Below are 288,358 nucleotides of genomic sequence, written 5' to 3' on the forward strand. Positions count from 1 at the left end.
GGAGTGCTTATAGGAAGGAACTGCAAAGAGTCTGTGGAATAATAGAGTTAAAACATGTATAACCAAAGAAATTGAAATATTTGCATAGCTTTTTCCACAATGCGCATTTATCAGGAATTTTTTTTAATGAACTGCACCTCACTACCTGGAAAAAAATTCTGCATGGACCAATAAGAACATCTGACCATGCTTATATTTTGGGATGGAGTTTTCTTATACATTTGTGCAAAAAATGGTCACCTTTAAAGTGATAGTTAACTTATAATTATTCAAAAATAATTACAAAGTCTGTAAATCAGAGAGGACTTTTACCATTTCCTAAAACCCCTTCATTTAAAAGTTCTTCCACCCAGACTCCTTGCTTATACCTTGGTTTGAAAACAGTGACATGCATAGTCTAAACAAACGATTACTCATGTTATGAATTGTATTTTTAATTTTTAAATGTTCATTTCTTCTGCATTCAAAATAGCCCAAGAAAAAGTATTGCTAACAGATTTTGTCTGGGAACCTTTACCAGACCACTCTCTAAGCCATTGCGAAGTGGAAATAAAGGCTAAGTCAACCTGTTAGCTGCAAGGAGGAAGAGTGATAACCTGAAGCATAAGTTCATGGCCCACCCTGTGCATTTCTGCTAACTTCCTGTCCCTTTCACCTTCTTCTGCCGGCTTAGAGCCTTGGTCCTGGATGTCCAAGAGAGTTGTCCCATACCAAGTGTGGAGTCTCTCAACAGCTCTTTTAGTGATATTTGTGATTTCTCATGGAAGCTCACTACTTTCATTTTGCTGGAAAAGTGGTGATGAACAGAATAGTAAACATTCATGGGTTGTCCTCAACTTGGGACAGTATTAGTTATACCTGCAGTTAATTTTTTGAAGCTAATGCGGCAAAAACCTTAGTTACCCAAAGTCCTTAATAGAGTTTTCTCTTCTCTGAGAGATACTATGATTTTAGAATGGGTGTGTAATAAGTCAGTGCTGAGAATTTAGGAAAGAATGACATAATAACTAATGGTTAGTTCTATAGCAGTTTTCACTGGTTTTGAATGATATTAAACTGATGCTAAGGTTAGTTTGATAAAATGCTGAGCTGATTGATTCAGTAATATTGTCGTAATTTTAGACCAGTGTGAAGTGAAGGATAATTAGTTGTGAGGATTTGTTGGGAAATTGAAGAGTGGCCACTGGGTAGTCTGATACTGAGGGGAAGCCCCCTTTTTCTGTCTTGGACTGAGAAACTTGGCTTTTGGGGTTCGCTTTTCCCTAGTCGTGGGTAGCAGTTTATTCACAACTGGGAGAATTCTGCCTTGTCAAGTGGAGCCAGAGGTGAGCAGTGAAGGTGCAGAACTTAGTGTTGTTAACTGATAGCATCATAAAGCAGGGGTCCCCAGCTAAACTGCCTTGGGCAAACTCCATCTACTCCTGAAGGCATGTACATGCCATGTAGTTTCTAGGCAAAGAATGTTTGAAGCTCACCTTAGGGTGTGGATATCCCTATGCCCATCTTTCCATGCAAACCTGTTGCAAAATGGGTGTAAAATCAGTTGGAGGGCAACAAAAAGTTGCTTCTTGATGAATCCTTACTTGCCCTCTAATGGTGTTTTTTTGATATCGACAAGAGGGGATTGACTATACCATAAAAGAACTGAAAGGAATTCCTGAGTGGCCATTGAACCTATGGTCCTACCATGCCTGGAAGAACGGTTGATGCAGAGTCATACTGTATCAGAGAAGGCACCACAGGCAGTTTCTGGTTTAGTGTCTTTTTGTTTTCACCATGTTCATGAGCATGCATTTTGATTTCATTTTTATAAGTGTTCTCTTAAAATCAGTTACTGCCTTATCCACCATTTGTGAACAGTTACTGACCGCATGATCTAAATGGTGAATGTTAGCACAAGAGGCCTTCCCTTCCCATAGTGTGCTTGAGGAAACGTGCAGAACTGAATAGAATGCACACGGAAGTTCTATAGATGGCCAGAACCATGATTTCCAGTTCAGATCTGTACGAGATAATGGGAACTTTCAATGCTAAAGCAAGGAATTTGATTTTATTCTGCAATAGTAAAATGCCATGAAATGCTTGTTATTTTAAAATATGGATAGTGACCTAAAGCCCAGGGCCTTAAATCAGGTTTGTAAATTAAAGAGCTCAGAGATGGAAAGGCTGGGATAGCAGTAGGCTCTTGTCAGAGGAAATGAAAAGTTATGAGAAAAAATAGTCAGGAAAAAGGGTTGGAGAAGATGCCTTCTTTGAGACTTCGCTAGACAGTATCTGTTCTCACTTGTTCAGAGGGCATTGGGAAAGTAGAATTGGTAATTGCCTAGGAGCATTTTTGTTGTTTGCTGTACTTTTCCGTGAGGTTCACTAGGCATGGCCTGTCTCTGGCTGATAGTGAAGTCAGCTCTCTTGTGGTTTGAGTCCAGCTTTAACTGTACCTCTGTCAGGCTTCATTGTCTGTGAGTTGTTTCTCAGTGTATGCATTTTAACCCATTTGGTGCCAAGGCTGGTAATTTGGGATAAATTTTTATAAGGTTTTGTTAGCAGGGCAATCAGACATTTTCAGTAAGTAGAACTGACATTGAAAATTGGATTTATCCAATGCTGAGATGTGAAATGATGAAGAAATCATCTTTTTGGGTTTACATGCCAAAACACTCATAGTGTAGGCACAGAATAAAGTAAATACTGTTTTGGGTGCCTGGTAATCTTTTAATTATGAAATAAACCTTTTGATTTTGATCTTTAATAATGTATAATGCTGATCCAGGAAAACGGCCTCTTTAAAGTTCACATCCTGCTGAGTCCTCCAGATGAAAAGCTTCTACCTATGCCCCGTATTTTTCAAGCTGAATGTTAAAATATGATTATCTCTGTCTCTGTTCCACTGCTGCGTATGAAAGACTGTTCCATTTGGAGTCAGTCCTCAGCCAAGATGGAAATTGTAGCCCAGTGTGAATGATTCCAGTGCCAGAACTTGGATTTGGGAAGTCTTAGCCCATGGACCACAGCCTCAGGCCAGGGGCAGTTAAGGGACTTGTGCTTCCTTTGCCATCTCTTCTGTCCAGACCCGCTCGTGCTTCTGTATGCTGTGGAATGTGGATTCTGATAAGGTTTATCATTTTTGTTCTTTTGTGGCATCTGAAACAGCTTGTACAATGAAGACAGAAACCTGCTTCGAATTAGAGAAAAGGAGAGGCGCAATCAGGAAGTTCACCAAGATAAAGAGGCACTTCCGGAAAAGATTCCCCTTTTTGGAGAGCCCTATAAGGTATTTACTGTAGGCTAGAAGGTGAAAGTCCGATTTATCACAGAATTGAACCCTGTATATGATGAAACTGTTTAACTTTGTTGGAATGAGGGTCCTAGTTGTGAAAATAACTTAAAGAGTGTTTTTGAAAACAAAATATGAAAATTCTTGACTCTTGTAGAATTGCCAAACGTTGTGGCTTTCTTTTGCAACATTTTCCTTGTCTAATCAGTAATGTGTGTCCACCAAAGGCTTCTCAGGAGGGGAACTCAATTAAAACAGAAGTGTGTTTTTCTTAAAGATTTACTTATTTGAAAAAGAGAGATACAAGGGGAGAGGCAGGGTTATTCCATCCCCAGACAGCCACGATGGCCATAATTGGGCCAATCCGAAGCCAGCAGCTTTGTTGGGTTTTCACATGGGTGCAGCAGCCCAAGTTCTAGGGCTTTGCTCACCTGCTTTTTCAGACACATTAGCAGGGAACTGGATTGAAAGTGGAGCTGCCAGAACTTTAGATGGCACTCATATTGAATGCTTGCACCAAAGGCAGTAGCTTAACATGCTACCCTACAGTGCTGACCCCTAGAGCTTTTTCTTTAATGGTTCATGTAAAATAGTTTTTACAATGATTGCTGTCCTTAGATTCTTTTTTCCAGTGTCTAACTCTGCTGTCCTTTCTTTTCTTTGCAGACAGCAAAAGGTGATGAGCTTTCTAGTCGAATACAGAACATGTTAGGAGACTATGAAGAAATGCAGGAATTCCTTAGTAGTAAGTCCCATTCTCAGCACTTGGATGCTTCTCAGAATAGGTTTGAAAAGTTGAAACATCCTTTATTTCTTGACAAGGGGAGCAGCGTTCCATCTAACTCCTTCCACAGTATTGTTCACCACCAGCCCAGTCACACTTCCGCCTCTGGACCACTTCCTGTTGGTAACAGCAGTCACAACCCAAAGATGGCACAGCCAAGAACGGAACCAATGCCAAGCGTCCATGACAGAAGTTTTTGCCTGCTGGAAAATCAGCACCTGATCCGGGATCACCCTGGTCAGGAAGGGTATAGCTCCAGTCATTACAAAAAAGGGGACCATAGGGTTGCTGGAGAACATTGTACTTTGATGATGGCCTCGGCTGCAGGGAGGGAGCTTTCTCCTTTAATCTCTTTGCCTTCCCCAATACCCCCTTTGTCACCTCTACATTCCAACCAGCAGAGTCTTCTCAGGACACAAGGAAGTAGCAAGGTTCATAGTAGTAACAACAGTAAAGGCTACTGCCTGGACAAATCTCCCAAGGACCCAGTGGTGAAAGTCCATGAAAAAGAGACCCCTCAAGACAGCTTGGTGACAGTTGCCAGCATTGGGGCAGCCCCTCCCCAACCACCTTCTCAGACATTTCCACCCACTTCCCTCCCCTCAAAAACCTTTGCCATGCAACAGAAGCCCACAGCTTATGTCCGGCCGATGGATGGTCAAGATCAGGCTCCTAGTGAGTCTCCTGAACTGAAACCACCACCGGAAGACTACCGACAGCAGACCTTTGAAAAAACGGACTTAAAAGTGCCTGCCAAAGTCAAACTCACAAAGCTGAAGATGCCTCTTCAATCAGCTGAGGTGAGTGAAATTTCTCACCTGGGCAAAGACAGTTTGAGACCTAATTGGAAATGCAGGTTTCTGGAGGGTGGAAATGCATATGTCAGTCCCTGACCTTTGGGCATAGAGATTTCTTTGTGATTTTAGGATCTTGCTAACCCATGCAAAACCTAGCTTTGAGTGTGAGTATGATGATACTGAAATGTATTTTGTAGAGATGTTGATAATACCATTTTAATTGAACCATGATTTACAATACTATAAGAATCAGAGATTATAAGAATACAGTTTATGGTTTCTTATTTATAATATTTATTTTAATTTTTAAAAACATTTATTTGTTGGACCCAGTATGGTAGCCTAACAGCTAAAGCCCTCACCTTGCACACACCAGGATACTGGTATGGGTACTGGTTCGTGTCCCAGTGGACCTGCTTCCCATCTGGCTCCCTGCTTGTGGCCTAGGAAAGCAGTCAAGGATGGCCCAAAGCTTTGGGACCCTGTACCCATGTAGAAGATCTGGAGAAAGTTCCTGGCTCCTGGCTTCAGATTGGCTCAGTTCCAACCATTGTGACTGCCTGGGGAGTGAATCAGCAGATGGAAGATCTTGCTCTCTGTCTCTCCTCCTCTCTGTATATCTGACTTTCCATTGAAGAGCAGAGATGTAATGAGGAAGAGAGACAGAGGTCTTCCATCTGTTAGATCAAGCCAAAGCCAGGAGCCAGGTCTCTCCCATGGTGCAGGGTTCCAAGGACTTGAGCCATCTTCTGCTGCTTTCCCAAGCATGTTAGGAGGGAGCTGGATTGGAAGTGGAGCACTTGGGTCTGAAACTAGCATTCATATTGAATGCTGTTATTTCAGGGAGTGGCTTAACAGCTAGACCACAGCACCCCATCCATATGTGTTTTATTTTGTTCCCTTTCTGTGAAAGAGATGGAGAGCTCCCATCTGTTAGTATACTCCCCAGTTGCATGCTACAACTGGAGTTGGTAAGGCCAAAGCCAGGAGGCAAGAACTCAGTCTAGGTCAGCTTTGTGGGCTTTGTTGGTTCTAGCTGTCTGAGTCATTACTTGCTATCTCCCATGGTGAATGTTAATACGAAATGTAAATCCTTAGTGGCACCAGCATTCTCATATGGAACATAGATGTCTTGACCACTGTACCAAAGGCTCACACCTGGATTTTTGCTTTTAAAAATGTGTTTGCCTGCATGTCATACAACCTGGTCAAGGGAGAGAGCATTTCTGTTAGCGGAAAGTGTCAGGCATGTTTTGAGCTGTCTTGTTCGTTAACAAAGTGAAGCAAATTTTTTTTTAAACTAATACGCTCTCACACCCAGTCAGGACTTTCCTGAAAGGTAAATCATGAAAAAGTAGACACAAAACAAATTTTAAAGCAAAGCCTTTTATTTTTGTTACTTTAAAGGATCTGTTCAATGTAAATTATAAGGAATTTTGAAACCAAAAGTCTGTTCCAGTGGTTTTTATTTACCACCCAAAAAAGAAGTGTGGGTGTATGGTGACATCTCATTTGAGAATGAGTTACAGCTATCATACAGAATGTTATTCAACTATGAGATTTTGAAAGTAACAATAATATTTTTTACGTCTAGAAATTCCCTTTTCTGCTCCTTTGAAAAATGGCAGCATTTTGTTGAAACAAGGAGAATCAGAGCTCATGCTGTGGCACTAGAGTTTATAATGCCAGTGACTCCAAATTAAGACTAATCAAACAGGGTGAAATGTTTGAAGTTAATTTTAAAGCTTATCTATTAATATAAAGTCTGTGGTTTCCGCACTTCTATTATATAATGACTCTAATTTACATATCCATCGCTCAGACATTTGAGCAATCTTTACTTTCTCACATAAAGGCAGAAAGTAAAATTCCTTCAGGTTTAAAAAGAAGATGATTGGGGAGCAGCTCTACCTAGAGAGGGAGCAAAGCTTCCAGGGTGAAAATCTACTCCTTTGTGCTAGGAATCACCTTTTAGGTTGCAAGCCATACATTCTGTTGACTATCATATCACTGTGATTTCACAATGTGACTGATTTGGGAGCTGAGAAAGGGAAAGTAAAACGAATGGCTAGAAATGACCAAGGTGGCCAGAATGTATCTCTGCTTTTGAAGTTCAACACAATGAGACATTGAGCCTTTTATGCTTTCCAGGAGGTGTAAAAGGCAGAATAAAGCAAGATGCTCGCTCAAATGGTTACTCGGCCTACCTTATAATTTAGACAGTAAATAACTTAATTTTATTTTTCATCTTTGCTTTATTTCTCATAGTATTGTCAGTTTAGAAAGACCATGATTTTATTCTTAAGAGTAGTAAACAACTGAAAAATTGCCATAGAACTGTTTAAAGACAAACTATCCAGTCTTTGTCTTGACTACCAAATACTCTCCTATATGCTGAAATGCAGGGGTAGAGAATGCCAATGCAGTATTGGTGTCTGCCCTACAAGAAACCTCAGTCTACTAGGGAACAAAGAACTGAGTACAAATATCTCATGTAAGCTGCTTGAGAAAGTTTCAACTTTCAGCTCCTACGGCAGGAAGTCCCCTTCATATACTCTGAATTCACCCCCAGATGAATTTAGCCAGTGGGTTTCCCAGCAGATTTTTCATGAACAACTTGATTTACTGCTTTCTAAAGAGTGAAGGAAGAAAACGTTGAATGGAGATATCTTCCAGGTCTAAAGTCCATAGGTGAGATTTTCAGAGTTCATGGAAAATGCATGTATTGTGAAGAACAGGGCATGGATTTTGAATGTTGTTTTGCATTAATATAAACATTTTCCACGTATTTTTAAATGCCTTCCTGAGACTCTTTTAGGTGGCCTGTGCGTGTTTGTTTTTCAAAGGAGTCAAAACATTTGAAATGAATAAAATCTTCCATAACTTTGGTTTTTGGAGAATGATGTTTTCTTGGCACAGATATGTGTGCTGTCATCAGTGGAGTAGCTGTCCACTTTTCATCTGTGGCCTCTGTCTGCAGTCAGCATTCCTTTTAATATGATGCGTCCCTCCAGTCTCTGCCAGAGTCCTCATGTCAGTGGTATGTGTGGTTCCAGTTGCCAGGGCACTCTGAAGCTGCAGGGCTGGGACAGACGGAGGGTTCTGGGTGGCACATGAGTGGGAGTTAGTAGTCAGAAACTTGTAGGGATGGGGTTGTGTGTCTGAGAAGCTGGGGTATTAGTGCTGTGCGTCTAAGTTTGGGGTTTGAGATAGTTCCTTTAATGTGACAGCATTTTCTGAAGCTTTACACTCAACAAGACTCGTGTTGTTTGTTTGTTTATTTATTTATTTATTTATTTATTTATTTATTTATTTATTATTTTTAAAAATAAATCAAGATTGAATTGAAAACCTCCAATCTTATTATTCTGGTGAATTGAATGACAGTATAGATGAGGAACCAGAAAAGCCAGGGAATCGTCCACTGAGTGTGAGTTTAATTGCAGAACTAGAATCTAAGCCATATCCTGGGTTATTCTTGGCCTTGGGGAAGAAGAGGAAGTTGGCTGTTGGTGGAACTGAGAGAAGGGGGATGGAGGTAGTTAGTGGTTTTCCTTGATTTGCTTAATTGGTCCTAGGCAAGTTGGAGATTTCCTCTTCCTGGCTGCCAAGTTGATGATGGTTGGGTTTCATGGTTTGTTTCGTTAACTCCCTGTGACCTCCTCACTGCTTCCATGCAATGGCATTTGTAAAACAATCAACCCCGGTAGGCTGATCTTCTTGTCTTTTTGGAATTTTTTTTATTCTTAAATTGGATAAATGAGAATTTGTCAAAGTCCTGTCTGTCAGTTCTCATGGGAAATACTTGTCTTTATATTTGTGTTCCTAAAAACTTATCCTTTTTTTTGGAGAGATAAGATATTCTCAGCTAAAATTTAGTGCTTCCTATGAGCCTTAAGGAAAAAGAATTACCAAAAGATCAGTGTACTTGTTTTTCAAATATTTATTTTAAAATAAATATGTATTTATATGAGAGGTAGAATTAGAGGGAGAAACAGAAAGATATTGTCCATTCCCTGGTTCACACCCAAATGGCTACAACAGTTGAGATGGGCTAGGCTGAAACCAGGATCTAGAAGCTTCTCCCAGGTCTCCCTTATGAGTGCAAGGTCCCAAGCTATTGGCCACTGTCATTGCTTTCCCAGATGCATTAGCAGAGTAGGAAGCTGGATCAGAAGTGGAGCAGCCAAATCTCTATCTGGTCACCTGTGTGAGTTGTCAGGTAGCTGCTTAACCCACTACCCATCTACCTTAAAGTGCTGAGACCTGTTTTCCCTGGAAGTATCAGATTTTTATTTTTATTTTATTAATTTATTTGTTCAAATGGGAGATGGCTAGTGGTATGGAAGGACTGAAAGGGGAGGGCCTGGCCTTGGTGACCTCACTTAGAGATTAGATATTACAGTTCGGGTTGCCACATCAGAGACTTGCCAGTTAGAAAGTTGAGACTTCTTTCTATTCTGTTTTGCCTGGAGATGATGACAACAATAAGCCTTGTGGAATGTGGAAAATGTATCAAATTATGTACTAAAGGTAGATAACCAGAATTTTAAAGTAAACACACCCCCTTCATTTTGCAAGCAAATTCTAAGAGTTCTAAGGGACTAAAGTTTCATTTAAGTAAAAGCTAGTGTCAGAGCTGCTTGAGCCTGAATTCCTGATTTTCTGCCCCCAGTGTGTGTGTGTGTGTGACAGCAGTGGTGGCAACATGGAGTTTGTGCCATAACTTTGAAATGAAGACGGTTCCTGAGTGGGTGTTGTGATGCTGTATGTCGGTTAGGCATGCTGCCTGGACACCCATATTCCATATCAGAGTGTGAATTTGAGTACCAGCTACATTGCTTCCCATTTAATTCTTTGGTAATATGCCTTGGAAAGTCAGGTAGATGATGACCTAAATGCTTGGCTCCCAGTCTCCTGTTTGGGAGATCAGGATGGAATTTCTGGCTCCTGGTGTTGGCCTGTCCTTGTCCTGGCTTACGCAGCCATTTTGGGGGGTAAACTAAAGGGATGCAACATCCTTCCTCTCTCATACTTTCTCCCTTCCAGTGGATTGTGTTGAGCCCTGACAGACACTAGGAGCCAGGAAATAAATCCAGGTCCCATGTGATTAGAAGGAAACCCAGTCATGTAGCCCAGCAAGTCTAGAGCAGAGCTGGGAATCAAATCTAGGCACTCCTTTTTTTTTCTTCTTTCTTCTTTTTTCGCTTCCTTCTTTTAAAAAAGATGTGCTTATTTTTTAAAGGCAGATTTTCAGAGAGAGAGGCTGGCTCACTGCCCAACTGACTGCAACAGCAGATGCTGAGGCAGTCTAAAACCAGGAGCTTCTTCCCGTGTCTCCTATACTTGAGCCGTCCTCTGCTGTTTTCTCAGACGCATTAGCAGGCACTTGGACTGGTGCCACAGTGCTGACCTCCAGATACAGGCATTCTTACATGGGACAGGCATCCCAACTGCTACTTAACTTCTAGGACCTGCCACATGACCCCAGTATTTTTAAATTTTTGAATATTCTAATACAATCTTAATATAGCCTTTCAGATCATTTCTCAAAATGACTTATTTTTCTTACTTTTTAAAAAGGATTTGTTCATTTATTTGAAAAGCAGAGTTTTGGTTAGGGGTGGAAGTGGGGTATGCAATTCCATCACCTGGTTCACTTTGAAATGTACGACAGCCGGGCTGAAGCTAGTAACCTGGAAGTATATGTAGGTTGCAAGGACACAAGCACTTGGCTATCTTCACCGGACACTTTAGCATGGACATTAGCAGGGAGCCGGACCAAAAGTGGAGCAGCCAGGACTACTATTGGTGCTAATGTGATGCAGGCATCTCAGGTAGTGACTTAATCCCATTTACCACAATGCAGGCCTCTATAAAAATATTTTTGTTATAGCAACTCTATTACAGGTTGAGCATCCCCAAATAACAAATCCCAAATCCTAAACATTCCAAACACAGATATATGACGAGAAGGAAGTTCCGTGTCTGACTGCGTTTGATGGTTTAGAATCAAAATGCAGGTACACAAAAAGATACCATAGAAAAAACTTCCAATCAGTGTGCTTACATGCTAAACTGAAGTACATGGGTTTGATGCCTGTCTTCTGGGGGCACCCTTGGAGGCAGTAATGATGGCTGTGGTCGTTTGATGGACCCTTGGTACCCACATGGAACTTCTAGATTGAATTCCTGGCTCTTGGCTTTTTTCCCAGTCATTGTAGACATCTGGAGTGTAAACCAGCAGACTTGACTTCTGTCTCTACCTCTTAAATAATACTTTAAAATTACCTTCAAGCTATGTTTATAAGATTTGTGTGAAACAAATGAGTTCAGTGTTTACTCTAAGGTTCCAGCCCTAAGATATTTCATTACATAATATGTGCAAATAGCCCAAATTCCAAAGCACTGCTGGCCCTAAGCACTTTATATTCAACTTGCATAGCAAATGTAGATTTGATTTGATGAGCTTGAGCTTGTTTAACGTGGACAGACCTATATGACCTCAACTCTTTGTGTTAGAAAACTGATGAATAGCAAAACAAGAGGGTTATCATGCAGAATTCCATGATGCTGCTGCTTGCCAAAGCTTGTGCAGGACAGAATGAAGGGTAAGTAACCTGTATTTGTTTAGAGAGTGGCTTTTAGACCTGAAAATAGCTAAATATAGAACATTAAAAATAGTAGCCAGTGACTGATAGATCTTTTAGGACAGAAGCCACTAGCAGCTCAAAGGCTGGATTGGACCTGCAGGATATTTTGTTTCATGTACTTTTTTTTTTTTTTTTTGGACACAGTATCAACTGTAAATTCAGGTTTAAAAAAATAAGATTTTCAGCTTTATCTGAAGCTGCTACCACCTTTTATTTATAGAACCTAGAAATTCCTCACAAAAAAATACTTCAAGCTCTAGAGGAAACAATTGAAATAATGTAGACAGAATATTTTTTGAAAGCTCTAAAATTTTTAGAAATGAGTTAATGCAAAGAAGATGATTTCTGGTAGTAGCCTGAGAGGGAAACAAAATTCAAAGTGCAAAATCATTGTGAGTGGGATTAGTTGGAAATCTTTTTGTTGTGCATCTTCTTTTCTATTCCTTCTTACAGTGCCAGAAGTACATTTGGTACCAGTATAAGAAATCTCTGCTCCTGATTGTTGTTTCCACACTTGAGATGTTTGTGGCTGGTTACTGGATCCCCTCTGGAGTCTGTGCAGTTGGGATTATGCCAAGCTGTAGACATGGCATTCTTCTCGAGTCTTCTCAGACTTTGTATTCTCCAAGGCTTTCAAAGAGCCACCCTGAATCATTTTAAACTCTAGATTAGTTTTGTTTTTATTTCATGCTCTATGATAGTCTTCAGGTACAAAAAAACCCCCAGATTTCTAAGGAGAGCCCTGTTGATGAGTGAGCTAGTGGTTTCAGTTTTTACTGTGTTGCTAGGATAACCAAAACTCATGGGATGCTTATGCAGAATTCCTCCCACAAGAGGATACTGAGTCATGTTAGCATAACAGACGTAGTTTTTGACCTTAGTATTCCTCGTTGCCAAAAGCTATTTGAAAGTTACTAATTTCTAGGACCAACGAATTAGCTTAGCAAGATAATCCTCTGGCAGCAGTGCCAGCATTTAACATGAGCACCAGTTCTAGTCCTGGCTGATTCACTTCGGATCCAGGACCCTGCACCCACCTGGAAGATCTAGAAGAAACTCCTGGTTCATGGCTTTTGATTGCCTCAGCTCGCTGTTTTGGCCATTTGAGGAGTAAATCAGTGGACAGATGCCCTCTTTCGCTCTCTGTCTTGCCTTCTGTCTGTAAATCTGCCTTTCAAATGTAATAAAATAAATATTTAGAAAGTGTCATTAATTTCCAGGGTTAACATTGTTGCATGCTCACATATTCCAGGAACTCTGTATGTAGCTATTTAGGTTCTTTACTTATTAAAATGTCTAGATTGACAATGTTCCTATTGCTTCTTTGCATTTTGACTAAGCTTAAGCATGGACTGATATATTCCTGCACAGAGTTTCAGAGGCCATACTATTAGTTTTCTCTTGCACTTCATTTCATTTTCTATTGAAGCTTGCCCTACTTTGTGTTTGTATTTTCGCCCCTAACCCTGTGGTAATTTGTCAAGTCCATTCTAAGCTCCTTAATCCTGTGGTTGAAGGATTTTGTAGTTTAATGTCTTAATCTAGGGGCTTCAATATTAAGTAATTAGAGGTCCTATTTCTATATCCTGCCTTTAGATAAATCATCTTTGGCTTTTTACTCCATTCTACAAATTCATATTAGGTAAGAATTTGGAGCTTTAAGTTAACTTACATGAATTAGGAATGGATTCTGTGTCATATTTTTTCCAGTCATTCTTCTGGCTTAATTTTTGAAATACTCCAAAGCAAATGATTTGCTGTTACAGCTTATAGAATCCTGTGGTATATACTTTCTCATTCTTCATAACATGTGAATTGTGTAAGATTTTTTTTCTATTAGCAAATATTTTAGCTATTCTTACCAAAATCTTTAGTTTTTTAAAAAGATTTATTTTATTTTATTGGAAAGTCAGATATACAGAGAGGAGAAGAGACAGAGAGGAAGATCTTCTGTCTGATGACTCACTCCCCAAGTGACTGCATCAGCCAGAGCTGAGCCAATCTGAAACCAGGAGCCAGGAGCTTCTTCCAGGTGTCCCACATGGGTGCAGGAAGCTGAATGAGAGGTGGGGCTGTTGGGGTTAGAACCAGTACCCATATGGGATCCCAGTGCGTTCAAGGCAAGGACTTTAGCAGTTAGACCACAACACTAGGTTGCAGATCTTTTTAAGTTTTTTTCAGCAACAATTTCATCATAGAATCACACCAATTTTTCCATTCTAATTTCAATCAGTAGTTTTAACACACACTAGATGGAATGAAGGGAAATACAGATGTATATTAGAATATAGCATGAAATGCCAAGTATCATCAATATGGAAAGGGTAATTTGGAACTCTTATTACTATAATGCTGGCACTGTTCTTTTGTTTGCTTTATAATGGGCACTTTTACATGTGCTTTAAGTACTAACTCATAAATCTCCAGAGTGATCCCACCCTGTGGGAATTATTGTCTTCTAGTTTACTAGAAGTCTGACAGAGCATTCAGGGATCCATTTGCACAAGCTTTTTTCAGTGCCTTAAGTGCTAGTTCTGTAATCCAGACCCAAGGACTCATTAGCTGTTGCAAGTATGTTTGGTTGTCCTTGAAAGAAAGAATTTTACATTTGGTTAGAGTTGACTTGTGAAGCACTTTGGGTCTTTGTGAAAGTACATTTCAGCATGTATGCTTCGGCAAAGGAAGACATTTTGAATAAGATCTGGTGAAGAGTCCAGGAGGTACATCTTGACCTTCAGTACCAGGAGGTTGGGTTCAGAGCAGGGATATGAATCATCATGGTGAGATTGGTCCGTTTTTTAAAAAGACTGTTTGCATTGTTGAGAGGGCTACACACCCATGTGTATCTCCAGTGGGGAGGTTCAAGGAGGAAGGAGGGTGGGACAGATGTTTCAATTTTTTTCCTATGCAGTGGGGAAAGGAAAAAGAGGGGGCTGCCCCTTGCTGCCAAATTGCATCAGCACCTGGGGATAGGGGACAGACCTTTGATGATGCCTGACAGACCCTGAAGTGAGGAAGAGTGTTCTGAGGGTGTTACCTTGAATGGTTTTGATAGTTCTAGACATTATCAACTTCATTGCTCCAGGATTAAGAAAAACTCTCCCAAGGTCTGTTGGCTGACCAAGTCCATGTTAGTGCATCCACAGGAACATGTTGCAAAGCTTAGCCAGGAGAGTGATCCCTCAATTGTTCTGCCTTCTGTCCTCTGAAGAGGCAGTTGATGTCCTCTGCTGGCCTAGATGAGCTGGCTGTCGTGTCCCCTGTGTGCATCTGGACACACTCTCCACTGCACAGGCATCAGCAGCTGAGAAGGCCCAGTCCCAATACATGTACTTTAAGGTCAGACCACATATGTTATAATTTTCCCTGTGGCTGAGGTTTGAGTCCAGCGATCTAGTAGAGGAGTCTGCGAAGAAACCTCATCTGGTGTGACCTCAGATTTGACTCCTGTGTGCACCAATTAGTGTATGGTCAGGTTCTGTCCTACACCTGCACTGGTCAGTGCCCATACTGGTGGATGCAGCTACCTGATCATTTTAGCCCCTCTCCCCATCTCTCATATGAAGTGATGGGTGCTGAGGCCTAGCCTAGCCTAACCTGCCACAGGCCCAGTCTTCATGCACAGCAGTGGGTACCACAATCTGGTTGGGGCAACTCCCAATAATCTTTACTAAGTCCACTCCCAGGCCTGGTTTTGGCATGTGCTGTGGTCTAGCTTGATGTGCCCTGCATCCCATCTGGTTCTTGTGCACACCCATGGGTGTTGCTGCTTACGGTCCCTACCTCCCAACTCCCCAATGTGGTTCACACATAGGCTGATGTGTTCTGTTGCCTTGACCAGCCTTGGCTCTCATGATCATCAGCAGGCAGCCTAGCATTAACTGTCAATTTCTGAAGTTCTTTACTAATTGACTAACTTAGAAGATGATGTTTGTTTCATGGCAGACAGTACAGCATTGTAACTCTGAAAAACCTTAGGAAGGATTTTATACCTTGGCATGTTGCCAGTTTATTCCTCAGTCAGATGGGTTTGTTAGACTGAGTTATCCCTGTGAGGTACCAAGAGCTGTAACTTGTGCATGTTAAGAGTGAGGTAGATGGCAGTAGTGGGAGTAAAGTTGAAATTTAAAGTGGATTATAGAAGGGAGACAGAATGTGGGCAGTGTTCCTGATGAGTATATTGCTAAACCATATGTTGGTGTATCTGGTAGAAATGTAAGGTACATTTAGATGAGGGAGACCCCAGAATTGCAGTGATGATGCTCTAGGCTTATACAAAGCAGAGATGTGTGTTTGTGGTTATAGATTGTGGTTATTGAAATGCCAGAACGTACCCTCACATTAAACTTTCAAAAAATAATGAAATAAACTAAAAAAACTCACCCTCCTCCCCCCTTGTTTTGAGTTTAAAGTAACAAAAATAAGCAATGGAGAGCCTAGGCAAGGAAGGATAACATTTGCTTAGGGATTATCAAAATATTAATTTTGTGTGAGCCAAGGTCCTTCCCACCTGGCCTGCTGGCTTTGGGGAGCTAGACAGGCTTGCTCCCAAACAGCAGCCTTCTGGTGGCTTTGCCTGCCTGTCCTTGGGGTTTCAGTGTGTAAAAAGGTAAATGATTTGAAATATTTTAGTGCCATGTCCCTTTAATTTTTAGCATAGTTACTTATTTGTTTCATTTACAACTGTCACAGAAATATTGTGAATTAGATTAGGCAATTATCATGAGTCCCCACTGAATGTGCCATGGAACTAAGTCTTACAGAAGTTGCTGCTCTGAGTGCCAGTGCTCTCTACTACAGAATATGATTTCTGTGGAATTAAGGACAATTGTCTTACACTTTTATTTAATGGATTGATTCTCTGACTTTTTCTATAGTGTGATCTTCATGTTGGCACCTGGTCATCCGGTGTGAGGTATAACATTTGTTTCAGACCAGAGGGAGGGTAAATCAGGTTTGATCTGGATGGAAGGTAGCTTGCTCTGAGCCCATACATTTTTGCTTCTCTTCAGAGAGAAAGCCAGCAGATGAGAGTTCTTCAGTTCTTGTTGTCTATAATGGTTCCCTGTACCAGTCAATTGACTGCCATCATTGCCCTCTTTGCCTTCAATCTCGGAGATCTGTTTCTTTGCTCTGCACTTTGAATGCCCACCCCTACTTTTTTTTTTTTTTATTACATTTGCTCTCATCATTCACCTATTTCCTAATAATTTAGACTTAAAATTATGGCATTTCCCAGCCTAACCACCAGAATACCATTTTTTTCATTAGAGTAGTCTTAACTCTCGTGACTACTTTCTTTTTCCCTTCCTAGTCACATCTTTGGAAACAGAAGTAGGTAAATTACTCCCTGCCTTTCTCCTGCCCAAACCATTGCCTCCTCTGTCTCCAAAAGACGCCCACAGTCCTCACACCTAATGGATGAATTCAAGGAATGCTCTTGAGACCTCATACTGCCTTTTATCTGTGATAATGACTGTTTATGTTGTTCACTTTCACCTTCAACTCTCTCCTCGTTGATTACCTGGGATTTCTCCTCTTTGGTCCTGTCTTAGCCTCCTGTGGAAGCTGCCTTTCCTGCCTCTTTATTGGGCTCTGTCCTCAGCTGCCTTATTATTATTATTATTACTTGATTTATTTATTCTTCATTAGAAAGACTTACAGAGAGAAAGAGAGACAGAGACAAAGATTTTCTTTGATTTACCCAGTGAAAATGTGATCAAATCATTATCCATTAAGAACTTTCAGGATACCAACCAGCATATCTGACTGCTGCTTTGCAGCCATTCTGCTGACAGTGCCCTCTTTTCCCACTGGCCTTTTTGGGATCATTTTTTTCCTTGTTACTCCTGTCACTCTGGACTGTAGTCTTCACACTTCTCCCAGTATCGTAGTGTCTTTCTTCCTCTAGGCAGTAAACATTTTGAGGGTATAAACCACTTGTGTCTCATTTGTTTGTTCTTTGTGTTTAGCACAAATAGAGAATGAGACTCGGGCAGAATTGTCATATTATGCTAAGATTGAGTCTGTGTTTTTTGATTTGGAGTCTGAAAGATAATCTGAGTGTCTGGCTAAGCAAAAAAAAAAAAAAGATATGGAATTAATTTCCTATTTAGGACACTTGGCTGGCAAACACACTGCATATTCAACATTTTTTAAGGGAAATTGTTTTACCAGTTTGAACCACTCAGTGTTTCGTAATTCGTTTTAGGCTTTCTTACATGTGGATTAAAAAAAATAAGCAGCTTAATTTATTCACAAGGAATTCTTAGTTGAATTCCATCTTTGTAATTGCTAGATTTTTTAGTATTGAGTTTAGAGATTAATCAAATGATTTCATGCACCATAAAACTTGGAAAGGAATAATTTTTATGTATCTGTTTATAAATTTCGGTTCTCTGCATTGAATAAAATACTAGGTTCCCTTTCGTGTATTTTTTTTTAACATGATACATGTGTTAAAATTTCTGGTCATCTTAAAAAGGGTTCTTAGGTATTTTGCCATCGAATTAATCCTTTTTTGGGTGTGAGCCAACCAAGTTGAATGGGTCATTTACTCTTTTGGACTACAAGCATATCGTTAACTGGTATCCTGGTAACTTAAGAATTACTGACCCTGAAAATTCCTGCCTAGCAAACTGAGCTTAATTTTCTCATAAAATTAACGATCTTGCAGTGGAAGTTAAAACAAAGCATTGGGTCCTTTGTCTCTGCTATAGATTCTAGTGTAAGGGAAAACACTGGTGTGTTGTAGACAGAGTTGAGTCTTTTATTACATATAAACCACCTGTGTTCATAGATTTGTTTCACGCAAGTCATATAAAATAACTAGATTGTGGGTTGTGTTGCCTGTTTGGTTCATGTTTGTTGTGTTCCATCAGGCTGAATATGCTAATCTACTGACACAGGCTCTGGCAGAAATTTGTGCAGCAGATAGGACACCTTGACAAGGAAGTGACAAAGTCACTTCATAAACTGTGTCTCCCCTCCAAACCTCTCCAGAGGGCGTGTTGGGAATCTCTGTGAGGGAACTGAAGCTGTCTCTAATGTGTGTGTTATATAAAGCTGCTGCTATGTTTAGAATACAAAGAGATTATTTTAAAAATGAGTGCATTTCCCAATCTGTTGTTTTTCCATTCTGCCTTTTGTGAGGGTAAGAAGCTTTAACAGCAGTCTTGGAATGGTGTCACCCACAGAGGGCACCATCTTGAGCGATATACAGAGTTACCAAGCTCTAAAAATTAGTACTAGAGAACTAGTACAGTTTATGGGGAAAGGGAATACAAGGTTATTTTGATACAAGTGAAATTGTTAGATTTATTTATTTGATTGAAATGTGGAATGACAGAGAGAGAAAAAACTATGCATTTTCCATGAACCTTTTTGCAAATCCATTTTTCAGACTTGATATTAAAATCTGTTTTGTTTCTCTTCTCTCATTAATAAAAAAGAGGCATAACAGTCTTGTAAAACAACAGTTGGATTAGGACAGGTCACACTTATTAAGGCCCTGGTTCTCAACTGGCCCTCTTACTGCTTGGTTGTTCCTTAGAAATAATGGTGGTTTCACCAGTGAATAAAAATAGTTCATGTGATTGGTTCTCCCCTTAGGTAGACCCAAGGTATGAGAACTGACATTAAATGAACACATTTTTGGAAAGTCTAGTAATGAAATGTTATCTAAAAAAGTATGATTAATTTTAAAATTTTTGAAATTATATGGCACCAACCTACTTTGCTGCTTTTGACCCTGTGTCAAACTGCAAAAATTATTTTCTTACAAGCTATCATGTATATGAATCAGGTGGTTACTCATATTTTAATTAAAGAAAAAAAATGTAAAAATAGTGACAATGTCAGCCTGTTTTACAAATGAAAGCTGTATAACATGGAGTCTTATTCGCAAAGTGGAATTCTGCTTCTTGCATGTGTAATGAGAAAATGGGTGCTGTATCATCACCTTGGGGTTTATGTTGCAGTGTGTGAGGTACACAGAAAGTGCATAGTGCAGGTGCTGGCTTGGTATCGTAGCAAGCTTATCATCCACCTGTGGCACTGACATCCCGTATCGGCTCTGGTTCAAGTCCCAGCTGCTCCACTTCGGAGCCATGATAATGACCTGGGAAAGCAGCAGAGAATGGCTCAAATCCTTAGGCCTCTGCTCCCGCATGAGAGACTTGAAGAAGCTCCCGGCTTGTGATTTTGGACTGGCTCAGCTTTGGCCATGGCAGCCATTTGGGAAATTAACCTGTGGATGGCAGATCTCTGTCTCTTTCTCTCTGTAATTCTGACTTTCAAATAAAAATCAATGAATCTTTTTAAAATCTTTTAAAAGGGCATAGTATAAAAGAATATCAATTCCAGAATTCTTTTGCATCAAAACAATCTTCTGATTTCATTTTTCCTTGAATGTTTTCAAATATCTTTTTAAAAAAGATTTTTTTTTTTATTGCAAAATCAGATATACAGAGAGGAGGAAAGACAAAGAGGAAGGTCTTCTGTTTGATGATTCATTCCCCAAGCGGCCATAACAGCTGGAGCTGAGCCAGTCTGGAACCAGGAGCCTGGAGCTTCTTCAGAGTCTCACATGCATGTGCTGGGTCCCAAGGCTTTGGGCCATCCTCAACTGCTTTCCCAGGCCACAAGCAGGGAGCTGGATGGGAAGCAGGGTGGGATTAGAAATGGCACCCGTGTGGGATCCTGGTGTGTTCAAGGCGAGGACTTTAGCAGCTAGACTTCCACACCGGGCCCTCATGTATCTTAAATTACTTAACTTGTTAATCCGTTCTGTGTCTGTAAAATAGAAATAGTAATCTTATTTGAGTAAGAAAATGTATGTGGAAACTTTAGATAATGTATGGATGGCATATGGCTATTGGATCTGCATCAGACTTGTCAGAATTATTTTAAATTGTCTAAATGTTTAAGTGTAAACCATTGACTTCTTTCCCTTAGACTCTGAAATTTTGGTACTGATTGACATTATTGGATAAGAGCATGCTATTCATCCTGAAGAATAATTATTGTGTCAAAAGCCTTAGAATGGAATAGGTTTCAGTGCCCCAGTGCATTGGTTAGGAAACCATAGTGTTTGATTTTCTGGTGGAGTATCATTGTCCTTACTTTACCCCTGTCCCTAGCACTGATACTTTTCATAGAAGAAGCTTTTGTCCCCTTGTTTTTCTTTGTGAAGTAAATAGTTTAACTTGTGAGTTGTCTTGCAAGTGTTCTGAACCCAGTCCTCAAGGGTTATCAGCACTTTCCTAGTGGACAGCGCCACTACTCTTCCCTATTCCTTTTATACCCCTTTCCCTATAGCCCAGGATCCCAGTTTCTATTGTGTGTCCATATTCATTAATACAGAATTTCTTGTAGACATAATGCATGCACAGCTGTCATGTAGCTGATGACTTTTTTTTAATAGCCCAAAAGACTGGAACTGTTTAAATTTGCCATGGGAGGTTAGTGTTAAAAAGTGGGACCAGTAGAATGGATTAAAGAAAAGGCAAACTGAGGATTTTGTGGCATGATAAGATATTATAGTGATACAAGTCTTATGTTTTGTATTAAAATGTGCTGTGTTTATAGACACTGTAGTTAAACTGTTTCCATGCAGTGAGCCTACTAATTGACACCTGATATAGCCATAGATTGGACCTTGTATGTCTGATACAGATTCTTGCTCAAGAACACTGTCCTATGTGTTCAGAACCACTTTGGCTGAGCTCAAATAATTTTGAGATTTTCCCCGTTTGCAAAATTTACCCAAGTTTCTCCCTTCTACTGTAAGAAAACGTAATTTCATAAGAATCACTGTGTATGGCAAGTATTAAGTGGTGAATTTGAATAAAAAGTGGATTCTGGCATGTTGAATTTTCCAGGTAGCTGAGTAAGTCCAGAAATTCACACATGTTACAGAGTTTACTGGGTGTTATTAAGCACAGAATCTGAGACTGACTGAATGTATTTGTAATGGCAGTAAATAGATGATACTGCCTTTTCTATTGAGGCAGAGACTTGATGAGAGGAAAAAGGTCAGCCTACCTATTGTAGCTGGTACTGAGTTCCTGTTAAAATTTGTTTAAAGACATATGTTTGTAATATGTTAAAATTGATTTGACTTACACTAAAAAAACTATAGCCTGATTTGTTTAAAAGTTTGTGTGACAGAATGCATAGAACATGATTCAGTTCTTAGTACACTTTTAACTTCTTTATTACTCTGATTTTTGTTTCTCTATCAATGTACAGATAAAAGGAAATATGATTTGCAGAACTAGAATGCTGCACATAGTTTTATTCTTTCATATTTTTCCTTATGTGTAACATTATAGAATTATCGGCTACTTAAATGCTAATCAGTAACCTCAATATAATACTATGATGACATATGAGGATATATATAGCCAGTAATTTTAGGAAATTTAGGATTATCTATTTCCATCCATACTAGAAATTCTTACCTGATTGTTCTTTTTTTAGATTCTAAAATTCTTTTTTCCACTGGTGTGTGTGTGTGTATTTTTGTTCCCGAGGCTGGGCTGTATAATAAGAGTATGAAAATTACTGCATTTCTCCATGAGTTATCTGTGATGCATAATGCTAATTATATGTGTGCTTATATTTCATATACATAATTCTGATGTACACATATATATCAGTATGATAAGATAAAGATATTTTTTATATATGTATTAAACATGCTCTGCGATGGAATTCCTTCTGAAGGACATAGGTAGCTGAATCAGAGTTTTATTTCAAGGTTATACTGAAGTATAATTGTATAGACAGACTACTTAACAGTTAAAGTACTACTTAGATATTTTCTTGCATGCAGTTAGTTGCCTTATATCCTATAGATTTTTCTTCTTGCCTTGAAAGGTAAGATGAAGCCATTTTGAGATCTTCACACCCCTGGTTTTGTGAGGAGGTGGGAGGAGTGGACGGATTGCCCATTTTATATTGCCATATGTTTTTAAACCTTGCATACGGTACTTTGCACAAGTCAAAACTGCCAAAGGGACAGATGTTGCCAATTTGAAATGTACAGGGGGAAGGGAAATATTGCTAAGCAACGGTGTACTTGAGAGAGCCTTTTTAGGAGCAGAGCCAGGGGAGTTGTTCCTATAAGCACTCCTGCTTTAGGCTCAGAGGGAAGAGAATCAAAGTTCTTTCCTGTCAGGGCTGCCATTCCAGCCACCAGCACAAAACACAGTTACCTAGTGCCACAGGTGAGGCTGGCAAGGGGATGTGCGAACACAGGAAAGCTTTTTTTGCCATGCGGAAAAGTAGTAAGCCATGTTCATGGAACTAAATGCCCCACAGTGCACAGCCATCCCGCAGTGAGTACTGAGCCTGAGGTTCAGGTGTGGATGATGCAGGGAAGGGGAACTAGGCTAGAGTGCAAGGTCTCCTTTTCCCTCCACCCCCCCTTTAGGGTTCAACATCACAGAGGAGAGGTTTAGTGTTGCTGCGTGCCTGACCTTATAAACAACGTAAATAAGCCTTGCAGCCACAGGTATTCAGCTCCTTCCTTGTCCCCTCCCCTTGTATACACTTGGTAGGCAACAGACAGGTGTGATGTAGTGTGGCTTTTTTCTTGGGCTACCACTAGAGACTTAGAATGCTTCTTGAGGTTTTTCTGATTGGTTGAATCCTGAATCCTTTCCCTCTTTCTTGAAATAGTGGGAGTAACAGTAATGAAATTATTATGTCACCATTTTGTGCATATGGAAGATGATGATGTATTTCTTTTCCATAATATATTTTTGACAAAATATTTTGAAGACATTAACAACATAAACGTTAAATAAACGACTCGTTACAACTCAAGACCTGTGCTTTCATCTTTCAGTCTTTGGTCATAAATTTCTTAATCACTCTGAAAATGTTGATGGCTGCTTTTATTTTTCTGCCTTGAAGTTGCAAATGAAACATATTTACATTTTAAAAGCCAGAGAGAGAAACATGAATGAATACTCCAGCATATGCAACATGTATCAGTGCACATGTACTTGTATCAAAGTAATTTTGTCTTGGTTTATGGCAGAGCTACTTAATTTTAGTCCAATTTTTAAAAATAGGGATGCTGCTACCCATGTTTTAACATACAAATATTGATTTTTGCTAGCTTAGGAAATTTTTGAAGTAATCTTACTTTCAGTAAGGCAGCTTGTAATAGAGAATGTCAGTGCACATATAGCTTTATGTTTCTCATTAATTTATTCAGCATAATTTGTAATCACCTAGCTTGTATAAGTCTAGAGTGTAAATTTATATGATGATAACCCAGTTTAAGAGAAGATGGCATTTTTTCCCCTCTAAGGATAGAATTTCCTTACTTTTCAGCTGAACCCTCTTCTGTCAACCACAAGACAGCTTAGAAATTGGCCAAAAGCAAGGAGAGAGAACACCTCCAAGTTGTTAAATAGTTCAAATGCTTCCTTAATTTATTTGCCTACAGTTAGTAACTTTTTGGCTTCTTTTCCTAGGAATTATGTCAGGAAATGAGTAAGAGGATCTGTGTATCCCTAGACTTTGAATGCAACAAGTACTTTTTAAATAAACAACAACAACAAAAATAAACAAGTACTTTTTTCCCCTGAAGATCAGATCCTACTTAAGTCCAGAAAAGCACTAATGTTGTTGTACTCTACAAAGAGATTTTCAGAGATTATTGCTGAGAACACTGTTTGACATTAAGATGCCTCTCCTGGGTTTACGTAAGAAGTTATAGACCAGGCTTACTTTCTCAGGATCCTATCTAAATCTTTACAGGTTCATTTATTCATACCAGTGCACATGGTAGGCAGCATTATTGTGACTTTATAATAATATTGCCTTTTTATTGGAGGATGTTGTTATATACCAATCAAGTTGAAGGGACCTTAACAGTTTTTGTTTTTTTTTCGTTTGTTGCCGGCACCTGTTCGCTACCTGTCCCCCAAGCTGGCAATGTGATTGTGCTATTAAGGAAGGAGCACGAATGGGCTCCAGGAGCCTTTTCCCACGGGCTGTTTGCCAGGTGTACGTAATAGGAGGGCCACAGTTGGATTATTGTACAACTGAGATATCTTATGCTTCTGCTTTGCCCCTCCTGTATCATAAGGACAATTTTCCAAGGATTTGCCTTTGTTGTTAGAATTGTGGCCTTCTTGTATTCCCCCTTCTCTGGCACATAAAGTCAGTGTTTGGAAAAGTGTAGGAAGGAAGAAAGCAGAAAGGTCTGCGAGAAGATTGAGGTTTGTGATGAGTGTGGTTGGGTTACATTGTACCTTAAACACTTGGAAGGTTGAAAGGCTGGGAATAGTCCAGCTTAAAGCCCAGAGCCCAGAACTCCTCTGGCTCTTTTGAATGGGAGCAGGGCCCAAGGACTTGGAACTGTCTTTCACTGCTTTACTCAGCACATTCTAGTAAGCTGGATTTGAAGCAAAGCAGCCTGGACTCGAACTGATGCTCCAATACAGGATCCTGGCATTGTAGACAGTAGCTTAGATTGTTACACTACAAAGCCTGCCCCAGTAAATCAGTTTATTGAATGAATTTTGCTGAAGTTTAATGTCATTTGGGTATATTTCAGGCCAAAGTTATATCGAAAAATAATGCAGTACAAGATGATGATTACCTGAGATTTGATGGGATTGCTAGTCTTATTTTTTTACCCCTACATTATGACTCAATCTGCATTTTGATAAGTTTTGAGAAGCAAAATAGTGTCTTAAATTTTAGTGTTATGTGATAGTATTAAATATTTACAGTCATTCATAGTGTCCTGATGATAGATGAATTGTACAATTCCAGGTTGGTTTATTTCTGTTTGGCTGTTACTTAGCAATAATGTGACTGGGAGAGAAAAAAAGAGGGACTTGCTTTTCAGAATAAGAATGTGAAGGGCAGGCTCATATATGTTTGCCTTCTCTGTTTAGTGTTTTTTTCCAGTATCATAAATCCCTGGGGTAGCTTCCTCGGAGTCCTTTTTTTCTTTTCCATGCCCTTCTCCTCCCTTTCTTGCCCCTAGTTTGTGTTTTTTAATAATCAGTGCCAGAGACAGTCAACTAAGACCTAGCCCAGAGGATACTGTTGAGATTACTGCTGGAATAAATCCAGGGAAAAAAAAATCTTTATTACTTTTCAGAAAAAGCATGGATTAAATGGTTTACCTTATTCCTATGATTTTTAGTTTTTTTCAACTTCATCCAATAACTGGTGGAAAGATTTTTATTGATTGATTGATTTTTGGTCCTAATGCCTCTGTTAGCTTATGCTCAACCATTAAAATGTGTAGACATTCTGAGACACATGGAAGGAGACTGCATAGTTCTTGAGCGTTAGTGCCACTGATGTCTGATAGATGTGTTTTCTTAGGGAGCAGCAAGGCAGGTCTGAAATCCTGTCCTGGTAGACAAGGCAGTTTAAAGCTTGTTTACTTTCTTAATCATTCCTTCATATGAAATTTGAGATCGTGTGTGTGTGTGTGTGTGTGGGATGGGGAGCAGGAAGGTGATTGAAATGTGTAGTGACAGCATTGCCACACTGTAGTTTCGCACCTCTCCTGCATTGATATATTCTAGTTGAAAGGCTGCTCCTGCTATGCAAATTGAGGTGCCCGCTCAGAAAAGAAAAGTTTGATTTCCTCAAAAAATGTATGTTTTGATAACTAGAATTAGTTATGGAAGACTTGAGACTTGAAAGAACTTGTCAGTTTATTATCACTGTAATGGAACCAGCATCTAGATAACTTTTTTTTTTTTTAAATGGTGCAGTTTTTTAAGTAGTACCTTTTAAGCCATTCTTTTTTTCTTTGTTATATTTTTATTTTGAACTTTTGAAAGGCCATTCCTGCTAAAGCATTCATAACCATTCTGCCCACAGTGAGTTTGATGAGGTCTCATGCAGTCTTCTTAAAGGCACAGTTTTTTAGAATTTTTTTAAAATTGAGGCCATTGAGGACTTTCTGTTGAATGGTAATGGATCACAGCCAGCAGTTAGGAAGGTGGTGAATAACAGATTAGATATACTTACTGTCAAATATTAAGTTTTTTAGCATTCAGCTAGATACTTTGTTTTTAAGTGATGTTTAAGTCCATTCCAGTTGGGCTTAACATATTTGCCCTGAGGATGTATTTAACATATTATCAAAAACAATATAGAGCCCGGTGCAATAGGCTAGTGGCTAAAGTCCTCAGCTTGCACACACCGGGATCCCATGTGGGTGCCAATTTGAATCCTGGCAGCCCCACTTCCCATCCAGCTCCCTGCTTGTTGCCTGGGAAAGCAGTCAAGGACAACACAAAGCCTTGGGACCCTGCACCTGTGCAGGAGACTCAGAAGAAGCTCCTGGCTCCTGGCTTCAGATCAGCTCAGCTCTGGCCATTGTGGCTACTTGGGGAGTGAACCATCTGATGAAAGATCTTCCTCTCTGTCTCTCCTCCTCTCTGTGTATCTAACTTTCCAATAAAAATAAAATCTTTTTTAAAAACCCAAATAATTTATACTGAAAACGTTACTGCACATAGTGTGTTAAATTTGTTTTAATAGGTATTGCTTTATATATGGAAACCTTGAAAACATACTAAAAATTACAAAGCCATATATGATCTTAAGATATTTAGTAATAATAAAATCAATGAAGCAACACTTTTGTTATTGGCTTGCATATTTGTATGAGGTGTGTATAATTACCACTTTGCCTCTCCTTTTGTCTTTCTTCCCCTCTATAATTCTAACTTTAAAATTAGATAATTTTGTTTCAAATACAAGAAGTAAGAAGAGAATTTTAAAAATAAAAATCTTGCCTATTCTTTATTCCCTTGCTGCTTAGTTTTCCTCCCTGGAATTGATGGGGTTTTTTTTGTTTGTTTGTTTTGTTTTGTTTTTTACCATTTATCCAATGGTATTTTAGGCACAATATAAGTAATTCTACATACATGTGCTTTTCTCATTGGGACTTCTCCATACAAACACTGACATAAATACTTTTTCCCCCCTACGTAATAACATTTCACCCCTCAAATGGTAGCAAAGGAACTGGGCTGATCTGGAGCTTGGAAGCCAGGAGGCTGTTCAAGGTTTCCTGCATGGTTGCAGCGGCCCAAAACCTTGGGCCATCCACTGCTACTTCTCAGGCCATTAACAGGTGGATGTATTGAAGTGGAGTAGCTGGAACTAGAAGCCCATGGGGTTCCATCACTGCACCTGGGCGATTGGATGGCCACACCACTGTGCCAGCCCCAGCAGTTAAAAAAAATTTTTATTTGAAAGAAGAATAAACAGAAAAATATTGCACCAATTGGTTCATTCCCCAAAAGCCACAGTAGCCAAGGCTGGGCCAAGCCAAAGCCAGGAGCTTCTTCTGGATCTCCCTTGTAGGTGTAGGAGTCCAAGCACTTGGACCACTTGTACTACTTTGTCAGCAAGTTAGTAGGTAGATGCTGTACCGCACACTGGCTCATGTTGGCTAAATAGCTGATGTTCTAACGCAGGTGAGAGAGAGGGGAAAGGGTTCCAGGGAGTGTCAAGAAAAGTGTGATTGCTCTCACTCGCAGGAGTAAATGAATAGTAAGTATGCACCGAAGACTGTAGTAGTGCCACAAAGTAATGTGTTTGAGAAAGCGTACTGTAATATTTCTTGTACTAATGCAACTTTAAATGGAGAACCTACTGGAATGTCTTTGAATGCTATCTCACTATTTAAGAATACTTTGGTAATGTTACCATTGTGTGTGTCTTTATCACTGTCTTTTGACAGTTTTTAAAATCCCATGTTTTCACATTTGACCTTTGTACCACCCCAGTGAAAAGGATAGCTTTGTTAATATTATCTCCTGTTACAATAAGGTTGACTCTTTTCCAAGATTATAGAAGTGGTCTTAAGCAGGACCCAGCCCTGAGATCCTCCTTAAGCTGCATTTGTGCTCCTGGATTTCCTGGCTAGTGATAACTAAGCATTTTAGAAGCCAAGCATTGTTATAAAAATGCTGCTCTGTTGAAACATGAGAGACAAAAAACATAATTTCAAGAGCCTCCCTGTCTCAGGGGAGGGGAGGTTATATTTCCTTCATCCAACTCTTCTCAGCTTATTAAAACAAACTGTTTCATGCCTAGAAGACATTTACTAGCATTTTATTTCGATTTCAGTGCATTTCCTTATGATTACACAACGTCATTCTAGACAAGTGAGAAATCAGTCTGAGGCCAGCGCTGCTGCCTTTTCTGGTCTGAACCACATGTAGTAGAAAAAGGCATTTAAATCTGAATCCCAAAATGTTTCTCTATAAAAACAAAAAGGAAATACTGTTCTTTAGAACATGACTTTGGTCATATCCATAGCAACTAGAATCACATTATTTCCTGAAATATATTTGTCCTTGTATAAATTTTGAAGTTTTTGGAATGTCAGTATGACAGTTTTGCTAAGGTGTCTCAGCCACTGATAATGCTTACTGTGACCTTGAGCATGGAGCTTAATTTCTGTAGGTTTCTCTTTTTGTAAAGAAGGATGATATCTACCGATCTTAATATGAGAATTAAGTATATCATACTGCATAATTCTTTTAGGCAGTTTGATTTCAATTCTATGTTTGTTTTAATAGGGATGTATCTTATAGTTGATACATATACTTAGTGTAACTTCCACCTCAACCCTCAAGCTGATGACTGATATTGCAATCAATGAAATCAAATTGAGGGAACAATAATAGGTGAGGAATTCAATGCAATGTCAAGTATGGCATGCATTCAGTTAGTAGCTGCTCTCATTTATTTTAATTTAGTTGAATTAGATTCTTCTGTTAAGGGCAAACCCCTGTGCGCAAGTGAGATCTTTGCTGGGGTATTCCTCTAAATATAGAAAACCAAGTGTCTGAAGTGTCTGCATATAGGTGGGAGGGAGGTACTGATCTCTGGGAACCCAGCTGATGAAGTTGGGAGACAAGTTGAGATCCGTGGTCATGAGTGTCTGCCTGACTGAGGGAGAACTGGACTGGGAAGGACTTGGAGAGTAGGTATCAATTTTTGCAACTGTCATAGATTATTTTTTAAATTATCTCTTCTTTTTTAAAAATTTATTTATTTTATATTAATTACATTGCATTATGTGACGCCGTTTCATAGGCTCTGGGATTTCCCCCACCCCTCTCCGTACCCTCCCCCCATGGTGGATTCCTCCACCTTGTTGCAGTATTATAGTTCAAATTCAGTCAAGATTCTTTCATTGCAAGCATATACCAGGCATAGAGTCCAGCGTCCTTCTTTTTAAAATTTCAATAATTGTTACAAAAGTGAGCAGGTTGCAGACCAGTGTGAGCCTCGGATTACAATTGAGAGGGTTGGTGTGGGGCGGGGGAGGGAACAAGTTGGGGGATGAGTTCAGTGTTTCAGTTTTCCTTCTTATGTCTGCAGGTGGGGGCAGTGGGGAGGAAGGGAGGTGCACCACTCCATGCTCTAAGTCTGTGTCAGCTCCTGGATACAGAGATGGTCATTTGATGTCACTTTAGAGAACACAATGAGAAGAAGGAATGTTCTGAGGGTGTCTCTGAGTGGCCTTGATTGTTCTGAAAAGTCTTAGGCTTGGTTCAACCAGAGGTACAAGATTCTTTTCAGGATCAGGTGGATGCCCTGTGTGTCCACAGACCCAGGTAGATGCTGTAAAACCTCCCCTGGAGTGTTGTTCAACCCATCCTTCTTTTCATCCTTGAGAAAGTACTTGAGGCCTTCTATTGGCTTAGTTGAGCTGACTGTTTTGTATTTTGTCTGCTGTGGGTATGTTCTCCATTGCACACACATCAGTAATTGAGGTGGTCCAGTCCTGCAACATGTACTACAGGATCAGACCTATGTATCTGATTCCCTGAGATCAGGGATTGACCACAGCAGTATAGTTGTTGGGGAGCCCCCAAGAACCCTCGCCTGGGAAATTCTCAGATCTGGTTCTCAAATGCACCAGCTGGTGCAGGGTCAAGCTCAGCCTACTCCTGTGCCAGTCAATGCACATATCCAGTGGGTGCAGCTGGGTGGCCAGTCCCACCTCACAGCTCCGACTCTCATGGAAACTGGCAGGTCTACATCTGTCAACAGGTGTTGTAGCCTAGCTCAGCTAACCCCCAGTGTTGGGTGTCTCGTGTGCCCGTAGGTACTGCAGCCTAGCATGGGTCTCCCCAAAGTCTCCCTACTTAGCCTACCCCCATTTGTGGTTCTTCCACTTGGTCGGCAGGAACTGCAACCTAACCCAGATCAGACTGCCTCCAAGCTCGGCTTTCATCTGAGCCAGTGGGTATTGTAGCCTGGCATAGCACTTCCCAACCATTTTCCCAGTTCTCATGTGCACTGGTGGATGCTACAGCCTAGCCCAGTGTGGGTTGTCCTCTGTCCCAGTTATAGCTGACAGATGTTGCAGCCTAGGCCATCCCATCCCATCCCATCCCTCAGTTCTCCAGCAGACCAGTTGATGCTGTGGCCTAGTATGGGCAATTCCAAATAACCCCTACCAGGCCCACCCCCAATCCCAGTTCTTGAACATTGTGGCAGGTGCTATGGTTCAGCCAGGCATGGCCTACCTCCAGCCCCAGTTTTGTGTATGCTGGTAGGTCTGTGACCTAGTTCAACCTGTCTCACCTTCAGTCTGGCTCTTGCCAGTGGGTCCTGCAGCCTATCCCAATATGACCTGATCTGTGTGCCCCTCTCCTTGCTTTTATGTGTGCACTAGTGAGTGTCTGCTCTCAGCCCTGGCTCTGTGTACCTTGGTCTGATCCAGAGAAGCCTCCTGATTTGCCCCATCCAATCAATCTACCTGATGCCATATCCTCCAGATTGCTTGCCAGTGCAGTAGCTTGGGTCCATGGAAACCCCCAGTAAAAACACCCAGTAAATACATGTCAAACAAGTCCCTGGGGTCCCCATTCCTATATATGCACAGACTCCCCGGCCTGGGCAATGCACAGCCCCACCATGAGCCCTGTGCCTGCTGGGCTTGAAGGCGGCCCCATTCAGTATAACTTAATCCCTTGTTCTTTAAGAGAAATCTTATTTATCTCAGCTGGTTTCAGAGGCTTGGCCAGGACTGTTTGTTCAAGAAGGACCCTGTCTGTATTCAGTAGCAGTAGCTGTACTCAGCAGGATCCCTGTGGGGAGTGTTAAATTTAAAGGAAGGGATTAGGACTGGGATGGATTCTTCAGCTACCACTCCCCTTTTGGAAAGTTTCCTTCCAGGGACAGACTTGAAGGTGCCAAGTTATGCTTTACAAAACAAGTCAGCTTGTCCTTACAGATCTTTCTCTGTAAAGACCTCTAGGCTGTCCAACTTGTCTAACATTGGAGACAGGAATCTCAGTGAAGTAGAAAATACAATAAGATCACACTGTCTTGCACTATGTTCCTCTTTTGAAAATGTAGGTATGTGATTGTGACTTGGTATACACAGTGGCACTTAAACATAAAGAGGTGTTAACTCTTTCTAGCTTATGCTCAGAGTTCAAAGTGTATGTGGTAGATATGTGTGGAAAAGGAACATGGAAAGCAAATATGGGAAATGCTGACATTTGGGAAATTTGGGTGAAAGGTTTATGAGCATTCTTTTTACTATGTTTACAGGGTTTGGGTTTTCTTTTTTGGATATGTGTAAGTTTAAAGTTCTTTCTGAAGAAAGGGTTAAATCTTTGCATGCAAGCACAAGAATATAGAAAATAGAATGAGAAGTTTAATTTGTCACATATCCCTATGAAAGATCTTCAAGAGTGACAAAATGTGTATTATAAAATAAATATTTATGAACTTAACATTTTTGTGCACAAGCAACCCTTTTAATTACGTTTTCCCACAGATTGTTTAAAAATTTCTATCATATTTATTAATTCTGAATAACATACTGTTGTACAGATAAACTGTAAAGGTATTTAACTAGACTTCCGTTGCTGGGTATCTGATAATTCCCACCATATCTTCATGATTTGGGGTTTTTTTTTTTTTTTAGATTTTATTATTTTATTTTTATTTTTATTTATTTATTTCTTTTATTGGAAAGGCAGATATACAGAGAAGAGAGACAGAGAGGAAGATCTTCCGTCTGATGATTCACTCCCCAAGTGAGCGCAATGGCTGATGCTATGCCGGTCTGAAGCCAGGAACCTCTTCTGGGTCTCCCACACGGGTGCAGGGTCCCAAAGCTTTGGGCCATCCTGGACTGCTTTCCCGGGCCACAGGCAGGGAGCTGGATAGGAAGCGGGGCTGCCGGGATTAGAACCGGCACCCATATGGGATCCCGGGCGTGCAAGGCAAGGACCTTAGCCACTAGGCCAATCGCGCCGGGTCCAGTCTTCATGATTTGGAAATGGAATTCTTGTTCCCTGTTGAAACAACCACATTTCCATAATGGACCTTGTAGGAAAAAAAATCTCAATAAACTAAGAAACTAGGACCTTATCGAAATGGCTTACATATGGCTGTTTAGTAGTTACTAACTGATAATAAGCCTTCAAAAAATGTCTTCAGTTAGTCTTTGGTTCATCCCATGTAATAAAACTGTTGTAAGGCAGTGAATGTTTTGGTAGCATGAAACATCTGCTGCAGTGTCGGCTGCTTGCGTGATTAAGGATCTTAAAGTGTCTCGAAGGCAGAGCTCTCTGACCTCATTCTGTTGGAAATAGCAAGCTGATCCTTTTTGCCTCAGATATGTTTCACTATTCATTTTGCATATTTTCACTGGATTCTCATTTGTTTTCTAACAACAGATAGGACAAAAGGAACATTTGGGTAGTTTTGATTTGTCTCCAAATTTTATTTTTTTTCTAATGAAATGTGTAATAAATAAAATTTTTCTTTTACATAAAAATGGCAAGTCATTTCTGGGTCTGACGTTTGTAATAAAATAGGGTATTAATCTTTGGTCTGGATTTTAAACATTCTTTAACAATTTGAAGAAGTTAAAATTAGGTCTGGTTGTTTACATGCGTAATTTAAGTTTGGACTCCAGTGGGCCCAGCAGATATGAGGGATATCCTGGATTTTCTTCAGTTATACTTCCAAAAATGCTGGTCCCAGCTCAGCAAAAACAAACTGCAAATATTTCAATGAAACCATTTCCAGGACGTTTTACCTGTTTAACAGATAGGTCTAGGAAGTTAAAATCACATTTGAATTTTGCCATATCCTTTAGATCGAGTTACAGGGTGGGTGGTGTGACTGTCATATGCTTGTTACTTTCCTTCTTCCTAAAAGTGTACTGGGATGAGAGACAGGCTAGGTTTATAAACCCCAGCCATGAAATAGCAGCCAATGCTGTATCAAATGTTGCTCTTAAGTTAGCTGGGCAAAGACTCCTATTTCATCTATTCTAGCTGCGAGGTAGGCTCTATTCAAGTGCAAGGAAGAGGAGTGCTTTTGGCTGGCTGTGGCAACAATGTGGAAGGTTGTACAGTGCTTGCTGTGCTATTTTCAGGCCCCTGGCTCATGCATTGACACAACAACAAGCATTACTTTTCCATTGAAAACCACAAAGTCATGCATATAGTCCAGGAAAGGTATTTTAGTGTGTTTAACTTTACTGGTTTTGTTTGTTTGTTTATTGGTTTGAGCTCCAAGGTACATAGACTAAGAAATGACAGTCACTAGGCCCTGATACTAGTGATAAAACCAACAGCAACTTTACTTGCTTGCGAGGATAAAAAAAGAGAGTGTTTTTTCTTTTTTTCCTCCAAGACATGAAATAATTAGATTGCTGTCCCTGAGAGTCTTGCTCATGGAAGATTTTGCATACACGTGTAATACAGTTGACTGAAGATAGACTTATAGACATCTGTAAAATGAATTTGGAGAGGTTAGACTATTTGAAAAACAGAAGGTTATCCCTGATTGAACTTTGACCTGATAGTGGACCCTTTGAAGTGTTTGATGATGACTTTGCCTCACTGTTCATTTCAGTTGGCTCATTACTCAGACATTGTGGCTTTGAGGTAGCTGACTGTAACACATATTTTAATCTCTGCTTTGTTCTGTTGTTGCTACATATTGTTTCCTTACATTTGCTGATTTTCTCATTTTTAAAAAAATTGCTATTAAAAAAATTATTTTGAAAGGCTGAGTTACAGAGAGATTGATCTTCCATCCTCTGGCTCACTACCCCAAAGGGCTGCAACAACCAGAGCTGGGCCAGTCCAAAGCCAGGGATCATAAACAGCTGCTGGGTCTCCCTTGTGGGTGCAGAGACCCAAGCACTTGGGTTATTGTCCACTACTTTCCTCAGCTATTTACAGGGAGCTGAATCAGAAGTGGAGCAGCCAAGACGAAAACCAGTGCCCATATAGGATGTTGGTGCTGCAGGTGAAGGTTTAGCTTATTAATAGGGGCCCCTAACTTTTATTTATTTGAAAGATAAAAAGTGACAGAGAAATGGGTCCAGCTTTGTGATCATAGTGAGTTAAGCTGCCACCTGCAGTGCCCACCTCCTATATGAATGCCCGTTCATGTCCCAGCCACCCCACTTCTAATCCAGTTTCCTGATAGTGGCCTGAGAAAGCAGCAAAAAAATGGACCAACTGGTTAGGCTCTTGCCACCCACTTGGAGACTGAAGAAACTCCTGTCTTCAGCTTTTCCCAACCATGGCTGTTGCAGTGATTTGAGGAATAAACTGACAGATGAGAAAACTCTTCCCTCTCTATAATTCTACCTTTCAAATAAATAGATAAATAAATCTTATAGAGAGAAATTTCCCAGTTGCTGGATCACTGCACAGAGAGCCTACTGTTGCTGGAGCTGGACCGAATGAAGACAATGGCTAGGAACTCAGTACTGGTCTCCCGCATGGGCGGTAGGGACCCAAGCACATGAGCCATCACTACTGTCTTCCAGTTTGTATGTTAACAGGAAGCTGAAACTATAAGCAGAGCTGGGACTTAGATCTAGCACTCCAATGTGGAATGCAGGCCTGCTAAGTGGTATCTTAGCCACTGTGCCAAGCATCCACACCCAATATTCTGTGACATATGTACTTTGAAAATTTTCTGTTTGAAGAACACAATCTGCCACTGTTGGCAGCATTGCTATTTCCTTCCAATATTGTCAGGCTGATCCCTTTGCTCCTATTTATCTATAATGGAACATTCTAACACTTAGCTGGTAAAGTTAGACCCAGAGGTGAGCCCACCTATGAGAATGTTGTGCCATCTTTGACCTGTTGTTCTGTACTAATATTTTTTTGCTTTTCATTTTCAGCAGACTTATTCCAATGAAGCCCATTGTGTTGAAGAAATTCTGAAGGTGAGTTCATTGTTAACTATTTTTCATTTGAAATAGTTTTTAGTGAGACAGGCCTATGTCCATTTACACTCATTCTGCCATTTCCACCACGTTTAAATTCCCCTCAGCCTGCCTCGCCCCCCCCCCCTCCCGCCCCCGTCACTCCTCATACGCACATATAAACTTCCAGGAGCAAAATAAAACAAATAATAGCAAATGGAGACTTGAAGCATTATTCAGTTTTCTAACAGATTGTATTGATTAAAGTGGATTGTACAGACTGTCAGCCTCTTGGATCAGGATTTTATGACATCCCAACTTTTTCTGGCTGTCCACAGACACTGGAAAGTTGCTTGCTTCCCAGAGAGGCAACCCCTGCATTGATGTGGCAGGGAAAACACAAGCTATTAAATCACACTTGATTGATATATCATGCTGTTTTATAGATGATGCCTTGTCTGGGTGGCCAATGAAGCCATGAAACTTAAAGGTATAAAAATAGTGGGAAGTAAATGGACATCTTTAGAGGGTTTATTTGTTTCTGAGTATTAAGACTGTGTCATGAGCATTTGTGCTCCTTCAGATATGTCGTTGAGTATGTTACCAATTTGTTCAGCGTTTCTTGCACAAGGATGACAGATTCCTTCTAGAATTCATCTTGGTGCTTGGGGCAGTGTATAAACTCTCTTGATTTGGCTTTTCCTTTTATCAGAAAAGGATTAGATAAACTATGTGTTTCTTATTTTGGTTTTAATTCCTAGGAGATCAAACTTCCTTTTAATGCGCACACACAATCATTGTAATAATTGAGGATTTTGTGTATTTGTTTTGTATTCTTTCTGTATGATTTTAATTTGCTTCCATGTCAACTTAGTTTATTTATTAATTGAAAGAGTTAGACTCTTCCGTTTCTTGTTTTGCTCTCCAGATGGCTGCAATGGCCAGTGCTGAACCAGGCTAAAGCCAGGAGCAGGGAACTTCTTCCAAGTCTCCCATGTGGACCATCAGGGAGCTGGATCAGAAATGGAGCAATGGGGACACAACCCGTTGCTCATATGGGACATTATTTATTGCATGTGGCAGTTTAATTCATTGAGCCACAACTCTGGTCCTATTGTGTTTTTTATAAGGCTTCTAATTTGTTTTCATTTTTTCCCCTTGAATACAGTAAGAGAGATGACACGTGTGTATCAACTGGAATTTCTTCTGTTGCTTTTTTCCTTCAAAATATACATAGATTCATTTTCTTTCAGTTTTTATTTGAAGTATCAGTTGATGGTAGTGCCGAGTTATCTTGTCCATTATATTGATTATCTTCTCACATGTGATATTTTTTATAGTTAGAATTTTCTGAAAGAGCCCTCTAAGGAATCATGGCTTGAGGTACTGAAAAAGAATTTTACTCCAAAGTGGGGCATGTATACCTGAACTAGGGCATTAACAGCTAGGCTAACTGTTCCAGATGAACATTGTTTTAATTCAGTGAACCCATCTCTCTAGTCCTGTTCTTCATATATAATGTCTCGATAATTAATTTTTGCTTACTTGCAAACACTTGAGAAAAAGTAAGCAAGGAATGTGTTTTCACTTGAAAGTCACACATTATTGGGAAAATAAACAGAAAGAAGGCTATTTGGGACTGAAGAGTCTATTACTTTTCTTCATAGAAATTGAATGTCTATCTCCTTCTTTCCTCTGTGACCACTGCTAGGGCATCTGTTCTACTTGGATCTTGGTTTTCTCATGATTAGCTGAAGGTTCTGGGCTGTAGCTGATCATTAGAGCCCATGCCAGGTTGTTCCATCTGGTGTTTGTCCTGATATTTGCTCCTGCATTGTGGTTCCCTTTCTTGTCATCTACCAGCAGTTCGGAAGCTTGCCAGGAATAGAAACAGGATTCTTTCTGATGGTGATAGAGGCAATACATAGCAGATATTGGTTCTCTAGGGGCAGTATTTAGGCTGAAAGCACTCAAGAAAGGAAGTGGTAGCTTGTAACTCCTACTGGCTGATGGGGAATGATGATAGCAGACAGGCACTGCTAGTATCCTGGGAAGGGTCATGCATGAGGAGCCAAAGAAGACAGTGTGCCTCAGAGGGCATGTGGAAATTGTTCGATATTCTGCTTATTATTGCTGTGGCCTTGATAGCTACCTGAGGAACCAAAATGATTCTAGGTGGCATTGCCTTTGCAGCATCCCAGAGATGCTGGTACAGTGAGTGGAAACATTCAGCTTTTTTTTTTTTTTTCCTTTCAATCACTGATCCAGAAAATATTTGTTAAGTCTCCAGATACTTTTCTAGGACCTATGATGCTATGGTGAAGAATATAAGTTAGATTCCTTGTCACAAAGATTAGGGTGGGAAGAATAACTACACATTATAATGTTTGGATATTGGTATGGCGCTGTGAATCATGAAGCATGGCAATGAACAGTGCTTCAAGGATGGAATAAATTAGTTTTATAAAAGAACCTTCTAGAACTTGATATTGTGATCAAAAAGAAGACAGCTGCAGTGGGACCTAGAATGGCTTTGCCAAGGCAGATGTCAAATGCTTTGTCTCCAACCACATGGTAAGTCATTGTTAAGACAGTGCAAAACCATAGCTTGAGGACTCTGGGCAGCCTTTTCTCAATAGTAATGACCCCAATTTCCCAAAGCCTAAATTTCTCAGGCAAATTAGGCATTTAAGGAAGTGTATAAATTCTTTCAGCCTACTAGTGAGCCACTTAAGAACTGAAAGACTTTATGCACTTTCCAACTGCCCAATTTAATAACTGGGACAGCCTTACATACTGAGAACACAATGGATATTGCTTGAGAATAATTAGTGACTAAAAAGTCCATTGAGAACATTGGAAATCTAAAAAATTCTTGAAAACCATAGGTGATGCTTTCAAGGGCATTCTCAATGAGCTGTTATTTTTATGTTGTTGCATTATGATGGTTGCATACCTTAAAGCATTGACAAACAGCAGGAAGCTTTCTTTGGTGTGATTTTGAAATGTTTTTAAAATTAGAATTTTAACTAAGAGATATAGCACTTTTATTAAACGGATTTCCTGTGTACCATGTGTCTAAATCGCTACATAAAATACCTCTGAAATATAAGTGGTCCCAGTCTCCTCTTTTTAAAAAAAATATTTGAGATTCAGAGAGACAGACAGATGAAGGAAGGAGGCTCTCATGCTGGTTCACTTTCCAAATGACCATGATGACTGGAACTCAACAGATCAAGGCCAGTGCAGAAAGCTGAAGTCGGAAGCCAGAGCCAGAGTTGAACCCAGCCTCTCTGACATGGAGCACAGGCATCCTAATCCCATTGTCCACTTCTCAGAATTGAAACTCAAAGTTCAGCCAATTTATTTGGCTGAAACTGCTGCTTCAGGCCAGAGTTAGCACTCCAGTCAGTGTCTCTGACTTTAGGATTATTACTCTTTCTAGTACATTTTAGTGCACAATTCCCATTCTATCCCAAACAAATAGGTGACTTGTTAATGGATGAGGCAATGATTTCACTTTTGTAAAAATTCCGTAATTGTGGCCAGCATTGGGGCAGGTGAAACAACCATGTGGGATATACCATCCATATTATAGTTCAAGTTCTAGCTGCTCCACTCCAAATCCAGCAACCTGATAATGTGCCTTGGGAAAGCAGTGGAAAATGACCCAAGTACTTGAGCCCCTGCCATCCCTGTAGGAGACTTAGCTTAAGTTTTTTTTTTTTTTTTTTTAAGATTTATTTTATTTTTATTGCAAAGTCAGGTATGCAGAGAGGAGAAGAGATAGAGAGGAAGATCTTCTGTCCGGTGATTCACTGCCCAAGTGACCACAATGGCCAGAGCTGTGCCGATCTGAAGCCAGGAATCAGGAACTTCTAGGTCTCCCATGCGGATGCAAGATCCCAATGCTTTGAGCCATCCTCGATTGCTTTCCCAGGACATAAGCAGGGAGCTGAATGGGAAGCGGGGTTGTGGGATTAGAACCCATGACCACATGGGATCCCAGTGCATGCAAAGTGAGAATTTTAGTCGCTAGGCCACCGTGCTGGACCCTTAGCTAAAATTTTAAATTGGTGACTGGCCTGAACCACTGTGACCTCTTGGGGGTGAACTGCCACATGAAAGATGTCTTTCTCTGTGCTGTCCTTCCCCATCACTCTCCCATTCAAACTAAGTGCCACAACTCTGTGGCACTTTTTAAGATAAATCTTAAAAGGTAAAAATGAAAAAGCTCAGTTACTTTCATTAGTTTCAGATGATTTCTGAGAGGAAGAGGAGAGAGAATGCACATGTGTGAAAGGTTGATTTTTCATCTACTAGTTTCCCAAATGCCTGTAGCATTTAGGTCTGTGCCAACTGTAGCTAGGATCCCAGAACTCAGTCTACATCTCTAATGGGCATCAGAGACCCAAGCTTTCAAGCCATCATCTACTCTTTGCTTGGCTGTGCACTGGCAGAGGTTCTGGGACTCAAACTAGGCATTCCATATGGGATGAAGGTATCTTAGCCATTCATTCAAATACCTGCCCCTAATTTTACTCTTTAGCAGTATCAGGTTGCTTGTCACTGTGCAGGATCACTTTTGCCTGTGCCAGGACTCTAACCTGCAGAATAGCAGTAGGGAAGGCAAAGGAAGTGGTAAGTCCATCTCCAGCTATTGTAACAGCTGATGATACTCTTATGGAAATATGCTAGCCAGAACCTTGCCGAGTGAGATGATACCACATGCTCTGGAATCACTTACTCACTAGGAGAAGTTGCCTATTAGTCATTATACTGCCTTGCCAGCAAGGTCTGACATGTGTGGGAAGCAGCTTTTTTCTTAGATCCACAGGGTCAAGGAGCTTCTAAACTGTGCTCTTATCAAACTTTGGCCTTAGCACCATTATTTGGGATTTCATTTTTCTTATCTGTAAAATATTGCATTTGGAGCAAATGATCTCAATGCCATTTTAGCCCCTTTAAAAAGGGAGTATACAACATGCATGTATTTATGATTATTAGCTGACAATGTATTTTAAAATTTTATTTAAAGGGAACAGTTTCTTGCATTTAATAGATACGGGTTTAGAAGCATGATAAGACTCCCCACCCTACCCTCACTCCCTCAGATATAATCCATTTTCTACAACTATTCTGCAAGGCAAAATAAATTTCATGAATGGGTTTGAGAAAACTCAGTTAACATAAATACTTGTATGTTAAAATGTAAGTTTTAGAAATAGTACTCTCAACCAGAAAAAAAAAAGAAAAAACAACAAAATTAAACTTTTCTTGATGAACAGAAAAGTAATTTTTAAAGGCCCTTCTCCTGTGCCAGTAGTGTATATCAGAGAAGGGTCAAATCCATTAAAACTCTTCCAAGTGCAACAAGTGACCTGAATTACTTGTTTGCTTAAGTCAAACAGGAAAGGTCTTCTTCCTTTGAACTTAAATAATTCCAGGAAATGCAATAAAGAAGCTGAGGGAGAAAGACTTCATTGAGTTGAGATTGCTTTTCCAGCACAACATGTCATTTAAGTCTTCATGGTTACATAAGCTCTAGCAATTCTGACTACGGTTTATGTCCTCTGCTATGTTCACAGTGTGAAATCCGTACATGCATTGTTTCTTCAGCCTAATCCTTTCCCGTTTTGAATGTTGGAAATCTTCAGTTTTTGAACACAGCCCATTAAAACAGGCGTTCAACTTCTAAAGCAGGCTACGTTTTTCGTTTACTGTCACTCCATTCTACATTAAGTTTAAAAAGTTAACTTAAGTAGCTGTTGATGTTTGATATAATTTATTTTTTTTCTTCCCTTTCCAAATTTCTTTCCAGGAAATGACCCATTCATGGCCTCCTCCTTTGACAGCAATACATACGCCTAGTACAGCTGAGCCTTCCAAATTTCCTTTCCCCACAAAGGTAATTCCTTACAAGACTTGCAGGCACTGCATCCCCCACAGTCTGAGATATTGCTGTGAGCCAGATGGATGAAGTATTACTTGTTAAAATCATTGGAGCGAAGGTTAAAATTATGATTAATTTAGTCTCTGCTGTACTTCATGGTGCTTTAAGCTCTTTACTCTCCAACCTTTGTGAATAAGACTATCTTATCTTAGATTTGTTGAGGGCTTCGTAACTTGTAAAAGCATTCAAAATAAAAACCTTCCTGTACGTTTCTCATTTGATAATTTCTACTTTCGAGACAGAAAATGGAAATACGTGAAGTACACTGAGTCAGATATATACACTCACTCCTTACACTTAATGCAGTTGGTTTAATATTACCAACTGCATTAGAGCTGGGTTATATAACAATCCAAGAGACTGCCAACCTTTTTGTTTCTCTTAAAATATTGTGAACAATGTGTTAGAACTCTGCCATTTTCCCTATTGTTGGTTTTTACTTTTATTTAGCCTTGAGAATGTAGAAATAACCCCTTCAGATCTTGTGCTCTGTCCAGGCTGGTATGCATGTACGTGGTTTTGTATACAAAAATACATATATGTAGGTATGTACCATGTGCATATTTATAAATATTCCTATCCCTGTTACTGCTGTAGAAAATGTTTTATCCACATAAAGCCCAAATTTGATATAAGGTAGATATTTTACCTATTTCCCAATGAAAGCTGTTGCGCTTTTTTAGGATGATTCATTGCTATTGGTTTCTAACTAAAGCATCAAACTCTCTTAAATTATTTTTGCTTACCCCCAAGGGAAAAAATAAAGTCTGGGTAAGAACAGTGATAATAAAACCATTCATGTAAAGTTGGACTGAATCAGTGTTGCAGCCTGTGCATCAAAAAGTGATAAGGAGTACATAGGGAAGTGTGAATTATAAAATCTGTGTGGCAGGTAGTATAAAGGGAATAGTCTCTGCATATTTAATATACATGTGAAAGTTTTATGAAATTTCAGTATTGAAGCATCTACGGTTTTTCCTTACATTTATGTACCATAATGTGTTTATGACATTTTTCTCTCTAGGATTCTCAACACATCACTTCTGCAACCCAAAACCAAAGTAAGTAATTATCTGAAACACCAGGCATATGTTTTCCTATTTAGAAGGTATTGTAGCAAATCAGTTTGTCATTACCTGACTGATACTGTTGTAACTGTAGAATTATATACAATATTGGTTTGAAGTGTTTTGTGTGGTTCTTGTATTTTTTTCCTTAAAATTTCTTAAAATTACACATTTCTGTAAGAAACTCAGCACACATCTTGTGCAGCTATATTTTTATTTACGTTTGCCTAGCGATTATTTCTTATCTCTCTTTATGAATTGTGTATACCTGAAAATTCAAGGGGAGATACAAAGAGTTAACAGAATCCAGCTTTTCTTTGCAATAATAACCCTTTAAATCAATAAATTCTATGTGACTTCACCATGAGATAATGTGTCAAGCCTTAGAAAATGCCTAGGATATTTATATTCATTCAGTTCATCAAAATACAGCAGCAGGAATAAGCCACTTGCATACATGAAGCTAGCTGTGCTGAGGGCCAGCTGGCTAAGTGAAATGTATGGCATGAATGTGCATGTCGTAAAGGATGTGCAGATATTCACCTAGAGGTGACTTTTTTTTGCATCTTCCCCATCTCCTCTTCCTCTCTCACTTTTCCCCCTTTGATTACTTCATTGTTTGAATTGAAGGGTATGAGAAGAAAAAGATTAGGAAAAGAAAAAAAAATAAAGCACCTGTTCTATAGAACAAGGAATGGAGATGAGTGAGAGCCTGAGGGTGGCACCTGCGCTGCAACTCAAGGTTTTGTAAATAACATTGTATTGGGATCGCAGCTTGCCCATTTTCTGAACAAAGTGTAGCACACAAAACATGAGATATTTGCTCTCTGACCTCTGTAGAAAAGTTTAGCGGGTTTGCTCCTGTTGAGATCCTGAGTAAGGTCGTGCAGAGCACTCCTAGCTAAATTTTCCCCAACGGAGAGAAATAACCCTGGCTACATTGCTTCAGTATTATGTAAATAGCAAGGTGAAATGAACTGAAATTGATGGCAGTTTAGAGATTGGGAAATCGTTTTACTCAACATCTTGGCAGCTAACCCAAGGACAGATGGCCGGTTAAGTGGCACAGGTTGGAAGGAGACGCTAACTGGCCTGAGAACAGAGTTGCTGTGTGTGTGTCCCTTTGCCTCATGCTTTCCCTCTTCCTGCCTCTGCTAGGGCCTGCCAGTCATACAGATTATATGCCTTCTGTCAGATTCTTGATGCCTTGTGTGATTGCAAGCTGATTCCTCATTTTTGTGATGAGAATTCTGACAGTGGCCGGTCCCCTGTTTGTGTTGGCTCAACAGCACCCCATCTTGGGATCTTTTGTGCTTGCTGCCATTTTGTTGGTTTTCTGGTTTATGGTATTCTGGTTGATTGTTTATCTTTGTGAGACTATGATCTTTGGGATCTGATTGCAAGAGGTATAACTGTGTTTGGGGTGTGGATCGATAGAGCTCTGGTCCTATGGTGCACATTATTTTGAAAATTTGAGAGGGAAGTGGTAGAGATTTTACTTGTATGCCTCTCTATTTATGCCCACATTTGCAAAACATGTGTTCCTAGACTTACCCAGAACCTGTGGACTTTAGAACCTAGCAAGATGACAATGTGGGAGGCCTGTGCATGGTCAAAAAAGTGACTTGACTCCGCTAATTTGTATCTCTGTTCCCCACTTTTTAATGTGAGGGAAATGGAATTTGAAGTTATCTGTAAGAACTGCTGCCACCGTGAGGTTCAAACAATTCATTGCAAATATGTAACAATCTCCATTGGCTCTTCATGAGCCAAAGCAGTCATCCTTGGCTAAAAGGCACCCCTCTATTTTCCTTCTCATTTCCAGTTCTGTTTTGGTCCTCATTACCTCATGTCTAGACAACTAGAGCCACCTTCAGACTGGATTGTCAACTATTGCCTCCATAGTTACCATTGCCTACTCTAAGTAGATCAGGAAGTACCCCTGGATGAATTTTCCTGAGGAACCACTGTATCATGTCTTGTTAGAGCACTGAGAATTCCAGAGCCCAACAAGAAGCCCCAGCTTCCTATCCTGGCATTCAGAGCTCTCTGCAGTCTGTGTTCTGCCTGCCTTACAGTCTTCTCCACCACAGTTTTGCGCTGGGCATTACCCTTCCCAGATCTACAGTTGAATTCTTCCGACTTTACTTTTGGTCATGCTTTATCTCCTTCCTAATGTAGGCCTTACCCATTTTCCTGCAGGCACCTGTCAGAATTTTATCCATCTTTAGTGACAGCTTTATTCTTTTTCTAATTTGTCATCTTTTGGTCATTACCAACTCATTAAGTGACCTTTTGACCCCCCTCCCAGTAGAATGAGTTTATGGAATTGACTTGTGTACTTAAATCACACTGCCCAAAGCAGTAGACACTTGGTACAAATCTTTCATGTTCGTCAGTCAACTGTCGCTTCACTGAAGACAGAGCCGAAGGACTTTCACTTATTGGCATATACAAAGAGAGTCTGTTAATAGGTATGATGTGAATGAGTTGAGGGTGCATGAAAAGGATTGTCTAATGAAACTGCCACTAGAAAGGAAACCAGGCTCAGCCAGGGACAGAGGAGTGACATCAAACCACTCCTAGATGCTAGCAGTCCTTCCAGCTCTGAGCTGGGAGCCCCTATCAGTTGTCATCGACAGTCAAGTCTCTCAGGCATACTGCAAGCACTGTTTTTCAAGGTATTTTTGAAGCCTTTATTAAGAGGTTTTTTGTTTGTTTAATTCTGCCAAAGCCTTCATAGAAGGAGTGAAAGTTTTGTCTGCCGTGGAAAGACTGCCCCAGGGGTAGTATTCTGGCCTGATTGACAGCACTGTGGTCAACAAGCTTCACACCAAGTGTTTATGTAAAGTGGAAAGATACAAAGAGAACTTGAATGCCAGTTTCCTAGATAGCTGTCATTGTGCAGCTCTGATCGTGTTTCTCTCCTCCACAGAGCAGTATGAGACATCTTCCAAAACCCACCTTACTTCTCAGCAGGGGACATCGTAAGTAAAATGATTCTGTTTGTTCCGAGTTTCTAACATGACATTGGAAATGCAATTTCTGTATGTAAATGTGTTGTTCACAGTTAGGTTTTCTGCTTTCAAGTTGACATTCTGCAACTGCTGCTGCAGTATAAATGGAGGAATCGACCTACATTTATACATATCCAGACTAAGTTCTCGGATTGAAGGCTTATGCACTCCAATTTGTTAAGTGTTTTGTGAAAAGAAAAGTTTTTGAGTCATTGTTTCTATAATAATTGTGGGAAACAGAAGGCTTTCTTTGCCTTTTAAATGTTTAGTCCTAAATAGCCTTAGTGTTAAACAAGTTTGGGGGAATGTACACAAATTTTTTTTTTCTTGTTCTATGAAAAAAGAGCAAGGCCTGTTGCTCTAGATATTCTTTATTAAAGCCAAGGAAGTCTAGATACATTTCTGGTTATTGCAAAACTTTAGACTGCATGTTAAAGGCCTTCAAAATAGCACTTTGGCCCAGTTTGTCATTTCTTGATGGTATTGAATGACTGTTTCTATCCTTTTCTACAAGTGGATGTGGTGGTTGGAGGGCAGAGTTAGGAAGTTGTGCCCTCCGGCAGCATCTGGTCACTGGGCAGCGCTGCCAGGTGCTGTTCTTGGGCTTCCAGAGTCCTCGTTCTAGCCTGCCTCTCCTTTCAGGCACAGTGTTCGTGGACTGCGTGGCTTGTGTGAAAACCGTATAGCTGGTCTGAAGAAGTTAGTTACCTTCTTACAGTGGCTGAAGAGGTGGTTGGCTTATAGAAATGTCAATTAGGTAGTCACAGGACGTGGTTAAGAACTTGCATTTTCTAACATATCAGTCACTCAATACCATGTCAGTTAACTCCATAATGTTGTAAACTGTTGTTGATGTTATGTTGTGGCTTTTAATTGGTTGGGACGATATTCTGCCAGCTCTGCTTTCAGACCAGAGATGGTCTCCCCAAGAAACTGTTGAATTGATCTGGACAATAAGATGCTGGACTCTATGCATGGTACATGCTTGCAATGAAAGAATCATGACTGGATTTGAACTGTAATACTGCAATAAGGTGGAGGAATCCACCATGGGGGGAGGGTACAGGGAGGGGTTGGGGGAACCCCAGAGCCTATGAAACGGTGTCATAAAATGAAATGTAATAAAAAAAAAGGCATTGTTCTCTGAGGCTAGCTCCTGATACAGTTTGCTGTCATCATCACCGCACTCCCTCCACCCTGAATAGCAAAATGAGGGAAAGCATAATATAGTGAATTTTTCTAAAGATGAATTTAAGAATGGCTTTTTTGAGATACTAATGTATACTGGTAGATGAGGAGTTTCGGCTTTTAACTTTTTTTTTTTAACTAGAAAAAAGCATGTAAACGTATATCAGTTTCCCTCTTTTTTTTTTTTTTTTTTTTTACCTATCTCTTTAAAGACTTACTTTATTCATTTGAAAATCACAGTTGATAGGGGCTGGGGATTGGCAGAGAGAGACAGAGAGAAATCAATCTCCGATCTGCAGGTTCATTTTCCAAAAGACCACAGCAGCCAGCAGGAGCTTCCTCTGAATCTCACCCGAGTGGCAGAGACAAAAACATGTGAGCTCCTTTTCCCAAGTCGTTAACAGGGAGCTGAATCTTAAATGGAGCAGTTACTGGGACTCAAACTGTCCCTCATGTGGGATGCTGACGTCACAGATAGTGGCTTTACCTACCATGGCACAATGTCAGCCCTTTGCTTTTTCTCCTTTCACTGGCCCTTAAATTCTAAGAGCCCAGGATATAGTGGCTTAGATTACATTGAAGTACCAGAAGTTTTCTGTGGATCCCTGGATCATACCTTTAGGAATTCTGTGTAACCTCTAAGATTTCCCCAAGATTTTTTTTTTTTTTGAAGATTTATTTATTTTTTTTGGAAAGTCAGATATACAGAGAAGAAGATCTTCCATCTGATGGTTCACTCCCCCAGTGATTGCAACGGCTGCTGCTGCGCTGATTCAAAGCCAGGAGCCTCTTCCAGGTCTCCCATGCAGGTGCAGGGTCCCAAAGATTTGGGCCATCCTCGACTGCTTTCCCAGGCCACAGGCAGGGAGCTGGATGGGAAGCGGGGCCACCGGGATTAGAACCAGCTCCCATATGGGATCCTGGCTTGTTCAAGGAGAGGACTTTAACCACTACGCTATCATGCCGGGCCCTTCCCCAAGATATTATATTTGGTACGTCTTTGTAAAGATCGACAAGCAGGTCCTGAGGACATAAGACGTCCTGGAAGTTGTCCTTGGGGCACGCACAAAGGTGAAACGGAGGTAGTAGCATTCCATTTGGCTGTCAGAGTAGAGGCAGAGAGCTTTCTGTTCAGGAACAGAGTAAATGGAGCAGCTGAAGTAAGGGAAGGAAGTGACTGGGTCTGCTCAAAGTTCCAGAAGCAGCTCCACACTGAGAAGGCCAAAGTCAGGCCTTCACTAGCCTTTCATCTGGCTTTAATGTTTGCTTCAGTGGGGACTCAGCCATGACTTTGCTACTCAGTGAAATGGATGTTCCCCTGAACAAGTGAGTAGAATCACCAAAATCGGAAGTTAAGTGTATGAAGAGTGACTCAAACGATATATGGAATGGCTGGCATTGTGGCATGCTGTGTAAAGCAAGTATCTATGCTGTCACCACCCCACAAGGGCCATGGTTCATGTCCCGGATGCTTCACTTCCAATGCAGGTCTCTGGTAAGTGGTCTGTGAAAAGTAGTAGAAGGTGACCCAGATGCTTGGACCCCTACCATCCACACGGGCAAACAGATGAAGCTCCTGGATCTTGGCTTTGTTATGGTCCAGCCCTGGCCATTGTGTCCATTTGGAAAGTGAGTCAGGTTAAAAGATCTGTTTCCTTCTCTATAACTGTCTTTCTTCTCTTTCTTTCCTTCCTTCCTCCTCTTTTCTTTTCCTTTCTTTTTCTTTCTCTCTTCCTTCTTCCTTCCTTTTTCTTTTTTCTTTTCTTTCTCCTCTCCTGTCCTCCCTCCTCACCCTCCCTTCCTCCCTCTCTCTTCTTTCTTTCTTTCTTCCTTTCTTTCTTTCTCTCTCTCTCGCTCTCTCTCTGTTTCTCTCCCCTTCCCTCTCCCTCCCCCTTTCTGCTTCCCTTCCTTCCTTCCTTTTCTCTTACTTACTTGAAAGGCAGAATTATAGACGGAAGAAGAGAGCAGTCTTCCATTTGCTGGTTCACTCCTCAAATGCCTGCCACAGCTAGAACTCAACTGATCTAGAGCCAGGAGCCTCTTCTGGGTCTCCCACATGCATGCAGGGGCCCAAGGCCTTGAACCATCCTCTACTGCTTTCCCAGGCCATGGGCAGGGAGCTAGATCAGAGGTGGGGCAGGTGGCTAGCACCACAAGTGGAGGATTAGCATGCTATGCCATGATATTAGCCCCTGAAATTCTGCCTTTCAAATAAACCAAATAACTCTTTAAAAGGAAAATATAAAAAAGACACACAGCTCTCGTTCAGGTTTTCTCTTTGGAAAAAAAAAGTTCATGAAAAATGCCAAATCCATGTTTTCATGAACTTATCAAGGCCCTCTTTTTATTTTGTAGTGTTTTCTTTATAATAACTTTTAATGCAGTTTGTATAAATTTATCTAGGAAAGAGTATTTGCACTGATAAAACATTTAACCAATGGGTGAGGGTGGGGTGGAGGTCAGGAGGAGAAGCGTGGCAGGATGGAAAATAATACTGAAGCTGGTGGATGGATTTAGCAGTTGTGTGAGGATGGAACTAGTGTAAGTGCCAAAATGAAATGGACGTCTGGGAAAAGGAAATCACTTTCATGAACTTACTTTTAATGGAGATTGGAAGAAAGTGATGTACCAATTAATTTGTGAAGTGCAGTCTTTATTTCAGATTTAGTATGACAGAGTTCTTAGTGTTCATAGGCTAATTTGATCTAATGTCAGCCTTGGCGTTCTTTGACATGTAGTTAAGCTATTTGAGCGGTGCATGCAGTGCCAGCGAGATAGTCTAATGCACTTTGAATGTCAGAGCAAATTGTTAATTACAGGGTCATTTATACTTTGGTTTGAAAAAAATCAATCTAGGTCTTAATACGGTTTCTCTCAGAGTTGCTAGTGCTTCGGGTTCTTGTATAAGTGAAATAGAACGTGTGCAAGGTTAAAAGAAGGGTCCAGCAGTAAGGAGTCTGTTTGTGAGCAGTGTTGTTTCTCACATCCGTCAGAGACGGGTTGAGGAGCCAGCTAAGGAAGAAGAATGTAGCAGTGAAATAAATGCATGCAGTACTCATTGCTTTTTATCTTTGCCATTTAAACTCTGGTTATATGTCATATGAGTTCCTTCTTCAATAGTCTGGCAGGTAACTAATTAACCAGGAAGTTATTGTTGTACCCTTAATTTTAGGGAGGATGTGTTATTTCAGGACTTCTGCTTTGGAGTTCTCTTTTCTAAGGTCTGTGTCTGGTGTTCTTAGGGCAAAGTACAGAGGATTTTCTTTTGCTATGCAGTTATTGTGTCCTTTATATAGTTTTGGAGAATTCTTTCTGTTCTAATTCTGTTTATTGGTATCAGTGCATTTTTTTAGCCCGTCAAAAGGGAAGATGTGTTAGTATTTTGTGCTCAGTTATGCACTTTAGTTTTACTAGCATGCCAGCTTCTTCATTCCCCATCCCAAAATTAAGTTGTTAGATAAAGGTCCCTTCCATATTTATTTTTTGTCTCTGGAATCATTAGCACATGCTTAGAATAAAAGATAGAAATTATTATATAGCAAATTTGAAATTATTATTAGTTACGATTAAGGGCTCCTTTTTGTAGTTGCTGTTAAGATTTCTTTATTTACTGATTTGAAAGGCGAGAGAGAGACATTTCTTCCAGTCACTGGTTCACTCCCCAGATGGCAGCAATGGCTGGATTGGGCCAGGTTGAGGTTGGGATCCAGGAATTCAGTCCTGACGTCCCACACATCGGGGACAGGAGCGTGAGAGGTTGGACCATCTTCTGCTGTTTTCCCAGGCACATTAACAGGGAACTGGATTGGCAATTGAACAACAGGCCTCAAACCAGTGCCCACTTGGGATGCTGTTACTCGTAGGGGCCTCACCCACTGTGTCAGAGTACCAGACTTTGGTTTGTTTTGAAATGTGTGGAGTATCTGGATGTGAAGATTGGAATAAGAATTGTCTGGAGGTGGGTGAGAAGAAATGATACAATGTTAATAAAGGTTAAAGGAGGGAATATCTCATACGTTTGATGAATCTAAGTTTTCAACTTTGTCTTGAATCATTATTAATTTTTAAATACTTTGGTAAAGAACCAAAGAGGACCATTTTTGTCATCACATCAGGCCATATGTATTGGTTAAATTGTCCTGCAGTTATGACTGAAGAAATGATTTACTCATGACAATTGATCATATTTTGCCTAACGAAAGCTGCCGCTCATTTTAAAATATTAGTTTAATCTATTTGGATGTGTTTTATCTGGATTTTTTTTCAATGCATTATTAACTTGAGGTACTATTTGTTGATAAATATTGTGGAGGAAATCACCTGCATACGTACCACAAATTGTCATTAACATCTTACGCCATCCTTGTTCACAGTTACCTTGAAAACAAGACACACATATATGCAGATCTACACCCTAGAACATTCTCAGTGCTGAAAGCCTGGCACTGTCGGAAAAGGAGATGTCCCCCCCCCCCATCAGTGTATTCAATTTCGGTGTTAGGAATCCAGGGTTATAGTTGTGTATCATTATTTTAATAATATAGATATTGGAAAAACTGTATTTTCATGAAGCAAGCAGAGATAAAATGAAGGAATAGAACTTGTTTTTTCTTTTTTAAAAATTAGTTTATGTTAGCTATGCTAAGGAGAAATGTGAATTTTTGAGTAGAATTATAATCTTTTTGATTAGACAGTTTAACTATGATGTTAGTACCTACTCTGCCTTTAGTACATAATATCCAACAATCTCTTACAGGGCAGTCTTTGTCCTTGCATTTTATATAAGTTCATACTGGAACTTCTTTGAAGGGAAATACATTTCAACGCATGTTTTGCCAAAGAAAAATTATCCTCAATGCTCTTTAACACACATACAACCCAAATTATAGACGTAATCTCTGGTTTTGGTTCTAGGAGTTTGGTGCAATCACAGAGAGTTGCCTGCACGCCTCCTTTTCAAGTCTAACTATGGAAGATGCACTGGGGACTTGGTGGTGTTTTAGGTACTTAGGGAAGCAGTTATCAACAAGGATATGTGCTTGCCTTCCACGATTTGGACCTAAGTGCAGGTTGCCTGGGGTATAGAATAAGTTGTGATAGTGATAGGGTTGGGGTTGGAGTTTTGGGGCGTGCAGCTAGGAAAGTTCTCAGCATTTGACATGGAACCTGAATACTGGGAAGGCATGGGTTCCTTGTTACCCTTACAGCTTCTAGAAGTGTGCAGCAGACTCTTGAGTTCAGGCATTGGAAAACCACCAGGAGTCATTCCTGTGAGTCAGCTGCCTTGAAGGAGTTCATTTGCATATGTAAAACCTGGTGTTAGTGGTTCTCCTAGGAATCCTTTTAAGCCTCATTTTAAAGCTTGGAGCTGCTAGTTTACTACAGTTAAGTGATTCAAGACTAATTTAATGACTGAATAGGATGGTTTAATTCACCAAGAATCCGTTTGCCCTAAGGGCAGATTATACATTTTGTCCATCCTGGGATGTTGGATTATTAAACTAGCAAGGTGTGGTCTGCTTACAATATTCATACTCCTGTACCACCCCTCCTGCCCCCACCCCACCAGGACCCCTAGGACCTTTTTTTCCCCCCACAAACCCAAGACACTGGATACAGCAAGTGTCCACACAAAAGGTCTTTATTTCAGTGATGGTGGTAGCGTTGGGTAGGGAGAAGGTGAGAACAGAGCAAACAAAGAGAGACAGAGCAAAGCAGAGGACAAGGAGAAGAGCAGAGACAGTACAAGGAGAGAAAGAAGAGAGAACAAAAGGGAAGGTCATCTTTAATGGCCTCGGGGTAGGGATATAAGGAATGTGGGAGTGGGGATTGGCAGATGCGGCTGTAGGCTGTAAGGTGGACACCAGAGTACATGCCTCAAGGGACTGGTGGAGTGCGCAATTCAAACCTGAAAGTCACTAAGCTTGATTAGCTAAGTGGGATTTAAGGGGATAAGAACTTGGAGGTTACTAGTACTGGGTAACCAAGTATTCAAGAGAACAGAGACCTGTTTGAGGCAGCACTGGGTTAGCAGGCATCCTAGGTGGTATTGAGTCCAGGACTGTGGGGTCAGTCTCCTTACAATAACTCTTTTCCCCTACCGTTCCTTTTTCATCCCTTCCTTTGTGGTCACTTTGGTCTCTCTCCTGATCTCCATACCCTGATCACTCCCCATAACATTTGTGTAACACACAACCCTCCACTCTCCATCCTTTTACCTGAGCCTGGGCTTGTGCATTGTTGAGGAAGTTATTGGAGTTTATTCCCTGCCTTTGTAATAGAAAGCATCACAGGCTGGGATTTTTAGTTTTCTGCTTCAGCTTGATTCCCAGGCAGTCTACAACAGTGCATGCGCATGGTAAGTTCACAGAATAAATGTGGAAGACTTGATTGAACACCTACAGACTGGATGGAACACCTACAGGCTCTATTTATAGATGTGATTTTATGTAATAAGTTTTCTGGACTTTATTTCTGTTTCAAGAAGTGTCACCTTTGCACTATATCTTATTTGCCGTCCTGATCAATTTTATTTATTTAACTTTGGGTTATCCCTCATGTATACCTGTATGGTTGTTCTCATTTACCCTATCACCCATTAACTTATTTAACTAAGGTAAATCATGTTAGTGAGTCAGTTTCCTCTGTGTTGTTAGCTATATCTCCCATAGACAGTCTCTCCATTAATTTGACGACAGAGGATTTGAAGAATTGCCCTTATGTTACTTAACAGATATGTCTTCACTTTTCTTTATTGTATAGAGAGCCTCATTCATGATCTGGAAGCTCCTATCATCTCTTATGTAGCATTTTACTCCTTATTGTGCCATGTGTCAAAAAAGACACTTGATAGAATGGCTAATCTGATGCCCACCCCCCTGCACTTTATCACCCATCCCATTCCTAAGTTAGTTTCCAAGTTGGGAACATTGTGTTTTACAGGTTTGGTAAAGATTTCTGAAATGGATTGCCTTTCTTAACATTTTAAACACACCTAATTCCATGGTAGTGGTTATCAATTGCAAATAACTACTGTGGTCTCGCCTTTGCTTGCTTGTTTTCAAAATGATTACATTAAAATGTTATGCAAAAAGCACATTTTGTTGTTGTTGTTGTTTTTGTTTTGTAATTATTTGAGGGTCTTGGATTGAGGTGTTGCAGAATATTGACACTGAAAGCTTTGGTCAAGTCCCGTACTTAGATGTGAAAAGTCCAGTACTTAGATGTGAAAAGTCCCGTACTTAGATGTGAAAAGTTCCGTACTTAGATGTGAAAAGAAGTGAAGACTTGCCTTGCTGTCTTCACACAGTAACAGTTGCACTGACTCACTGAGAAATACCTGCTGGAACCTGTACTTGGCTCTCTGAGCTGTACTACCCCAGCTGCTTAAAGAATGCACTGGTACAAAGGATTGGCAGATTGTTTAACCTTTAGGTAAAAAGTTTACCTAACCAATAATGTAACATGTGGTTAAACCTACATCATGGTTCAAAGAAGCAATTTAGCTTCCTTTGAACAGTGCCAAAGGTGGTCATATGCTTTGAAATAACTATTTTGCTTTGGAGTTTTGAAATAAAATTAGTTGCCTGACCACGTAAAGTAAGATTTAAAGTAGGTTTATTTTCATAAAGTGAAAAAAAAAAGACAAAACAAAACAAAAAAACAAACGAACAAAAAAATCCCAGGATATTTGTGGGTGTTTTTGTTTGTTTCCAGTAGTATGGTTATTGTTTTATTTTAAATCCAGGTCTTGCTCTTGCTGAGTTCTGGGACTTGGATGTAATTCTATCAGTTAAATATTCTCACTGTTGTGACTCATATTGGCTAGAGCAAAGACATCTCCTATAACATGGAACAAATTTTGCATTCTGGCTCCTTGATGATCTTAAACATCTGCACCCTGAACAAACACACCAGAAGGCTTCAGTTTCAAGCGGAGAATCTGGCATTCCCCATGTTAATCTCATCAGCAACCCAAAAGAAGATGCATATTGGGAAATACACTGGTTGGTTCCTATTGTTCTGGTTGCTGGTTGGCTTTGGCACCATTTAAGGACTCTGGGATCTCTACATCTCTGTTCCTTCATCAAAACTCAACAAAATGGAGGGTGAAGATGGGGCTTTGGCTTTTTGCTTGTTTGCTTGTTTTGGAATTCTCATCCATTTGCACATTTACTTTGGATCTCTCCATTAAATGTTTTGTTTCCTGGGTAAAGATAATAGGATTTCTGGTCTACGTGACACTGTGAGGTTGTCTAAGTCCAAAATTTAGTGCTCTTTAACGCCTAGCTGGTTGATATGCTCAAGCAGAATGGCACTGTCAGAATAAAGCTGGTCTATCTAACCTTTACCACACAGGTCTCTCATACCCTTAGCCTTAACGCATGCTAGCAGTTTTCTCCTTCTCCTGGCAAATTTGCAGAAGTAACCACTGCCTTTTTCCCCGGAACCGAATCACAGTAATTACTTTCTCAAGTCAATGTCTCATAATTCTCTTGGTTCTGTCATACATATTCTGGCCTCAAATTATTGTGTCACGTAAAACATGTACAAAGAAGGAAGACATGCTTTTCAGCAGAATCAGAGGGGTAAGGGCAGTGTCCAGAGAAGGAAGTGGGGATGTGAACCATCCAGGCCCCTACCAGAACATGAAGATAACTTCAGAAGTTCCCAACCACCAGAATTTGTCCCAGAAGAGGCTTGAAACCTGAACATCTGCCTCACCAAACCAACTGAAGGAACCTCGAAGCCTAAGAGCTTAAAAATTAGATGCATGGCCTTTTCCCTGTTTTCGTGAAAGTCATTCATGTGGCATGCTAAATACATTATTGTTATATTTATTTTTTAAAACTTGATTTTCATGATTTTTTTTTCCCATTTTATTTTTTTCTTCATGGAATCCATGACTTGGATCAGAAATTTCTGTCAGTTACACTGGCTAAATGTGGATACTATTGATATTTGCAGAGATGAATCTGACATTTGCAAACTTCATTTTGAGAGCAGATTGGGAGTTACTTTACTTGTTCTTGTTTGCTTGTATTTTGCTACATTTTTTTTTTCTGTCGGTGTGCCTTCACTCTTAGAAATGTATAATACTGGGCCCAGTACAGTAGCCTAGTGGCTAAAGTCCTCACCTTGCACATGCCGTGAGCTCCTATGGCACAGGTTCTTATCCCAGTGGCCGGCCTCCTGTCCAGCTCCCTGCTTGTGGCCTGGGAAAGCAGTCGAGGAAGCCCCAAGCCTTGGGACCCTGCGCCTGTGTGGGAGACCCAGAGGAGGCTTCTGTCTCCTGGCTTTGGATTGGCTCAGCTGTGGCCATAGCAACCACTTGGGAAGTGAAGCAGCAGACAGACGCTCTTTTCCCTGTCTCTCATCCTCTCTGTGTATCTGACTTTCCAATAAAAATAAATAAGTGCTAAAAAAAATGATTTTTAAAAATGTACAATACTAACTAGAAATTTCTGGAGCTTCCCCTGTCCCCGCTTGAATCATAATTTTATTAGAGAAATATCTCCATCATTATTTTCTTATATAACAGCTACTGTAATTTTGTGGACAGGATGGTTTTTATTGGGCACTTAAGAAGATAGAACTTGTTTTATGTATCAGTCTCCCCCACTTTTTTTTTTCCTTTATAGATTTATTTCTTATAGTTTTAAGTCAGATTTGCAGAAATAAGAGACAGAGAGATCCTCTATCTGTCGATTTACTTCCCAAAAGGCCACAATGGCTGGAGCTGAGCCAATCCCAAGCCAGGAGCCTGGGGCTTCCTTCTGGGTCTCCCACGTGGGTGCAGGGACCCAGGGACTTGAGCTATCCTCCGCTGCTTTCCTAGGAAGATTAGCCTGTTCCACCACCACGCTGGCCTAATCAGTTCTCCTCATACTCTAGTTCTGGTGTAGTTCCATATTGTATGTGCGCACAGGACCAGCTGGAAGGCTTATGGCTTTGGTAACATTTTGTTTACTATAGAACAGAATTCAAGGATTAGCAATATCATTGAAAATACACCTGGTTTTTTTCTCATTAGTCGCTGACCCCTGCGCCTGTTGTATCTGAACAGTTCTGAGCGAGTTGTCAGCAGGCTCCAGGCCATGAGTGCAGAGGGCCAGAAGCCAAGTCCCTGTGCTCACCAACAGCTGATTTCTTAAATGCATTTTCTTAGCTCTCACAATCCCTCAGATGCCATCAAGCTACATTTTCCTCAATCATAGGTAGAATTTTTAAAAAGTTAATCACATTCATGACTAATTTTCAGTATTAGCAAAACTTGATTATGGATTTTAAATAACTTTTATAAAGCATTGTAGATGTAATACTTTTTATGAAAAAAGTTAAGAAAAATACCTCCTCTTGCACCAATACCGTGTTGCCTTATATTACGTCATACCTGGTAATGTCAAAAACCCAGGTTTCTGGAAGGTTCTGTTATCCTTCCCCTAGTCAGAAAACACTGGTGACTGTGTTAAATTCCAGTACATTTTTTTAAAGATTTATTTTATTTTTATTGCAAAATCAGGTATGGAGAGAGGAGGAGGGACAGAGGAAGATCATTCTGTCCGATGATTCACTTCCCTAGTGGCCGCAACGGATGGAGCTGAGCCAATCCAAAGCCAGGAACAAGGAACTTCTTCCGGGCCTCCTCCACAGATGCAGGGTCCCAAGGCTTGGGGCTATCCTCCATCGCTTTCCCAGGCCACAAATAGGGAGCTGGATGGGAAGCAGGGTCGCCAGCATTAGAACTGGCACCTATAGGGCATCCCAGCATATGGGCACGTGCAAGGAGAGGACCTTAGCCATTAGGCTACCATGCCAGGCACCCCCCCTTTTTTTTTTTTAAAGAAAGCAGGGGCTGGTAATGGGACTCCGTGGGCAAAGCCATTGTTCTTAGCTCTGACAGCACACGCAACTGTCAGCTGGAGTCCTGGGGCCTCTGCCACCATGTAGGAGACGCAGGTGGAGTTCCAGGTTCCCAGGTTTGGCCTGGGTGTTTAGGAAGTAACCCAGTAGAGTGAAATACTTTCTTACTCTATAACTTTGCCCTTCAACGAAATAACTCTGGGAGACCCTGAAGAAGCTCCTGGCTCTCAGCTTCAGATCACCTCAGCTCTGGTAATGCAGCCATTTGGGAAGTAAACCAGTGGGTAGAAGACATTCTCTATTCTTTTCTCTCTGTAATTTGCCAAGGAACTACTGAACTACTTTTACCAACAAACATACTAAAACAAATCTTTGATAAGTTTCTAAATAAATTCAAAAGTGTTGGCTACTCTGTAAATATAGCTACTTAAAAACAGCTATGTTTTGGGCACAGCACGATGCCGTGTGTGTGTGAGAGTGATGCTGTCTTCACTGGTTAGTAGATGGAAACTGGTCTTGTGTGGAATCAGTTGTCTGTTCAATAATAGTTTTGCTTCGTTATTCATACCGTGTGAAAGATTGAGTTTTGAACTGGTAAAGGATTTGGACTGAAATAGTTCTTGTTTTATAACTGTAAAATTTGTATTTGCAGAAAAGTAAAACACTTGATGCAAATCTGAAGCTTTCACATACCCTGTGCTTCTTTTTGAATCATTGAACATATCCCATTTTAATGCTTTTAAAAGCTAATAGAAATTATTCCAGGCCTTACGTTGTATCTGTCCCTGTCCATTTCAGCATGCTTGAGGACGACCTTCAGCTCAGTGACAGTGAGGACAGTGACAATGATGAACAAGTAAGCTTTGTGTACCGCATCTTTCCCAGGAATCTGTTTCAATCCATCTGGTGTATCTGAGCTGTTTATCCTAACGTATGCTTTGTTCTTTCCTTTGTCCTCCTCCCACTTACTGTGAACATCTAGACCCCAGAGAAGCCACCTTCTTCAGCTGCACCTCCAAGGTAATGTGGGCTGGTTTCCTTTGATCTGTATAGAATATTTGCATTGTTTTAACAACCAGATGTAAAAAAATGCCTTGGTACTCTCATAGTTTCTTCATGGGACAGTACCTAGAGGATCACAGTTAAAGGAGAGTACCAGTTTGATAAGTCAACTGGAGAGAACTTGTTAAAACTCTGTAAAACTGTCATTGTCCATACGCACCTGCTTTGCTAGTTTGGGTGTTCCATTTTAAGAGTTAAAAAGTGAGCTTAAAACTTTGTTTTGTTATCCATGCAATGTGACCAGTATTTGAACAGTTTTAATCAAGTTGACAGAGTTATTCTGTGTCTATGTTGTGTTTTAAGATTTATTTATTTGAAAGGGCAGAGTAAGCAAAATAGAGAGAGGAATCTTCCATTCTCTGATTCACTCCCCAGATTCTGCTGTCAGATCTGGGCAATTTGCTGTTTTAAGACTTATTTGCAAGAGTTAGGGAGGAAGAGAGAAATCTTTCTTCTGCTGGTTCATTCCCCAAATAGCTACATAGCCAGGGCTCACCAACCTGATTTTAAACATTGAGCTAAATTGTTTCTAAAACTTGTTTTTATATTACAGTTTGTTTTTTTAAGAGTTACAGAAAATTTAAAATTATTTCAACTGCTTTTTGACCCAGCAGCCTGTGATGGAAAATGGCAGGTTTTTCTTTGTAAACAAGCCAGCGTCCTTTAGGAAATGTGATGCTGCAGTGTTAGGAAGTGAGAAAGGTTTGAGCTATTATTTTCCTGCTGAATTTAATTGTTTAGTATCCTAAATACCTGCCTGTCATAAGCATGGCTAAACTATTTTGTTCGCTTAATGCGTGCTCATTTCTTCAGAGACAGTATCAACAGTAAAAACCTGGAGATTTTATATCAAAAGTGTTCTGGTTAACTTGAAAGGATCCTCTGACATAATGAAAAGCTTATGGACTCAGAAGATTGGCTTGTAAATTTTAATGACTTTTTTTAGGAATTTCTGGTGGGTCATGACTATTGATAAAATATTTAAAAAACAAAGGAAAACACAAGGTCAAGGTAAATCAAGGCAGGAGTAGCATTGAAAACATGTCCCATGCGGATCCTCTCTGGCTTTGACTCAGTCACAGCAGGGACAAGCTCACAAACTTGAACAGGCATTTTTTTCCTGAGGAAATTATGCAATGGTTTTAGTGTGCTTGTTTTAAAATTACTTCAACTTCTGATTACTATTTAATTTTATTCTAATATTACACTATTGTGTTATTGAATTTATTTTGGCAATATTGTTGGTAGATTTGGGTGCTTTCAGTGCTATGGTTAATGATTTACTGCTTTAGTTAATACTGTTTGGGGCAAGATTTTAATCATGTATGTTTTGAAATTCCATGTATGTCCAGAAGTGTTAACAATGTGTATTTTATTTATTTATTTTTATTGGAAAGTCAGATATACAGAGAGAGAAAGATCTTTCATCTGCTGATTAACTCTCTTTAGTGGCTACAACAGCCATAGCTGAGCCGATCCAAAGCCAGGAGCCTCTTCTGGGTTTCCCATGTGGGTGCAGGGTCCCAAGGCTTTGGACCATCCTTGGCTACTTTCCCAGGCTCCCAGCAGGGAGCTTGATGGGAATGGGGCCATCAGAACATGAACTGGCACCCATTTGAGATTCTGGTACATGCCAGATGAGGGCTTTAGCTACTAGGCCACTATGCTGGACCCTTGCCCTATTCTTAAAGCTTGGAGTGGTTATCTCTATTTTGGTTGGTATTGTAGGACGATCCTTAAGCCACTCATGAAGAATGACCTATTTTGTAATTCTGCCCAAAAGATGTGGATGAGTCACTTTGGAGTTCACAGAAGGAGTACTATTAATAGTTAGTGGTCTTTGGATATTGTACAACTAAATCTAATGTAGAGGCTCTAAGGAGGTTTTATTTTGATGGTTTTCCTTTTATAAATCAATTTTTATAGGTCATGAATAGCAAGGATCAACAAACATAAAAACACTAAGTTGTAAATATCTTGCACCTTTTGATCCATCCAAGTTGCAACTTCCTTATTCTGCTTTACAGTTAATAAAAGCAGACACAGTACGTGTGAGAATAGATGTGTTCTAATGAAGCTATTTAGAAAAACAGTTCCCCCGCCCCCACGTTTTACCAGCCTAGAACATAAAGCACTCAGCATCTACTTACATTTATACTTTGCACAGAACTTGGATTGTCCTTCACAGTGAGATTGCACAGCTTCTCTTATGCAGTTACCCGTTTTAAAAAGTGTTGTATGTTATACATGTTTTCGTAAAATACTGTAGGCCTCTCTCATGCGGCTGATACAATTTATGTTAGATAATACTTGCCCTGCTCTTCCAAATAGCAAGAAAATAGGCAGGGACTAAAAAGGGCAGAGGTCCACTTTGCAGAGTGTCTGATTTGATCTCTTGGTTGCTTTGCAGTGCACCCCAGTCGCTTCCACAACCAGTGGCATCAGCACATTCCAGCAGTGCCGAGTCAGAGAGCACCAGTGACTCAGACAGCTCCTCAGACTCGGAGAGCGAGAGCAGTTCAAGTGACAGTGATGATAACGAGCCCCTAGAAACCCGGGCTCCAGAGGTACTGTGTCTGCCTTGGGAAGGCTGTCCAAGGGCGGCAGCATTCTGTCTTCGGGGCTAGTGTCTCTGCTGTGGGCCAGGATCCACAGCATCCTGACCTGAGTCTGACCATGCAGCAGGACTCCCTGCCCCTTTGTTGGGCAGAGGCACATGTCTCTACTTACCAGATCCTTGGCCTTGGCCGTGGAGGTTCAGGAGAGGTAACTCCACCATTTGAAATGATAGATTCTACTCCCTTTGGAAGAGCAGCATCTTGAGACTGTCTGCACATCATTTTTTCTTCCTATCTTTTGAGAAAAAAAAAACCTGTGTTCAGCAGTCTGGTGTTTGAATATTAATGAGATGGGGGGGTTGATACTCAGGAGTGCATGAATTAAAGTAAAAGGGAAGCACACCTGATTTAGCAAAGGTCAGGAACACAAACTCAAAATCAGTCATCAGAGTTCTATTTTTGAGTCAGTAAAAGCCATGCTTTATATCGAAGGCAAAGTGATTTTTTGCCAGGGCTCTGAATCTTCTTGCCCTATATGGAACAGGGATACCTGTGTTTCCATTCTGTGAATAGGAACAAACCCTTGAGACTGAACATCTCATGCCCTAAATTTTATCTACAGAATTTAACACTATTTAATGAATTATCAAGAACAAGGCATTGTTAGTAATTACTAGCAGGGTTACCAAATAGACTCAAAATTTGTGATATCAGTGTAAAAATTATACAGGGTAAGAAAATGACTAAACAGGAAAGGGTTTTCTTTCTTTTTCTTTTTCCTTTTTTTTTTTTTTTTTTAAGATTTAGCTATTTTACTTCTAAGTCAGAGTTGGGGTGGGGGATAGTGAGGAGAAAGTGTCTACCATCTGCTGGTTCACTCCCAGATGCTCAGAGATCCCAAGGCTGGGCCAGGCTAAAGCCAGGCTCCAGGAGCTTCTTCAGGGTCTCCTGCATGGATGCAGAGGCTCAAGGGCTTGGGCCATCTTCCACTGCTTTCCCAGGACATCAACACGGAACTGGATCAGAAATGGAGCAGCCAGGACTTCAACCAGCGCCTATATGGCATACTGGCACCATGCGCAGAGAATTAGCCTGATATACTGGCCACAAGAAAAGGCATTCTTTTTTTTGTAAGCGAGATCAGGTTGCATAAAGGACATTATCCTGCATGTTTTGGAATGCCAGGAATTTGAGGCTTTCTGATATTAAAAGCCTCAGAGAAAAGTCTGTCTCTGCTGCTGAGAAAACAAGGCAGTTCTAGTAGAGCCTTAACTGACTGTATCTGGAGAGTCATGTGGGGAGTTATAAGGACCTTGAATGCACGACAGACTGAGAAAACAAGTGGGTGTCATTTCTCGTTAGATGTATCTCTATATTTGGCACATATAAGTGCCTGATAGTTTTTGGAATGAATCAGAATGGCTGCATGTTAAATGCAAAGTGCCTTCTGCATTTTAGAAACCACTCTGTTCCCTGGGCTCCGTGCTTCATGGTACTACCTGCAAATGAAAACATTTTACCATGCCTTGGGAAGGTGAGGGGGCAGTTTGCTATGTGCACAAATAGTGTGATGTTCCCTGTTACCAAGACCTCTACTTTTCATTTGACATTAGTCAATAAGAAACCAGTTGCCATGAATTCCACTTCATTGTTTATTTTATGATATGAATAAAAGTGTAAGTTTCAGATTTTCAGAATATGTAGGATACACAGCTTTTTGCTGCTAAAGTATAACTTGAAAAGCATTATTCTATTCTTGGTTATTTAAAAATCTGCTTAGTTTTCTAATCTTTTTATTGCCTAATCCTTTGATACCAAACTGGCTTATATTGATTGCATAACTGTTCATAGAACTCTTTTGTAAGTTATTTTATTTATCTCCCACCAACTGTACACAATTGATAACTTTATTTTGACATTAAAGAAGTAGCAGTACCACTTAAAATTAATTAATTTATTTATTCATTTATCTATTTAAAACGCAGAGTTAGAAAGAGGATGGACAGAGCAAGAGATTTTCCATTTACCAGTCCACTCTCCACATGTTTGTAAGGACTGGGACTGAACCAGGCTAAAGCCAAGAACCAGGAGTTTCTTCTGGTTCTCCTAGAAGGATGTAAGAACTAGGGATTTAGGCATCTTCTGCCGCTTTTCCAGCATCATGGAACAGCCAGGACTTGAGCTGGTGCCCGTATGGGACACTAGTGCTACAGGCTTGCAACTCAACTTGCTCCACAATGCCAGACCCTTAAATTGAAACTTTTAACCATTTACATCTGGCAGTTGTATTATGTTGTTATTGTTCTCTAGCTACACTCTTCCCAACTACTGGTCATCCCTACATTAATAATAAATAAATAAATAAATAAATAAATAAGATTTAAAAAATGTTTATTTGAAAGGCAGATTTGCAGAGAGAGAGAAGGATAGAGAATGTCTTCCATCTACTGGTTTACTTCCCAAATGGCTGCATTACCAGAACTGAGGTGATCTGAAGCTGAGAGCCAGGAGCTTCTTCAGGGTCTCCCAGAGTTATTTCGTTGAAGGGCAAAGTTATAGAGTAAGAAAGTATTTCACTCTACTGGGTTACTTCCTAAACACCCAGGCCAAACCTGGGAACCTGGAACTCCACCTGCGTCTCCTACATGGTGGCAAAGACCCAGGACTCCAGCTGACAGTTGTGTGTGCTGTCAGAGTTAAGAACAATGGCTTTGCCCACGGAGTCCCATCACCAGCCCCTGCTTTCTTTAAAAAAAAGGGGGGTGGGTGCCTGGCATGGTAGCCTAATGGCTAAGGTCCTCTCCTTGCACGTGCCCATATGCTGGGATGCCCTATAGGTGCCAGTTCTAATGCTGACGACCCTGCTTCCCATCCAGCTCCCTATTTGTGGCCTGGGAAAGCGATGGAGGATAGCCCCAAGCCTTGGGACCCTGCATCCGTGGAGGAGGCCCGGAAGAAGTTCCTTGTTCCTGGCTTTGGATTGGCTCAGCTCCGTCCGTTGCAGCCAGTAGGGGGTAAATCATCGGACGGAATGTCTCTCTTCCACTGTGTATATCTGCCTTGCAATTAAAATAATAAATAAATCTTTTTAACAAGTTTTTTACAATCACTCCCTACAACTAACCATAAAGCTTTTTAAAAAAAAAAAAAAACACAGCTGTATGATGCCTATAACTCACAAGTTCTTATTCATGGCCATACTTCATTCTAAAATACACTAACTTCTGCTGGTTTTATAGAACTGGAGAAATAGAGGGACATAAGGATAAACATGTATTAAAGTACTTATGAATTTTTTTCTACTTTAAATTTTTAATAATGCTTGAGAAGCCCTCATCCCAAAGCCTGAAATGTTCATATGTCAAACTTTTTTGAACACCTACATGACGCCTGCTGTGATAGATAATACTCAAAACAAAGGCATTGTCACACTCTGGCCTTTTGGCTGAGATGATAATAGTATCTGTTCTTATCAGTTTAATATCTGATACGTCCTCTATTCCAAGGATAATATATTAAATGCGCTTTTGGAGCTTTGAGTTGGAGTAACAGCTTGTTATTTCCACTCTGCATCAACCTGGTATTGCGGTTCATTTACAAATGGTGCGCTCTCCCTATTAAAAAAATATAAATATATATATAGGCACTGTATAATCATTTTATAAAGTTACTTTTCATTTTGTTTGTGAGGTTCATGTGCAACATGAAGCATAAATGAACTTAGTGTTCATTTGAGTCCAGCCTTCAAATACCATTATGTATATCTGACTATTCCAAAAAAAATTTTTTTTTAAATATGAGATACAGTTGTCCTAAGCACTTGAATTACATCAAGCTGCCCCTATGGCAGTATAGGGGGAATGAAAAAAGTCAGAAACATCCCGTGCCTAAATTTAATATGGTACATATCTACTTAAAATAATTTTAAAATCTAATGAACACTAGGATCGATGTGATGGTTTGGTGGCTAAATCCTTGCGTTGCATATACTGGGATACCATATATATGCTGGTTCATGTCCCGGCTAACCCACTTCCCATCCAGCCCCTGCTTGTGGCCTGAGAAAACAATGGAGGTTGGCGCACGATCTTGGGACATTGTACTCATGCTGGAGACCTGGAAGAGGTTCCTGGCTCCTGGCTTCGGGTCAGCTCAGCTCCGGCCATTGTGACCACTTAGGGAGTGAACCAGCAGACTGAAGATCTTTCTCCCTGTTTCTCCTCCTCTCTGTAAATCTGTCTTACTAATAAAAATAAATAAATCTATTTTAAAAATCTGTTTAACCCAAGTGTACAAAATCTATTTAACTGGTTTTACAAGTACTACCTGAATTGTGTCTGACCTTCAAGGAATCTTGACCATTTTACAACCTTAGTTGGATTCACAAAAATATTGCCATGCCTTTTCTGCCTCATTGAGCTCACTATCTCAGCTTTATCCTGAAATTGGGCCATGGACCTCTGTTCTGGACATTATTAGGACCACAGAAGTCAATCTTTTATTTCTGTAACCAGGACATTTCTTTAGGGATTACTAAATGTATCTCTCAATAGTGCCCTGCTTGTGTGGGTTACTGATACCAGGAGTGACTTCCCATTTTGGTTCACCCAGAAATACATTTTTAAAGAACATTATAGAGATTGGGTGCAGCCTAACCTTTCTTGTAGAAAGACTGTGAGATTGAGTCCCTAACACTGTTGGCTGGTGATCCATCTTATTGCCTTGTTCCATCATCATATCACTAGTACACCACAGTTTTGTGTCTTGGCAGGAAATCCTATTTGGCAAGTATGTATTATTTGCTCATCTTTTCTCTGCCCTTATCCTGTTTGGAGTATTGAATACAGATTTCAGAGCACATATGACAAAATGCCCAGCATATAATAGTGGTTTTCTTCCCTCTCTTCTGCTCTGAAGGTGTGTAAGAGCTTGGATGTATAGTTGGGAACATTTAGGAAGCTAGCATGGATACATTGTCATAAGATAAAGGAATCCTGTAGCTACCTTTTTGTCCAAAGTTATGTTTCTACCTAGTTTCTTAAGGTTCTTCCTAACCGCATTGTGTGACCGTCACACTATGCCCATACAACCTATTTTATCATTTTATTACCCATTGTTTTTCTGACCAAAAAAAGCCTTTATATCCTAGTCACTTATTTTACATTGTTAGTATTGCATGTGCTCATAAGAATTGCTGGGATATATTACTTGGAAAACTTCTTAGCCATTCTCCCCTTGAAAGTCCATAACTACTTAAGTGATTTCTTTGCCTGTAATCAGTTATGTCCCATATGGAGTTTCTTTCAGTAAACTTCCTAGTGCAGTGTAGATATGTTTAGTCATTCATATAAACCACCTGTCAGAATGGAACTTAAGCAGTAAGCAATCAGTGATATGTAGCACTTAAAAGCATAGTTATTATTTACAGTATTGGACACTGATATTTTTCTCTGAGATCACATTCATGGAGATAGCAGTATACCCACAGGGATGCTCAGATGTCTTGTATGCCACTGTGAGCAAGACTCAACAGTGGATCTTAAATAACAGTTAAGAGGAGAAGTTAGGAACTTCTGTTTACTTGTGGAACTCTTTGTACAGGTAGTCAGTGTAATCGCATTGTGGTCATCAGCTGTTCTGGAAGGGCTCTTTGTGTCATAGAAACACAAGTGGTTTCAGGCCAGGTTGTCCACAACAAGACACTTAATGTCTGACTTTCAAAGATTCGAAATGTGGTTGATTAATGTGTCCTCACTTGACACCTCTCTCTCTCTTTTTTAATTAAGTGGTAAAATTTGAAAGTCAGTATATATACATAACAAGGAGGAGTGTATTCAGAGTGGATTGTTACAAAATAGAGAGCATGTGCTCACACCCTCTGGTTCACTTGCCATTTGGGCAAGAGATGGAGGCTAGACCATCCGGAAGGCCAGGAACCCCATTCCAGTCTTCCTTGTGGGTGGCATGGGCTCAAGTACTTGGGTGATGTTCTGGTTTCCCTGGTGCATTAGCAGAGTTGAATTAATTGAGGAGCAGCCAGGACTTTAATCGGTGCTGAAAGGGATATCCCTGTCCTTGTTTCAGGCAGTAGCTTACAAGCTGGCCACAAAGCTGGCCCTGGAAGCGGAATTACTGGGTTTGAAACAATTATTTTCTATTTAAGACAATTCTGTATAACTGAATCACTAAAAAAAATAATTTCTCATTATTGTTGAGTTAATGTTTCCATTTTCGTTTTTTTAGCCAGAGCCTCCAACAACCAACAAATGGCAGCTGGACAACTGGCTAACCAAAGTCAGCCAGCCAGCGGTGCTCCCCGAAGGCCTGGGGAGCTCGGAGCCTGCTCAGCGGCGACAGGAAGGCAAGGGCAGCAATGACAGTGACACCACAGGGCAGGAGCATGCTGACCCCAAAGAGCCTACCCCCAAGAACTCCAGCAAATCCCCCCGAATCCCTCCCGAAGTCCCCCACCCTGGAAAGAGAAGCTGCCAGAAGTCGCCTGCTCCCCAGGAACCCCCAGCCCGGCAAACCGTGGGAACCAAACAGCCCAAAAAGCCTGCCAAGGTCACTACCCAGGCCCCCTCACAAACTGGCCTGAAGGTGGAAAGTGAGCCAGGACTGGCCAAGGGCTCAGGAGACCAGACTTCCAAAGACAAGCCTAAGGTGAAGACGAAAGGAAGGCCTCGTGCTGGGGCAGGGATGGGCCGAGAGCCCAAGTCCACAGTGCCTGCACCCAGTGAACGGAGGAAACACAAGAGCCCCCCACGGGCCCCCTGCAAGGTGCCCGCCAGCCGGGAGCCCACAAAAGAGCCCGTGGAGACCCAGAGCTCTGAACCCTTGGCGCTTGTTCCCCTGGCACAGAGCCAGGGTGCACCCTCCAGTGGTGGCGTTAGGACTAGTGGCTGCCGGCAGGCCGTGCTCGTCCAGGAAGACAGCCGCAGAGACCGACTCCCGGTGCCTGTGAAAGACACCAAGTTGCTCTCGCCACTCAGGGACCCTCCTGCCCCCAAAAGCTTAGTGGTAAAGATCACCCTCGACCTCCTCACTCGTATACCCCACCCACCAGGCAAAAGCAGCTGCCAGAAAAAACCCAAGGACAAACAGCTGTCCTCTGGGAGGAAGCAGGATTCCGAAAAGAGAAGCTCAGACTCCTCCTCCAAGTTGGCCAAAAAGAGGAAGGTGAGTGTGGGGAGACTGGCCTCCTGCTGCCAGGCCAGAGGGCTGCCACTTGGGCTTCACACTGTCCGTGCTTGGTCCTTGGCTCAAAGCCCTCTCAGAGGCTGGGAATCTCTGCTTGACTGGGATGTGGTTGCTCCTCCTCCTCTAGTGACTGTGTAGAGCTGGATGCCCCCCATTCTGCAGATGGAGGATTGCAGAGCTCCGGGTCCCTCTTCTGTCTGCCATCTGGGCAACTTGACACAGTCTTTGGAAAGAGGAACTGCTCCAGGGATAGTGTCACTGATAGAGTAGTTTTTCTTTAGTTTTTATTGTTTTGGTTTTTTTTTAAGTAAAATTCATTTTGTTTTGATGATGTTTGCATAGTTGAGAGGGATGCATGCCCATGTGCAATTAGGGTGGGGAGGGTTGAGGAATGGGGGAAAGTGGATGAGACAGCTGCATCCATCCAATCTCCTTTTTCCTTCCTGTATCTGGGGAGAGTAGGGAGAGAAGGTGAGAGAACCCTTGCTAGTAGCTCAGCCACATCAGTACCCGGGAATAGGGGATGGCTGCCTAATGTCATCCCCGGTATGGCAATCCCACAGGGGTGAGCCCACAATCCCCCCTAGAGTCTGCTCTCAGACCCAGTTCGCTTGGGAGCTGCTTAGTGTCATGTCTCAGCCTAACATGGCCCACTCTACCCTGACATTCACTGGTGGGTACTGTGATCGAGCCCTACCAGGCAGGCGCCCCCTGCCCCTGCTATAGTTTTTGTGTGTGCTAGTAGGCAGTGGTTGATGCTAACTAGCCCAGTTCAGGTCTCCCATGTGGGTGGGTGTATTGGTTTGGCCTCAGAGTGTCCTCTGGTTCTCCTCCTTTAAATTATCCAGCCTCAGCCCCATTGTTTACTTACAGGTGCAATAACCCAATCGGTGGAAGTGCCCAGAAGTCACTCCTCACCTGTCCTGTTCTCCCTTCCCACACATATCCAGACCTGTTTCCCTGAGCAGTCCAGAGCCCCCCATGCCCACTGGCACACAGATCCCCCAAACTGGTTCTCTACTGGTGTGCTTTGCCAGCCTGGGGCCCTGCCTGCCTACCTAGGGCTTACGTATGCTCGTGCACAGGTCCCCAGACCCTGGCTGCTGGCATGCAGTCACCCCCATATATCTTAAAAAAAAAAATAGGCAACTATGCTAACACGCTTGTATAGTTAACACAGATTTGGCGTCAACTGTGCCCAGGATGCCTGTCAAGTATTAGCTGCTTTTCTCCCAGCAATGTGTTCTTGCTTAGGTATAAGGCAACCTAGAGAGTTGCCTACAACTAGGGTTATTGTTTTTGTTTTTAAGATTCATTTTACTTACTTTAGTTTGCAAGAGTTGCAGAGAGAGAGGGTGGTGGTAACATAGAGGATCTTTCCTCTGCGGGCTCACTCCCCCAAGTAGCCTAAAGACCTGGAGCTGAGCAGACCTGAACTGGGAGCCAGGAGCTTCTTCCAGGTCTCTTAGGCCATCTCTTGCTTTTCCAGACCATTAACAGGAGGCTAGATGGAAAGTAGAGCAGTCCAGGAGCAGTCAAGACTTGAACTGATACCTATATGAGGTGCTGGTGCTGCGGGTGGAAGATTGGCTTATTATACCACCATGACTGCCCCTTGGGTACAGTTTTATGGATACTGATAACATTAATATTAACTACTTATCCTGTAGGATGTTTCCCTAAAAGTCTTGCATTGATTGAAGTGCTAATCTGATTTAGTGAATAAACTGCTCTATGCAAGTTTCACTCCCATAGTATCATCTTTCCAGTAGTACTGTTGGTTCCATATTTTATTTTATGGCCATGTAGCACATCACTAGAGCTACAAAAAGTATGCTGGCATAGTTTGTAAATGATACAGAGTGGGATAATCCATTGCATGTGTTGAACTTCTGTCATTACAATTTTTTTTGGAAGTTTCACTACAGTAAGGAAGAAAAAAATGTATTATTGAGACTTGGATGTCTTTGAACAGTTTTTTCCTACCTTTATTCTGAAACATGGAGCTGTTTGTTGATCTGTTTTTTGCTTCTTCGTGAAGATGAAGGATTAGTGAGTTTTTCCTCAATGGCGTTTCCAATCCAGCATGCCCGTGATTCAAAGACAACACACATAGCTAATTCTCTGCTACTAAGAAGGAATACGTTTTTTAACACTGAGTGTATGAAAAGCTTCTTATGCAGCTGTGAAAGTTAAACTCAAAATACCAAAGGAAAAACGATCCTGAATTCTGTCAAGTCTGAGGTATAATGTAGCTTTACCAAGACTGAAGGTGACCACTCTCTCCAGAGCCTTGTTGCAGGAAGGTGCATATTGGCACACTTCTGCAGCAGGCAAGCTGAGGGATGGTGTTATTAAGTGAGAAAGGAGAAAGTATATTTTCATCCCAGAAAATTCTTAGAATGTATATGAATGTGTGTGTGTGTGTGTGTGTGTGTGTGTGTATAGAGAACAAAACTTTATGGATAAAACTGTGATAGATCTGATTAGGAAACAGTCGCCTGCATCTAACATCTGAGGAAATGTCAGGCTGACACACACACTCACTGCCACCTCCTGGAAATCTGCTGTCTCCTAGCTGCCAGTCTTAGGGGACCTCCAGGGCTAGCCTCCTGCAGTCGCTGGAAAGGGCTTGCTTCTGACATACTAACTCACCACATAGAATCTTTCAGAAACAGAAGCTCTGGAGAGTTCAAAACCCCATCCCTACCCCTGTACAAGCATCCAAACATTGATTGTGGCTCTAGAGTGCTAAGACTTTTTGCTCTCTCCCTGTTGACTCTCAGAACCGAATCCTCTAAAAGCCATTCTCAAGTTTTGAGCTCTCCCTGGGCAGCTGTTTCTGTTGATAGCACTGAGAAATAGTGCTCCCCTCCCCTTAGTAGAGTGTATGATTTTGTCAAAGTTCTAGTAAACAGCTGGGCTGTCTGGCCCAGGTGGCAGTCTGCTGAAGTGGTGCTGATGGGATTGGGGTATGGCTTTAGGTTCCAAATCTTTACTGTGTTATGGTTACCTGGGGAGCTTTAACACTAATGGCAGGATATACTTGTGCCACACCCAGTCACCCCACCGTGGTAGTTTTAAAATTCCTTAGGTGATCATGTAAAGTGTGGCAGGGCTGGGGATCACTGGGGACCACTGGAGAAGAACCTCACCACAGGGTGGGATTGTGCAAGGCTAGTTCTGGGGTGGGGATAATCCAGAAATTCCTCATGTGTGCTGTATTCAGACACCATGCATCTAGGCTGCTACCAATTCCTCTTCCGAATCACACCTTTAATTAACACTTTTCCTTAGAAACTTCCAAATAAATACAAAGACCCGTCAATTACATGCTAGTTCCAAGAGCAGAGATTCATGTATTCCTGCCGTGCCCCACCCCCACTTCCTGCTGGATTCCAAGTAAGAAGCAAGGAGCCTTGATTGCAAGCCCTTCCCTGTGTGGGGAGCAGGTTGTGTGCCTTGTTGCTTATTCAGGGCTTCGCACTCCAGCCCCGTGACAGGTATGATGGATCCAGGCATGGCACAGGCAGGACTATGATCTTCTCGAACCTTCAGTGCTTTCCCTAAGATGTTAATAGTGAAGATTCTTTCCCTTCATTCTGAGTGTGGACAGAGTTCTCTCAGTTGGAGACCTTGAAGGATGTGCTTGCTCCTTTATATTAATCGAATTTTAGCGTTTTCACTTAGGCCTTATAGCCTTGTCCCTCTTGTGGTACAAAACTTAGCAAGTATTTACAGATGATTTACAAGTCCTTGGAGTCATTTTGTACTTAAAAAGTGTATACTAAAAACTGCTGCGATGAGTAGTCTTGAACTCATGTAGTGTTCCAGTCACTGGATTGCATCATCTGATTGGAATTTAAAACTCCCACTTTATGTATGTTGTCTTTAAATAATCCTTACTGTTACTATTTCCAAATTTGAAACATTGAAATTGAGGATCACAATGTAGTACTCAGACTGGTGCCACTTGAAAGCATTCTAAAAACACCCTTGATAAGCCCCAGCTGCGCTATAGCCTTCTAGACACCATTGAACTTAATACCTCATTTAATCATCCTTCTTATACATTACATTTCAAATAAATGAAAGCCATTTGGATGAATAACCAAACAAGAAGGTACATTCCAATCTTTTGGTTTTCCAGGTTACTGACCGAGACACTTGAATGTTTTTAAAGAATTTCAGTGCCCTTGCTTCTATGTGTGTAAGAAGTGAGAAGGAAAGTCATCGGCAGCCTAGAAAAATATTCTTTCCTGCCGAGGGGTGCTGGCTTCCATCTTTCCCTTAACATCCATGACCCCACAAACTTTCTTCTTCTTCTTCTGGGTTGGTTTCAGCAGAGCAAAAGCCCCAGTTATCCTATCACAAGTTCCTTATGATTTACTAGGCCTGTTGGTTCTGGAGGAAGGGCATCGTAGCTATGTACTCGCTGTGGCTAGGTTGATTCCTGAGCGTTCCCTCACCCAGGAGGATTAACACAGAGTCATTGTCCCTTTGAACACATCCTGTCTTCCTAGGAGTGCCTGTCCCTGCTCCCAGTGTGAGCTTGGACTGGGAATCCCGCGTGTCTGGTTCTCATTAAGCTTCTTACCTGGCATAGCGCAGGGATGTACTTGACTTTCTCAGAAGGCTGCTTCCTCAGTTTTCCTGTGCTGCAGGTGTGACCAAACTCATTGCTTTCTCTTTATGAAAAAACAGTAAAGACACTCATTGTAAGACTGAAGGGGAGAACAGAGAGGAGCGGAGCAAACTTGGGGGAGCGGGAAGGGAGGCCCTAGCACCAACTAAACTATTAAAAAAACAATTTAAAGAAAAAGAGCCTCAAGCTATGTTAAAAGAGTCTCAGGCATTGGAGGTTCAGCCATTGCCTTTTATGTATTTATAGGTTTTTTTTAATTGGAAAGTCAGATTTACAGAGAGAAGGAGATACAAAGAGAAAGATCTTCCATCCAATGGTTCATTTCCCAAGTGGTTGCAATGGCTGGAGCTGAACCAATCCAAAGCCAGGAGTCAGGAGCTTCTTCTGTGACTCCCAAATGGGTGCAGAGTCCCAAGGCTTTGGACTGTACTTAACTGCTTTCTCAGGCCACAAGCAGGGAGCTGGATGGGAAGTAGAGCAGCCGGGATTAGAATCGGCGCCCATATGAGATCCCAGCACATGCAAGGTGAGGACTTTAGCCACTAGGTTATCACACCAGGCCCAGACACTGCCTTTTATAGACGAGATCCAGAAGGGCACTGATATCACTTGGTTTCTGAATATTTGCACATGCTCTTCTCATACAAGCACCTACTGGGTACTCAAGCAAGACAGAAGATCAGAGTTCAAGATCAGTGTTTTGACTGGCAGTTGCAGTGTCCTTCCTGGTCAGTCCCCACACCTCCCCCCACCTCCGACAGTGCTATCCTGATATCTCTACCAACTCCCTCTGCCCTCGGCCACCCTGCTGCCTGCATCATGGAGATCCTGGGTGAGGATACCTTTCTGTCAGTTAGAAACTCTCTCCTAAAATAAGTTTCAGTTGTGGAAGAAGCCACCTTCATTTTCCCCTACTGTCTACAAGCAGCTACGTGGTGAGCTGGGGCGGGTCCCAGTCTGTCCCTGCAAGAGCAACTAGGCCTAGTGCAGGTCCCTCTCTTCCTTTTATGGTCTTTGTTCCTGCCGTCTGGGCTGTGTAGGTGAAGCAGCGTTTGGCAGATGGTCTGTAGCTGCTTGACCCAACAGGTTAAGAAAAGCAAACAAGTTGGTTACACCCAGATCCTCAGCCAGCAGCCTCATTTGTGGTCGATGCAGGTACCACTGAAGTTTATCCTTATGGAAAAAGGATTGCTAACGCCCAGGTTTCAGGCTCGAGTCCTTGAGATGGGAGTGATCTGGGGGTAACCACAAAACCTCACAAGGAAAAGGTGTATGGCTCTCACGGGATTTTCCCATGGCTTGCCAATCACTGTTCCTCCGTGTTTTCAGGAGCCAGGTTCCTGGAGTTCAAATCTGCCTTTCCTGTCTCTCAGTACTATGTGACTTTCGCTTTTATGGCTGTGTCCTAAGGCCATCTTGGGCCCTCAAGTGCTAAGATTAATTTCTGTGCCAACGGACAGAGCCAGAGGGCCTGCCCTGGGGAAGCCTCGGTGATTGTTCCAGACAATGACAGGGTTCCAAATGCACAGTGTGCAGAAAGCGTCCTGCCCTCCGGCCCACAAGGCCTGACCCCACAGTGACGAGTCATCAACAGAAGGGCATGTTTGCTGTATTGAGTTTCATCGTTTCCTTTTTACTAGCTTATAGAATATCATCTGCCCTAAGTGATTAAGTGTCAGCAAAAAGCATGTTGCTTCTGCCAAGGGCCAATCCCGTTGTTAAAAGCTGGGGTAGAAGTTAATGTCTGGTGGTTTCTGTTTGTTGGCTGTTCCCTCGCTGATTGGCACAAGCCAGTCATAACCAGTTTGCGAGGACTGACTCATTGGGAATCCTCTTTGCATGTGTGGTCTACAAGGTCGGCCACTTGGATTTATGAGCATATCCTAAGCAACATGAACCGCAGAAACAGAAATGAACTCTCATTCTGCCTGTGAACTCTGCTGCTTTCCAGACAAAGTGGACACACAGGTGATCTCTCCTCGGTTTTGCCTTGAGGCCCACTTGATCTCATGAACTACCTGCAAACTACCTGTTGAAAATCTTATTTTGCTAACTACCTTGTGTACAAGTTCATATTTATATGGCAGATTGTGATTTTCCTGAAAGACAAATGTTCCATCCTCTAGCATTGTTTGCCAGTTTTTTATCAAAAACTTCAGAGAAATTTCTGAGCACTGGAGTGACAAGCTAGCCCAGCACAGTTAGGTACTTAATTTGCAAGGGGTTTACCATGGCAGAAGTAGGATTCTTGTGGAATCCTGTCATTTTTAATTGATGCGTTTTCTGTCCCTCACCATTGACCTCCGTGTTAGACCAGCAGCAGAAGGTTGCGTGCAGGGCAGAGCGCCTCCTGCAGGCAACTCCCAGCATGTCCCCACACCTTTCACTTCTGGATTAGGGTCTCATAGAAACTGCTGTTTGTAATTTCCTGTTATATTTTGTTTCCTATGAGAGGCTCCATTTGTGAATAGCTGGATTGTTTTTTTCTTATCCACTTATGTATTCCATTTTTGCATTGGGTAAGTGGAATTTCAGAGTTTAATTGGTAGATCATTCTAAAGTGCGGAGGACAGACTTTGATAGGAATACAATGTGAGCTGCTAAAATAATTGTGAATGTTATAGGGAAAGAATAACTTAATGATAATTATTTTTAGAAGCAGTTTTATTTAATATCTAAAATATCTTCAATCAGAGTCTTTGGTTTCAATGAATAGATTCCAGCTTCCTGCTAAAATACCTCCTAAGAGGCAATTCAAGTACTTGGGTCCTTGCCATTCACATGGGGGCCAAGGTTGAGTTCCTGGTTCCTACCCTCTACATGGTCCAGACCCAACTAGAGTTGGCATTGGAGAATGGCAGAAGATCTGTATTTGTCTCAGTCTGTCTCTTCTTATATCTGTTTCACTTCAGCATTTAGTCAGAATATTAAATTTGGGCATTTAACCTAAGTGAATAAGAATTCAGCTTCCTGGGCCTGATGCGGTAGCCTAGCAGCTAAAGCCCTTGCCTTGAACATGCTAGGATCCCATATGGGCACTGGAATCCCGGCAGCCCTGCTTCCCATCCAGCTCCCTGCTTGTAGCCTGGGAAAGCAGTCCAGGATGGCCCAAAGCCTTGGGACCCTACACCCACATGGGAGAGCTGGCTTCAGATTGGCTCAGCTCCAGCCGTTGCAGCCGCTCGAGAAGTAATTCAGCATATTGAAGATCTTCCTCTCTGTCTCTTCTCTCTGAATATCTGACTTTGCAATAAAAATGTGTTTAAAAAAAAATGAGTTCAGTTTCCTGCTTTGCAGACCCTGGACAACAGCAGGTAGTGGCTCAGGTAATTAGGTTCCTGTCATCCACTTGGGAGACTAAGTTTCTGGCTACTGATTGTGACCCAATCCCAACTATTGTGAGGGTGAGCCAGTAGCTGAGTGCTGTTTTATTTATTTCCATAAAAGAGTGTGAGGAGGAGAGATGATCGGCTGTGTCGATCTGCAACAGCCAGGCAACAGCCAGGCAACAGCCAGGGCGGTGTCGGGCTCCTCCCAGCCCTGCCACCTGGGGAGCAGGGGCCCCAGCACTTGAGCTGTGTGTTCCAGCAGAGGCTGGAATCCAGGCGGGCTGCTGTCCAGGCATGCTGGTTTGCGATGCAGTTGCTGCACTGCAGCCCAGGCCCAACCCTTCACACCTTCATTTAGTTTGTTTCCTTGCAGAAATGCAGGGGGAGAGGAGGACGCAGTGAAATCTGGGACTTTCCACCATCCGTAAGTTTGAAGACTGAGTTTTGCTTTTACAGATTACATGAGGCTTTCCGATTTGTCAGGGATTGTCCTAGATTTCTTGGCGGTGTCCCAGATTTCTAACGTGGTGAACTCTCAGACTGCGCTCCTGTTCTAAATGTGTGGGAAAGCTCATTGAAGGCCTGCCCCCCTACCCCCTTGCTCTCTGCCCGAGAACGGGGGCTCCTTCTTCCAGGACCCAGACCTTAGAAACAGGTCTGTTTCTTATAGTGTTGCAGTGTGGTAAACATGCAAAAGACTTTTGCCTTGAAGAAAATTCTTTGTTCTTTTAATTATTAAATGCATTTATTTAGGACTGGAATTGAAATAACTAGATGCTTTTGAGGTGCTAAGTCCTGTTGTTGCAGATTTCCTACTAAAATCACATTTCCAGTCCTTTCATTGGTTATGCGGTAGTTTGAAAGGTAAAGTTAAGTGATTCTGTATACGTGGAGAGACACATGAAGACCGTAACTGGGAGGAAAGGGGAAGTCCCTGAGCATCTATTTTCATCTTCTGTGATTTTGCAGACTTTTCTCTAAGATGCTCAGAGGATTTGAGGGCCTTTTTCTTTGCCAGGAATATTCTTACTTCTAATAAAAATAAGCCGTAAGTTGTGTGCTATGAATATGATTCAAACAAATTAGTAGGTGGAATTGCATGGCTGTTTGAAAGAAGCAAAGGGTGACCTCATGCTGTCACCCTCAAGTTACTTGAAAAGAATCTCTGTGTTATTGGTTGCTTTGCATGTAGAAGACCGTCAGTGCTGTCTTTCAGAACCTGCATCCTCTTGCTGGCTGTAACTTTAGATGGCTCCTGTGCTGGGCACAGGCAAGTCTTCCCGTGCAGACCATCTGTCCCCTGCCCCCCTCGGCCCCCAGGGCGAGGGGGCGGTGTGGCACTAGTAATAAGGCTGCTGCGTGTGCACGGACACCTCCAGAAGCCGGGTCACTCTCTTTACCTTTTCAGTTATTTTCTATTACGTTTTTAACACTCTTTTCTTGCAATATGACAATAATAGGGTGAAGCAGAAAAAGACTATGATAACAAGAGAATCAGACTGGAGAAAGAAGTCAAATCCCAGTCCTCTTCATCCTCATCCTCCCAGAAAGAGTCTTCTAAAACAAAGTGAGTATCACAGTGCAGAGTCGTCCTGAAAGGCCCTGGTCATCTCGGGTCTCAGCACGGGAATGTTCTGCTGCAGCGAAGTCTGTAGCTTGGTAAATTAGTGCTGGCCTGTCTTGTGGTTAAGTGCATTTCATGTTGTTTTCATTCATGAGGACCTCATGGAAATTCATTCAGCATAGCATTTAGATTTCTTAGAAGCATTTGCACTATGAAACATTTGTTAGCATCTGGGATTATTTTCTCCTAAAAGAAATTAAAGGCGGTGTGTGGCCTGCTTTGAAGACTTGGAGGAAATAGAGGTACAGAGAGAAAATGTCTTGTCCAAGGTCACGGGGCCTTGCTGAGTGCTGGAGTCATCAGCCCCCACAGGAGCCTGGGTCAGCACTTGCTGTTTCAAGGGACGAATGAGGCTTGACAAGTACTCGGTGCTGCTGGGCCGAGGGGTGGCTGTCACTTACTGGCCATGTTTGTTTGGAAAATTACTTCACAAGATGTTTTGGCAAAAACAAAAGCATAATGTTACCATGTGGGAGCCAACGGCGATGAGGGAGAGAGAGAGATGAACTGTCAGGGGTAGAGCTGTCGGCTCAGCCTGCATGCTTGTTAGAGGACAGCGTGCTTGGGGGCAGCAGAGGCAAGCGTTGAGGACGCTGACGGCCAGTGGTGGACCCTGCAGGCTCAGTGTGGGTCCGGCAGCATTGTTGGTTGCTGACAAGCAGGGCTACATTTGTATAAGGTATTAGACGTCCCTGAAATTGGGGCTTGTAGCAGCACAGTTTTGTGCTGTGTGGCCTCAACAGCTTTTTGTGCCAGCAGTCGTATTGTCCTTTTGTAACTAGACACTGCCCCCTGCCAGCTGTGAGATTTGTATTCTGTCTCACCTTAGCTTTATGTAATGTTTTACTCCAGGTTACCCCGGCCCTCACCCTCTTCAGAGTCTTCAAGAAAGGAGATGCCTCCTCCTCCACCTGTGTCCTCCTCCACTTCCTCCTCCTCCCAGAAGCCAACAAAGCCTGCACACAAGAGGTCCCGTCAGGAAGCAGACGTCTGTGGCCTGGACCCTCCCAAAAGTGCCAGTAGTAGTAGCAAGAGCAACCATAAAGACTCTTCCGTCCTCAAGCACAGAAAAGTCCCGGGGAAGGGTTGTGGAGGCTCTGCTGAGCACAGAGTAAGCAGCGACTGCCCTGCCCAGGCATCCCTTGGCCTGTGTGCTTAGGTCTGGCTGAGCGTTGGTTGGTTTGAACTGTAAGCACTCAAGTAAGATGGGCTCCTAATGATACCAGCGGACTCTTCATCCCTTTGAATGAGGCAGGAATGAATTGTTTGTGTTCAAAAGTTCTAATTTTTTGGAGGAAAAGTTAGAGTTCCTATTGCTTAAAAAATTGAGATCATTTCTTAAAATGATTTAGAGGTAATAAGTTGGGATAGATTTTTGTTCTCATCTCTCATATGTTGTGCAATAAGAAATGGTTACCCTGGTACTTGATTTTCTCAACATTTTTCATATCAGTTATAATGGAAACAAACCAGTTTCTCAAATAGAAGAAATTCCTCTCTCTGTTAATTGGGGCTGAGAGACCGGGGTACTGCCTGAGAGAATGTTCCATGCCTGTGGGCATTCCCTTCTCTATGGGACATTCTTGACATCCTGTCTTTCTGAGTCCCCAATACAATGAGAGTGGAGCTGCATCTGGTTTGGCTGGGAAAGTGTTTCACTGAGCTATACCGCAATGCCTGGTCCACTGCTTGTTGGACTCCTGTGTTGGGCTCCCAGGGATGGTACTTTCAGAATGGTGATCTCATAGGTCAGACTGTAATCTGAGGAATGGTTTTTCACAGGGAACTTCTGGGGATGCTGCAAATCCTTTCCCCGTGCCTTCTTTGCCAAATGGTAACTCTAAACCAGGGAAACTTCAAGTGAAGCGTAGCAGGTACGGCTGCAGCCACTTCATTTTCTCCTTTCGCTGCATGAGCTCGTCTCCTGCCACTGCCCCTCCCCGCACAATCTCTTTCGCTTCCCTTTTCATTGAGCCTCTCTGCCCTCCCACCCCTTAAGTCTTCTTTGCATGACTTGCCTGGGTCTAAGTAATTTCAGTCCCATCCTTCATTTTTCCTTCTTTTTCAGGCAAGCAGCTGATTTTCACTTGAAGGAGGCCAAAAAGTTGAAGGACAAAGCAGAGACAATGGTCAGTCTTGGCTCCTTCTCCTGCTGGTAGAATGTTTTCTGATTGAAATTTGGGGACTACAGTTTAATGAACTGGACAGTCAGGAGATTAATGATTGTCTGTAGAGCAAACATGAGGTCTTTTTGGAGTTACTTTCTTTCTTTCTTTCTTTTTTTTTAAATTTATTTTCATTGGAAAGGCAGAAATTCAGAGAGTCAGAGATATAGAAAGATCTTCCATCTGCTGGTTCACTCCCCAAATGACTACAACATAGCTGAGCTGATGTGAAGCCAGGAGCTTCTTCTGGGTCTCCCACACAGGTGCAGGGTCCCAAGGCTTTGGGCCATCCTCCACTGCTTTCCCAGGCCACAGGCCAGAGAGCTGGATGAGAAGTGGAGCAGCCAGGATTAGAACTGGTACCCATGTGGGATCCCAACATATGAGCACATGCAAGGCAAGGATTTAGCTGCTAAGCTATCGTGCCAGGCCCAGTGGGGTTACTTTCTTAGGTCCCATTGGTTTTCTGGCCACGGGTAAATCTGTCAAGCCTGGACATAACTTTTTTATCTACACATGTGAAAGGTAATCCACATGGTGGTGATTTTATATATGCGTACATTTTGTGTCATTGCATTTTTTGGATGTGGCAGTGAGTCCTTCTCATTGAGGCAATTTGTCTTTGACCTGAAACATTTCACAAATGAAGGAAACCTGTTTGCATTCCAAAATTATCAAAGACTTTGAGAGACTTACGTGTAAAGGCTTTTGTTCATTGAAGCTGATGTTTGTACTTGTTGGTAAACATGCTTTTAGAACACAGCCTCTCTGCCTGTCAGTTTTTGGACTTTCTGGAAGATGATGGGATTTTTCTTACTGATTGCAGACATAAATAATGCGTTTACATCTCTCCTGTAGTGTGAGATAACGTTCACCCTTTGTCATAGTCAGGCATTCAAGATGCTGGGACTGTTATTTACTGAGTATATTCCCCACATCATGCCCCTGCAGATGCACCATACTCCCTGGAAAGCCGTGTTGAACTTTGGTCCCACAGGAGAAAGGTCGCAGTAGCCTTTATCCTTCCAGAAGTGCTATGTGGAGATCCTGGCCGCTCTGCAGTGATTGCATCTGTTTTCACACAGGCTAGGGAGGGGACAACTGAGATTCCTCAGGTCCCCATTCATTGCACAAACGGCTTATTGGAGCTTACCAGGCTGGACACTAAAAGGAATTCAAACATCAGCTGTTCTAGGCTGCCCCTTAAAGCTACCCTGTACCGCAAGCCAGGGCACACTTACCCACCACCTACCTCCATGGTGAGTGTGCAAGATGTTGCTGTATCTCCGAGTCTTTGCTCTTTGGGAAAGAGTACACATGTAGCACCATCAGTTGTCAAAGATTTTGACATTGGACTTTAAGCACTAGAGACCCTCATTATTTAATTTAAAAAAAAAAAGATTAGATTCCAGGGAACTTTGTTTTATTTTCATAATATTCTCCTTCATTGTATAATGTTTCCAGAGGCTGTCCACTTTGGGTTTCAGATGTACACTACCAAGAATACAAGAATGCATTTTAGATTATGTTTATTGTGGAGTTAGAGACATTAAAACTCTACTGCTTTTGACACTATTTCATTAGATGTTCAGTTAACCACAGGAATCATTGGTAGCTTCACAAAATCCATGTTATAGCTCTCGTTAGGAAGTGTATATTGACGTATTGCTGTGTTACATTGTAGTTTCTTTTGTTTTCTGCCTGACAATCTGTGTTCACTTTGAAAAGCTTTGACAAATGAGATGGTTATAGATAAGCACATTTCTAGAATTAGATTCTCATTAATGAAGTAGTCCAGTTGTGCACTATACCACTTATTGAGGCATGTTAATTTGATTTTTATTCTTTCTGTCACTAATTTTTTGAGCCTCAGTTCTCTAGGGGAAAAAATTAAGTTACTTAAGGGCAGGAGTTTGGCAGTGTAGGTGGGATACTGCGTGGTCCAGCCGTACCCTGCATCAGAATGCCTGGGTTGGGATCTGGCTCCGTTCCCGTCTGCCTGCTAATGTGCGCTCTGGATTCACTTCCAGGCTCTGCTCATTGGGGAGTGAACCAGCCAGGGGGAGGTCTTGCTTTGTCTCTGTCTCTTGGCCTCTTAAGCAAAGCAAGAACTTTTTAAAATGGTTATTAAAAACTTAAAAATTTAGAGTAATAAGATTGAGTAAATGTATTAAAAGATCCATTTATTTCATTGTGAAGTACTTTATATTTATAAATACACATAAAGCACATTTCTGTGAACTTTTGGAAAGTGTTTCAAATACATGCGCATGGATATGTGTTTGTACATCAGCCCTGCTTACCCCCTTCCTTGAAACACAGAAGCACAGTGAACGCCCGTGATTGTAGTCCACTTGCCTGACGGAAGAGACTTATTTTTTTTTTTTGCCTCGGTTTTCCAGACAGATGGCAGCCTCAGCATGTCTTACTGGCCTGTCACTATTTGCTTATATTCGACTTAACTTCTTCACTGTTTTCCTCCTTTTTGAATACATCAAATGAAGTATCAGCAAGAAGAGCAAGCTTGTGTGTTTCTGTGTTAATCAGTTGCTCTATTTGGTGTGGTACAAGTATCACATGTCAAAACTGAGTCGCACATTACGGTCTGTCTCTGCACTGGCTGCGTGCCTTCAGAGAGGGAGCAGTCAGTGGTGAAATGTGTATTCAGGTTTAGGATGACAAACTAGTGTCTGATTGCACTGGAATTATATCCCTGTTGACCCGGGGAGATAGCCTTAACTAAACCTGGGCACCACAGGAGATGAAGCTGTGGGCTCTAAAGTGCCTTCAGAAGAAGGTTGTTGGATCTTGTATCTAAGATGCTCACACAGTGTAACTGCTCTAGATGCGTAGAACAACCTCTTTCTCAAGAAAGTTACATTGTGAGTGAATTCGTGGAACCAGGAGAGTCTGTTTAATCACTGCCTTATCTTCATAAGATTCTGAGAGAGTAGTCTTAGTACAGGAGTTTTTCTTTTTAGCAACCGAGTTCTTGCTGAAAGAAATGTTTGATCAGGACAGAGCTGACGGCTTTGGGTATTTCTCATTTTGCATTAGTTAATTCTCACACTTCTCTCTCAATATAATTGAAATAAGTACGTTTAGGGAGGTGACAGTGAACAATATGGGAGAAAAAAACTGGAAGAGCCTCACTGAGGCCTGACACTGCTGTGTTCTTCTCCTGCAGACGGACAAGGTTGGCAAGGCTTTTAAGTACCTGGAAGCCGTCTTGTCCTTTATTGAAGGTGGGATTGCCACGGAGTCCGAGAGCCCGGCGTCCAAGTCTGCCTACTCCGTATACTTGGAAGCAGTCGATCTTGTTAAGTAAGCATCGAATCCGTTCCTCTCCCCTGGCTCTAGGGCCTCCCTCCTCGCCTTTCTGGCAATATTCTGTTTTCCCCCCAGGACAGTTCAGTAACTCATAGTTGTTGTTCCCTAAAATTATACTGCCAAAGAGGTGCCAACTCAAAATAACTAGGTCCGGTTATGTTCTTCTGCCAAGTGTCTGAGCAAAGCCGGGCTTCCCGAGGTGGCTTTCTCCTCAGATGCCCTCACAGCTCAGTTTCAGCCACCTTGTTATTTGCCTCCGTTTCCCCAGGGAACTCGGGAGGGACCACGCTCTGTGTGCCTCAGGAGGTGGACACAGGCCACAGAGGGGACCGCCCTCGCCTCCTTCCCGAGCAGCCCGGGCTCTTCCCTGTCTTAATCTCACATCTTCACATGTGCAGTTTCACTGTGGAACTAAGACAAACATAGGAAGGTGCATTGGTGGCTGGGATTTTCTAACTATGCATGTGTAAGCAAATGTTACTTTCATGTTTTCCTGTAGGTTCATAATGTCATTAAAATCCTTTTCAAGTGCCACATCCCAGGAGAAAATATTTGCTGTTTTATGGTGCGTAACTTTCCTTTACCTAAATAGTATTCCATTTGTCTTTGTATTTTTGTGTCTTCTGATGAAATGTGTTTTTGTGATGTGGAAATTATGAAAGGCAAGTCACCCCCTTGGTCAAGGGGTTAATGGCGCTGAGAGTTAAAGATTCTGAGGTCATCTCTCCTGCCATGTCACTGATGATTTGATTAGTAAATACCTGGGTCCAAATTAAAAAAAAAAAAGTTCCTGGGTCTCGTGGTTTAAATGAAACCTTTATGTACTTGGGTTTTTCCTCTAGCATTTATGTGTCTGAGTAGTGCAGCAAGATTCTTGCAATATACTTCCTTGTGTAAATGAGGAAAATTCAGTGTATTCAGTAGGCTGCGAAGGGTTAGATGACCGTGGCTAATAAGGACTTTGTTTCAACTTCTGTTTTTGCTCATAGCCTACGATGCCAGTCTGTTTTGAATATGGCGATGTTTCGATGTAAAAAAGACATAGCAATAAAGTATTCTCGAACTCTTAATGAACACTTTGGCGTCAGTTCCTCCAAAGTTGCCCAGGCACCTTCTCCATGCATCGCAAGGTAAGTAAATCTAGATAATTTCCAAAATCGAGTGTGTTTTTTATTTCTTGCTTTTGCAGTCACTTGTATAAATGAAGGATAGATGAGGGCACTCAAAAAGTTCATAGAAAATTGGATTGGAAGACAAGTATGGGTTAGGCATTGTGGCACAGCTATTGCTTGAGATGCCCACATCACATATAAGAGTGTCTGGTTCAAGTCTGGATACACCATGTGTTTTAGCCAGTTTCCTCTGAATATGCCTGGGAGATAACTACCAAAGGCCCCATGACTTGGGGTCCAGATGGAGATCCTGGCTCCTGAGGTCAGTCTGGCCTAGCCCTGGTTCTTGCGGGCATCAGGAAATGAAATGAATCTTCCAATGGATAGAAGATTAGTATCTGTAGTTTTACCTTTTAGAAAAATAAAAAGTATTAAAGGTTCGTTGCTGCAAAAGACATTTAGAAGTCCATGCATTGGATCTGTAATATGTCATGAAATATGCGTTTTCCATGAGCTTTCTGAAGACCCCTTGTGTATATAACTTTAACTTTGAAAAATTACTTGCTACATTTATGTGTGTACTTATTTGTTGTTTGAACTTGAATCCTTAGTATATGTTTTTCTTTTTTGAGAAGTGGCTATAAATTGGAGATTTTGCTCATTGGATTATATTAAGCAATGAATAAGAATCTATATTTGAGAGCTTTGGAGATCTTTAGTTAATGCTTACGGCCCACAAAGCAGCTAGATGCCTAGCCGACAGCACCAGGGCCAGTCTTTGTCTCTCCGTATGACATGTCTTCTCGGCCTTTCAGTAAACAAGCACTTTCCGTAACTGCCTGCCCCCTACCTCCAGAAACCATACCAGTCACACCACAATGAATACAGTTGTCTCCAGCAAAAATGCTTTCTACACTTTGTGAACCAAAGTTGTTCGCTCGCTATTATGGAAGATGTTATAAAACATAATCCACATCCAAGCATATTTAAAAACGAAGCTGGAGTTTTCTTCCCTATAGTGCCTGCCTTGTGTTTTCTTTAATTTGGCCATACTCCCTCTGAAGTTACCAGTTCAGATAGATTTTGCTATTTTGAGAATATCACTTAGAAGACTGTCCCATTTCTTGCACATTTAAAAGAGGAGACTCCCATATTGCCTCTCAAAAATGGAAAACCCCCAGTGGAGAAGTGCCTTCTACCTCTGAGCATTTTTCCGGCTCCTGCTTCTCAGATCATATGCAAAGCCAGGTGAGAGGCTGTTAGTCACATTTTTAGACAGCTCCTTTGCCAGTGCATACACACGTCAGGCACCCCTCTGTGCCGTCAGCACTGTTCTAGGTACCAGGGCTGTGGCAGGAAGCAATGCAAGCAGGAATCACTGCCCTTGTGACACTTTTCTCTCTAGGTCTTGACAGTGTATTCTCCTGGGCATGTGGCCTGGAGCGGGTGGCACATCAGTTGACTGCTGCCAGCTCACCCCTCCATCTCCAGTCCACTTTTTTTTTTAATCCATTTTTTTAAACACTTAGGTGACTTCACTTGTCTTTCTTAATCAGTCCACATTGAGACACTAATATTTTTCTCATGTTGTGATATACTGAGCCTAGAGGACAGATGATGTTGAATTTCTAAGGTGCTAAGTACCAGGGGTGCCAGGATTAATATGACATGGTCTCTGCCTTCAATGGCTATGACCCAGAAGGAGGACTAGAAGATAAATACAAGAACTAAGTTCTTGTGGTGGTAGGAGGGAAGCTGTAATAAATGCACAGTGCCCACAAGAGTGCCAGGGCCTGAGTCAGTATCCAGCCAGTCAACAGTGAGTGGATGAGGGCGTGAACTTCAGTATGGAGTAAACTTTTACTGGAGTAAGTTGGAATGGGGTATGGTAAGGGGGAAGTGTCCAGCAGAGGTAGTTGACTGCAGATGACATCGCACAGTATGGGTATGAATTAACCTGTTAGGATATCTCGTGAGCTTGTAGAAATGACTTCAGCATTGTCTGCCATTTGGGGATTACACTGAGACTTTTCTAACTTGGACTGTGGTTCTAGAGACCCAAAATATGTGGTCTGTGTGTCTAGGCTATTAACCAGTTCTCTTCCACCTTCCAGAAGCACAGGCACACCATCCCCTCTCTCCCCAATGCCTTCTCCTGCCACCTGTCTTGGGTCCCAGTCAAGTGCTGGCAGTGTGGGGAGCAGCGGGATGCCTGCCACCATCAGTACTCCTGTCACCATCCAGAACATGACATCTTCTTATGTCAGTATCACCTCCCACGTCCTTACCGCCTTTGACCTTTGGGAACAGGCCGATGCCCTCGCAAGAAGGAATAAAGGTAAATGGGGTGTATGGTGGTGGTCACTGGGATATGAGGACCAGGAGGGAATATTACCATTGGTTTGTATTTTATGTCCTATTTCTTAAAGGAAAAGAGATGCATAGCTGTCTGTTCTTGAGCTTCTGACTCATAACATAATTGTGATTTTTCTGTGAGCTCTGTAGCGTGGGGCTGGAATTATGCACCTTGATCTCAACAAGAGCAAATGAAAGGCACCTTGAGCCTCTGGCCCCTCCCAAGGCCAAGTGCCCTTACTTCAGCCTGAAATGCTGGCCACAGACAAGGCCAACACAAGGAAAGGGCCAGTGCATGGGCTCAACACACTTGAAGTGTGAAATAGCCTAACACCAATACTAAGTTTGCTCGGCTTGTTTTCTGAGTATATGTGAAGGGAGATGGTTGGCTGCAGTGTGAGAAACTCAGTACAGTGAATATTCTTGAGAATTGTTTTGAGGAAACGTCCCATGGAAGCTCCAAGCTCTAGAAGAAGTAGAGCATATAGTTCAAGAAACTGCTCGGTGGCACTGCCCAAGGCCACAAGGCTGTTGCACGTGGATGCCAGCCTAGCTGACCACTGTGTAGTTGTTCCTTGTTGCCAGTAAGGCTGCCGGCCACTGGCTGCAGGCACCTAATCTCCCACAACCTCACAGAGCTTCGTCTCTCAGCAAGCTAGCATTGTTTTTTTTTTTTTTTACATGTTTTTACTTTTTTATTCACACATTGATTGGTCCAAAAGGATGTGTGAAGCATTTCTAAGTGCTAATCATTGTGCTGCCATTATGGATTCAACTCCAAGCCCGATTCCCACCTTTCCAGTTTACGCAGGAGATGTGAAGAACTGACAGGCAGTGTCAGTGGTGTGTGGGATGTGGGATTTTCTTTATTTTTGGCTGTGATAGTTGAAATAGGGGATTTATGGGGACCCGGTTTCTGGAACCTGGATTTTTGTTTCCATTTTTATCCCTGTATGTACAAGTCTATTGACATGGTTTTGGTTTGGTTTTCTTTGTAGACTTTTTTACTCAGCTCAGCACAAATGTGGGCCCCTTGGCCCTCAACAGCAGTTTGGTGGATTTGGTGCACTATACAAGACAGGGGTTTCAGCGGCTCAAACAAATAACCAAAACACCTTAATGGAGGCCCAAATTGTTTCGATGCCTTGGAACCTTTTTTTGCACATTGGAAGCCTCCGATCCAGTCTGGACATCTGTCTCTTCAGGACTCCGAACTTGAGCACCATGAGATGGCCAGGACATTTGTCCACTTAAATTCTCAAGACCTGTGTGATCATTGCTGGGACGTATGGTTATGCAGAAGCAGAGATGAGAAGGGCAGTCAGCCGCAGAGATGATCTTGCCTTTCCTGACTGAGGAACAGAAGTGCAATGCAGCCGATCGGGCACACGAATGGTCTGGAAACATTTCTGTGTGTGTGTTTTTTTAAAAAAAGAAGAAAAAAAAAAACCAGCAGGATGCAAATTGTAAATGAAGTGAGAAGCAGCAATTTCAGCTCTGAAAAATTCACATCATCTCAGTAGCCATTACTAGTCCATTCCCAGAAGAAAAAAAAAATTTTAGATAATGAATTTTGGTGAAGGGTTTTCTGGATGATTTTTAAAAAACATTTTGTGAGGAATATTTGTGTAATACATTCTGATTGCCGACTGTAAAGCATAAGGTTGTAAAGGACTCCACTCTGTCCCGCTTTCTGCCAACAAATAGTGGTTTTGATAATACCTGGTATTGTCGTATGACATTGAAGGTGGCCTTCCTTGCATATTCCCCTGGCTCTGATTTCTTGTTGACTGTGCCACCTTGAGGGGCACCATCTCGGGATCACCCAGGACATGAAGGACATGGTTCTTCCATTCCCAGGGTGTGCAGAAACATCTCTTCTCCCTCCCTGACTTCAGTAAAGCAGTTGTCATTGGCCACGTTCTAAATTTCCAACCTTGGCAAAGAAGGCAGTCGACATTTAGATCTGATGAGATGGATGGAATGCTGGAATTTGAGGTGCTGTGTGGTCTACAGTTAACATGGTAACTCTAATGTGTCTAACCAACCAACTCAGTGTTTTGGTAGTGAACAAAGGAAAAAAGTCTACTTCTTAGAGAGGCTATATTTTTCTGCTATAATTTGTTTTATATTTATAGCAAAACTAGACCTTCTAAGCCCCTCATTGTCTAGGAAAATTAATTCCCTGAGAGGATATGGAGATTTGGGGGGATCAACTAGACTTTTAAAAAGTTGTCACCACATGCCTTCACTCCAGAATGTTCTTGGTCAACTAGATTTGATTGTGTTCAAGAATTATGGCCTTCCCGTTAGGTGTTGCCATACTATGTTTATTAGACCAAGGTCGTTCTGAATGACATGGAATGAAAGAACAGAATTAGAATTTCCTTGTGCCCATCAGCAGATTTTCTTTTTCATCAAAACTTTGAAGGTTGTTAACTTTGAATGCATTTTTTTCTGACAACCAGTTATTTTTATCCCTTCTAGAGAGTAGAATTTGCACATGTATTAAAAATGAGGAGTGTGTATTGTCTAAGTGGTTAGTGTCTCCCGGCCCCCTCCCCCCCTTGTGACCCTCTCCATGTTATTTTCCACCAAGCATGTTTCACACTTTGATGTTTATTTATTATAAAGAAGGGAGAACATCTGTATTTATGCTGGAGACATCTGAGGTTCCTATAATGAATGTAAGAGCATTCTTGATAGTTTGATGATGATATAAAGAGGACGGGGCACTGTATGTTTGTCACAGTGAGAATTGGTTGTGTGGAGCCCTTCAGTCTCTTCTCCAGCTAAGCGTAATACCTTGGTATGTGACCCTGATGGCCTCATATCATTTACTGATGCTCTCAAGCAAAGCAATATTCTTTTTCAATGTATTAGCCTAAAAAAAAAAAAAAAACAAAAAAAACCCTCTAGTTTCAAGAACAATAATTGCCTGACAGGTGGCGTGCTTATAGCATTGTGTGTTCGTCTGTGCACGTAGGGGGCAAGGCACCAGAATCAGGGCTGTGTGATTGTTCTAGCATCTTCCTTTCTCCTTCCTCTCGGGGCTCTTCCCTCCTCCTTGGCTGTTGCCACTCCTAAAAACAGATACCTGCCGGCCATTAAGACTTAGGTTGGTTCCCTAGCCAGGCTTTCATCTATGCAGATCGCGCACACAAGCCTGTGTTCAAGGCACCACAGTGCTCCCAGACTACAGCTATTATCAAGTAGATCTCTCAGCTCGTTCTAAAAGAACAAATCATGTTTTCCATGGCCTTATTTTTCATTCTTTCTGAGCTCTGTTTTAAAATTTCATTTGTCCCTTTAAAAACTAACCAATTCAGACAGGTCAGTCTGTACTGTTTTGTGATTGGACATTTCTTACTCTTATGGCCATACTCAGTGTACCTGAAAGAGTTTCTAGTGTCTGCCTTTCGAACAGTCTGCAAAAGGTAGTGCCTGCTAAAGCCTCAGTGTTTAAAAGTCTTTGTTTGTTTGTTTGTTTTACAGTTATATATAGAAACCTTAAGGACTTTTTAAATCATTTGCACTTTCCACTTCAGGCTTAAAATTTCCAAAGGTAAATTTTATATACCGAGGTAGATAGTTTGAAAGGATTAGAAAATTATACCATGTTATAGATGAAAATCTTGTCAATATTAACAGTGCACACTTTCACAGACAAATACAAAATATCTTAAAGAATGTGAATAGTGTAAGTCTTGTTACTCGCACTATAGGAGTGTTCGTGTGTGTGTGTGCCTTTTAAAAGTGCTGACACTTTGTGTCTTTCCTCAAGATAATTATTAAATTTGTGAAATTGTGAATTTAAAAATCCCTGCTAAGTAATGAAACACATTGTTGAAATTTACTACATGTTGCTGGGTTAAGATCGTAAAAACCCAGGAATTGTGTTGGTCAAGAGCCAAGGGGTCCAGCAAGTAGTTTGCAGGACTCAATTACAGTAGTAGAAGAATTTGACTACCAATTGGGCAAAACGTCTGATTTTTTTTTTAAACACGTAGATTTTTTTTTCTTATAGATTTGTTTTAGCCACAATTTGTAGCTATTTCTCCTAGACAAGATGGAGCATATGTTGTTCCCTTGTTCCATATTCTTTCATTATAAATCTCAGGATGTTTATACACCAACAGCCTCTACCCCCTTCTGGCAGAAACTTGCCTTACTTTGATACCTTATATATTAATGATAGAAAAGTCAGGAGTTTAAAATTATGATTTTGTTACGTAACTTTTGGAAGGAAAAAAACCCCATTTTGTCTTCCATAATGAACAAAACATATGCCTGATATATAAGAGGAAACACACATACACACACACTTACACAGTTCCTAGAAATTAAACTGGATTTATTTTTTGTGCCTTTATTGAGCAAACCCAGTTTTGAAATAATGCATGTGCATTTTTCCATCGCTTCAGTTGGTACGATGCTGGTCTTGCATCTCCTCGTCTTCTTTATGTGCATCTTACAGGGACTGAACCAAAAGTTGGATTGAGGTTGGACATTCTGAAAATGTGTTTTTAAAAATCCACTTGCCTCTTACTACAGATCCTCCATCCTTTTTCCTCAATGATTTTTTTCTCAAACACTACAAGACATCTCAGAAAAACTTTGCCACTTCATCCGTCATACTCTGAGCAGTGATGAGCAGTGTTGAAATCTTGAGAGAACATTCTGGACTTCTTTTAGGAACACAGAGTTACTGATTCCCCACAGCAGCCGCAGAGGGAGGCCAGCATCCATTGTGCAGGAATGGTTCTCTGTCCTTGTTGTTCTGGCAGTTGCCTGTTGTTGCTTTTGGTCTCATTTAGAACAAACGGATAGGAAGTGGTTTCCTGCGCCTTTCTTTGCAGAGGGGGAGGCACGCTGGCAGAACAGGATGGCGTTGGGGATTTTCCTGCCAATGTGGCAGGTGGTGTTTCTGTGGCACACAGTCCGATTGGGATTAGTTTCTTGGTCTCTGAGAAATCCTTTCCCCTCCTGAATTGTGAACACTGGCCATGCTTTCCGGTTCTTATTTATGGTGGACTGACAAATAGCATTTACCACTTCCCTTTAGGTGACTATCGGTTGCTCCTTGTTTTGGGGGAAGCCATGCTATGCTCTGTTCTGATCTGCTTCAGACAGCACTGAGTACTAGTGTGGGTGTAATAGTGTCTATCTTTCTCTGCCTAAGAGGGAGCCTGGGAGGGCAGGAAAAGAACCCTAGAGATCACTTGAGCCAGTCTGGCAAGACATTGGCCTGGGAAGACAAGGGAAGATTCCCACTGACTGCGCGGCTGGCCACGTTGCACCATCAGGGGCATTGGCCAACCTAAGCCAGAGAACTTGTTTTGCTTCATTCGTAGTGACACTCAGCACAGGCAGTATTAACTTTGCCTTTCGTTCAGGCCATCTACATGTATTGTTAACATTACTGCACATCTGCCCTTGGATACCAAGTGCACACTCTTCATGTTGGGCTGTGCGTGTATGTGTACATGTGTCTCCCAAATCTTGGGGTTTTCTGTTTTGTTTGTATTTTTTTTCTCCTTTTTTTTTTTTTTTCTTGAATGTGATGATGTTTTGGATGATACCTGAGCAGGGTTACCTTTTTTTATTTATTACCATTATATATTATATTATATTATATATTTTTGCTTTCTTACAACATTAGAGGAAAGTTAAATCTTCATATTAATAAAATTGTTTTTAAAAAAGAAATAAATTGTCCAGTTGATAAATGAAAATCACTGGTGTATCTTTAATGAGTTTTCTTTAATGACTGTGGAATAATGTGCCAGCTCTTGTCAACACAATGATTTTGTATGTCGGATAGGAAAGCCGTGATGGTTTTAACAGGAAGCTGTGCAAGGCGGATTAATAGGGAGAACTCCCTGCAGATGTTCTCCTTCGGCAGTGAAATTTTCAACTTGGGGCTTTTGTGAATAAAATTTAGCTGCCTTGTATAATCCTTTGAAAGAGACAGGTGATCTGTGAGAGAGTTATAGTTTCTTTTTAGAAGAAAAATTTGCAAAAGATCTTTCCAAAGATAATGTGCCACAGATCTTTTGTTTGTTGTTCTCTGTAATGAAGATTAAATGCTGTTTAAAAAAAAATGGACTTGTTCATCTTGAAATTTTTCTTTCTATAAAAGGATTGAGCTGTGTAAAAAAAATAATAATAATAAAAGTTTAGAGAAATCATTGGTCTTGAATTCGTGCTTTCATGATGCCTGAGTAAAATGTGCTTAAAATTGCCAAGGAATGTTTCACATGGAATATTGTGTGCTCTTATTCATGACATGTGTATGTTGTTGAAACAGCCCTGTACCTCGGTGGTTTCATGAAATCGGAAAGGCCCCAGGTGCTGAGAGATGAGTTCCTGGATTTGAGTGCAAGTTGTTGACTGTGCTCGTCCTGGGAGCCGGCACTTGCTCTCCTTAGGTGTCTGTGCTCTTCTTGGCTTTCTACTCAGTAGGATAGCGAGGATCACATGAGCTACATGGAGGATACTTCGCTGGCTTCCTGGAAAAGGTCAGTTACCCAACCCCTGTGGCTGTGTGTACCCCCTCCTCTGCCTGCGCTGTGACATCCTGACTGCTGACCCTGTGCCTGAGCAGGGAGAGAACACTCACGGCCTGTGCCTCATCACCCCGCATCATTCACCCTTCCTGCGTCAGCTCAGGCTCCATTTGGACTGGTCCTGTTGAATAACCAGGTTTGTAGTGAAGTTAGCAGTACCTTTTGTACAGGAAGTGCAGTGGCAAGTATGGCAAAAGTATATTTCTTCTGATTGAAAATTTATAGGGAAGATACTAATTTGTAATCAGACTTGAAAGATGGGTTATCATATCTCTTCTAAATATTTAATGTTTCCTACTAAACACTTTCCATGGGCTATCTCACAACACTTTAAATGTCAGTGGTAGACTTCCAGGTAGGATTTTGTACCAATTTGTGTAGCCACCTATTAAGGAGATTTCCATGACTGTTCCTGAAACAAGATATTGGGCAAAGTGGATGAAGATATTTTCATATATATCTGCCACTTAGTGTCAACAGTGAACCCTTCAGCATGTTAATCTAATGTGTGCAACCGTGCTGAGTAGGCGGTTGCAGGTGTCTGGCTGGTTTTCTGCATCTGTGTCTCAGGACACTTCCAGTGTAGCTACCCGTTATAACATCCAAGAAAATTGCTCATTGTCTCAAGTCAAATCAAGTTTTGTGCATTACACTCGGTTGTTACATCACTTTGATCCATTGATTTGGAGCAATTCTTCCCCCAACGTTTTTTATTTTAAAAGATTCATTTACGTGAAAGAATGGTAGATGCCTACAGACTAACTTGTTCCCCAAAAGGGCCACAACAGCTAGCTCTGAGCTCAGCCAAAGGCAAGGGCTGGGAGCTCCGTCCAGGTCTCTGCCATGAGAGATTGGCTACATTAGCAAGTATTTGCCGTAAGTCAGGAGGTAGGTCCAGTTTGAGTCTTTGCTTAAGATGCGGTCACCAGATTTCTCCGTTACTATAAGCGGGCTTTCCCTTGTTGCCTGTACTCGGGCAGTTCCCAACTCATTGGGAGCCAGGGAATGGAAGGGATGTATTTTATAAGCTTTTGTTGTGAACTTGGCAATGAGAGTAGAGTCTGCCTCAAAGTATTATGCTCTGAAAAAGAAGGGGGAGGGGGAAATCCAGAGAAGTGGCTTTTCTATTTACATTTCTTCTCATCCAATGAATACTTTCTTCTCACATTTTAAGTTGCCGTTTCAGTTGCATAGGTTTCAGACCAGACAGTTCAAGCACCAGACTCGGCAGGTGAGGGGAAGCTTGTGTTCGCTTAGATCATGGAGGACAACTTCTCTAGGAAGAATGCTGTTAACGGAGGAGGGAGGGGATGCTAAGCAGCGAGGAAGAACAGGTGATCCTGGCGGGCCACAAAAGGCTTCCCTTCCCTTTAGATTTCTGTATTCCAGATAATAGCCATTTATTGTGTCACCAGTATTTCTCTTTTCCTTCTTGGCTGTGATTGTGTTTTAGTTTTACAGGAAGACATTCACCTTCCAAAGCCCTTGGGATTTCCACTCCGTTCATCACAGGTGAGTGAGGGCAATTTGCCAGATTCTGCGAGGTGAAGCATCGTCTGCCTCCGTGCTCTCTACGTCCTGGTCTGTCAGCCTGTAGTACCAGAATTGGTATTTGTTCTCCACGTTAGCGGGCTTGGGAAACATCACAACCCAGACGACTTTTAGTTAAGTCATCTGTGTGCAGCTTACAGCCTTCAAATCCACTTGAAAGCCCAGTGGGTCATCACCAGAGGCTTAGCTGCTGTCACTTTTGTTCCGATTAGATCATCGGGCTGTCTAGCCTGTTTTGTCTTGGAAAAAGGACTCCTAGTGGCTGTGGTTTCCCAGTAGACCACACTTAGCTGAAAGCAACACTTTGGTGAGACACTAAGACTCTGCTAATAGAGGCCTTTGCCCCTCTCACAGACTGGAAGGAGGGCCTTGAAATACTTTCCAGACTATTCTATTTTGGCTTTAAAAGGCTGTGTGCCTACTCATGATAAGTGCTTTAAATCACCCTTCTCTGCTCCTCGGGCCCCATCCTCACATCTCGTCCACCTTACTTCATGTGTAGGAGGAAGAAACAACCATGGGTTTGCATCTCCTAGCTGCTGGACATTCCTGACAGCTGTCCCCTGGGCAGCTACAAACCCCTTCCAGCAAAAGGCAAAAACTCGGGCCATGTGTGTGTGTCTTCCTACTGTTGAATGTGGAAAGCTAATTGACCCTCCCCTGAAATGACTGTAGGAAGATGCCTGAAGTTGACTGTGCACCTAGCTACTTTTTTGTCTGTGAAGACGCTCCTTGTTTCGTCCGATGGGGCACCTAGCATTATAGCGGAAGACTTCACCTCAAAGAAGCAAGTGACCTGCTGAGGTAGCTGATAGGTCCCCCCGCCCACATGAACTTGCAACAGTTACCTTGGTTACTGTTTTAATTTTGTTTTGAAAAAAGGGAAAGCAAAAAGCCTCCAAAAGCCCAACAGTCTGCACGGGGTCAGCTTGAATCCAGGAGCTTCCCCACATCTCCAACATGGATGCCAGGGGTCCAAGCCCTTGGGCCAAGCTCTACTGCTTTCCCATGTCCTCAGCAGGGAGCTGGATGGGAAGTGGGGCAGCTGGGAGTAGAACTGGCACCTGCATAGTATGTTATTATCTAGGTGGCAGTTTTACATTCTATACTATACCACAATGCTAGCCTCTACACTTTTAAAAATTGTTTTTAAACTGATTTTGAAACAATTGTGTGTGTTAGGGCTTGAGGGGGAACCTAAAATCTTTGAGGCAAAAAAGGGAACAATTCTACTTTGTTCTTTCTCAAATCTAACAACCATTAAGTCTGATACATCTCCTTAAACTTGTAGATCTATCCTCTATATCAATCATTTTTGTTGTAAAGTACTGTGTCATGAGATATGCTACCGTTTAAATACTATCGCATTATGGGCACAGATCCCCTCATCCAGTATTGTCATTAAAAGTCATGTTGGGGCCCGGCTCGGTAGCCTAGTGTCTGAAGTCCTCACCTTGCACACACTGGTATCCCATATGGGTGCCAGTTCTAACCCAGTGGCCACACTTCCCATCCAGCTCCCTGCCTGTGGCCTGCGAAAGCAGTCGAGGAAGGCCCCAAAGCCTTTGCACCCTGCACCCATGTGCAAGACCCAGAAGAGGCTCTGGGCTCCTGGCTTTAGATCAGCACAGCTCTAGCTGTTGCATCTGCTTGGGGAGTGAATCAGCAGATGGGAAATCTTCTACTCTGTCTTTCCTCCTCTCTATATATCTGCCTTTCCAATAAAAATAAGATAAATCCTTTTTAAAAAGAAGTAATGCCATACTAAACGAATCTTGGCACATACATCTTTGTGCATTCTGAATCTGTAGGATAAAGTCCTTAAAAGGGGGAATGTTTGGGGCAATGTACAGCTAAGTTTAAACATTTTTTATTTTACTAAACTACCTTTATTAGCAGTAGTGGATGAACTTAAATATTTTTTTAAATGGATCATTTATGGTTAAAACAATACATTCTTTCCAAGAAAAGCAATGTTATTATAGTGCAAAAGACCACCATAACTTATCTTTAACTACAACTGAGTTCCTGTTTGCCTCTCCCATCACTGGCCAGCCTCTGGTAGCCACCACATCCTTTTTTGTGGCTAAATATTGCTTTGCTGTATATGTACCAATAAGTGCTATTTAGGTCTCTTCCATTTCTTGGCTGTTGTGACTAGCATGGCAGTAAAGGTGAGAGTGTGATGTTTCCTTGAGGGAGCGATGTCATTTACCCAGGAGAATGTCTAATACTGCTCCTGCTAGACATAGGGTAGTTTTCTTTTTAGTGTTTTTAAAGAACTTGTGTACTTTACACAACAGCTGTCCTAGTTGACACTGTCTCACATCTCTGCCACCACGTACCTGGAGTGGGCATAGCTCACTGTGGCTGTGTTGCATTCCCCTGGTGATTGGTAACGCCCCACATGTTTTCATGTACCTGTTGGCCATTTGTATCTTCCTTTGAGAAGTGTGTTTACATACACCATTTTAGACGGTGGATTATTATTCTAGTGAGTTCCCACTTTTAACCCATTATATGTGTAACTTGCAAATATTTTCTTGCATTCTAGAGGTTGTTTCATCACTCCGTTGTGTTTTTCTTTTGCCATGCAGAGGCACTTTAATCCCACTTGTCTGTTTCCACTTTTCTTTCCTGTGCTCTTGGGATCATATCCAAAAACTCCTTGTCCATTCTAATGTCCTGAAGAGTTTGTTTTATTCTAGTAGTTACAAGTCTTAATGCACTTGCAGTTGATCTTTGCAAACTGTGAGCTATAAGGGTCTGTGTATACTCTCCAGTTTTCTTAAGAGATTCATCCGAGGACTCAAGGCTATTTCAACAAATACAAATAATAATCGAAAGATTGTTCTTTTCCCATTGTGTTCTCTTAGCACTTTTGTCAAAGCTCAGTGTGCTACAGAGACACCAGTTTACTTCTAGGCTTCTATTCTGTCCCACTGACCTTAGTGACCCTTTATACCAGCACCATGCCATTTTAATCATTATAGCTTCGTAATGTATCTTATAAGAAAGTGTAGTGCCCCCCTTCCCCCCTATTTGCTTAGGGTTAGTTTGGCTATTCAGTTTATTCAGAAATTCTAGTTTTGTGAAAAATGTCATTAGTATTTTGACAGATTCTAGTGAGCGTAAATCCCTTTGGATAACATAAACACACATGGCATCTAGAACACAGAATGTCTTCCATTTGCTTGTGTTCCTTTGCAATTTCTTGTGTTAATGTTTTACAGTTGTTGTTGTTTTTTTCTTTCATTGTGAAGATGTTTCTACTCTGGTTAATTTATTCCTAGGTATTTTATTTTTCCAGCTTTTAGACTGCTTTCCTGAGGTCTTTTTTCAAATACTTTATGTTGAAGAACACAACTGATTTTTGTGCATTGTCTTCGTCTCCTGAAGCTTTGCAGAACTCATTAGTTCTCACAGTGTTATGGTGAGGTTTTCCTCATTTAATACCATAAAGTGACATTTTGGCTTCTTCCTGTCCAATTTGGATGCCTTTGTTTCTCTTGTTCTTGTTCCAGCTAGGACATCCAGTATTACCTCAAATAAAAGTGCTGAATGTCTTATTCCAGATGTTGGGATCAGTATGTTAACTGTTAACTACTGGATTGTTTTACATGGTTTATTGTGTTAAATATGATCCTCTGTAACTAATTTGGATGCTGGATTTTCATCAGATGCCTTCTCTGCATCTTTGAGATAATCATGATTATACTCCTTCATTTTGTTTATGTGACATGTTACACTGAGTGAGCTGTGTATGCTGAATTCGTGTGTTCTTGAATCCCTGGGATGAATCTCAATCATGGCAAATCATCTATTTTCTGTAATTTTGAATTTGATATTTATGTTGAGAATTTGTTCATATATGTTCATCAAGAATATTGGCCCATAACCATCTTGCCCTTGTTGATTTGGCTTCAAGAAAATGCTAACTTCATAGGATGAGTCTGAATTTGCTCTTTTCCTGTTTTTTAGAATTTTAGAATTGTTATTTAAAACGTTTGGCAGAATGAGTGGTGAAGCCATCTAGCCCTTGACTTATATTTAATGAGTGGAAGACTATTAATTACTGATTCAATCTTTTTAAGATTTATTTATTTATTGGAAAGTCAGATATACAGAGAGGAAGAGAGACAGAGAGGAAGATCATCCGTCCGATGATTCACTCCCCAAGTGACCGTAACGGCTGATGCTATGCAGATCCGAAGCCAGGAGCCAGGAGCTTCTTCCGGGTCTCCCACATGGGTGCAGGGTCCCAAGGCTTTGGGCCGTCCTCGACTGCTTTCCCAGGCCACAAGCAGGGAGCTGGATGGGAAGTGGGGCTGCCAGGATTAGAACCGGCACCCATATGGGATCCTAGCACATTCAAGGCAAGGACTTTAGCCACTAGGCCATGCCGCCGGGCCCTGATTCAATCTTTTTTAGTCATTGTTGGTCTGCGTAGGGGTTGGAGTGGTGGCCCAACCAGCTAATTCCTCACCTGTAAGCGCCAGGATCCCATATGGGCACCAGTTTGGGTTCTGGCTGTTCCACTTCTCATCCAGCTCCCTGCTTATGACCTGGGAAAGCAGTAGAGGATGGCTCAAAGCCTTGGGCCCTTGCACCCACGTAGGAGACCCGGAAGAAGCTCCTGGCTCATCGTTTTGTATCAGCTCAGCTCCGGCCATCCCAGTCACCTGGGAGTGACCAGCAGATGGAAATCTGTTTCTCCTTCTCTGTGAATCTGCCTTTACAATAAAAATAAATATACAGTTTTTAAATCAATTGGTCTGCTTAGGTATTCTATTCCTGATTCAGTCTCAGTAAGGTGTTTGTCCAAAAATTTGTCCATTTCTTCTAGATTATCAGATTTGTCGCCATTTATAGGAAAATCTAACAATTCCTTGGATTTCTGTGATTTAAACTGTAATTGCTTTTTTTTTTTTTTCTTAAGAATTCTAGCTTTTCTTTAATCACTGAATTTGTCTTTACAAATAATCTTCGGACACTTCAGTTACTGTCCATCAACTATGACATGCTCTATTTTTCTGTATGTAGCAGATTGGCTGGAATAGCAAACACAACCATTTTTAAACAGTAGATCACTGCATTTCTATTTACAAAAAACCATAAACAAACATGCGTTTCTCCATTTCCTGGAAGGACTTTTAGATGTTTGAACATTAAGGCAGTGATGATTCTAAACCATAAATGAAATTCTACATTAAGGCTTTCTATTTTTTTCTGAAACTTAAAATTCCATAGGAAACTGTGACCAAAGCAAACTTGCACCCTTAGGTTGAGTTCATCGGTCCAGAGCATGTCACTAACCCATTACTGACAATTCTGTAGCTGAGGTAGGGGACAATGCCGCCTGATGGATGGATCGTTCTCTTGGTAGCACGAGGGAAACCACCTTTCAGCACAGCCATTACTCTGCTTACAGGTGAAATTACGGCCTAGGATGAGAAAAAGTAGAGTTCACGTTACAGCACGGGTTTCTGTAGCTCCAGGTTATTAAGGGGATTTTCCTTCTGAAAATGAACTAAGGGAAATGAGGGCTTCGTATCTGCAGCCAGTATCCAAATAGTTGGCGTTTCAACATTTCGGGATTGAACTAGAACACTGAGGTTACTAAAAGTGGATTTGGGGACCCGGTGTGATAGCCTGTTTGCTAAATTCTTAATTTGCACACCTGGGATCCCATATGGGTGCCAGTTCATGTCCCAGCAGCCCTGCGTCCCATCCAGCTCCCTGCTTGTGGCCTGGGAAAGCAGTAAAGGACGTCCCAAAGCCTTGGGACCCTGCAACTGCGTGGGAGACCCGGAGGAAGCTCCTGGCTCCTGGCTTCGGATCATCCCTGGTCATTGTGGCCACTTGGGGAGTGAATCAGTAAATGGAAGATCTCTCTCTATCTATTTGTATTGCAAACTCAGATACACAGAGAGGAGGAGAGACAGAGAGAAAGATCTTCCGTCCAATGATTCATTCCCCAAGTACCACAATGACCGTGGCTATGCGGATCCGAAGCCAGGAGCCAGGAACTTCCTCCAGGTCTCCCACGCAGGTACAGGGTCCCAAGGTTTTGGGCCGTCTTCCACTGCTTTCCCAGGCCACAAGCAGGGAGCTGGATGGGAAGTGGAACTGCCAGGATTAGAACCGGCACCCATATGGGATCTCGGTACGTCCAAGGTGAGGACTTTAGCTGCTAGGCCATTGTGCCAGGCCCAAGATCTTTTTGTCTTTCCTTCTCTGTGGAAATCTTTCCAATAAAAATAAATAAATCTTTTTAAAAAGTTACAAGAAAGTGAATTTGGTAGACATGGCATGTAGGTGGTACTTGACAAAGGAAATCCTCAGAGTTTGCTGTTACCAGAAATTGTTCAAGTGACCATCACAACGGGGCATCACCCAAGTCAAGCAGCGTAAACGAGATGCACTTAGTGGTGATATCAAGAAGATGTACAGGCACTTCTCACTCTCTAACCCCTATTCACTTCCTCAAGTAAATTAGCCATGAACTCTCATGAGAACAATGACATCCCCTCAGACTCCGTAACGCATGAGTAACAAGCATTTTTGTAAACGCTTATTTTATTCATCTACAACATAAACTTAAGCAATGAGTATAATATTCCTGCAGGACAAATTTGCTCTGCCCACTCCCCAATTTGCTGCCCTTAAGAAGCTAAGCCATATGTGGTTTTTAGGGCTGCCACTGGATATGCTTGGAAAACACTGTCACTAGCAAGCATAATGGTACATACACGAGCTTTGCTTCTCCCTGTCATGACAGCAAGCTAGTATGTGAGGACACGTCACAAAGCTCATGAATTCAGAGATAAGGTTACCTTGATGGAAAAGAATTTTGAAATCTGGCCAGCTTTTTCATAATACATATTTCCCATGATTTAAAAAGACGTATCCTCGTATATGAAGCATTTCCAATCACCTTTCAGACGTACTAGGTCCTTTCTTGGCACTTCCATAAAAAATAACAACGGCAACCATGAAATTCTGTTCCAATTAGCTGTGTCTGGGCGGATCTCTGGCTAAACTTCAATGTCTCTCACAGCAAGTACAGTTATGTTATTTACATCTGTACTCTTTGTGTACTAGCTAAGACCTTGGTGAGTATTCCTAAATGAATTGTTTGCTATTTCTATAACAGTCCTCATTACATTTTTTTTTTAAATAAAGACTTATTATCTGAATGACGGTTACCGAGAGCAGGGTAGGGAGCAGGGTACAGATCATCCGTCCACTGGTTCACTTGCAAATGGCCACAGTAACTGAAGCTCTACCAGTTCGAAGGCAAGAGCCAGGACCTTCTTCCGAGTCTCCCATGTGGGTGCAGGGGCCCAATCACCTAGGCCGTCCTCTGCTGCCTTCCCAGGGTCATTAGTAGGGAGTGGATCAGAAAGTGGAACAGGTACCCGTATAGGGTGGCAGCACCACAACTGGCAATTTTACCCAATACTAATGACTAGAATTTTAAATGGGTGGGGACAGCACTGTGATGCAAAATGTGAAGCTGTTGCCTTTCACTGGGTATCTGTTACATACACACATAGAAAAGAAAAGAATTGTCCAAATACAGTAACTCAAATCTATCAGATATTTCTCTGTCAAACACGCTCAGGGACTCACAGGAACACTGTCCCTTAAAACGGGCATACTAGATGTTTCCGCACATTTGCTAGCATGCTTTAGAACAAGCCTTCAGCAGCAGATGAACAGGTGTGAGTACGTGTGGTAGCTTTCCTGAGAAAAACAGTTCACTTGCTTCCAAAAGCTAGTTTCCCAAAAACCAAAGGATAAAGATTCGTACTTAATTTCAGTATTTACCTAAGTTATTTCGGCAGTGATGGTCTAAGCCCAAACCCCCACACTGTGTTACAGCAGTATTCACTGCTGCAGCCTCTTACAGGCTCTGACGTGGTTAACCCCCAGATATGTCCATTTCCCTCCTCATGGCCAACGCTTACCATGACGTTGAATGCATTTCCTTTATACCCCTTCTGGGCTCTTTACTTTACACGGAATACAATCACTGCCTGCACAGGGTCCCGGGTGGGTCCCTTTCTCTCTCCTCGGCACTTGACTACGGTCAGGAGCGACCACAGGTTCTCCACGAGGCCACTGCTCCCCAGACCTCATGTGTGCACACAGGCCATAAAACTCATGTGTCTACCTGATCTGATACTTACAAGCCAGGACAATAAATTGCATTGTTACATAATTTAGTTTCTAAAGTTTTAGAGCTCAGGAAAATTTATTTCTTTCCACTTGTGTAACATCCTTTGAAACAAAGACTTACATGAAATTGTTAAATGTCTTGTTCTATTTCCTTAAGCCTTGACTTTTCTACTTGAAAAATGCATTTTTCTTCAGTAAATTCAAGGTTAGGTTCTTTATTTACTTCAGTTTCTTCAGGGTATGTTTTATGTGCATGGTCTCCTTTCAGCTAAGTCCTGGAAGGCAAGGGCCAGCTGAGGCCCACTGTCCTCGTGTTTTACAGCTCCCCACAGACACGTTTACAAAGTGCTACCTGAAAATACCTAGGAGCCGCCAGACATGCCATTCGTTAGAAAGGGTCTACGTTCACTCCACTAGTAAAAAATTATTTACTGTTCTGACTCTGGTTTGAAAGGATATGGTTGGTTTGAGTCAACAAAATCATCTCTGGCCTTTTTCTCCCCATGCTTCAGAGGAGTTAGCCACGGCACAGAAAGTGCAACCTATCTACGCAAAGATCTTTGTTCCTTACCCGGATGAGATCTGAAATGCAAAAATCTAAGTTATGGCTATAATGCACCTCCTAGGGTTCATTGAAAGCCATAGCCAACCAGCCCGGCGACTGAGGGTTACTCACGATGGGAATGAGGAATTTCAAATTGCACTCCTCGGGTGCGCTAAGTGACAGACCCTGAAGGACTGGCTTCCGGCTTCTCAACGCCCATTCCGAAAGGTAATGTGTGCATGTGGCCACTAGAGGGCAACGATCTCCTTTAGAAAAAGTACAGGAATTGATCCACCATGACACCACTTCACACCCAGGGGAACAGTTGTTATCAGAGAAAGACACTGCCACGTGTTGTACAGACTGAAGGGCAGCTGTAAACTTCATATTCTGATAGGAAAACATTTCGGCCATTTTGGAGAACAGGCTCACAATTTCTTAAGTTAAAATCAGGTTATCCTAAAACCCAGCGATTCTACTTGTATGAACTGATCCAAGATAAATGAAAACACATGCTCACAGTAACATGTGTCTGTGAACACTTATGGCATTTTACAAAAACAGCCCCTAACTGGAAGCTATCCAAATGACATTACTGGTGAATGGGAAAAAAGCAAACTTCAGGAAATGCATACAGTGAAATACATACTATTCAAGAGTAAAAACACAATATGAATGGGGTGAACCTCAGAGATGGTAAGACCATATATGGTTGATTTCCATGAAGTAGGGGAAGTTTACAGATAAAGCAGACAGCACTGGGGTGAGGGGAGAGAAGAGATGGAGCTGATTTGCAAAAGGGCTCAGGAGAATTTGCGGGGCAGGGGGAGTATTAAGTGATACCAGCACAACCCTATACGTTTATTACATCATCACTCAGAGTGAATTGTATAGAAAGTCTACCTTAATAAAACATACCCCTGAAGACATACTGATTAAGTATTGCGTAGGTCCTGGGAAATGAAGTGAAAATTAGCACTGCAAGCATTAGGATGTATGACGAACAGCTACTGTGTCAGTCAGTACTAAGCTCTGAATTCCAGGTGGAAAAGGGGGGAAACCAGGGGATTTATGATTGGGTAACAGTTTTACGGTGTTTGGCCAAAGGCTGTTACATTTGTTACCATAAATAGGAATATTTGTTTTTAAAAAGACTGTAAAGATTCAAGTGAAATGCAATTATTTTCTGAATCTACACTAGTACTTCAGAGTCACAGTTAGGCAGGGATTTGTAAAGCATCAGTCACTGCTGCATGAGTGACAGATCCAGAGTCACTGACACACTGAAAGCACTTAGCTTTTACAGAAATTAAATTAATGTGCACACACATAGCAAAGAGGCACTTGAAGTGACAGGCATATTCAATGCCAACGAATCTTTCATTCTCTGAATTATCCCCCTAAGATTTATTAGAAAGTCAGAATTAGGCAGGCAGAGACAGATATTCCATCTTCTGGTTCACTCCTCCGACTGTCACAACAGCAGGGCTGGCCAGGCTAAATTCAAGAAGTCTTTCCGAGTCTCCCATATGGGTGGCAGAGGCCCAAACACCTGGACTGTCTTCAGGTGCGTTAACAAGAGTTCGATCAGAAGAGCTGGTTCCCATCCTGGCTGCTCCACTTCCCATCCAGCTCCCTGCTTGTGGCCTGGGAAAGCCGTTGAGGATGGCCCAAAACCCTGGGACCCTGCACCTGCATGGGAGACCCAGAACAGCTCCTGGCTCTTGTCTCCTGGCTTTGGACCGGCTCAGCTCCAGCCACTGTGGCCATTTGGGGACTAAGCCAGTAGGTGGAAGATTTTTCTGTCTCTCCTTCTCTCTGTATAGCTGCCTTTCCAATTAAAAAAAAAATGTTTTAAAGAAATATTTAAAAATAAAATGCTCAACATTTTCAAATTACCATGTACCAATTTCACACAGATGCATGTGACTAAACCAATCATAATACAGTATTTCAGAGCATTTCTTTCTGATGGCAAATTATGGACCTGGACCACACGATTTGCTAGCCTCATATAATATACAAATATGAAAATTACACAACGGAGTATGTGCCAAGATTTAGTACCTGAACCTCTGCCTGTGGTGCTGGGTCCCATACAGGCACTGGTCAGTGTCCTAGCTGCTCCACTTCTGATCCAGTTCCTAGTTTATGGCCTGTGAAAGCATCAGAGGACAATGGCCCAAAGCTATGTGACCCTGCACCCACACGGGAGACCCAAAAGGTGAAAGATTTCTAAGATTCCTCTTTCTGTAACTCTGCCTCTTAATTAAAAAAGAAAAAAAGAAAAGAAAAAAGCCAGAGTTTTCAAAAATAAGAAAATTTCACAAGACTTAGAAAAGAATGATCAATACATTTCCAAGACATCTACTAATACAGATACCTCCAGCCAAATGAAATGAACATTTAAGTTCTGGTACTTTAAAAATATACTTCCAAACTCATGAGTCGAACTTACGATTTAGAAGTATCTCACAGGGAAAGGCTGCCTTGAGGTGCAGTGGCCTTAGCCCCCTTGCAATGCCGGCATGTGTCCTCAAGGGGGCGCTCCATGCTCAGCTTCCTCTGCTGCATTTTGGAAGCTGCACCTGTGGCCCACATAGCTGGGTTCCCACCACCCATTGGGGAAGACCCCAATGGGGTTTTCTGGCTGTTACCCAGTATATGGGAGATGTCTCCCACATTATGTCACCTCTCAAAGAAAGAATTAAAAAATTATTTTGATTATCTTTAGTTGATTAGGGCACAAAAGGTCAAGGGCTACAGGAAAGTGGAGAAGACCATTGCTTCCACATTAGCTCTTCCTCTCTCTCTCTCTCTCTCTTTTTTTTTTTTTTTCTGTATCTGGGGTAAGGGGAGATATAAAGGGAGAAGCCCCACCCAGCCTCCCACCCATCCCAGGGTCCCCAGTGTGAGGCATGCTCTGAGGACATTGGTCGGGTGGTTTTGATAGTTCAATTGTTCTGAATTGCTGCCAATCTCACCATTCCAACCACGATGAAATCTCTCCAGAATCCACTGACACAGTCCACCTTAACATCTCCGTTTGCCCAGATTTTTCACTGCCAACGCGTGGCTGGGGTATGTGATCGATTTGTTCTGTTCTCCATCCTCTGTTGTGGTACCAGGTGTCCTCTGCAGGCTTCAATGGACTGCCATATCCTCCATGTGCACCTGGATATGCTGTCCACTGCTCTGAGCCACTGAGGAGGCTCAGCTTTGACACATGGTCAGACCATGGAACCTGCAACTCTTCATGACTGGGGTTCTGAGATCAGTAGTTCAGTTGAAGGGATCCCCAAAGAAACTTCGTCTGAGGTGATCCCAGACCTGATTCTTGTGTGTGCTTGCCAGTACAGGATCCGGCACAGTCTGTCACCCCAATCAGCTTATGCATATGCTGGTGGTTGCAATTGCTGGGTCAGTTCTGCCTCTAGCCCTGTCTTCTACATGAATCAATGGGTGTTGCAGTCCAGCCCAATCCTGCCCACCACACACTGGATCCTCACACAAACCAGTGGGAGCTGCAGCCTAGTCAGAGTGACCTACAATAACCAGCCCTGAACCCTGCCCTGGTTCCCATGCTTGCCAGTATGTACAGCAGACTGGTTCAGTCTGTCCCACATCCCATTCAGCTCTCATACATGTCAATGGGCATTGAAGCCTAGTTCAACCCAACCAGCCCCACTATCCAGCCCACACACATGCTGGTGGGTGCCATTCTGTCCAGCCATGCCTGCCCCAGTCCTGGTTCTCATGCTCTCCAGTGTGAGTGGTAACCAGGAAGGGAGGTGCCCACTGTTTCCCTTCTGGGCCCACTCCCACTCCCAGATCATGCAATCTCCAGGTGGTTCTGCAGTTTAACTTAACAGAATTAGCCCCCAGTGCCAGCCTCTGCCAGCTGATGCTGCGGCAAAGCCCAACCAACCCTCACCCACTCTGACTTAGGATTGCAGCAGTGGGAACAGTAAACCCTGCCCGGCTTTTCCCTGCTCTAGCTCACATGAGGCTCACAGGTGTTGCAGCCCTGCCCGGTCTGGTCTTAACTCATGCTCTCCAATGGGAGTGTTGGTCCAGCAGGGGAGGCCTCCACGCCCCCCCTCCCCTCCGGTCCTCACGTGTCCTGGCTGAATGCTACGGCCCAGTCTGGCTCAAAGAAAGGAATCTTAAGAGCAAAAACAAACTTACCTAAGAAAAGTCCTTTCTTTGAAATCAAAGAAATACCAAATTGATAACTAAAACTTTTCCCTCAAAAGAAAACTTTGTTTCAGAGATTTCCAGTTGTTCACATGGAAATTGTTCAAATATCAAATGCTCAAGCAAAATACTATTTTTTTAAGTTAAATTCTTCATAGATGGAAAACTCTAATTCATTACAAGACTAGTAAAACTATAAAAACAAATATGGACACTCTAAGATGAATAACAGAGCACGCTCATGCACAAGCAGATGTGACAGCCCAGAGCAAAGTATTAGCAAAGTGGAGTTACAGATATATTACAGAGCGGGGTCTGTCCAGAGCCAGGATCTAGGAGCTTCCACTGCGTCTCTCACATGGCTGCACATGCCCAAGCACTCGGGCCATCCTCTGCTGCTTTCCTAGGCATACCAACAAGGAGTGGGATCAAAGTGGAGAGCCAGGACTCAAACCAGTGGCCACAGGGTGTGCTGGCACCACAGGTGGTAGCTTTACATGCTATGCCACAGCACTGCCCCCCCCTCCCCATGTACGGGCTATGCTGTTGTCTGCCCACATGATATAACAGACAGCCACGGTTTATCTTTACTTCTCTTTAATCTCCCTTATGAGTCTTTTAACATCTTATGGGTGGTGAGAATCAAAATGGTGGAATAGGGTAGGGACACATTTAAACAGATGAAGAAACAGTAGGATGAAGCAGAGAGGGCACATTCCAGGAAATAGGAGAGGACAGACTGACGGCAGAGGGGCACCTGGAGACTGATGGACACAGGAAAGCAGTGGAGACAATGGTGTGGTGCTGCAGTGACTCAATACACCAGCAGCATTCAGCAAGTGGCAATTTGAACTGCACCGGGGCCTGACACTCTACCAGCAACCAGGTGGGAAGGGGAGTTCACTGGGAACTCAGGAGGTGAACCCAAAGAACTGCCTGTCCTGCTGGTTTGTTTGATTTGACCAGGAGCAGAGACAGAGCAGCAGATCCCAAACAGGTGGTGCAGGAACAGGGTGGATTTCACAGCCCAAACCCCCACTAGAGCCAAATTGGGTGCCATCTTGTGTAAGGAGGCAATGGCTATGGGACAGGACTGCGCATGAACTAAGCTGGGAGTGAATTCATTACAGCCTCAGTGAATCCAACAACGTGCCATCCTTTGGATTCCACCCAAAATAGGTCCAGGTAGCCCCCAGACCTAACGACCAACAGATAAAGAACTCTGGTAGTGGCACATCAGGCGCCATTTTGTACAATGTGGCAAAGGCTTTGAGACTGCAAGGACAACAGTGAGCTGCGCATGTGCTATCATCCTGGGAACTGTGTGAACTGGAACTGGGAGAAACATACAGACAACAGTGCTATAATTGCACAGAATCACAGCAGACGGGGTGCTGAGCCAGGAGCTGGGCTATGCAGACCATGGTGGAAGTCTAACATAAGAGCCCAGATCTGAAACTTGCTGGAGGGAGTGGCACAAGTGACTGCAAACAAAGAACCGTGTACCAACCACAGTAAGTAAAACTGAACTGTAGACCTGTGGGTGACACAGCTTGAAAACCTGCCCTAAAGAGAAGAACCTGTTAACCAAAAGTACAATGACCAAGAGCAAAAGAGGAAACACAGGCATAATGAATAGTACTGAACACTCCCCTTGCAACCTCAGAGTTCACTGAGGAAGACATGGAGAAAACGAGGGATACAGAATTCAAAACACTTGTTATAAAACTTATCAACAATGAGAAGCACGTAATACAGGAGTTCAAGGAATTTAAGGAATATGTCAAATAGGGAATGAATCAAACAAAAGCCGATATATCAGAAATTAAGAATACAATGGAACAAATTAAAAGTACAGTGAAGAGTTTCCAAAACAGAATTAATGAAGCGGAAAAAAAAAATCTCAGAATTGGAAGATATTTCCTGACACCAGGGCAAAACAAAAAGCTAGAAGCAAAGCTGGTCAAGCTAAAAAAAAGTATTCAAGAATTGAAAGACACTATTAAACGGCCAAATATGAGTTCCAGAAAGTACAAAAAGAGAATCTGGGTTTAAAAATAAATTTAACAAAATAATAAGGGAAAGCTTCCCTAATCTGGAGAAAGAACTGAGAAACAACATCCAGGAGGGGCACAGAACTCCTAAGAGGGTTGACCAAACGCGATTTTCACCACAAAACATAATTAAGCTCTCTTCAATTGAACATAAGGAAAAGATCCTTAAATGTGCATGTGAAAAAAATCAATTGACATATAGAGGAATGGCAATTAAATTCACAGCTGATTTCTCACAGGAAACTCTACAGACCAGAAGAAAATGGAGCGACATATTCCAGATTCTAAAAGCAAAAAACTGTCACCCCAGAATAACATACCAAGCAAAGCTTTTGTTTTTGAAAATCAAAATTCTTCCACAATAAAGTTAAAAGAATATACCTCTTTCAAACATGCCCTACAAATGATACCTAAAGATGTTCTCTTGACAGAGAAAAGGAATTGCACCCACAAAACCAAAGGCAAATGTGAATAACATTCCAGGAAAATAACAGAAGACTAAATCAATGAACAACCCATTGCTAAATGACAGGAACAAATTACCACCTATTTATATTAACCCTGAATGTAAATGGCTTAAACTCATCAATCAAATGTCATAGATTAGAATGGAATAAAAACACAAAGCCCATCTATTTGTTGCCTATAGGAGATATACTTCACCAGCAAAGATCCACAGAAACTATATCATGCATTGTGATGCTTTTAGCTTCATTTCTTCAAAACATGTTTTTTCTCATTAAACTCTTTAATGACTCAGATCATAAAGTAACATCATTTTCTCCAAGAAGGTTCTTGATTTGCTTTTTCATTTCTTCAGCAATACATTAGTCATTCAGAAGCACGTTATTTACCTTTGTGGCATTATAAGTTTCTTCTTCCTGTTGATTTTGTTTCTTGGCTTTTCATTTTAAAAAATTATGATTACTAGATAATCTTTACATAGCTGATTAGAGCACAAAGGGTCAGGGCTACAGCAAAGTGGGTAAGACCATTGCTTCCACATTCACTTTTTTTTTCTGTATCTGGGGTAAGGGAGAGATAAAGGGAGAAGCCTCACCCAGCCTCCCACCCATCCCAGGGTCCGCAGTGTGGGGCATGCTCCAAGGGCACTGCTCAAGTGGTTTCGATAGTTCAACAGTTCTGAATTGTTGCCAATCCTCCATTCCAAGCATGATGAAATTTCTCCAGAATCCACTGGCTGACACAGTCCACGTTATAGTCTCCGTTTGCTCATTTTCACTGCCAACGCATGGCTGGGGTAGCTGATCAATTTATTATGTCCCCTGTCCCCTGTGTGGTACCAGGTGTCGCCTGCAGGAGGCGACTGTGCAGTGGAGACTGACATGTCCAGATGTGAGGATACGGTGCAGTGTGCATCTCTACTTCCAGATTGAGGATGGACTCCCAGTGAAACTGTTGGATGTGTCTTGACAATGGGATGTTGGACTCTCTGCCATTGTCCATCCCAGCAATGATGGACTTACGACTGTCTATGGGGGGGGGGGAGACTAGGGGAAGAGATAGGGGAAATCCCTATGGAACTGTATCATAAAATTATAGTATGATAATAATCATAAAAAGAAGAAACATTCTAAATCTTTTAAAAAATCTTATGGGTGGCTACAGTACAAATATAATATGTTAGATTATCTCAATATAGAAAAACTCAGAAATGTAGTAACTTCCCCCTAAATCCTGCACATGTAAGAAAGGCATAAAATACATTAAAGATAGGAACATTTTAATAATCTTAGGAAATAAGACGTTCTGCTCCCAAATAAATACATTAGTAACCACGGCTAACCACAGTCAGGATCATGATATAAGGACTCCATCAAGCACAAGAAACAGATAGGTGGTGTCGGGGCTTGAACCTTACTCTGCACATCCAGTCCAGTAAGTTCTGTGGAATGAATTTTGTGCAATTCGCTGAAATGTGGCCATCATCACACAAGGGAACATCAGTTTACATGCAGTCATAAGTTATGAACATGCCAACAGGCTGGTTATAAAAAGCAGCATAATTTGGGAACTTCTAAATTTGCCAAACTCAATTCTCTTATTGTTTCCTCTTCTGCTTTCCCAGTTTAACACAGAGGCAATACCTTCTGTACTGGGCTTCCTGTCACACTATATTGACAAATCCAGCATCTACCATAACAAGGACTATGAGCGCTATTTTCCTCAACTTCCAGGCTGGATGGTGAGCGAAGCACTTTTCACTGCTTCGGCTTCCATGGGAATCAGACCTAACCAACAGTGAACCACCATCAATTCCGAGGGATGTGTAAAGGAGCATTTAGGAAGCTCTGAAAGAAAAGTACCAAACTACAATGGAAATGCAAAATGGGACATTTTAATATTCTTAAATAAATATTTATAAAAATACAGACATATAAAGAATAGGCCACTTATAGTGCTGGTTAAAACCATGAAGAACTTTTGAATCAGAAGGTGGACTAATATCCCAACTTCAAGTTAATGTGTAGAAATAGTTTCAACTGCATTTCAGTAAGTATACCACAGGGGATTAGATATGATGAGAAAAATAATAGTTCCAATGCTTATTTTCTCCAGTGATATGTTTTATTAATTAACATGGACTTGAATGAACTGCAGTCTATAAAGAGGTTTTCTAAAAATGCATTATTTTCTGATAAATAAATCCAGTTTCTGTACAGTGAGAAACACCAGGGATTGTGGCAAGCATGTAAGAGAAAGATAACAAATTCTGGGCTCAAAATCACTTGACCAGATGAGCTTCCAGAGCGGTCCTCTGGGAGTCCCCCACTAGGCAGTCAGGCAGTTGGCTCACTCCTTCTGCTGGGCCTCACAGGACCTCGGCTTCAGAGCCTTCTCCAACATTTCCTCTAGCTCATGCTGTGCTGATCAGGAAACAAATCCTCTTAGCAGAAAATGAGAAAACAAAACCACAGACTCAGGTGGAGGGAATGAGCAGAGCTAGGTCTCCGGGTATCTGAGCAATTCAAACTGCAACACAGCAGCTCGGACAGTCTTCCTCTGCAGTCAAGTGGCACTAGAAAGACACAACATTTTCCTATTTCTGTAAACACCAGAGAAATTGAAAATTCAACACCTAGGGGGGAAAAGGCAGAATTCCTCAGCACCAAGGAGAGATGGGAGCGGTTCCTTATGTGTTCCTGTGCTGGTGAACAACTTCCGATCGGCATCCAGAGAAAATCCTCTGCCCGAGGTTAACACCTCAGGTTAACAAAAGGAAGAAAATTTAAACTCAAAAAATCACAACATGAATCATTCAAATTAAAAGAAACCTCAGATGTTTGGTACTACGTGACACATTTTTTAGAGTAGGTCTTGTTCTGAGTTACACTGTTTTCCTTCCCTTGTTTGCTACAGCAGAAAATATTCATTACTAATAATTCTTTAGCTCTCATTCTAAAAGCTGACTTGTCTTAATATGACAGTTAACATTTAAGTAAGACTCTAGTTGTATAGTTGTAGTTAAAACCTCAAAGGTGGAAAAATCAAAACTGTTGCTCGTTTTTCATGACCAGCAGATATGATTAAATTGCTGATGCCGGGACTCAAGTTACATACAGTCAACCACGTTGCTGGAGCCATGGCCCACGTCTCGGATCTGGCTGGTTAAGCACGCACACACAGCGACGCCTGCTCCAGCTCTGCAGTGTGCCACGGAGCCCACCAGCTCCCACCTGAAACGAGGAGAAAGAATTCCATCTATTCAAAGTACTGATCCAAGACAAAATCTCCCTATTCCCTATCAGGAGACTTGTTTTGAAAGACAGCAAGCTTTCAGAGGGAGAAAAGATATTCCAAAGTCTCATGTTAACAACTGCAACCAGAAATCAGAAACAGTAGTTCACCCTTCAGCTGCACTTCAGCTCGCCAAGTTCCAGTTACTGGAAGTCAGTTACACTCTAATAATACAAAATGGGAAATTCTAGAAATCATGTTTACAAATGTTACCACCTAAGTGTGCCGAAACCTCAGGCTGTCCCACTCCAACCTGCCATGCACGTCCATCAGCCCTTGGCTGAGTGCCCGTCATTGTGTATTGTACCGGGCACTAATCATCTGGCAGCTGGCTAGGTTACCAGATGATCTAGTGAAGCAGCAGAGTGCTTGTGTTCGAGCGATCCTTATTTTACTGAATGATGGCCCCAAAGTACAAGAGAGGAGATGCTGGCCCATTTATGACAACACAGTATTCTAAGTTCTCTTTTATTAGTAGTATTGTTGTTCATCTCTTACTGTGCCTAATTTATAAATTAAACTTTACAATAGGCATGTAAGTATGGAATCAAACAGTGTATTCATAGTAGTTGATACTTTCTGTGGTTTTAAGCCATCCACTGGACAGTCTGAGAAGGTATCCGCCTGGAGAAGGGATGGCCACTATATGTTAACAGTCTGCAGTAACCTGGGATGAGAATATACCATTAAAGCATACAGAAAACATGTAAATTACCTATTCAGCACTGGATCATATGCTTCGACTGTATTTAAATATGCATTGCCGTTATGACCACCCACGGCAAAGATTTTGCCCATCACCGTGGCGATGCCCACTCCGCCTCTGGGGGTGGTAAGTGCAGCAACGTAGTCCCACTTGTTGCTTCGAGGGTCATACCGCTCAACCGAACTCAGAGGAGAATTATCATCAAAACCACCTAGACATAAAGAGAGATGTTGAAACAGCAATATGTCACAGAATTAACTACTGTATTTTAGTAACTTCCACAACCCAATTTTTAAAAATTTTAGAATGATTTAGAGAAAAACGAGAAAAAATTTCATCCAAGCACCATTATCAACCACTTCCAGAAAATGTATACAACTGAATATAATTGCTATTGTACTGCAAGAGTAAGACTAAAAATCTTGCAGTGAGAACTCTCATCCTTGCAACTAAGCACGTCATTCAGAAAAACAAAACGGAAGGCATGTGCGTGAGTCGTGCTTTGCCTCCTGCTGGCAAGCAAGACGGTACTGCGACACCCTGGATTGCATTTTTAAACAGTAAAAAGGCTTCACAAGGGAATTTGCTATACTAAATCATATGATCCTTCTAGATACATGCTGAGGTTTGCAAACTGATTTCCTCAGCATTACAGCTGACATCATGCCACAGAGATAAGGGACTACAGTCAAATGCTCACAAAGTTTTGCCAAAACCACATCTTCCTCTTACATACTCGAGAAGATGATAGTCTTTTCTATAACTCATCCCAAGAATGTACCGAGTACATTTCAAATACAGTGACCATTATTTTAACAGGGTCTTTTTTTTTTTAAGATTTGTTTATTTTTTATTAGAAACCCAGATATACAGAAAGGAGGAAAGACAGAGAGGAAGATCTTCTGGTCACTGATTTGCCCCCTAAGTGGCCACATGACCTGGAGCTAAGCCGATCTGAAGCCAGGAGCCTCTTCTGGGTCTCTCATGCAGGTGCAGGGTACCAAAGCTTTGGGCCGACCTTGACTGCTTTCCCGGGCCACAGGCAAGAAGTTGGATGGGAAGCAGGGCTGCCGGGATCGGAACCAGCGGCCATATGGGATTCCGGTGTGTGTAAGGTGAGGACTTTAGCTGCTAGGCTATTGCACTGGGCCCTTAATAGGATCTTTTAAATTTTTTATTATTTTAGGATACAGTTCCATAAGCTCTGGGATTTCTCTTCCTGTCTCCCCAAGTCCCTTCTCCTCCACTGATTTCCCCTATATTATTAAAATAGTATAATCCTTCAAAAACAGTCATAAATTCATCATTCTGCTGTTTAAGTGAATCCTAACATTGTAGGTATGGAACAGTGCTTTTTAAAAATAAGTGTGCCTCTTTTTAAGCTTCCTCTACATCTACACAAACAGTAACTCCCCTGGGTGACTCAGGGTACTTTCCTGAGAATAGGAAGTACTGTATTATGATTAATTTATTTAAAGACAGGGTCAGCAGGGTAAGCACTGTGGTGTAGGAATTAATGCCACCACCTGCAAAGCTAGCACCCCTTTGACTGCTGATTTGTGTCCCAGCTGCTCCATTTTCAATCAAGCTCCCTGCTATTAGCCTGGGAAAAGCAGCAGAAGATGGCCCAACTACTTGGGTCCCTGCACCCATGTGGGAGACCTGGATGGAGCTCTTGGCTCAGTCCTGACCACTGTGGCCACCTGGGGAGTGAGCCAGTGGATGGAAGATCTCTCTGTCTTAGTCCTTCCCTCACTCTGTGAATCTACGTTTCAGATAATAAATAAATAAAAATTCTCTAATAAGTTAAAATTTTTTCAACTTAACTGAAGATTCACACCAATTTTATGTACAAACTGATAAAATTTGACAAATATGTACAATGTAACATCACCACATAAATGATTTAAAATACTTTTCATTACAGCAAAAGGTTTTTAATTACAGTTCATAATATAGATTAAATTTTAATAGTTATATTTTCTACAGATTTCCACCCTCTTCTGTGATTTCTTATCATTTTCCTAAATAATCCACATATATTTATTATAATAATAAAGAACCCAGAACAGAAGAACAAAAAAATGAAACACAAAGCAGTTAGGTTTTACACATGCCCATGACTTTCGATTTTTATTATTTAAATCAGCTGTAGCTGTCTCAAGTAGGACTGAGGTGGTCAAGAGCACTAAAATGTTCAACTTGGAGCCATTCTTATTTTTTCCATGCTTGCCCTAAGTATAAAGAGCCAAACAGTTTTAATACATAACAACAGTGTTGTTGACACAGGAGCCTGTGTTGGTCCCTATGCAACACTGTCACTCATGTACTCATGTGTCTAGCAGCATCTCTGACTACCTACACAGCTGTTATGATCAGGCATAAAAAAATTCAAAAGGCAGAGTTACAGAGAGAAGACAGATCTTCCATCCACAGGTTTATTCCCTCTTATTATCAAGAACTAAATAAGTTATATAAGCATAAGTAATATATGTAACATAAAAAGATTACCTCAAAGCATGTATGAAAATGGAAGCTTATTTTGGAATGAAAATTTTTCAAATCCATGCATAATTCTTTCCTAATACAAAATTTCCATGGGCTTTTTGAAAACCTTGCAGATGCTGTGCCACCCTCTAACTAGTCCCCATCCCACACCCAACCCCCTAAAGGAAGGAACTGCTAATCCTAATACAGCTACACATTTACTGGCCAACTACAACGTGTCAAACACAGTTGGAGATACTTAACACATACAAAGGTTCTTTTCAAAGCTCATAAAATAAACATGCTTATTTTGGAAAAAAAAAAACCCTAAATTTCAGTTTTGTGGCAATCAAATTAAAGTTATCTTCTAATTCTATTTTTCCACCTCAGTATTTTCACATCTTTAATTCTTAAACAATTCTGAAGGACGGGCGTTAGAACCCCTGCGTCTTGTGAAGCCTTGCTACGGAGCTGCGTCGAGCAGATGTGACACAGCAGTGACATCCTTGGGCCTCTCCCTTACGGGGAAGGTGTGTAATGAAGTTTCAGGAAGCATCACTCTGATGTTCCTTCTAACTCCACAAGTCAGTGAAATAAATATGATTAATAAAGACTGACCCAGCTTTATTTGAAGTAACAACTAGCCAACTTTACATATTCAACCTAATTTCCTTTGATATGAGGTTCAAATGAAACACAAGTCTTAGATCTTTTAAGATTTACTTTCATGGGTCCAGTCCATGGTGTAGTAGGTGCTGGCATCCCACAGAGGTACCATTTCGAGTCCTGGCTGCCCCACTTCCAATCCAGCTCCCTGTTAATGTGCCTGGGAAAGCAGCAGAAGATGGCCCAAGTCCTTGGGTCCCTGCACATAGGTGGAAAGGCCAGAAAAGCTGCTGGCTTCTGGCTTCATCCCAGGTCGGGCCATTGGGTCACCTGAGGAGAGAACCAGCAAATGGAAGACTTCTCTCTGTCTCTCCTCTCTGTAAATTCACCTTTCCAATACAAATAAATAAATCTTAAAAAAAAAAAAAAAGGATTTACTTTCACAAAACATAATTTGTACTTCCATATTTTGAAACATTTGTTATTTAAATATAAATACCTATTTTGGAGCAATCTGTCACTACTAGAGAAATGTCAAGTATAAGCTTTAAACACCAAAGATAAAAACAAAAGCAAAAAAGAATTCAAAGGCAGGGGCAGGGCACTTAGATTAGTGGTGAAGAGACCCACTGCCAACTCTGGCTCCTGACCCAGGCTTTCTGCCGGTGCAGACACCGGGAGGGGGCAGTGTGATACTCAAGACCCTGGGTTCCTTTTCAGTTGTGTTGGCTGGTTCCCAGCTTCAACCCCAGCCACTGTAAGCATCTGAGGAGTAATGCAGGGGATGGCAGCCAATTCGCTCTCCTTTCTGTGTCTAAATAAAGTAAAAAAAATTAAAACCAACTCAGCTATATCTCAGCACTGATCCCAGCAAAGGTTAAAGGTGTGTTAACATGTGTTATTTTGTGACACTTGTCATGTATCCAAAAACATCATCCACTCACCAACAACATATAAGCAACCATGAAGTTCACTAACTCCATTGCCTGCTCTTCGCTGACCCATTTCTTTAACTTCTATCCACTTGTCGAGATGTGGGTCATACCTCTCTACACTAGATAAAGAAGCCACTCCGTCATTGCCACCTACTGCATAAACATGGTTCTAAAGGAAACACAAAGAAAACACATGACATTAGATTTTGATTGGATTTATATTGCCCAAGCAGTAGGTCACTATATACAAAAAGATGTATTTCACAAAATACTGTTACACAACAGTATCTGCTTACTGGTGATATGAATGTATCAGCCCTTCATTTGATTATGGATGAAATGCAATGCAATTCCCTGGCAAGTTGCCATGTAACTTTACCACTAGAGCCACAGAGCCAACTCCTCCACGAGGTGTGTTCATTGGGGCCACTGCACTCCACTGATCCGATTCTATGTCATATCTCTCCACATCGCTGAAGCAGGTGTTATCATCCAACCCTCCAATTGCATAAATTGGGCCTCCCAAGGAGGCCAAGGCAATTCCTCGCCTGCAAAGGGAAAACAAAAATATAGCTCAACATCTCAGTCTGCCTCTGGGGAAAAAAGGTAGCAAAAACAGTTACGCTAATGCAAGTCATTTATCATTTTTCCCATAAGATGGTATGATTTGATTCTAACATTTTTATATTTATCAAAGTTTCTTAACAGTGTTGCCAAATTGTGCAATTATTTGAGGATAGTGAGGTCCGGAGTTGCATGGCCTACACAGGCTAAAGAGTAAAACTTAACAAAGTAGTATTTAAGGAGTCCCAAGTTTCAGAGCATAATGAGTTAGCACAACACAGCTGCATAATTGAAAGGTACATGAGTTGGCAGGGAATCATTTGTGGAAGTCAAAAGCTGATCTCATTTCTGAACCCAGGGATTTACACAGCCTTCCTGACAGTTTTGCTATGCTAAGCAGAGCCACCTTAATTTTGATATTATAAGCTTTATATTGCATTGCTTTGTTTCTGCAGGGCATTCATTTCTGTTATGTGAAGAGACTTAGACTCACTTCAATGCTAATTTGTTCTAATAGCAGATATAAAAAAGTTACTTCAATTTTTTTAACAGAAAGCATTGCAACAATTAAAAGTTGAACTGCATGTTTGAAAATAATCCAGGGGAAAAGCCTGGTCTCTTCAACAAATGCTGTTGGGACAACTGGATAGCAGCCTGCAGAGGTAAGAAGCAAGACCCCCACCTGTCACCTTATATAAAAATCAGCTCTAAATGGATCAAGGACCTAAATCTGCACCCAGAAACCATCAAATTATTAGAGGAAAACATAGGAAGCACTCTCCAAGATATAGGAATTGGGAAAGACTTCTTAGAAAAGTCACCAAAAGCACAGGCAAAGCCAAAACAACTGGACTACATCAAATTAAGAAGCTCTGTACAACCAAAGGAATGACCAACAAAGTAAAGAAGCAAACAACAGAATGGAAGAAAATCTTTGCACACTACACAGACAGGGAACTAATACCCAGGATTTACAAAGAGCTTCAGAAACTCAATGACAGTAAAACAAACACTGTGAAGAAATAGGTGAAGGAAATTAATAGACCTTTTTCATTTAATATTTATTTATTTTTATTGGAAATTCGGATATACAGAGAGGAGGAAAGATACAGAGGAAGATCTTCTGTCCATTGATTCACTCCTCAAATGATCGCAATGGTCAGAGCTGACCAGACCTGAAGTCAGGAGCCAGGAGCCTCTTCTAGGTCTCCCGTTTGAGTGCAGGGTCCCAAGGCTTTGGGCCAACCTTGACTGCTTTCCCGGGCCACAAGCAGGTTGCTAAATGGAAAGCAGGGCTGCCAGGAAGGATCAGAACTGGCACCCATATGGTGCGTGCAATGTGAGGACTTCAGCCACTAGGCTAGCACGCCAGTCCCAAAAGACATTTTTTTCAAAAGAACAATTTCAAATGGCTAATAGACATTGGAAAATACTCAGGTTCCCTAACCATCAGGGAAATACAAATACCACATTGAGGTTGTACCTAACTCCAGTAAAAGCAGTCAACATTCAGAACTCTACTACCAACACCTGCTGGTGTGCATAGAAAGGTATCCTAGTTTGGTGTTGGTGGGAGAGGAGACTAGTACAACCACTATGGAGAGTGCTGAGACAACTGAAAATTGATCTGCCGTATGACCCAGCTATCCCACTTCTGGGAATATATCCAAAGGAAATAAAATCTGCATATGAGAAAGTGACCTGTAATCCTATATTTATAGCAGCACAATCTACAATAGCAAAGACATGGAAACAATCCAGATGCCCATCAAAAGAGGAATGGATAAAGAAACTGTGGTACGTCCACTCCCTGAAATACTACTCAGCCATAAGAAAAATTAAATCTACCATTTGCAACAAAACTCCCTACTAGAGACCATTATTCTCAGTGAAATAAGCCAATCCCTAAAGAACAAATATCATAGATCAACAGACACACAGATAATCTTGTATGTACATATATTTATCTAGAGGAACTGTGTACTGGAGACTATAGCATACCAAAGTGAAGGTTCACTGACCATGCATCTCTATTTCTTAATAAAGGATGACTACCAATGAAACTGCTAAATGTATGTCATGATACACTTAAACAGAAGAAAAATAGACTTGTGACTGTTGTTGGCGGACTACAGTGCTGTAATAACATAGGGGAAATTAGGGTGTTTGAAGGGGAGACCACTGAGACCATGGAACTGTATCATGAAAATAAGTTAATTAAAGAATTCAAGAACAAAAAAAAAAAATAAGAAAACCTACTTTATCACTAACTTCAGAACCATGAAATAGGCTTATAAACCTTTACCAGAATGCATCTTCTTCTGAAATGCAGCTGATACTAACGACTTTCTACAGGGAAAGCACTTTGAAAATGCCTGGCCCATGTTTAGTGCTGTCCAAGTACTAGATATTAACATCAAGGGAGAAATCAGTTCCTTTATTATAATTACAACTCCAAGTTTATCGTTTCATATCCCATAAAGAATTCCTAGGCAAACTATGAGGAATCTCCTTCAGCTCCTTTGGGTGTAGAGCTAGGATGCATCAAATACTTGTGGTGCTGTGGGCAAATCCCCAGCTTGCAATGTCAGGATCCCATATCCAAAGGTTTAAATCCTGACTGCTATACTTCAAACCCAGTTTCTGAATTCTGCCTTTCAAATAAATAAATAAATAAATAAATAAATAAATCCTTATTGTGAAGTCTACCAAGACTATAGGGGGTCAGTGCTATGGCACAGCAGCTGAAGCTGCTACTTGAATGCAGGCACTGCATAAGGGCACTGATAGTTTGTGTCCTGGCTGCCACACTTCCAATCCAGCTCCATGCTAATAGTCTGGGAAGACAGCCCAAGCATCGGGGCCGCAGCCACCCAGGGGTAGACCCAGATGAAGCTTCTGGGTTTGACCTGGCCCAGGTGGCCATTGCAGCTATCTAGCCAGTGAATCAAAGACCTTTCAAACAAACAGATCTTATAACAACTGCTATGCACAATTTGGGTTTAAAATTGCTCAGCTTAATAACAAGTCATTTCAAAAAATTTACAATTTATTTTTTACTTATTTGAAAGGCAGTTACAAACAGAGGAGTATTTACAGGGGTAGAGAATCTTAAATACCAACATATATTTCAATTTATTACATGTGGGAATTCAAATATTAATACTCATGATAAAATAATAAAGGAAATAGAAAATGAGAGGCATCTGGCAAATATGGTAAATCATGAAGGATCTTATGTATGAATTAAGAAAAAATTTGCACCAAAAAATTCTTTAATTCTATTTTTCCCATAAATTTTTGAACTATCCTTGTGTCTTACATATATACATGTCTTAGTTCCAAAGTCAGTATTTTAATTAATAACACAAGAGACACTTCCACTATGATTAGGAACAAGACAAAGCATATTGTATTACATTATTACAGTATCAAAGAGTCAGTAAGTACAAGAATGTGTAAGAACATGGTAAAACTGAAGGTCTACAGATTCATGGCACTGTTAGCAGTTAACACTTTGGGAAGCTATGTGTGTGGCATACAGCAAAGTTTCTAACCCCTGGCACTGCTGTCATTGGAAGAACTGCTCTGTTGTGGGCAGCCGTCCCAGTGCCCTACGGGGTGCTGTCCTCTACCCACGACGTGGTAGCAGCAAGCTTCTCCCCTCCAATGTGTGACAACCAAAAGCTCCCCAGACACTGCCTGGTGTTGTAGAAAAGGGGGGAAAAGTCAGTGCTCAGGTGTAAGGGGAACTGTGACTGCTACTATGGTAACTTAAAATAGCATTCCAGAAAACACAAGTTCCTATTTTTAATTACTAAAAAAAAAAACAAAAACCAAACAAAAAAACAAAACAGAAAGGTATAACCAATCATCATTTTGGATGTTTTAGCAAAATGTGTTTGACAAGGCATTTATTTTCCGCGTCACAAGTTCAAGAGATGGTTTCCAAGGGATCTACCTCTTTGTGTTCATTGATGCCTTCATCATCCATTTATTAGTGAGAGGATCAAACATCTCCATGCTACCTAAATGTTCATTTCCATCATGTCCGCCTACTGCATACACTTTACCTGTCAAACAGAAAAACATTTTCATTTGATTCAAAATAAATGGTAGTATTAATGTTATTTTTATATGAATGCAAAACTTAGAGGCCATCATAAGTTAGCTTCCAACAACTGCTAATGATAAATGCTATTTCAAGAGTCATAATCAATGTAATCTTCCAACATACTATTCTACATAGTTATTCAAATGCTCCCATATTACCCCCCACTCAGGTTTCCTAATTTTAATTACTTAGATTAGATGACTAGGAGTTAAAATGATAAAGGATTCTTAATATGTCAAGAAAGTGCAAGTATTATTAACACCGATGATAACACTTCTTCCATCTCGAACTAACAAAAATACATACAATGGAACATGGGAAATATTTCACACCAGAATTTTCACTGTGATTATTTCTGGGTGTTTGGGGTTACAGATGACTTTTTTTTTAAGGTATGTTTTTATGGGGCTAGTGTTGTGGCACAGGGGATTAAGGTCTGCCTTTGATGCCAACATCTCAAATCAAAGCAGCAGCTTACAAATCCTGGCTGTTCTGCTTCCAATCCAGGTCTCTGCTAAAGCCGAGGGAAGCGGAAGTTGTTCCAAGTGCTTGGCCCCCTGCCACCCACATGGGAGAGCACAGTGGTATTCTGGGCTCTTGGCTTTGGCCTGGCCCAGCCCTGATGAACCAGGGATAGAAAATGGATCTATCATTTTCTTTCTTTCTTCTCTTTTCATCTCTCTCTCTCTGCCTTTTAAGTAAATAACTTTAAGGCATGTCTTTATATTTTCCAAAATGCCTTTATACTTTACAATCAATTTTTAACATTTTCTAATAGTTTTAACATTTTTAACATTTTCTAACAGTTTATCCACACTTTCACAATTAACTCATTTTCAGTAACAAGTTTTTTTAAAATCTAATTTCAATAATAACAATTATTTACGGTTTGAGTTCAATGAATATTTTTCTTTGTTTTTCAAATACAAACGGTCTTCAGAAGTTCTGAAAAATGTGCATCTTTTAATTCCATTCATGCATGAGGTTTTTTTGGAATATTTCCTATAACTCTGGGCAATTTAACTCTGCATCTCTTTCCTTTAACACTCATCTTCACCTTATGCACCCGTAAGTATATGCAACGCTGAACATCTGTGGCCAATGCAGGTAAGTAATCACTGACCAAAGATTTTACTGACATATTAAAAAGATGATAATTCATCAATTTGCTTGAACAATGAAATTCTCAAAATCCAAATATTTAAAAAAAAATCACTATGCTGCTGGCATGGTGACTCAATAGGTCAATCCTTTATCTGCCACCACTGGCATCCTACATGGGCACCAATTCTATTGCTGGCTGCTCCACTTCAGGTCCAGCTTCCTGCTTACAGATGGAGAAAACAGCAGAGGATGGCTCAAGTCCTTTGGACCTTGTAGCCATGTAGAAGACCCAGAAAAGTCTCCTGGTTCCTGGCTTTGGATTGGCTCAGCTCCATTGCAGCATCTTGGGAGTGAACTACTGGGTGGAATATTTTTCTCTGTACTCTTCGTAAATCTGCTCTTCAAATACTATTCATTAATTAATTAAAATGAGAACAATTATTAGGCAATGTGATTTTTATACAACAGGGGACTTACCTGCCACAGAGATTACACCAACATGTCGTCTTCGGCTATTCATTTCTGGACCAAAGAACCAGCTGTTTTTGTGGATAGAGTAGCACTCAATACTACGAAAGGGGTCACCAGATCCACCTCGACCTCCTACACAAAACAGCACACCTAAAGGGAAAATCACAGAGATCAAAACCATACTGCCAATTAAAAAAAAATTAGTACAAAAAATAAGAAGTCAAAATACTGAGAAATGGGAAAAAATGAGTTAATTGGGTGGTATTCAATGTTATATTACTGGAATTTAATCTAGTACTCCTCCCCCTTAATTGACCTTTTCCAAGAACAGGGTACATTGGGAGCCAGTGCCATGACTCAAAGGACTAATCTTCTACCCTATAGTGCCTGGATCCCATATGGGCGCCAGTTTGTATCCTGGCTACTCCACTTGCAGCCCAGCTCTCTGTCTATGGCCTGGGAGAGCAGCAGAGAATGGCCCAAGTCCTTGGGACCCTTCCACTGTGTGGGATGTCTGGAGAAAGCTCCTGGCTCCTGAACAGCTCAGCTCTGCTGCTGCAGCCATATGGGGCATGAACCAGGAGACAGAAGACCTTCTCTGTCTCTCCCTCTCTCAGGAAATCTCCCTTTCAAATACAAATAAATCTTAAAGAAAAAAAGAAAGAGAAACTGAAAAAAAGCATGTCTGCTTGTCTGCTTGTAATATTCCATTAAACAATATCGTACTGCATAATCTCACCCTGCAGAACTACTCACCATAACAAATCACCTCCTAAGCCAGCTTCCTATCAAACACAGTGGATACATACTGTTTTTCTGACCAACTCCTTAGTTTCTTGATTTCTGCAAGACCAAATTTCCTTTAGTCTCTAAATTTTCATGTTTTTCAAGTTCTAATCTATTTGTTGCATATTTTATCATCAACAGGAAAAGTTCATCCCTTTGTTTTAAATTCTTTCAGTGTCATACCTTTGAATCCATATTTCTACCTGAAATTCAACATGTTCCAAAGATTCTCTTTCTTACCTACTTAAAAAAAGCCCTCATCAGTACTATAAAAACCTGTTCTCTTACTGCTTACAAATCTTTTTTGCTTTTTGATTATCAGCAATGTAAACAAACTAAAGGAGCTCTTTTAACAGCCATTACTTATAACAGAAGTTCTCAAAAACTTCACTGAAGGCTGGGACAATGTTTGGACGAATGGTTAAGATGCTGCTTGGGATATACCATGTCCCTTCTGATTCCAGCTACATAAAAATCATTAAAACTTAATACCTCAGTGAATTCCTTTAACCGGATAATAAATGACCACACAAATGATTGACTAGAACTACCTGCAGGTATCTCTCCCAATTAATTCAATATTTTGAGAGAAACAAAGTTGAAAGAGACATTAGAGATCATGCAGTTAGACAGTTTATTAATACTCTGTGGTCTTGAGATGAAGAAATGTGCTCTACACTGCTACCCTTGACAGGATGGAGGTGGGAGAACTATCATGGAGAGACATAGAACCTGAAATAGCTACAGCAAATTTATAGGAAATAATAACAATAATAAAATAAAGCCTCCCACCTCTCAATAATTTAAAAAGTAAGGAATAGGCACTTTTGTACCACTGCTTTTTAAAGATTTATTTATTATTAGAAGTGTACTTTTACAGAGAAGAGAGATAGAAAGATCTTCTATCTCTGGTTCACTTCCCACTAGGTTGCAATGGCTGGGGCTGAGTCACTCCAAAACCAGGAGCCAGGAGCTTTCTTCAGGTCTCCCACATAGGTGCAGAATCCTAAGGCTTTGGGCCATCTTCTGCTGCTTTCCAACGCCACATGCAGGGAGCTGGATTAGAAGCGGAGCAGCCAGGACAGGAGCCTGCACCCACATGGGATGCCAGCACATGAAGGCATCCTGCTTCAGACAGCCTGGCTCTGGCTGTTGTGGCCATTTGGGGAAAGAGAACCAGTCAATGAAAGATCTGTCTTTCCCTCTGTTTCTCTGTAACACTTTCAAGTAAAATAAATAAATCCTAAAAAGTAGTGACAGGAAAAAAGTGTTTATTATCATTTATATTTCATATATGTGCAATTTTTTTCAAAGAATACATTTATTTTTTTTAAGATTTATTTTTATTATTTTTTTATTGGAAAGGCGGATATACAGAGAGGAGAGACAGAGAGGAAGATCTTCCGTCCGATGATTCACTCCCCAAGTGAGCGCAATGGCCGATGCTATGCCGATCCGAAGCCAGGAGCCTCTTCTGGGTCTCCCACGTGGGTGCAGGGTCCCAAAGCTTTGGGCCGTCCTCGACTGCCTTCCCGGGCCACAGGCAGGGAGCTGGAAGGGAAGCGGGGCTGCCGGGATAGAACCGGCGCCCATATGGGATCCTGGGCGTGCAAGGCGAGGACCTTAACCACTGCACCACCGTGCCAGGCCCCAAAGAATACTTTCATGGGCGTGCAAGGCGAGGACCTTAACCACTGCGCCACCGTGCCAGGCCCCAAAGAATACTTTCAATCTACAGTTGACTGAATCCCACAAGTGTGAAATTCGCTGATACAAAACCCACTGACAACAAGGGCAAAACTATTGCCTTTTGTACTTGGTAGAGTAGGCTGGCCTACAGAACTCATTACATGAGAACTCTACATCAGGAAGCAGTAAATACATTTAGAGGAAATCTCTATTCCGAGTTTCTCTTCCTGAATTTCTGGATCTCAATTTCTAATTCTCAAACAGATTACTCTGTATACAGAAAAGGGAGTTGGCCAGGAGCTAAGATGCCTGTGTGTCACCTCTGGGTGCCTACGTTCAGTCCCTGGTTTAGGCCAATGCAGGTGCTTGGAGTCAGACAGATGCCTCAAGCCCTATCACACGGGCTCCTGCCTTCTATGTGGAGAAACCTGGGTCACATTCCTGGCTCCTGGCTCCTGGCTCCTGGCTCCTGGCTCCAGGCTCCAGGCTCCAGGCTCCTGGCTCCAGGCTTCAGGCTCCAGGCTCCAGGCTCCTGGCTCCAGACTCCAGACTCCAGGCTCCAGCCTGGCTCCTGCCTCAGGACATAAATGAGAAGACTGGAATTATCTCTGCTTCATAAATAAATAAATAAAATCATGTATGTGTATGCATACACACACACAATTTTCTTGTGAAAATATAGTGAAAAATGTGGCAAATAAAAGTGAAACCATAGACTCCTAAAACAGAATAGTTTTAGATTTTTTTTTAATATTTATTTATTTGCAAGGTAGAGTTACAGAGAAGGATAAGAAGAGGCAGAGAGAATCTCCCACTAGCTGGTTCACCACCAAAATGGCCACAACAGACAGGGCTGGACCAGTCCAAAACCAGGAACCACCTGTTTCACCTGGATCCCCCACATAAGTGCAGGGACCCAAGGGGGATGTTCTTTTGATTTGGAAAAATGTAAAAATGTAGGGACAGGCATTTGACCTAACACTTAAGATGCCTCCTGGAACACCTGAGTCCCATTCTGGAGTGCCTACTTCAAGCTAACACACCACACTGAGAGGCAGCTGGTGAAGGCTCAAGGACATTTGTCCGGCATGATTTCCAAGCTCCTGTTTTCTGGTGCATGCCTGGCTATTGCAGACATCTACGGATTGAACCAGTGGGTGGAAGACAATACTCTTTCAACCCTTCATGTCCATTCACAAGATTTTAAAAAAATATTTAATCATGTAATATGTATCAAGTCCCAACACTTAACAGAAATCCAAATCTAAATAATAAATCTACCTGGGTTTAAACTGTTTAAGACACATCAAGGAAGTAAACCCCAATAAAATAAAACCAATTCAAACAAACTGCTAGAAAAGCATAAATAAAACAAGTTAATCCTGTCTATAAGAATTGCGGAAAACCTCAAAGGAAGAGGTGTTTTAGTAGGCTCTTAAGAATGTGTGCGATCTGTTATGGCATTCTAAAACTCTGGCTCATCATTAAAATCATCTAAAACTCCACTGCCAACTGTTGCTTTAAAATAGATATACGCGGTGGTCCAAGTGGTTAGGGTCCTCGCCTTGCACGCCCAGGATCCCATATGGGCGCCGGTTCTATCCCGGCAGCCCCGCTTCCCTTCCAGCTCCCTGCCTGTGGCCCAGGAAAGCAGCTGAGGACGGCCCAAAGCCTTGGGACCCTGCACCCACGTGGGAGACCCAGAAGAGGCTCCTGGCTTCGGATCGGCATAGCATCGGCCATTGCGCTCACTTGGGGAGTGAATCATCGGACGGAAGATCTTCCTCTCTGTCTCTCCTCTCTGTATATCCGCCTTTCCAATAAAAAAATAATAAAAATAAATCTTAAAAAAAATAGATACTAATTCTCTTACAAGTAAATTTGGAAACTAACACTCAAACACAACAAAGATCCTTCCAGCAGAACTGATACAATGAGTAATTTAATTACCGGCAGTATGCTTCCTTGGGGTGGTCCGAATGGAGTATTCAAAGTCAGGCACTGCTCTGCTACTCAAATGAAGGTGGTAATTTCTTGCTTCATCCAATAAATCTCTACATTTTAGATTTTGCTTGACAATCTGTTCTTTTGCCACAACACCCATAAGAAAGTCAACTGGCAATAATGGCAGACGAACCTAAGATCATGAACAGTTGTGATACAAAGTCCTAAGTGGTAATACATCAGTTTATTCCTTTACTTTCACTGCAGTGTTTTTTCTTTTTAAGATACATTTATTTCATAAGGACTTTTAAACACATTAATGAAATTCAATCTGTCAATGCTAAATCAGACAATGTTATGCATATTCACCATCTTTAACTATAGCTTTAGGTTGGGGTGGGCATTTTTTCAGCAGTTGCATCACTGGTTGCAATATCTGTGTCTCATATCAGAGTGCCAGGATCTGATACTGCTCCTGGCTCCTGACTTGGACTCCCTGCTAGTGCAGACCTGGAGAGGCTTCAGTTATGGCTCAAGGAATTGCGTTCCTACCACTGGTGTGTGAAACTTGGATCGGGCTCCCCAGTCCCAGCTGTGGTGTAATCCCAGCGCTGGCCCTACTGTAGGCATTTATGGAGTGGACCAGTAGACAGAAAAGGAGACAGAAGTGCACTATCTACCACACACACACACACACACACACACACACACACACACAGATTTAAGTAGATAAAATAATTGTCTCTATTCAAATTACTCACTTTCCAAAACTGACATAATCACAAAGCCCTTTAGCTGCTAAAGCAAAGCAGCAACCAAAATAAAATTGTTCCACTTTAATCTTTTGGCTTTTTAAGCTAAGTTCGCACATATGGAAATGACATTTTTTTTCTCATAAAAACATGTTTATTTCACATATGAAATAAACATTGTTTCCTACAAAACCATGGTATTAAATGGTCATTTACAAGTGCACTTCAGAAAGTTTATGGGAAAATGGAAGTAAAAGTTCCTTTTCGTTCAACTTTTATTTATTTTAATTTTATTTGAAGCATACTGAGATAAAGATCTTTCATCCCCTGGCTCACTCTCCAGATGCCCACAAAATGTAGGGCTAAGCCAGGTCGCAGCCAGGAGGCAGGAACTGGAGGTGAGCCTTTCAGAGAGGTGGAACACATCCGAGTACCTGAGCCATCTCCTGCTGCTTCTCCAGGATGTGTGTCAGCAAGAAGCTGAACAGGAAACAGAGGAGCTGGGCTCGACCAAACACCCTGAGTGGCACGGCACAACATGCCTACCTGGATAAATTCAAGTCCAAACAATTCTAAAATCCATAGTTCCTTCATAGCATTTCCAATAACTTTTTAAAGACTCTCTAGCACCTAAAGGATGCATTTCCTCCTGCAGTGGAGGCACTCACCCTTCTTCTCTTACACACGCACTGTTTCCTGGCGGATTAAAGGAAGGATGGAGCCAGGTGGTACTGCTCTGAGTTAAAAGCACACGCACAAAAGGGCTTGAGTCTAACCTCTTTCCCCCACTACAATGGCCCACACACCTGTCCACACAATCCCCTTGAATGAATTCTGCCTATCCTAAAACAGGAAAAAAGAACATACAAGATACAGCTGTAAGATAAAGAAACTATGTTCTTGTTAACAAATTTTGCTTTGAAAGTAATTCTGAGATCCAAAAGTATTCTGAACTTTGCATAAATATTGTATATGTGCTCCAAAAAATATTAGTCTCATTAAAATCATACTTAAGCATACTTCACTCATCTACAACTATCCAGACAGAAAAGAGTGATAATTAAAAACGATTTCATTCTGGGGTAGGCACCATGGCATGGTAGGTTAAGCCTCTGCCTGGTATCCCATACAGAAAAGCAGTCTGAGTCCCAGGCGTTTCACTTCTGATCAAGCTCTCTGTTAATACACCTGGGAAAGCAGCAGAAGCTGGCCCAAGTCCTTGGGCCCCTGCAATCACATGGGAAATCTGGAAGAAGCTTCTGACTCTGAGCCAGCTCAGCTCCTGCCATCGTGCCAGCCCCAATAATCCACTTCTGATCTTCCTGCCAGGATAATGTGGCTGGGTGAACAGAAGATTGCTCAAGCATTTGGGCCTCTGCCACTCATGTGGGAGACCTGGATGGAGTTCCAGGCTCCTAGCTTTAGCCTGGCCAACCCCAGCCGCCGTGGCCACTTTAACTTATGTGTGTGTGTATGTGTGCATCTTCCTCTTTCTGTAACTCTGCTTTTCGAATAAACTTTAAAATCTTAAAAAGAAAAAAGTGAGACGGGGAAGAGAGAGGAAAGTGAAAATAAAAGACACAGACTCCAAAGTGTGTATTTACAATGCAGTTATCAAACAAGCACTGTGGGCAATAAAAAACATTAAGATAATAATACAAAAACACTTCTGATTTTCTTTTTAAAAAGTCAAACTCTGATGAGGGGATAAATGGAAAGTGGTGTCTTACACTTCTTCCTAGAATAAATCTACTTGCATTATGCATTAGCAAGCTGTACTTTCATTATCTTATCAACATACTTTTTTAAAATTTAGAAGCCCCATAAATTGATAAATACTATATTCATCTAAAGTTGCTCGGAGCCAGGTTTTGTCAGAATAATACCCATTACTACCACAATCAAAGGAATACTGCAAAGATCCAGGCTATGAAATAGACAAAATTACTAATTCAAATGGGATAAACTGAGACTAACCCCTACGTGGTGTAACAAGAACAGAAAGGAATTAAAGCCATTTTCATAAATGTATCACATCAATGACTTCCATATTCCTTTGAATGATCTCTACTTTTCATATAAATTGCTTCCACATCATTTCATTTCTGCATGCAATTTGATTTCGGCCCATACCTGTGCAAGCGTTTCATCCAACCATTTGGAATGATGCTGAGGATTGGCAAGAAGCCACTTGATGGCAGCACTGTAAACCTGCTTTTCATTCTCAATATTCAGGTCACTAGAGGACAAAAGCTTTTGAAGGTGCTGGGGTGACACACTTACAAAGTCCTCACACTCCACAACTTCAGGAAAGTGTTCACAGGCATACTGATCTGCCATGTCCATTAAGTCCATGCGGTTATGACTTTCTGCAAAGGCTCTGACTGCTAGGCAATTAGACGGATGAAAATGTAACTTCATGTACTCACAACAAGCCCTGGCCACCAGTTCAACCTGCAGAATGCAGGCTGCATATAAGAGAGGCTGGACATTGTCAACAGTCAAAGTGAGCCGGGAAGAATAGACAAACTTTACCAAGTCTTCTATTGTATCACCATCGAAATCTCTGATCTCAATCACCGTCTGCTTGGCTTCAGCCATTTCAGAGAGAAACATGGCTCTGAAATAGGGAATAACACAAGCCAACACCAGTCTGTGACAAGAGATGAGCTTTGAACCAACCTGTTAAAAACAAAAACAAAATAGGACAGTTCAGGCCAGCTACCAAAACCAAGCCATTTCCACCTTTCAAATAACTACTTCTAAAATGTATGGGAGTATTTCAAAGCTCATGGAAAAATATAATTAAAAAATGAATTCTGATGCAAAATTTTTGAAATTCATGCAGTCTTATATACACAGTTTCTATGATGTTCTTAAAGATCCCTCTATACATGGATTTCAAAAAATTTTACACTAAAGTGAACTTTATCTTTTAACTCCATTTCCCATGGACTTTTTGAAGCATCTGTATGAACAAGGAACTGCAATTTTTCTGTACTATCTCATATTTCAGGAGTATTTTATGAATTAATGAGAACAGCAACCTATATCCTTTTGTACTCACTGTATGCAGGCATTATTTTAAATAATTTCCACATCCCAACTCATTTAATAGCCCAATATTCCCAATGAATGGGTATTAGACATTGAATATCCTTTATCTCAAATGCTGGATACTAGAATTATTTCAGATTCCAGAGGTTTCCAAGATTTAACAACATGCACAGAGTTTATTGGCTGAAAGTCCTTAAACCTGAAAGCTCTAAGTCAGAAACAAAATCTTTGTGAGCACTGGAATGATGCTCAAAAGTGGCACACTGGGGGTCAGCCACTTGGCACACTAGCTAAGCTGCCACCTGGGGTAATGTGTGAATGTCTGGTTCAAGTCCTGGCTCTGCTTTCGATTCTAGCTTCCTCCTAACGCACACCGTGGGAGACAGCTCATGATGACTCAAGTGCTTGACTCCCTGCCACCCACGTAGCAGAGCCAGACTGAGGTTCTGGACTCTTGCTTAGGTCTGACCCAGGCATTTTTAGGAAAGGATCAATAGATGGAAGATCTCCTTTTATCGCTTTCTGCCTTTTAAATAAAATGATTTAATAAAAAAAAAAAAAGAAGAAGCTTTTTTTCAAGCTTCAAGATTTGGAAAATTTAGGATTTCCATGTTAGGGATGCTCAAGGTGTATTACTACCTGCAACTGATCAACTGAAAAACTGAAGCACAGCGTAAATAAACTAATATCTAGTATTTACTAAGTTTAACAAAAGTTTCCATTTTCTACTTATTTCAAAAATGATACATTTTATATAATAATGCAGAAATAATCCTGAAATCTCACCACCTTAATGAAAGCTGAAATTGTTTCCAATGGTGTGCCCTTACAAGCAATGTAGTAGTGAAGTTCTCTAATAAAGGCTGCTTCAAGGTTAGCCACAATACAGACATGGCTGCCAATCTGCCTGCTGGGGGCTATTTTTTAAAAACCTTCTTGCAGTTACTTAAACACATGTATTAACTTTTAAAAACACTTTTTTCTATCAAGTTGGGAGAGAAGCAAGACAGGGAGCAAAGGAAGAAGAGAAGTGGAAAGGGAGCAAGGAAGAAAAAGAGGGAAGGGGAAAGGAACAGAAAAAGAGAGGGAGGGAGAGAGGGAAAGAGAAAGCTGGGAAACGGAGGAAGAGAAGAGGGTTAAGGGGAGAGGGAGGACGGAGGAGAGACTGATTTCCCAAATGCCAACAGGCACGGTTGGGCCAGGCCACAGCTGAGGTACTCCAAATTCCATTCAGACCCACTGCACAGCCATTATGGATCCAAGCACCTGAGGTATGACCTGCCACTTCCCAATGTGCACGTTAGCACAAAGCTGGAATCAGAAATCGAGGTGAGAGTCAAACTGGATGTGAGTTGCCAATCAGAGGCTTAGCCCACCCACAGTGCTACAATGCCCATCTTCACAGAGCTTCCTTAGAGTATCTCTGTCAGATCCTGAGTGTTAAGAAACAGCTGCCACTGACTCATGGACCCACTGCTATGTGCAAAATCTGGCACTGGGAGAGGTTCTGATGGAGGAGCCTGGGCAACTCCTCTGGCAGGACACAGACCCAGCAGGTAAGCGCAAGAAACATGATAGGAAACAGCCCAGAACAGGCCATGGAAAGTTTCCCACTGGCATACATCTGGCATGGGTCGGGGGAAGACCAGGCTGAATCTGTTCACATCATCCACTGGCAAATCCAAGCACCAGAACAGTGTGGGTCGAGCCGGGTTCGGTTGCAACAAAAACTAGTGCACAATATAGAATGCCAAGGTGAGGTTGCCTGTGCCGGATGTGACCACAGCACCCAACCAGCACACGTGAGAACCAGGAAGGGAGGGGGCAGAGCCGGCAGGGGAATAAGGGGTGGTTCCTTTGCTGGACAGCTACTCCCACTGGAGAGCATGAGCTGGGATGGGGCAGACCAGACTAAGCAGGGCTACACCTGTGCACCTCATGTGGACAAGAACAGGGAAAAGCCAGGCTGAGCTGATTATTCCTACTGGTACAAACAAAATTAGAGAGGGTGAGGGTTGTTTGGGCTTAGTCACAGCATCAGCTGCAAGAAGCTGGCACTGGGGACTAGTTCTGTCAAGTCAAACCACAGAACTACCTGGAGAGTGCATAATCCGGGAGTGGGAGAGGCCTGGGAAGGAAATAGTGGGCTCCTCCCTCTTGGGTTACCACTTCCATGGGAGGGCACGAAAACCAGGACAGGGGCTGGGGTGGAATGGGGTGTGGGACAGACTGGACTACTGTTACACATACTGGCAAACCAGGGTAGGGGACGGGCCTGGTGGGGGTTATTGCGGGTCGCTCCAACTAGGCTGCAGCTCCCACTGGTTTATGCAAGGGCCGAGTATGTGCTGGGCAGAACCAGGCTGGACTGCAACACCCATTGGTTCCAGTGGAAGTCGGGAGTGAAAACAGAACCAACCCAGCGATTGCAACCACCAGCTGATCAGGGCCATGGACTGAGCCGGGCCCTGTACTTGCTAGTACATACAAGAATCTGGTCTGAGAACACCTCAGACAAAGTTTCTTTGGAGATTTCCCCAATTGAAATGCTGGACTCAGAACCCTAACCAAGAAAAGAGAGAAGACAGAACAGGTCAATCAACCATCTCAGCTATATGTCAGCAGCAAAATACAGGGCAAACTCTATGTGAATCAGTGGATTCTTCAAAGACTTCATAGTGTTTGGAGTGGCAAGATTGGCAGCAATTCATAACTGTTGAACTATCAGAACCACTTGAGCAAGAACCTTGCCAAATACTCTACATCCAGGACCTGGGTTGGGTGGGAAACTGGGTGGGCCTTCTCCCTTAATACCCCCCTTTTAAACATGAAGGAAACAATATGGAAATGATAGTCTTACCCACTTTCCTATAGCCCTTGAACCTTTTTACCCCAAATCACCATGTAAAGATTGTAAAAAATATAAAAATTTTTAAAAAAGCTGCCAGTTTGATGAGTAGAACTATTTCATTGTGTGGTTTTTTTTTTTTGCTTTTTTTTTTTTTTGGTATAATCTGGGGTACAGGTCTTTGGTGTACTATGGATTTTTCTGGCTTATATGTAAGAACTGCCGAATCATTTAGAATATTAAATATGTGTCATGCATACTTCAAATTTCCTTTTTCTTTTACAGTTTTTCTTCCCCCATACAGAATTTTATGTAATTAATCTTTGATTCCTGGCTTAGGTAAATTGCTTAAAATAATTATTGCAAGATTCAATAAATATTTACTTTTCATATTTATTGACTACTTTAATAATTTTATGCTTTATATTTTCTTTTTTATATAGTAGTAATCAAATTTTCCAGTTACTTTAAAATTTGATTACATAATAAGAGAATTTTAATGTGAAAACTTGACAGAGATGAATGACTTTGCTTATAAATGGCTCTCGCACAGTATTTCACAAATGTAGAAGAAGAACGGCTATCACTTACTTCAGCGAGCACAGATGATCATTTCCGTCTGTTGCATCATATTAAATTTAGCAGAACTCACAAGGCAGGATTTAGATTCTACTGAGACTCAAGTTATAATGTAGACTACAGCATAAAGCTTGGCATTTTTTCAAACTCATTTCAGCCCTAAAATGGGATCTGAATTCTGATATTAAGCATCATGAACATAGCCTAAAAATGTCCTTTCAAAAATCTTTTCCGTAGTCTACCACTAGGATTCAGTTTCTATGAGTATTTGTAAAATGTATATTATAAACTTGCTCAGTCAAGTAACTTGCCAACACTCTAACACATGACAGTACTATGGAATGGGACTCTACAATTTCCATATTGACTTCTCCATCCAAGCTGTACAAACTAATGGCTAGCAAGTTAGTTTCACCATGCTTTTAATAAAACTCTGTACCTCTAAAACTATTTTACCTTCTCAGTTCAAGTAAACTAAACTGTGACATACACAGTCCCATAAAATATCCTTCTTGGACCCCTTCCCATTGCATATTAACCAGGGGATTGGGTCTATGTAAAAGGTCTACCCCAAAGCCACTCTAACTCCAGCCCAGCTGTGGTGGACCTTAATTTGGCCCTTCCAACTAGTGCCCATGCACTAGGTGCCAAGCTGTTAGGCTCTCCCTCCTGGATGCACTTCTCCAGGTTAAAGCTCACTGGATCCTGACGACAACCAAAGAGAGGACCCAAAGAGTTGGTGGAAACCACAAGCCCTGACCCCTCACCCCCCTCCTGCTTCTCACTGCCATTCCAGAGGATTCTGAAGAAGACATGTCTGCTCACAAAACTATGAGACACTCACAATGTCTGATCCTGGACGATCTTATGATCTTGTCCTGACCCTTCCTAAAAGCTGCCCTCGTTCCTATCTGGACACAACAAGTGCTTCATTTGGCTGAGGCTGACTTTGTTGATTACACTGCTGGGTGCCTGTTTAAGCTCTACTGATTTGAAAAATGATTCTCATGTTTTTTTCTGACTGTCCCCTCCTGTCCTGTCCCCATGCAGAGTTTACTGACTGCATGTCACCCAGCACATATACTTGATCTCATTTCCTCACTTCTAAGTCAGTCAGTCTCTCTCTCTCTCTCTCTCTCTCTCTCTCTCTCTCTCACACACACACACACACACACACACAGAGTTGGAGGAAGGGTAGAGCTCTTTAATCTGATAGTCTACTTCTCAAATCCCTGTAACATTTGGGGATAGGCCAGACTGAAGTCAGGAGAAGGTCTCCCACACAGTTGGCAAGGGACCCAAGAATAGAGCCATTATCTGCTCCCAACCAGTCAGCTGGGAAGTCAGACACGGGCTCCCAAGCAGGGGCTTAAACCACTGTGCCACAGGCCTGGACCCAGGACACCTTCATGTCTTAAATGCAGATTCAAGTTCTCAAGTATATCTCTTGTCTGTGCTATAAATAATCTGAATGTATCTCCATGAATGGATTCATGCTTTACACCAAGGCCAGAGGGAACGAACTTAAGCCTTTTTCACCCTTCTGCCACATTAGGACCTCACTGTCCTGTGGGAACAAGTCTCTAAGAAAAAAAAAAAAAAAGACAAAAAAACAGAGGAGCAGTTTCAAAAAACTCAGGCCAGGCCAATAATGTAAACGAGATGCACTTAGTGGTGATATCAAGAAGATGTACAGGCACTTCTCACTCTCTAACCCCTATTCACTTCCTCAAGTAAATTAGCCATGAACTCTCATGAGAACAATGACATCCCCTCAGACTCCGTAACGCATGAGTAACAAGCATTTTTGTAAACGCTTATTTTATTCATCTACAACATAAACTTAAGCAATGAGTATAATATTCCTGCAGGACAAATTTGCTCTGCCCACTCTCCAATTTGCTGCCCTTAAGAAGCTAAGCCATATGTGGTTTTTAGGGCTGCCACTGGATATGCTTGGAAAACACTGTCACTAGCAAGCATAATGGTACATACACGAGCTTTGCTTCTCCCTGTCATGACAGCAAGCTAGTATGTGAGGACACGTCACAAAGCTCATGAATTCAGAGATAAGGTTACATTGATGGAAACGAATTTTGAAATCTGGCCAGCTTTTTCATAATACATATTTCCCATGATTTAAAAAGACGTATCCTCGTATATGAAGCATTTCCAATCACCTTTCAGACGTACTAGGTCCTTTCTTGGCACTTCCATAAAAAATAACAACAGCAACCATGAAATTCTGTTCCAATTAGCTGTGTCTGGGCGGATCTCTGGCTAAACTTCAATGTCTCTCACAGCAAGTACAGTTATGTTATTTACATTTGTACTCTTTGTGTACTAGCTAAGACCTTGGTGAGTATTCCTAAATGAATTGTTTGCTATTTCTACAATAGGACCTCATTACAGAATTTAAAAATGGGCTGGTGCTGGTGCTATGGCACACTGCTGTGTGCAGTGTGGCATCAGCATCCTATATGGGAGTTCTGGCTATTCCACTTCTGCCCAGCTCTCCTTGCTACTATGCCTGGCAGAGCAACACAGGGCGGCCCAAGTGCTTGGACCCCTACACTCAGATTCCAGCTCCTGGCTTTGGGGGGCATCTGGGGAGTGATCCAGCAAATGGAAGATCGTTGTCTTTCCCCCCCTCTCTGTAATCCTGCCTTTCGAATAAAAACAAATAAATCTTTTAAAAAATAGAAAACAAAAATAGACTTATCACCTTATAATACTAGTAGTAAAATAAATTTTGTGATAAACATCTTTTGAACTCACCTAAAGAGCTGTTGGGCATGGTGGTTAGGATGCCCACACCTCTCATCAGAGCACCTGGATAAGACACCTCCTTCTGACTCTGAGCCCAGCTTCCAGCTAGCCTGGCCTCTGGGATGCAGCTGTGACAGCTTGAGTGACTGGGCTCCTGCCGCCCGTACAGAAGACTAGGACTGAGAGCAGCTCCAAGCTTTGGCCTTACCCCCGAAGCTGTTGAAGGCACTTGGGGAATAGACCACTGAACAGGGATTCTCTGTCTTTCCAGTGATTAAATTCTTGTCTTGCATCCACCAGGATTGCACAATGGTGCTAATTCATATCCTGGCTGCTCCACTTCCCTTCCAGATCCCTGCTTGTGGCCTGGGAAAGCAACTGAGGACGGCTCAAAGTCTTTTGACCCTGTATCCACACAGGAGGCTTGGAAGAAAACTCCTGGCTCCTGGCTTCAGATTGGCTCAGCTCCAGCTGCTGCAGTCACTTGGGGAGTGAATCAGCAGAAAGAAAATCTCTCTGTGTCTCTCTTTCTCTCTGTATATTTGTCTTTCCAATAAATAAAATAAAACAAATCTTTAAAAAAAAGGATTTAATTGTTCCTTTAAAAAAAAAACCTAAAAGTTGAAGAAACACTAAACCAGAATTCAAAAACCAGCAGAGCATTTAGCCTTACATTCAAGCCGCTGATTGGCACACCTGTGTCCCAGAGCCTCTGGGTTCAACCCTGACTGGGGCTCCTGGCTCCAGCTCCCTGTGAATGTGAACTGGGAGGCAGTGCTGATGGCTCAGCAGCTGGTCTAGTTTCTGGTTTGGCTGCAGACTTCAGTCCCAACTGCACACCACTGCAGGCATTTGGGAAGTGAAGCATAAGATGAAAACTTTCTATTTCTCATTTTCTCTTAAAACAAAATTCGTTTAAATTTTAAAAAATTAAGAAACAAATAGTCACAAATATGGTAAAGGAATAAATTAATTCTTTCTAAAGAATAGGAACAGACTAACAAAGAGCTATCTGATACTCTTGGAATAATATATATAATGATATTAGTGGCTGTTATTATTTAATATACACCATGCAGTGGATGCTAAACATGTGCTAAGTCAATCACACTTTACATCATTATCTCATTTACCCTTCACACAAACAACCATCATCTTCATTTCACAGGTCAGAAAATAAAAATCATGCTCAATTTCTTTAAACTAGCCCCGATGGAACAATCTCATTCCTACACAGCTTACAACATGGTAAACTGAATCCTCCCACAAAGATTCTCCTACAGTGTTCATTCCAACCCACTGCTGACACTACCCCAAAACAGTTGTAAGTCTGCTTATTACTTCACCGTCATGGGTTTATCTTTATTTTTCACTAAAGAAGTTCTACAGAATTTTTTGGTAGCTTGTAAAATTACTCTAAAATTCCATTTAAAACTTTACAAAATTTTAGAAATATTTAGAAATATTTATTTAAGTATCTTCCATGCAGTCAGTGGTTTGCTGAACTGATAATTAAATTTAAATAACCTACATTACATTATTTGGAAATATTTATTTATTTATTTTTCTTGGAAAATCAGATTCACAGAGAGAAAGAGAGACAGAGAGAAAAGACGTTCCATCTGCTGGTTTACTCCCCAAGTGGCTGCAATGGCCAGAGCTGATCCTAAGCCAGGAGCCAGGAGCCTCCACCAGGACTCCCACGTAGCTGCAGGGTTTCAAGGCCTTGGGCTGTCCTCAACTGCTTTTCCAGGCCACAAGCAGGGAGTTGGATGGGAAGCAGAGCCAACAATACAAACCGACACTCATATGGGATCCCGGTGCACGCAAGGTGAGACCTTTAACCACCAGACTATTGTGCCAGGCCCTACATTACATTTACCTTTACTTATTACACTAAATTTCACACAAGGGTTGAAAACCAGAATGAGAGCATGCATGTAAACATAATATACTACACAGATCAAAAAGCCCCCACGTTCTCCTTTATTAACATCTGCTTGTGGCTAAATTTCACACAGAGATAAATCTTGTAGAATTTTTTTTTGTCAATATTTTAGGAAGCAAATATTTAAGGCCACTTAAAATTCAAGGAAAATAACTATTGATTGATTATCCACCATGTAATACTGCACTACTAGACATTCCAGGCCTGAAATTCCTTCCATTTAAGGATTTTTTAGTATTCCCAGATACTGCTATCAGACATAGATGGCAAAATCTAAGATCTCTACGTGGCAAGTCTTATGTGGAAAATGTTGCATGGATGTGTATGAATCTCAAGAAAGAACTGTTCGAAGAGTAGGAAAGTACTTTAAACATGCAATGGAACATACATTCTTTCACAATGCTTTATTACTCTTCTAATCTTCAAACCTGTCTTTTGTAGCAGAACAATTTAATATTACAGAACACAGACTTAAAGTTCACTAATGACTTTTTCATCATATCTGAACAAACTGTCTCCCTATCAGGTAATATAAACAATCTGGCTTAAGAAATGACAGTGGAGCCAGCATTGTCACAAAACAAGTAAATACTGGCATTCTATATGGATAACAGTTTATGTCCATGCTCCGTGTCCATCCCAGCTCCCTGCTAGCTAATGCCCTGAGAAAAGCAGCGTCCAGTGGTCTGGGTGTTGGGTCCTAGCAGCCACATGGCAGACCTGGATGAAACTTCTGGCTCCTGGCTTCAGCCCTGGCCCAGTGCTGGCAATTGCAGCCATCTACGGATTGAACCAGCTGATCAAAGGTTCTCTGTCTCTGTCTCTGTCTCTCTCTCTCTCTCTCTGTAACCCTCACTTTCTAAAGAAATAGATACATCTTTAAAAAAGAGAGGAAGGAAGGATAGTGATGATTTTAGAGACTAAGTTACCAAAACTGGGACACCAGTGAGTATGCAACCAGGAATTCCTGATTTTTTAGGCTGTGACAAGGAAATACATCAAGACTTTAACTCACAAGTTACAAATTTATCTGGTTAATGGTAATAAGTTAACTAATCATGCCTATTTGTTGTTCTGTAGTTGTTTCTATAATTCTAGAATTCTTAAATAAGGAACTATGTCAACATCAAATTAGTAACTTTATCTTAGTTAACCTTTCTTCATTTCATCTTCAGTATGCCTCTTTCCCTTCAATAAAACAGGATTCGGAATAAGACCACTGTGACCATAACAAACACATAAATCACCAAAAATTATACAGAAACCCTCACTGTTCACAGTAATCAGAAGCTGGGGGAAAAGTAAGCATAGTCTAACCTTTAGTGTGACATCACAGAGTTCTCCATTTTCATAAAATCGAAGAAGCGAGCCATGAAAATCTTTCCAAGCTTCATTCGCTTCAAAGATAAAGGAGTCTTCTCCCTCGCCATCGTTCAGTGAGGATCTGTTCTTCGTTTGCTGGTGCTGCTGCCTTTTGCCCTTTGTGAAGTGACTCCTCGCTTGTTTTGCATTCACAGATTCTGAAGCCATTTGCAACACTCTTTTTAAATGCGCTTCTCTCAGACATCACATGGGTTATTTCTTAGCAGTTGGGGAGAAGGCAGCCACTAAATTTCAGGCATTTTTAAAACCATGCGTAACTGTCACTGTACAATTTGCTGAGATTGAAAAGAACACAACACACGTGAAAACAAACCAGTAGAAACATTAAACCCTACTACTAAAGACTACAAGCATAATTACCATATTGTTTATTAAATAAAAGCTTATGATTGAACACTGAAATTTTCATGCTAAATATCACATAATCCAAACTGATTATTGTACCTTACTAAAGGAGTCTTAAATTCTACTATGAAAACAACTCAACAATACCTGAGATATAGAATATTTAATTTTTTTGGAAACAGCGCTCTGAACCGCAAATCCTGCTTAGAGACTTTATCCAGCTATGCAAGGCAAAAACTGAGGGCTATTTTAATTGAATTACATTATCCTAGATTATAGAGTTACATCACAGTGCCATCACTTAGGAACTTAGCAAATGACAACCTGCTTAAATCTGTTTTCTCAACCATGTAATGGATATCACTAACAGGAATATTTTGAGGATTACACTGAGAAAAATTACACTGCCTGGCATAGAATTGCTCAACTGGTATGAAGACCTCATTTTACTTTTATTTTCACAGAGTTTATTAGTATTTACATGCAAAACCAAAGTTACTTTCATTCTCAAAGTGTATCTGATGAACATCTACATCATCAATTCTGTGTTACAAATATACCTGGAAGAGCCCAGCACTGCGGCATACCAGGTAAAGCCTTTGCCGGCATTCCATGCAAATCCTGGCTCCTGTCCTAGCTGTTCCATTCCAGCTCCTTGCCAATGGCCTCAGAAAAGCAAAGATGGCCCAAGGATCTAAGCTCCTGTCACCAGCTTGGAGTCCCTAAAGAAGATCCAGGTTGTTGCAGCCATTTGGGAAATGAATGAGTAGATGGAAGATTTCTCTTTCAAATAAATCTTTTGCAAAAAACAAAATACATATGTGTATATATATATATATATACTTAAATGTATGTGTACATGTATATATGCATGCATATAAGTATGGAAATATACATACGTATAGTTTAGACTGGAACAATTTTAAATAAAAACATCTATTCCATCATTTATACACATATGATATTTTTAAGGCTTCACTGATATTTTCAACTATCAAAAGGAATACCTATCAATCTTATGTAAAGAATTACATAAAATGTAATAATGGATTTGTAAGTACTTATGAAATTACAAGTCATTTTGCAAATATTTCCATTAGTATAGGATGCTATGCTTATTAAGCAACTTCAGAAAATTATATATATCTTAGCCAGAAAGCTAACTGAATTAGGGTCTGTATGGTTAATCCCACCATTTCCAGCTTTTGATAGGATTCAAAATGGTTAATTTAAGACTACAAATTGGGGCGGCACAGTGGCTCCTCTTCCACCTGTAGGTCTCAGCACTCCACATGGGTGCCAGTTCTTGTCTCAGCTGCTCCACTTCCCATCAGCTCCCTGCTTGTGGTCTTGGAAAGCAGTGAAACATGGCCCAAAGTCTTGGGACTCTACCCACATAGGAGAGACCCTGAGGGGACTCCTGGCTCCTGGCTTTAGATTGTCTCAACTCCAGCTGTTGCAGCCATTTGGGAAGTGAACCAGGAGATGGAAGATCGTTGTCTCTGTCTGTCTCTGCTCTGTAAAATTTAACTTTCCATTAAAAATAAAAATCTTAAAAAACATTACATATAATGGTTATCAGTATCTTCTTTAAAATTTCTGTGGTAGAAACACGCAACACTAAACACCAACAAGCCAGATCTTCAAATCCCCTGTACACAGGAGTGGCTTATGACTTGTTTTTTAACCACTAGAACACCACAAGGCAATGAAGCACCACTCTCGTAATGACTCTGCACAACACTGCATGAACACAACAGAAAAAGTGACTGAAGGTGCAGATTTTGAAGCACAGATTACCATGGAGAAGAGAACTACACGTAGAGTCCCACAACCTGAAGGAGGCTGCCACCTTATACTCAGCAAAAAGCAAGGGCTCTTAGCCCTATAAGGGTACTTTAGAAAATCTGTGGAAAATAAAGTTTAAAAATTTAAGTTTACTTTGCTGCAAAAATTTTGGCATCATGTATTTTTCATGAACTTTTTCAAGTAATTTAATTCAGCTACAAAGAAACAAAATTGTACCACTAATTCAAGTGGAAGCAGATTTCCCCATAATTGAACCGCAACATAAGAATATAACCGGTCAACATCCAGAATGCTGCCTTGTGAGATCCTAAGCAAAACACACAACTACGCTGTGCCCAGAATCCTGACCCACAGAAAATGTGAGATAATATATTTCTGTATTTTTTCTTAGTTTATTCATTTTAGACACAAAGAAACAGCAAAGAGGCCTCCCAGCTGCTGGTGGGTCTCAGGACGGGATGTCTCATGCCTGGATCCCAGATGCCAGCCACCATGTGCACGTGGTGAGCTGTCCCCGGGACTGCCTGGGCTCTAGGGGCTGCTCCCTTCATGGTGAGTACACCAAGGGGGGAGGTCTCCGTGACTGGGCAGGTCTGGGGCCCACCTGCCACCCTCATTGGGCGGTGAATGGGACTGGGGAGGGGCGCGACCTTGGGCCTGGGAGTTTAAACTTCCAGCAGCCTCCCGGCTGCTGGTGGGTCTCAGGACGGGGCGTCTCATGCCTGGAACCACACACCAGCCACGGAATGCCAAGGTGAGGTTGCCTGTACAAATGTGACCACAGCACCCATCCAGCACACGTGAGAACCAGGAAGGGAGGGGGCAGAGCTGGCAGGGGAATAAGGGGTGGTTCCTTTGCTGGACAGCTACTCCCACTGGAGAGCATGAGCTGGGATGGGGCAGACCAGACTAAGCAGGGCTACAACACCTGTGCGCCTCATGTGGACTAGATCAGGGAAAAGCCAGGCTGAGCTGATTATTCCTACTGGTACAAACAAAATTAGAGTGGATGAGGGTTGTTTGGGCTTAGTCACAGCATCAGCTGCAAGAAGCTGGCACTGGGGACTAGTTCTGTCAAGTCAAACCACAGAACTACCTGGAGAGTGCATAATCCAGGAGTGGGAGTGGCCTAGAAGGGAAATAGTGGATTCATCCCTCTTGGGTTACCATTCCCACGGGAGGGCACGAAAACCAGGACAGGGGCTGGGGTGGAATGGGGTGTGGGACAGACTGGACTACTGCTACACATACTGGCAAACCAGGGTAGGGGACGGGCCTGGTGGGGGTTATTGCGGGTCGCTCCAACTAGGCTGCAGCTCCCACTGGTTTATGCAAGGGCCGAGTATGTGCTGGGCAGAACCAGGCTGGACTGCAACACCTATTGGTTCCAGTGGAAGTCGGGAGTGAAAACAGAACCAACCCAGCGATTGCAACCACCAGCTGATCAGGGCCATGGACTGTGCCGGGCCCTGTATTTGCTAGTACATACAAGAATCTGGTCTGAGAACACCTCAGACAAAGTTTCTTTGGAGATTTCCCCAATTGAAATGCTGGACTCAGAACCCTAACCAAGAAAAGAGAGAAGACAGAACAGGTCAATCAACCATCTCAGCTATATGTTGGCAGCAAAATACGGGGCAAACGGAGACTCTATGATGGACTATGTCAATCAGTGGATTCTTCAAAGACTTCATAGTGCTTGGAGTGGCAAGATTGGCAGCAATTCATAACTGGTGAACTATCAAAACCACTTGAGCAAGAACCTTGGAGCATACCCTACATCCGGGACCTGGGGTGGGTGGGAAACTGGGTGGGCCTTCTCCCTTAATACCCCCCTTTTAAACATGAAGGAAACAATATGGAAATAATAGTCTTACCCACTTTCCTATAGCCCTTGAACCTTTTTACCCTAATTAACTATGTAAAAATTGTAAAAAAAATATAATTAAAAAAAAGAGAGAGAGAAAAGAAGAAAGGAAGAAAGGAAAGAAAGGAAAGAAAGGAAAGAAAGGAAGAAAGGAAGAAAGAAAGAAAGAAAGAAAGAGCAAAGAGAAAGGTGGCCAGCACTCCCCTCTGCTGGCTTACTTCCCAAATGGCTACAAAGGCTAGTGCCAAGGTGGGAAGCGGGGAAATCAAGCCAGGTCTCTCGCTTGCTTAGGCAGCACATATACAAACCAGGCCTCTCCTAAGGAAGTCATCAGACGAGAAAAAGGAACCACAGGAATAATACAGGAAAAGAGCAAGTCCAGTTATCCCTAACTGCATTTGATATGACCCATTAGATACAGGAACCAAAAAACATCAAGATTACTGGCACTGGTTAGAGTTTAGGAAAGTTAAAGACTATAAATTCAACACAACAAAAAATCAACAGCCTTACTACACATATACAATGCCATTGTGAAAAAGAGCTTGTTACATCAGTCACAACAGCTACAAAAAAACTAAATACTTGGATAAATTTAACCAAGAATGTGAGAAATCTCTACAATGCAAATTACAAAACATCAAGGAAAGAAACAGAAGAGAAAAATGGAAAAATCTCCCATGTTCATGATTAGAATATCATCAAAATGTCTATATTATCCAAAATTTAGATTCAATGCAATCCCAATCAAAATATGAACATATTTTTCTGATATAGAAAGAAAAGACCTTGAACAACCAAAGCAATTCTATACAGTAAATATAAAGCTAGAGGCAGCACAATACCAGATTTCAAGATACATTACAGTTATATTGAAAACAACAGTATTGAAATTAGAACAGACATGTCCATCAATGGAACTGATGGAAGACCCAAGAAGTAACCCACACATCTACAATCAACTGACAAATGGGGTAAAATCATACTTGGGGGCCTGGAACTATGGCTTAGTGGTTAAATCCTCACCTTGCATGGTTGGGATCCCATATGGGCATCGGTTCTAATCCCAACTGCTCCACTTCCCATCCAGCTCCCTGCTTGTGGCCTGAGAAAGCAGTTGAGGACAGCCCAAAGCCTTGGAACCCTACCCTACATCTGCATCGGAAACGTGGAAGAAACTCCTGTCTCCTGGCTTCAGATTGGCTCAGCTCCAGCCATTGTGGTCACTTGTGGAGTGAACCGTGGATGGAAAATCTTTCTCTCTGTCTCTCTGTATATCTGCCTTTCCAATAAAAATAAATAAATCTTTAAAATCATTACTTGCAGAAAGGACAGATTCTTCAACAAATGGTGTTGAGATCTCCCTCTTAATGGTCTGGGAAAGTAGCAGAGGACAGCCGAAGTTGTTGGACTCGGGCACCCATGTGGGATATCTGAAAGAAGTTCACCAGCTATCAGGAAAATGAAATAAAAAAACCAAAATGAGGTATTGTTGTTCCACTTAGAATGGCTATTATCCAAAAATAAAAAAAAAAGATTAAAAAAAAATAACAAATGCTGACAAGGCTGTACAGAAAAAAATGGTGCAAAAAGTTTCCCCAACACACTTCGGTGGGAATACAAACTAGTACAACCATTTCTGAAAACAGTATGAAGAGTCCTCAGGAAAACTAAGACTAAAATCCATATGGCCCAGGTATCCTACTCCTGGGAAGATTTCCATTGAAAATGAAATCAGCATATGAAAGACATACCTGCAATCCCAATTTTATAGATGCTCAATTTACAATAGCTAAGATATAGACTCACCTAGAGGAAAGATATCTATCAACTGCTGACTGTATAAAGAAAATATGGCCTATACATACAAAGGGATATTACTCAGGTATTAAAAAAGAATGAAACCCTAAATTTTATTAAGATTTATTTATTTGAATGTCAGAAATATGGAAAGAGAGGGAGTTGGAGAGAGAATGAGATGGACAAAGAGATTGTCCATCAAAGGGTCACTTCACAAATGACTGCAACAGCCTGGGGCTGGGCTAGGTGGAAGGCAGGAGCTTCCTCCATGTCTTCCACACAGGTGGCAGGGGTCCAAACATCCAGGCTAACTTCTGAGGCTTTCCCAGGCCATGAGCAGGGAGAATGATTGCAAGTGGAGCAGCTGGGACAGAAATTAGCACACTGGTTGCTGGCATCACAGATGGTAATTTTACATGCTAAGCCACAAAGCTGGCCTCTGAAACCCTAAGATTTGCAACAAAAATACATGCAACTGGATTCATTATGCTAAGTGAAGTGCACCAGACCCAGAAAGATAAATATCACATTTTCTGTTTTCAGTGGGAGTTAATGCATAGGGTAAATATAAAAATTGTATGGATGTCATATCAGTTGGCATTTAATATAAATATTGCTTCACTAACTCCTATGATATATGTGACACTATACTCTTTCCAACATTAAAAAAGAAAGAAAAGAAATGGAGAGGGACAAATAATGAGGACTCTTCTCATTTAAGTGAGGTTTTGTTCTTAATTTTGGTTAGCCATGAGTGTGCTCAGAGGACAAAACATCCATTTATCTGCACATTTATGTATACTTCTTTGTATGTATACTGTACTTACACAATTGTTAAAAAAATTATGGATCTTCATAAAAGCAATATCATTCCAATGGGTAAAATTTTAGCTGAAATCCCCTATCATAATTTAAAAGACTTCGGTTACTAAAGTGAAGTATTCTGTTGCATAAAAAACAAAATCCAAGATGTAATATACTTGTTAGTTTATTTGAAATACAGAAATAGAGAAACCAGAGAAGCACTGGTTCACCCCAAATGCCCGCAACAGCCACAGCTGGGCTGGGCTCAAGCCAGGAGCCTGGAAATCCAGCTGGGTCTCCCATACGGGTGGCAAGGACCCAACAGTTTCTACCTTCATCTGCTGCCTCTAACGGTGCCTAGCAGCACAAGCTGGAATCAGAAATTTAGCCAGGACTTTAACTCAGGCACCATGATATGGGATATGGCGGCTGGGGTGGGAATGAGCGGGTCCCAAGCAGCATCTTAACAGTTTTTGCCTAAAGCCCACCCATAGTAACTTAAATTTTAAATCTACAGTATTCTGCAAACTCCGTCCTCTCTAATTGATGGCTGATATCTCCAGACTTCTCAGAATATTCCTGAAAAGGCCAAATCTAGGGAACCATATGTATGTTCCTTTATACCCAAATTCCCAAGTACTGGTTCAAAATGGTGAACTTTGAAAAGCATTCAAGCGGCAAACAAAACAAAACAAACTCGAACAATCACTATCAAAGGAAAAATGAGACTCAAGGACAAAGATAGCATTAATCCAACAGACTGATTCATTCCAAAGTTTGCCATGCATTGTTTGATCCACCTCCATCTCTCCAGGCCTTGTGAATGCTACTGGTCACAGATCCAGCAAGGGAAGCCACCTTTACAATCAGACCGGCCATCAGCCTATCACCACACACAAAAAAAATAAAGCTGACTTCCAAGCCCTGAGATAGAACTCAAACTTAGAACTATACTCTAGTGCTGAAATTTAAAAAATGAAAATGAGACTTATTTCAAATTTAAATTATAAATTCTAATATAATCTACATAAGCAAATAACTTCCAATAAATTACACACACCTGTATTATTTCCTAACAAGTAATAATGAAAGTAAAAAAAAATCACTTGAGATTTAATGTAGGGGTCACATGATGGCACAACTGGCTTATCCTGTTTGCAAGTGCCAGCATCCCATATGGGCACCGGTTCGTGTCCCAGCTGCTCCACTTCTGATGCAGCTCCTTACTTGCAGCCTGGGAAAGCAGCAGAGGATGGCCTTTGGCCTTGGGACACGTACCAGAGAGTCCGGAGAAAGACCTGGGAGGAGACCAAGGAAGCTCCTGGCTCCTGGCTTCAGGGTGGCAGCGTTTTGGGAAGTGGACCAGTAGATACAAGATCTTTCTCTCTGTCTTTCCTTCTTTCTGTAAATCTGACTTTCAAATAAAAATAATTCTTTAATAAAACAAAAAAAAATTTAATAGAACTTTATACTCTGTGATAGGAGATAAAGCAGACGTATGATGTAAACATGATCTAGTTTGAAAAGCACTTGATTTTCTTTCACACTTGGTGTTTTGTCCAGAATAAAAGGTCAAAATCTTACAATATAACAACTTTCAGCATTTTAAATGATATTCAGACATCCTGGAAGATACAGTGCCATTCTCTACCACGCACTCTACTGTCCATCAAAGCTGTGAGAAGCAGACAGTATCTAGCTAACAACAGATCAGACACCTGGCCCAGCAGCTAAAGTATTTCAAAACCCACACACTAATCTAAGAGCTCCAGTCCCCACTCCACTTCCAATTCAATCCTGCTTCCTGCTAACACATACCCTGAGAGACAACAAGAGGAAATTCATTTACCGGAGTCCCTGGGAGACCTCAATGGTGTACCAGTTCCTGGCTTCAGCCTGGCTTACTCCTGGTTATTGCAGGAATTTGGGTAGCAAAAAATAAATAAGTAAATAAGCAAACAAACAGAAAGGAAGAAAGATGACTTTCTCCTTGTAGCTGTGTATTTCACACAAATAAAATACTTGGTGCCAGTGTAGTGATATTGCAAACAAATCTGCTATCTGTAGTGCTGGTCTCCCATATGGAATCTGGTTCAAATACTGGCTGTTCCACTTCTCATCCAGCTCCCTGCTAACGGCCTGGGAAACCAGCAGAAGATGGTCCAAGGCCTTGGGCTCCTGCACCCATGCTGGAGGCCTGGAAGAAACTCCTGGCTCCTGGCTTTGGACGGGCCCAACTTTGGCTGTTGTGGTCATCTGGGGGAGTGAACCAGTGGATGCAAGATCTCTCTTGGTCTCTCCCACTCCTCTCTGCATAACTCTTTCAAGTTGGATAACTGGTGCCAGCACTTGACTCTAGCTTGCTGTAGATAGACTCTACAAGTTAAGGTGCTAGGGTGCAAATGACTGAGTTCTAACAACCTACATTGCAGACTGGATTTCATTCCTGAATCTGGCTTCAGCCTTCCCTCCTGTCTCCCTAGGGCATTTGTGTGGTAAGTCAGTGGAGGGCAGCTTTTGCTCTCTCTCCTTCAAAATAAATACATAAAATTTTTTTAAAAAGTAAAATGGTGTCAGTTTCTATAGCTAATATCTGACATCTGATATCACAGAAGACAGTGCCAATTTTTAAACTTAAGTGCCAAATTTTTTAAATACAGAAGCTATTTGAAATTAAGGTGTTAAACATATTTCCATAATTTTTCAATGATACTAAGCTTCAGTTTTCTACAACTCAAAAGCACCTAATAAACAAAATGATTCAGTTTATTGAGTGCACAATACAATCACTGACTTGTAATGGAGTCTATGCACTTCAAGTGATACTGCTATGTCAAGATAGGAAAATCAATGGTAACCCAAATGAGGAAGTTTGGTCAGGGAGGAGGCTATGGGGACAAGAGACACACAGGAAGTCCCTATACTTTTCACTGAGCTTAAAGCTCCTCTGGAAAGAAAATCTACTTCTGGGGGTTGTTGCTGTGATGCAACAGGTTAAGTTGCTGCCTGGGACACCTGCACACCATGGGTCCTGGCTTGTGTCCCAGTTGCTCGGCTTCCTGCTCCCTATTAATGCACTTGGGAAAACAGCATAAGATGGCCCCAGTGTTTGGGCCCATTAGCTCGCATCCTGGCAGATCAGAATGAAGCTCCAGGCTCCTGCCCGGTGTGGCTCTTGTGGCCATCTGGGAGTGAGCCAGTCAATGGAAAGTGGATCTCTCTCCTAACTCTGTGTTTCAAGTAAAATGCATAAATCTCAAAAACATAAAGGAAAGTCTATTTCTTCAAGAGATTTCTAACTGTATCCCATTTACTCGATAAAAAATATTACTAAAAAAAATACTCTGTGCATTGAGTTTGTCAGCATACAAAACTTAGTATTACAGAACACACCACCTTAGAAAACAGTAGTATCACCAAATGCTAAAGGAACGACCAGACTTCAATGTTAAAATGGCGACATAAAGTGCAATACAGGAATCCTAAGCTGTCTGTGTTGACGTGGTTGTCACCTTCCAGGAAGTGGGTAAAAGAGCCCTAAGTTTTCAAGTGACCACAGACCACATCGCGAGGCCGAGTTTTCTCCTCATGCACAGCCCGTAAGACAGCAGGTGAGGGCGGGGCAGAGGTTTGGGTTCCTGCTGGACAGGAGGGAGACACACCAGTACCAGACCGCTACCTCCCCCCATCTCCCCACCCCCAGGATCAGCTCCAGCTGCTACCAACATTTGGAACGTAACCCAGAGACGCTAGATGCCTGCCTCTCTGCCTTTTAAATTTACAATGCTACAACGGGTGCTAGAAAGAAACAGGAGGAAAAGTAGCAGCTAATGAAGAAGCCACCTACAAGCAGCTTTTCAGGAGCCAGTACTGGCAGCGTTTTGTAACTGTGTCAGGCCCCGGGAAAATCAGGCAAGATCCAAACGTGCCAGGGCTGGCACAACACTCCCATCAATCCAGGTTCTAAGAACTTTCTCCCAAAGTCTCCTCCCAGAGAGGCAATAACACAAGCTTCGGGATCGGAGCCCCCAAATACAGGCACACAATCAAAGCAGATGAAAAGGAATTCTAATAAACGTTTAATGTATAAACTGATCGGATTTCAAAAGCTTTCCAAACCCAGGCGACTCAACACTAGGATGACTCCCCTGCAAGGCCAGATAGGGACCAGGCGCGGGCTGCACCTGCACACAAATTGGCTGCCATCTGGAAACAGGGGCACGTCCCCCAAAACTGCCTGCAGCGGCTGCGGGCTAGGAAGAGGCTTCCCGCCGAGGCCCCGGCGTCACACCCGAGCCCCTCTTCCAAGACCCTCCCAGGACTGGCCAGTCCCAGATCGGAGGCGAGCCCCCGGCCGGACAAGCCCCAGCGGGCTCCGAGCCCCCCAGCCTCGACCCCGGCAGGACTCCCTGGGGCCCGAACCCATGCAACCGCGCTCGCCCCGCACCTCCCCGCGATGCACCTGCCGAAGAGGCGACCGAGGAGCGACCCGGCGGAGGCTTGACAGAACCAGACGCGGGCTGCCCCGCGGGGAGCAGGGCCAAGTTCCTCCCGCCAACCCGGGCACCAGAAGCCGCGGCGAAACGGAACGGGGCGGGGCGGGGCGGGAGGTCGGCCGGGGCCCAAAGCCTTTCAGCTGTGGAGTTCGCGTGGCCACTCGGGAGCGAGCAAGCAACGGCGGCGCTCCAGTGGGAGCTGAGGCGCGGGGGCGGGACGGGCGCGGGCGGCTGTCCGCTCGACGAGGCAGAGGGCGTGGGGAGCGCTGAGCCTTCGCTCACCTGGACTCTCGCTCCCCGCGGCGTCGCCCACTCCGGGGCCTCGACGCCTCGCGGCCGCCCCGCTGCAAGTCACAGCCGGCCCGGCACGAGCAGCCGGGCACGCGCGCCCCCAGTGCGCGGTTCCGTGGAACCCGGGCCGGCGCCGGCCGTCCTCGCTCCTCAGACCTGGCGAGCCACGGCCTCCGGGGACGGCGTGGGCGGGGCGAGGAGGCACGCAGGGGTCCGCGCGCAGCACCCTGGGAAGTGTAGTTTTCGGTCATCGCCCGGAGGCCACGCCCACGCCCCCGTTTGGGGTTCCCTGGGGTGCCACCCCGGGCGCTGAAGGTAACGCTTGGTGGGTAAGGGTAAGCGGAGGTTAGCAAACGTCTCCGAAATTTTAGAGAGGCCCTCGCGTCGCCAGTGCCTCTGAGGTTTCCATTGCTACACTTCCGGTACTTAAAAAACTCAGCTGCTGTCGGCTGATTCCCTGCCGCGCGGTCTTGGGTGTTCAGTTATTAATGTCTTTAAAAGACGAAGCGGGCGGGACGGAGCTGGCTGCCCTTCCCCCACGTGTCCCACACCGGATACACAGAGCTGCTGGCGTTTGTAAATAAACACAGCGAATAAACCTTGGGTTGGCCTAAGTCTTGATTGCTGCCAACCCTAGCCAGGGAAAGTGATGCTGCAGGAAACCAGGAGAGGAATATGTGAGCCGGGATGTGGCTCAAGCGAGCAAAGGAGGACATTCTATGCTACCAGTGTCTTGCCAGGGCAGCCTCGTGTCAACAATCCTAGGACTCTGTCATCAATTTAATGATAGCACATTTATTAACAATAACACTTCAGTTTGTGTTGATTTTTCTAGAAGGAAGTATTTATATAGGCATCTGATTGAAAAATCCAAAAATGATTATCTGAAATTTTATTTCCAGAAAAAAGAAATATTTTTTCCTTTTTACATAAAAATAATGGATTCATAATATATCAAAATGCTGTTCTCTAAAGCATTAACATATTTCAGCTCTGTTGTAAACATCCTTGAAAATGTATTGCAAAACCACTTTTTTTAAAGATTTATTTTTACTGGAAAGGCAGATCAAATTTAAAAAGAAGAGAGACAGAAAGATCTTCCATCCACTGGTTCATTCTCCAAATAGCCACAAGGCAGGAAGCTGAACTAAACTTCTTCTGGGTCTCCCATTTGGGTGCAGGGTCCCAAGGCTCCACTGCTTTCCCAGGCCACAGGCAGGATCTGAAACAGCACCCACCCATAGGGGAACCCAGCACACGCAAGGTAAGGATTTAGCCATTGAGCCATTTCCTCGCTGGCAGAAGGGGCGGGAGAGGGAGCTTTACATTTTTTTTTACTTTTATTGGAAAGGCACATCAGATTTACAGAGAGAAGGAGAGACAGAAAAACAGAAGAGCAAAAAACACTTTGAAGAAAGAATGCGGAGCCTGCCACAGTGGCTCACGAGACTAGTCCTCCCCCTCCAGCACCAGCAACCTGTAAGGCTGCCAGTTCATGTTCTGGCTGCTCCACTTCTCATCCAGCTCCCTGCTTATGGCCTGGGAGAGCAGTGGAGGATGGCCTAAAGCCTTGGGCTCCTGCACCCATATGGGAGACCTGGAAGAAACTCCTGACTCCTGGCTTCAGATCAGCTCAGCTCCCACTGTTGCAGCCATTTGGGGAGTGAACCAACAGATGGGAGAGCTTTCATTTTGTCTCCCCTCTCTGTCAGACCTGCCTTTCCAATAAAAATAACTACATCTTTTTAAAAAGGGGGTTAGTCATAAAAAGTAAAATTTGGCACATGAGGTAAAGCTGTACTTGTATGTAAAATGGAACTTCAAAAAGTTTCCAGAAATGTGAAGTTAAAGAATAAGCTTCCTTGGATGTAAAAAGCTCTGGAAACCCATGCATAGCTTTTTCATAATACTAACTTTTCACATTGTTTAAGTACCCTTTGTATTTGATGAAGCATATTCTAATAGAAATGTCATTTTATAGTCTTAACTTTTTAAAACCAGTTTGCATTGCCTGCTAAAAAAATGTCTAAAGAGGAAAGCTGTCCTTTTTTTCTGTCAACATGTGCAAAACAGACTCCTCGTAATTACTAAAAATGCATATCAAAATATTTATAAAATATTTAAAATTATAAATACATGCGTAACATTTCAATGTAGTTACCACATTATAATACTTCTTCATTCAAGAATATTGGTTGAGGAACCAGTGCAGTAGCCTAGTGACTAACATGCTTGTCTTTTCTGGGCAGGGATCCCATATGGGCGCCGGTTCGTATCTCGGCTGCTCCACCTCCCGTCCAGCTCCCTGGTAATGGTCTGGGAAAGCAGAAGAGATTGGCTCAAAACCTTGGGACCCTGCATCTGCATGGGAGACCTAGAAGAAGCTCTTGGCTCTTGGCTTTGGATCGGCTCAGCTCTAGCTAATGCGGCCACTCATGGAGTGAACCAGGGAATGGATGATCTTTCTCTCTGTTTCTCGTTTTCTCTGTATAGTTGCCTTTCCAATCAAAATAAGTAAAAATCTTTTTTAAAAGTATTGGTTGAGCACCATGAACAAAACTGAGTAGACCCTGCCCTTTGTGGAGACTTGCGGTCTAGTCATTGAGACAGAGAACTGAACAGACCAGGAGTGATGAGGACGGATGTGGAGGACGATCAAGGGAGTGGGAGCACGTAGAATCCACCGTTTCTGGCAGTTTATTTAAATGTTTTGGATTGCCTGAATACGGAACCAGCATTGTGATATAGCAAGCCAAGCCACAGATTAAGATACTGGCACCCCTTAGTGAAGCACTGGTTTGAATCCCCGCTACTCTGCTTCAAACCTGCTTCCTGCTGAGGCACAGCAGGAGATGGCCCTTGACACACGTGTAGGAGAACTGGATAGAATTCCTAACTCCTGGTTTCAGATGGACCCAGGCTAGGCTCTGACGACTGTTTGGGAACTGAGGCAGCAAATAAAAGATTCTTTTTCTTTATCCCTCCTTCCCTCTCTCCCTTCTTTGCCTTTCAAATAAATAAGTGAATCTTTTTTTTCCTGTCCAACAGTTATGAACATAGTCTGTGTAGTGCCTCTACCTTTGTGTAGGCTTGTGTTCAGTTGCCCTCTGGGCTTCTATAAATTGAGTCTCAGCTGTTGAAAAAAGGGCAACCAAGCGGTTATGTATCGGTAGAACAACAGGTTGTCAGGTTGTTTTACTCCAGTCCTCCACTCTTGCCTGTCAAGTGACAGGCTGAAACTTTTCTTCTGGTTCTCTTCCTTGCAAAAGAAGTGCGATTGCAAGTTCCCCTTTGCCATGTTGTGGAGAGCAAGTCACAACATGTAGAATGTTAGGAGGAACCTGTATTTGCCAAGCAGGGCGATTACAGCTCCTGCTACACTTCAGAAATCACTGCATCTCGTGGCTGAAGTCAAGGGGTTTTAAGCTCTCATTAACACGCAGCAGCCAGGGATTTCCAATCAACTCAGATGGTGCATATTACAGATCAATTTACTTAGGCAAATCAGATACAGACACAGAGAGCTGTGTTCAGCCACACTCTTAACCTGGTGCTATCTTTGTGTGCCATTATCCAGCTTCACCCTACCACAATGAGGTCTGCCTGCAACTACCCAAAAGCAACCACTCAGAAGGTCGGAGGAGTTGAGCTTCTGTTTGTACCATCTGCATAAGGGTTATGGATTCACACCCAGCATCCTAACCGCATCCATACCTGGGGGTGGAAGATGGCTACCCAATGTCATCCCAGGGTTCCTGATGTGGAGCACACTCCAAGGGTATTGCTCAAGTGCAATAGTTCTGATAGTTCTGAAATGTTATTGATTTCATTGCTGCAAGATTGAGGAAATTCTTCCAAGGTCCATTGGCTGACGTAGTCCATCTTAGAATCTCCATTCACCCAGTTACTTACTTTCAAAGCTTTATTGGGTGAGCTGTCTAATTTGTTCTGCCTTCCATGGTACTAGACATCTTTTGCAGGCCTCAATGAACTGGTTATCATGTCCTCCATGAGCATCTGGGCATGCTGTCCACTGCACAGGCCTCAGCAACTGAGAAGATCCAGTTCTGACACGTGCACTCCATGGTCAGATCCTGTGATTTTTCCCCATGGTTGGAGTTCTGAGTCCAGTGATCCAGTTGCGGAGGGTGGTCCCCAAATAAACCTCACCATAGGTGACCTCAGATCTGACTCCCATGTGTGCCAGCCAGTGTGGGGTTCAGATTAGTCCATCATGAACATCAGACTACACACACACTGGTGGTGTGTGACACAGTTGCTGTGTCAGTTCTGTCTCAGTCCCGTCTCTTGTGCAAACCAATTGATGCTGCGACCCAGCCTAACCCTACCCACCGCACATTTGGCCCTCATGCTCATCAAAGGGAACTGCAGCCCAATTGGAGTGGCCTCAGTAACTCCCACCAGGCCCACCCCCTGGTTCCTGTGCATGCCAGTATGTGCAGCAGACTGGTCCAGTCTATTCCAAAATCCTGGAGTTCATTACTAAGGCTGAAGGTAAGATGAGCAACAATTACTGTTATGTTGAATTTCTTTGAATTTGAAAAAATTCAAAAAGTGAATTTTCAAAAACGAAAATAAAGTTTTATTGCACTAATGTGAAGGTAGTATCAGGAAACAGACTACCAGAGTCCTGTTCTAATGAAAGTCTTCAGAGACATCACACACCTGTGGCTCACTTAGTCAAATAGCTTAGATGGGCCACTGGCACAAGACCAGAAAATGGAGCCTTGCAGTATGTCTTGGGGTAGAAGGTAGGAAACGATTGTTAAGAGAAATTGAAGCACCACAAGAAAGGCTGACTGTGGATAAGGGTGCTAAGACAGGAGGGAAGTGCGGCATGTAAGAGAACTACAAGCCAAGTCCTCTGACCCAGATAGGGAGGCCGTGAGCCGGCTGGCATTCAAGTGCTTTGAGGACATTTCCTAGACAGACAGAGACCTTGGGCAGCTGTGTGGGGACTGACCATCTGGCTGCAAACTGTGCCTCCACAGCTAATGAAAATAAGGTTGGCTTTTTCATCAATCTTCCCAAATCCCTACATAGGCCACATCTGAAAATCCTTCTGGAGGCTATACAGCCTTTGATTCCAGGATTAGAGATGCAGACTTAAATGCAAATGTCTTTTGAAGTTAAATCACTGCAATTTATTCTGACTAAAGTTCAACTGGATCACGAATCAACAGATAGGATCAGATTTTTTCCTGTGTTAGTGTCTCGGGAGTTTGGTTCAGCAAGCAGTCCCCAAGGCCCTTAGTTATTATGGGCTACTCCTGTTCATTCTCGCATGATGCTGAGGAAATGAATCCAAGCTAAGAATATACACTTCGTCAGATTTAGAAAATGCCTGGGATTTTTTGTGTTTTGGCCGAAACATATCCTGAAATACTAGGTCTATTTCCTTGACTTGCGAATCATAAGTAGTCTTGATTTATATACGTTCATTAGCAAAGGAAAACTCACATCTACAGTTTTTAAAAAGAATCGCACGTATGGTTTTTATCGGGGATTCTTTGTAGTGTAGCATGCTTAGGTCTAGGAATGAAGCAAGCTGTGGCAAGCAGGGAGCAGGTGTGAGGCTTCTGCTTGTCTTCGCAAGGCTGGGCACTCTTGCCTCACAGGGGAACCCTCGGCAACCTTACGGGATGCGTGGAACTCCCAGGCTCTGACTGGCTGACAGCCTGATGAAGGTGATGATAAATGTAAGGAAGGCTGGGTTGGCAGGAGAACCTTTGCAGTAGATCAAGTGCTAATCTGAGGGTAAGCGGAAAGTCAACCACCTTTGCATGCAACACGATGGCTTTGATCATTAAGATAGATAATAAGACTGTTGATTATGTTACTGTGTCTCTGAGTTTTGTTTTAACAACTCCCTCAGATTTTTGTAATGATGTATTGGAAGAAACCTAATAAAACCAGTGTCTGGGAGCGACTCACTCACCTGAGAGTGCACCCATTCCTTTGGTCCCTGTGATTAATCTTAAATCTTGCATTTCTAAGTCTTTCAATTCCTGTCCTAAAGGAAGGCTAGTCTTGTTTCTTGCAGGATTGTTGCATGCTGGTAAATGACAATTTTTTTTTTAAAGTTCAGAATGTAAAATTCAAAACTTTCTATTAGGATATAATCTTTTTAAGATTTATTTTAATTTTTTTTTGAAGCAGTTGCAGAGAGAAGGAGAGAGAGATCTTCCATCTGCTGAATCATTTCCCAAGTGGCCACAGTGGCTGGGGCTGAGCTCATCTGAAGCCAGGAGGCAGGAGCTCTTTCTAGGACTCCTACATGGTAGGAGCTGGAGCTGGGAACTGAAGCAGGGGCCCAAGGACTTGAGCCATCCTCTGTTGAGAGGTCTTTCATCCACTGGTTCACTCCCTGAATGACTTCAACAGTAGGGAGAGAACACAGAACCCAAGCTATCCCCCACTGCTTTCCCAAATGCATTAACAGGGAGCAGGGAGGAGTGGAGCAGCCAGGACTCCGGTCTGTACTTACATGGGATTCTGTGCTTGCAGGTGGAACCTTGACTCACAGTATCACAACACTGACTCCCAATTTCATGTTTTATGTGAACATTTTAAGGTCGCTCTGTATTCAGGGATTCTCTCTCTCTTTTTTTTAAATTTTCTATCTGCTAGTTCACTCCCCAAATGTCCACAATGGTTGGACCTGAGTTGATCTGAAGTCAGGAGCCAGAAGCTTCTTCCAGGTCTCCCGTGTGTATTCAGGATTGCAAGGCTTTTGTCCATCCTCCACTTCTTTCCCAGGCCACAAGCTGGGAGCCGGATCAAAAGTGGAGCAGCACAGACACGAATTGGTACCCAAATGGCATTCCAGAGTTTGCAGGTGGAGGATTAGTCTGTTGAGCCACTACACTGGTCCAGAAGTATTGTCTCTCTTTTTTAAAATATTTATTTGTATTGGAAAGTCAGATAAATAGAGAGGGGGAGAGCCAAAGAGAAAGATTTTCCGTCCACTGATTCACTCCCCAAGTGGATGCAACGGCCAGTGCTAAACCAATCTGAATCCAGGAGCCAGGAGCTTTTCTGGGTCTCCCACACAGGTTCAGGGTCCTGAGGCTTTGGGCTATACTTAACTACTTTCCCAGGCCGCAAACAGAGAGCTAGATGGGAAGCGGGGCTGCCAGGACACACGACCCAGGATCCACATATGTGCAAGATGAGGACTTTAACCACTAGGCTACTGCACCAGGCCCCAAGTACTGTCTTTTACTCTGTTCCAGACCAACTTTATTTGATTGTATACCTTTTAAATGTGTTTACATTAAACTTGCACAATAACAGTGCTCTAGCACAGAACATTTTGAAATTAAAAAGATTTTATTTCTATATAAGAAAAAGTTTTTTTTCTAGAAATGAAATTTCAAATTCAGATGGTCATTTTGGGTTCTTCAGACAGATGCATATGTAAATGCACCTTCCTAGCAAAATCAATATGTATTTATGTGTTAATGTTAACATTGACATGATTAGATCTTTTCTGAAATAGAGTCCTGAGATTATTACTCGAGGTTGCTTTAAGAAAAGACAGAGGAATATCCTTCTTTAAAGTTGGGGTTCTTTGCTTTTTCTTGAGCCACATCCTCACCCACACATTCCTCCCCCGACGCAGCATCGCTTTGACTGGCAAGGGTTTGCAGCAGCCGGTACTTTTGTCAACCCCAAGGTGCTGTTTATGAACCCAAGCAGCTCTCTGTATCCGGCGTGGGACACATGGAGAAAGCCACTCAGAAACAGCTGCAGCAAACCCAGCCCCCTTCGCCTTAAAGATTCAACCCTAAGAACGTTTCGCAAGGCATAGCCGGGGATTTGGGGTATAGAGAAAGAAACTAAGTTTTGTTTGACCAGGAAGTGAAACGATGAATCAGTTCAGAAGTGCTGACGGAGTCCAGTCCTTAGGTCCCCGTCGGCCCACATCCTGCTGGCTTTACCCCCTAAGGCCCCAGGGAGGACGCTGGCGGTCCTGGAGCGAGCCCCAGTGTAGAGGACGAAAACTACACCCCACAGACAGCTGTGCACGGAGCCCTGCGCACTCATCCCCTGCCTCCTGCCCTGGTACTGGGCCGCAGCGGGGTCACTGGGGTCGGCTGGGAGAGAGTTTTGCAAGCTGAGCTTTGGCAGCTCTCCTAGGAGCCGCGGAGGAGCGCGGAGTCAGGTAAGTGGACGTCTTCCCACGTCCTCTTTCTCGGTGAGAAGCTTTCGCTCAAAGCGAGCCCAGCTACACCCGGTTACAGCTGGGTGCACCAGCTGGGCTAGTGCCTTCGCGAGCCCAGCTACACCCGGTTACAGCTGGGTGCACCAGCTGGGCTAGTGCCTTCGACTCTGTCAGCCTCACCGGTGGCTCCTTGAATGCCTCCTCCCTGTATCTCTTCAAAGGAGAAGGGCTGGCAGGTGCTTCGCGGGATGCCGGGGAGCGCAGCTGAAGGATGCTGTGGAGGAGGGCTCCTAGGGAGGGCTCGGGCCCTGTATCCGCAGCCTCTCCGGATAGTCGTAGGAGCGGGAGGTCCTCCTGATCACTGCTGTCCCCTCTGAGGGGAAGTCCCCAGCCTTGGGACACTTCGTTTGGAAAGCCTTTTAAACCCGATGACCTTTTGTGGAAAATGTTTACGAGTGTTCATTCCTGGCCCCATTGCCTCGTTGTAGGTGCTCCTTAGGTATTTGATGAAACGCACGAAACTTTCATTGAGAGTGTCAGTGGTTACACTTAGAGGAGAAAAACAGTTTCCTAAAAGAGGCCATTGCATTTCTTCAAAACTCTTGGGAGACATAGTATGTGCTCAGTAGATGTTTATGAATTTGATATGTTATATGTATGTATTTTGAGTTATCAAGTGGGAAGTAAGGAGCGCTGAATTGAACAGCCCCTCCTCACCGTGACTATGTGCAGGACGAGCTACCTGTGAAGCTGGGGGTTTATTTTGGTGCTCAGTTTGGGAGATTCACAGTCACTATGGAACAGGTTCACAGGGTATTGCTGAAGGATGACAATGGCAAAAATGTGTCCAGAGGGATGATCACGTGGTGCTCTGAGAAGCACAGAAAATGGCTAGGGGTCAGGTATTTTCCACAGCAGGTTAAGTCACCCATTATCTATTTTGGGGGACCTCAGTTCCGTACCTATCTCAGCTCCTGGTAGTATTTAGGATTTAGCCTAGAGAGGCAATAGGATTGGCTGCAGTCAGGGCTTGGGGAGAAGGTTAACCCTTCTTCAAATGGTTAACCAATGCATGGGAGTTTCTCTCATACAAATACTTAAAATAATAATAATAATAAAAATAGAAAGCGGATTCAGGCTCAATCTTTGTGCAACAACCGCCTTTAAGTGTATGCTGGGATGACCTAAAGAGTTCCCACTTGGTCCATTACCTGGATACCGTCGTGGGGTAAAGTTTCCACCAGCCCGGTGCCAGCCACACAGGCTCTTGGGTTTAAATGTTAAACATCTACATGAGTTCAGGACACTCTCCTAGTCAAAGCATGGCAGGTGCTTGGGGGAAGAGACAAACTTTGCAGGGGCAAAGTTCTGTTACTGCTCGTTCGCTCTGTTCTTCAATTTCCTCTCTTAATGTGAAATAGCCAGTAAGCTACTTTGTAAGGCAAATATAAATCATGACTGTTCAAAAAATAAAAGATATTTCTAAATATTCAATCTTTTAAAATATGCTTCTAGAACCTTCTCTCAAAATGCTAGTTGTGGGCCCAGCGGCGTGGCCTAGCGGCTAAAATCCTCACCTTGAACGTGCCAGGATCCCATATGGGTGTCAGTTCTAATTCCGGCAGCTCCACTTCCCATCCAGCTCCCTGCCTGTGGCCTGGGAAGGCAGTTCGTGGGGCTGGACAGAATGGACATGGACTTCCACACAGCCGCTTCTCCTGACAGTTGTCTGCATTTGCCTTGTTTGGCAGTTTCCTAGAAAACCTAGGCACACGGGCTTATCCTTTCTGGAGTGACAAGGATCCCTCACGGGAACAATTTTACCCCGGAGCACTTGTTTGTTGTTAACATCTGCCTGGTGGATGTTAAGAGTTGGGAGAAAATTTAAAAGGAAAGCGAGATAATGGGTGAGTTTTTTTTTTTTTAAGATTTTTTTTGGGCCTGGCTGCATGGCCTAGCGGCTAAAGTCCTTGCCTTGAATGCACCGGGATCCCATATGGGTACCGGTTCTACTCCCGGTTCAGGCCCCACTTCCCATCCTGCTTGTGGCCTAGGAAAGCAGTCGAGGACATCCCAGGGCCTTGGGACCCTGCACCCGTGTGGGAGACCTGGAAGGAAGTTCCTGGATCCTGGCTTCGGATCGGCATAGCATCAGCAGTTGTGCTCACTTGGGGAGTGAATCATCGGATGGAAGATCTTTCTCTCTATCTCTCCTCCTCTCTGTATATCTGACTTTGTAATAAAAATGAATAAATCTTTAAAAAAATTTTTTTTGGAAAGGCAGATATACAGAGATGAGGAAAGACAGAGGAAAATCAAATCTTCCTTCCATTGATTCACTCCCCAAGAGGTTGCAAGAGCCAGAGCTGAGACAGTCTGAAGCCAGGAGCCAAGCGCCTCCTCCAGGTCTGCCATGCGGGTGCAGGGTCCAAAGGCTTTGGGCCGTCCTCAACTGCTTTCCCAGGCCACAAGCAGGGAGCAGGATGGAAGTGGAGCTGCCGGGATTAGAACCGGTATCCATATGGGATCCTGGTGAATGCAAGGCGAAGACTTTAGCCGTTAGGCTACTGCGCCGGGGTGAGCTTTCTATAAGGGTGCTTGTAAAAGGTCTGATATATTCCCAGGAGTTGGAAAACCAGACACATACAAGGTGCAGGATGTATTCTGAGCAGGACACACCAAGAAGATCCCATAAGGTCACCTTTGACCTTGAATCTCTGCATAGGTAAAAGGTAAAGGCTTAGGCAGAGTTGTAAATCACCTACCGGGCATTGAAGGCATGCTGCCATGTGCTCTCAGAAGCCCCTACAAGCCTGGGGCTTTTATATATATATATTTGAAGTGGTGTGTGTTGTGTGTTTTTTTTTTAATTTTTGGTTGAATTATTAGCTGTCAAATAGGCTAACTAAGCACAAATTTCAAAAGACCGCCTGTGACAGATAATGTGAATACATTCAGCTTGTATGTAATCAGTGCAGATAAGTCACACGTAACATAAATTAAATAAGCCATAACTAATGTAAAGGGAAATGGAGCATCTGGTTTCAAGAAATGCCACATTAAATTGATGGAAATTTCCAATTTTCAGCAAGAAATTATGATGCATATAAAGAGAAAGAAATGCATGGTAAATAAGGACTAGAAAGCAACAAATGGAAGCTTCATTAAAGAAGAGTGGGGGGGGGTGGAGGTGGAGCTTGGTGTGGTAGCCTAATGACTAGGGTCCTCACCTTGCATGCGGTGGGATCCCATATGGCTACTCTGCTTCCCATCTTGTTCCCTACTTATGGCTTGGGAAAGCAATGGAGGATGGCCCGAAGTCTTGGGACCTCTTGGCTCCTGGCTGTGGATTGACTCAGTTCCGGCCATTGTAGCCACTTGGGGAGTGAACCAGCAGACAGAGACCTTTCTCTCTGCCTCTCCTTCTCTCTGTCTCTGTAAATCTGCCCTTCCAATAAAAATACATCACTTTAAAAAGGTGGGGGTAGGCTTGGCAGGAGCCGGCGCCCGGAAGGTCAGCGTGGAAAGGAGGCCGTGGGATCGCGGCGCCGTCCTCTGTGTTCACAAACACGAGGGACTGCTGGAGACCACGGCGGGGAGTGGATGGCCATGGAGGACGACGGAGGAAGTGGCAACAGGACACTGGGGGTACGGGGCCAGGTAGTGGGGCCTGGGCTGCTGTTTGGAGCCGGGGTACTCGCACAGACTTGGCCAGCGTCCCGCTAACTGGTATGAACCCTCTGTCTCCTTATTTAAATGTGGACCCACGGTATCTTCTACAGGATACCGACGGGTTTATTTTACCAACTGGAGCTAGTAAGACCCGGGGCAGATTCGAGCTGACCCTTTTCACCATTGGAGGATGTTGCATGACAGGGGCTGCATTTGGGGCAGTGAACGGTCTTCGGCTAGGATTGAAAGAAACCCAGAACATGGCCTGGTCCAAGCCCAGAAACGTACAGATCCTGAGCATGGTGACAAGGCAAGGAGCACTTTGGGCTAATACGCTGGGATCTCTGGCTTTGCCCTATAGTGCATTTGGTGTTGGCATTGAGAAAACACGAAGGGCGGAAGACGACCTCAACGTGGTAGCAGCCGGAACCATGACGGGCGTGTGTACAAATGCACAGGTGGTCTTGGAGGGGTAGCATGAGATGGTGTGGCAGGACTCACTCTTACCAGTCTCTATGCACTATATAACAACTGGGAGCACATGAAAGGCTCCTTGCTCCAGCAGTCGCTCTGAAGCCAGCTCCGAGGAGGACACCTCAGTCATCAGTCTGAAGCTGTTCTGTCTTCTGCCTACAGTTATTTTTTTTAAATTGGAGATTTTGATTTGCAGCAGCCTCCTTGCCCTTAGTTGAAGCCAAAACCCTGCGGTGGGTGTGGCCAAGTGATGCTGGGTCTTTTCCTCCTTTGGAGAAGACGTTGCACCTAGCCTCTCTTCCCCTTCAGCTGGAAAACCACTTACTCCCAGAATCCAGGTCCTGATTGCTTGTAATGCTGTACTAAGTTTATTCACTTGAGGGAGCCGAAACTCTTATAATGCCCTAGACCACAAATAGAGGGTTAAAAACAGGACCAAAGGTAGCAGCTTCAACTGAGTGGGTGTTTCCATTTTAAAGCATGTATCTGACTGTAATGTATAAGTTTCTCTTGACTTTACTGCCTCAATAGACTAAAACTTTTTTTGTGGTGAAATGAAGGGCTACTGGTGATCATCACAGGTGGAGTAAGATTTTCCTCCAAAGGGGCTGACACTAAACCTCATAATGTTTCAGGTTAGCCATTAAAGTAGTGGACTAGAATACTCTGTCCAACAATCATGACTAAAAAAAAAAAAAAAAAAAGGTGGGGGTAGGGGATAATGGGTGGGAGTTGTGGCAAAGTGATTAAGCCTCTGTTTGGCATACCTGGCTGATTTTGAGTCGCACATCCTCTTCCAGTTCACCTGCTTACTAATGCAGTGGATTTAGGTGTGCATCCCAGCCACCTAGTGTGAGATGCTGGTGGAGACCCAGGCTCCTGCCAGAGCCTGGCCTAACTCCAGCTGTTGCGGGCCTGAGTAGCTCTTGCTCTCTCTCTTTCTCTCTCTCTCTCCTCCAGATTTCTCTTTGTCCTTAACATAAATACAAATAAATAAATGAAAACATGTTGATAGATGCTACAACATAGATGAGACTTGAAGACATTAATCTTAGTGGAAGAAGACTGACAGAAATGCCTCATTTTTTATAATTTCCATTTATTTTTATTGAACATCTAGAGCAGGCAAACACAAAGAAACTAAACGTAGATTTGTGATTACTAAGGGCCAGAAGCTAAGGAGAGAAGAGTGGGTATTGAGCAGGAAAGAGTGTATAATGTGTTTTCAACACTGAAAATGTTGTGGAAGTAGATAATGGTGATGATGACACACATTTGTGAATGTGCTGCAAACCAAACTAAGATGAGAAAATTGTAATTTGGCCAACATTTTGATACTGTGGAAGTAATCAATAAAAATATGTAACCTTTTATATCACTAACTGTGCACTAGGGTGTGTTCAAAATCTATTATGGATTTTAACTTATTTAGTTCTCTTCATAAGTCTATAGCATGGTCCTAGTTCTGTCTTCATTTTTTTTTAAAAAGAAAACCTGAACTCAGTTTTCCTGAACTTTCCTAAATTAACAAAAAGTGAGGGAAGAACAGAGTTGGGATTTGAACCCCAGTGATCCAAGAGGAAAACATTCAGCCAGTACATTATTTGACTTCTCATGGTGACAAGAGCCAAAGGCAGGAGAAACAGGAAATCACTTCTCAAAAAGAATTCTTGGTGACAAAAGTTCCTGAGGTTTCTACTGGGATTTTGCAAATTCTGATCTTTTTCAACAGGAAAGGTGCTGACATAGTGAGTTAAGTTGCTGCTTGCAACATTGATATCTCAAAGTAGGCACAACTTCACGTCCTGACTGCTCCACTTCTGATCCAGCTCCCTGCTGATAAGCCCAGGAAAGCAGAGCAAATTGACCCAAGGATTTAGGTCCCTGCCACCTACTTGGAGGTCCAGGATGGAATTCCATGTTCTTGACTTCAGCCTGGCTCAGCCCTGGCTTCTGTGGCCATTTGGGAAGTGTCCCAGCAGATGGAAGATCTCTTTTTGTGCTTCCACCTCTGTTTTTCTGCCTTTGACATAAATAAATACACCTTAAAAAGAAAAAGAAAAAGAAACAAAGAAAAAGCACCCACAGGAGAATTAAACCATTTGTAATAGATTATCCTGAGTTCAGTAAGGCCCTAGGTGGGACTTTCATTACAGTGTGCAAGCCCCCAACCTCCCATATTACTTTTCTTCAGAAGGTGAGTTTTACTAAAGCTTTGAGTTCTATTTCCAGCACTCAGAAGTGAGAAATATTCACTTCATTTTGAAGGGGAAGCTGGGAAAACAGGAGATGGGGCACTTGGCTCTGACGCTTAGCAAGGGCAAAGTTTCTTTTAATGCTGCCAACTGAAGCCGACTCGGAGAGCTCGGGTTGCAAGCTGTTGGTAACAGTGAGATTCAGTTCCCACTGTGTCTGGCCGGGGTCCATTTTGTCCCTGCGCAGAGGGGAGCTCTTCAGAGCACGCGCTTCTGACATGCTGGGATTAATTTACTGTACGCATACTCGTGTTCCTGATCTAGAATCCTGAAAAGAAAGCCGTTTCTTGTCCCCAGAAGGGTTGTTGAGTAGGAAAGCTGTAATTCTAGCACAGATACTGACTATCCTGAGACTAGGAATAGCTTCATGTTGAATTGTAGCAGAGGGACACAAGGTTAAGTGCAGTGCCTGTGTGCTGCAGACGGCGATGGCTGCGTGCTTCCATTCTTTCCTACTATTGTCTTGTGGTTTACACAGTTGCCGCAATAAGCACGAGGCTAAAGAAAATTGCAATCACAATATTTTACTTTCCTCTTGCCTTCCCATGGTGCTCACACCCCAAGGTCCTTATGTTTTTATTGTGAAGTCTTACAAAACAGGACTCTTGGTTGCGTATCTGACCCTGTCTACTTCTCATTTCTTCAATAAATAATTGAAAGGAAAGAGGGAGAGACAAATGGTAGGTATAAAGAAACCAGAGACCTATCAACCACCTGTGGGATATACGGATCCTGTTTGGTTTCTGAATTGAACAAGAAACAACAAGAAAATTAGGACGCAAATGGTGTAACACAAATTTGTCATTTGAAGTAAGAACTATTGTAAATTTTAGGTGTAATAGGAATGATTGTATGTTTTAAGGAAGTCCTTTTCTTCCAGAATACGGGGTAGAGGGGAGTGCGGGAAAGTGCAAATGAATAGATTGGCTATGAGGAGATACTTACTAAAGATGGTTGAGAAACTTGTTGCATTGTTCAGCCCTGGGAGTTTTTTGTTTTTTTTTTTTTTAAGATTTATTTGTATTATTTTTTCATTGGAAAGGCGGATATACAGAGAGGAAGATCTTCCGTCCGATGATTCACTCCCCAAGTGAGCACAACGGGCCGATACTATGCCCATCCGAAGCCAGGAGCCTCTTCCGGGTCTCCCACGCGGGTGCAGGGTCCCAAAGCTTTGGGCCGTCCTCTGCTGCTTTCCCGGGCCACAGGCAGGGAGCTGGAAGGGAAGCGGGGCTGCCGGGATTAGAACCGGCACCCATATGGGATCCCGGGCGTGCAAGGTGAGGACCTTTAACCACTTGCGCCACCGAGCCGGGCCCCAGCCCTGGGAGTTTTAAAATTCAGCCTGTCCTCCCTTGGGTCTTTGACTCTACAACAAACAAACCTTTGAGTAATTGCTTCTGGAAAACACCAAGTGGGAAAATAGAATCAGTTCACCAGGTGGGAAGAGATCTTTGGATTTAGGATTTATTTTAAATATTTCCATGTTGACTGAATTTTTAATATAAAAGTCCTATTCCCATTCAAGTTTGGTGTTTTAAAAATTTTATTTATTTTAGAAAGAGAAGGAGGCAAAGCAAGCATGCTCCCATGCCCTGGTTCACTTCCCCCCAGTGTTGGCAACAACTGGGAAGATCAAACCCAGGCCCTGGGACCTCAATTCAGGTGTCCCAAGAGGGTGGCAGGAATCCATGTACCCAAGTTGTCACTTCTGCCTCTAGGGACTGCATTAGCAGGAAGCTAAAATCAGGAGCTGAAGTTGGGATTTGAACCCAGACACTCTAATGTAGCATACAAGTGTCCTAACCAGTGGCCTAACCTCTAGGACAAACCTCCTCCCTTAAGTTGCATATTTTTAAATTTCTCTAACCTTCTATGACAGCTGTCTTTCTCTGCAGAGAAGAAATGGAATTAAGACTATAACTTGTTTTACATTCACTTTTGTTATCAAGAATATAATAGATGATCATTTAAAAGCATTGGCTTAAGTATTTACTGCCTTCTTTTATTCATTTAAAAATACCTCTATAGGGCCCGGCGCGGTGGCGCAAGTGGTTAAGTCCTCGCCTTGCACGCCCGGGATCCCATATGGGCGCCGGTTCTAATCCCGGCAGCCCCGCTTCCCTTCCAGCTCCCTGCCTGTGGCCCGGGAAAGCAGTCGAGGACGGCCCAAAGCTTTGGGACCCTGCACCCGCGTGGGAGACCCGGAAGAGGCTCCTGGCTTCGGATCGGCATAGTATCAACCCGTTGCGCTCACTTGGGGAGTGAATCATCGGACGGAAGATCTTCCTCTCTGTCTCTCCTCTCTGTATATCTGCCTTTCCAATAAAAAATAATAAAAATAAATCTTTAAAAAAAAAATACCTCTATATATCCTGTGGTCACTTAGGGGAAATGTTAGACCCAAAGGAAAAATGTACATTTAAAGGTCTGGCATTGTGAAGAAACTGCTAAGGTTATCTTTCATTCTCTACACATGTAGCAGGAACAGAATGCAGATTTTCCTAAATGATTCATATTTCAAATTGTTAGACCACTTTTTGTCTCATAAGACTTCACAAAATGTCCAGCAATTCTAGAATTTCAGTCTGTTGAGAAGAAGCACAAATGTGCTTGCTAAAATTTGTAAGCAAGAGATGGCTCCTTGAAAGAGTATATATTTTCTTAAGGCAGACATCAGATTTTTTTTTTCTTGTCCTTTACTATTTGGCATTGCCCTGGACCACCTCTTGGAGCCTGTTTTCTTTTCTGTAAAACTAGAGATGCAACAGCCCAATTTGAAACATTGTCATGAGAACAAAAATACATGATGTGTGTGAACCACCTACTCTAGTACCTGGCACATAGAAGATGTTTTAATGGCATCTTTTATTATTCATCAGGAAACAATAACACCAGTGTGTTTACTGTCGTCAGTTATTCAGTTCTTATTTATGTTTATTTTTTGATATGATTTATTCCTCATAATTTGAGAGGCTGGTTTACAGAGAGAAAGCGAGAAGGTGAGAAAAATCTTCATTTTTTTTGATTCACTCCTCAAATGGTCACAATGGCCAAAGCTGAGCTGATCCAAAGCCAGGAACCAAGAGCTTCTTCTTCCGGGTTTTCCATGTGGGTGCAGGGTCCCCAGGCTTTGGGTCATCCTCTACTGCTTTCCCAGGCCACAAGCAGGGAACTGAATCAGAAATGGGGCAGCTGGGGCACGAACCAATGCCCATATGGAATGCTGGTGCTTGAAGGTGGAGGATTAGCCTGTTCTGCCACTGTGCCAGCTCCATTTCTCCTTATTTATTTTGGCTTCATATATCTATGCTTTAATTCTTGAAGACCAAAATACAAACTGTTCAAAGAAGCTTTTTCCCCCCAATGTGCCCAGCACATCGTTAGGCATAATACGTCATTATTGAATTAAGCAAACCAAGATATTTGGCCTCTGAATTTAGACATCAAGAATAATTTTGAAGTTGAGTGTTTGGGGCGAGTTTGGATGCTTCATGGGACACCTGAATCCCATGGTGGATTTTCTGTGTTTGAGGTCTGGCTCAGCCTCCAGTTCCAGTTCCAGCTTCCTGTTACTGTGCACCCAGTGTTAACAAACTTGAGTTCTGGGCCCCTGCTGTGGGCCTGGCCCAGCTGTGCCTGTTGTGGACATTTGGAGAGTAAACCAGATATCTCTCTATGTGTGTCTGATTTTCAAATAAACAAAAATTAACATAAAAGAGAACTGGTATTACAACTCTTTATTGAATGCCCAAAATGTGCATGCCCTGTCATGTTTTGTATTTAGGTCAACTTATTTGACATTGTATGTGCTTGGCATCAAAAACAGGGAAAGAATTCTCTTTTCAAAGGGGACATAGTTAAGTGTTGGACTCTGAGCCAAAGCAATTCTCATTGTCTTCCTTTAACCTCCCAAGAGGACAATTCGTGACATTCTAAGCAGATGCTAGCTCAGAGAGTGGGCAGCAAGCTGTGGGCAGCCAGCTCCTTTAATTTTAAGCGAGAGATCATTGTGTTGTTTATTATATTAATTAGTGTCTTGGCAAAGTCCAATGGGATTTTTAAGCCAGCAGGGGTTTTGCTGTTCCCTTAATTTGCAGTTTGTGATGGTTCTTTGGTTTTTGTTTTTGTTTAATTCTTCCACTCATTAACTACTTGAATGTTGCTTTAGCTGTTAACTCCCTGAAATGCTTGATGTTTAGGTAATACATAAAGGCAAATGGTGGCTACCGTGAGGAGGGAACAAAATGCGCTTTGTCTTTCCTTCTGACCTGCAGGTAAGCTGGTACCCTTATTGCATCCTAGCGGGCAAACATTGGACTTGAGCAGTGAGCTCAAAAGAGAAGCCACATTTTAGGTGCTTTAGTTTTTGTGATGTGCAGAAAAATGCTTCATTCTTTCACTCATCTTCTGTTTAGGCAAGTAAAACCATGAGTTGGACATCTTTAGCTTGTGAAAAGAAGGCTGGACAAGCACTGACAAAGGAGTTCTTTGAGTATCTGAATACTGAGGAATATTTTCCTATTGTGTTTGAATTGACTACTGGTCTTGCACCACTGTTCTCACCACGGCCAGGGCAAAAATGGTCCATAAGTTACTTCATTGCATCCTCACTGGAATCATCAGTGACCTGATATGGAACATGACCAGTTATATGCAACAAGTTTAAAGTCTACTTTGCTCAGTGGGAGTCTGTTGCAAGCCCTCATACATGACTATTTATCTGCTGACATTCACGTATGAATGTTCTTTATTTCATTTGGGTCAAGCAAAGGAAAGAACTTGGGTTGGTTGAAGAGGGGGATGGATAAAGACTGTCATCACTAACTGTCCAAGATCACTTGAAAACTCTCACACTTACCAGCTGGGTGAGTTTTTTAGCCAAGATGTCAGTGAGCACCTGTTTACAAAGGTTGGATTTCTCCAGAGCAAATCCTGAGACCAAATCTTGAATGTTGCAATCTATTTGGGTGACATCCCAAAGAGGGGATCAGAAAGTGAAACAGGGCAAGGAACTCTGCTAAAGGCATTTGCAGACTAGTTAACTACAGTAGGTGACTGGCATTTGACATTCTGTAGAACTCTGTGAGTCAAATCTCAGAGTTTTTGTTTGTTTGTTTGTTTTGTATTTTAATGAGCTGAGTGAAGGAGCTGGGCTATTTACACACCCATTTCCAACCATCATTGGTGCAACTGGAGGGCTGGGAAGGCAGCATTGAATCTCTGGCATCTCCAGCCTGCCCAAAATGCCAGTGATAATGTTCCTGCTGCTGGCAGTACACTGTGGTACTGAACTACAGTAGTGTGGCAGAGAGATGGGCCGGGCACTGACAGTGAGTTTTGCTGTCTTCCCCCTTGGAATTGTGTTGGAAAGTGTCAGTGCCCCAGAATGTTGGCATTCCAGGAGTCAATATTTAACTCTAATTTCATTCCTTCATTCTCTGACTCATACCCAACAACAGAACCATCCTTCACAGTCCGTCTCCTCAGAAATGTTAGCACAAGTCCAGCTGCCAAACTTCCCCACACAGTGTCCAGAGATGCAAAATAAGTCCTTATAGCCCCCATCATGCATGCCATAATAGTTTCTATTTACTTGCATGCCAACTGGAACCTCCCCTTGACCCATGAAAGCCCCTGCTATGAACTCATTGTCAGACTACTCCTTTACTCACTGAAAAACAAAAAACAAAACAAAAAACAAAAAACCTTCACCATTTAGAACACTGTCAGGTATATAGATGACACTCAATAAGTGCTTTACAAATTGTCTTCAGTGGAAAAACCTAGTTTGGGTCCATGAAATCATAAAGTCTAATCGCAGAATGCCTCACATGCTCTCCTGATTAGTAAGTTCCCAAAAAGCATAATGATTGCAAGGGGTAGGGCCTGACTACTTCAAGCATGATTCTGCAAATTCAAGCATTATTTCTGGTATTTGAGAACATTACAGTCATGGCTGTGTTTCAACTTGTACTAATTAGGAACTGTGACACTACCATTATCATTTTTAGGGCAAAAGAGAAAACAAAATAGTGAGAATTCTTTTCTAAATGCCCAATGCTATCTGTTACTAGTACCTTGACACAGGAGTAACACATGTTACCAGGAGCAGGGAGCATAAGTTAGGGCAGGTGAGTAAGGCTGCCTTTCAACTTGCCTGTTGTATCTGCAGGTATCTATTTGTGCTGGATCTGATTCTTGGGGGAGCTGCAATTTAATGAGTTTCTTCTGTTTGTTTGGTAATTCTCCAAAGTGCACAGTAGTGTCCTTGGCACTTGGAGGACTGTTCGTAAATCATGACTGACATTTAAAATTGCCTTTCTGAGCAGATGGATTAGTGGGATTCGAGTCTTGAAAGTCATCACTGTTTAAGCCCAGTGAACAGGTTGTTCTGGCCACACCTTAGCGTCCAGGAATGACTAAACATTTCATTTCTGCAACCAACTCAGCTGGTATGTCCAAAGTCATCTCAAAGGGATGGCACAATGGTCTAGCAGCTAAATCCTCACCTTGCATGCACTGGGATTCAATATGGGCAGTGATTCACGTCTCGGCTGCTCCACTTCCCAGTTTCCTGCTGATGGCCTGGGAAAGCAATAGAGGATGACCCAGAGCCTCAGGACCCTGCACCCGTGTGGGAGACCTGGAAGAAGCTCCTGGCTCCTGGCTCCTGGCTTCAGATCAGCTTAGCTCAGCTCTGGTCATTGCCAGTACTTGGTGAGTGAACCAGAGAATGGGAGATCATTCTGTCTCCTTCTCTCTGTAAATGTGATTTTTCAATAAAAATAAATAAGTGAATCTTTAGAAAGTTGTTTCCAACAACAAGTAAACACACAGTGACCTTCACTCTGTGACTCTCAGGTAGTGCCAGAGTTCAAGAAAAGATGACATAAGAACTTTCATTCTGATTGCAGAGAGTCAGACTCAAGCTATGGGAAACAAGTCAATTCTGAGAGTGAAGTCTCAGTGGAAATCTGGCACTCAAAAAAAGCATTAGGAACGTTCCCTTTGGGTATTTCTCTTTCACTACAGATAAAATCAGAAGCAAATGTACACGATGAAATAAGAATGAGGAAGTCTAAAACGCCTGAATTGTGATTGGGATAAGGTCAGGAGCCAGGAGAAGGAATTCGTGCAGTGGATGCTGCAGATCCCTGCAGCTCACCAGGTATTCCACCTGGTGTCGCTGTTTCACGTATAACAGTGCTTTTCCTCCCGCCTTCCCTGCACCCTCACACAGCACCCCATGTGTACCAAGAGGCACTGGTAGAGAAGCCCAACCTGAATAGTTGTCTGTGGCTGGAAGAACTGATCAGTAAGCCATCCCCCAATGCACAGCTATACAAAAGGCAAGCAAAAAAGAATTCCCTGCTACATAAGCCTCCTTATACAGCATACTTACTTCTATTTTCAGCAGGTCCAGCTTTCCCTTCACCTACCAGGCTCCAATGTGAACTTCAGTGTTGCTCATGACTGGGACCTCGCCGCTGGGCACACGCAGCACACCTGGCTCTGAGATGCTGTTTGAAAATGCCCCGTGCTCACTGTCACGCTTAGCAGTCTGCCCAGCATATTGCTCTTGTAACGTATTTAGCGCACTTGTGTAGGTGTGCTTCACACTTTCACTTTTCACTTGCATTTCTGAAGACAATTAAAATGAAGTGAAAGGAATCCATTTTTGTCTTACTTAGAAGATCATCTGGTGTGTTAAAGAACCTCATTGGTCATTGGTCAAAGCTGGGTAGGAAGTTTGTTGACCATTGCCTTCCCCCCTCAAATCAGCAAGTCTAAGATTTTTCATGTGCAGGGCACAGTGTTTTCAAAACATTTTCCTAGGAAACTACCACACTGAAAAACACCTTATTCACACAGAGAATTGCTGCTCCGGTGGATATTTTTCCTGTTGAAGCAGAAGAGAGGGACAGTTTCACAGAACTGAAGAGTAATTCATTGAGGCGTGACTGAGCCTGCATCCCAGCTTTGCATCATCACAGGGTTGAGCTGCACTTTCCATGAAGGGTTTCATTTCCAGAGCTTTGCAACTCATGCTAAACTTGACATAACTGACTTTCTCCTGGGAAGAAATATTCCATGAAAGTCTGTGAAACTTACTTTACCAGTTGGCTCTTGAGATGATAGGACTAGTGGAAAAGCAAAAAAGCATAGGTTTGATATTTCATTTCAAAAAATATCTTCAGTACATACAAGAATCTGGTCTGGGAACACCTCAGACAAAGTTTCTTTGGGGATCTCCCCAATCGAACTGCCGGACTCAGAACCCTAACCAAGAAAAGACAGAGGACAGAACAAGTCAATCAACCACCTCAGCCATATGTTGGCAGTGAAAAACTGGGCAAATGGAGACTCTAAGATGGACTATGTCAATCAGTGGATTCTTCAATGACCTCATCGTGCTTGGAGTGGCAAGATTGGCAGCAATTTGTAACTGTTGAACTATCAAAACCACTAAAGCAAGACCCTCAGAGCATGCCCCACATCAGGGATTTGGGGTGGGTGGGAGACTGGATGGGGTTTCTCCCTTATAATCCAATCCCCCTTTACCTCAGATATATGAAGGAAACAATATGGAGCTAATTGTCTTACCCATTTTCCTATAGGGTTTAAACATTTTTACCCTAATTATAGTGAAGATTGTAAAAAAAAAAAAAATGTTAACACTTGCCCGAGTCCAGCTCCAGCTGAGTTTGGAGCTCGGGAAGGGTGCGTGGAGTCGGCAGTGAAGAAAGACTCAGACACAGACACTTGATGTGTTCTGAGTTCAGTCTATGGATACTACATCCTGCGGGTGCCGCTATGCCTTCTGGGAAATGGTGTAGCTTTGGCCTTTAATCTAATCAGATCCTTCATGTACTTGAAATCATCTCTGGATTGCTATATAGGACATAATACTGTCTGAAATCCACGGAAGGGGTTGCTATGCTCTATTGTTTAGTGAGTACTGACAGAACAGCCCACGAGTCTATATTCATCTGAGCACAGATTGCCCATCACAATTGTGCAGATAATCCTGAAAGGGAAGTGACTTCTCTTGAATGGGCACATTTCTGCAAGCATGGCATAAGTAATGATGGCTCAGCTCTTTTTTTAAAAAATATTTATTTTTATTGGAAAGGCAGATATGCAGAGAGACAGAGATATAAAGAGGGAGATCCATCTGCTAATTCACTCAAGTGGCCGCAATGGCTGGAGCTGAGCCTCTCCGAAACCAGGAGCCAGGGAATTTTACCAGGTCTCCCATATAGGTGCAAGGTCCCAAGGCTTTGGGCTGTCCTTGGCTGCTTTCCCAGACCATTAGCAGGGAGCTGGGTGGGGAGTAGGATAGTTGGGACATGAACTGGCACCCATATGGGCTCCTGGCACACACAAAGGTGAGGATTTAGCCTCTAGGCTATTGCGTCGGACCCTCAACTTTTTATTTTCCAATACATTGTTATTACATTTTTGAAGTTTTTTTTTTTTTTTTTTTTTTTCGAGTTAGAGTGAGGTATTCTTATTCTGTGTAGGTCTGAGGTCTGAAGTTCTCTGCTGCTGTAGACCCTGGCTCTCAGGGCCATCTGGTACTCCTGGGCCGGCTGTGCAGGGTTGCTTTCTTTTCCTCGTTGCCCTCTGCTGTCCTTGGCGGGTAGTGCACAATATGCAGAGGGCGCTGGAGATCTGCTAGAGAACCACCAGTTCCTGTGTGTGTTGGATGTTTTCTCTCCGCACATGATCAAGAGTTTAAAGGAAAATGCAGTTTGGCTAAGAAATCTGCATAAAAGTCTCTTTCCTATCTTTCCTTTGTCCTTGCAGGACAGAAATATGGGGTGACTGGACGCAACTAGTTACAAGAAGGGCTTTCCCTTTCAGAAATCGGCCAAAACCTTGAAAGTGTAGCCACCTGTTCTTGGAAAATTAGTTAAAAGTTCAATCACACTTCTTTTGCTCTTATTAATTTTCCAAAGCAGTATCAATTTTTAAAGAGATCTATTTATTTAAAAAGGAGAATTACAGGGAAAGAAGAGTGAGAGAGAGAATGCTCTTTCTACTGGTTCACTGGTCAAAGAACCACAGTAGTTGCAATTCAGGAGCCAGGAACTCCGTCTGGATCCCGCAGGAGGGTGGCAGCAGCCCAAGCACTTGAGCCATCCTCTGGTGCTTTCCCAGGCTCATTTAACAGGGAGCTGGCTCTGAAGCAGACAAGACTTGAACCAGTGCTCATATGGGGCGCCAGCATCACAAACAGTGGCTTAACTTGCTGCACCATAACAGCAACCTTTGTTCCCAGATTTTTTTTTTTTTAATTTAAATCACTGCTTGTTCCCTTTTGTTATACTCTGTAGATGTAGAGCTAATACTGGGTGTGACTTAGGGAACCCTGGCGGGAGCGGTAAATCTAAGGGGATATTTCTAGAGAAGCAGGTGGCATATTTTAAGAGTATAAATAAACTAAGGTTCATATACTTTATCTCTGAACCAGTAATCAAGCTTGCTGATGGAGGTTGCTCGAGGTTACTGAATTGCCACTTGACAATCACATATTCTTCTCTATCCCATGCCGGACTGAATGATCTGCACTCAGTGGTCTTCACTGAATATACTGAAGGTTCTGGCATAAATAAATTTTCCAACCTCTGTGAATTTCAGTTGACCTTGAAAGCAGTTATGTTACTAGATCACACAGCTCTTACAACGATTCTCCCAAGTTGCTATCCTGCAGCGACGAACTTGGTGCCCGGAGCCGATAATAACTCTAGCTGGTGGTTGAAAGCCGAAGTTTATTAGTGGCATCAGACTTTATAGACCGAGGGTCATATAGGATAAGGGAGGAGGTATTGAGCTTATCAACAGAACCCATCAATTGTTTCTATACTTTTGTTTGGAATTCTTTGTTTTGTATATTCCACCAAGTGTTCTCATTCACATGCTGTCCACTCAGCTGTTCTCATACAAATGATATCCATTTAGCTATACAAATGGTACCCACTCAGTTGTTCTCATACAAATGACATCCAGTCAGTTATACAAAAGGTATCCATTCGGTTGTTCTCATGCAAAGGATATCCAATCAGTCACACAAATGGCATCCATCCAGTTGTTCTCATACAAATGTTATCCAATCAATTGTAATCCTGCATTTGCTGACCACACTGTCCTTCCACATTTACATACAGAGCTGAGCACTTCCTTAAAGGCATACAAAGGTTCTTTATTAATCACCATCTGTTATTTGAGGATGTCATTTGGGCAAATTCCTATTATCACGTGACATTAATAGATTGCATCAGGGAAACTGCCACCCTTGTAGTCCTCATTGCTGCAGGCTCACGATGCTGTGGAACTGAGGGCTTGAATGTGAGTGCCTTCTTAGCAGCTCTTGTCATCAACAGCCTAGGAGAGCAATGCCACGCTCCTTGGTTACTACTCAGTCCTGTGTCTGTGGGTGTCCTTCCAGGTAACTTAAAACTATGCGGGTGCCATGATGGACTGTTCTTCCCTGTGTTCTGCGTCAAGAAAAAGCTTGGGAATATTTGGCATTTATTAGACACAGGCGATCGTAAGTGAGGACAGGTTCTGAGGATAGCCTAGCTCCAATCTCAGAATTCGAAGTTTTCCACTTCTAGGTGAAAGACATGATTTGATTGCCAAGCTTCGCCAGATTAGTTGGGTTGCAGGTCCCAGGTTTCTTTTTCATTTTCTTTATTTCTTTTTTTTTAATTTTAATTTTATTTTATTTGGGATATCCCCCCCCAGCTCCTACCCCCTGACGGGTTTTCCCCACGTTGCTACAATTGTATAGTCCTTCATAGGGGTTATAATTTCATCAGTCTCTTATTTGAGTGTGCCCCGACATTGCTGATACAGACAGTGTCGGGCAGTGTGGCATCCCATTGTCCACACTTTTCCAACAGGTTCACTGAGAGTCCATCTTTTGTTTGGAAGCAGGAATGCATGTTGCCTTGTACCCCCACATTTGGATATGGTAGACCCCAGTGCTACCTCAATATACATTTCCATAAATGAGAAGCCATGAAACAAGGTCACCAACTGGTATGAATTAAAACAGTAGCAACAACAACAACAAATTACAGCACTATGGGAAAAAAATACTCTACTGAGTAACCAATACAAAAAGGAAACACAAAAGTCTCTTGGGAAAAATGATGCCACCGTGTAATCCATGAACCAGTGATGAATTCGACAAGAGAAAAGAAAGTATTTGGAATAAATGAAACTGAAATAAAAAACATCAAAACACATAGAATGCATCCACAAACAAACAAACAAACAGTATGGATCGGGTTATTGAAGTTACACTTTCCATGATGGTTTCCTTATATTAGAGAGAACATATGGTATTTGTTCTTTTGTGATTGACTCATTTCACTGAGCAAAATGGTCTCTAGTTGGGACCACCTAGTTGTAAATGGCATAATTTCATTCTTCTTAATAGCTGAATAATATTCCATGGAGTAGATGTAGCAGTTTCTTTACCACTCTTCTTTTGGAAGTTTCTAGATCCACTGCACTCTGCTGGCCCCATCACAAGTCCCCAGGTCCCCGAGGCCACCTAGGTACTGGTGCAAGAAAGATGCCTAAAACTTTGTTTCTATAATCATATAGTAATATTAACTTCTCACAATTGTCAGGCAAGTGATTTATTAAGCGTATTTTGTTAGAGTTGAAGGTAATAAAACTCCCTGGGCATTGGCCTAATCTTACTTTCATGTTTATATATGTATGATAGAAATTCTGATGCAATAATGGATTTCCCCCTTCCTTTGTTTATAACCAGGGTCCATGAAGCCAGCTCTAAATGACCCTTCAATGTTCTCAAAGCAGCTCTTAATGAGTGAATGCTTTCTGCTTAGAGGAAGTCCTAGACAACTCCAAAGTGATGTTTCTCATTGCTCTTCCACCTCTCGTGTTTTCAATGTGTCACATTTAGACTTGTATTAAGGCTACAACCGTATGATCATGATCCTTTAAAAGGTGATAGCGTTCCCCAGCTCTAGGTAACTGCCTAGATTGCCTTGTACCTAGGCACATGTTACACTGCTGGGAGAAAAGCAGACATTAGTTGGCAGGCATTCTAGGCCTGGTTAATACCAAATTTGTGTTAACTATACCAGTGTGCTAGCATAGTTGCTTATTCTTTTTCTACTTTATTATTTTTTTTTTCCAAGTGGGGAAAGTGGAGAACTCCAGGCCAGGGCACACCACTCTGGTCTGTAGGTGGCGGTGCTACAGATTACCCAGGGAAGAGGTCTGGGGACTTTTTGGAGTTGGGTGGCTGAGGGCATGTTTGACAGGAAAGGAATGATTTCTGGGATCTTCCACAGACCAGGCCATTGTAATCACAAGTAAGCAAGGGAGCTTTTAGAGTGGTTTAGAGGGGGAAAACCAGAGGCCATGTCTGGGTCAGACCAAGGCACCCTCCCATGGGGGGGAGACCTGGTCTGGGCTAAATAGCATCACCTACTGTCTAATGGTGCTTGGAAAAGCTGGTGGCAGTACCTCCCTGTAAGTGCTGGAGCAAGGGGTGTGCTACATCAGTGTGAGCTGCAGCACCCACTAGAACTCAAGGCAATTGGATCTGGGGGCAGATTCTGTAAAGGAGTTGTGGGTCACCTCTGTGGGACTGTAGCACCTGCTGATTTACACAGAGCTTGGGGTGGTGATGAGGTTGAGCCAGGCTGGACCATGGAGTTCACCTAACAGAAATCTCCCTGACACTCACAGGGACTCAGGCTGAGGCTGGGAGAAGGCCAGGTGGGGCGGGGCTATAGCCCCTGCCAGTGCGTCCAAGGACCAGCACTGAGAACAGATTGTGCCAATCAGGGCTGCTGCCCCTGCTGGCATGTGAAAAATCTGGGGCTAGGACCAACCCTGATAGGGGAACTTGAAGAACTGCCTTATTAGGCAGTAGCTCCCTCTGGGGAGCGTGAGAGCTGGGGCAGGGGATGGGTCAGGTAAGGCAAGGCTGCAGCATTCAACATTTGTGTGAACTGGGACTGGGGGTGGACTGGACTAAGCCAGGCTGTAACTGCTGCTGCTGAGTGCCCAGACTGGGGGTGGGTCATCTCAGACTAGGATGCAGCACCGCTGACACGTAAAACTTGGAGCTGGGAGTGGACCTTGTAGGAAAACTATGGGGACTCCCATGCCAGGATGATGCTTCTGCTGGTGAGCATTAGAGCTGGGAATAGGGGTAGGCTGATCTAGGAGCAGGCCAGACTGCTGTACCCGCTGGGGTGCATAAGAGCCATAATGGGTGTGGGCCAGCCAAACTAGACCACAGCACCAGCTTGCAAGTGCCGGGACTGGGTGCAAGGTCATGACAGGCTTGACCGCAGTACCCCTTGGTAGGCACAAGATCTGGGGCTAGGAATATGCCTGGCAAGGGAATTATGGGCACTCCCCCGCTAGGGAGTACCTATTGTAGTGAGCACAAGAATCAGGGATAGGGGTGGGGCAGGGTATGCATAAGAGCAAGATGGGATGTGGGCTGGAATAGGCCACAGCAAAGACTGGTCTGCACAAAAACTGGGGCTTGGGGTGAGCCTGGTGGGGACTGCTGGGGGTCACCCCGACTAGGCCGTGGCACCTATTAGTATGTGTGAGAATCAGTTTTGTGGCTGGCTGACTGGGCTGGGCTGCAGCACCTATCAGTTCACATGAGATATGGGGCTGAGACAGAACTGATCAAGCTGCATCCAATGGTATGTGCATTGTCTGGTATGGGTAACAAACTGAACCTGACCCTGCATTGGTTAGTGCACGTTAAGGTTGAGGTTACCCCAGGTGATGTTTCTTGGGGGAATCCCCAACTAGATCACTGGACTCAGACCCTGGCCACAGGGAAAACCACAGGATGTGTGGTCTGGCCTTGGAGTGCATGTATCGGGACTGGGCTTCTTCAGTGGCTGATGCCTGTGCAGTGGACAACATGCCCAGATGCATATGAAGGACATGACGGCCAGCTCATCTAGGCCAGCAGGAGATGTCAACTGCCTCTTCAGAGGATGGAAAGCAGAAAATGTTGGACAACTCTCTTGGTGAAGCTTTGCAATCTATTCTTGGGTTTGTGGGTGCACTAAGGTGGACTTTATCAGCTGAATGACCTGGGAAAGATTTTCGCAATCTTGGAGTAATGAAACCAACAACTGCTCATAACTATCAAAGCCACTCAAGTAATACTGTCAGAATACTCTTCCCCACACTAGGGTGTTTAAGCATCACCAAATGACTGTCCCTAAAATCTGGGTGCTGATGTGGTTTAACAGTAAGGAGTCAGCCCCCTTCCTTTCCTGAGGACACAACAGAAAAAAACCAATTGAGGCTTATATCCCATCTACCCTCCTCCATACCTGACCCTCCCCACCCTAATCAGAGACCCACATGGGCATGCATCCCTCTCAATTACGTAAACAATACTAAAAAACAAAAATTTTAAAAAGACTTAAAAGATGTAGTGGCAATCAGTCATAGATATTTGTCTTAAATATATCTGCTAAGTATTATAAAATCAAACTTGATAAGACTTGCAGCAAGAGGCAGTCATTTGGGTTTCAATCTGACCCAAATAGTTTTACAGTGATGGCATTTTTACTAAAACACGCTTGTCTTTTAGTTCCATTTTCCATGAACTTTCAGAAGCATTTTCCTATACTGCCTTAGATGAGTAGTAGATTATGGAAATGAGAACATCAAAGGGCTTGTGTGAGGGACATTCACTGGTGATGTGCACAACTTGCTTTGGCCTCCATTGTCCATCTTTGATGACGGAGGGACATTTTCCTTCTAGTATAATTAGGAAGGCTTCTTTCACATGGGAATTTCATCTCCTGCTTTTAAGAAAAAGAAGGAAGATCAGAGCGATTTTCTTGCATCTGCTGTTTTTGCAAGCACTTTTCACTCAAAATAGTCAGTATGCTAGAGCAGCATTTTTTGGAGGTGGCATGCTCTGCCCTCCTTCAATAGTGAATGTGACAGTTCAAGGACTCGTGTATTGTTGTCAGAATAGCTCATGTCAATCGGTGCGAGAACTGCTGAGCGCACAAGGGTTTAGTGGGCAAAGCACACTGAAGGGGCTAAACCGTGCCCTGCAGCCTTCAATTCCTGTGCTAATGTCCTAATCTCCAACACCCCAGAATGTGAGAGATGGTTAAAACAAAGTCATTTAGGGTGAACTTAAATCCTGCGGTAAGCCTGTACCCTACGAAGGAGAGTTGGTTAGGGCACCCACAAAGCCATGGCTGTGTGAACATGCAGGGAGTAGGTGGCCAATCCACAAACCCAGGAGAGAGGCCTCAGGAGAAATCGACATGGCCCGGGCCTTGCTGGGGGCTTTCCAGCCTCCAGGATGGTTGAAGCCAAGCACCCAAGCTGTGGGACTTTGTTATAATACTCTAGGGAAGGAATACAGACATAACCAATTAGTTTGTAATGAATGAATGGAAGGCTTGGAAGCCAGAGAGGAAATCTTTATAAAGTAGGTGACCTTTGTGTCTGGTCCTGAGGCAGGAAGGAGGTCTGGGGGCATCTACTGAATTTCCTATCGCTAATCAGAGTAGCTGTGCTGATTTTCCTAGCCTCTCACAAATTGCCTAAAAAAATGAGTCAATTTGCCAAGTGTTCATCATCAAAGAATCATATGCAGCCAACTCTTTTCAGCTTATCCAGATGGGACATCTGCCAGATACAATCTCCTAGCTATATTGGCTTGATAGGGTTTTGCGGTGAGCGATCTTAGAGAACAAATAACAAACCCACTGGACACGTGGGGTGACAATTGATGGTGGCCATGCACCTTTGCAGTAGCAAACCCTGGGTCAGTAGCTGTTGCATAGGGACAGACCCAACAGCTACACAGTTGCTATCTTAAGTCCTCACAAACTGTAGAGAACCAAGAATGGTACTTGGCTTTGCAGACTTCCTGATGGCTGGGTTCCAGAAACAAGTTTGTATAATCAAGTTTGATTATACGAAGAAGGTAGACAAACACTTTTCCACTGCTGCTTATTGCTGGGTGGCATAGCTCTGCCTCAGTTTCCTTGTCTGTGAAATGGGCATCTACTTGTAGAATTTTTTTCCAAAACATCTTTGTTTTTGAAAGGCAGAATTACAGAGAAAGGGAGGGAGGGAGAGAAAGAGAGAGAAGGAAAGAAAGAAAGAAAGAAAGAAAGAAAGAAAGAAAGAAAGAAAGAAAGAAAGAAAGAAAGAAAGAAAGAAAGAAAGAAAGGAAGAAAGAAAGAAAGAAAGGCTCTTCCACCCACTTATTCACTCTCCCAAATGATCGCAATAGCCTGCGCTGGGCAGGTCCAAGCCAGAAACCAGAAACTGCTTCTGAGTCTCCCACATGCATTCATGAACCCAGGCCCGTGGCCCATCCTCTGCTGCTTTCCCAGGCGCATTAACAGGGAGCTGGGTTGAAGTGGAGCAGCCAGGACTTTAACCAGCACCTACTTGGGATGCAGAGCTGCAGGCGGAAGCTTTGGCTTCAACTTGTAGGATTTTTGAAAAGATAAAGTGAGTGAAATGTATCAATTGCTTTGTTTCACACATTGTATCATTCAAGTGTTACTATAATTATAATCAGAGTTACTGGTTTTGAAGGTAGAAGAGAAACCAGAGTCACCTTGCCTACTTTGTTGCCTCCCTCTGCCAAGGCTGCCCTGGATCCATGGGTTTTTCCACAAGAGGGCTTAGCTGCTTCTGCTTGCTGAGTGTCCTGGGCCAAGGTTATGACCGTGTGGCCTTGAAACATCAGCATTGCTGCTTCAGCCCCTGAACCCCCAGAGGCCCAAGCTACAGCCATCTCCTCCTGATCCTTTCACCATTTTGCAAGCACTTAATTACCTTTATGAAAAAAAAAAGTCCTCTATGTTTAAAATGTGTGTCAGCTGTATCGCTCAACTGAATCTCTAATGACGTGTGCACACCAGTTCCCTACCAAGCTGCTTTGAGGCTTGCTTTCAGGTGTAAAAATAAACAGGAATTTGGCAGAGCAATGTCTGTGTTAGCAAAGCCCAGCCTGGAACCCTGGTCTTTCTGTTCCCCTATTCGGTGTTTCTCAGTCTAGACTCAGTCTAGGTGCAGTCTAGACTCCTGGCAAAGTAAGCCTGATCCCATGTTCACTCCCTTCCCCCATGGAGCTCCAGCTGCAGGAAAACAGGAGAGGAATTTAGCATCTATAGAGGGTCTTAGTCCATTCAGGCTGCTCGAACAGAGCGCCACACCCTGGGCAGCTTTACAAACCTGCAACAGTTCTCTCCCACAACTCTGGGGATTGTTAAGTACAAGTTCTATGGCCGTGCAGGTTCGGGACCTGGGAAGGTCTTGTTCATCGATGGAGCCTTTCAGCTGTGTTCACACCTGGTGGAAGGGAAGAGAGCTCTCGGGGAGTTCAAAGCTCACTCATGAGGGCTTTACCCTGTAATTTAGCCATATCCCCACATCTCCAGCTCCTACCACCAGGCTTCTTCGGGGTTAGGATTTCCACACACAATTTGCAGAGAATCACAAACATCTAGTCTGCGCTACTGACCACCTGTGTTTTTCACATGTTAGACATTCCTAGTAAAGGCCAGAGAATATTCTTAATAATTCGATAGCCTCAGATTGTCACACTCTAATACAGTGTTCATTAAAGCTGAACTTAAAAAAAACCTTTTTTTTCTAATTTTTAAATCATTTTTATTGGAAAGTCAGATATAGAGAGGAGGAGAGAAAGAGGAAGATCTTCCGTCCCCTGATTCACTCTTGAAGTGGCTGCAACGGCCAGAACTGAGCCAATCCGAAGCCAGGAGCTTCTTCTGGGTCTCCTACATGGACGTAGGGTCCCAAGGTTTTCCCAGACCACAAGCAGGGAGCTGGATGGGAAGTGGAGCCGCTGGAACTAGAACCAGCACCCATATGGGATCCTGGCACATGCAAAGTGAGGACTTTAGCCATTAGGCTACTGTGCCAGGCCCTGAGCTGAGCTTTTGAGTAGAGGATGTTACGAAATTCACAAATGTTCTTGGAAAATTAAAGTTTCTGAGACCATTAAGGAAAGGTGACAAGATAGTTATTTGTGGGCACATGCAGTTTGATATTTTAGGTTGAACTTAATGATGCACCTTAGTTGCTTGAAGCTGGAACTGGAAACCCTAACATAATAGAACCTAATAAAACTATTTATATCATGTTTTGGTTTGTTTCCTGATGCTGACAGCACAACAGCACAGACCGAGTCCATGAAAAACAAGAGGTTTGTTTTGGCTCATAGTTCTGGTCCAAGGCCAAGAGCCTGTAACTAGTGAGAGTCTTCTTACTGATGGTTGAGAAGTAGCATTGGGCATTGCATGGAGATAGAGCAGGAAGCTGGTGAGAAACCTAGCCAAACTGGCTTTTAAAATACCTTTATTTTTTGATTTTCATTTTATTTGAAGTGCAGAGAGACGAAGACACACAGAGACAGGGAGAAGAGACATCCATCTTCCACTTACCGATCCCCCAAGTGCCTGCATCAGCTAGCACTGGACTTGCTGGCTGGGAACCCAGAACTCAATCCAAGTTTCCCACATGGGTGGCAGGAAGTTAAGCACTTGGTGGGGGGGGGTGGGCATCATTGCTGTCCCCCCAGGATGAGCTTTAGCAGGAAACTGGAGGGCAAACAGGAACCAGGACTCAACTGGATGTGAGCAATAAGCGAATCATGTTTCCAGTTCAAATTCTTACCTCATACAGAGCTAGCATTTCTGAACAGAGACCAAGACTGTGTATGGATAGAAGCAAGAGGCTAAACGTCATTTCACACATAAGAGTAAGTTGCTCATGCCTCCCCCAGAGAAATACCCATCGTGAATGGCCACAGCGTCGGTTACTCTGAAAAAGACAGCAAACGAGTGCTACCTCTAAGCACAGAAAGATATCTCTTCTCCCACTCTCCACCTGTTTCTATGAATTGTGGTGGTACCTTAATACAAGCAGAGTGGGATCCTAACACGTGTCCCACTCTTGGATGAGAGAGGTGCATCCTGGGAAGGTGAGCGTATCAGGCTGACAGTTAAAGACATAAATACTAGTTTGCAGGGTTGCAAGAATTCTAGCTTACCTAAGCTTTAGCTAACTGCCTAGCTATGCCATAACAAAACCCAGTACTCCAAAATGGGCTGAGGGTACCTAGACAACAACACTAAACACCCACTGCCCAAACTGTGCTTCGTAACAGACTCACTTTAGAGACAACCTATTATTAGCCCATGAGTCCAACTATATTTTTAATTGATCAACCCATTCCTGAGTGCAGAGCCTTCATCACCTCTTAAAGACCCACTGGGCCCCAGTTTTTAGTACCTCATGATGGATATTTAACCTCAATAGCAGTTGGGACAGGCATGAACCATCTTCAGACCATGGCTAGCCATAATTCTGGCTTTAAGTATTGCATTATCTTTGTTCTAAATAATTGTTTATTATTATTATTATTTTAAAGCTGGCTCCAATTGTGCAATTTTGTTCTTTGCTATGGTTTGCAAATGAGAGAAACTCATGAGAATTCCAGAGGCTACATGGGAACAGGTGGAGCTGGTTCACAGGTCAAGAATAGCACAAATAGCCCAATTCCCAAGAGCTGGGATCAGATGCCAGGGGCCGCAGCTTTGTGTCTCTGCCCTGCTTCTAGATCCTTCTCTACTTTTACTTGGCTGGGCAGGTCTGCTCTGCTTTCCCCCTCTGCAGATGAACCCCTTGGCCTCTATGGATTATTGGTGGATTGGTTCCCACCCTGCCCTCTCTTCTTCCTTCTTCCTCCAGAACAGTTTCAGAAGCCCTGTGACCTGGCCTGGCGCTGGCTCCACTAACATGGCCCCAGATCTCAATCCCCCAGAAAAGAGCGACTAAGTTGAAATTAGATTCCCATTCTTAGTCACTCAGAAGTGGACAGGAAACATTGACTGTATTGCATCCCAGAATGCCTTCTGTGGCTGGATGGGAGGTATAGACAGCAGGCAAACATGCCACAGTATGTGGCTGCCACTATCCCAGGAGCTTTGTAACTTTGGTGTGAAGTTGGCATCACTGTTAATGATGGCTGCATTTAGATAGACTGGAATTTTTAGAAGTGATACTTGATGTTCTTTACATGTGACTATGCAACTTACATAGCACCTTGATAAGGTTAATTTTACTCAGTGGCCTTCTTTATTCCCTTACCCAAGCAATATGACGTCATTACTCTGAGAACAGTTATCAAAGGAGGCAGGAAGGATATCAATGAGAATAAAAATAGGATTCTATATGCCCAGGAAGCAGCAGAAGGAAGAGTTCATTATCTCCCTCTCTCACTGTAACTCTACCTTGCAAATAAAACAAAATAAATCTTTAAAATATAATTTAAATACCTAATTTTAAATCTAAACTCATGATTTAATTAATTGCTCAATTATACATTTAACTGCAAATAAGATGAACATTCTGCTTCAATAGGCCAAATTTTGTTAATTGCTTCCATATCAGATATGCATGGTTTCTTTTACACAAATGTACTCAGGTGTAGTTGTGACTCTCCTAAACATTTGGGTGTGGCTTGAGTGTGTCACTCCAAAGGTATGGGTTGCGAAGGTGGTCCCTAAGGTGGTCATCTTGCCAGATGGGAGGAATTTTGAGAGGTTCAGTGCAAGATGACTAGGTGACTAGGCGAGTGGGAAGGCGGTTTGAGTAAACTGTTCTCTGGTGGCATTAACACCAGTCTCTCACAGGGAGTGAGTTCCCAAGGGGGTGGATGGACATAAAAGAACAAGACCACAACACCCTCCCAACTTTCTGGCTTCCTGTCTGACCACGTGACTCCTCACAATTGTGCTCCCACCACTCGGATGCCATCTGCTTAGAGGTCCTCTCTGAGCAACTAAGCAGAAGCTGGCAGCCTGTGCTGGGACCTCCAGATGCAGAGCTAAATGCATTCTCTTTATGAACTACCCAGACTTAGGTATGTCATTACAGCAATGGAAAGTAAATGGATGCTGATTTGTAATTGTAAGGCTTTTCTGAGATTGAGAGAAACGCACACACCATGAATAAGATTTTGCATTATTCCACTTGCTGTGGGAATTGCTGTCCCAGATACTTGAGAGGTGACAGAATAACCAGGGCGTTAGCACTGGGCTGCCTAACTCCAGGACAGCTTTTCTCAACCCTGATCTGGGTTCAGTTAGTTCCTTTGATAACTCCTATAGCATTGACTGCTTAAGTGAGCACAGTCATTTTCAGGGATTACCTAGAACTTGAGATAAAGTGCCTAGAGCCATATTTTTAGGTGCTATGATTTCTGACTGCAATTTCTTTTAAAAATCAGAAGATTTAATAATAAGTATATTGTATCTAATCCAGCTTGTATTACATTCCCCTGGAAACCATTGTATTAATAAAATACATTTTCGGGTACTTTTACCTACAAAGGCACAAGTGCCTGGGGCCCACAAAAAGTTTTCACGTACTTCTGGTCACCTGAGCCTATATTTACTTTAAGCGCTAACTCCCAAATCAACTACTAGGATTCTGAGTCCCAGTAGACCAATGCATTTTGCATTTCTCTGACTCTTCAGATATTCTCATACCTGAATTCACGGAATTCTGCATTATTTTTGCTTTCACTAGCTAGAAAGGCACACAACCTTGACATGGAATAAAGAGTTGTCCAATTACAAAACTTTAAATCATCATAAAGAAATCTATTCAAGAGGTAAAGAGGTGTACAAAACCATTGTTAGTCCTCAGACAAGAGAAAATTGAATCACATGAAGGTGATTATACACACACTGAATTAGTTAAAATTTCTAACATTAAAAGCAATAAACTTGGGAACCATTTTTTCTGCCAAGGACCATTTGGATATTTATAACATCACTCATGAACCAAAGAAAATTATTAACTTAAAAATAATAAGTCTGCTATTGATTCACTGAATTTCAAGTCCCACCTGTAATCGCTTTGGCAGGGCTAGGCCAAATGATATCACAGCCTGCAGGCCGGAAATTGCGTACTCTCGTCACAGCCATCAGAACTCATGCATTATTCATGATAGTAGAAAACTTTTAGGAAAAGTTTTGGCAATTTCATATGAACTTATGACCCAACAGTTTCAATACTGGTCATTTACATCAGAGATATGTAAATATATGTACATACAAGGACTGAGATGCAAATGTTCTTAGCAGCTTTATTTATAATAAGCCAAAATTAGTTAAAACCTCAAATCTCCAACAATAAAATGGATGATTAAGCTACTGCACTGTCAGTAATACCATAGAAACCACATTCTCAGGAGGAAAAAAAAAAAAAGAAAAGAATGGTTGAACTCTGTCATTCACTACAGCCTGAACTTGTTATAGGGTGCGAGTGAGATCACGCCAGACATGTCTAAGGTTTATTAAGGAGTCTTTATTAACCAGGCTTGGTGATAATAGAGCACACTAGAAATAGCAAATCAAAATCCATATGGCAATCCAACCAATCATAATCCAATCAAACATAATCCAAAGAGGAACAGTCATTACCCTCAAGTCCATCCATTAAGCTGAAGACCTATGTCCCAGCTTCCCCAACAATATAAGCTATCCTAAGAGACATGCAACGAATAACCTGGACACACTTACAAAGCTGCAGACATTCACCTTTCCCTGGCTTCTCTGCCCACATTCCACTACTGCTAGGCCTCACCTCTCCTGGAACTCCTGATAGTACACAAACCAGAAACAACATTACTATATCCATTGTCCCATCTAAGCAGTACACAGGGACCATGCTCAGGGGATTACCTGTCCTGGGTCAGCCAAGAGTTGAGGTGCCAGAGTAACGGAAGCACCTGACCAGAAAGAGAGAAAAAGAAAGAGAGAGAAAGACGGAAAGAGAGAGAGAGAGAGCCCTCACAGGTGGGCAGGAATGAATACCTAAGTGGTGGGGGGAGTGGCTGAGGATGGAATTAACATTCCATTGCTGTTAGGACCCACATTCAGGACAGAGGGCCGGGGACACAGCCACATTTCATTTGCCCACTGTCAATGGGTGCTGGCTATCACTGGCTGCACGCCATAACTAACTAATGTTAAAAACTTTAGGGGCTGGCAACATGGCATAGTCGGGTGAAGACTCCGCCTTCAATGCTGGCAGCTCACATAGATACCAGTTCATGTCCTGGCTGCTACCTTCCCACCAGCTCCTTGCTTATGGCATTGGAAAGCACTGGAGCATGGCCCAAAACTTTGGAACCCTGTACCTGCCTTTCCGATAAAAAAAAAAAATCTTTTTAAAAAATAAAGCTTTGGTGGGCACCCCAACCACTAATTTAAATGCCTACCCCTATGTAGAAGGACATTGTGACCCTAGAAGGTCAGCGAGCACAGGATTACAATTGATAGGATAATATTTGTATGAAAACAACTGGATGGATGCCTTTTGTGTGACTGATTGGATCCATTTGTATAAGAACTACCAAATGGGTACCTTTAGTATAACTGATTGTAGGTCATTTATGAGAACAGTTGAGGGACAATATGTGAATGAGAACACTTGGTGGAGTACACACACACAAAAAAGGCATTCCAAACAAAAGTATAGAAATAGTTGATGGGTTTTGTTGATAAGCTCAATACCTCCTCCCTTATCCTATATGACCCTTGGTGTATAAAGTCTGATGCCCCTAATAAACTTTGGCTTTAGACCATCAGTCAGAGTCCACGCATGTTATTATTGGCTCTGTACACTAAGTTCATTACTGCAGGACAGCGACACCCCTAAATTAATTTATGATGGATAAAATGAAAGCAGTGATTGCTTTGGGGTAGGAGCAGGGCAAAAGACATTGTGGGTATGGACAAGCCATGGCTGGGCTGAAAATCCAAACAATAAGAACCAGATTGTTCCAATTGTGCAGTATATGGGATTGGGGAGGGGGCAAACTTGGGATCTGGGGATTAAAACTTCCAGCAGCCTGTTGGCTGCTGGTGGGTGCCAGGCCGGGATTGTCTCCATGCTCGGAGCCCCAATTCCAGCCACTGAGTACACGCGGTGACCTGTCCCTAGGCCTGCCCAAACTCTAGAGGCTGCTCCCTTCATGGTGAATACACTGAAGGGAGAAATCTGGAGAGCCAGGCAGGCCTGGGCTGCACCTGCCGCATCATTGCCTGGTGGATGGGATTGGGGAGGGGGTGAACTTGGGGTCTGGGGATTAAAACTTCCAGCAGCCTGTTGGCTGCTGGTAGGTGCCAGGCCGAGATCATCTCCATGCTCGGAGCCCCGATTCCAGCCACTGTGAACACATGGTGACCTGTCCCTGAGCAGCCAGCTCTGGGGTTTTGGGCTTTGAATTGCTGCTTAGGTAGCTCCATGTTAAGCCCACTGTACTTCTGGGATGTCAATCAATCCTAAAGACTCCCAACAACAGAGTAACTTTTCCTTTGAAGGTAAGCGAGGGTAATGAGACCTGGTAGGTTTGAGGAGAGGGACCAGATGATCTTTATGGAAAAGTCTGATATACCAACCTCCTATGAATCCTGTGTAGAACTTGTAATCACTGAACAAAGCTGAGCACCAAACACCAGTCCATGCAAAAGCTAAGGCTCGGGGCTTGTCTAGCATGATCATATCCTATTACCTGACATGATGATGGATCAGGAGATGGGTCTCATTAGGCAGGGCCATGACATTAACTAGCACACAAGAGAACCATATCCAGGGGTAGATTCTGTGGAGGATGTGTGGGCCAAACCCTGTGGAAATACTAGCCCCACTGGTTAGCTCAAAAGTTGGGGTGGTGATGGACTAAGCTAGGTGTGACCAAGGATTCTGCCATTACTCTTGGGTAAAGGAACTGATAACAGTATGGACTGGTCAGAGCAGCAGCACCCGAATGTGCATCCTGATTAGGGTGTGGGGTGGGCTGGGCTGCAATGTTCACCAGCTCATACAAGGCCAAATGGAAGGCCAGACTGTGCCGGGCACTGGCCTAAAATCCACTGGCATGTATGAGAACTGGGTCTGGGAGTGGATTAAGTGGAGGAACTTGGGAAACTCCCCTGGTGGGTCATAGCTCCCACTGGTGAACACATGGTCCAGACCTGGGGGTCGGACAAGCTGGGCAAAGTAGCTCCAATGGCTGGCTAATGTGTGGGTTGGTAATGGAACAGGGTGGACCAGGCAGAACTGAGCAAACCTTAGCCCACAAGCAAAATTAGAAATCAGGATGGAGCACAGGTCATGCTGAGCTAGGCTCTTGCACCTACTGGTCTGTGTGAGCCAGGGACGCTAAGCCACAGCATCTAGGGCAGGGGCCAGGACAGGTGAGGGGCTGTGCCAAGCTGAGTCAGAGCAACCACTGGCATGCACACAATCAATGGCTAGGAACAGGACTGGTTAGGGAGCTAAGGGGACACTCTACCTGGGTTGATATTCCCACTGAGGAGCATAGGTGCTGGAATGAGGGCTGCGTTCTGATCTGTATATGGCTGTAATCTCCCTTGGCATAAGAGTGGGCTGGGACTGGACGCACCAGGCCAGGCTAGAGTCTAACACCATCAGGTGCTCTGGAGAATCTGGTGCTCTGGGACAGACTAGGCTATGTCTCAGCCCCTACTGAGCCATGTGTGAGCTGTATGTGGGTATGGACAAGCCATGGCTGGACTGAAATATCCAACAAGGACCAGATGTGGTTGAAGGCCAGTCAGGAAAAACCACTGTTCTTGCTAGGACAGGAGGTGAACTGAGTAGGGATGGCTTATGGACCCACTGGTATATGCAAAATCGGACATTGGGAGAGGTTCTGATGGAGAAGCTGGGCAACTCCACTGGCAGGACACAGTCCCTGCTTGTAAGCACAAGAAGCATGATAGGAAAGAGCCCAGAACAGGCCATGGGAAGTGTCTCACTGGCATACATTTGGCATGGGTCAGGGGCAGACCAGGCTGAATCAGTTCATATCACCCACTGGCAAATCCGAGCACCAGAATAGAGTGTGAGTTGAGCCAGGTTTGGTAGCGACAAAAAAACAGTGCACATTATGGAATGCCACAGTGAGGTGACCTGTACTGGATGTGACCACAGCACCCAACCAGCACACGTGAGAACCAGGGAGGGAGGGGACGGAGCCAGCAGGGGAATAAGGGGTTCCCTTGCTGGACAGCTACTCCCACTGGAGAGCATGAGCTGGGATGGGGGCAGAACAGATTAGGGAGAGCTAAGAACAGGGAAAAGCCAGGCTGGGCTGATTGTTCCTACTGGTGCAAACCAAAATTAGAGTGGGTGAGGGTTGGTTGGGCTTAGCTACAGCATCAGCTGGCAGAAGCTGGCACTGGGGGCTAATTCTGTCAAGTTAAACCACAGAACCACCTGGAGAGTGCATAATTCAGGAGTGGGAGTGGCCTAGAAGGGAAATAGTGGGCTCCTCCCTCTTGGGTTACCACTCCCACTGGAGGGCATGAAAACCAGGACAGGGACTGGGGTGGCTAGACAGAAAGGCACCCAACAGCATGTGTGTGAGCTCAAGAGTGGAGCTGGTTAGGTTAAACTAGGCTTCAATGCCCATTGACATGTATAAGAGTTAAATGGGATGTGGGACAGACCGGACTAGTCTGCTGTACATACTGGTAAGCACAGGAACCAGGGCAGGGGACAGGTCTGGTGGGGGTTATTGTGGGTCGCTTCAACTAGGCTGCAGCTCCCACTTGTTTATGTGACAGCTGAGTGTGTGCTGGGCAGAACCAGGCTGGACTGCAACACCCATTGGTTCCAGTGGAAGACAGGGCTGGAAACAGAACCGACCCAGCAATTGCAACCACCAGCTGATTGGGGCGATGGACTGTACCAGGCCCTGTACTTGCAAGTACACACAAGAATCTGGTCTGGGAACACCTCAAAGTTTCTTTGGGGATCTCCCCAATCGAACTGCTGGACTCAGAACCCTAACCATGAAAAGAGAGAAGACAGAACAAGTCAATCAACCACCTCAACTATATGTTGGCAGTGAAAAACTGCACAGAGACTCTATGATGGACTATGTCAATCAGTGGATTCTTCAGTGACCTCATCGTGCTTGGAGTGGCGAGATTGGCAGCAATTCATAACTGTTGAACTACCAAACCACTTGAGCAAGACCCTCGGAGCATGCTCCACATCAGGGACCTGGGTTGGGTGGGAGACTGGGTGGGGTTTCTCCCTTATAATTCCCCTTTATCTCAGATACATGAAGGAAACAATGTGGAAATAATAATCTTACCCACTTTCCTGTAGCCCTTGAACCTTTTTACCCTAATTAACTATATAAAGATTATCAAAAATAAAGAAAAAAAACAGAAAAAAAAGGCATTATGTTCTCACAGTCAAGCTCAAATCCTTTATTTAAAAAATGAGAGAAACATGTTGGGGTTGTACATAAGTAAAACACTTAACAAACACACACTCTGCGATTCCTTTCTTACAATTAATCTTTGACAAAAAGACCAATGACAGCTCAAGCAAGTGGGAAGGCCTCTTTAGTAAATGTTGTTGGGACAACTGGCTGATAGCCTGTAGAAACAAAAAGATAGACCCACATCTATCACCATACACTAAGATCCAATCTACATGGATAAAAGACCTAAACCTACATCCAGAAACCTTCAAACTCTTGCAAGAAAATGTAGGAAATACCCTGCAAGACCTAGGAGTAGGTCCCGACTTTCTAAGAAGGACACCAAAAGCAATAGCAGTTGAGAACAGAATAAACAAATGGGACCTCATCAAACTAAGAAGCTTCTGTACAGCAAGGGAAACAATCAACAAAGTAAAAAAGCAACCCACAGAGTGGGAGAAGATCTTTGCACACGATATAGGCGATAGGGGGCTAATTTCCAGGATATACAAAGAACTTCAAAACAACCAAAAAACCAAAACAAACAAACCACTCAAGAAATGGGCACGGGAAATGGGCAAACATTTCACAAAGGAACAAGTCCAAATGGCAAACAAACATATGAAAAAATGTTCCAGCTCCCTAGCAATAAGGGAAATCCAAATTAAAACATCGATGAGGTACCACCTAACACCAGTAAGATTGGCCCACATAAACAAGAACACCAACGACGCTTGCTGGCGAGGATGCGGGGAAAAGGGAACCCTACTCCACTGCTGGTGGAGCTGCAAATTGGTACAGCCTTTATGGAAATCAGTCTGGAGAACACTCAAACAACTCAAAATCTGCATACCATATGACCCAGCAATAGCACTCCTAGGAATATATCCAAAACACCTGTTTTACGACAAACCAACATGCATCCCTATGTTCATTGCAGCACAATCAGTAATTGCAAAAACATGGAAGCAACCGAAATGCCCATCAGCAGAAGATTGGATAAGAAAGCTTTGGTTCATCTACTCCATGGAATACTACTCAGCTATTAAAAAAAACAAAATGCAGTTCTTTGTGGCTAAATGGGCACAACTGGAAACTATAATGCTAAGGGAAATGAGCGAATCCCAAAAGATTAGATACCACATGTTTGCCTTGATTTAACCTGTAATTTTTTGTTTGGTTGTTTGTTATTTTTTGAACCTGTCATTGATACTGTCTCAACCCAGATGTTTCGAAGAAGGGAACTTGCATTATTTTTAACATATTGTTTACCCAATACTATGTCAATTAATTCCATAATGTTGTATATTGATACTGAGGCCTTGTTGGGGCTTTTAACTGACTGGATCTTTACTCTGTTAGACCTATCTTCAGACCATAGAAGGTCTCCCCAAGAGGCCACTGAACTTATCTGGACAATAAGACGCTGAACTTTATGCTAGGCATGTGTTTGCAAGCAATGAATCTCAACTGAGCTTGAACTATGGTTATGCAACAAGGTGGAGGAATCCACCATGGGGGGAAGGGTATGGGAGGGGTGGGGGGAATCCCCAGCGCCTATAAAACTGTACTACATAATACAATGTAAGCAACAATAAAAAAAAAAACTGTACTACATAATACAATGTAAGCAACAATAAAAAAAAAAGAAAAAGAAAAAAAAATAACACAAGAAATGTCATGCCTGTTTCACCATGTGTGTACAGATTCCCTGTGAAGCATGTGCTTTCTCAGAGCCCCTCAGTACTGTGATTCCAGTGTGTTGAGATGCATGCACGGTTGGGAAACTGCATGATGATGCAATGCTAACTCACACGCTTCAAATAACCTCAGTGGGCTTAAGTGCAAGCTTAAGGAAGTGCAACTTTCTCCTTTCCTCTATACTGTCACATTCCCCACCCTGTGCTAATAAGCTTGGCTGCCCATGGTTTCAGAAGAGATTATAAGGAATTTGAAAAGAATTGATCACAGTACTCAAATGGTATGCAATTTAAAGCTGATTAGAGTCCCAGCAAGGTAGCCTAGTGGCTAAACTACTCGTCTTTCACACTTGGAATCCTCTCTGTGTGCTGATTCATATGCTGACTGCTCCACTTCCCATCCAGCTCCCTGCTTGTGGCCTGGGAAAGCAGTTGAGGACGGTCCAATGCCTTGGGACCCTGCAGCTACGTGGGAGTCCTGGTGGAGGCTCCTGGCTCCTGGCTTAGGATCAGCTCTGGCCATTGCAGCCACTTGGGGACGGAAGATCTTCTCTCTATCTTTCCTCATCTCTATATATCTGACTTTACAATAAGAATAAATAATTTAAAAAAAAAGCTGATTATTATAGGTGACATTGGCATAGCAGCTTAATGTCCACATCTCATATCAGAGTGCCTGGTCTTGGCTCCTCCCCTCCTGATTGCAATACCCTGTCAATTGCACATCCTAGAAGGCAGCCAACGGTGGCTCAAGTGTCTGAGTCTGTGCCATACACGTGGGCCACTCACAAGAAGTTTCTAATTCCTGGTTTCAGCCTGGTCCAGTCTAAGCTATTGTGGGTATTTGGGGGAGTGAACCAGAAAATGGAAGATTTCTCTGTATGTATATCTTTACTTTTCTCTGCCTTTCAAATAAATTTTTAAGTAATAATAAGCAAAAAATACATAAAATTTAAAGAATTATAAATTGAACCTTATGGGGCCTATAGGTAGATTTTTGGTCTAGATATCCAAGCCAAGGCAAGGTTTGAGACTTTCCCTGGAGTGGCCAAGATAAGCCTTTGGATGTCCATCTAGTGCCGATAAGTATATGGGTTCAAAGGGCAAGTGTTTGGAAAGTGCCTAATGGGTTTGGCTTGTTTCTGTTCAACAGCATCTGGAGTTCGAACAGGGAAGACTGCACTGGACAGTGTGGTGTGAATGAGCCGGAGTAGACTAGCTCGGAGGTCTCTTCAGTCGCACAGCTGGCTCTTGTGCTGGGGTGAGACAAGGGCTGGACATGGTGGGAACTGTGGATTGGAGCCTCGATACAAGACCTCTGCATCTGACTGGGTCTTCACCTACAGCAGTCAGATTCCCAGAGGAGCCCTGGAAGAACAAGAATACCAAGAAAGTCAAGTTGGAGTTGCATGACCTTTCCTTTTCTGGACTTAGAAGTCACATTGTGTCCTTTGTGTTGTCCTTTGTAGATTAAAGCAATGTAATCTGCCAAATATGCAAGGGGAAAAGATACAGGTCTCCACCTTTCTAGGTGGCAGATGGAAAGGTCAACTTCCAGAAGAACATGTGGCATGGTGAACATTGCTGCCCATCCCGAGAAAATAAAATCGGCTGTTACCATCACGTACCCATCATACAACCCCCACAGCTGTTCACTCCTGCTGAAACTGTGTCACTCACACCAATGTCTCTCCTCTCTCTAAGATTATTGTGAAACACATCCTGAACTTCTTATCAGTTTACCTGCCGACACTTTCATAAGTGTCTCTAAAAATGATTTCTGTCTATGAGCACAACTAAAGATTACAAATGACTTAAGTTAATGAGACCCATGTTCCTATTGGCAGTATTTCCCCACTTGCTCTTCATTTTATAAAATGACGAGAAGCCTAATAGAATTTTCAATTAGTGCCCGGTGTGATAGTGTTGTGGTTAAAGTCCTTGCCTTGAACACACCGAGATCCCATATGGCACCGGTTCTAATCCCAGCGGCTCCACTTCCCATCCAGCTCCCTGCTTGTGGCCTGGGAAAGCAGTTGAGGATGGCCCAAGGTGTTGGGACCCTGCACCCATGTGGGAAACTCGGGAGAGGCTCCTGGCTTCAGATTGGCTCAGCTCCAGCCGTTGCGGCTGCTTGGGGAGTGAACAGCAGATGGAAGATCTTCCTCTCTGTCTCTCCTCCTCTCTATGTATCTGCCTTTCCAAAAAAAAAAAAAAAAAAAAAACCCAGAATTTTCAAATAATTGTCTCAACCAGCTGTTCAACAAAAGCTGAAGAAGCATCTGCTTATTCGGTTCATGGATCACACCACCATTCATTGTGGCCGAATCTGGAGGCTTACAGTAATTCATCACACTCACCCAGCTCCACCACAGTGAACGTGTCCTACACAAGGCGGCCTTCCTTGTTAACTCCAGAATTGGAGCTCCCACACAGGAAACAGCATTTTCTCACTTCAAAACATTTACTTTTTGAGAGAGTCCGAAGCTAACTGGTACATGGCCAGCAGTTAGCAATGTAGAAGGAAGTCCAGCTTCCATATGACACCAGCACAGCTTGCCTGCTCCCAACCCTCCTACCCCAACCACTTCCTTATTCCAGGAATGTACTTGTTCGACTTCTTCCTTCTATGTTCATAACAATGACAAGAAGGAATACCCCACTCAGTTCATCTTGTTTTTTTGTTTTGTTTTGTTTTTGTTGTGTTTTTTGCATTAACACTATTGTCATGGCCCGTCATCATTCCAGAAACAGATGACTTGGAATTTAGCAGTCAACTCTTCATCTGCGGGGACTTTTGAATAATCCCCAGCTTCAAGTCTAATAATTTTGTGGCTGCTGGCACTTAAGAGTTCTTATTCTCAGAACACTTCCTGCTTTCTCTGACATGCTGTAGCGTGCTATCCAGTTCCTGGTGCCCACCTCCCCGCAGACACAGATAGCTGCAACTATCTACAGTATGTGTATGAATACTTCAAAAAGTTCATGGAGAGAAGCATATGCAGGGATTTTTTCATATGTATTTAAATGGACTTTTTGTAGACTACTTGTATCCACAGATTTCATTTTTTTCCACCCCATAAAATTTTTTCTTTTAATTTCATTCTCTATGGACTTATGACAAACTCTCACACATGCGCATAAACTTAGTAAAAGAGAGTTAGAAACTCCAGATCTATAGAGGAATATGCTTTCACATCTTAATCATACGCATCTATGCCATGGAAGAAACAAAACACTCACAATTTAATTTCTAAATATATTAGTCTGATCATATCACATGTCTCATCAGAGGCTTGATATTGTTTTCATGGGTTCCTAGTGCTCCATGGAGACTGCAAGTCTCTGCCATCTTTGTTCCTGTGTCCCCAACTGTCCCCGCAGCTCTGTCTGATTCAAAGACCCTGTGTTCCCTTATACCCCAGGACATTAGCACACGCCACCCCCCCCCTTGGCCTTGAGTAATTCCCCTTGCCTTTCTGTAGTTCTCAGCTGGGCCCTCCTTCCCTGCATCCCAAGTTTAGATTCTTTGTCATACATTTGTAAAACTCCAAGATTATCTTGGCTATTCTTTCTACACTTGCAATTTTACTTTTCTGTGATTGAAGACAATTAGCCTCTCCTCAGTAAAACTTTCGAGTTCAGAAACCACTCATATTTACTGCTTACTTGTTGCCTAGCTTAGTGCTTGGCTCACAGCAGGATTTCAACAAACATGTGAACAACTGGTGACTATGCTCTCAAGGGATATTACCTTCCTTTCAGCACCTAGCAAAGACTTTCAGCGTCTCCTTGTTTTGGAGTTAGTTTGATCACCAAGCAATTAAGCCAAAATTTAATGACCCAAAACAACACAGCACATGATTGTTTATATATTTGGAGCTAAACATCAATGTCTTTTTTTTAAGGTTTATTTATTTATTTATTTATTTTTAAAGATTTATTTTTTATTATTTTTTATTGGAAAGGAGGATATACAGAGAGGAGAGACAGAGAGGAAGCTCTTCCGTCCGATGATTCACTCCCCAAGTGAGCGCAACGGCCGATGCTATGCCAATCTGAAGCCAGGAGCATCTTCCAGGTCTCCCATGCGGGTGCAGGGTCCCAAAGTTTTGGGCCATCCTCGACTGCTTTCCCAGGCCACAGGCAGGGAGCTGGAAGGGAAGTGGGGCTGCCGGGACTAGAATCGGCGCCCATATGGGATCCTGGGCGTGCAAGGCGAGGATCTTAACCACTTGCACCACCACGCCGGGCCCAAGGTTTATATATTTTTATTACAAAGTCAGATATACAGAGAGGAGGAGAGATAGAGAGGAAGATCTTCCATCCGATGATTCATTCCCCAAGTGAGCACAGCAGCCAGTGCTGCACCGATCCGAAGCCAGGAACCAGGAACCTCTTCCAGGTCTCCCACGCGGGTGCAGGGTTCCAAGGCTTTGGGTCATCCTGGACTGCTTTCCCAGGCCACAAGCAGGGAGCTGGATGGGAAGTGGAGCTGCCGGGATTAGAACTGGCGCCCATATGGGATCCTGGTGTGTTCAAGGCAAGGACTTTAGCCGCTAGGCCACGGCACTGGGCCCAAACATCAATGTCTAAAAGTTTGTCCTCAGTAAGAGATTTCTATGCTAGAAAAATCTCAATTTCTAGACAGACACATGAAAAGATCCTTATTTTCTGCAAACACTCTGTAACCAACCCATGAGCTTCCACGTGCTTAAAGTTGTTGACTGTTTAAGCCTAGTGTGAATTCCTAAAAGCTCAAAGTTGCTATGAAAAATTAATCCAAAGGCCACATGGAAACTTACTGCATTATAATTATTTAGTGAGTCACATGGACTGCCCTAGTTCATCTGATGTTTTTGTCTCTTAATAGTTCTATCATATAATTTATGAGTCACTAAATCTGGGTGATATTGTGGAAACACCCCACACCTGGAATCTGAAATCTGAGTCTAAAACTACTCTGATAAAGTTTTTGTGAAGGGCCTGACCTAGTGGCTCGGTGGCTAAAATTCTCACCTTCCACACACTGGGATTCCATATGTGCATTTGTTCATGTCCCAGCTGCTCTACTTCCCATCCAGCTCCCTGTTTGTGGCCTGGGAAAGCAGCAGAGCATGGCCCAAGACCCTGGGACCATGTTCCCACATGCGAGATCAAAACTCTCCAGGCTCCTGGCTTCAGATCAGTCTAGCTATGGCTGTTGTAGCCACTTGGGGAGTAAACTAGCAAATGGAAGCTATCTCTCTATCCTCTCTGTAACACTGGCTTTCAAATAAAAACAAAGTCTTTTTAAAAAGGTGTCTTACAAAGTGTCTCTGAAATGGTACTTTATTTCTATTCCTGTTTCCATGTATTCCTTCTTCGTATGTACACACATTGTCCTCTTCTCTCAGGCATTAGATTAAACCAAGTTAGAGCCAGGAGCCAGATTTGACCTGATTGATGTCAGTCTTCACCATGCTGTTCATCCCGTGAGCAGCTTCCTTGTCCTTGTTTCCTCATTTGTGTTTTGCCAGTTTCAATATTAGTAACCTGCACAGAGATTGTACTGGCCTACACCACCGGGTGTCACGAGGCTTCGTAACACAGAAAACTTACAGTTTTTAAATATCATCCAAACATTCCAAAGAAGTTAGTGTGACTGTGGCTCCACAATAACAGGAGGCAGACACATGGGGTTGGAATGTAGGATCGATGTCATGGCAAAGGGAGAAAACCCTCAATGTTGCTACACAACCCAAGCAGACAGCGGCCAGTTTGTATAACTACTGTTCGTCTCTACATCTGTTAGAGAAAGACTGTATACTCTCTTGATAGACTATATGAAGATATACACCTGTGCAAATACATAAAGATAATTCTCCTCTTGTCTATGAATTTTTCTTCCTATACTCTAAATGTAGAAAATGAACCAATTTCAGTTTGTAAAGTTCACCATATAGTGTGTGTGTGTATAGATAGATATGGCAGATTTACAGAGAGAAGCAGAGATGCAGAAAGATCTTGCACCCGCTGATTCCCTTCCCAAATTGCCATAACAGATGAAACTAAGCCAATCTGAAGCTAGGAACTAAGAGTTTCTTCCAGTTCTCCCACATGGGTGAAGGATCCCAAGGCTTTGGGTCATCCTCCATTCCTTTTCCTAGGCCACAGGCAGGGAGCTGAATGGAAAGTACAGCATCCAGGACACAAACCAGCACCGATATGGAATTCTGGTGCTTGTAGGTGGAGGATTAGCTAATTGAGCTTAAGAATAGGCAAATCTATGGCTAGGGTGTGGTGTGATGGGTTAAGCCTCTATCTGGGAGATTGGCATCCTATATCAGAATACCAGTCCAGTCCTGGCTGCCCTGCTTCTGATCCAGTTTCTTGGAAATGCACACGGGAGAGCAGTGAATGGTAGTCCAAGTGCTTGTGTTCCTATCACACAAGTGGAGTCCCAAATGGAGTTCCTGGCTCTGGCGCCTATCTCTACCTGGGTCAGTCATGGCCGTGCAGCCATCTGGGAGAGTGAACCAGCAGATAGCAGATCTCTCATCTTTCTCCATGTCTGTATCAATATCTATATATTATATACATCTCCTTTCAAATAGATCGATAAATATTTAAAAATGAATAAGGGCTAGCACAGTGACATAGCAAGCTAATCCTCTCCCTGCAGTGTCAGCATCCTAAATAGGCATCAGTTCCAGTCCCAGCTGCTCCATTTCCGATCCAGTTCCCTGCTTATGAACCAAAGTCCTTGGACCCCTGCACTTAAGTTGGGAGACCTGGAGGAAGCTCCTGGCTCCTGGCTTCAGATTGGCTCCACTCTGACCATTGCAGCCATTTGGGCAATAAGTGAACCAGCAGATGGAAGCTCTGTCTTCAAAAAACAAACAAACAAAAACAAAACAACTACAAAAATTGGACAAACCTTTCAAAACAGTGTTTGTTGCTTTACTGAAGATGTAAAGGAAGTGATAAAATTAGCTTTGTTTCTTGCTCAGCAAATAGTTGTGGGGCCACGTGTGCACGGAAGCTGGTGGGGCTCACTAGACAAACTCCCTCTCTCCGTGAGCTGAGCTACATCGTACTGAGCAACGCGGTGAGTTCCAACGAATAAAATGCTCTCGGAGACCATCCTGGGGGACTTTTCATGCCTGGAAACTTCTAGAAAACTTCCTTGAGGAAGCTAGATTTCAGTGAGGACAAACTGCTGTCAGCTGAGATTGTGTAACAACATTCATATGTCAGTGTTGGTGCTTGGTCAAATTTCGCAAATCTCGGAGTTTCTGTCCTTGTGGGTAAAATGAGGAAAATCTGCACCTGACAGGTTGTGAAAATGAGAGATACAGACAGAGCAAAATAGAGCACACAGTAAGTACCAGGTGCGCGGCGCTTGCTCTGGGCATGTAGGCACCGGAGCATACAAGGAAACGGCAAGCTGATCCACCCCTCGGGAGAAGCACGTGGAAAGGGAGATTGGCGCACTTGAATGGGACTCAACAGACATAGCACAGACTGGGAGCGCCTCACACTGCAAGTTTGTCAAACACAATATGGTCCCTTTGACATTTTGCTAGCTGCAGTTTGGCCGAGACGGAGGTCACACGTTTACTGGGAAAGAAATATAACAGTGACACAGGTGAGTTTTTTTTGTTTGTTTTGTTTTGTTTTGTTTTGTGTTTTTCTGCGCCCTAGGCGGAAGAACTCAGGGAGTTTGTTAGGATCTGGGCGTGCTCCAGTGATAAGCAAATATGCATAAACACTTTGGGAGGAGGGCCAGAGGTGCACCTAGGCTTCCTGGACAGGTACCTGCTGGAGGAAATGATCCTTGGATCCCGGCCACCACCACGCCCAGGCATTGAGCGTGAGTGATTTCGCCTAGTGGATGTGGCAGCCACCGAGGGGGCAAAACGTGCAAGGAAGTGGGAGCGAGCGGCGGAGGCGGGGCGCGGAGCAAAGCGCGGAGAGTGGGAGGGTTGCGGGCCGGGCTGGGAGGACCCGGGAGGAGGCGGGCGCCAGGGCGGGACGGGCGGGACGGGAGAGCCGGGAGCTGCCGCCCGGCGCGAGGAAGTGCGCCGCACTGCTCCGGATCCAGCCCGGACTCGGCGGCCACCAGGTGAGCCCAAGATGCTCCTGCCGCTGCCGCCTCTGCTGCTGCTGCTCTTGGGGCCGCTGTGTCTGCTCTCGCAGGCGGAGGACACCGTGGAGCTGGTCTTCTCCACCGAGCGCCCGCAGCACCGAGTGAGTCCCGCATTCCTGTCCTTCACCATCGACGCCAACCTGGCCACCGAGCCGCGGTTCCTCACCTTCCTCGGGTAAGCGCCAGCTTTAGCGACCCGTCTCCACCCCGGTCCTCCACGCCCACTCGCCACTCACTTTCTTGTGTTTTGGGCTCTGAAGTAACTTTATTCTCGCTCTCCCTTGCTGTTTCGCTCTCGCTTTCTTTTCAACTCCCCGCCACCCCCTCACTCCAGCCGGACCTGAAACGGCCTTTTCTGTACTCAGTAAGTGTGAGCCGAGCACCCACAAAACACAAAGCATAAACGGAAATTTGGGGGAGGGGGGACAAAACCGTTGCTCTACCCCAGTTTCTGCAAGAATTTGTGCAAGTATAACCGAGGTCTGTGAGTACTTGGTGTGCAGTCTAGGACAATTAAGACAGTGGATCCGGTTACAACCTTGTAGTTACCAGGAACAGTTTAAACAACCAGCAACCAAGTAGAGAAAAAAAAAAAATATATATATATATATATTCATTAAACCAAGGAGACCCAGGAGGTGTTGGCAGTGACTTGCAGAGCCCTAATAAAGAGCTGTTTCCCTAAAATGAGCACACAGGATGCCCCCTTGACTTACTGCCTGCACGGGTTTTCTCCTTGGAGTTTTTGCAGCTTCATGGCACCTGATCCGTGCCATCTCAGGATGGGGACCTGCAGGGACAGTCTGAGGCTACTTATTGAAGCCACAAGGAACCTCCAGATGTGGTCCCATCGCAACTTGCCTTTTGGCTGCCACCGTCCAAGCCACAATGCTGCCCCTCAGAGTGCCTGCTCTCAGCTGCCTTTGCGAAGAGGCTGGCCATCCCATCACCTTGTCTTGATTCCCAGCTCTGCAATGCTGTGATTTGGTCTTGGTGTTCACTGTTCCTACAATGAGTCCTTGGCTGTCCCTAACCATCTGGGGAATGAAATTTTGAAAACTTGCCTCTGGATCAGCAGAGGTTATGACTGCTTGAGATGCCTGTCTGTCATGGCCAGAGTGCCTGGGTTCCTTAGGATTTTCCTTCTGAGTCCAGCTTCCTGCGAATGCACACCCTGGAGGGCAACAGGTGATGGCACAAGTACTTGAGTCTTTGATGCCCGCAGGGGGGAGATCCTGGACTATTATGGGTTCCTGATTTCTGCCTGGCTCAGCTTCAGCTGTTGCAAACATTTGGTGGAGGGAACCAGTAGATGGTAGCTTTCTATCTTTCTGCCATTCAAATAGAAATAAATTATTTAAAAAGTAGATGATTCAACATGAGAAACATCAGCAGAGTAAGCCTTCTCACCTCAATAACGAAATAAAACCCACCACTTGGGATTACAAGTGAGGATTTGATGAGATGTTAAGTACTCAAACAGTGTGGGAAATAATTAATAATTTCTAAGAAATGATATTTGCTCCTCATTCACTCATTGCCTGGGTACATTCCCTTTGATCACAATCTGTCTTATGATTTCCCTTGTGGTCCTCACTGGTCGGAAGAAGAGCTCCTGCTTCTTGTCTATATCCTTGGGACTAAAGCTGATACTGGCTGCAGATGTTTGTGGGATGGGAAGAACACGCAGCAGAATGCTGAACCTCAGGGTTCTGAGGATGAGGACCCCAGGTTTATCTTGGGGTGGTGGCAGATGAGATGGGGAAGATGAGGTGTGAGGTACTAAAATATGAAGACCCACATCCTCTTTTTCTTTCTTATTTTTTTAGATTTATATATTTTCATTGCCAAGTCAGATATACAGAGAGGAGAGACAGAGGAAGATCTTCCATCCAATGATTCACTCCCCAAGTGACCACAATGGCTGGTGTTGCGCCAATCCGAAGCCAGGAGCTCTTCTGGGTCTCCCATGCAGGTACAGGGTCCCAGGACTTTGGGCCATCCTGGACTGCTTTCCCAGGCCACAGGCTGAATGGGAAATGGAGCTGCTGGGATAAGAACCGGCGCCCATATGGGATCCTGGGGAGGACTTCAGCCGCTAGGCCACCACACCGGGCCCCATATATCCTCTTTTTCTGCTGCAGCTAGCTGAGGCCCCTTATCTCCTCCAGGGAAGGACAGGTGGGGTGGGAGAGAGATTACTCCTGGGAAAAACTGGTCCAAAATGGAAAACCTACAATAGGACCTTTGGGGTCTAGGCCTGGGCACTGCAGTCAGGCTCAGCCCGATTATCTAGCACAGCCGTCCATCCCTGTATGTAAAACGTCTGCTCTGTATTCTAGTGAAGGTGCTAATTTGACCCCTTCTTCGGCACATTTTTAAAATTTCCATAGCAAGAATGCTGTCCCCCGCCTTTTGGAGGATCATAAGAAACCAAGAGAACAGAGCATGCAATAGATACAACTGCTTTCTGGGGGGTTTGTTCACAAAGCCCCCTTTGCTCCTGTCCACCCGAGCTTCTGCCTAGGGCTGCCTTCCTGTGGTTTTGGCTATACTTCCTTGTACTCTGTCCCTCAGAAGCAGCATGCCACCCCCATCCTCCGCTGCAACCTAGAAGAGTCCAGAGCCCATCCATATCTCCCCAGATTCTAACTCGGGTTCTGAGGATGAGCATCTCATCTAAGCAGCACATGGGTGCCCACCAGGGTGGGGTGGGGGGAGAGGACCACATCTCCCAAAATGACACTAACCATAAGGTGTCCCCAGCAGAGGTGAGTGCGATGGGCAGTGCTGTTTCATTGCAGTCCCTCACAAGTGCAGCTGCGTGGAACAAGGATGGCCAGAGCTGCACAGGTGCCAGCTGAAGGCCTCTGGAAGGCTAGACTGCAGCAGCTCGCTGGCTCTTGTCATCTCCCAGACCCTGTTCTAATTACCTTCCAAGCATTCACTCACTTAGTCCTTGCTACAATGCTATGGGATTGAGGACTATTGGCATTTCTAGTTCAGAAATGGAAACACTGAGGTTTGGGGAGGTTAAATAAATGGGCCACAGGGAGCCACAAAGCACATGGAGAAGCAGTTTGAAAGTGGACTCAGACTACTGATACAAGGGAGGAAGGAAACAGGAGGATTTGGTAGACAAAGAAGCAGTGACATGAGAGGAGGTGAATCAGGGTAAGACAATTCAGAGGAAGACTAAGCAAATTTGATCGGACAGCATGGTTCTGGCTGCCTGCAGGGGCAATTTTTTTTTTCCCCTCGCATTGGCAACCCTAGAACATAAAGTGCACACAGCTTACATGCCAATGTTAGAACAACATGGAAGTGGGAAAGAGAGCTTTACAGTGTGTCTGTCCTCTTCCCAGGGGTAATTAACCAACAAGTCCATCCCAATACTTCCTCTTTCTGCAGAACACACAAGAGATGCTGGCACAGGTCAGTACCATCCGATGCAAATAGCATGCAAGGCATACAGACAATTATTTTTGAGAGGCAAAGTGAGCTAGAAAAATGGAGCTCTCGTCCACTGATTTCACTCCTCAGATGCCCACATGACCAGGACCAAAGCTGAAGCTGAGTACTCAGTCTGAATCTCTCATGTAGGTGTCAGGGACCCAGTTGCTTCAGCCATCACCACTGCCTCCCAGGCTCTGCATTAGCAGGAAGCAGGAGTCAGGAGCCTGAACTGGGCATCAAACCTGGGTACTCTGCTGCAGGCATCCTAGCCAGCTGCCTAATTGCAAGGCTAAAATTATTTGGCTTTAATTTAATATTTTTCTAGTAGCCATATTTAAAATGGAACAAAAGATGGTTGAAATTAGTTGTAATAATTTTATCTAGCTAAGTTCATATGACATGTGGCCGATATAAAAATATGGGTGCATATTTTGCTCTAACCAAGTGTGTGAAATCTGGTGTGGACTCCGTATTTTTCTAGAACCAAGTGTGTGAAATCTGGCAGCCCTCAGTTTGGACTAAGCACCCTTCCAAGCCAGCCACAGGACCCTAGCTACCATATGATACAGTGTTACTGTGTGTTTCAGTTTACACATAGCTCATTCACACAGGTCTACTTAGGAAACCCTGACCCCTTCAAAGCAAAAACAGTACTGAGTAGCCACATCAGCCATAAGGCTAAGCTAGCTGGGTTTGGTTTTTCCAGGAATTGGCTCATTGTTCTTCAACAAACATCATCCATCTCTGTTGGCCATTCGACAGACTCCCGCATCTTCATTAACAGAGCTGGTTTTCCTATTTCAAGGAGCATTTCCTAATGTTAAATGCAGGTGTTAATTAACTGCTGTTGGAAAGCCACACGGACCACCAGGTGTTTGTTGCTGATAGAATTCCCTGTGATCAAAGTCAAGGCTTCAAGAAAAGTGACCCACTCATTTGCATTCCAAGCTGCTATGATCCAATGCCTCTGTTTACATGGGCCAATTACTTTACCTCCTTGTTGTCAGATTCTGTATGAGTAAACTCAGTAAAAGAAAGACACTCACAGCTTTGGGTTATTTTGAGACTAAGGGGAAGGATCTTCACAGCCTAAATAAAAATGCTCACTGTGGTCTTTGTGATGACAGTCCTGACTTGCACTGTGAGGCTGTCCAGTTCCACACCTGGCTTGCACTCCTGCCATGGTGTTTCACTCTCTTCCTCCCTCTTCTCCCTCTTGACTGGAGACCAGCGCTGAACCCACAGCTTCTTGTGCTCCTCCAGGTCCCTCGTTGTCCTAGATGACTTCTGAGTCATCTGAACATGTTCTCTGTTGATTTCTTCACCCCACAGTTTTTCCTTATCCATCCTCAGTTGTCATGGATCCAGTCTGTACCACCTTTTGGAAATGTCTGCATTTCTTCTCCGCTCTATGAGTGGTGACCTAATGCTGGTACCTGGGAAACAGACACTGTGGGGAGATTTATACCATGGCCATTGGCAAACACTAAAAACAGCATCGTTTAGCAAAGAGCAGGTGTGTCGGCACAAAGGCTGCCTGAGTCTATTTTAACCAGCAGTGTCATGGCCAGGACTGGGATTTGATTATTTCCATCACTTGTAACCTTTCGATGCCTGAAATTTAAATTTAAACCTCCCATTCATGGACCACTATTCCTTTCCCTCTCTGCTCTTTATCTCCAGAGCTAGTTTGCTGCCACTCCTCTCTATTCTCCCATCTCATTGGGGCTTTTTGATTTCTCACAAGAATCCTTTTAATAATATCCTCAAGCCCCCTCACCACTTTTCTTCTGGCTAAAACCCCAAACACAGCTTAGTTCATCAATATATTCCCTCTTTGGAGTCTACAGGAGTTCAACCCTCAAATCTGGAAATGGAAAAAAATACTTAAGTATGAGTTTTAATGCATATTAATAAGCTACTTCTGCTTTTGCATCAGAGATAAAGAAATTAGCTTTGCACAAAAGGTAAAATAAAGACACGTGCAGGTCTCTTTTGTTTTCAGCTAAGAAAACAGAATAACTGCAACTGCTTTTGTGCATTCTTTTGTTCTTTCCAGTGGTGGATTCCCCGCTCTGCCCCGCCCCCCCCCCCCACTCTTTGCTGCTATGATCAAAATACTATACCTTTGATCAGTTTTGTTTTATGGCCTGTTTTGCAGCTGTATTAAAGCTGGTTTTGTCTGAGAGCATCAATACTGTGTTCTCAAAACATAACAAAACAAAATGTTCCATTGCAAAGATATTGCTTATACCAAAAGTTTCAAATACAGCATTCTCCTTAAGGGACAGCAGTCATGGCACTGACTTAATTTGGTTTTGAAAATGCTGTTTGGCCTGCACTTGTCCTTTTTATCATGTTGCCTCCCTTGTTCTATCTCTTAAGAAATATTCAGTAAGGGCCAGCTATGTGTCCTGGTTTCCTGGGGGAGACACTGATAAACCAGACAGATAAATCAGGCTGCCTGATATCAGGCTCTGGGGCTGGGGCAGTCAGGAAATCAAGGAAACATGAGAGGAAGTTAATGCTAAAGAGTGGCAAGTGCTATGAAGGAAACAACATCTTGACAATATGCTGGAGAGTGACCCAACGTGGCCTGTCCATAACCCTGGGGACCAGGCCCTGGTGCTCCAACATCTGACCCAGGTCCTGTTTTCTTTTCAAGATGTGTATGTTTATTTATTTATTTATTTTACTTGAGAAACAGACAAGTGCGCACACACACACATGCACATCTCCTTTCTGCTACTATGACCACACCTCCCCCTGCCCACTCCAGGTACCTACAACAGCAAGGGGTAAGCCAGACCCAAGCTGGGAGCCAGGAACTGTGTCTCCTATAGGGATGACTCAGCTACCTGAGCCATTACGTGTGGGTTCTCATCATGTGCATTAGCAGGAAGCTGGAATTAGAAGTACTATAGGATGTGACATGGGTGTCCCACGTAGCACTCTAATAGCATGCCACGTGCTGACCAACCCCGTCCCCCACTTGGGTCATCTTAGGGTTAGTAGTCTTTTCCAAGAACGTTTTCTTCCTCCACTTCCCAAAGAATGCCAGCTTCTCTTGTACTAGTAATTGCTTACAAATCCAGCTTCATCGTTTATCACTAAAACCAATCCAAAAGGCAAGAGCCAGAATCACTGCTGCTGGCTGTAAGCCATGGAACCAGGTCAGTGGGGAGAGACTCTTCCCTGAAGAACTGCCTTGGACCGGTTGTAGGGCTGTGGGTCAAGGTTACCAGCCTGGCCTTTATCCTGAGGACCTTAATGTGCATATCCCCTGCCAAAACAGCTCCCTGAGTTTCACATTCACATGGCCAATTGAGCTCAAGCAGAGACGAGTTAGGGCATTTGAACTGGCATTTCAAATTCTACAGCACTGAGTCTCCTCCCTTCTCTCCGATCTATCACTTGTTGCTCATCTTGGTGAAAGATGTTACCATCTTCCTAGGGGCTTTCCAGGAGAAATTCTTTCCTCAGCATCCAAGTGAGTCCCAAATCCATTTCTCGCTCTTAATTTGTCTTAAGGGGTAGCCTTTTAGCACAGGAGCTAAAATGCCACTTGGGATGTCTGAACCCTATATCTGAGTGCCTGGTTTGAATCCTAACCTCTGTGATTCTGATCCACTTTCTTGCTGATGTATGCCCTGGGAGGCAGTGGTGATGGCTCAAGTACGTGGGTCCCTGCAACCCAGATGGAAGACCCATGTGGAGTTCTAGACTCCTGATTTTGGCCTGGCCTAGCCTGGTATACTATAATTTGAGGAGTGAAGAAGTAGATGGTAGATCTCTCTCCTTTCTGTCTCTCTCTCTCTGCTTTCAAATAAAATGAAAATAAAAGTTTTTAAAAATTTGTCATGAATTTATCTGTCTCTACTCCCATTGTCATCTCACCTCCATCCATTACTTTCTGTCCACACGAACATGACCACAGTCTTTTTCCTGCTATTTGGTTACTGATAATGCAGCTTGAGCTGGCTTCCTGAAAGGAAAGTCCAGTGAAGTCACGCCTGGTGCTGAAATCATCTGTGGCTCTCCATGGAGAGGTTCCTCAGGCATCATGACTTGCAGGCAGCCTGACTGATGGCCCATTGGCTTCTCCACTGTGTTCTCTCCCAGCTTCTCTACACCCTTATCACCAGGAACCTGCTGTGGCCATCAGCTCTGCAAGGTCTTATGCTGTCTTCCACATCTGGTCTTTATCAAAGCTTTCCATGTTACCTGGGATACTTTCTTCAGCCCCACCCCACTCTTTCTAACAGGTGAACTGAATTCCTTTTGCTGTCTAACAGTGAAATCATCTCCCCGGGAAAACCCTTCTGACCACTCCTACCCCCACTCCAAAGGCGAAGGAGACCCTTGCATGTTTCAGAACTATTTGGCTCCATCTTTTCATCTCACCCACCCCGCACCAAGCCCTCACAGCCCCTCAGCTTTGGACCATCCCCATCACTTGGGGCAAGTTGTTTACACATGAGACAGTCATCTTCCTGTGGGTTTCCACTCCTTCTGCCCATCATAAAGGGTTTTGAAAAAAAATTGGATGTATTGATTATTGCCATACTTGTGAAGTTAAACCAAAAGCCCTGGTTAGAATGGGACCTTCAGGTTGCCTGCAGGTGCCTAGAAGGACAACTCAACTAGAAAGATTCAAATGGAGGGGACTCCCCTTTTATAGTGGGGTGACGTCTCCCTCCGAGACCTGCACAGTTAGAAGTTAAGAAATAGGCTCACTGGGGCTGGTGCAGTGACATTGCACACTAATCTTCCACCTGTCATGCTGGCATCCCATTTCGGTACCAGTTCTCTCTCAGTTGCTGCACTTCCAAGCTCAGCTGCTACACTTGTAGCTCTCTGCTGATGGTATGGGAAAGTAGTGGAGAATGACTCAAGTCCTTGGTCCCCTGCATCCTTGTGGGATACTGTGAAGAAGCTCTGGACTCCTGGCTCCTAGATTCAGTTCAGATCAGCTCAGCTCTGGCTGTGGTGGCTATTTGGGGAGCAGACCAATGGATGGAATACTTCATTCTCTCTGTCTCTACTTTGTTTTCTGTAAAATCTGCCTTTATTTAGAAGAAGAAGAAGAAGAAATAGGGGATTACCAAGAGAGAAGGAGGTAAAAAAATGAAAAAATGATTGACTGAATGGTCTTGGAAAAAATAATAATCATTTCTCATGTACTTTCCTTACAGTTCTCCAAAGCTACGTACCCTGGCCAGAGGCCTGTCTCCTGCATATCTGAGGTTTGGTGGTACCAAGACAGACTTTCTCATTTTTGATCCCCACAAGGAACCAACCTTTGAGGAGAGAAGATACTGGCAATCTCAAGTCAACCAGGGTAAAACTTCTTCTAGATGAACAGTAGATGTACATGAACTTGAGTTGGTCATGAGAATACTTAGAGAAAAGTGTCATTGCTCACGTCTGAAAGTGAGTAAAAGGTGAAGCTGTGTATGCACCTAAACAGGTGGAAGCAGTAGGCAGATTTCTTCCTCATGCAAGTCTCATGAGCATGAAACTTCTCATGTTTGATGTGCCTTGCATAGCTGAGAGCCAGTTATGTTGGCAACAGAGCAGCAGCTGCTGCAGGTGAAGAACAGGGCTGCTGGGAGGGAGCCTGTGGGTAGCGATGTCTCCCACCAACAGTGTGTTTCTAGCTAAGGATGTGGCCAGAACCTGAAGTGTTTTCAAGATGGAATAGAATCTGGGTGAGAATTACAACAAGGGCATAAGGAGATGTATTCTGAAGAATGGATCATAAGATGCAGTGTCCTGGGCAATTGGTCTCAGGTTTTACTAAATATCTGTAATCACTTGCAGTGAGTTTGAACATTGTGATTTCCGGGATCTCAGCTGAGATGCTCATTTCAGCAGGTGATTCTGATATGGAACGTTGGTGATTCTGACCCTGCAGAAAGCTGCCCTAGGGGAGGCATGAGGATTTTTCTTGTGTTTGTGCTATCAGGCATCAAACAGGAGTCAAATCATTATCTTAATAATGACTAAAACTAATGTATGTCCCATTGAATTCTATAAACACATATATAAGCAAATAATGGCAAATTATTTCATACGCTACATCTTTTCCTCTAGAAAGTCTTTAGAATGGTTCATCGGTTACTGGCAAAATTTGACAGTATGTAGTAATTACAGAAAATAGAAGAAGGGGGTGGCAGGCAAGAAGGTTCTATTTAAGTCATAAACTGGAAGAGTTAGTGCTTGAACTTGCCCTTTTCTCCCTGGTTGCATGTATTTGAAAGGTTTCTGTCCTTTGCTCATCAGTTTTCTTTATCTTATAGGATGGGGTGGAGGTTAATGGGATTATCTAAGTTCCTCTGGAACATCCCTTTGTAAGTAAAGAGATGGATGGGGCACCAAGGCCTGTAAGTCATAATGTGTGGCCTCCCAGAAAGGAAGTTGGTGGCTGGTCAGTCAGCTGTGGCAGCCAGTGCCAGGGGACCTGCTGTCAAGTGATAAAGCAAGCCAGGCAGCCTGACAGGATGGGGGTGGAAGTTCCCAAGGGTGCACATCCTGACACCAGAAGATTCTACACCACCACATGGAAAGTGACAGAAGTCAACACTCCCTCTCTCTCCTTTATTATGATGAGAGGAGCTGACCCCACAACAGACAGAGCCCACGCTGAACAACTTTCTTTGTATAGGAAGGTGACTTCTTTATGAACATTCTCAGATTATCTCCTGCTTCTGGGGAGCCTTCACGTATGCCACGTATGTCCCATGTATACCCGCTGTTTCTCTGGATGCCTGTGTTTGTGGTGGTTGGCTGGACTGCCAGTTTGATTCGTGCAAGGGAATATATGAGAGTACTTCCAAGAGTTTGTGGAAAAAATGGAATTTGAAAGTTACGTTTAGGGCCTGGCATGATAGTGTAGTGGTTAAAGTCCTCACCTTGCACGCACTGGGATCCCATATGGGCACCAGTTCTAATCCTGGCGGCCCCGGTTCCCATGCAGCTCCCTGCTTGTGGCCTGGGAAAGCAGTTGAGGATGGCCCAAACCGTTGGGACCCTGTATTCACATGGGAGACTCGGAAGAGCTCCCGGCTCCTGGCTTTGGATTGGCTCAGCTCCAGCCATTGCGGCCACTTGGGGAGTGAATCATCGGATGGAAGATCTTCCTCTCTGTTTCTCTTGCTCTGTATATCCACCTTTCCAATAAAAATAAATAAATCTTTTTTTTTCAAGTTACATTTGTTTGGATGCAAAAATACTCTTAAATCTGAGCATGGGCTTTTAATAATGCATATTTCCCATCAACATTTTGAAGATCTTTCCTATGCATGGATTTCTAAACTTTTGGGGAGACAAAAATCAAATGATTTTTCTCAATACTGTTTTCCTTGGATTTTAAAAAATACCCTCATATATTTCTCTGATCTCATGTGTAAAAACCAGAAACTTCTCCCACCTTGCCATGTCAACAACTAACTAGATATGTGTATAGGATGTTAACCTTCTTCCTGTGAATACAAATTCTCTAAGTTACCTCTTCTACTTGCAGATGTTTGCCAGTTTGGACCCATCCCTTCTGATGTGGAGGAGAGATTACAGTTTGAATGGCCCTCCCAGGAGCAACTGCTGCTTACAGAACAGTATCAGAAGAAGTTCAAGAACATCACCTATTCAAGTAAGGAGCGAAAGGCACCATGTAGGTGTCCCAGCCCCAAACGTATGTAGATAGGTTGAACCTGGGCTTGACTATAGTAAGTATTATTAGCAGTTACTTGAAGTTCTGCACTACTCAAATACTATTAAGAAATCTCAGGAAATCTCAACCTCAAAACTTCTTTTCTTTCTGCCTGACTTTGTCTACAGAGCAAAGGGACAAAAATTAACCATTCATGAACTAGTAATGACTTTCATCACTTGGTGAGAACTAGGGATCAAGAAAGATGTATGATTGTCATGTAAAGATATAGACCCACAAAGGCTCAAAAATCTAAAACTCCAGCATGTAACCTGAGGATGGTGTGGTTTATGTCTTTAGGCAGAGGGACCTTGGGATTTCCCAGACAGTCCTGGCCGCCAAACAACTTTGCCTTTCTTCTGTGGCTAACGCATGACCGGCTCAACTAGCCAGCTTATTTCCACTCATTGAAGTGGCTTTCAGTCTTAGCAATATGTGATGACTTTGTCCTACAGAACTTTATAACAAATGAAACAACCAACCCTATTTAACTATGATAAATATTTTTAACTATGATATGCATTTAACTATGATATACATTTAAGTATGACATGCTGTCATCTCTTGACTTTAGGAAAGTAAGTCATCTTAAAGTTAACTTTATGTGAGTTAACATTTTTCTAAAGTACAATATTTAAAATAAATGAGTTATGTTTGTAAAAGCTTATTGCATACGACCTGGATTCCAGTGTATCAGACAGCTTTATAAATGTATATGGATGTGTATATAGGTATATGTGCATATATGTATAATTAAGGTATAGAAAAGCATGATACAAGAGAAGTCAGAAAATAGGTCACATGCTAATAGCTAATGCAGCCCTCTGAACTGCTTGGACACTTTAGTCAGCATGGTTTACTGTTGGCCTGGGCACAGCCATCTCAGATCCCTTCAAAGGGATGACAGAAGTGCAAGAGACCCACAGCAGTCAGGTCTCATCTGTAAGAAGACATGAGGATACACACTTGCTAGGAGAAGACTGCCACGGAACTAGGCAGTCACTGGTGTCCCTTTGGTTTTGGTCACATTCAACTCCCTAGCAGTTTATCTTCAGCTTCTGAAAACAGCTGGCTATCTCCCATGTTCTTTCTGCTACCGAGACAGTACATTTTTAACATTTCTTCCTGCTTTTGGGACTTGGACCTTCACATAGCAGGGAACCTTCATACATACTGGGTTGTTATAACTCCAGTCAGCCCACTAGCAATGGTTAACTATGTAAGAACCACTAAAAAAAACGTTAACCTGTATGTGCAAACATTTGGCTTCTGGTCTGAAACTGTCCATTTAAACCTGCATGTCATGGAAACGTAGAACTCTCTGGATGAATCACAGCACTCACTGTAATGACAAATGTCACAGAAGCTGAGAGGCATTCCCACGTGTAATTCTCAATCTGTGGCTGAGTTTGGTCATGTCTGACCATGACCGTGGTCATGACTTGGGGGCACCTTACCAATGAAGAGATAGAAAAAGCTTGTGATGACCGGGGTGTGTCACTGGCCCAGTTAGTGGCCTGAACCCTTAAAGTAGGTGTCTTAAAACAGACAGGTAAGTTTGCTAAGGCAAGCCCCCTTGGGTGATGTGTTCCACTGAAGTAGAACACAGCAAAAACATTTGTTGCCAGAATATAGATTCACACTGTCAACCTGTTTGGGCAGGAGAAGGAAGCAGTGCCACGGATGTGACTCTGGGTATAACTACAGAAAGGATAACTCCCTTATTAAATTGATCATGCTGATTCAGCTACTTCTCTGCTCTCCTTCCATCTGCCCTGCACTCATGCTGGAAGCTGAACACCGTTTTAAATTTACCTGGTGGACTGCAAGCCACTGTTCTTTAATATGTCCCTTTTTAACGCGTTGTCTAGATGATCTTCCTCCAGAGGGCTTTCTAGTCTTATAGTCAGAATTCAAAGTTTGGAGAGTTATTAGCAGTGGAATATTGGTTGTGACTTTTATTTTTTTCCTATTTGAGAGAAGAAGTAGGTGACATGATTTTTCTGAGGCAGAGAGACAGAAATAGACCAAACTTGGGGGTTGGGGAGAACTCATCACTGTTATGAGCAAGGCTGGGCTGGGGCTGGAGCAACACAGTAGGAAATCTAGGTCCGGTGCGTGGATGGAAGGGACTCAGTTGAGCCATCATCTGCTGCTTCTCAGTGACTCCACTGGCAGGAAGCGGGAGTTGGAAGAGCCAGGAATCAGATTCAGGTGTTCTGATGCAGGACACAGGTGTTGTAATGGCCGGCCTAAATGCCCGCCCCTTTTCTTGTGTTGTGGAGAGTGGATTTGGTCTTAGGAACATGCAAAATTTATTCCAGGTGTTACTGTTTATGATGTTATAGGGAGTGTGTAATAGAATTTAAAGCTACCTAAACTTCAGGCACATTTTGGGGAATGAAGAAATGCAGGCAAAGTAAATACAAGTTGGATACTCTAAAATGCAAACATTTTAGGCTTTTGGAAAATGTTGCAATCTTTCCTTGCCCACACTGAGCAATCACAGTGCTGTGGGCAAGGGATCTTCAAAGAGTCTGTGGGAAATGGGTTATGAAAAAATAGGTTTCAAAATGTTTAGGCACCCTAGCAGACTTATCTTTAAATTCCATCTTCCCACAAGATTTTTGAATTAATAGCTTACAGTTGTTTTACAGATGTGTGATTCCAATCTTGGTTGTATAGGGTAGACACATGATGGTGCATGTTCCAGGACTATAGACCACGGCAGAGGGCCCTGTGGGTGAAGCCATTACTCCTTGTCACATTGGAGTTTCTAAGTGGGGAGATTGGGACTAAAGCCCAGGTCTTAGGATTCCAGTTTACCCAATGTCTTGACCCCTGAACTTAAGATGTGCCCATTGGATAGGTCTGGGGTGACAGCCTGGTACTTGGCAGGCTAGTAGGCCAGCAGGTTGCACAGGGCAGCAATGCTCATGGTGGTCATCTTGTGCCTGGGGCACAGCAGGTTACGCAGCATGCCCAGGCACCCAGGTCCCACAGCAACTCCTGGTCCCACCTGCTGCACGCAGACAGGAGGCTCTGGAGCATGCTGCAGGCATTGCTCACGATGGTCAGACTGCATGAGAACAGGTGCTGCAGCAGTGTCCACAGGCTATTGTGGTCCCAGAGCACCAGTCTGTGGGTGACACGGTGGTTGCCCCTGCCTTGCTCTGCCCCTCCAGGAAATAGGGCAGCGAGGTCAGCCAGTTCCTAGTGATACTACCCATGGAAAGGCTTTCAATTAAAAATCAGGCAAGTTTGCTTGCAAGTCAGCTCCCTGCTAATGTGTCTGGAAGGGCTTCAGTGAAGGCTCAAGTGCCTGGACCCCACCACCCACTTGGGAAATCTTCAAGTAATTCCTGGCTCCTGGCTTTGGCCTGGCCCAGCCTGAGCTTTTGTGCCATTTGGGGAGTGACCCAGCAAATGGAAGATTCTCACTCCCCGCCTCCTCTCTCTCTCTCTCTCTCTCTCTCTCTCTCTGTAAATAAATAAGTTTACCCAGGGATATGGATCAAAGGTGGAGCAGCTGAGACATGAACTGGCGTCCATTTCAGATGCTGACATTCCTGGTGACAGCTTTAACTTCTACATCACATCTCCTGCCACTACAACCCACAAACTTATATTTTAAAACAATAGAAATCAGGAGATGGTGTTGTGGCACAGTGGGTTAGGCTGCCAGCTGAGGTACCTACAAAGTATAACAGATACCTGGGAAATCAGCAAAACATGGCCCAAATGCTGGGGCCCCTCAACCCACACGGGAAACATGAATTGAATTCTGAGTTCCTGGCTGCTGCTGCTGCTGCTGCTGCTGCTTCTCCTCCTCCTCCTCCTCCTCTTGCTTTCATTCCCTTTCAAATAAATAAAAATTTTAGAAGTCATACAAAGATCTGCTCCATGGTTATTACTTAAAAAAAAACACAAAGATTTATTCTACTATTTGAAAGGCATATTTACAGAGAGAGAGGGGTAAGAGAGAAAGAAGGAGAAAAAGATCTTATATCTGCTGTTTCACTGCCCAAATGACCTATTAGCCAGAACTGGGCCAGGCTGAAGCCAGGAGCCAGAATTATCCGAGTCTCCCACTTGGGTGCAGCAGCCCAGGCTTTTGTGCCTTTTCCATTGCTTTTCTAGGTGCTTTAGCAGGCAGTTAGATCAGAAGTGGAGCAGCCAGCCCATGAATGGGTATGCCGGCATGGCAAGCAGCAGCTTTACCTGTTATGCCATGGTTCCAACCCCAATAATTACTTTAAAGACAATTCTTAAAAATTGTATTGTTGCCAGCCTCAAAACGTGATTGTAGACCAGTGATGTTCAGAAAAGCAGAGCACACAAGTTGCTGTGGTCTTATGGCACCTTAGTGTCTAAGTAACTATTTCACAGCGTACCTAGGCCAAAAGAAATACTTAGGAGTTTTGACTATTAAGTTATTCTAGGTCTTAACAGTTCAGTAATAGTAATAGTTCTCATCATGCCCCCATAGATATTGTGTGCCTCCCTTGAAAACAAAAGATTCCACACTACTTCCATGTGCCTGGTTAGATTTTAATTTCAAATACACAATAATATTTTATGGTGTTAAGTGTTTCTTAACTGTTACATAGAACATACTTAACTAAATTAAAAATTACTCATTTACCCAAAGCTCGATTGAACTAAGTGTCTTATATTTTTGTTGGCATAGTCTGACAAATGTACTGGTGAATTTGCTATGGCTCTCTCCAGTGTGCCTTGGCACATAGTTTGGGAAACTGTAGCACCTGTAGTGCTGGTCAATTTCCTTTCCTTCTTTCTTCTCTTTCTCTTTCTCTCTTCCTTCCTTCCTTCCTTCCTTCCTTTTTCCTTATTTCTTTCCTTTCTTTTTCTCTTTCTCTCTTTCTAATAACAAAGTGAATGTTCAGTCTAGGGGAGCAAATGATAATCAAAATACAATACAGAGAGTTATAATTAGAATATGCTTGAAATGTAACGGGGAAACAAATAAGAATTCTTGAATGACATTTGAGGTCTAGACAGTCCTCAGTGTATTGTTTCCTATTGATGCTCTAACAGGCCAATTTTTAAATATAAAGTCTTCTTCACTTTAAGCACATATGCCATATGTAGGAATTTTTCTTTTTTTTTTTTTTTTTTTTTTTTTTTTTTTAAATTCTAGTTTTGACATTCAGTAACTCTGTGGCATTTAGCATCTTTGTTGCTGACTCTTCAACTTTAAAGATTTATTTTTATTATTTTTTCATTGGAAAGGCGGATATACAGAGAGGAGAGACAGAGAGGAAGATCTTCCGTCCGATGATTCACTCCCCAAGTGAGCGCAACGGGCCGATACTATGCCGATCCGAAGCCAGGAGCCTCTTCCGGGTCTCCCACACGGGTGCAGGTTCCCAAAGCGTTGGGCCGTCCTCGACTGCTTTCCCAGGCCACAGGCAGGGAGCTGGAAGGGAAGCGGGGCTGCCGGGATTAGAACCGGCGCCCATATGGGATCCCGGGCGTGCAAGGCGAGGACCTTTAACCACTTGCGCCACCGCGCCGGGCCCCATATGTAGGAATTTTTCAAAAAATTGTTTCAAATGTAGGAGCAACTGCATGGCTTAGCAGTTGAAGCATCCAATTCCACACTCAAGTGCCTGAATTCAGTACCCAGCTCTGACTACTGATTCCAGTTAACCGGTAACGTAGACCCTTGGAGACATCAGTGGTGGCTGACATAATGGGATTCATGCGACCCACATAAGACACATGTCATGTTCCTGGCTCCTGGTTTCTGTCCCCAGTACAGTCCTAGCCACTATAGGTATAGAGGGGGAATCAGTACACAGGTGCTCTCCTGTCTCACAAATAAAAAAAATTATATTACACAAACACACCCATAAATCTTAATTATTTTAGATGTAATTAAAATTACTAAAAAATATTTTGTAACTGAGTTCGTGAGTCATAATATTTTGACAATGGAGGGTGGGGTTTGTGCTGACTCATAGCTGCCTGGCTTTGCATGCTGGCCACTGAGCCACAAACTGTGGTTTCCCCAACTCACCCAAGTCACTTGAACAAAACCTGGGTGCTGGGTTAGAGTTTCTGGTGCCTTCCATACACATCTCACAGTCAAAGCAGACTCATCAAACTGATTTTTTTTCCCCCAAATTGCCAACCTAATTCTCTTGTTAAGCTTATTTATAATCATTTCATGGGGCTGGGATTCCTTTGATGCAGCCACCAAAACAGTGGTTCGCTATGAAGGTTCGCTGGAGGCTGTGTTCCTTAACCATTAAATTGCAATGCTTGCCCTGCAGAGAGCTCGGTGGATATGCTGTACGATTTTGCAAATTGCTCCGGACTCAATTTGATTTTTGGTCTGAATGCCTTACTAAGGACAGCAGATTTGCAGTGGAACAGCTCGAATGCTCAGCTGCTCTTGGACTACTGTTCCTCCAAGAGTTACAACATTTCTTGGGAACTAGGCAATGGTAAGCACTCCTGGAACATTTCATTTGTAAAGACATTCCCCATTGGCATTGTTGGTTTCTTGTTTGTTTCTATTTGTGGTGTTCCTTTTATTATCAGTAGTATAGCCAGAAGTAGTATAGCCTGGGCATATTCTTACAAGTGCCACTTTTTGGAACTTGATAGAGCAAAAAACTCCTGTCTATATTCCAGAGTTTACTGCTTATCTCACTTGATGTGACATTTGAGGTGAGGGCAGCTAGTGCAGCTAGCAGCCTTCCTAACTCCCAGGATCCCTAGATCCTTCATGCTTAACAAACTGTGCTGGGCCCAACTGTGTGGAGGCCATTTGCTTTATTCTTCCCTTCCTGTCTGTGTTTCTGAACCTGCCCATCTCAACTATCACGACATTGTTCAAGTTGTCTAGCATTCCACCCAAGTCAAGCTGCTCTTTGGCTTTTTTGAACTCCTTGTAAGAACCTTATAACTAAAATGGTAATGTTCAGGCTGGCCTCATTTGTTCACAGAATATTTAGACTGACTTTCCATGTATCAGCTAGGGAAACTGGGTATAGAATGGAAAATGAGGTTTGGTAATATGATCAGCACATACTGATAGACGAAGCACTGTTCTGAGCACTAAATGTCTTCCTCAATTTTTTAAGAGTGAAGTACTAAATACTGGATACAGATGCTTTTTACTTATGTCTTGGTTTAGCTTCAAACCATTATGCTTTAATTTAAAATTAATACCCTGATTTAATTAATACCCTGAAAACAATCCAAGATTTCATGGGAATATATATTCTATAAACACTATGTATGGATTTCAAAATTTTTGCACTAAAATAAACTCATCTTTTAATCACATTTTCCACAAAGTTTGTGGAATACTCTCATATAATTAACATTTCTCCACAATATCCTCTTTATATTTGACTTTGAAGTCTAAGCTTTTGTAATCTGGAAGATGTTTTGTTGTGTTTGCTTTTAAGTAAAATATCTCCAGGTAAGTAACTCATTTGAGAATGGCTGTCTTTCAGAACCTAATAGTTTCCGGAAGAAGGCTGGTATTTTCATTGATGGATTGCAGTTGGGAAAAGACTTTATAGAACTACATAAACTTCTCGGGAAGTCCACTTTCAAAAATGCGAAGCTCTATGGTCCCGATGTGGGTCAGCCCCGAGGAAAGACGGTGAACATGCTGAGCAGGTGAGAACTCGGGGATACAGAGCCGCTTTGCTTCAAAATGAATGTTCTCTCAGGGCAAATCCTCAGTAGTCCCTACGCCATTAAACAGTTTACTGTCTGACTACGTGGGTCACTGAAAGAACATATATTGACTCAGAAGGCTAAGGATTCTGGGACAAACAACACCTAGCCTACCGTTTACTGTGAGAATTGGGATGTTTAGGTTCCTCTGATTCTAACTAGGTAACCTGTCGTTTCTAGGGAATGAAACTTTTATGCATATATTGTCTGCTGTTTTGCATATGATGAGTGAATGATAATAATAGGATTTTTGTTCTAGTTTCCTAAAGGTTGGTGGAGCAGTGATTGATTCAGTTACATGGCATCAGTAAGTATGTATCCTATTCTTTATACAAGGAAAGTAACACTGCTTTTATTTATTACCTAAGTTATCAAAACTTTGATTTCCAAATTTTTTGTTAGGTAAGAAAGAGTGTCTTAAATGGCACTATATTATTATTCTTTTAAAAATAACACATTATGTAATATTATAAGAATATATATTCTTTTTTAACATCAAAAATTCTAAATTATTTTAGATGATGTGCTAATTTCTATAAAATTAAGTTGCCCATTAACCCATGGAACAGGAAAAATAGCTGAAATGAATTGCTTGTCAAGGAACAGGTAACCCACCAATACACGTACTTGAGTCCATGTCATCTCCAGACTGGGTCATTGTTTTCTAGTTATTTGGATGGAGTGGACTCTTCCACTTTTTCCCCTTCCCTCTTAGTCTCTCCTTAGTAGAACTTCTACCTTTTAAGTTGTTTATTATTATTATTGTTGTTGTTGTTACTATTATTATTATTATTACATGGGGATGGGAGGGATTGGAAGAACAAGGCCAGGAATTAATCAAAAGCAAAGAATTAAGTTGGGCTCTCCCCTGCAAAAAAAACTTTTTTTAATAATTTAGCTACTATGTGAATGGACGAATTGCTACGAAAGAAGATTTCTTGAACCCTGATGTGTTGGACACCTTTATTTCCTCTGTGCAGAAAGTACTCCAGGTAATGAATGGTGTTTGTATTTTTATTATAATACCAGCATCCTTACTTTATATGCTAGCTACTTCTAAATTCCTTAGGTATACAGATATCATGTTTCCCAATTTCAGAGAACAAGCACCATGTTCTACTTGGTGGCCCCCTGGCATGGGGTCTTACCCATGTGTGTTGATTAAAAATTGAACAGTAACTGTAATAGAGACTATAATATCAGATGTGAAGATATAATGCAGTATGCATGCATCTCTTTTTCCAAATCAAAGATGAACTCCCAATAAAACTGTTAAATATATCTTGATAATAGGATGCTGAACTCTCTGCCATTATCCATGCCTACAATGTCAGCATACACTTAAATAGCAGCATGATGGACTTTTGACTGTTTATGAAGGACTGTACTATTGTAATAATATAGGGGAAATCAGTGTGGAGGAAAGAGGATTTGGGGAGAGAGGAATGGAAATCCCAGAACCTATGGAATTGTATCACAAAATAATAAAATAAAATAAGTATAATATTGTTTAATAACAACAAGACACAGTTTTTTTAAAAAGAAATTGAAGATACTTCCAATATCCTTTCTTGAAAGATTATTATTTATATTTATTGGAAAGGCAGATTTACAGAGAGAAGGAGAAATAGAGAGAAAGATACTCCATCTGCTGGTTCATTCCCCAAATAGCCATGATCACCAGAGCTGAGCCAATCTGAAGCCAGGAGCCAGGAGCTTCACCCAGGTCTCCCATGCAAGTGCAGAGTTCCAAGTCTTTGGGCCATCCTCTACTCCTTCAGCAGACCACAAGCAAGGAGCTGGATGGATAGTGGAGCAACTGGGACATGAACCAGCACCCATATGTAACCCCAACGCTTGAAGGTGGAGAATTAACCAGTTGAGCCATTGTGCCAGGTCCCCTCCAATATACTTTTAGTACAGCTAACTACTGGAGACTTTGAAAAATGGCTCTATTTATATTCCTTCCACATCCCAGTTGTCCCATAAAAGAAAATGGCCCAAGACACAGATGGCTGCAATGTGTTCTGGAACTCTGTGGTAGCGATGGGTGTGGGGATGCATGGTCATCTGCAATACCTCAGTTTGCAATCACCATGAAAACTTTGCTGTGTTGCACAGGTGGTGGAGGAGACCAGACCCGGCAAGAATATCTGGTTGGGAGAAACCAGCTCTGCCTACGGGGGTGGAGCGCCCTTGTTGTCCAACACCTTTGCAGCTGGCTTTATGTGAGTGACACTGTGCTAAGCACGGGAACCAGACAGCAGTGGGATCCCCCAGAGCAGACTACTGATGGCATGTGCCCCTCAGCCCCGGAAGTCAGATGGGGCTAGAAAGTGTTGAAAGCTATATGGCATCTTCTACAGGTGTCCCACATGAGCCATTGTAAGAATGTACTGTTTGAGGGACTCCAATCCTCAATGATGGCTGATGTCTGTGCTAACATGCCCTTTCCCCAAAAAAGAAGATAGCTAGTGCTTTTTGGTTTAGTTTTCAGGGTTTGTTTTCCATTCTCGCAAGGCTTAGAGTGCATGGCAGGAGGTCACAGTATAAGGACTATCGGTGAATCAAAAGATTTACCTCCGGATGATGAAAAGATTGATTCACCTGTGTTCAAAGCACATACTTGATGACTTAGGTTCAGTAACTGTTAGGACTCTGAATCTATAGTTCTACATCGTCACATGGAAAATTTGATTCTCCTTCCTCTCCTATCCTTGCACTTACAAACTTCAACTAAAGCACAAACCCTGTATGGTGCTGGGAGCAGGAGGAACAGAATGGAAGGGTGATGTTTGCTTTGCCATTAACAGTTATGGATGCATGGTAGTGTCAGTCTGGAAGGAGGTGGTTAGTAGGTTAGGTGTGGTTATGCTTATTTCACAATGGTAATGATTGCAACTTTCCCCAGCCCTTACCCAGCATTCCAGAGTGAGGAATGTCTGTCCTTGGAGAAGGTGTCTTACCCTCAAGGAACTCCTCTGGGGGATCAGCAGTGTCCTAGACTTTGTTGTCAGGTTGCAAATGGGGAGGACTTAAAGACAAGGATTCTGTACCTGCTTGCACTCACCATGCCCTTGACTGGCTTCTCTATAATTAAGACTGATTTTCTTGCTTTCCGTTAATCCCTCTCTCAGAGATGAAAAACCCCAGGTATTGTGTGATTGGAATGGAAGGATTTTTGTCGGCTCTTGCCCTGTCGCAGGTGGCTGGATAAACTGGGTGTGTCAGCCCGCATGGGCATGGACGTGGTGATGCGGCAAGTGCTCTTTGGAGCTGGAAACTACCACCTGGTGGACAGGAACTTTGAACCTCTGCCCGTGAGTGGCTGTTTATTTCCTCTTTCCGTGATGAACTTCAGGGGTGGGGGTGGGGGAGTGGCTGGTGTTAGTCCCCTGGGATAGTCCACTCAGTGAGGAGCCACTATGCCAGGGGACAAGTTGGAAAAAATCCTGGAAATGATCTCTTCCAACATTGTTGTGCCTCAAGAGAAGCAATTAAGAGGAGTTAGAAATATCATTTTAAATGTGGGCCATTTAGGGTCTGGTGTGCATTCATTTTTTTTTTTTTTTTAGGAAAAGGATGATTTGAAATGTTATGATTCATTCATTAAGATAATAAACTTGGTTTAACGGATGTTTTGCAAAATAAATCAGATTGTGGGGCTTCAAAACTTTGTGCATGAAATCATCATTAGTGCAACTCAGTCAGGCGGTATTGTGCACTGATCTGTTTTAAGATAATTGATTACTTTGCTAATAATCTTCAAGATATTTATGAATAATGTCTCACTTTCACTCTACTGCCAACTGCATTTGGTGCTAAATCAGGAAATACAACCTTTGTATCAAAAAATCTGTCGGAAAGATATATTCGTATACAAATTGGGATAATATAGATGTAGCTGGAAGAAGAAGGATCTTGGTTATTATTTTATAAAATTGCATTTAAGAATAATTCATAGGAGAATTGTTTGAAACATAATATTGACTCAGTGTTTTGCATCTTCTTTATTGTCTAAAACATTGTTAAGTGTCTGTTTATTCAAATCAGAACCCAGACAATGCACATACATCCCATCTGGTTGATGTGTTTGTTCAATTTTAAATTGCCCTCCTTCTGCTTATGTCCCTTGCAACTTATTAATTTAGGAAAGTAATTTCTTCTTTAGTGTTTCCAATATCGTTACATTTGCTAAATGTATTCTTGTGCAATTACTTGGCGTGGCCTTCTCTCCCTCTGTTTCCTATAAACTGAAGGTTATACTTAGAAGCTTGAACATCAAGGTTTTTGTTTCATTTTTACAAGAGTTCTTCCTAGGCAATGCCAGCTGGCATCAGGAAGCACATGTCTGGTGGTCTCTCCTTCTGACATCACTTTGTTACAGAGGCTGGAGGGAAATTATCCTCTAGATAGAAGTTTTATTTCAAAAATTGGTCTTTGTGAGTACATGTGTTTTAAGGTTCCACTCTAAGCTTAGTTTTAATTCTTGAATGAAAGTCAACTAAGAATATTTAAATTCCCTGAGCAATGAGTTTCATTTTGTAAAGATTTATTTATTTTTATTAGAAAGTCAGATTTACAGAGAGGAGAGACAGAGAGAAAGATCTTCCATCTGCTGATTCACTCTCCAAGAGGTTGCAATGGCTGGAACTGAGCCAATCTAAAACCAGGAGCCAGGAGCCTCTTCTGGGTCTCCCACATAGGTGCAGACTTTTAAGGCTTTAGCCAACCTCAATTGCTTTCCCAGGCCACAGGCAGGGAGCTGGAAGGCAAGTGGAGCAGCCATGAAATGAACTGGCACCATATAAGATTCCAATGCATGCGAGAAGAGGATTTTAGTCATTAGGCTACTGCACCAGACCCCGAATTACATTCTGCTCATGGCAATGGTTCTCTGAATTACAAAAACATGGCTTCCAGTGATAAAAGCAACAAGCACCAATTGCCTTCAGATCCTTGGTAGTTACATGTACCAAAAGCTAAATTAATTAGATTATAATTTAAAAAGTGAATCCTATTTAGATACCCGTCCATACGTTACCAGTCACATTCATTGTAGCAAAACTATTGGCTCACCACTGGTCTTTTTAAATAAGCTAAGATCCAAAGATAAATTTTAAATAAAGGTAAATTTTTGTCCCTCTCTTTTGACCAGGATTACTGGCTTTCTCTTCTGTATAAGAAGCTGGTGGGCTCCACTGTGTTCACAGCACGTGTGAAAGGGCCAGACAGAAGCAAGCTTCGAGTTTACCTTCACTGCACAAATGTCAAGCAGTAAGTAGGCGACATAACCTTCCAGGTCAAACAATCTTAAGTGAGACAGCTGCAGCTTCGTACTGGAGCACTGTGCCGCTCAATGCTGTGCGTCCAATGTGTGTCATGGTTCTTTCTGTTTCCTTTTTAAAAAAATTATTAGTGATATGGTGCCAGACTTTAATACTTCTTTTTTTGCTTAAATATAGGTATTTGTAGTCCAAAAGGATAAGAATAGTACAAATAAAAAGGTAGCTATTTAAATATAAATAATTAATTCATTAAACTGGGAATGAATATAAAGACTCTAAAGTAATTTGAATTACTGATTAACTCTGAGTATATGGGTACTTCCAAAAGTTCATGGAAAGTATCTTTTTTAAAATTTCATTTTCTATGAACTTGTCGTCTGCCTTTGTGCCTTACACATTTAACAAAGAGAAAAAGGAGCAGGGAAGAACAATAACAATCTCATTTTCCAAAGCTGCAGCGTTTGAGTTGAGAGGTCATGGAGACTTCTGCAGCTCCTTCCTCTGACTGTCCATAGGGAAAAATATTCCTAAATCCCAGAGATGTGCTCGTCTTCTGTTAGAATGATGCAAAATATAAATTCTAGCTTTGAAAGTCACCTGCTTTTTCTATGAGACCCCACAAGGAAGCAGAAGGAGAATGGTTTGGATGCATCTGGAAAGTGTCAGTAGATTTTACCTTTCTTGTTTGTTTCAGTCTTTTTCGTAAGTCCAGGGACTATTTACATGGTTTGCCATTTGAATTCACATGAATCCACACAAATCACGTTTCACTTATATTTGGAAATAGGGTAGAGCTGATCTGTGAGCCACTCAGCCTTGCCAAGCAGGCAACACCTCGGTCAATGGGAGTGGGAAGTGGATGATGATGATGATGATGATGATGATGATAGTAGTTAGTAGTACACTCGGGCCATGGGAGGGCTCTCATGTAAACACTGGAGGAGGATACTAACAAGGCCATTGTCTTTAGGGAGCCTCCTGGCAAGTATTGTGATGTTTGCAATACAACTCTAAATGGCCTCAATCAGACAAGGATTTTTCCTGAGTTAACCTGTTTTCTTTTAGCCCAAGGTATAAGGAGGGAGATCTGACCCTATATGCATTAAACCTCCACAACGTCACCAAGCGCTTGCAGTTACCGTCTCATTTTTTCAACAAGCAAGTGGATAAATACCTGCTAAAGCCAGCAGGCTCTGGTGGATTACTCTCCAAGTGAGTGATGCTTCTTCATTTCAGATCTTCTATTTATTATAGAGTTTTAGTAGGGAATAAAGAACAAAAATCAGTTATTTTGAGCTTTTTAAAACTTTTTAAATTATTATTATATTTTATAATACAGTTCCATAGGTCTTGGGATTTCAAGTCTCCCCCAACCCCTCACTGAGTTCTCCTATATTATTACTATAGTATAGTTTTTCATACCAAGTTTTAACAGTTATTAATGTTCAAGAAATATATGTATAAAAACATACTTAGGTATAATTGTGATTAAGGGATTTGTGTTGATGTTAGTCTTGGTATAAAATGCTCTAACATTTGAGCTGAATGTAATTCTCCTATAGCATTAAATTTTTATTAGTTAGAATAAAGGGGGAATGACTATAAATATACTCCTAGGTGGATTATTTGAGGTTGATTCAAATGTATTTTGGTTTTAAAAACAACAACTAAAGAAATATTATAAAAGTCCTCATTCAGCAGAGAGCTAAAGAGTGGCCGGGGCTTGGGGAGTGAGACAAACACTGTAAGGGTCCTGTCCAGTGTGTGTCGGAGGAAGCGCCTGATTACCATCCTCACATCGCTGGAGTATGATAAATGAAGAGTCTGCCAAATCCTCACTGTCTCCTCTTTGCAAATACTGAGCGATAATGTTCTCAGGGTCCATTAGCATGGGAATCTGAGATGACAACACAGTAAGCACATTTGCTCCACAGGCCTGGCCTCTGAGCTGTTAACACTGGGCGCCACTCCTAAACTCCCCTCTTCTCTGCTTTATTTCACTGTAACATAACCATAGGAAAAGGAAGTTTCTCAAACTTCCCAGGTACCTTGCCATACCAGCCTTTGTAGACACTGTTGCTGGGTTGTATGTTTTTAATAAACATTATGGTGTACTTCACCATTTTCCTTTTTTCCCCTTGTAAATAATGCATCTTTGGGCAACAAATACTGTTCTCTTAGCTTTTTGTTTTTTAAGATTTTGTTAATTTGCAAAGAGGAGGAAAGACAGAGACAGAGAGGAAGATCTTTCGTCCAATGGTTCACTCCTCAAGTGACCACAACGGCTGGTGCTGTGCCAATCCGAAGCCAGGAGCCAGAAGCCAGGAGCTCTTCTGGGTCTCCTATGCGGGTGCAGGATCCCAAGGCTTTGGGCTGTCCTCCACTGTCTTCCCAGGCCACAAGCAGGAAACTGGATGGGAAGTGGAGCTGCCGGGATTAGAACCAGTGCCCATATGGGATCCCAGCAAGTTCAAGGCAAGGACTTTAGCCACTAGGCCACCACGCCAGGCCTTCTCTTAGCTTCTTAACCTTGTGTTTTTTTTTTTAAGATTTATTTATTTTTATTACAAAGTCAGATATACAGAGACGAGGAGGTAGAAAGGAAGATCTTCCGTCCGATGATTCACTCCCCAAGTGAGCGCAACGGCCGGTACTGCGCCAATCCAAAGCCAGGAACCAGGAACCTCTTCTGGGTCTCCCACGTGGGTGCAGGGTCCCAAGGCTTTGGGCCATCCTCGACTGCTTTCCCAGGCCACAAGCAGGGAGCTGGATGGGAAGTGGAGCTGCCAGGATTAGAACTGGCACCCATATGGAATCCTGGCACGTTTAAGGTGAGGACTTTAGCCGCTAGGCCATGCTGCCAGGCCCCTTAACCTTTTTGAAATGAGTGATTTTTAGTATATTTGTATCTAACTGTTGATAAGGAAGCTGCTTTTCTGGCTACACAGTTGCAAGTTCCTTGACTGTAATGGTCACTTGAGTTTGCAACCACTAGGCTGGAGTAATAGAGTCTCTCATTTTCTGCAGCAAAACCTTCATATTTGAGTGGCATTTGGATGGTCTTCTCTCTAGCCTAAATATGCTTGAAGATGCCTCTTTCTGCTGTGTTTTATCTCTCATTTTATACTTCATAATTGGAATATTAATTTGATTATGGAAAAGCTTTACTCTTTTGAATTATCTTTGGTAACCACATATTGTTTATTTTCATCTCTTTAAATTTTGTGGGAAATGGGGTTGGGCATTTGGTCTAGAGTTTAGTATGCCAGTTGGAATACCCACATCACATATCAGTGTCTAGCCTCAAGTCCTGGCTAGCTCCCAATTCCAGCTTCCTGCCAAGGCCTGCTCTGGGAGGCAGCAGATGAAGGCTCAAGTGATGGGGGCCCTGCCACCCAGGGGGAGACCTGGATTGAATTCCTGGCTTCCTGCTTCCTCATGGCCCAGCCCCAGCCATTGTGTTACTTGGGGGAGTGAACCAGACAGACTTCTTTTCTCTTTTGTTGTCTCTCAAAGAAAAAGTTTTTACTACAAATACATATATGTGTATGTATCAGCCTATAAAATTACAATGAATACATAGTCTGTACACTTGCTTATATTAATAAAGACTGCACAAAATAATTAGCATGCCTTCAGCTTGTACTCAGTATGCTGAGAGCAATTTTTAGATTTATAGCTGATTAAATCATGTAAGTTATAGTGTAGTAGCCTGCTGTGTTCCTCATCTCACCCACCATGATTTACAAGGATCATATCTCCTAAGATTGCAAATATATTCTCCAAAAGTATATGTGGGACATTTAAGTGTATTCTTGCAAGGTTCTAAGTTTCACATGGTACAAACTGTTCCTACTGTCATTTCTAGATGTTCTTAAGACCTATTTTTGCTTGTGGTTTCCAAATGATGGCCATGGCATTTCCTCTCCTTCCCCATCTAGAAATTGGTGTGATAAAAGAGCTGACATATGTGGTTCTGAGTATAATAACAATGCAGGCCTGTTAGCTTCTGGGTGTGGTATTTTTGTGTCTTATGTTACGGAACCCAAAAGCTGAGCAGCTAACCAAGGCTAAAGGAAACCAGTTTCTCTGCTTCCTGATATGTAGTGAGGACCAGCTGTAAGAGATCTTTAAGGATGAAAGGCATATAATAATGCTGCACAGACACAAAATACCATATATTAGAAGATTAGGTCAATAAACTAATACACTTACATTATGAAATCCTGTGCTACCATTAAAATGATGTAGTGAGTATGCTTAATAGTGTGAGGAATGGTGAAGCTGTTTTCAGGGATAAAGAATAAGATTTTAAGAAAATATATTGGGGGCAGTACTGTGGTAGGGCAGGTTAAGCCACTGTTTGCAGTCCCAACATCACATATGGGCACTTGTTTAAGTTCTAGCTGCTCCACTTCTGATCCAGCTTTCCCTGCTAATGTGCCTGGGAAAACGGTGGAAGATGGCCAGAACACGTGGGCACCCATTGCCCACATGGGAGACCTTCAGTTCTCAGATACTGGCTTTTGCCTGGCCCAACCCTGGCCACTGTGGCCATGTGGGCAGATGAACCAACAGATGAAGATTTCTTTCTCTCCCTCTGTCACTCCACCTTCAAATAAATAAATTAGGTCTTTTCAAAATATATGTGTAGCACACCTATTTTGTTTAAGTAAAAAATTGTGTATAGGCACAGAAAAGAGATGAAGGAATGGATATACATCAAAATACTAAAAATTGTCACTTAACAGGTTATGCTTCTTAAATTTATCTGAACAATGATGATGATGACAGACAATATTTGTATAGTGCTTGTTGTGGACAAGTGTTCTGCTGATATTATACAAATGTCATATATCACACACTTAGCCCTGATACTAAGCATCCATGTTTTCAGCAATAAAAAATGTAAACCTTTTTAAAAACCATTTGAGAAAAACATAAAGATATAAGTATTATTTAGAATTATGGAAATAACTGTCAGTGGGATGAAAGCTTTTCTCCATGAACTCTTGCCCATATTGGATTTACTGTCATTAGCTTGCATTGATTTGGCTGAAATGATAATAAATACATGTAAGGAATCACACTTAGTAGTGGGCATTTGACCTAGTGGTTAGGATGCCTGCTCCTCACATCCGAGATCCATTCCAGATTCCAGCATCCTGTCAGAGTAGACCCTGGGTGGCAGCAAGGAAGACTTAGACAATTGATCCCACCAGACATCTGAGGACCAGCTCCCAGGTCGCGACCAGTGCAGGCCTGGCTGTTGCAAGCGTTTGGGGAATGAACTGGTGGATGATCACTCTCTCTGTCTCCATCTCTCTCACCCTCTGTCTCTCAAATTTACAAATATATATATAAAGAAATGGTAACATTATCTTACATTTTCTTTTCCCTTTTGAATTTGTGTTCCAATTGTTGAATATGCAGGAAACAAATTTTTCTGTGGTTTTGCAAAACAAAATTATATTTATCTCACACCATCAATATGCATTCTACCAAAATATCTTAATAACTTAACATACCTCCTATGGGAGAGATTTATGGGTGTTTCTACAGATGAAAAAAAAAACCCCACTGACTGCCATTTTGTGTTAGATTAATGTCCACAAAAATTCATGTGACATTCTACATATATCTTATTTGCTTCACACTTTATTTGATTTATTGGAAAAGCAGAGTTACCAAGAGAGAGGAGAGATCTTCCATGTGCTGGTTCACTCCCCAAATGGCTGCAACAGCTAGGGTTAGGCAAGGCTTGAACCAGGAGCTAGGAGCTTCACCAGGGATCCAAGGACTGCGAGTCGGTCTCTGCTGCTTACCCAGGTTCATTAACAGAAAGCTGGATCAGAAATGGAACAGCTAAGATTTGAATAGGCACCAGCACTGCAGGTGTGGCTTAACTGTTATGTTACGCCAGAATTCCAACTTTATAAAATTTTTTTTATTATGTGTCAATAAAATGACCACAGCTCCAGAAATTAGCCTATGCTTCTGCTTTTTAATCCTGCCATCCTGGCACCTTTGATGGGTGACTTGTGTTTTTTTCCCTGAAAAGGCTGGGACTATGTCAGGTGCTGTGGGGCACGTGGTTTCTGTTCCAATCACTGCATGCTATGAGTATAGTTTAAAGATTACATAAGTCCCATATGTATCTGGCATGGTGTTGAAATACTAGTTACATCATATAGGCCACACAAAGAAAAGTATGATTCTAAAATTAATTTCTGGACTTTTGTAGGGAGTCACAGGGCTCACAGGTTTTGGCTAACTTGCTCCTGTCTTTCCTCTTTGCAGATCCATCCAACTCAATGGACAAACTCTGAAGATGGTGGATGACCAAACCTTCCCAACTTTGATAGAAAAACCTCTGCGCCCAGGAAGTTCACTGGGCTTGCCACCTTTCTCATATGGGTTTTTTGTGATAAGAAATGCCAAGGTTGCCGCTTGCATCTGATGATGAAAGGCATACATCAACCTTAAGACTGAATGTGGTCAAATGCATCGATAAAAGCAAGCAAAACTCAAGCTAGAGGAAGATGAGCAGAGGGATTACAAACCAACCCGAGGGAGCTTCTGGGTCCTTGGGACACTCTTAGTGCTAGATTTAGGCTCCCTAAATCTAGAACACTCTCTAAGTAGAACACTGCTGCTAATAACACTCAGCACTTTGCATGTGCTATTTTTATTTGAGGTTATAAAAAATATACAAGTGCACCCAATACAGCCAGGAGGCAAGTAAGTAAAGGGATTTCTTATTAGTTTAAAAAAAAGATTAGGTGTTTTTCATTTAAAAAAAAAAATTCACTGGAAGATGTCAGATTCTTCACTTCATGTGACGTATTTATGGTGTCCCACAGGATAAAGTTTAGAGTCATTATCTTGAAACTATCAATCTGTCCCTAAACAGAGAGCCAGGCACAGCTACTGCTCCTCTGCTCTGTCCTGCCTGTGTCAGCAGTAGTCATGAGACAGCACAGATGATGAGGTGTGATGGTTTGAAACGAAGTTAAAATATGACTGCTGATAAGATTGATCTATCAGAGGGAGAAATTTAGAGAGAACATCCAATACACAAGAGCCATCTATCACCTTTCTTCCACTTTTAGTTCTTGTCTCAGTTGGGAAGTACTGGCTGCAAGTAACAGAAAGCCGTGGTTCATTGGATTAAGTCAGAAGGAAGCTTATCATCTTGTGTCCAAGTAAGGAGAGCCCAGCAGCTAGGTGGCCCCAAGCACAAGGTCCTTTCCCTCTTGGTGCTCTGCTCTGTTTGGTGTTGGCTTAATTCCCAAGCTGGCAGCAGGCTGGCTGTGTAGCTGTCTCACAGACCCATTCAGGCATGACAGCAACCCAGGGCAGAAGCTGAACAGCTATTTCTGTGTCTCCTTCAACTTAAAGTCATTTTTAGATTCTCCCGGCAGATGTCTCCTCACATCCTGCTGGTCATCATGAGTAGATTATGCGGCCATTTCCGCAATCACTGTGCAAACAGCAGTGAGATTCCCATAATTTTCCCCACGTCATTCTCCTGGGGAGAAGAGTGGGTGCCAGAGAGACAATACTGAACATGAGATTCCTGTGCTTTCCGGCAGTGACAGAATGTATTGTATTCGCCTGCAGCGCAATCCTTTTTCAGGATTAATAATATTTATATTTAGGCCACCTATGAATATTGTATCAATGGAATTTATGTACACTTATAAAGCTAGACTTTAAACATTGGAGGTTTCAATCTTAAGTTTTATATGCATTTGTTATATTTTCACATTTTAAATAAAATGATGTTAATGCCCTTAATGCTAAATGATTATTCTTAAACTTTGTGAGATAAGATGAGACAAGGCAGACAGACAGGGCTCCCATCTGCTGATGTATTCCCACTGTGCCCACTCTAGTCCCCACACTTGTGCCTAACCCCTGGAGCTAGAGACCCACGTGGGCACCTGAGTCAGCACTGCTCTCTAGAGGTCACACCAGCAGGTGGCTGGAGTCAGTAGTGGCCCTTGAACCCAGGCACTCCAGGATAGCGCATGGCACCCTAACCAGCCTCCTAACCATGGGGCCAAAAGCCTGTCCCTGATTCCTTTCAGAAAAGTGGAAACTACAGGAAGCCTTGTCTTCCTATGCCACTTTGTATCTCCTTTACTTGTGTGTTCAGCTGCCCCAAGACTTCAAGGTTTGAGCTGGAGGAAGAGTATCTATTTCCTACCTCCTCTGTCAAGTCCATCAATGTGCTGTCAAGTCTGTTTTCCTTTTACTGTCCCTTCCACCACTTCCTAAATTCAAGATTTAATGTCACAAGTTATTACAATAATCACTTACTATTTCACTCAACTTTGTGTAAAGTTCCTAACTGCCCCCCCACCCCCCTATTGCTTATAGTCTTTTAAGTTCCTCTATAACCCGGAAACCACCCATTTCTTTGATCTCGGCTCTTGTCACTCTCCCCATACACTGTGTTCTCCCACTCCACGTGGACCAGGGAGCCCATGCTTCTTTGCCTGTTACTCCTGCTCACTACCTGGGCCACTCCAACACCCCCCTACATGGGACCATCCGTATTTGCTCACACTGAGTGCAAACATCAGCTTCAGTGCCTTTTCTGTCATTTAGGGAGCTTTCATCATTTTTCTTCTCTTTCCCCAGTACTTAGCCCATTTCCTATGGCATTTATAGTACCTTTTAATTGTATTCATATATCTATCCCACTTGACTGTAAACTTACGAGAAACAAGCACATTTTAGAATTTTTATTTATTTGGGTGGAAGACAGAAAAAGAGCTCTATTTATGGCTTAGCTCTCTCTCCCAAATGCCTGTAACAGCCGGGTCTGGATTGGGGTGGAAGCCAGGAAACTAACCCAGGTCTCCTCCCATGAGGGGGTCTGAGCTGATGGGAAGCTGGAATCAGGACCCAAAGCCAATGAAGATGAAATTCCATAATATTAACATTTTCTTACAGTTCTTAGGGGAAACTCTTGTCTGTCATGTCAGTGATAATCTTTTGACCTTATCCTTCTATTGACATTAGATCAAATGCATTTATTTTCTGCAATATATCAAACTGCCTCAAACACTTTAGTTTTGCAATTCACTTCATTTCTGTGAGAATGGGAACCCTAAAGTTCAGGCATAAAACTTGTGTGCTCAGGGATTGTCAGTTCTGTAATTGCACCCATTTGCATTTTGCAACTTTTTAAAAAAATTGTGTGATCAATCAAACCTGTCTTTGGTTTAAAGACTAAATCACTGAGGTTCTGCATATGCCCAGCATCTGTATTCTCTGCTAAATTTATAAGTGTAGGATCTGGGCCAAAGGAGGGTCCAAGAGTAGAAAATCTGAAACAGTTGACTGGCGGAGGATGTTCCAGGACATCAGAGCCAGCTAGATTACCATCCTGGCTGTAGACCCCTGGCAAATCACTTCCCAGGAAGGCAGTTTCCTTAGGGAACTCTGCCTTCCCCATGTACTCCTTGAATGCCAGGAAAGCTTTCCTTTGAGCAGCTCTTGGAAAGGCTGCTTAATCGATATCGCCTCCCAGCACATGAACCCCTTCTGTCCAATACCTGATTTACCTCTTGACTTCTCCTTAGTGATTTTTAAAAGCATCTGCCACTACAGCTTTCTCATGTATCTCTGAACTTGTCTGTCAGGACACTGTGATTTACAACTCTTATGAAAATCTGCTGTACAATCGAATAAGAATGTAAAAATATGATGTTATTTTAGGAATCTACCCTAAGGAAATAGTATGGCTAAAAAGTTATCTACAAGGATAGAGGGGAAAATTATATATAGTAGGAAAATTGAAAACTGTCTAAATGTCAGAAAATGGTCAGCCAAGAGAATGGCTAAAAAAAAAAATCATGACACATTGAAGCAAGAAACCATTTTGCAGTCACTAACAACCACTTTTGGAATGTTGTATAAGGACAGGGTAGGTTCCTAACATTCCAGGTAAAGGGAGCTAAGAAAACTTTGTAAAGGCTGCACTCAGTCATGAGAAAGATTTAAATCCTTGCAACACAGAACATGCTATGTGGTTAGTGATGCAATCAAGTCACCGTTTGGATACTTATCTTCCCTACCTTTCAGTTTAATAAATATATCAGCTCTGGTTTTCAGAAAGATCACCAAGGCAGCTCTTCGTGAAGATTCAATCAAGGATGTTTTCAGTAGACACATTTCAGTTTCTCTTGTTGACCACATTCCCTTCTTGAACTAACCTTGTAAATTCCATAACATCATCTCCCCTGGCTTTCCATTTTCCCTGGCTGCCCCTCCTCTCTGTCTTTCCTTAGTCTCTGTTCCTCTGTTCATATTTTGTGTCCTCACATGGTGGCATTTCTGAGCATCAATCGCAACCCTCTTGTCTTGTTCCTCAACACATTGTCTTTCAATTTCAATAATGTGTGTATGTCCAAAAATGAGCCAGGTCTCTTTTGCTCTCTGCTGGACTTTTCATATTCATCTTCACAGGGTGTTTAGATCAGAAACAGCTCATTACCATTCATATATTATAGTGATAACATGCTTCCCCTCCTGGGCAATGCAACGAAAGTCAAATCCTGTACAAACATCAATATCTTATCACCAATGAGGAACGGAGGCAAGTAGATTTCCTCTTTTTATACAGGAGAAAGAGGCAGTTGCCTCCCTTACACCCCATGAAAAAGAGAAAAGAGAAAAACCCTTGCACTTGGTGGGAAGGTGTTCTGGGTCCTTAAATAGCATCCCTTCAGGGCCAAAAAACCCCCATTTGTCAGTAGCTATTATGCCTTAGAGAGACCTTCAAACTTCTAGATTTCATTTCTCCTTGAAATATTACTCCGTGTGGAGATAGTGCCATAGTCTTCCTGCTTTGGGAACTTGTGGTATAACAACAACAAGAAAATACATGTATTTGGTCTTTGAACCGTGCTCTAGAAATCTTTGGGATTTCCTAAATGATAGGAGGATAGGCTGTTATTCATAAGGAGTCCTTTGCTATCATCCCTGAGTTAACTAATGGCTCATGAGGTGTGACTCAAAGTAGGCTTTCAAATCATTTCAAGAGAAGTGCTGGCAAACTGAGGAGACTAGAAGGTTGGAACTTTCAGAATTTGAGTTTAATCACCAGTGGCCAATGATTTCATGAATCATGCCCATGCAATAATGTTCCCAAACTCTTCTGAATAATGAACTTACCAGGGAGTCACTGGGGGCAGGTGAACATGTGCATGCATCAGGAGGATAGCACACTCAAGCTCCAATGGCCAGAAATCCTCGGGTGTGGGACCCTTCAGAGCTTTGTCCACTTGGTTATTGGTTTGGAGCCTGTATAATGAACCAAACTCCCAAGTTTAAGACTTTTGTGAGTTCCTAGGCAATTATCAAATCTCAGCAAGGCACATGTGAGGACCTTCACAAGGTGACCTCATCTGTGGCTGGTGCCTGAAATGGAGGCAGTGTTTTGAGGCCAATTCCCTTATTTCTGGGGTCCATGATAACACCAGGCTTCTAAGCATCAGAATTAAGTGGAACTGTAGGACACACAGGTGGTGTTAGAGAACTGAGAACCACTGGGAAATGGCCATGTTTTCTTCTCCGGCCTGTGTGTCTCTTGAGAATAGAATTTTTTCTCCTTGATGCACCCTGTGCTTTAACAATGTAAGAATCCAATGTAAGACTCCAACATGTGGTGTGTTATTTACCATATCTGACTTTAAGGGTTTTGTGATCAAAATGACATGTTAATAACTGTAAGCACAAAAATTACATAAATAAAATTATAATGTCTTTAAAATAGATAAAATTCTTTTCATATTTCAATGAGAGAAAAGCAACTTGTTACAGTTAAAGAACTAGGACTCATTCCAAATGCACGTGGCAGGGGGAGTCCACTGTCTGGCACATCAGCTTCAGTTATGGAGAGCACAGTCAAGGCAGCGAACAGAGACTCAACCTTCATGTCTGCCCCATGAGGCATCCAGGACCTGGGGCTCTCTCTCTCCCCTAGCAAAATACAGAAACTACTCTGATTACAAGTCTAAAAATCACTCTGAAGAAAATGTGACTACCAAGGAAGCAGGAAGAGACCTAGCTCCACATAAGGGGACTCCCATGATCAGTGATGACCATGGCATTGGGTTTGGGACTGTTGCTTCTGCAGAAAGCTGATGGCCACTCTGGAAGTTTCTGTCTTCTCTAGGTCTCCTTGAGTTATTTTCATCAAAGAGAGAGTGAACAACAGACAACATTCTCACTGCACCAACAAACTTTAAAAAAAGGTGAAATGGTTTCCAAATTCTGTGGAAACTTGATTAGTTTTCCAGAACCACATGATGTGGATTATTTTCTGCTTTGATGACAATCTAAAGACTCAATGTGCTACAGAAAGAATGTATGACCATAGTTGCAAAGATCAAGGGAATGTCTGTCTGCAGTCTAGAATCCAGAAGGATGTAGCACTGAACAACTAGAAGAGGATGGCTGCATAAACTGAGGTCCCTATAGCAAGGCTACTTCCTGGTTAAACCCCCATGCAGACCTGATAAATCTCTGTCGCTTGCCCACATATATAAATATTAAATATGTTATATACAAACATAATTTGATAATATATAAGGCAATATACTGTTATATATATAAATATATATGTATACTTAATCCAATTTCTTGCCTCCTGCAGAGAAATACTAAGCAAAGACTAGTATCATGTACAAAAGAAAGAGAATTTACTTAACAGTGAAGGAATAAACACACACTCACATGCCAGTATGGCCTGCCCAACATGTGTGGACCAGTTACCCATGAAGAAGAGTGGGGAGAAAATCCCTGAAAACAATACCACAGTGGATGAGGTCCATTAAAGAGTGGGAGACTGGGATAGATCCATCTAAGACCATCCATGATGGGAGGAGAGAAAACAGGAGTAATGCTAGTGAGAAGAGGATTCAGGAGCAATACTTACAAGCAGGTCTCATGGTTGAGAGTCCTTTCCCATCTTCTACCTCTTCATATAAGGAAAGGGATGGTAGCCTCCATCAAATACACAACCAGGATAGGGTGTGAGCATGCGCGTTGGTCTTTGATCCAACAGGTGCATTCTGGGAAGGCAAGCATATAAAGTTGACTATTAAAGATAGCATTTTGGCCAGGCACAGTAACCCAGTAGCTAAAGTTCTTGTCTTGCATGCACTGGGAACCCATATGGGTGTCAGGTCATGTCCCAGCTGCCCACTTCCCATTCAGCTCCCTGCTCGTGGCCTGAGAAAGGAGTAGAGGATGGCCCAAAACCTTGGGACCTTGCACCCGTATGGGAGACCCAGAAGAAGCTCCTGGTTCCTGACTTTGGATCAGCTCAGCTCTGACCACTGTGACCACTTGGGAAGTGAGCCAGTGGATGGAAGATCTTTCTGTGTCTCCTTCACTCTGTACATCTGGCTTTCCAATAAAAATAAATAAATCTTGAGAGAGAGAGAAATTCTTTTACAGTGGTAGGAGAGTTTAAGCGCACCTCAGCTTTAACTAAGAACTTGTTAATGCCATATCAGACCCAGATTCCCAACAGCCATGTCACCCCAGGGCAGCGCAGCCCCAGAAGTTTCCCTACTGCTGCTAGATACACAGGGTAGCAGGAACTCCTGTCCCATTCTGGAATATACTATGATTTTGATAACTAGTTGAACAAGAACCTGTTAGATGTCTGGAGTCATCAAGGACTGGATCCTTTCAGAGCTCCACTCACCCCCAGATGTAGGCTGGACAGTCATCTACTGGAGCATTTTATCTGAATTTTCTTACGTTAAACCTCTCTCTCTCTCTCTCTCTCTCTCTCTCACACACACACACACACACACACACACACACTGGGCCCTGGACCAAAGGTGAGAATTGGTCCAATTCAAGCCTTCTATATGACTGGCAGGAACTGAACTACTTAGGCCCTCCCCTGGTGCCTCTCAGAGCCAGCACTGGCAGAAATCTGGAGTTGGAAGCCAGCAGCCAAACCTATGCACTCAAACTTGGGCTGCAGGTGTTTAACAGCTAGATAGCCACCTCCTGAAGTTTATCTCTTTTGCCAGCAGAAGAGTGGCAGGTTCTGAGTTTTCATTCTTCAGTTCCAGTTGATCTGGCCTTAAAATAAGATCATTTCTTTACAACTTCTAACAGAGTTGAGTTGCAGAAACAACTGCAATAAGCAAGCTGATGATTAGTCTCACCTGTGGAGTGCTAGTACAAGAACTACTTTAGATTGAGGCGAGTTCATCTGTCAATCTTTTTGGTACTTTAAGGATGGGAGAACAGAATTTACACAATTTACATTAGAGTTCCTATTAAGACTAAAATTGCTATGCTTCTAGGTCCTACTCTGCAATTGTGAGTTAATTTTGAGGGGTGTCAAGGACCACCCCCCTATGACCATGACAGCCTCAAGTTGACAAAGGTCAGGAAGATTTATCTGTAAAGTGGATGCTGTAAGGGAGGACAGTAACACTTGCACTGTGCTTTGCATCTGTGTTACATTGTAGGTAACACTGTGTTTGTGTACAATGTTACCATAAAAGAATGAACACAACAAGCTTGAGGCTGCTGTCCTTGGAAAGTCTGCTTGCAAAATTGGTGCTTGGCTGGCATTCAGGTACTTACATTTTGATAGAGTTCTTACCATTCCTGGAACTGATAAAATTAGATTCCCATGTCTGAGCTGTTTTTCTTTTTTGTCTCATTTTTTAAAAAGTTACTATTTTTAATGATGCAGTTTTGTAACTGTAGGGATTCCTCCCTCCTCCTTCCCTTCCTCCCTCTTTCTCTCCCATCCCCTCCCATATTATTACAATAGTGGAGTCCTTTAGTAACTGTTGCAAATTTGACATCTGCTATTTAAGTGTACCACCTAAACTGTTTTTACAAACAATTTGGTGAATGGTGAGCACCTTCTTTCCTTCCGGGAACCTGGAACTGTGGTATATGCCACACAAAGAATGTTTATGTGGCCAACAACTGATTCAAAATATAAAAACAAAGACAAAACAAACAAAAAGCTCCAATCTGGTCCCTGAGTCACTGATGAGCTGCCCTACTAGTGAAATTATGCCCTCGTAGCTGGAGGAATTCACTTCTGTCCTGTGTGACCCCACTGAGGCAGGCGTCATGGAAGCTGGCATGTCGTTTTCTCCAGACATGCGCCATGCACGAGTGTTCTCCCTTTGCCGCTGTGCCGAACAAAGTAAATCCAGCCAGACTCAAAACCACTACTATATGCCGGATCCTAAGACTCTGTCTAGGACTGGAATGGGCAGTGGCCACCTATCTAAGAAAGCATGGACTTACTCAGCACAAAAGGAGAACCGCCCCAAGTATGAGCACAATAAATGTTGATACCTCCTTTTGTATGCCAGTTGGGCTCCTGTCTGTGTTCAAATTTATGGACAGTCCTTATCTGTAAATAAATAAAAACTGCGAGCGATACTGATTCTAAAAACAAATGCCAACATCTTCCAACAGGATTTATTTATAACATATAATTACTACATTTGAATATAGTATACTTCAAGCCTTGTTAAAAAAAATAGCTTTATTATCTTTGTCTCTAACGTGGAAGGCTTCATAATGCCGCCTGCATTTTAGACCAACAGGTGGAGACTTAAGGCAAGCTAACAGGCCATGGAAATAGATAGCTTCCAGGCATAGAAGAGCCTCCTGAATTTGGCACTCCACGCCCCTGCTACCTCCGGGACAAGGGTTGTAGAAACAGTGAGAAGGCAACATTTGGAAAAGTAGAATACGGTCAATGTCAAGTAGGTGGATTTGAGCCCAAACTGATCCTCCATCCTTTTGAGGTTTGGGACAGACGAGGGCGCCCTCTGCCTGCTTACACCCGACGCGGCCGGGCAGGTAACTGGGGAAGTATTTGGAAGACATTAAGATGTCGCAGAACACATACATACACTGAAACGCGTTCTGGTGACTTGCCGGGGTTCCCTCGGGGAAGGAGTTCGATGGCATTACAAGGGCAAAGGGCCTGAGCCCAGCGCGGCCAACAATGATTATTAGACAAGTAATTCTGCCCATACCTAGGTTTGGCCCCACCCCCGCCACTGACGCCACTGCGCATGCCCGCGCGCAAGGCGACGCTGGGCGATGACGTCACCGCAAGGTGACGGGTGGGGGCCGCGCCCTCTGGAGCGCCATGCTGGGCTGGCGGGGCGCGGGGCTGGCGCGGGGTGTGCTGGCCGGGCCGCGGGGATGGCTGCGGGGCTTCTCCTGCGGCCGCCCACTGGCCCTGGCGCCCCGCGCTACAGACCGGCAGCCGGCAGCCCGGCCCGAGGCCGGTGGGCGCCCCCTCAGCCTGTCGGCCTCGGCGGTGGTGAACTTGGCGCCCCGCCCTCTGCAGCCGTACCTGCGCCTCATGCGGTTGGACAAGCCCATCGGTGAGTGCTGGGATGCTAAGTCCCAAGGTCTTGTGTGTCACCTGCAGGGATGTGGCTGGTGAGGGCGCAGCAGGTTCAGCGCCTGTAATTTCCATACTTGGGGTTTGCATCGCAGAACTGCCTTTTGGGAAGAGTCATCCAGCAAGCATCAGCTTCCCGCGACAATTGCAGGGGCATCTCGCCATGCGACAGAAGGCGGCAGGTTCTTGCAGTCAGTTCCTGGAGTCACTCGTAGGAGATCCCTTAGTTAAATTACTTTACCTCTCTGGTCCTTCGTTTGTGGTGTGTAAAACGGAAATACTGTTAAAGCAGGCCTTTGTAAGGGGGTCATGAAAATCCATTCATGTGAAGTGTTTAGAATAATGCTTGCCATGGATAATAATTGCTCAGTGTTAGCCGGTGTCACTTCAGAAGCAGGTATTGGAGCAAGTTGTGTCTGAAGCTATTTGGTTGGTTAAAAATACCAGCCTGTGTAAGATGATGACTGCAGGGTTTTTCAGAGAACAATAGTGTGTTAGAATTCTTTCAACATATTTTGGGGACCCTACCACATTCAGCAACTGACAGCAGTAGAATTCAAAATTTGATATTTATTTCAGTCTTTTGTGGGGACAGTTTTATATTCATTGTCTCATCTTTATGTCTTGTTACCTTCATACTAAGGTTAGGAGGTTTCTTTGAGAAAGCATTGCTTGTTTCAGAGGGTTCATTCAGCGACCTTGAACCCAGGAAACTGCAGCAGGTGGCGCTCTTTCCACAAAATTGCAAGCCTAATTCTTTGACTACCTCCCTGGGCAATTGAATTGTCATAACCGTAATCTAGCTGGTGAATGAATCACAACCCAATTGCCACAACTCTTTCTCTGCCTGTCACCTCTCTGAACTCACTCATTTTAGTTCATTTCCCAGAGTTCTTCCTTTTCTACAATACTCATTTCTTTCTCTGACCTGGCTCTCTTCTCCATGCCACCTCTGCATCATACGTTTGCTTTTTTTTTTTTGGAAAAGAAAGCTCTCATTGTACATTTTCACTCCTTAGATGCTAGAACGTCAGGCTAGCTCTCCCACGTGGGTGGCAGTGACCTCAGATACTTGAGTCAACATTGCTGTCTCCCCAAGTTTGACATTTGCAGGAAGCTGGAATCAGAAACCAGAGCTGGAAGTTGAACCCAGGCACTACCAAGAGGCCAGACACATGGTTTTTCATCTTTCTACCTAGAAGAAGCATAAGGAAGCAGTCTGAGGGAAGTCAGAAAAAGAAATGTTATGAGAAATCAGAAGGGGCGAAAGAACGTCGGTGGAGATAGAGATTCAGGTATAGGAAGTGCTACCCTGGACTTAGGGCCTGGATAGAGTTATCCACCCTGGCCACTTTATAGCCGTGTGGCCTTAGGCAAGTTAGTGCCTCTGTACTTCAGTTTCCATCTTTGTCAAATGGGACTGTGGTGTGAATTCAGAGTGTCCCATTAAAGCCTCTGGCGCACAGTAGGAGCTGTGTCATCATCGTAGCCCTCACTGAGAGTACCATCAGAACAATGGGAATAGGTGTTGGTTTCCCTCCTTTACGATTGAAATTGAGACATTAGAAACCTTAGGTTACGTGTATGCATTTGATGTTTGATATTTTTGGCACCAGAATCAACTTCTCTCTCCTCATGCCATTTTGCCTGGGGTTGTTCTTCAGCATCTGCTGTGTAGGAGACCTCTGCATCTGTGTGGGAGCTCTGTAGCTATTAGCAAATAAGAGCAGTACTTTTACAGACTTGAGCCAAACACTGTGGTTACACCTCTTTCTCACTGGGATTTCTTTCTTTTTTTTAATGGAACCTTCAGTTCTAATTGCACAGGACAAGAATGCAGACATGATCTTTGTTTCCTAGCCTAGAAAGACAGGATCGCCTCGCTGTGTGCTGGAACTGGTAGCTCCAGGGTCAAGGAAGTAGTTAAGCCTAATAGGTATTAAGTAACCTCTTTATCTATAAGAAAGAATTGTTGATAGTATCTGCTTTATAAGCATGCTATTCAGGTCTTAATGAATTTGTGCACACTAACCTAGAGCGTTTGGAACGTGGCCTGGTCTGCCCTAAGTGTACAGTAAATCAATGTCAACTCTTCTTGTTGGGCTTCAGGTGGCACTCACTGACTTGGAGTCTGTCCAGGACCCTTACTTGGGGGTGGGACTGGTCATTTCTCAAAATGAAAGCCCCAGGCCTCTTGCTTTTCTGACATGTGCTTAGCCCTCCTTGGAAAGCCTTGATGACTTTCACCCTCTTCCAGTTAACAGACCTTGGTAGGACTGCATGCCTACCCTATTGGGGAGTTGGTCCTTCCTGGTTATTGCTGCATTAATGGCATGTCTTGCTTGTAAGCTGCAGGAAGGTAGAAGCCAGCTCCGTCTGTCCATTGGTCAGCAGCATATTCCCAGTTAGCACAGAACTGACAGAATCTGTGATAAAGACTTGCAGTGAATAAAGTTTGCACTTCATGAGGCTTATTCACAGTCGTCTGTGACTTTTGTTGATGTTGAAGATAATCTTTCTTTGGCCCTGAACCTCTTTTTTCTTTGATCTCTAGATGGTAAAGAAACCCCAGAATTTTTCTAATAAGCACCATTTCCAAACATGAGTTGGAAAATTTTCTTTGGAAATTATGTTTGCTTTTATTGCCACAAACCCAAAAGCCAGACGCAGTAAGTCACTCAAGGAGGTCTTTATTTCAGTGGGGGAAGTAGCAATGGAGCAGAGAGAGAGAGAGACAGAAGAGCAAAGTAGAGAGAGATAGCACAAGGAGGAGAGCGAGAACAAAGGGTAGGGACATCTTAATAGCCTTGAGGTGGGTATGGGGGATGCAAGGTCAAGGATTGGCAGATGCAGTTGTAAGTGGACACCAGTGATAAATGCCTCAGGCATTGGTGGTGTGCACAGCTTAAACCTGAAGGTCCCTAAACTTGCTTAGATAAATGGGCCTTGAGGGGGCCAAGACCTAGGGGATTTGTGATCATTCTGGATAAACGGGTATTCAAGACATTCAAGAGCCCTGACACTGATTCCAGGATGGTGGAGTTGGTCTCAGGGTCACTGTTCAGGTCACTCCTTACAAAGTAGACTTACTTGTTAAGTTCTTATCTGCCAATCTCTTTGCTTTTAGCAGATCTAGTTTATGGGAAAATCTTAAGAAACTGCGGTATCAGTGTTATTTTCAACTGTGTTTCTCAAAGTGTGTCTCTTCATATGTATTGAGTCATTGGTATTTTTTCTGTGAACTTTTATTGTGTATGTGATTGGACTATTGATCCCTTTGCATGTTAGGAAGATAGTTCAGTTTTAGCGTGTGTTTTTGACTCTGCTAATACTGGTGCCTACTTTTTTGAGTTCTGGTGTTGAGACAAATGGTAACAGTAAACCAATTCAGTTGTGCTTTCCTTTGGTCTCCCTGTTTCTGCTCAGGCACCTGGTTGCTGTATCTGCCGTGCACATGGAGCATTGGTCTGGCAGCAGAACCAGGTTGTTTTCCAGATTGGTACCTATTATCCCTCTTTGGCGCTGGAGCTGTTCTGATGCGTGGAGCAGGCTGTACCATAAATGACATGTGGGACCAGGACTACGATAAAAAGGTAATTTTGTCCTGGAAAGGAACAGAGAACCTTTTCCCAGCTCTGCAGAATACATGGGGGCATCACTTTTTAATCTCATACCAGGCAATAAGATGGCTGAATATCCTCATGGGATTCTAGTGCAGGAGTTGTTGGTGCTGGTTGCACAGCTGGTGTTGCTCATGCAGTGTCCTGCCTTTCACAGCACAGGAGTGGCCACAGGGGTACAAAGGCTGCACTTCTTTTACCAAGTGAAGTGAGAATGTGCAATATCAAAGGTCATAGAGCCTACAGGTGTGAAAGTGGAAAATCTGTCCTGAACCCTTGAAGTCTTGGACCCATTCCTACTCCCAAATCATGCATTCTCTAAATGGTTCTGCAGTTCGACTTGACAGAATTAGCCCCCATGGCAGCATCTGTTAGCTGATGCTGCAGCAGAGCCCAACCAACCCTCACCCACTCCGAGTTATGATTGCATCAGTAGGAACAGTCTACCAAGCCTGGTTTTTCCTGGTCCAGTTCATATGAGGCCAGCAGGTGTTGTAGCTCTGCTGGGTCTGGTTTGCCCCCATTTAACTCATGTTCTCCAATGGGAGTAGTGATCCAGCAGGGGAGCACTCCACATCCCCCTACCAGCTCTGCCACCCCCCCGCCCGCCACAGGTTTTGTATGTGCTGGTTGGGTGCCGTAGCTCAGTCTGGCATGGCCTGCCTCACCTCAGCTTTTGCCAGTGGGTGCTGTAGCCTAGCCTGGCCCAGCCCACCCCCAATTCCAGCTCAGGTTGGTGGGGGCTACAGCCTAGCCCAGCCCAGCCACACCCAGTCCAAGCCCTCATGTGTACTGGTGTGTGTTGTGACCAAACCCGGCCCAACTCACACTCTGTTCTGGTGCTCAGATTCCCCAGTGGGTGATATGAACTGGTTCAGCCTGGTTTGCCCCCAACCTATGCCAAATGTATACGATGGGTACTGTTCCCTGGCCTGGTCTGGGCTGCTCCCTATCATGGTTCTTGCACTTACCTGCATGGACTGTGTCCTGACAGAGAAGTTTCCCAGGCTCCTCCATCAGAACCTCTCCCAATGCCAGATCTCACACACATTGGTGGGTCCATGGGCCAGCCCTACTCAGTCCACCTCCTGACCTAGCAGGAACAATGGCCTTTCCTGACTGGCCTTCAACCCATTCTAATTATTATTGTTGGGTGTTATAGCCCAGTCTAGCCTGATCCAAACCCAGCAGGGGTAAAAATCTAGCCTAGTCCGTCTTATGCCTACCCTGGTTCTCACAAGCACCAGCAAGTGCTGGGGTCTAGCCCAGTGTGGGGCACTCAGCCCCAGTCCACACTTGTGCCAAGGTACACTGCAGCCATGTCCAGACCAGAACACAGCTCCCATTCCAGCCCGTGCTTACCAGTGGGAACCACAACCCAGCCAGGGCATCCCCTTAGCTCCCCAACCAGGTCTGTTCCCAGCTATAGATCTTGCACATGGCAGTGGTTGCTCTGACCCAGCTTGGCCTAGTCCCTCACCTGTCATGACCTTTGCCTTTGGATGCTGTAGCCTGGCCTGACCCAGCCTACCCCAAGTCCCACCACTTGCTGGTAGGTGCTGGAACCTGGCCCTGCTCTGTCTGCTCCCATCCCAGGCTCATGCAACCTGGTAGGTGTGACAGCCTAGCTGAGCTTGACCTGTGCTCCAGCCTGGTTTCTGCTCTTGCTGGTGAAGTAAGGTTGGCTTGGCCCTGCCTGGTCAGCCCCCTCCAAAACCACCCCACACATTAGCCAACAGTTGGAGTTACCCTGCCCAGGCTGCCCAACACCCAGGCCTGGAACACGTGCTCACCAGTGGGAGCTATGACCCCAATAGGGGAGTTTCCCAGGTTCCCCCACTTGGCCCACTCCCTGACCCAGATCTCACATGCTCCAGCAGGTGCTAGGCCCTTGCCCGGCATAGCCTGCCACTCCATCTTGGCCTTTGTATGAGCTGGAGGACATTGCGGCCCAGCCTGCTTCACACCCTGTTTTAGGATGCACGTGTGGGTGCAGCAGCTTGGATCTGTCCAGCCTGTTTTCAGTCCCAGCACCTGTGAGTGTTGATGGGTTCCATGGTTTCCCCTAGCTCACACCATCCCCACCCCAACTCTTAAGCTAACCAGTGTGACTTGTATTTCCATAGGGTTGTGCCCACCTATTGCCCTGCAGAATCTATCCCCAGACCTGATTCTCTCGTGTGCTGGTTAGTGTCATGACCCTGCCTAATGTGACCCATCCCCTGTTCTGACACTCAGGTACTGGGATCTAACCCTGCCAGACAGGCCCCAAGCCATAGCTTTTATGTTGGCTGGCATGTGGCAGTCAACGATGTTCACTCCACAAGTGGTCTCAGCAGCAGGAGCTGAGCTGATCTGAAGCCAGGAACCTTTTCTAGGTCTCCCATGTGGGTGCAGGGTCAAGGCTTTGGGCCATCCTTGACTGCTTTCCCAGGCCACAAGCAATGGATGGGAAGAGTGACATGAACCAGCACCTATATGGGATCTTAACATCTGCAAGAGGAGGATTTAGCCACTGTGCCATCATGCCACCTTCTTCTTTTTCTTTAGGATTTGTTTATTTTTTATTGGAAAGGCAGTACTGATTGTTTTAATCATACATATTTGTGGAATGTGGCGTGATAATACAACACATGTATTCACTGTGTGCTTATCAAAACAGGATAGTTAGCATTTCCATTTCCTTCAACATTCAGAAAATTAGTTCTGTTTCTCACTTAATAATTGTGTCTGTACTTAGGACAGTGGGATTTTTAGTGGATATGCAGTGTGCCCTGGGCACTCAGTGTCACCCTCTCCCTGTCATTTCTTGAAGCTTGGAGCCTTGGAGCTTCTCTCTCATTTGCTTACAAAGCCTACCCCATTGTGGTCTGGAATGCTAGAGCTGCATATAAACGTGTTACTATCCTCAAAAGGGAAAACTTCAATTAAAAAAAAAGTAATATATCCAGGGCTGGTGCAGTGGCACAGTACGCTAATCCTCCACCTATGGTGTCAGCATCCCATATGCTGAGTGCTAGTTCATGCGCCAGCTGCTCCCTGCTTATGATCTGGGAAAGCAGCAGAGGATGGCTCAAATCCTTGGGCCTTTGCACCTGTGTGGGATACATGAAAAAGTCTCCTGGCTCCTGGCTTCATACTGGCTCAGCTTTGCCATGGCTGCCGTTTGGGGAGTGAGACAGTGATTTTTTTTCCTCCCTTGGATAAAAAATATGTACTTGAATGTCTTGCATCTTTCTCATGCCTCGCCTCTTTTCTCTGATTAGAAGAGCCTTTTTTTTTTTTTTAACTGACACAGAATAAGGCACTAGATGAATGTTTTAAAGCAGATGAAGTAGTTTTGCTAACTTGAATTTCAGAGTGTCAGGTTCATTTCTTTTACAAGATGCATTTTAAAATCTTAGCCAAGTTACAATGCTTACCACATATTCATTCAGGTAATTTGTTCATGTGATATGGGATAAGCATTAGATTAAGAATATTGTAATAAATAAAAACAAACAGTAGTCTGTGGATTTGACCCACAGGTTATGGCTTACCAACAATTCTTATAGATCATACAGAAACATATTAAATTAATGCCAACATTGCAGACTTGCATGCCTCAGCCCATGCATTTAATCCTTTAATAAGTGCTATTAGTACCTCTCCTTCTTGTTTATCTTCCAATGGGTAACTACCTAGAGCCAAGAGAGGTTAAGTAATTTGCCAAAATTCACACAGCCGCTAAGTGGCAGAATGAGATTCAAATACTAGGCTTTTACCCCAGATCCTGCAGTGTTGATAGTGTTGCTTAAGTTCCTTATTTGTGGTTGAATTTAGCAGAATCATATCCACAGCCTCTTTAATCCTCATTCTTACAGTAATTTGCCCTTTGCATTTGTGTGCAACTGATATAATATTACAGATTCACCCATAAGGAATCTTTCCAACCTCCCTCCTTCTCTCCTCACATCTGGTTTCTGATGGTAGTGCTTGGCCATGCCCAGAGCATTCATGTGCCTACCCAACACCACTGCAATTTCCTCCCTCCGGAAATTCCCATTATTGCACTTTCAAAGTTGAGCACATGCTTGGTAAGCGGAGCTGTTACAAAGCTAGATAAGGAAGGTTTTGTTTTATTTATTTGATGATGGGCAATGGGAAATTCCAAGAAAGAATTAAGAGGTAGAAATTTTGTTCTTTTCAAAGCTATTCTAAATATGCAGTTTTGATTCTTGGCAGTACTTCACATGTTGATTTTATTCATTATTCGTGTTTCTGCCTTAATGCCTACTATGGATCAGCCTTGATTGAATGTTGAGACCAAGATTAAGCTGTTCCATGAGGCTAAGGTGTCTGCTTTCTGTGTTAAGGTTACAAGAACAGCAAATCGCCCCATAGCCGCTGGAGACATTTCAACTTTCCAGTCCTTTGTTTTCCTCGGGGGACAGCTGAGCTTGGCACTGGGTGTTCTTCTATGTCTAAATTACTACAGGTATAGTAAATGTGTTGTATATAAAATTTCTCCCTCGAAATGGAGAAAGTAGAAATAAAGCAAAATATTGAAATCTAATTTCTGTATGACAATATCATTCAATGGCTAACTGCTGAGCATTTGTAAGTTAGCAAGTGTAAGAAAGTCAGCATGCCTTGTAAAACCTGCTTGGCAAATGGTTTCAGCCACAGGAATTAAGACACTAACATTTAACTTAGTCAGGGCCACCTTCAGTGTTTGTGCATTCCCTGCAGGGCACAGCCCTTGCAGAGGTCTCCTAGGTATGTGCATGTGGGGAAGAACAAGGCTGTGTGTGTGTGTGTGTGTGTGTGTGTGTGTGTGTGTGTGTGTGTGTGTGTGTGTTGACAGTAGTCTCTGAAGGTGATGAAAGTCAAAATGACTATTCATTTTACAAGAAAAACTGTCTGTCCCCAGGTCCAGTGGCAAAAGACAAAAGTGTGAGGACTCATCTGTGTGCCTCTGAGACAGAATTAAACCTCTGTGCTTCAGATAAGTGTGCCCAAAATGTTTCAGTGAGGAGAGGAAAACAGAGATGGGACTGCAGCAAATAAGTATGACTTTCTAGAGATGTCCTTGCTTGCCTAGTCCTGATACCGAGCAGTAAGTTGCAGAAAACCCTTTGGGAGGTTCATTCGCCTAGGCTAGAGTTAGGTGAACCTAGAGGCACCTTAAGAATATCTCTGATTGTCACATTTTGTAGGTGCTTCCCTTTTCTAGTCGCCGTGGGGTCCGTGTAGGGAGGGCTCTCTGAGTTCTCTGTTGGGGTGTCTTAGTCCCGCAGACACCCTCCTGCTGGCCCAGTTTAGGAAGGCTGTAGCTGATGGGGAGTAACAGGCGGCATCCTGGAGCCAGATTGCCTTCAGTTGGGAACTCAGCTCCAGATCCACTCTGTGGCTGTTGGCAAGTTGCTTCATCTCTTGGTGCTTCAGTTTCCTCATCTATTTTTAAAAAAGAGAGAGAGAAGGATAAAACTGCCTGCATCTCGGGGCTGTTACAAAGATTACAGTGAGTTAGCAAATACACGGCATTTGCCTAAAACCTGGAAGTACTGTATGTGGTGCTGGTAGCTGTTACTTTGATTTTCTGTAACACTCAAAATATTTTTCTAATCCTGCTTCATGATAAAGAAAGTGAGCATCTAGGAAGAAAATTTTACACAGCAAACATTGTTGATAAATTTTTTTAAATTGCTGTAGGAGTATAAATGTTACTGTCTTAAAGTAGTGAACGATTTCTCACCGATGGTGACTAAATCTTCATGGTTTTTCTTGTTTGCAGTATAGCTCTGGGAGCAGCATCCTTGCTTCTTGTCGTCACCTACCCACTGATGAAAAGGATTACCTACTGGCCTCAGTTAGCCTTGGGTGAGCTGAAAGTAACTTTTCAGTGTTCCTTTTGAGACTCTCAGATTTATTTATGGAGTGTGATTACAGTGGCAGGGATGAAGTGCTGACGTCAAGTTAGTTAGGAGAGTTTTCCAACCAAGAACAGGTGTTTTCCTTTTCTGAAGGTGGGCAGTGAGCCATTTTTATTAGCTGAGAAATTGTGCATTTTTATTAAGATTGTCATAACACTTCAGTACTTTCTGACATACTTGTTAAAAAAAATTGAGGTGTCAGGTAAAGGGGACAGGTATCCTGGAGATTTGGGGGGTAATGTAGGAAGCACTGGATGGTCTCAGAGTGGAGTTAAAATTGTGTGATGGCAGAGGCAGCTCTGAGGGAGGAGACACCTTCTCCATAACAGGGCCTCCAGAGTGCTCTGTGGTGGCACACCTTTCAGCAGCACTTACTCAACAGCAAAGCACTGTGGGCCTCCCATGCATCCATCCCCATGAGGAGCTGTAAATGACTAAAGGGTGGTCCTTGCCCTTTATCCCACCACTTGGTGGAGGTGATATTCAGCATGTATCTTACCACCAGAAGCAGTGCAGGTGCGAAAGAGGAAAACGGGTAGGTGGGTACGTCACAGCCCATTGCCAAGCCTGCCTACTCCTGAGCTATTCTGGTCTGTTCCTAGAATATTCCTGGACTGATTCTAGTTCCCTGAACCACTTTTCCAGTAAATAGACAAACCTTTGTTGTGAGAAACCTGTGGTGGAGTCTTAGCTTTTCTTCTAAGACCCTCATTGAATATTCTTTCTTTGCATAATTGGGAAAATGATGGAAGATTATATATCCTCAGCTGACCTGGGGAATTTTTGGAAAAGAAGCATGAGCATTTCCTAGCTACAAACTAATGAGAAACTGCTGTATTTATGTCAAATATTTATTGAAACTCTACTTTGACTTTGAACTTTTATTCTTGGGGAATAAAAATACCAGATGTACAACCACCACTTTTAAGGAACACAGGGAAGGAGATGACAGGAGGTCGTTGTCCAGTGGAAAATATGAGTACCCAAGGACCACAATGGCAAGGTGTAGAGTAGAAATAGGAAAGGAGAGAGCAGGATTGCTGGGAGAGGCATTGGTGCACGCTGAGCCTGGCTGGCACATGATGTCCAGGCCGGAGCTCAGACAGGTGAGCCGAGGTCTGGGAGCATTGGTCTACATTCTGCCCTGCAGCCACTCAGCACGGTGCCAGTGTTGTGCTGGTGGCTGTCCCTGCGAGCCCTGCTGCCTGAGCTGTGGCTTAGTCTCCCTGAGCCTGCCCTCTTTCCTGGACTGGAACCGCTAAAGAAACAGTCTGAAACACCGCAGGCCCTTCACACACTCCAGCACTCCTGTCTTCACTGTGGAACTCTCAGTCGCACTGCAGTGTCTCCCTTCTTGTGTTTCCCAACTTCAGGGCTGACTTTTAACTGGGGGGCACTACTCGGCTGGTCTGCTGTGCAGGGCTCCTGTGATCCTTCCGTCTGCCTGCCTCTGTACTTCTCCGGAGTTATGTGGACCTTAATATATGACACTATTTATGCCCATCAGGTAAGAAAAGGACCCCTTTTTCTTAACTCAGATTTCTAACTTACTATACACTTTGGACTGCTTAACAAAATACTGATTTAGTCTCCAAAACAACCCACAAGGAAGGTGTGTTTTTGTCTTCCGTGCTCAGGTGAGGAAGTGCTGGAGATGTGATGACGTGTTGGTGTCACATGGTGTTGGGTGACAGACCTGTTGGTGTCACATGGTGGGAGGGTGACAGACCCAGGCAGTTTCCAGAATCTACTGAACGTCTCTGTCCTCCCATGTGCCTCTCATCACTGTGGCATACACTTGTTGACTTGGTGGAGGTGATGACCATCTCGCCACACTTATAGTTCCTTGCCATCACCATTTTAGGGCTACATAATGCCATCCACTGATTTGATATAATTTGTAAAATTGCATCATTTGTCTGTTTTGGCCATGTAAGCTATTGTAGAGTTCTCACAGTTATAAAGAATAAGCAATACTCTTCTAGGCATACTTTGTGAATATGAACTTCCCCAGGACATTTTTGGGAGTGGGACTAGTAATTGAAGGGTGAACCATTTTTATAGCTTTTGATACTGTGTTTTCTGATACATTTCATTTTAGGATATGTTTTGCTTTTCTTGGGTCATGGGCTTAATTTTCCTTTGATATTTATTAGTGCCCTCCCCCCTACACACACACTTTATGGCAGCATAATTGACAAAAATAAAAGTTGTGTTTCTGTATTCAGAGTGCACAAGGTGACCATTTGATAAACATCTGCGGTGTGAAGGATTGCCGGATTACCCTCATCACTACGTCCATCATTATAGCTGCCACTTTCGTTTGTGTAATATCACTTTGTTGTGTAATGCTTTGTTGTGTAATCTTAGGGGCGTATTGTAACATTTTTTCTCAATATTTTTTCCAAAATACAGTTAGTATTCCCAAGCATTTGCTAATAGAATACATCTCATGTCTTCCAGCTGAGTTACAACCTGCTTTCTTCCACTAACCTGTCCACTTAAATCATGTCTGTGGTATCAGGGAGAAGCAGTACTGTAACTGATCCAATTGCCAAAGTGAAACTTGACTTGGTTTGGAAGAGATACTTATCCTTTGCATAGTGAGATTTGAAACCAGGAGTTAATATAACTGTCTTCCACATAGTTTAATTTCTTCAGCAAAATGCCATTATCCATTGACACTTTGTGATTTACATAAACAGAGATAGTTTGCAGAGATGCAAGGATTGCCATATGAGAGGAAAAACAGATGCTAATCCCACACTCATTGTTTTTATTTGAGTCCCAAGAGATAGGCTGGCTGGCAGGTAGCTGTCCATCTGGAGTCAGTAGGGTGTTCAGTGTGCAGCCTCAAATGTCCACATCCACTCATGACAATGGGATTCGGAAATGTTGACAAGTCAGGTGGTGGGAGGAGCCTGGGCAGTAGTGCATCATCAAGGTCCAGCTCTGTATAAAGTGAGACTGTGATGGGCAAGGCAAGAGCTAAATCAGACTAGAAGTGGAGTTAAGTGGGGGTTAGGATTAGGCTAGGTTTACTGTGAGTATTTGTCTGTGCCTGTGATTTTAGCGAGATTGAAACTAAAAGGGACAAGAAGTGAGACAGAGAAGAGCCGAAGGCAGAGCTGGGGTTGAGTGTTCATCCTAAGGTAGAAGAAGCAGAATTGAAAGTCCTGGCAGGTGTAGTGCAGTGTAGAGCAGGAGGGTGCAATCTGCTCAGCCCCTTGGTGTGCGCCACCCTGTGTCTCAGGGTTACACAGCTGGCTGTCTCCAGCAGGCAGCTGCTTCCACACGGCCCGTGGGTTTTATGCCACGTGAATGAAATCTCAAAAACCTTGTTTTCCGGTGTTAGGACAAACGAGATGATGCTCTGCTTGGCCTGAAGTCCACGGCACTGCGCTTCCGGGAGAACACCAAGCAGTGGCTCAGTGGCTTCGGAGTCGCCATGCTGGGGGCGCTGAGCCTGGCCGGCGTGAACTGCCATCAGACCGCTCCCTACTACGCCGCTGTGGTCGCCGTAGGGGCCCATCTGGCACACCAGGTTTGACCTTTTGCTTTCCGCTTATTTTCCTGGGGACACCCTACAAAAATGATTCCAGGAAAATGCCCCTGTGCCAGTTAGGCAGAGGACTGCTTAAAACTAACAGCTGCTTGGCTTGTGCCACCTGGAATTGCCTCCTCCCTTTGCCCAACTTTGTCCTCTCTGACAGCCAGACTTGGGCTCTCCCCTGGAATTTGCATGGATTTGCTTCTGATAACATGTGTGGGGAAATGTTCAGTGTCTGCAGCTTGTGGGTTGAGTTACTCTGTAAACAGATTGGTAAAGCTTTTATCTTAAGTCTGGGTTTCTAGTGATGGCTAGCAGACAACACATCCTTCAGCTTGGGTCTCACTGGCACAGAGAACAGGGCTAACTAAGACGTGGAATGTCCAAATCCTGCCTAGACAATGGGACTCAGTTCTTTCAGGAAATCACCTCACCCTGCCTCTTGCCCACACCAGCCTCCATTAAAAGCCTTCGGTTTTGACTTGTGAAATGAATGAACACGATCCAATTTGAATCAAATTAATTACTGACAAATGGACCCTACTTTTATGTCACTGTTGTTTTTGCTGAATGGCATCAAAAGATGTCACTGATTCTGCATTTATCTGATCTATGTTGTGATTACGAATTACTTCACAACATGGGAAGGACCTGCCAATACCTAGCCATGGAGGGATGGGAAATCTGTTCTCTAGAGTGGGCCACAGGATACATACCCCTACACTATTTTCTTGTGGATGAAGGTGAAAAACCAAGATCTGGTGGCTTTGCTCCTCTTTAGAAGTTCCTGGAATCCCCATTGGATGGGAACCCAGCTCCATGAGAGCTGTCATCATCAGTTTGTTCTATGGTGTGAAGAATGAATAGGTGCTGATATTTTTAAAAAATGTATTTGAAAGGGGAAGATCTTATACTAGTTTACTTCCGAAATGTCTGCAGCAGCCAAAAGCTAGGACCTGTCTGCATCTGCCACATGGGTGGTTGGGCCCCTGAGCCTTCACCTGCAGCCTGCCAGTGGTCATTAGCAGGAATCCCAGATTAGACCCAGAGCTGGAGTGGGGACTCCAGCACTCTGATTTGGGATGCAGGCACCCCAAGCAGCGGCTTACCTGCTGCTCCGGTTGTCCACCCCTGTTAATATCAAGACAGCAGAGGAAACAAACATTAAGGCCAGTCACAAATACAAGCAATATTGGGATCCCACTTTATGCTTTAAAGTTCATTTGTGTTCCTTCGTCTGGTCCTTAATGCAGTATTTTAAAGTGGACACAGCCTTCTGATACTGGAAGAGAAAGGAAGTCAGGATGATTTTAAGTCCATAGCCACATAAATAAATGATGACTCCTTGAGCAGAGAGAAATGCAAACTAGGAGGAGGAGACTTTCCTGATGGGCCATGATGTCCCCACAGTGTATAAGGGAGTTTGTTTAGTCTGGGGCACAAGCAGCAGATCCAGATCCCTGGCTCCCTTTCTGTACACGTGGCAGGGAAAGCGATTCGGCAGTGCTTGCAGGTATTTTGCTCATGAGCTAGGAGGGGTCACATTGCCAGGTGCATGAAGTTTCTTCCAGGGCACCAGACACCGAAGGTTGTTCTGCCCCAATGTGACTTGTTGCCAGTGAAGGAGCTTTGCTCTGAAGAGGAGAGTCCTGGCTGCAGGGTGGGGAGTGCAGGGAAGTGGGTGTTAGGTCCATCCACATTAAGAGAACTGTGTACATAGGCTGAGAAGGAGCCCAGGGACACAGCTTGGGTGATTGCTAGTGAATATCATGATGTGGGAGATGTTTCTAGGCTGGAGATCAGTTTGGTATATATCAGGGGTTTCCCCTTGGTCAAACTTGTACAACAAAATGCTTCTTCCCCCATTGTAGTACTCTGCTCCTTTGTGATGTCCCAAAGTCCACGCCCGGACCTGAAGCAGCAATGTGTTCCTCTCTTACAGATTCACACTCTAGACATCCACAGACCTGAGGACTGTTGGGATAAATTTACCTCCAACCGGACAGTAGGACTGATCCTTTTCCTAGGGATTGTTCTTGGGAACTTGCAGAAAGAAAAGAAGACACAGGCTACAAAAAACAATATAGATGATAGGATAGAAAATTAGCAACTAAAGCTTCTCTGGAAAATGTGAAGGCAGATTTTTTACAGGACGTTCTTGGGTCGTGCTGCCCCACAGTGAGACTTGCACCAGCACTCTACTGAACTATCTTCAAGAATCAGGAACCGGAAGATGGAGTTAGGAGCTCGGTCACCTCACTGCGAACCCAGTCGTTTGCTAGCAGACTGCTTCCTGTGTCACAGAAACCGGGGACTTTTTGGGCTCTCAGACGTTGAGTATTTCAGTTGGTATCTTCTGCTGCCCAGTGTAATTCTCAACTAAAGTTCCAGGTTATGCATTTTAGCACTTTAGAAGAAAACAGATGCACATGTGTTGGAGACCTGGAAGAAGCTGTTGGCTCCTGGCTTTGGATCGGCTCAGCTCCGGCCGTTGCGGCCACTCAGGGAGTAAACCAGCGGACAGAAGATCTTTCTGTCTCTCCTTCTCTCTGCCTTTCTACTAAAAATAAATAAATCTTAAAAAAAAAAAAAAAAAGAAAGAAAGAAAATAGATGTGTATCTCACCTAAATGAATGTAGAAAACTGAACTTTTATTTTTTGAAGAGAAAAATAAAAGCTGCTATGTAAGTTTGGCTTTATCATCCCTTATCATAACCATTACTGCCAAAAGCTGTGACTTGGGAGAGCATTCTGTATTTTGTGTCTTATGGGAATTTAAGCAAGAAAATGTTTCCTGTCGGTGCCCATATGTCCTGCCTTTGCTAACTGACGTTTATTTGGGGGAAATCTCTAGACAATTGTAATTTATATATTTTTTTCCTTCTTAATCCAATTATAATTGGTAGGACAGTGTCATATGGAGTGAACTATTTCTTCATTTCTCTCCCTGAGAATGTTTTCAGCAGCCAGAGTAATTCTCTTAAAACTCACGTAAGCTCATGTCACTTCTTTATCCAGCACCCCGCAAGGTCTCCCAGGTCACCTGCTAGGCCCTGCGTGATCAACCTCATCTCACAGCTGTTGGCACTCACCTGTTAGAACAGCGTTGGCTGCTTCACTGCTCTTCAGACTGACTGGACAGCTTCCCACCCCAGGGCCTTTGCATTTTTTGGTCACTTTGGCTTTTCTTAGATGTCATCTTCTCCAAGAGGCTTTTCTTGTAAAGCTTCACAGCCCATGCTGTCCTGCTATTTCTTGTTCTTTCTTCAGAACTTAGCAGTGTAACCTTACAGTGCGTTTTGCTTGATGGTTAAGTAGTTCTCAGGGACAGGATATGGGAGAGACAGCGCTTGTTCAGACTGGGCAGCAGTCAGTGTTCAGCTATGTAATCATGCCAACAGTGGTAATGCAACCAGTGGAGCATGTAGGAGTGTGGGTGCTGGTAAATAAGCAAGCAGAATATCTGGGCTGTGTGTTCAGCAGGGCCTGAACTGCTGAGAGGGTTGAGATGTAGGGTGTTGGTGGAGCTTAGCTCTGCTGTGGCAGTCAGTCTGAGAGAAGTAGCAGGAACATTGTACCCCGCTTTTCAGAAGATGGAATTGGTTTTGGTTTTCTCTAATTCTGATATTGCACCAGGTAGACAGAATTGGAATATGTTCCTTTCCATTCTCTTCATATCACTCTATATGTTTAAGTGTTTTTTTTTTTTTTTTTTTAAATCTTATTCCTTTAGCACTGGTCCCAGTGGGAGGAGGCGGAATGTAGTATATTTCAATTTTATTTCCTTTTTTAAAAATGTCATTTGGGGCCAACCTGATGGATCCTCTGTTTGCCAGCACCAACACCTCATGTAGTGCCGGTTTGGGTCCCGCTGCTGCACTTCTGATCCAGCTTTCTGCTTGTGGCCTAAGAAAGCAGCAGAGGATGTTGCAAGTGGTTGGGACCCTGCAATCACAACACGGAAGTGGAGGAGGCTCCTGGCTGCTGGCTTTGGATTGGCTCAGCTCAGGCCGTTATGGCCACTTGGGGAGCGAGCCAGAAGATGGAGGCTCTCTCCTCACTCTAACTGCCTTTCAAGTAAATCAGATGAGGCTTTTTTGTAGGGTGTGGGGAGTTAAAAGAAGGACCCATGAAAATCCTGCTCCTGTTATCATAAATAAGGACAAGAGGACATAAAATTCACAGATTCTCCCAAAAGGCTGTGTAGACTTATTTAAATTGTCTCAATCTTTTTATTCCTCCACTTTTCTCGCAGTAGAAAGGCTCACAAGGTTGCATAAAAGGGGAAGATGCAGATAGGAAGACTCCTGGAGGTGATCTCAGCCTCCAAACCACAGGGTCGGGGGAAAGTGCTGCCACCTTCCCTCTTACGTTGGCATCATGTGACCTGGGCACAACTGTGAGGGGAAACTTGTCCACCAGAGATGGCCTTGCCCTTATCTGCTGTGTGACAGGTGCTGTGAGCTTGTAGAGAGAAACATGAAACAACAAACCACAGTAGTTACATAGTGGGAGGGGAAGGAGGTAAAGGTGTGGTAGGGTCAACCAACAATATATGACTTCCTCTTGCTGATTTCCTTAGTAATCTGCCCAGTGCCCCACCGGTCTAAAGGTTTTCCCAATCAGGCCGCACCTTGCCATTTCCCCAAGTCAAGCCCCACCCTTCCCTTCCTCTGGGCTGGTCCCCTCACCATCCACAGGTCATCCTCCATCATCACAGCTGTCCTGCCAGCTGGCAGAGTGAGGAAGGCCTTGGCCTTTGGTACAGGCAGTTATTCACCCCTCTAACTGTAGCTAGGAGCCCTCAGCCCCACTTTCATCCCTTCAAACCTCCAAACCGGGCTGTTGTCAGCCATCTGTCCAGGCATGTTAGGGCTGAATGATGCCCCACAAAGTCTTCTGTTGAAGTCCTAACCTTCAGGGCCTTAGAACTTCAGGGTGGACCCCAATCTGAGATGATGCATCAAAAAGTAAATCAAGGTTCACTAGAGACACTAGTGTGTGCATGGAGAGGAAGCTGTGTTCACACATGGCAAGAAAACTGGTGGAAAGGGTTTGGAGGAAACAACCTACTTGACACCATGAGCTCAGAGAAGCAATTGGTTATTTAAGGCACTCGGGCTGTGGCATTTTGTCATGACAGCCCCGCTGTGCTAGTACTGAACCTGACCTGGGACAGGTTCTCTGTAAACCTGACTCACTAGAAAGGGATCCCTTTTCTAGTTTCATCATATCTTTCTGTCCCAAAGCACAAGTTCTGGCCTTCCAGGGCTCACAGCTGTGCTAGGCTCCAAAAAACCTTCCCAAGGGGTCCATGTCACCATCCTGGAACTTACAGATGCATTGCTCTTCATAGTAAAAGGTGGAAGTAGAGAAAGCTATTATAGAAGCAAGCAAATGGCATGATGGGAGGAAAGCATCATGATCCCAGGAATTCAGGTGGTCTGGAAAACAAAGACAAGGAACAGGATCTCTGCTCCACCTGCCCACAGAACCAGCCCGGCTGACACCATGACAGCAGCCCAGTGAAGTTGATTTTGGACTTCTCATCTCCAGAACTGGAAGGTAATAAACTTGTTCTAAGACACTAGAATTGTAGTAATTTGTTGCAGCAGCAATGAGTAGACTAATTACAATGACTCCAGTTCTGTCTGGCCCATCCTTGGGTAGTAGAGTGGTGGTGGGAAAACTCAGCCTCTCAGTGGCTTCCCTGGGTTGTAGGTGGTGGCTTTGCTAAGTTCCCTGACAGCTCCGTGACCCAGATGTTCAAGGAGGAGATAGCAAGAATTTTTCTCCTGAGTTTACAATGTTTCAGTCTCTCTTGCACAAATAAGGATTTCATGGTAATGGACCTTGTCTTAATTCACAAAAATATTTCTCAAAATTTACACTGTAAGCCTTCAAATAGTGTACATTGAGGAAGCCAGCATTGCAATCGCCTGTCACAGTGTTAGGTGTAACTGTTGGAAATCATAAATGCCTTTCATCAATATGTAAAAAGAAATTTATAACATTAGATGCTATAATTAAAATATTGAAATATTGGCATGTATACACGATCAGAATTATGTAACATATAGGTACTAAAAACCAAAGGAATGGAAAACTTATACCACAGGTTGTTATAATATGGCTTTGTAACAGAAAATAGACGGTTTTAAATTTAAGCTAACTTACAAAGATTAAATCTTCCACTATAAGTTGTACTTTTTAAGGTATGCGTTTTTAAAACAGACTGGAAGCTAACCTATAGCCCCCACAAAAACAGAAGTAATATTATTATTTTCAGAAGTTCTCCTCAAAATAAGGGAAAATACTATTAGAGGAAGATATATAAATAGTCTTGTATTTCAGTGTCTTACCTTAAGCCATAATTCTTGCCTACATCTGAAAAAGAATTACTATTCTGAAAAAGAAGACTTTAAAAACCCCAGCCAAGCTGTAGTAAAGTTGGGGTATCTCTTGGGCTACCAGTTAGTCACATTATAAAATTGTCACATTCCCATGTCACAGTGGAACCAATGCTGTTTAACCAATGATGTCAAAAAACCTTAGTAGTGTGGATAATAAGTTAGACACATTACACAATATCAGAATTATTAAAAATGTCACTTTCAGGATGAAGACTGTCACTTTGCATATCTTCAGGTATTGATCAGGGACATGACACAAAAAGTGGCCTACAGTTTGTTTTTCTTTAAACTTTCTAAAATGTATGTATATGAGAGACACAACAAAAGACAGCTCTCATTTGCTAGTTCACTCCCCAAATGCTCATAAGAGATAAGGCTGGGCCAAACCAAGCAGGGAGCCAGGAACTCAGTCCCATGGATGGCAGGCATCTAAGCAGCTAACACATCACTTGTCTCCTAGGGTCTGCATGGGGAGAAGGCGGGACTGGAAGCAGAGCCAGGACTGGAACCCAGCACCTTGATTGATGGGTATCCTAACCAGAGTCATAAGCACCAAGCCAAATGCCTGCCCCATCTCGTAACTAAAAAGTAATATTCACAGGGTGGGCAGCACAATGGCCTAGGAAAACCTTGGGACCCTGCACTCATGTGGGAGACCCAGAAGAAGCTCCTGCATCCCGACTTCGGATTGGCTCAGCTCTGGCCGTCATACACACTTGGGGAGTAAATCAGTGGATGGGAGATCTTTCTCTCTGTATCTCCTTTTCTCTCTAAATCTGCCTTTCCACTAAATAATAAATAATAATTTTTTTTAAAAAAAGAAAGATGTACAGACTGCTGGTCTTTTAGATATCTAGTAGGCATACAGCCATTTTTATAATAAGATTGGAGTCATGTTGTTGATCACAACCCCAAGGTGTGGCATTTGACAGACTTGGACCCATATTCTCATTTGACAAGATCAGCATCATATTAACAGTAGTGGGATTTGAGATTCATGCTTCATGCAGAGCTGTCTTCATGAAGATTAGCTAAATCCTTCTGAAGATATTCTCCTTAGCTTATACTATCCAGTCAGGCATCAATTTTCCATCATCTGTGTCCTGGTACAGACCAGCTGCTGCAGACTTGCAGATGAGGGAAAGTTAGTCATCTGGTACAGAGCACTGAGCTGGCAGCAAGCTTTCCACAGGCTGGAAAGCATCTGCAACGCCCAAGGTCATAGCAGAAAAGACGATCAAAGAACATTCAGTCTGGTGAACTGCCTGTTACACTGGCGTACACTTGTGTACACACATACCCTTATTGAATCAGAAGAGTCAGAGAGAAAGGGAGAGACAGAAAGACTTTCCATCTACTGTTCCTTCCACAGATCACTGAACAGCTAGGAGAGGCCCATGCCTGAGTCAAGAGCTTCTTCAGGGCTCCCACATGGGTGCAGAGGCCCAAGCACTTGAGCCACTCTCTACTTCTTTCCTAAGCATATTACCAGGGAGCTAGATCCGAAATAGAGCAGCCAGGCCAGGCTAAGCTCTTCAACCCAACAAGTGTGTCCCAGAACCTGACTCAGTGATCCCAAGTGTTGGAAAGTGTGGAGAAGATATTGGGTGGTAAAACAGGCTTGGTCACCACTTTGGGGAAGCAATTTGGCAACATGGAATCAAAACAGGAAACCTTTTATGTTAGATAGTGGGAGTGGAAGGTAATAAACTGAGTACTAGGAAAGTGCCTAGCGCTGGCTGCTAGTTTCAGAGAGGAAGCTCCTGTGACTCACAAGTGCAGGTGGTAGTGATGGGGACAGGCAGCCTGGGTCTTGGGTAACACGAGGAGTGGCACAACCCTTGGTCATTGCGTGTAAGAGAGTAAGTTAGGATGGATATGCAGGCCAGTAGGGACGCAGATGTTCACTTATCTCCTGACATTTTTATCATAAAAGGAGAATAACCCCCTTCCTCTTCTTCCTTCCACTCAACATTGGGCCAGAATGGTCAGTGAAGAGCCCAGGGAATAGGCAAACCGAGCAGACACTGGTTGCTACTGGTTGAATGAATTATTGGAACAGGTGAGGGTTGTGGAGACCTGGCAGTGCAGTAACTTTTTCCAGCTTGTGTTAAGCAGTTAATGGTAATAGCTCCCTACTCCCACCCTCACTCCCTACTCCTGCAAATCCAGTGTACAAAATGCCCTGACATGGAAATGTGAAAGGAAAGCAGAGATGACCCTTCAACTGGGCAAGGATGCCAGAAGCCCGCCCTCCACACCTCTTGCTTTTAGGAATCACTGTAAAATCCGGTCACAAAATGGAGTCACTTTGGTTCAGGCCTGCATAATTTGCTAACCTGCTCTTTATGCTTCTGTATAAAATGCTTTGCCAGTTTTCCTGCTTTTTGGGCCAGATCACTAGGCTAACATGCCCTGTTAACACCCTTAGGTACCAGGAATCAATATTGTATGATTTATTCACTCATTGTTCCTATGACTGCCTCCTGTGGCTGCTCAAGCCCACCCATTGTCCCCATGGCAGCCTCCTGTGGTTGCTATAGCCTACCCATTGTCCACCCATTGTCCCCATGGCAGCCTCCTGTGGCTGTCCAACTCACCTGGTTCCCATGGCTGTATAACTCACTCTTTATAAAAACCCATCTAACTCTCACCTCAGAGTCACTCTCTGAAGGAAAGGAGAGCTGACCCCAGCTGGTTGGTTACCTGCCTCCTCAATAAACTTTGCTGCTTAGCAGAGTTGTCTGGGCTGCACTTCTTGGGGAGAGGCTCAGGTTGGATGCAACATCACTGCACACTGCTCTTTAGTTTTGCATATAAAGAAACTAAACCCTGGAGAAGTAATTTGCTCTTAATCAGATCATATTATTGCCACAGAAGAATTAGAGTAAGAATTGAAGTTTGAGGAGTGAGTTAAACCACTGCTTGGACATGCCAGAGTTCTAGTTCAAGTCCCTTTTTGCTCTGCTTTTGATGCAGCTGCTTCCCAATGTGCACTCTTGGAGGCAGCAGAAGATGGTCCAAGTGTTTAGTCCTCCGCCACCTGCATGGGAAACACAAGTGGTGCTCCAGGCTCTTGGTTTCAGTTTGGCCCAGCCATGGCTGGTGCAGGCATTCAGGGAATGAACCAGTAAGTGGAAGAGATTTTCTGTCTCTTCCATTTCAAATAGATGAAAATAAATGCATGAGCATGTTTTCAATCATGAAATTCTAAATCTTGTGCTCATTTCAGCAGCATATATATGAAATTGGAATGATGTAGAGATTAGCAGGGCCCCTACGCAAGGGTGATATGCAAAAATTATACAGTCATACAGTCACTGCATGACTGATTTAGAGCCCCCCTCCATCTCAGTTTTGCTCCATATAACATGGAGATTAAAATCATAGCTACACGATGGTGGCATGATAACAACTGCACATGAAAATGACCTCATCCAGACTCCCAGCATTGTTATCTGTACATTGATTGCTGCCAAATGGGAGCCTCCATTTCCACCTCCCCAAGTCCTCTCTTAAATTTGGACTTGGCAGAATTGAATGTTGAACAACCTACTTGATAATTCCACTTGAAGGCCAAATAGTTTCCTCCAAGTTAATGCATCAAAACCAAACACATCACCTCCCCTGCAGCCCACCTATCATACCTGCTTGTTATCTTTGTCCTGCCTTCCACTCTTCCTTTATCTCTGACCACAGCCTTAGCATCATCCATGACAACTCTCTGATTCTCATATTCCATCCCCAAGGCATTAGAAAAGTCTCTTGGCCCTATCTTCAAAATATATGCAAAATCTAACCTTCTCTTACCACTTCCACTGCTTTATTTACCTCAATATGAAAACATAAGCTATCATTTGCTTTACTTGGGTTTTAAACATTTTTTTTTTTATTTGAAAGGCAACTTTGCAGAGAGGAGGAGTGACAGAAAGGGAAAGATCTTTCATACACTGGTTCACTCCCCAAATGGCCACAACGTCCAGAGCTGAACTGATCTGAGGCTAGTAGCCAGGAGCTCCTCTGGGGTCTCTTACATGGATGCAGGGCTCCAAGGACTTGGGCCATCCTCCGCTGCTTTCTCAGGCCATAAGCAGGGAGCTGAACAGGAAGTGGATCATCCAGGACATGAATTGGTGCCTATTTGAGATGCTGGTGCTTGAAGGTAGAGGATTAGCCTGTTGGGTCACAGTGCTGACCCCATACTTGGCTTTTTTGTTTTCTTTTCTTTTTTAGTTGTCTTTCTCCGCCCACTGAAACTAAGCTCCATTAGGATTTAGATGTCTTCTGGTCAATATTTATCTCCAGGGCCTAACACATAGCACATGAGAACTAGTCAAAAAATATTTGTTGAATGAATCGCGTATATAGTTTTTACCAGCACACTATGTGCTCATTAATGCTGTCATTCTTTGCAGACAAGTTCAATCTTTTTCCTCTAAGCAATTTTCTTTCCACAAGACACTTAGGAGGAACTGTTCACTTAAGAGGAAGCTGATACTACGGCTCTATTTTAGGCAAACGACTTTAAGATTCAGTTCCTAAGCCTGAAATTTTTAAGCGATTTCAAGTTCTTGAGTGTAGGGAAATACGGAACAGAAAGTTGTAAACATGGTCAAATTAGAGGTGAACGATTTCAAATTATGGATGAATTCATAAAGCATAAATTCAATGTTATGAAATGGAAAGTTGGTTAGATTTCCACTTGTTTACAAGCTTTTAGCAGTTTGAAACTCTTCAAAACTACCTTTTTAGACATAGATTGTGACAATAGCAAATTACCATGATTCTCATTTCCTTTATGCTTGAGCAATAGAAATACAAATACTATTGCTGTAGAAGGAATTACTGGCATTGGAGTCAGATCCTGCCACAGGAATTTCTTAAAAGGACATATAGCCTTCAGTGCACATTTTGTCCTCAAAGATAAAGATGAATCATTTTAGAATACACATTGGGCCCCGGCACAGAAGCCTAGTGGCTAAAGTCCTCGCTTTGAACACAAACGTGTTCCAGGATCCAATATGGACACCGGTTCTAATTCCGGCAGCCCCACTTCCCATCCAGCTCCCTAATTGTGACCTTGGAAAGCAGTGGAGGACAGCCCAAAGCCTTGGGTTCCTGTACCCACATGGTAGACCCAGAAGAAGCTCCTGACTCCTGGCTTCGGATCAGCTCAGTTCTGGCCAATGTAGTCACTTGGGGAGTGAATCATCAGTCAGAAGATCTTCCTCTCTGTCTCTCCTCCTCTCTATATATCTGCCTTTCCAATAAAAATAAATAAATCTTAAAAAAAAATAATTCAGGCTAGGGTGATGCCTCAGCTCTGCATTTTGTCACTAAAAATACAAATTTCTAGTTAAATATTTAAAAGATTTTTTAAAGTGTTTTAGATAAATCCACTTGAGAATTATATGAAAAAGAAAAGTTTGAGCAAAAAGTAGTATTGAAAATTTTAGGTTCTCAGGATGTATGGAAGAATGTAAGGAAAAGATATACAAGGGGAGTTCAAAGTACTCATGGAAAAAATGGAATTCAAAGGGTTTTTTTTTTGATACAGAAAAGAAAACGAAATCCAAGTATAGTTCTCTCATGATATTTTTCCACAAACTTTTTGAAAAAAAATTTTAAATGTAATGTTTTTGTGCCAAAATAAACTTACCTTTTAATTCCCTTTCCATAAATTCTGACATATCCTTATTCAATTCCATAATTTGGTCCCCATGTATCCATTTATGTTCCTGAGTTTCTATGTGTACAAAAAGGCTCCCTTTGAAAACATCATGAAGGTGAGCATTTGACCCAGTGGTTAAGATTACAGTTAAGACATCTGTGTCTCACACCATCCTTCCTGGGTTCCATGCCATCTCCATCTCCTCCATTCAGGTTCCTGCAAATGCAAACCCTGAGAGAAAGCAGTAATAGCTCGAGTCACTGGGTGCCTGCCATGCACATGGAAGATCTGGGTTGAATTCCTGGCTCCAAAGTTTAGTTTGACCCAGTCCTGGCTGTTGTAGGCATTTGAGAGTATGCCAATGGGAGGGAACATTTTCTCATCGTTTCCCTCTCTGTCTCCCCTCCCTCCCTGTCAACTAACTAAATATATATAATGTGAGTGGATGTTTCACTAACACATGTAAATATATCCTAGGATGAGGAATCAGCAGGTACGTAAGCCTTGAAATACGAATGAACCCATCAGATTCAAGGATCAACAAGAAGGCTACATCCTGGTCTTCTTCCCATAGTTCATAACCATCATGCCAACATCTAACAAGCAGGAGAGGGGCATATGTGGAGCAAATGAAATACCTACATGGCCAATAGAAATGTGGAAATAGCGCTGTCACTTTCGGAACCAAATGACAGCTTTTTACAACCAATCAGGCCAATGTTGGATCACTCCGCTAATGTTCCTAATACCCAGGGCTGGACCAGGCCAAATCCAAGAGCCTGGAACGCTTTTCATGCATGTGGCATGACCCCACATGCCTGTCTCACAGAGGGTACATATCAAGAAGCCGAATTGGAAGTGAAGGAGTTTGGGCTCAAGTCCAGGCACCCTGATATGGGGTGTGGACATTCCAATCAGCAGCTTAACTGCTGTGCAAAATGGTCACCTCCAACCATTAAATTTGAAGGTGCAGCTTGCTGAATCACAGAGTTCTTGGAATTTCCATTTCTGAGCTTCCCTCCACAGTGGAAGTGGCTTGCCCAATGGAAGACTTGCCTGCCTTTGCTTAAACACCTCTGATAACCTCATCTGAAGGAGATGCCTTGAATTGGGGTACTTGTTCTCCAAACTCAACATGACCACCTGTGGCTGCCAGGCTCATAGCTAGTGTCAAATCTCAGCATGTTGCAGAAGGACAGCCAAACACTAAGCCCGGGAAGAACAAGTTTGTATACCACAAGAATTGCCACTTTTCCTGAAAAGCTCACAGAACCCCCATGGAACCCATAGAACATTTGAAGATGCTAGAACAAGAAGAGTGAAGGCAACACTAGACTGGACTAGATTGAGTCCAATGGTATCCTTGCTAGCCAAGCGGGCAGGGGGCGGGGAGGGAATTTCCCTGTTTCAATGCTTAGGAGAGACTCAGAAGGCTTAGAGACATAGCAATATCAATAAGGACTTAGCAAATGAAACCTGCACATCCAGCCCCTAGCCATGTCCCAGAAATAGGCCGAAAAGACAGATCTTTGTCTGTCTATGATACTGCCATGCCCATGAACTCAGACTTTACTGCTTGGCGTGTCCTATGATTTGAATTCACTCCCCAAACTTTAGGCATTGGAAACCCTAAATTCATATGCTGATGGTATTGGAGAAGGTTTGGGTGGTTAAGTGGCTAATCCTCTTCTTGCAAGTGCCAGCATGTCATATGGACACTGACTCCTATGCCAGGTGCTTCACATCTGATCCACTTCCCTGCTAATGACCTGGGAAAACAATGAAGTGCCTCCCAAATCCTTGGGACCCTGCACCTGCATGTGGAGACCTGGAGGAAGTTCAAGGTTCTTGGTTTTGGATCAGCTCAGCTCTGGGTATTGTGGCCCTTTGGGGAGTGAACCAGTGGATGAAAGATCTTTCTGTCTCTCCTGTCTGTAAATCTACCTTTTCAATAAAAAAAAAAAATACATTTTTTTTAAGTGGATAGAGCTGAGCTGATGGATGCTGCCTCTGTCTCACCACACAATGCTCTCCATTGGGTTATGAGGCAGAAGAAGGTCCTTACCAGATACTGAGCAGATGCCAGCATTATGGTCTGGGATCTCCCCGCCTCCAGCAACTTGAGCAGACTCCTGCTCTCTCATTGTTATCTGGTCTGAGAATTTCGCACAGTTACAGTGAATAGGCTCAAGTAACCTGAGAGGCCTCCCCCCAGCTAAGGTGCCCAAACATCCAGGCTTGCCAGGCACTGAGGTGTCCCCTGGCACATGAAGCCTCCTCGAAACAGCTGGGAAAATCTTGGGCAAGCTAAGATCCCCGAGTCCAGCATTCGAATTTGTCTAGGAGGACGAACAACAGAAAGATCTTTTGCTCAGAACTTGATCTCACAGTTTTTTTTACCTTCCAGTACAGTGGACATCTGGCTCTACTTCAGGACAGAATTAGATGTACTTACCCAAGTGGAATTTTTACAAATGAAATGGACTCTTCTTTATGCTTGCCTTTTAACCAGTCAGTATTGATTCTAAGCAGAAGATGGTAGAATGCTTACCACGAATTCAATGAGCAAATGTGTGCAAACAGCTTTACAGTCCAGCAATACACAAATCCATCACACATCACATTTTCTGTGTAAAGTCTTGAGTTGTAAATAATTTTCTCAGAATTTTCAAGACATGGGGCCTACTCAGTGGTTCAACTGGCTAATCCCACTTACAATTGTAGGCATATCATATGGGAATGCTTGCTTATGACCAGGGAAAACAATGGATCATGGTCCAAAGCCTTGGGACTCTGCACCCATGTAGGAGAACTGGAAGAAACTCCTTGTTCCTGGCTTTGGATTGGCTCAGCTCTAGCTGTTGTGGCTACTTGAAGTAAGAACCAGCAAGCAGATGGAAAATATCTCTCTTCATATACATACATATATATGTATACATATATACACATTTACACATGACATATATTATATATGTTATATATTTTATATATTACATATTGTACATTTATAAACACACACATATATATATCCTTCTCTCTGTAAATTTACCTTTCCAATAAAATAGAAATAAATCATTTAAAAATGTTTTCAGAGCATTTTAATCCCAGTAAAAATCTACAGTTGTAAAGGGGAATAGATAGTATGTAGACAAGTCAAATGTACAGAGATGGGAAATTCTTCTATTTGATTTTCTTTCAACAGCTGCACACTTAGAGTTTTTTATTTAAAAAAAAAAAGATTTCTGATCTCGCTTTCTTTGTATACATAATCCCTTCAGCACACAAAGGACAAAAAAGGACAAGAGAAAAAAATCACAAGCTTCTTCATGTCAAGTTTCTTTCTTTTTTTTTTTAGATTTATTTTCATTTTTATTTATTTGAAAGTCAGAGAAAGAGAGAGAGAGAGAAGGGTTTTCCATCTATTGGTTCACTCCCGAAATCACTTTGACAGTCAGGGCAGGAAGATAAGCTAAAGCCTGGCATTCTATCTGGGTCTCCCACATAGGTGGCAAGAGCCAAAGTATTTTGACCGCCTTCTGCTAGATATGAGCAGAGCAGCCAGGGCTTAAACTAGCACTTCAGTATGGGATGTTAGTGTCACAGGTTGTAACTTGAACCACTGCTTTGTAGTGCCAACCCCTTAAAGAAAAATATTTTTATTTTTAAACTATGTCACGTTTCAAAGCAATTCTAGCTGTCATCTGATGCTATCCCCATGGTTACCCGATGGAGCAGTTGTGCATGAAATGCATCAAGAATGATGACTGAAAAACAAAAAAGAGTGATGACTGAAGGATCCAAGTATTAGTTAGTAGTTTCCTTCTTATAGTAAAACCAAGTGGAGAAGAACCAAACTCCCCTAATGCGCAGATGCGTCAGGAGGGGAAGTTATACTAACAGCAGCCTGCATGGAGCTCCTGCAGGTCAGGGCCTGTCCTGGACACTTGGTCCCAGTCAGCTCATTATTCAAGAAGAGAGAATCAAAGGTGTCATTAAATTTCATCATCTGGGCAATAACACAATCAGGTGCAAAGGAATTGACCAGAACTCAGTCAGTCAGTGAAAACCACAATATCTTGAACCAAGGCCAAAACCAAGAAGAACTTTCATTTATGAGAAAAGACACGGGCACAGGAAGTAGATGTCCCCAAACAGTATGATATGAGAGCAAGTCAGACCCTGAAAAAGAAGATGTGGGCCAAGCCACAAGTCTTGTTCAGGCCACAAAGCCCGTCTGTCACAACCAGTTCCCTATCCAGGAGGAAGTGAGCTGTGACATTAGGACATGTAGCCTTGGGTGCAGGCCTGGATGGCTTCCATCATTCCTGACTGTGTTTGTCTTCTTCACAAAATCCCGAATTCTGGATGCCTTGCATCAAGAGTAAAGATGCTGGCAATTGTATTACGGGGTGTTAGGAGAGTTCCATCTTGCTATTAGTTATTGTTGCTGTTGCCTTCTGTGACTCATTTATAAATTAAACTTTTTCATATCTGTGTGCATACAGAAAAAAACGCATTGCACCTGTAAGTTTGTATGTAAGCTTAGACAACCACTAGGAGGCCTTGCATTCAGAATGGGATCTACCTTGGCCAGTTGCCCACAGTGTGTGTTTGTAAGGTTTAGTTTGTAGATGGCTCTTACCTCGGAAGTCCTCTGGTTAGAAATAGATATGCTGGGTGTATTTAAAATGCTCTCCATGCCTCTCAGAGGTCCTGTTTCAAGTGGTTTGACTCTTGTCATCTCAGTAAGCTGATTGTGAATATGCTTTACAAATGATAGAAATAATTTTCAACTAAAAAGAAGTATGGTGCTTTGAATATATGGACTAATTCAAAATAGTGTGAAAGCACCAGTACTCCTTTATTTTTGTTAATATTTATTTTACTTCTTTGAAAAAACAGAATTAGAGAGGTCTTCCAGCTGCTGTTTTACTTCCCAAAATGGCTACAAGGGCCCAGCCTGCATCAGGCCAAATCCAGGAGCCAGAAACTTCATCTGGGTCTCCCATGTGGATAGAGAGGGCCTGAAGACTTGGGTCATGTTCTACTGCTTTCCCAGATGTGTTAGCAAGGATGTGGGTAGGGAGTGAAGTAGCCAGGGTTTGAACCAGCACCTCTATAGGATGCCAGCATTACAGGCAGCAACTTAACCAGCTATGTCATAATGCACGTCTTAGCACCTGTACTCTTGTCTGTATGAGAGTGCAGTATCTCCCTGCACTCCCCCCCACACACACACATACACACAGAACCTTATCCATAGCTTTGTTTTCCATAGTTTGTTTCCCTAGTTCAATTGCAATCTGAAATTACTAAATGGAAAATTCTGGATATGAACACTCCCTAAGTCTGAAGTTGCACATTGAGCTGAGTATCAAGAAGAAATTTTGCACTATCCTGCTCCAGTTGCACATGCCCCCAAGTGGGCCACAGCCACGCCTTGCTCCAAGGTCACCATGGTATGTCGGCTGTCAGTCTCTTAGGAGCTCTCTTAGGTATCAAGCCAACTGAGGCAACAGCACAATGCTTGTGTTCAGTGGTCCTAAGGTTCAGGAGTAAAGATGCTGGCAATTGTATTACAGTGTGTAGGAGAGTTCTATCTTGCTATTAGTTATTGCTATTACTTTCTGTGTCATATTTATAAATTAAACTTTGTCTTATCTATGCGCACACAGAAAAACATTGCATCTGTAGGTTTGTCTGTAAGCTTAGACATCTACTAGGAGGCCTCGGAATATCTCCCCGGTGAATGATATGATGCTTGTATGAATTTATAAGCTCAGTAGGTTAGTCTTCATCATTCGGGGTCTGACTTGGACCTAAGGACTTCACTCCCTGTTAAGAACAGGAAGCTCGATTTGCCCCTAGAATACTATGGCATATGCCTGACTAACCCTTTCAGGCAAGTTACACCACAGTGTGCCAGGATGGGGACATGAAGATGTTCACTCCAAAAAAAGTGTTCTTCCTAGCTACATGATTGCAGCATCCAAAAGGCCGCTGAGATGGTGGGCCATGTCTCTCCTGACAGTGAGTGAAATAATATACCTAGATTTCCAAGCTTATGCCTTAAGCCAATGACTGTGCCTCCTTTGTTCTTTGTTCCTCCACCGTTTGAATGACTAGCATCTTGCTACACAGACAACAAAAGGCCCAGAGATTATGGAGAATAGTGTTAGAGGAACCTAAATCTGAGAGTAATTGTGTGAAGCAGTCACTTGCCAACCTTGGATTGTGGCTTTGAACCGAAGAATTATCATTGGGCCTCTTTGTCTGGAAGCACTGCCTTGTCTCTGCAGATGCAGTATCTGATAGAGTCAGTTGAGAGCTTGGGAGAGCAGTGCCTACCTGCTAGTAAGAACAGGTGAAGAACTCAGTCTTCAGCCACATGCCAGGGTAACAATATATCAACTTTTAGTGGGATCAGCAACATAAACCCGTTACCGATCTTCGACTTTTAGAGGTCTTGAACATCTCTTCGTAATATTCTCAACAGTTCTTTTAACTTATGGAGCTTTTTGCTTTTGCTTATTCAAGTAGAGTGACTACAACAAATGAAGAGGGAATTACCATTGAAAGATAACCTGTTACTCACAGATTTTAAAAGGAGAGACCACATGGCCAGATGGGGAGGGTTAGGGTCAATCAGAAGGTAAAGGAAACAAGGAAATGACATGGCAATTTGGGGACATGTCTTAAAACCTCCATGAATCTCTTTAAAAATGCAACTTGGGAGGGTTGGTGTTGTAATGCAGTGGTTAACACCGCAGCCTGTGATGCCAACATTCTGTATGGGTAGCAATTTAAGATCTGGCTGCTCCACTTCCAATCCAGCTCTTTGATAATATGCCTGGGAAAACAGCAGAAGATGGCCCTGGTCCTTGGGCCCTGTGTACATCTAGGAGACCCAGATGATGCCCCTGGCTTCTGGCTTCGGCTTTACCTAGCCCCAGCCTTTTGGGAGGTGAATCAATGGGTGGAAGTTTCTCTCTCTTCCCTAAGAAAGAAGAAAAAGCATCTTGGGCAGGTACTGTTTACCACTGATGGGTCCAAAGCTCTTTACTGTCATGGTCGTGATCGACTGGAATGCATTAAGCTCTGGAATCTGTATAATTTTGTGTTCTTTTAGAATTTTGTGCATTTCTTTAAGTATAGAACAGAATTTATATCACTATATCTTTAGCTATGGACTGAATGCTTGTATCTTTCCAAACTGATGAGTTGAAATGCTAACCCCCAATGTGATGATATCAGGAGGCAAGACCTCTGGGCTGTGGTTAGGTTATAAGGGTGAGTGGCATTAGTGTATTCCATAAAGGGACTCTGGGAGCTCTCACCAAACTTTTAAAAAAAATTTTATTATTGGGACCAGGAAGAAGATGGCCGACGTAGGAGGAAGGCTGTGAGGGAGCGTCCAGTGAGAGAAGGATAGAAAGCTACAGAAGCAGCAAAGAGGAACAGCAGGGAACCGCAGGGAGAGGTCCGTGAAGTTCCCTGGGACAGTGTGGAGCCAAAAAGATCCACACAACTCGGAAGAACAACGAGAACGGAGCAGGGCAAAGGCAGAGAAACCGACATCCCACTCCAGACCTGCTGAGTCACTTTTGAAAACGGCCTGACGGGAGACGCGGCCAGCTCGGAGGCGGGGAGATCAGGGGGATCGTCGCCGGCGGGAGGCCTTCGGCAGCGGTGGAGGCAGACTGCAGCGGCCGGACGTTTGGTGAGCTGGGGGTTGACGTGGCAGCCTCCGCATTTCTCGCCCCCTGCTGAGGTTCCAGCCTCTGAGAACGCGGAGCAGGCGGCCGAAACTGTTGGGTCTGTGTGGAACTACGCACAGTGGTGTTGGTGGCTGAGGGGGCCCCGGGGGCCAGTGCGTCTCGGTGCGCAGAGGCAGCTGGCGAGGGTCTGGAGTCCCCCACATCCTGCCTGGTGAGTGCGCGAAACCACCAGGAGGACTCTGAACGCTGCACCGAGCGGGCTTGGCGGCCCCGCCTGCAGCAGCAGCACCTCCGCAGCGCAGGTGTCAGGTGTCAGGAGAGCTCTGAGATTTGGGAAGTGTAGCGCTGTGTGTCCCTGACACGCAGGTACCACTCCCATAGAGTGAACTGCTCACTTCTCGCCTCCCACCCTGCAGTTCTGAGTGTGGGCGACCCACCAGGAGAGCTCTGAAAACTCCTGCACCAAACTGACACGGTGCAAACCTGCCGTGAAGTCATTATAACAGGGCGCCTGGGCCACTCCTCCGCTAAGGGCCTGTGTGGGGGAGCCACACGGGAGCAGGGGCTCTGAACACCCACACACCACAAGTGGTGGATTCACTGCACAAGAGCCACGCCTGGAAAGTGCCTCACCCACAGTCCCGTGTGTGGGAGACGCACCAGGTGGGCTCTGAAAAACCCTGCAGTCCCTGACACGGAGAACGCAGGGAGAAAGCACATAAAACCTTCTACGCCCTGCGGATTCCCGTGAAGGGGGCACACCCAGAGAGCGCCTCCATCCCTCCACGCCCTGGGGTGTCACACCTGTAGAAGAGGTGCCCAGAGTGTTCCTGGAATCCACTGGGCCCCCAAGGTGGTGCTCTACAGCCCCGGGCCCTGAGAACGCACCAACGGTGCCTTGAAAATTACCACGCCCAGCAACACCACGCCTGCAGGCTCCAATCTCTACAGGAAAGCACCTGACAGCCCCTCAACACACGGGTCCATTTGCCTCACCAGAATACACCAACGCAATGGGAAAAACCACCAGAAAGAGTTGTGCTCCAGATGAAAGAGCCAGCACCCCACCAAACAAGGGCCAAAAGCCATTATCAATATCGGCGATACGAGATGAAGACATGGAAGTGTTACCAGCAAAGGAATTGATGAAAATAATGCTAAAATTTCTCAGAGACGTGGACACAAAGCTGGAAGACCTCCAGAACCGCATAATCACCGAAATACAACAAATCAAAACCAAACTGGATGCCCAAGATAATAAGATTGAAAGCCTCATCAACAGAATAAATGCGGCAGAGGAAAGGATCTCTGAAACAGAAGACACACAAAATGAAGGTGCCCAGCGAATTAAACAGCTGGAGACAAACCTCAGCAAAACTAATAAAATGATGCAAGAGATGAAGGATTACCTTAGAAAATTGAACATTCGGATCATCGGCCTCCCCGAGGGAGTAGAAAGAGAATCTGGGATGCAAGCAGTGCTCGATGAAATTATACAGGAAAACTTCCAAAACACCTGGAACACGAATCCACCCCGCATACAGGATGGACAGAGAACTCCCAACAGACATGATCCAAAGAGCTCTTCACCCAGACACACGGTGCTCAAGTTCTACTCCAATGAAGACAAAGAAGGAATCCTGAGACAAGTACGAAGTAGAGAAAAGATCACATACAGGGGAAAACCCATCAGAATCACTGCTGACTTCTCCGAAGAGACCCTACAAGCAAGGAGAGAATGGACAAAGATCTTCCAAGTCCTGAAACAAAACAACTGTCAACCAAAAATAATCTACCCAGCAAAGATCTCATTTGTATATGAGAACGAAATCAGATACTTCAATAGCAAAGAAAAACTAGAAGAATATGTCTACACAAAACCAGCTCTGCAAAGTCTCCTTAGAAATGCGCTAGTCCCGGACAAAAAGGAGGCAAATCACAAACAAAGTTGGCAAATAAGAAGGTCTCCAAACTAAAGGCCGCACAAACAAGACAATTACTTAGGCAACAACACACACACAACACAATCACATGGCAGGGCAAAATTGCAACCTCTCAATTTTAACTCTCAACACAAATGGTCTAAATTCACCAATCAAACGACAGAGATTAATAGAATGGATCATCAAACAAGACCCAACCATCTGTTGCCTACAAGAAACGCATCTAACCAGAAAGGATGCAAAGAAACTGAAAGTGAAGGGATGGAAAAAGATATTTCACGCCAATAGACGAGAAAAAAAAAGCTGGGGTAGCTATCCTAATTTCAGACGAGATAGATTTCATTCTAACTAACATCAAAAGAGACAGGGAAGGCCATTTTATACTGGTGAAAGGAATGATCCATCAAGAAGCAATCACCATCATTAATGTTTATGCACCGAATCTTAATGCACCTACTTACGTAAAGCAATTACTTACAGACTTAAGGAAGACATAGACACCCGCACAATTCTTGTAGGCGATCTCAACACACCTCTAACAACAATGGACCGGTCTACGAAACAAAAACTCAACAAAGAAACAACAGAGCTCACACAAACAATAGAACAACTGGACTTAGTAGACATATATAGAACTTTTTATCCTAAGGCCACAGACTATACATTCTTCTCAGCAGTGCATGGCACCTTCTCCAGAATCGACCACATGATAGGACATAAAGCGAATCTAAACAACTTCCAAAACATTAGTATCATACCATGTACCCTCTCAGACCACCATGGGATGAAACTGGAAATCAACAACTCAAAACTCCCCAGGAAGTATAGGCACTCTTGGAAATTGAACAATATGCTATTAAACGAACAATGGGTCAGAGAAGAAATTAAAGATGAGATCAAAAAATTTATGGAAACCAATGAAAACTCTGATACAACATTCCAAAACTTGTGGGACACCGCCAAAGCAGTGCTACGAGGTAGATTCATCGCAATCGGAGCACATGTCAAGGCCCAAGAAAGATGCCAAATACAGGAACTAACCTCACACCTCCAGGATCTGGAAAAACAGCAGCAGAAGAGTCCCACGCACAATAGGAAACAAGAAATCATCAAAACAAGGGAGGAGATAAACCAAATAGAAATCAAAAAAACTATACATAAAATCAACAAATCAAAAAGTTGGTTTTTTGAGAAAATAAACAAAATAGACACTCCACTGGCCCGATTGACCAAAAAAAAAAACAAGAGAAAGTGAGAATCAATAGCATTAAAGATGAAAAAGGCAACATAACAACAGACACTGCAATCATTAAGAAAATAATTAGAAATTACTACAAAGAACTGTACTCCCACAAATTTGAGGACCACCAAGAAATAGGAAAGTTCTTGGACTCCCACCACTTACCAAAACTCAGTCCGGAGGCAACTGCAGAATTAAATAAACCCATAACCGAGGTAGAGATTGAAACAGTCATCAAAGATCTCCCAACGAAAAAAAGCCCAGGCCCAGACGGCTTCACTACAGAATTCTACAAAACATTCCGAACAGAACTAACCCCAATCCTCTACAAGCTCTTCAAAACAATAGAGGAGGAAGCAACCCTCCCAAACTCATTCTATGAAGCTAACATCACCTTAATCCCAAAACCGGACAGAGAACCATCAGAGAAGGAAAACTACAGACCTATTTCTCTGATGAACATTGATGCTAAAATTCTCAACAAAATCCTAGCCAATAGAATTCAAAAAATCATCAGACAGATCATTCATCCGGATCAAGTAGGATTCATCCCTGGAATGCAGGGATGGTTCAACATTCGGAAATCCATAAATGTTATAAACCATATCCAAAAACTGCAAAACAAGAACCACATAATAGTTTCAATAGATGCAGAAAAAGCTTTCGACAAAATCCAACACCTCTTCATGCTAAAAACTCTAGCCAAAGTAGGCATAGATGGGAAAATCCACAACATAATCAAAGCAATTTATGAAAAACCCAATGCCAGTATCATACTGAATGGAGAAAAGCTAGAACCCTTCCCACTGCGATCTGGAACAAGACAAGGGTGCCCACTATCACCACTGCTATTCAACATAGTCCTAGAGGTACTTGCAGAGGCTATAAGACAAGAAAAAGAAATCAAAGGCATACGTATAGGAAACGAAGAAGTCAAGCTTTCACTATATGCAGATGACATAATCCTATACATAGAAAAACCAGGAGACTCAATACAGAAACTGCTAGAACTTATACGAGAGTTTGGCAGAGTGGCGGGGTACAAAATTAACGAACGAAAATCAACAGCCATAGTGTACGCAAATAACACCAAGATGGAAGAAGATCTAACCAACAGGATACCATTCAAAATAGCAGAGAGAAGTATGAAGTATTTGGGAATAAATTTAACCAAAAGCGTAGGAGACCTATTCGAAGAAAACTACAAACTATTTAAAAAGGAAATTGAACAAAACCTCAAAAGATGGAATAACATCCCGTGCTCCTGGATAGGCAAAATCAATATCATTAAAATGTCTATACTACCACAAGCAATATACATTTTCAATGCAATTCCAATCAAATTGCCCAAAACATTCTTCACGGAACTGGATACAATGATTCAAGAGTTCATCTGGAAACACAAAAAACCACGAATAGCTAGAACCATCCTGAAAAATAAGAAGTTAGCAGGGGGAATCACAATCCCGGACCTCTGGACATACTATAGAGCAGTGGTTATCAAAATAGCCTGGTACTGGCACAAAGACAGAAGGGAAGATCAATGGAATAGAATAGAAGCACCAAAAGGGAACCCACACAAATACAGCCAATTAATCTTTGACAAAAAGACCAATGACAACTCAAGCAAGTGGGAAGGCCTTTTTAGTAAATGTTGTTGGGACAACTGGCTGATAGCCTGTAGAAACAAAAAGATAGACCCACATCTATCACCATACACCAAGATCCAATCTACATGGATAAAAGACCTAAACCTACATCCAGAAACCTTCAAACTCTTGCAGGAAAATGTAGGAAATACCCTGCAAGACCTAGGAGTAGGTTCCGACTTTCTAAGAAGGACACCAAAAGCAATAGCAGTTGAGAACAGAATAAACAAATGGGACCTCATCAAACTAAGAAGCTTCTGTACAGCAAGGGAAACAATCAACAAAGTAAAAAAGCAACCCACAGAGTGGGAGAAGATCTTTGCACACGATATAGGCGATAGGGGGCTAATTTCCAGGATATACAAAGAACTTCAAAACAACCAAAAAACCAAAACGAACAAGCCACTCAAGAAATGGGCACGGGAAATGGGCAAACATTTCACAAAGGAACAAGTCCAAATGGCAAACAAACATATGAAAAAATGTTCCAGCTCCCTAGCAATAAGGGAAATCCAAATTAAAACATCGATGAGGTACCACCTAACACCAGCAAGATTGGCCCACATACACAAGAACACCAACGACGCTTGCTGGCGAGGATGCGGGGAAAAGGGAACCCTACTCCACTGCTGGTGGAGCTGCAAATTGGTACAGCCTCTATGGAAATCAGTCTGGAGAACACTCAAACAACTCAAAATCTGCATACCATATGACCCAGCAATAGCACTCCTAGGAATATATCCAAAACACCTGTTTTACGACAAACCAACATGCATCCCTATGTTCATTGCAGCACAATCAGTAATTGCAAAAACATGGAAGCAACCGAAATGCCCATCAGCAGAAGATTGGATAAGAAAGCTTTGGTTCATCTACTCCATGGAATACTACTCAGCTATTAAAAAAAACAAAATGCAGTTCTTTGTGGCAAAATGGGCACAACTGGAAACTATAATGCTAAGGGAAATGAGTGAATCCCAAAAGATTAGATACCACATGTTTGCCTTGATTTAACCTGTAATTTTTGTATGGTTGTTTGTTATTTTTTGAACCTGTCATTGATACTGTCTCAACCCAGAGGTTTCGAAGAATGGAACTTGCATTATTTTTAACATATTGTTTACCCAATACTATGTCAATTAATTCCATAATGTTGTATATTGATATTGAGGCCTTGTTGGGGCTTTTAACTGACCGGATCTTTACTCTGTTAGACCTATCTTCAGACCAGAGAAGGTCTCCCCAAGAGGCCACTGAACTTATCTGGACAATAAGACGCTGAACTTCATGCTAGGCATGTGTTTGCAAGCAATGAATCTCAACTGAACTTGAACTATGGTTATGCAACAAGGTGGAGGAATCCACCATGGGGGGAGGGGTATGGGAGGGGTGGGGGGAATCCCCAGCGCCTATAAAACTGTACTACATAATACAATGTAAGCAACAATAAAAAAAAATTTATTATTATTATCATTTTATGATACAGTTCCATAGGCCCTTGGATTTCCCCTATCCCTTCCCCCAATCCCACCCACACACTGAGTATTCCCAAATAATTACAACAGCATAGTTCCTCACAGTCATAAGTTCATCATTATGGTCATGGACAATGGCAGGGAGTCCAGCTCCCCATTGTCAAGACACATCTAACAGTTTCACTGGGAGTCCAACCTAGATCCAGAAATAGAGATACACACTGCTACCCAGTCTCTAAAAATCTCTCCAAGTGAAAAACCACAAAATCAAAATCAAAAACAGGAAGAAAAATGGAAATCTATAATACCATGAATTTAAACGACATGCCAACCCCTTAAATGAAAAGCCACGAAACAAAATCAACAACGGGGAGAAAACATTGAAACTTCGAATGCCATGACTTTGAATAACGTGCTACTGAATAACTAATGAGTCACTGAAGAAATGAAAAATGAAATCAAGAGCCTTCTTGAAGAAAATGATGCTATTGTATGATCCATGCATCATGAAAGAATTTAATGAGAAAAAAACTGTTTTGAAGAAATGAAACCAGAACCAAAAATATCAAAATTCATGATAAGATATGTCTCTTGTAGATAACAAATAGATGGGCTTTGTGTTTTTAATCCAGTCTACTAATCTGTGATTCTTGTTTGATGAGTTTAAGCCACTTACATTCAGGGTTAATATAAATAGGTGGTAATTTGGTCCTGTCATTTTAGCAATGCGTTGTTCACTATTTGATTTAGACTTCTGTTGTTATTTTACTGAGATGTTCTCCACATTTGTCTTTGGTTTGATAGGTACTGTTCCATTTCTCTGTCAAGAGAATATATTTAAGTATCATTTGTAGGACAGGTTTGGAAGAGGCGTATTCTTTTAACTGTGGCATATAAATCATTTTCAAAGACAAGGGCCAGCCTCTACTGCTTTCCCAGGCCACAAGCAGGGGGCTGGAGGGAAGTGGAGCAGCCAGGATATGAACCAACACCCTTATGGGATCCTGACACATGCAAGACGAGGATTTTAGCTACTAGGTTACTGTACCAGGCCCCTTCTCTTACTTTTTTAACATTTAGTTTTTAATTTGAGATGCCAAAGACAGTGAGAGATGGAGATAGAGATCTCCAGTTCTCTGGTTTTATTCCTCCTGATGCCTGCATTAGCCCAATGGGGTAGAAACCAGGAGCTCTATCCAGCTCTCCTACATGGGTAGTGGGAAACCAATCACTGGAGCCACTACTGTTGCCTCGCAGAATGTGCATTGGCAGGAAGCTTGTTTGTTTGAAAGACAGATATACACAGATCTTTCCATACCAGTTCACTCCCCAGATGCCCATAACAGCTGGGGTTTGAGCCAACCTCAAATCAGGAATTAAGAACTCAGTCAAAGGCCTGCTCAGTAGGTGGCAGAGAGCTAAATACTTGAATCAACATGTACTGCCTCCCAGGGTGCATGTTAGCAGCAAACTGGATCAGAAGTGAACAGCTGAGGCCTGGCGGGGTGGCATAGCAGCTAAAGTACTCACCTTGAATGCACCGGGA

At 42.9% G+C, this 288,358-nt stretch overlaps 4 protein-coding genes, 2 non-coding genes and 1 pseudogene across 11 annotated transcripts; 6 read left to right on the forward strand and 1 right to left on the reverse strand.

Annotated features, from left to right (window-relative positions):
- Nucleotides 1–538: 538 nt before the first annotated feature.
- On the forward strand, nucleotides 539–93,404 carry LOC121166319 (AF4/FMR2 family member 1-like). Of its 3 annotated transcripts, none has more exons than XM_040995459.1 (20): nucleotides 539–3,271; nucleotides 3,941–4,858; nucleotides 35,714–35,755; nucleotides 41,556–41,642; nucleotides 42,712–42,748; nucleotides 45,690–45,741; nucleotides 58,621–58,678; nucleotides 58,805–58,842; nucleotides 61,295–61,451; nucleotides 67,686–68,621; nucleotides 76,990–77,040; nucleotides 78,077–78,183; nucleotides 79,093–79,351; nucleotides 80,023–80,114; nucleotides 80,309–80,369; nucleotides 83,593–83,729; nucleotides 84,235–84,300; nucleotides 84,725–84,865; nucleotides 86,962–87,185; nucleotides 88,201–93,404. In XM_040995459.1, the coding sequence occupies exons 2-20, from the start codon at nucleotides 3,980–3,982 to the stop codon at nucleotides 88,320–88,322; spliced, it is 3,546 nt and encodes a 1,181-aa protein (XP_040851393.1). In that variant the 5' UTR covers nucleotides 539–3,271; nucleotides 3,941–3,979; the 3' UTR covers nucleotides 88,323–93,404. The 3 variants fall into 3 exon arrangements, with proteins under 3 accessions (XP_040851393.1, XP_040851392.1, XP_040851394.1); XM_040995458.1 differs by having other exon boundaries at nucleotides 540–3,271; nucleotides 35,711–35,755; XM_040995460.1 differs by lacking the exon at nucleotides 76,990–77,040 and adding an exon at nucleotides 47,977–47,979 and having other exon boundaries at nucleotides 542–3,271; nucleotides 35,711–35,755.
- LOC121166328 lies at nucleotides 64,868–65,056 on the forward strand. Its single transcript, XR_005885393.1, has one exon. It is a non-coding gene; the product is annotated as a U2 spliceosomal RNA (small nuclear RNA).
- Nucleotides 93,405–112,871: 19,467 nt separating the features above from the next.
- Nucleotides 112,872–154,290, reverse strand: LOC121166320 (kelch-like protein 8). 4 transcript variants are annotated; one of them, XM_040995462.1, is made up of 10 exons: nucleotides 154,206–154,290; nucleotides 142,737–143,077; nucleotides 132,352–132,900; nucleotides 129,473–129,659; nucleotides 125,054–125,197; nucleotides 123,320–123,431; nucleotides 119,174–119,342; nucleotides 118,804–118,963; nucleotides 114,776–114,977; nucleotides 112,872–113,999 (listed from the first exon to the last, which is right to left on the reverse strand). In XM_040995462.1, the coding sequence occupies exons 2-10, from the start codon at nucleotides 142,947–142,949 to the stop codon at nucleotides 113,876–113,878; spliced, it is 1,860 nt and encodes a 619-aa protein (XP_040851396.1). In that variant the 5' UTR covers nucleotides 142,950–143,077; nucleotides 154,206–154,290; the 3' UTR covers nucleotides 112,872–113,875. The 4 variants fall into 4 exon arrangements, with proteins under 4 accessions (XP_040851396.1, XP_040851398.1, XP_040851395.1 ...); XM_040995464.1 differs by lacking the exon at nucleotides 154,206–154,290 and having other exon boundaries at nucleotides 132,352–132,672; nucleotides 142,737–143,950; XM_040995461.1 differs by lacking the exon at nucleotides 154,206–154,290 and having other exon boundaries at nucleotides 142,737–143,949.
- An 8,360-nt stretch (nucleotides 154,291–162,650) lies between these two features.
- LOC121166317 lies at nucleotides 162,651–166,679 on the forward strand (annotated as a pseudogene).
- Nucleotides 166,680–206,990: 40,311 nt separating this feature from the next.
- LOC121166321 (heparanase-like) lies at nucleotides 206,991–238,980 on the forward strand. Its single transcript, XM_040995466.1, has 12 exons — nucleotides 206,991–207,178; nucleotides 215,655–215,800; nucleotides 217,985–218,110; nucleotides 224,470–224,643; nucleotides 225,664–225,832; nucleotides 226,152–226,199; nucleotides 226,791–226,884; nucleotides 228,014–228,120; nucleotides 229,098–229,212; nucleotides 231,051–231,169; nucleotides 232,246–232,392; nucleotides 237,481–238,980. Exons 1-12 carry the CDS (start codon nucleotides 206,991–206,993, stop codon nucleotides 237,638–237,640), a joined length of 1,593 nt encoding a protein of 530 aa, XP_040851400.1. The 3' UTR covers nucleotides 237,641–238,980.
- Nucleotides 238,981–247,357: 8,377 nt separating this feature from the next.
- LOC121166318 (4-hydroxybenzoate polyprenyltransferase, mitochondrial-like) lies at nucleotides 247,358–263,619 on the forward strand. The gene is made up of 7 exons (XM_040995457.1): nucleotides 247,358–247,598; nucleotides 251,045–251,211; nucleotides 255,594–255,715; nucleotides 257,015–257,100; nucleotides 258,527–258,660; nucleotides 260,509–260,697; nucleotides 262,646–263,619. The coding sequence occupies exons 1-7, from the start codon at nucleotides 247,358–247,360 to the stop codon at nucleotides 262,808–262,810; spliced, it is 1,104 nt and encodes a 367-aa protein (XP_040851391.1). The 3' UTR covers nucleotides 262,811–263,619.
- Nucleotides 263,620–270,335: 6,716 nt separating this feature from the next.
- LOC121166329 lies at nucleotides 270,336–270,438 on the forward strand. The gene has a single exon (XR_005885394.1). It is a non-coding gene; the product is annotated as a U6 spliceosomal RNA (small nuclear RNA).
- Nucleotides 270,439–288,358: the final 17,920 nt, after the last annotated feature.

This window comes from Ochotona curzoniae, unplaced genomic scaffold, assembly GCF_017591425.1.
Source record: "Ochotona curzoniae isolate NIBS_2020 unplaced genomic scaffold, NIBS_Ocur_1.0 patch124, whole genome shotgun sequence".
In the NCBI taxonomy this organism is placed as follows: Eukaryota; Metazoa; Chordata; class Mammalia; order Lagomorpha; family Ochotonidae; genus Ochotona; species Ochotona curzoniae.

Bases quoted from the DNA above. Each gene is read 5' to 3' on its own strand.
- LOC121166319 (XM_040995458.1), top strand. From the start codon at position 3,980: ATGTTAGGAGACTATGAAGAAATGCAGGAATTCCTTAGTAGTAAGTCC. The intron at 35,756-41,555 runs GTGAGTTCATTG...ATTTCTTTCCAG, and splicing joins GTGTTGAAGAAATTCTGAAG to GAAATGACCCATTCATGGCC. The intron at 61,452-67,685 runs GTACTGTGTCTG...TCGTTTTTTTAG, and splicing joins TAGAAACCCGGGCTCCAGAG to CCAGAGCCTCCAACAACCAA.
- LOC121166320 (XM_040995462.1), bottom strand. From the start codon at position 142,949: ATGGCTTCAGAATCTGTGAATGCAAAACAAGCGAGGAGTCACTTCACA. The intron at 125,198-129,472 runs GTAATTAAATTA...TTTTCCCTTTAG, and splicing joins CCCAAGGAAGCATACTGCCG to GTGTGCTGTTTTGTGTAGGA. The intron at 114,978-118,803 runs GTGAGTGGATGA...CTTTATGTCTAG, and splicing joins TGGTTGCTTATATGTTGTTG to GTGGTTTTGATGATAATTCT.
- LOC121166321 (XM_040995466.1), top strand. From the start codon at position 206,991: ATGCTCCTGCCGCTGCCGCCTCTGCTGCTGCTGCTCTTGGGGCCGCTG. The intron at 226,200-226,790 runs GTAAGTATGTAT...TTAATAATTTAG, and splicing joins GATTCAGTTACATGGCATCA to CTACTATGTGAATGGACGAA. The intron at 228,121-229,097 runs GTGAGTGACACT...GCCCTGTCGCAG, and splicing joins ACCTTTGCAGCTGGCTTTAT to GTGGCTGGATAAACTGGGTG.
- LOC121166318 (XM_040995457.1), top strand. From the start codon at position 247,358: ATGCTGGGCTGGCGGGGCGCGGGGCTGGCGCGGGGTGTGCTGGCCGGG. The intron at 255,716-257,014 runs GTATAGTAAATG...TCTTGTTTGCAG, and splicing joins CTATGTCTAAATTACTACAG to TATAGCTCTGGGAGCAGCAT. The intron at 260,698-262,645 runs GTTTGACCTTTT...CCTCTCTTACAG, and splicing joins GGGCCCATCTGGCACACCAG to ATTCACACTCTAGACATCCA.